This window comes from Crassostrea angulata, chromosome 9, assembly GCF_025612915.1.
Source record: "Crassostrea angulata isolate pt1a10 chromosome 9, ASM2561291v2, whole genome shotgun sequence".
Lineage (NCBI taxonomy): Eukaryota > Metazoa > Mollusca > Bivalvia > Ostreida > Ostreidae > Magallana > Magallana angulata.
In genome coordinates this window covers 23,162,629-23,412,024 of record NC_069119.1, presented here as the reverse complement: position 1 = coordinate 23,412,024, position 249,396 = coordinate 23,162,629, and the positions used below count along the sequence as shown (strand labels likewise).

Here is a 249,396-nt window from a genome sequence, read left to right as displayed (position 1 = left end):
CTTTATATCTAAATTTAAAAAAAAAGAATCATATACCATAAAGATATAATTATAAAATTATTAAGTGGAAATCTTCACATTGTGGGGATAGGAAAAAATGGAAGATGGGTCGCGTATGACCTTAATCCAAAATAATGTTACTATTCATTTTTAAATCGGGAAGATGAAAATTGTTACACGTGACTTTATAAGCAATAAAGACGATGGTATTTGTTCACGTCAAATCTTTTAAATTATTAAATTTAATCTTCCCTTGTGAGAAAAATATAGTTAATGTGTATTAATCAGTTGATAAACCGAGGGCAATCAAATCTGAATATTTTATAATTTACTAGTTTGCACCGGTTTCATCTTGTCTCTACAAGAATTCAAGAGGGAAAAATATGCTCATGCATTTTCAAATGTTTGCTCTACAAAATCCATGCAAGTACTTTTAAATAGTAAAAAAAAGAATTAATGATTTTACTCAATTTTAAGGCAACAATAACTAAAACCAGTATTAAAAAAAGTATAGGTGTAGTTTATTTTAAAATCAAAAAGGTACGAAAGTATCTTGTATCAATGTTGTGAATTACCAGGCAATATAGGCTATTTTAGTAAAAGTGGTACAATAAAAAAATGATCATAAATATTGATATTTTTATCAGTGGACCGCTTTTAATTTAAAAATGACTTTATAGCATCAAACCTTTTTAAAGACAATAAATTGCGTCATTTTAAAAGTTAGTGCGATTTGCGATAATTTTTTTACACACATTTCTAAATACATACGCATGTATGTTGCAAAATACTTTTTAATAACAATTATAAATCTATTATGTGTCAACAATTATTAGATAAACTTATGAACATATTTTTTATCATTCTGCTTGTATTTATTTATAGAGAGAAAAGTGTTACCTTAATGAGTAGTCCATCTGATTAAAAATCAGATCTTTGATCCGCTCAGACAAATTCGAATTTGTCGCGGAGCGGAACTAAGATCTGATTTTAATCAGATTGAACGAGTAGTCACATTGTTAAATTCAAATCAAATTGATAATGCCCGAATTTGGATAATGGCCCACCAAATTTCTACATATATTTCAATGTTCTGGATTTTTGTTTTCATTAAATTCAGAGTTGCTCTTTCTACTAAGTGTTCAAAACTTCCCTGAAAACCACACGCTTACCATTTGCAATGTAACCGTTTGACTGGCGACTTTTATTACATAAACATGACAAATAACTTGTGTAAACATACTTATGACACGTTTATAAATATACGAACTTGGAAGTATACATTAATTGATTTATATATCCATTGCTTTAAATATATCTTATTGTTGGATAGAAGTATAATAAAAGGATGAGGCATAATTCCTGAAAACTTAGAAAGCCCCTTGTATTTATGACAGAGAATGAAAGTACCACTGGTTCTCAATGGTATAGATATTTCCTTTGAGTGAAAGTAGTTGAGGTTGTTAAATACTCACATATTCCAATGTCTTTGATAACAATTACAAATCGATTTTGTAATGTATAAGCCCATACATTTCATTAATGATTTTTCAAATATTTAATAATTGTACAATTGCTGAAAAATATATAAAATAATACTGTATAAGTAATAAGGAATCGGTCTTTGAATATTATGAGGTGATCAAATACGGTCGGGTAGATTTGATCACCCCCAGCGTATTTGATCACCCTATAATACACAAAGAATGACCTTATAAATATTCATTAAATACATAGCGATATTACTCAGAAAGTCTCCAGAGTTTATTTTAATGTATTTTGTCGCAATGCACTGTAAGAAGCACTCAGGGTTGTTTTCAAAACGGCAGGGGAAGGAACAGGGTGGCTGGGGAGGGAGGAGGGGACCAAATAATTAGTCTACAGAGACCCATCATTTAAAATTATTAAAAAATCTCACAATGTAGAAATATTGCAAAGCGTTTTGTTGGTCAAATCGACAATAGAATCGACTTTGTAAAGTTTACAATGTATGTATTTATGAGGTGATCAAACAATATATATAGAATCGACTTTGTAAAGTATACAATATACGTAACAAAGACATGGTTGTTCTGTTGACAATTTGTGTATTTACCGCGACAAATTTAAAAATTGCTACTGTACATGACATTGAACTCTTAAGTTAATGTCATTTATAAACCGTATCAAATTTAATCTTGTTTTTTTTTTTTTCGTATTTAAATTGTGCACGAAACAACCCCAACCCAGCTCTTTGACTTGATAACACATAAATCTTGCGTCATACAATGAGTAATAAAAAATGAAAAACCGCTGCAACATCCGTTGCTAATGCATTCTACAGATCAATTAAAATGAATGTGCAAAACCAGCAGATAATATTGCATGTACTTTTATTACAATAAAATTATAAACTGCGGCCTGATTTCAGGACACCAGTTTATATAATTTCCCTTTTGGATCATATATTCTCGAGACTTTAAAAAAATTGTCAAGTTGTAACGCAATTTCTGTAAAACCATGACCCACTAGATAGACTGAAATTGTGTTAATTTTAATATCCACGACCCTTTGCATACTCGTAAGACTTGATCTAAAAGACACATAGTAAAAAAAAGAAAGAGTTTTTCTATAGTAGTTTTTCACAAAAATCCCAAATCGGCCACCTTAAACAAGATGCCCATGGGCTGCATCGCTCACCTAAATACCTGTATTATTGTATCCTTTCGCAATTTTTATATAAAATTTTATGAAACTTTTCTGAAATTTTGTAAAACTCTCACATATCAGCCTTCTTATTTGGACATCTTATCCTAAGATCTAAGATGCATTAATTGACCAATCGCATAATCCTAGGCCTCAATGTACCAAAAAATAACAAAATTGAAGTATGAATAATTATAAAAAGTGTAAGAAGGTCACTATGATCTTGATATGAGGATATGAAGATAAAAGGATGGTTAGATAGTAACCCCACAAATTTTAGCATTGTAGTTCTTGTGAAGATTCTAGAGAAGAGGTAAAAAGTGTGAAAAGTTTACAGACAGACAGACAAATGAATGAATGATGGACAACAGGTGATCAAAAAATCTCACTTGAACCTTGAGCTAAAAACTCATCTTGGAAAAAAAATATTATGACTGACTTATGCGGTGATGAAGCTAATAATTAGCAGGGGTAACATGCAAAATACATTCACAATGGGTGGAAAAATAAGAAACGCTTTGAATTTTTCTTTCAAAGATCAATTTTATTAGAATGATAAATAATAGATATTTTGCATACAAATGTTTACAAAACAGTTGGAGAAAAAAAAATCACATCAAATTCTCCTTCTTCTATTGTCCATATTGCCTTTATTCACCGAAGGCCACAAAACTCATTCCATTCGAAACTCCTTATGTATACATCAATATCTGGAAATAAAAAAAAGTTTCAAAAATTAAAACAATGCACATCTATCTATATTTAATTCATTTTATTTAATTGTGTGTGAATGTTGTTGTTTTTTATTTTTATTTACAAGTCTCAAGAGAACCCTTTTGCTATCTGTGTAAATCAATTCAAAATCTTGTAATGTATTTGTTGTGGTAATTATATTTAACTCTTTAAACCTTCTTCTTGTCTTCTGTATAATTTATATACTTATCTTAATATGATGAAAACAAATCCATAATAAATATGGAACCATGGTTACAAATGCCCTACTGTATTTAAAATTCAGATGATAAGGAACAAATTACATATTTCATTTTAAGAACACTACATAAATTTGATGTATATGTTTTAATTAAGCTAAATGAATGCACATTTATACCCCACTTAGAACAATTTCATCATCCTTAACCCCAAAGCTCCAATTCACACAAATATTGACACCCTTCTAAATACTTGTTGCAAAATTTCATCACCCCCCCCCACCCCCATACCTAACATTAATTACATGTGGCCAGCTTTACATATACCACCCCCTTTCCTAACATTAATACATATGACAATACGGACCTCATCATTTCTTGGAGCTCATGGTGGTCATTTTCTGCTTGAGGATTTTCCTGGACTGAGTGGTGCCGAGCTTTGGGTCGTACTTGGCCAGGGGGCCGCCGGTCAGTGACAAGGGGGTGCTCTCTACAGCCACAGTCTTGTTACAGATCGCCTGAGAAACAAAAAAAATGGATGTTAAACATAAAATCAATGTAAATGAAAATTAAAAAAAATATACAGTCTTGTTACAGATTGCCTGATGCCAAACAAAAAAGGATGTAAAAACAAAATGGACGTCAACAATTTTAATTTTAATTTTAAAAAATACCAATTGCCTCCAAAAGAAAAATTCCATACACTGTTCACTGCACTCTATGTAAACGTAATCTTTTAATCTTAATTTTTGCTTACTGCTTTTCTCATTAAAGTCTTTCGGTTTTCTGAGATGTTTGCTGTGTTATATTTTAAACATCTTTTTGTTTTCCTAGTAGTTAGTTTTCTGATCTGCTAATTCAGTGATTATGTTTTGATGAAAAATCTCTTCTTTAAACCAAAAAAAAAAAAAAGCTTGATATAGCTTAATTTACAAAAAAAAAGTAACTGTAATCTATAAAAAAAATATCAATGACAGAAAAAGCACAAGACACCCAGAAGAGAAAAAAAAATTGATTGAAAATCTGATCTGCTGATTAATTTTTCCTGAAAGTCTCTTTATTAGACAAAAACTAAAAAAAAAAAAAAAAAAAAAAAGCAGAATCTTGCGAAATAAATACAATCATTGGGGAAAAATAAATTGATGACAAAAGCACTAAAAACCCCTATAGAGATAGAAAAAAAAGTTATTATCTATAGACTGAGGAAAAAAAATTCTGCTACCTATAATCTATGCTTCCCAAAAGAAAGAGTAATAAGGGACTATTATATAACATCCACATCGCAATTCCGGTATCTAGTTCATGTTCCGGGAGTAATTGCGTAAAAGTTTCCCTGCCCAATTTTCCCCGGCAATATTGACCTTGTACGGGCATGGAGATAAATCTACGTTACGGCGGAACCCAATTAAAATCCTTTGGAGGACTCGAGTAACAAATGAGTCATGGTACAATAGAAGCTGATCTCTGCATTTCCAATATAAATGTTAAACAACTTTATACGGCTTACTTTTTTTTCTCTCTCTCTCCACTGTGTAGCTAAGATATTGATTTGCAATGGTGACTCATTCATTTAATTTTGTTTTTCTGCAACTTTTTTTTAAGGCACTTTCTTTCTCATAATGAGCCCTTTTCCCATTTTAGTAGCACTATTTGGACCTGCATGAACCGCAAAAAATTGTGTCAAACGCTGCAGCATCATAAAGGCTTGAAGTTTTTTTGTAATTTATGGGGCATTTGCTTGCCTTTTTGTCTTCAATTATTGATCAGTGTTAGTGCAATTTGCAGCAAATAGAAATATAGATGCAGGCATATTAAAACAAAACCAATATCTCAAAATCATGTACAAGACTTAGCTTGGTAATTATAGGCTCCATGGGTGTACAGAACCTAACACCGATTGTGCATAATTTACAAGTTTGCGTCATTCTTAATGTGTACATTTTTTTTTTTTGTTCAGCATTCTGTGTTAAAACTCCATATTTAGAAATCGACATGAAGCACATTTTATGTAAAAAAAAAACCAAAAAAACACTACATCTTACATCAGAATTGTGGGAGTCATTCAATTGTTTCGTGGTGGGTGGGATTGGGGGGGGGGGGGGCCTTAGTTAAGTCAGATCTAATAAATACTATATTTATGTATGAAGATAATGTTAATTGTCAAAAAGACAATAGTTTCAGTAATTAGAATCAGTGCATTTTATAGGAAGCTAGCATCCCTACTTACTGTGGCATGGACATTCTTCAACTCTGTCTCGTGGAAGTTCTCTCTGAAATTAAACAAAACAAACCATCATGAGTCAAGCCAGAAATTGTAACAATTCAGTCTATATAATAACATTTGATACTATTACCCACAATTATGCAGGATCATTTTGAAATGATCTAATTACATGTATAAAACAAGCAATCTCTCTCTCTCTCTCTCTCTCTCTCTCTCTCTCTCTCTCTCTCTCTCTCTCCACATTTAAAATTCTTAATGTGAGTAGAGTACATTGTCAAATGTGTAACTGAATCGAATCAAGAGCTGCTGATATTGAAATTCTGATGTTTGACACAAATTGTCACTGTGCGGTTCATATTATCTGGTTGTTGCACTCAATTACCTTGTTAACATAAACACAACAAATTGTTATGCACGCACAACTTTACTCCTGGGAATTCTCATCATGATGAAAAAATAAAAATCAAACATTGCCTGCGGCATGTGTAAAGCTTCAAATATTTTTTTTCTTCATAACTTTATGAAGGTTTATCAAGGTTGAAATAAATTGGTTTAGACATACACCCCCCACCTCCTAAGTCACACAGGCTACAGACAATCACATAAGGTAAAAAATTAATGGTAAAATATACCAAAGGAATATTCACATCAAAATTGAATGATATATGCAATACCACTGTAAATTAAATGACAAAACACATGCAATTATCAATTTGTTGATTATACATTAACAATATGTGTTGTAATAATGATGATTGAGAAAAAAAAGAACAAAGTCTTACTGTTCTCTGTATTTGTTGCCCATCAAAGAAGCTTCTATTGACAGAGCCTGTCTTTTCTTGGCCGCCTACAAAAATAAAGGTCAATGTCATTTATCACATATAAAAAAACTACGAAAAAGTCTTTAATGAAATACTGTATGTAGTTTGCTTAAGATTCAAAACCCTCCAAAAAAATGTCTTTCAAGTAAAAATTTTAATAGAAATTTCCTTCACAGCTTGACAATTCTATAAAGGAATAATAGTAAATTATCTCAGTTATCTCCCTTAGCAGAGGGTCAAAGTACCTAAAGAGAGGCTAAATAGTAAAAGAAACAAATCTATCAAACTATTTCATTTAGATATAAGATGGGGAGTATTTTTTCTTTAAGAATGTGACAGTGTATGATTCTCACCTTCAGAAGTTGGAAATTTGAGGTTCGAGCCACGAAATCTGTGAAGTCATTCATTGCTTTCTCCTTCTGCCTGTGATTCTCGCGAATCTGTAAAAAAAAAAAAAATTAGTTCGATGTCAATCTCTATGTTTATAGATGAATAACAACATAATGTAACTGATTTTATGAACTATGTAACCTTTTATTTTTATTAAATTTTAAACATTTAGAAAAAGAAATACATGTTGATAAGTAAGGATATATTTTAAATTGTTTAATATATTGAAAATATTCAGAGCTGGAAAGGATAGTTGACTGTTTTTTGCCCCAATTGTATTTATGATTTACCTGAGCTCAAATTGGTTAACAGGAACTTATTTTAATAATGGACCCTTTGTAATAAACTTAAAGATATCGGAGAAACGCTAAAAGACTGATTCATTGCAAGAATTAAATTCCCCCAAAATGATGGAAAGAATTTCATTATACACGATGGGAAAAAAAAACCCCTCTATATATCTACAGAGGAAGAAATGTGGTTTTAATATCAATATCAAATTTTTATCATAAAATAAACTTTACATTCTGTTTACACAGAAACAGATATGGTCTCTTTAATATTTTAATGATAAAAATTTTCTCATTACCTCGGCATAAAACTCTTGTTCATCCAGAGCGTCTTGATTTTGCTGGGCCTCTAGTAGCTCGTACTGTGTGCCTGCCACGATCTTTGCCCGCTCCTCGATTCCGCGGGAAATGGCCTCAATGGCCTCCATATCGGGGGTCACAGGTCGGACGTTTTCTGCATGGAGCTCCTGAATTATCTCTGTCCAGACTTCTCCCATCTACAACAATATAAATATTCTAAAGTGAGAACTGCATAAAACTTTGTTTTGTAAGAGTGGGTAAAATACAAATGAAGTTCATTAAATAAAAACCTTGCATTGAAGGTTAAAAATGGCATCAGTGTGTTACCGTGATTTGAGATTTTTATTTTTCAGAGAGACCTTTTATCAATTTGATTACTGCAGATTCCTATTTAAACGCGAGGAATTAATTTCCGCATAAAATCGCAAGAGGCAACCCTCGCGGATTTTAGAATCTCGCTTTTATTTTTCAGACAGTTTTAAACTATAGTAAATTATTGCAAAACATTGGTGATTGCGATTATATATTCTCGCGATTTGATGCAGAACAGTGGAATCGTGGAATTAAGTACTCGCATAAAATAAGGAATTTACAGTATTTATATTTTGAGCTTAAGATCTTTCATGGACAGCAGCAATTTTATAAACAAAGAAATAGCAATAATGTGTGAACAAAGAACCCGGTAAATTCAAACTGCAAGAACTACATATGTAATTGCCTTGAATCCAGTTCTGTTTAATTTTTTTTCTCCATTTTAAAATCCTGGCACATTATATATTTATATATTTTTTTTTAAATAAGAAAAACAACGTACCTTGAAATCCAGGTATTTTTCCAACACAACCAGAGTCACATGATCCTCTACAGTGAGTCCAGACAAATCAGACCATCCTAAAATTAAAATTGATAACAGAGTCTTTTTTTAATATTTGTAAGTAGTTTCAGTTAGAAACATCTTTTTTCCATTAATCAACTTTAAAGAGAACCATTAATATGAATGTTCTACTTCACAGTAATTTTTTTCTGCAACTAATTTCCGAAGTAAACATTCAAATTATCAAATGTTAAAAAATAAAAAAAAAAAATTATTTTTAAACTTTTTTCAAGGTTGAGAGAGTATAAATTCAGGTTCATAACCCAAAGAAGTTTGTGCCTGTTTACAGATGATCCCCACAGAAACATAAAAAAAAATTGTCTTTGCTTGATAGGAACTTACCAATCTTACAGAACAGGGAATACAGCTTAGCCCTCATGTTTTCTGACACGTCTACGATGGACTGGCTAGGGTTGCTGGCAGGGAGAGGAACCACCCCCTGGAATTCCTGCAGGGCCCCCATCAGAGGCTTGGTGATATCGGCTATGGCCCCGTCCTTGTCCCGCTTCACCCCCATGTCTTTCTCCTCATTCCTGTAGATGTCACAGAACAGGTGGGCTGCCGAGCAGTTGTCCTTGCCCCGCCACGTGTGAATGTGGTGGATGGTCTTGGGGTTCTCACACAAGTCCAGGAGGCAGCCCAATATCAGGTTGTGGGTGTTCTTAGGGCAGACCTAAACAATTAAGATAAAACATATGTAAAATATAAAATTATTTTACAACTGCTTTAATTGTAGAAAACTACAATTTGTAAGTTTCTTTAGTTCACATTCAGAAAAAAAAAATGTTGAAAATTATTCTTATCATGGGAGTTACTGTAATTGCTTTGCAGATAAACATACATGTATGTACATGTACAGGTAAAATATATATTTTAGAGGTTTTATATTTGAATTTGTATTTCCTACTCCCCCCCCCCCTTCTACACTTTTTACAGATGCACCTTTTCACAACAAAAGGCAAGCACCTGAGAGAATAGTTGTTTTATTTTAAGACAAACATAACATAAACAGTCTATTATGTTCGAGAGGTAACAAGAAAGGATGTTGCACTTGAGTCAATCTGTTTATCTCACCTCCAGAAGGTCTATGAGTAGGAATACGCCTTCTTTCTCCAAAAAGTAGTCCTCTGTGATGTAACAGCCAACCACGGCACACCTGTGTTTACAAAACTAATTAAATTAACGATGGCTGTTTGTTTTCAACAATGAAGTCATTTCTTTCATCACGTCAATAACTGTCTCGTCAATTACAAGTACAAGAGCGAGGTTAATTTTCAAACATGGCACTTCCTTCTCAATTTACCCAATTAGAAAATTTTCTCAAAGCATGTGCTTAAAATTCTGTACGTATCTTCAGATAATGGCCACTTTGCAAGAAAAGGAAGAAAGAAGACAGGAAAAAAAAAACCCCAACAATTCCAGAAGCTTGTTTTGAAAGTTAAATACATGTACCTCAACCAACCCCCCAACCCCCCAACCCCCCCCAATCACCCACCCCTTTTATGGTCACTTGACCTTGAACCTTGACCCTACAGGATACTGACCAGACACAGTCAACTGCAGACAGAAGGAGTCGGTGGTGCCCGAGGCCACTGTTCAGAAAGCTGGAGTTTGTCCTCAGGTAATGGATGACCACATCCACCCCCTCCGTACCAAACAGCTCCTGAAATATACACAGACCTTACAGGTAAAATCCAGCTAGCTTTAATTTACTATTAATCTTGTACGCAAGTATTACATGTACATGGGTATATTACATGTATGTCAACATCCATCCAAAATATATATGTATTATTATTTTTAAAAGTAATACCTAATTGCATTTGGTAGAGATTTTCTTGTGTAACATGACATGTAAATTGCACCTCTCTCTCTCTCTCTCTCTCTCTCTCTCTCTCTCTCTCTCTCTCTCTCTCTCTCTCTCTCTCTCTCTCTCTCTCTGTGTACTCACTTTTCTGTGCATGTCCCCTTCACACAGACAGGACAGAATCAGCAACATATCTGACTGCATCTCAATGTCCACAGCATCATCCTCTGTCTCACTCCTAATGGCGTTCTTCAAGATGGCTATACAATAAAATTAAAATACATTACAGATCTGTAAGCTGTTCCTAGGTCTATCTAATTCATTAATACATGTAGTTTGACAGAGATAATGTGGAATGACTTACTTACTGACAATTCGACATGTGTTACTTAATGGTAGTTTTATGATATTTAGATAGTATGACAAAGCCATCTATAAACTAGAATAAACTGACTTGATATTTTGACTCTCTGATATTTTGACTTATGGTACTAATATTTTGACTTACTGATCTTTTGACTTACTTAAATTTTGACTTACTGATATTTTGACATACTAAAATTTTGACTTACTGATATTTTGACTATTCTATTTATGATGAGTTTGGCCAACTTGTTTGATTGACTCACTGACAGTGGGATATCTGTCTGACTGGTACTAATTGATTTATTTGATTTTTCTGATACTTATTGGGGATTGTGTCGGTACTTACTGATGATTTGGTTAATGACGCCTTGGTCCGACAGATCCTGTAAGACGCCTTCGTCTCCCGTGGATACCACGCTACGCAGAAGACGCAGACAGTGCCTCATCTGCCCTCTCTTGTTGCCACGCCCACCTTTACCATGGAAACTGTTTCCATGGCCACCAAAGTCCTCTGGAAAAATTGGTTTCCACATGAATTAGATTATGGTATGTAAGCATGTGTATTGTTCAAGCATAGTTAATACTGAAAATACTAATAAAGCTTTTGGTTTGCTGAAAATATGACGCTTATTTGCTTATTTGATCTCCCAAAACATGGTTTCACTTATCAAAACAGAGACAGATAAATGAATCACTGAACATTCAAAAAAATTCCATTATGATACGTTAACTTAAGAGTACATATATATACATTCTGATATAAAAAAAAACCCTAAAAACTGTCAAAAGGCAAATTAATAGTTTTGGTAAAAATTTATTATTTAATTTGAAAAATGGATATATGAGCAGTCAGATGGACTGACAATCAGATGAAAAGATAGAATTGACTGATAAATGGTAGGCAGACAGACAGACAAAGGTGATGCTTACCTTCTCCTACACACCACTCCAAGAGGAGGAGCAGACGTGTGCTGCCCTGACAGGTCATGTAGTCCTCAATCATGAGGGGCACGAGGGCACACAGACAGGACATGGCGTGGAGTTGGATCTCCTCAAACTGGGCCGGGGTCCACTCTCGAGGACCAGAGGTGTTCTCATTGGCCCGCACGAAGGAGAACAGGGCCAGCATCAGATGTCCCTCTGATAGAACCTGTAGTGGATAGAAACAAGGTCAGAATTGGGTCAATTTGCACTATAGACCAAAAAAAGATCAGAGTTGGGTCAATTTGTACTATCAACAGAAAAAAAATCAAAATTGGTTCAATTTGTACTATCAGCAGAAAAAAGATCAGAAGTGGTTCAATTTGTACTATCATCAGAAAAAAAAATCAAAATTGGTTCAATTTGTACTATCATCAGAAAAAAAATCAAAATTGGTTCAATTTGTACTAGCAGCAGAAAAAAGATCAGATTTGGGTCAATTTGTACTATCATCAGAAAAAATACAAGAATTTGGTTGAACTAGAAGTTGTCTACAGAATTTTACATTACAAAACAATGCATTTCGTTCATTCTTAATATTTTGACATGAAAAGGGTATTTAAATTACAAAAGTTATGCTGGAATTGAATAAGCATTTAAATATTGTAAAGCACTTGGACGGATTTTATGAACAGGAAAACAATGCAAGAGTAAGATTGTGATTCTGAACAGTTGAATGTGAAAAGTGAGGCCAAAGCTCAGTCATTAATTAGTCCTTATACATATACAAAGAGATGCTTTTTGTTTATGACTTACTGGGACAACTGACGGATCCCTGCTCAGTGTCACCAGGATACTGAACAACAACTTCTTCAGCTCAAAGTCCTCATGGCTCTTCATCAGCTTCAGATGCTTCACCAAAGCATTGTGACTCTTCACTGGAAAAAAGAAACTCAAGAGTTATTTCCCTTCAATTTACTTCAAAATGTTATTAGTTGATATATATTAATTAAGTTAAACTTCTGAATTAAGCTAATACATATGACCATAATGCAACGAATATATTAAACATGCTTATGATGAAAAGCCAGGGACGGGCGATTTAAATTCATTATAAACATAATTCGTTATATCTGTCAAGTTTACAGCATGCTGTAAAGTCACGAGCAATTAAAATCACTTCACTGTAAGTGTCAATTCATTTACTTTTACTGTATTCACCTTTTTGTGAATATTGTGCTACAAAAATGTGCTACCAATTTTATTTATCTAACCCTTCAAGTTAGCTACCTCATACATCATTGGAATCAATAGGATAATAGTTGCATCAAATATTCTTTTAAAATCATTATTATATCCTCCATCTTGGCATTGCTGATAAAAGGGAGGTAACTTACATAGGTTTATTAAAAAAATAACAGACTCAAGAATCCAGTTATTTTTTTATATCTATAATGAACACTTGAAATTGATTGAAAACCCAAATAGAAAAATCTTTGTTTCTTAAATTTCATTATTATTAACTTAAAATGCCTCATAATTTTTGACACGGAACAAAACGACGTTTTAAAATTCCTTTGCAACAAATATCCTTCATAAAAAATACTGAAAATAACTTGTCTCAAACTAATCAATGCTTATTACCCCCCATGTTATAAATCATCAATCAAGAGATGTAAGCATGATGAATTTGACAGAATGGCTTTGGCACACAAGACACAACTCTTCACAATTCAATGGTACTCCAAAATTCCCCCAAAATTCTTAACAATAACAAATGTCTAGAGGCAGTATGAACTAAAATCATATATAATTAAGTGAAGAGAAAAATGATTAGTTTTCTTTATAGCCAAACAAATCTTTTTCACCGGGGAAAAAAAATTTGAAAATATAGCCAACCTTGGGAGGTATTTTTGTCATATAAACATGAGCTGATTTGTTTGTTTTGAGGTTTTTTTTCCTCCATCTTACAATACTTAACTACAATTATGACATTGTTTTAGACACAAACCTTCCTGGAATGTTGCAAACAGCGTCAGCTGTTTGGCGAATCCTGTCTCGACAAACGGGGCATTGGGACATTTTGCCGCCACTAACATGGCAATGACGAGGAGGTCGTTACGGAGTTGTCTCCCATAATGACTGTAGCTTTGAGTCAGCTGGTACACAAAGGCATCACGGAGTTGGCTGCAGAGAATTGAAAACAATCATATATCAATTCAATCCTCGTAAAGTGTGGCAGGAAGTATTTATGAACACACTTTTTTGATTTCATTTTCTCATGGTTAAAATATCTGCACATATTTCATGGAATATTTCAGTGTATGTCAAAAATGCTCTTGAGAGCAGTGAGTTTTTAGAAGACAAATACAGAAATATTTTTGGTTAAATTTCTGTTTTTGACATTAATATGAATATCAAGTTGAAATACACTTCTAAAGATTCATTTACACCTGTCTGCTTAAAGGCAAAGTCAATTTAAAATCAATATATTTATGAAATCTTTCAGGACACTCCACAATGCATCTTTAGCAGGAAGCTGATTTTGGCCTATCTCGATGAGCTATGTCAATAAGCTAAATTAAAAAACACTTAAATCGAAAATACTTGGGCAAGAGGCCATAAAAAATCAATGTATTGACTCTCGTGCCAAAAATTTCAAAATTAACTTGGGCCAACAGATTTTATTGCAAGATTTGCAAGGGGGAATAACTCAATTTTCAAATAATAAAATTGATTTATTCTCATATACATTAAATTAAAATTAATGTGATAGCATTTGACCAACTGCGGGTGTGCCTGAACTTATACATTTTTTTTTTTTTGGTCTAACACAGTACCTGATGCAGGTCAGATTATTTAGTTGCTCAGCGAGTTGCCCTTGGTCTCCATTTTCCAACATGTTCCAGAGAATATCGACAGAGCGGAACAGAAGTTGACCTGTGGGGTCAGGGTCCATCAAGCGTGAACAAACTGTGGTGGCAGCTTCAGCTCTCAGCATCTGATCACAGTTCTTATCTGTAATACATACAGATCATAAAATTATTATATAAGTGTTGTTTTTTTTTAGCTTTGAATCATATCATTTATATTATGTTTTATTATATAACAGTTACTGCTGGCAAAACATATTTCTAATCATTGTGTGCTTTTTGAAAAGGGATTTTTTTTTGCTACATTAACTATATTTCAATTTGAAAAATCATTATTCTATTTCTCTCCACTTTTTTTTCAAATGAGTACACAAAAACATTATAATTTTCTTAAAGTCAGCAACATTTCATTAAACATTTACCTGATCCTTTAGAAAAATGCTGTAGGACATTGAGCACTGCCAGTTTGATGTCCACATCTTTCTCCAGCAATGCCAGGGACTGAAAAATCGAGTCAATAACTCATGGTTAGTGGTCCAACAAAATATATACAAATATACATCAAAAGAGCCTAGCTGCCTTTTAATAACGGTACTTTTGATAGTCTGATATAGTTTTCATGAATTGTAGCTTCAAGAGAGATGAAATCAAAACACTCCACTGACCTTGACTAAGGTTTCGGATACGTCGCTGTTCTCAATCACACCCTTGTTGTAAGACAAACTCGTAGCTTGCAGCTCTATACAAAAAAATATTACGATTAAAATTCAAAGTCCATCAGAAAACTTAAGTACATGTATTTTAATATTCAAACAGATAAATCTGAAGAAATGAACAAGGTATAAAATAATGTAATAATATCAAATAATTATTACCAAAAGTCATTTTATAATTAAGAAGAAATGAGGATTTATTTTGATGAGATTAAAATTAATTCTACTTACTTTGAACATCCTGGTTGGTTGGTTTCTCGCTGTAAAATGCCACCAATGTGTCACAGATCTGCTTCCTTATATCTCTCGATGGAACTCGCATTAAATATCCTATAATGTATTCCGTAACAAAAAGACTATAAAACTCTTTAAAGAAGATGCAAAAAACCAAAACTCTTTTTAAAATTGTAAGTTTTTCCTGGTGATAATAATATTATATCAATGCATTATTTAGAAACAAAAATCATTTTATTGAACCAAATGATCATGAGCAAGTTTACAATTAAAACAAATTTGAAATGTAAAATATAATCACAAACCTAATTGTGACACAGATTCTGTCACGATCTGTTCAAAAACAAGCTCGTCCGACGACTTCTCTTTGAGGAAAGGTAAGCTACATATTTTGAGAATATCACAGATAATTTTTTCAAAGAGAGGCTCCTCATCTTGGCCTGCCACTCGGTCCGAGCACACATTCAGGATCTTGAAGACCTGAACCAAATCTTTCATAGGCTGAATGATAGTTAAGGAAGAAAACACAATTTTAATCACATCTCTCATAAACTGTTTACCTGTGACTATAATTTTTCAAATGGTTCATCTAAAATTACTCTTTTTGATTTACTATGGAATTGAATTCTTCTTTGTGGTGGCTAATTGCTCAAGGATTTTGTGAATTAACACTTATTTTAGAAATAAACAGCAAGTTAAAAAGTTTATCGGGATATGAAATTGGTTGGTCACATAAATCAAATCTTGTGAGGTCTAAAGGGCTTCTAAGAAGTTTTACAATACAATTTTAACCACCATTCAGTAGAAAAATTACAAATATTTCAGCTTTGAAATTTTCTTAAATTTGTCTTAATAGAGAGCTTTCTTTCTCAAGGAGATTAAGATGGCAGTCCTCATAACCCCCCAAAAGACCTGAAAAATAATGAAAAACTGAAGGAAGGATACAAATCCCTTTTGATAATGTTTCACCAGTCTCTGCAGAGCATTGATATGTCTGTCAATTAGATGAACCTGAAAAAAGAAATTAATTCAATTTATTGAATCTTAAAAATATTTCCAATCATCAGAGCACAATGATCACATTGAAAAAAAAATTCTGTATAAGTGTTCAAATTTAAGAAATGAAATAAAATGATTTTGAAATTGAACTTAGTAATTAATAAATTTAATTGACAGCAAAACAAACCCTCGAGTGAAGAGACACAAATTCCTGCTACTTTATATAGCATGCCTTTATATTTCTGGTAAGACCCATATATACATGTACTGTATGTATACTGGTGTGCGACCAGTTCTCACCGAGTACCATTTCTCGCCAGTACATTGTGACGTCATTTTATCAACACATAAATTAATATACGAAAAACGACATCACAATGTACTGGCAAGAAATTGGTACACGACGAGAACTGGTCACACGCCTGTACAGAATAATAGACAGATGTAAGCATTAAATATATCATACTCACCGAGTGTGGATCTGTAAGGAGTTTTACAACCCTGCTCAAGTTGATTGGTTGAAGCTTTGTTCCCTGCAAGATTTCAATAATCAAGCCTATGTTATTATATCTTATCATACATTTCCTGATATTTCAATGTTTTTTAGTATTTACAAATGGAATTAAGGCCTACAAACAATCGTATAAATTTCGAGTTTTTAGCAAGACGACTTTGACGAGAGAACTATCAAACCTAGAATATGGAATAAAGAATTAAGTTACCTTTAAAACACCGATATCATCATCTGTGATAATGTGTGCTACAATGGGTACCCGAGGTCTTTCGGGCATGATGGCCTGTGTGGTAGTCAGTGTTGGGTTAAAAGCGTGATGTTGCATTTCGGTTGCCGCCATTTTGTCTATATTTGTTCAAAACACAGCAAATATAAGACTTCTTTGCCAAATGGTATTTCAAATCAAGTCCAATTCTAAGTAATCCAAGAAAATATTGAATATTTATCCATCTCCGAATGGAAAGATGGACTCCATTTTATGTTGCTAGGTAAACAGGAAGTCGGAATAAAAATAATGAGTTACCTCCCTTTGATGCGCGCGGATCACATATTCCTCTGTTTTTATTTTTCATCATTTAATGTAGAGTGCCTCCCTTAGTAAAGAATGGTACAGGTTTCTTTGAATTTTTTTTTGTTTTGCCCTTTGTTTTTAAAATGTTAGAGTTTTTTTTACACTTTCGAGATTGAGGGGAGGGTGGGGGAGAATCGTTAAATAACCCCCCCCCCTCTCTCTCTGAACAAATTAAAATGAAAACAGATTGTATGTTTACTTCCTTTCCTGATTTATTAAATTTAATTATTTCTTCTGATCAGAAAATTACAATGTACGTATATATTATTAAAATGTTCACCAAATTGCAAAATCAAAATATAACAAAATGTGTTTCTTTCATATAAAAAAGTGTTAAATGCATGTTATAAATTGAGGTATGATTTTATTTATTTAATTTAATCCTAGCATACATACGCTGGGACCCAGGTCGTCCATCCGAAATTTTTTTTAGGGCTACAGACCTGCAGCTAAGCATACATGACTGATGTATTTGACTCCATCATTAAACCAATTCTTATTTAACAAAAGATCTCTAAAAAGCGAAAGAATACACTTCAACACCAAGAGTACAATATTCTTGGTGTTCACAGGAAAAGTGCAAATTTTGCAGTATTGTTTGAATCAGCTGAATTGCGAAGAAGATTCCCCTTGCCATAAGATTTTCCCTTATTTATAGATGCATATGAATGACGTAGTAAAAATCTTTTCGTAACTGGTAAAAACTTATGGTTTGCATTCATACGAAAAAGATTTTGGAATATCAAAGATGAAGTAATTTATTATGTGAAACATAGGGCGCAATTGATTAAGCTTAACTATGTGTACATCCTTGTAAACATTTCGTATTGTATGTCAAGTGCATCTTAAATGGTGTAGTGTACATGGTGTAAGGAAGATAAGGATAAATATGGCGGAAAAGGATGCAGTTTTAAAAGAGAATCGGCGACCATCCAAGGGTTTTTTTTCTAGAAATAAATGCAATGAAATAAACACATTTCAAATTCAATGGCTTTCATACAAAAGCAACTTGTATACGACTTCTAAACTGTTATATTACAGACTCTGTACCTAAAATCATTTGTAAAGTTTCCAGTAGTCATAACATTCGTCCACTATATTGGTTTCAGTGCTACACCCAACACATGCCCCTGCTTTGGTGTAAAAGAAAAAAGTGTCCATGCACGCCCCGTTGAACACCGAAACGATACACCGCCTACACCACTGCACTTGATTTACCAAAATGTACATGGTGTACACCAGTGACCTATTTATAAAATCAAACGCGCCCCTAAATTTAAGTATAATGGCCTTATCAAAGTGTCTGACCCAGGGGTCATTACTTTCACAATTTTGGTAGAGAGCTTCACTTTATGGACTTTATACCATGCATTTATTGTTTCTCATATACATATGCGAGTTAAGAAAGAGGACTTTTGAAAGATTGAATACCTTTTCACTGTAAGTCCACAATGACTTCAACCTTTGATTTCAACTCCTGATCTGATGACTCAAGGGCCATGAATTAACAAATTTGGTAGAAGGTTATATGGACATCATAACACGGAAATCTTAGTAAAGATTTTTGAAATTTAGTCTTTTTTTGTGTGCATATTTTGCCCACACGTGAGGCTGTTGGGTCGGTTAAAGTCACTATTTCATAATTTAGATTCCCCATACCCTTCAAACCAAAAATGGTAGCAATTGGCCTAGTAGTTTTCAAAAAGTTGTAAAAGTAAAATTGTTTATGCAGGTGGAACGACAGACGTTGCATGATGATTTGCAATAGGTCACTGAATGACTCAGGTGACATAAAAACTGAAGAATTACTCAGTTCTAAATGTTGGTACATTTTTGTAATATGTTCAGCAATATATATAACAAAAGATATCACCATTAGGCATTATGCTGTGCCTTATTCTCCCTGCTTTCTCCAATTAAAACACAAAAAACACTTTAATATTATATAATAATTTATTCATGAAATTCCAATTTCAAGTGATTTAAGCTAAGTTAATTAAGATGGTATGGGACACTTCCATGTTGTGACTTACTATTTATCGAAATGAACAATAAAATCAAGTGTAATTTTATAAATAGTGTTTCTTTCCCAAAATTGTCACCGAACAGCATTGTGTAGTGGGTTAGAGGTTTCTCTAGGAATCTGTTGGTCATGAGTTCAAATCCTCTGGTGATTTTAAAATTTTACCTTTCCAGAGAATTTCAATACATATTTTTTGGTCAAATATTGTGAAATATAAAAATTCTAAACCGGTGAAAGTACCTTATTTATAATGTACTTTAATCCACATTAATATTGACAAATGTCCCATATCACCTTAAACAGTGCAAGGTCAGTACAGTAAAACTCGTTTCGTACGAACACGGATATAGCGAATTCTTGGATAAAGCGAAGTTTTTTTTAGTCCCTGGAAAAAAAATTAACAAATCTTAGCAAAATTTTACAGATATAACAAATTCGGATATAACGAATTTATGGATATAGCAAACTCTTTTTGAATCCCGTAGAGGTGATTAATAACGAAATTTAACACCTTTATAACGAATTTCTTTACAGTTGATAAAGTTTGCTCTACCATCTAACATAATAGTTTGAATGAATTCTTTTTCATAAATATTTTTCAATTCACTCATTATTAAAGGTATCAAAGTAATGTATTTTTATTTTAAGACCCAATTAACAAAAATTATAGTCTAGTAAAAGAAAACGTATATAATGAATTCGCTATGGTTATTATTACGAATTCGTTATACGGATATAACGAATTACAGATATAACGAAGTAAAGCCATTGGTCCCGAAGACTTCGCTATAAACGAGTTTTACTGTATTCATATGTGTATAAATGTGTTTTTAACAACAAAATAGAAAAAAAAAACCACTTTTATCATCCACAAAGTTGAAAAATAATTGCACCAAATAATCCAAAATACAGAAAAAGCAACATGTTTTAGTTCAACCAGTATGCAAATTTGACCTTAACTTTGATACCTTTAAGTTTTAAACTTCTTGAAAGGAATGTTCTAGTTGGAATAAAAGGAAGAAAATAAAGGCCAAAAACAGTAAACTTTTGTCAATCTTGGATATAGAAAAGTACGGTAACCAAAAGTAATAAAAACGTCTTATAAACAAAACAAGTTTGTTATCCAATGCAAAAGGGAAAAATATAGGCATTACAGTGGTATATGATATCATAAAGTATTGTACACAAATAATCAAAATGTGAAAAAAAATTAATTACACTGCATGCTAAATACTGCTAATTCAACAAGATCAATGAATTTAAAAAAAACCAACATGTGTGATCACTTTAAATCCCACATTTAAAAAAAAAAAAATAAATAAAAAACTTTCAGCTGGGTAAGCGTCATTAAGGAAAAAAAACTATACCAAGACAAACCCAACCCACCTCGATCACTAGCATTTTTTCACTGGAGGAGGAGGGGGAGGGGGAGGAGGTATAGTGGTGTGATGAGTGCCTTGTATCAACGACTTGTTTATGTATTGCCAAATTTTGATAAATTTAAATAATATTCAGTCGTGATTTACGAGTACAAATCACATAATGTGTGAACTAGCCATGTGAATTTGAGCGATTCTCTGAACTCTGATAAATGTAGCATTTGTTGCCCTTTAGCGCCGGCCGCGAGCACACAAAAGTACAAAGCATGCCGTACATTTGGTAATTTTCGCATTGATCTAATTTTCATTTTTTTTCACAACTACTTTTAAATCTTAAAATATTCAATTCGCAGAAATTATATCCAGTAATGTTTGGTATAAGAAACTTTTTAAATCGCAAAAAAATGACACAAATAAAAACTGGTACACATTTTCTCCTTTTTCAAAAATTTTGTGACACGCGAAAAAACCCCCAAATATACTGTATCATGTCAGACAGAATCCCTTCAAAATTCATTTACACAACAAAATGTGCCACATATGTAGTGAAACATATGTGGCATACTTTTGCTGTGAAGTATTTTCGGGACATTTAGATTTAGCCTTGCGGTAAGGCTGTCAAATTTTAGTCAACGTTAGTTTGCCTACAGCATTGATCTATCAACTTTGAACAGCCTTTTTGTGAGAACAAATATTAGAGAGAATGATTTGAATGCATTAGGCTAGCATTGAAAGACCTGAACATGTAAATAACATGTCCTCAGTTGGGGATTCAAATCTCGTTGTTATAAACCATCTAACGGGTAAATGTGTACCGATTCAACCCCATTTTACGAAACTCGGATTTTCCTCCCAAAAAGCTACCAATGAAGTTTCAAATCATATCTCTGCAGCACAAAGGAAGAAAGTTTAGAAAATCAAGTAGGACAGTCAGTTAGAAGATAGACTTGGGGAAAATTTACAGTCCCATCCAATGTTATTGGTAGGAAACAAGCAAATACAAATATTAAATATAAATTTGACAGAGCCATAAGTACTTATGAAATGACATTTCCATCATTAAAAATTTGATGAAGAATGAGAGAAGCCCAAAACTGCATTAAAAATTCTTTTTGACCATTCAAAAATTCAATTTACAAAGGATGTAAGAGAGAAACTGAGAACCCATGAAGATTTCTCTAAAACTGTTGTTCAGTAAAACATGAATGAGTAGTCATATTCCACCTGAATTGATTACATCCCCCCTCCCTTAATCAAATGCTTATAAAATTTACAAATCCCTTTAAGCCTTATCTTTAAAAAATCATTAAAACAGTTGAAATTTTGGTGTCATATTATCATTCCTGATTCTTCCATTATATAAAAAATTAATCATTAAGAATTTCCTAAATCACTAAGCCCTTAAAAGTTTCATCTCATAAAACCACAAAAAATGTCAAGGTTTTCATTAAATATAGAATGTCAAAGTCCAAAATTTTTTATTAACACTTTTAATCTTCAAGAGACTTTCTGAGTAACACAAAAACTAGGCCTGAAGGATGGAGAAGTCAGGCACATTTCCCAGAAGGCTGTTGTCCACCATGACAGGTTTCGGCTCCTCTGGCTCATAGGGAGCCATTCTCTTTCTTCCCTTGCGGGGGGCTTTCATGGGCCCCGGGGACATTGGTTCCTCCATCTGGGAGGTGTTGCTGCACACAGATGTCATCGTGCTCAGCTGACGCGATCTGCGGCGACAGAAGGACGTCACTTTGGTCGAAGCTTCCACTCTTGCCTCCGATAATGGAAAACACGGAATCATGTTTTTCCTCTTCATTGCTGCAATTTAAAAAATAACATCACACACACAATTTACTTTTTTATTCTAAGAAAAATTTTGTATGTCTGCAATGTACATTTTTAAATTTTGACACCTGAACATCCTGAATCCTTACCTAGATTTGACCTACATAGACCTACTGAAGTAAAAGCTTCTTTATAGCCTTAAGGCCAAAAATTGATGACCAAATTTATAACCCACATATTCAACATCCAAATAACGCTTTCTTCTTACCTTCAATTTTGAGAAGCCCCTGTTCTGCGGATAGTCGATTTTTGGGAACACCTTGCAGAAGTCCCTTCAATAGCTCTTTTATAGCAGTACTTCCTTTGTCTGTCAGCATCAGCTTCAACACCATGTCTGGGTCCCGTGCATTCTGTCAAAATCGAAAATTAAAAATTAAGAAAGCTTCACTGATAAGCAATAAGCAAACTTATAAATTGACACTGCACCAAATTATCAGTATCAGGAAGAATTATTATATTATCAAGTTTCATTATACACACTAGACAAAATAAATCTGGAGGTTTTTTTCTTGTCAGCATTTGCATAGTTTATATAGTGCAATTAAGTAATTGCTGACGTATTAAAACTCTTCAACTGGTCTATTGATAGTAATACAGTATCAATATTTCAGTCATACACCCCACTCCCATCCAAGAAAACCTTGACATCAAAATTCTTAAAACAGTTTTCAGTCAATACCCCATTTACAATAACAGAGAAGTCTTGTTTTGTTGAAAAAATAAATAAAAAAAAATCACCTGAGACACACATAAAAAGAGATGACAAAAAGATTAAATTTTTACTCTCTGTTCATTGAAATCAAAATAAAGCACTTTGGGAAACACATAAAAAGAGATTTAAAAAAAAGAAAGATATAGCATTTATGAGGAGATAACGTACAGCGATGATGATGTTGAGCCTCAGTTTGTTGACATCCTCCACGTTAGTGTAGGAGGAGGCACCATTGGTGTAGAACTTCATCTGGGTGTGCGTCTTCTCCAGCATGAACTGCAGCACCAGGCCAAACGCAAACACGTCTACCTTGCCTGTCAGAGAAAAGTCCTCCGTCTCGTTCTTGAAGACGCTGGGGTAGCGACTCTTCAGGAAAGCACGGCACATCTCGGGGGCCATGTACTCTGATGTCCAGCCCTGGTAGTCTTGCTCCTGGTCACCAACCTTGGCGGAACCGAAGTCTGTTATTTTGATCTTCAGGTCATCGGTGACGCAGATGTTCTCCGCTGCAGGAAAAATAAAGATAATGCAATCAAAAGTTTCATTATTAAATAAACACAATTACAATCGGTAACACCAAAATTTTCAGCTGTGGGAAAGAAAGAAGAAAGACAAATTTTGAAGGAACATATCACAAACCAGCTTTGAAAAGCTAGCATGATGAGGTTAATGAATTATAAAACAGAGGCAGACGAGTTTCTAAATTAGTACCTTTTTTCTTTCAAATGACCTTGACTTTTGCTAAACTTCCTTTGAAGGACAAAAAGACTTCAAATACAATGCAAGTTAATAAATTCACAATCTTTTTTTTGAGTAAAAAATTTTGCTGAGTGGGCTTTTAAAAGGCATCAACAACAACCAAAATCAATGTTTTTGAATTTTTAAAAATCTATACTACTATATTAAAATAATAGACTCAAATTTTTGGGCTTTAAAACTTTGTTTTCTATATTTTAAACATCATTGGTACTTGGAGATTACCAATTTGTTTTTATTTTTTTCTCAATCAAGCTTCGCTAATTAACAATCAACTAAAATTCCTTTAAAAAATCTGGAAATCATCTGGATTTTTTGGATTTTACAATCTTGTGCATGCGCATTACATTCACGCTAAATCACAGGAGGCTCCTTAGTTTACGTTTCCAAAATATCACATTTGCATGGATTAACTCAGATACGATATTACAAATGCATGTAAATTTTCATTGAAAATTTGTCATCTGTTCTGTTCATCAAAGGAAATACAGGAGATAACTCTAACTCAGTGCATTTAATATGAAAAATCCCGAGAGTTTCGAATGTATACGTCCCTGGTAAATTCGAAGCAAGTAAAAAACGTTGGTGAAAAAGTGTTGAATTCTTCATCAATATGAATTAAATTTTTAGATGAAAGATATTTACAGCCTCAAAATGGTTTGTTATGAATAATTTTAAGGTGCCTCACTACACCGTGAAATAGTTTCTCAAATCAGCAGAAACTTACTTGATTAGGATAGTGAGCATAATGGATAAGAAGTATAAATGCAAATAGGCGAAAAAATGTGCAATTTTAGATAAAAAATGATGTTTTCAAAAATTTCATTCAGTAAACATGAACAAAAGCCCCAGGTGGATTCGAACTCATGACATGCGGTTCACAAGCCTGATACTTTAACCACTGAGCTATGACGATATACATCTGAATCGATTGATACAAACAGTTTAACAAAACATTTAAATCGCCATCTTGTGACGCAGTGTCTTAAAAAGTGTAAGTCTCGGTGTAGTGAAGTACCTTAAAACTGTTATTTTCAATGCAGCTTCATTAATTTTCTCGAAAATCGTTTCGTAGTGATTCCTAATTTTTTGCTACATTACGGGTATATGGGAGGCATTTTAACTGTGGCCATGGCCTGTCCCGAGACAAAGTTAAATTATTCTAACTAAGCAAAGTGTAGTGAAATTAATAGCATTATTGTATGCTTAAATCTTGGTTATGTAAATGTCAACAATACGGTGTGTTGATGTATTTATTTCGTAAATGTCCGACATCATAGTGCAATGTCAACCCGTGCACGCACGGGTCAAAGTCTAGTGAGGGTTAAAAAAATATAGGGGTTAATAAAGAAGCTACGTTGGGGGGAACTTAACTTGGATTGTTGAAAATATAGCACAGGTGTAAAAAATGAAGTGACAGTCTGAGACGACTTACGCTTCAGATCCAGGTGTTTGATTTGGTGTTCATCCAGGTACTTGAGGGCCGACAGACACTGGGTTGTCATGCTCCAGATCAGCGTCTCCTCCATGGTCTGTCGCTTCAGGACAAAGTTCAGCAGGTTCGTCCCTAAAACATGTAATCAGTTATGCATTGTGACCTCTCTTGACCTTTCAACTCAATGACCCCCAAAATTTGGACCTGGAAATTTTGGACAAAAAAAATCTTTAAAATGTTTGTAATAATTTTTTTGGGTCATCATTTGCAAAATGTTAATGGTGAGATATTTTTTTTTAATTCAAAAAAGGCTTTCAAAATAAAAATGCAGTCAAAGGAGATACTTCCTTACTAAAATAAAATGTACATCAAACTCCTAAAAACCAAATTTATGGATTGACAAGAAAATGAGTGTTTTGTACATTATTTTATTTTTTTTTAAGCAACTGTCAATTAATTTCACACCAACAAAATTTTATGTGTATTTACGTTTTATTAAAAAATCAACAGATACCAAGGAAATCAAATGGATTCTAACCTGCGTATTCCATCAGGATCTCGGAGACGCTGTCCCTCTTGATGTATCCGTAGAGGGTCGTGATGTTCTCATGCTCCAGGTACAGCAACACGACCACCTCTCCCACTTTGAAATCCTTCTGCACCTGTCAGGTCAATAGGTCAAAGGTTAAAGGCAGTCGTGTTTAAATGCAAAATGTGCAATTCAAATGGCATAAGACAATGTAATAGTTCTAAGAAAAAGAAAAACAATCTGACAAGTAAAACGTGCCTTTATTTGAAAGTGAAGAATAAATCTGGCGGTATGATAGTCAAGTAATGTACATGTATAAAATACAATTTGCATGTACCTTCTTGAGAACAAACTCCTTGGTGGTGGCGTTATCTCTACACAGGTCAACCGAGCCGTATGAGCCGGTCCCCAGCTGTTTCAGGATCGAGAAGTGGCCCTCGTTGTATTCATCATAGTGAGAACTCTTCATTCCCTGCAACAGTGAGAAATATTTTCGTTATGAAAGAGATATGCTAGATGCGAAAAATATTTACAAAATTGTCAAATAACTGCCTTTTTATTTTGCATTGCAAAGTGTGCTGAGAGTATTGTAAGCACATCTTAAATCCAATTCATACTTCTTTTTATATATAATCAATTCAAAATCAAAACGTTAATTTGTATGTTGGATGTTGCACTCAAATTTCATTAGCATTAGCCCAGATTTTTTTCCAGCTTTAATTTGTCAAGGATTTGCAAGGTAGATGAGAGGACAAGAAACCCTTGACTTGGCTGGAACTTACGGAGCACAAAACTCCAGTTACTCCGGTTGTCATCTGGTTCTCGTTGTTCAACAGCTCTACCAAGGCCTCCTTCTCACCATCTACCACTTTTCTAAAATGAAAAAAAAAAGTTTTACTATTTATAATTTCAGATATTTTAATACTAATTTTAGGATTTTAAAATCTGAGCAGGGTTTTCAATAATTTTTAAGTTAAGAGGTGAATTAGTCATTTTAATATGTATTTTACTTTTCCAATAGATTATAGTTAAAGAAAAAAAACAGTGTCAGAAAATTTAATCCTGCATACTATATACCACCTGACAAGAATATAAACAGGACTTGACTATTATAAAGAAGGCTTACCCTGTCTCAAAGTTTTTCTTGCGCTCTTTTTGGCTTGGCTCTATCTCCCCAATCTCTTCCATCAACTCCAGAATCTCGTTCAGGTCCTCAATTCCCCCAGTCCTCATCTGGATCCCCAGGCCCCCCATCTGTCCAGTGTCAACAGCAAAAGGTGGATCCACTACTATGGCACCCACATCTTCCTCTTTGGTTTTCTTCTGCTGGCTGATGAGAAAACCTTGATCCTCCTCTTCGGAGACGACTTTCGTTGACATTCGCAGCTTCTTTGTGGGAGCGGGCTGAGAGGGTTGCGTCCATTTTGTGTTCTGAGTAGCTGGGACCGGGGTCTGTATGTCCTTGAAAGACTCCGGAAAAGTGATCTTAGTGGGCAATTTCTCGCCTTCATCATCACTGTCGATTACAATGACAGATGGGGAGGCATCAAAGACCTTTGTTTTTTTCGAGATGTTCACTCTCAAGCTGTCTGATCCATGGCTGTTTGAACTGTTGAAAGCGTGTTTCAGCTTTTGTAGGTAATGCACATCATACCCTATTTCCATGAAGAAAAAAAAAAACATACATGTATATTGATGCCATAAAATAGATCTTAATTTTTTAAAACTTTTCTTTAATGTACGAGACATTCATTTTCTTTTCTTTTTTTAACTTTCTTCTATGAAGGCCAATTTATATAGATTGTAAATCTATATGAATAAAGATTATAATAGGAATGCATCATTTAGCTTGTTTGTTCTGAAGTTAAAACTGTGTTTCCTTGAGAATGTTAATTAATACCCACTAAATTCATGAAAATTAAGCTAGTCTATTTACCGAATGCTGTTTTATCAGGGAGAAATTTGGGCACTTCCCGTCCGTCATTCAACAACATGGGCACGTGATGCTCCTGTCCACTGTCGTCCATGGGCTGCTGGTACGCCAGCCCCTGTGAAACCACGGTCCTCCTCATTTCTACAGAGACTGAAAATACATAGAGGTTACATCACAACCTGCATCAAAAGAAATGAAACTAAAACCCATCTCAAATGTAATGTTAATCAATGTACACTGTATCAAACTTGGAACATTTTCGACTAGTAAATGGGACATTATTTTCCCTTGTTTTCCACCTGAGATGTGTTCCTTTATTGGGTCCAAATAAGGTGGTAACTAGAATCAGACAACCTTGAATAAACAAAGTTTTCTCTGATTTCATTTCTAAGAAGACTGTAAATAAGAGGTTAAAAAATGTGAGACCTACTGTTCATTGTTACACATAAGGTCTAATACATATTACAAATGCAAGGTTTAATACTATATTTGCACTACAGTAACACTTGAGGAATTTTATACTGCAGAATTTGTATGCAGTATTCAACGGCACTTCAAAATATTTTTTTGTACTAGATTTCCAAAATTAACGGACTTGTGTGAGAAATGGGGTAATATAGGCTTTGATTGTAATTATATCAGTTATCAAAAACAAATTGACAATGTGAAGTAAAATCTATTTGCATGTACTGTAATTTACTCCTATCTGTTTAAAAATATTTATAGTCTCAATTCTTTTGTCATGATTGTTAATGAACCCTGCGCAGACTCAAATCTATTTTTAAGATCGTGTCATTTTCTGCAACAAGTCACAGTTCATTGTACGAAAATGGGTGGGGCCCTACTTGAGCAATCACACTTGCGCGTTGCTGTCATGTAATATCAAGGCAACTAATTCTTAAAAATTCATAAAATTCTTTAAAATTCCCATTCACTTAATGACTTATAAATCTTAACTGTGATTTCACAATGAATATACATAATTACTGAAATATTTTAATTTAATTAATCAGTAGTCTATTCAGGCCAATGTGAATATGAATCCTATATCAGATTTTCACAACAGACCTATGACGACACATTATATGTCACTTAAAAACAATACTTGAAGTACAAATTACTTACAGTTATAGCATACAGTGTTTCTCAATACACAAAGACAAAATTTCCAACCGGGAATTACCAATATGGGAATTCCCCTTGAATCAAAATGGCGTCTGTCAAAACTAAACAAAGGGGGTGGGCCCTGTAAGCTTTAAAATGAGTCCCGAAAACAAAATAAGTAATTTTGCCTTTTGGGGAGGTCTTGTAACTTCACAATTAGTAACAATAAGTCAGATTTATACAATATAAAAAGATGTCAAAATGGCTTCCAAAACCGAAACCATCGATTCAGCCACTCAACATATTTCCGGTCGAGACATACCACTCCTTTCCATATAAATACTAAAATACGATATAAATAAAACCTAATTACCTGGCTTATCCTCTATAATATCTTCTAAGTCCTCTTATTAACTGAATATCAAGAAATCACTATATTTTTTCCGAGTCTTGAAATTGCGCATTGTTTTGAGAATTGTCGTAGACAATTCGTTCGTTAAATTTTCGATTTCGGAAAATAAAAGTACAACTTACTTTAATTGAAATATAAGTCAAAGGGGATGATCTCAAAAGAATAAAAAAGAAGACGATATTAACGTGTATTTGTTGATATTGTGTATATTGTAAATTTATTATTTGCTGAACTTTTACCACTTTATCATGTTTATGCAGCGTCAAACCTTTGAGAATAGGCTTCTATGCACAGGGGCGAATCCAGGATTTGTAGATAGTGGCAGGCAGGGGTCTGGAGGCCCCTAGCTTGGCCTTTGGTGGGTCCAGGGCAAAGCCCCATGGGGGCCCGAAAGCTCCTGGATTCTAGAGATATTTTAGGGTAAAAATGAAGTCTTCAATGTCAGACTTGCGTGATATTTCTTCCCGTAGAAAGAAATTACTCAAAAGTTAAGAAAAAATAAATCTCAGACCTGCAGTAAACCCATCAAATACTTTTGCCTTTCAGGGATCCTTTTATCTTTGAGTAATGGCTCTAAATCAATTATTTTTTTTTTTAATTGAAAATTCAATGGGAGTATGTATATTGTAAATGAAATTTACCCCCCCCCCCCCAAAAAAAAAAACCACCCAAAAAACCCAGCTGTATCAGTTATGATACGCTAGAAAGGACAGCTAGTAGATCTATAACCTATATATAACTACTCAAAAGTGGTTGATACATGTAGATTACATCTGAACCCATCGACCTGACCTAGGCAGATGAAAATAAAACCTCCGAATTTAATTCATAATTTTTACATCCAAAATAATAATTCAATGCTTAATACATGCATATTACATGAATAATACAGTCCAGTAATTAGTACCCTCGCTTGGCATTAGAAAGAACAACAATATTTTAGTAATATAATACATTCTTTTACTTTAATCAGTAAAATTGTTTTGAAACTTATAGACAGCAATATAATCAATAAATGTTTAAAATGATTCAAAACTCAACATGTAGCATACGAATAACAAGAATACTAAATGCATGGAAGGTTAGGTCTATGAAAAAAAATTGTATACCTATAATGGAATGTGTGTACCATTAAGGTACGTAACAATTATTTGAAATATACAACTCGTGGTGTTCATTCCAAGAAAATCAAATCACTGCATATGTTTGTGTGCTTATTTGAAAAAAGACAAGCACAATCAAGCTCATATCTGTTTATGCATGTAAAACTCCAATCATTGTTTAAACAATCTCATACAAGTACAAGCAATGCACACTCGAACACTCTGTAACACAAATTATCTTCAAACTGTCAGCTGCATTTATAACTCCACGTCTACAATAACAGTAACTGATTGTACGTCACGTCAACATATATACTTGTATATATAAAAAAATCAAAATCCAACCATAGCTAGTGAACAAGCATCATGAAATGCATCAACAGCTGACCAGGGCAGTTGCTGTCTATTACGTCATGTTCACTGTATTGTATATTTTAATAATCCCATGATTGCAATAACTGATTGTCACATAAAAAAGTTCTAAAAATATTTTTTAAAAAGCATCATGAAATACATCAACAGCTGACCAGGACATGCGCAGTTGCTGTCTATTACGTCATATTCACTGTATAGTATATTCTAATAATCCCATGATTGCAATAACTGATTGTCACATAAAAAAAGTTCTAAAAATGTAATTAAAAACGCGACCGTTAATACTTAATAGTAAACCAGCAAAACGAAGCAAAAAGTACACGTATACTGTAACGCTATAATAGCCCTAAACATGCCTTCATATTTTTGGCACTTTGAGTTACCCTATGATATATATCGAAGCTAAAAAAAAAAAAATGCGTTCTAATGTAAATAGCGTATTCAGGTAATAAGCTAATTATCCAGCCGCCGTGACTTTTAATATAACTGGATAGTCGTGGCCATTTTAAAGCTATATTTAAATGTAACTCCATTAGACGAAGCTCTCTTTATAAAAATATTGGAAAATGTTCAAATTTTAAAGCTCTAATATTTGGACACGTTCTCAACCGGTTCGTCCATTTTTTTTTCCAGATTTCAGTATATGTGTATAATAATTGACATTTATATTTCAGAAGCTACTTGTATACAAAATGAGTAAATATAACATAGACTCTTTTTAAATAAAGATAACGTTTAGATGCATTTATCACATACTTCTTGTACAACGAGGTTGATGCGATATCACATTTTTTTTTAAATTTGGCGCCACAGCCACGTCATAATTACAGTTCCTGCTATATATAGTAGTTTACGAATCCTCAGCTCCATCCAGGAACAACATGTATGCATTACCCCAAAAGCCTGAGATCAGTGATATAGAAAATGGAACTGGCACAATACAGCTTTAAGCTTTTACATGGGCCATTCAGTGGTTGTCGAACTCAATATGGCGGCCATTATCAGATCTCCTTTGTCTCTGGGTCGTCCTTCAGTAGTCTGTCCTTGTCTCTGGTGATGTCGCCATTGCTGTCAAAAGAAAGGGCATGAACCATATACATCTCATGGTACATGTTGCATTTTTTGTGATGTTCTGATGTATTATGAACTTAATCTCACGTGATCAAATATATATCGCCTGATCTTGTGACTTTTATGATCTGATTATGTGACCTACATTGTATATTGCTCAATCTTGTGCCTTTAACGCTAGATCATGTTACATATATTTTCTGGTCCTGTAACCTATATCGCCCGATCTTGTGACCTATACCGCCCGATCTTGTGACCTTTTTCATCCAGTTTTGTCCCAAATATACATCTCCCGAACTTGTGAACTTTATCACTTGATCTTGTGACCTATACCCGCAATGTTGTGTCCTATAACACCCGATCTTGTGACCTTTATCATCCAAGTTTTGTGACAAGTATCGCCCGATTCTTAACCTATATAAGGTATGGTTCTTATATTGATCGGTTTTGTGACAGATATCGACCAATCTTGTGACCTATTTCGCCCGATATTGTGACCTATAATGTTGCCCAAATTTCCACATGCGTATTGATTGATGATGTCTGATCTTGTTACTTTTAAATCAGCTTAAATCTTTTAACTAATATCAGCGAAATTTTACAATTTTGCTTGAGCTATATGACACATTTCCTGACCATGTCATGAGTATCGTTTGATTGTGTTATCGATATTGTACGACCATTTGTCTGATATCACGAGCTTTTGTCACCTATATATGTTGCTTGATCGTATCAACATTATCGTCTAGGTAAATTAATTAATTAGTACACATCCACCTGTAATACCATCACCAATAATACCACGAAGACTATGTCTAAATTACCTTTACCACCTGAATACATCACCTAACCAAGACCTGGTCATAATGTTGACATATTATGATATACATAATCAATGATATGATTGTTGTTTAACTGCATTACAAGACTCTTTACCGCAGATGCATAAGAAGAGATACTACATGCATGCATGATATCCCAAAAGCGGTATTTTAATTGCATAATAAATTGTACGTGTATCATATTGTATGATATGGGTCTCATAGACGCATGCTCAAAAATTAGTGTGGCGGTTCTTCGTCAGCAATGGCGATGTCTTCATCACGCGTAATGGAAGTAATCGTTTTGAAAATCCAAGTAAAATTATGAAGTTAATAAGTGTGATGAAAATTATTAGTAAGTAAAGAGAGTTGGTGTTTAATGCAAGGAAACATCGTTACATGCTTTAAATTCTCATTTAAAAAATATCAGATATTGATACTAAATATAATAATTTTAGGTTCCTCTCTCTGTTGGAAATTTATGAATCTATTTAAAGAAAAATATGAACTGGTGCTATATATAGATTCATATTTGCGATGAAATGATTGATTGCACACTGACTGACATTAGAAATCAGTTTGAGGTAATTGGCAAACTTCGGTCAATTTAATGTAGAAAACCGGAATAACCCGAGTTTTGCCAAAACCAAATTTTAAGCTTACCCAACAGGAAGCAGAAGTTTCAGTAAAAATAATTCAGACTTGAATTATTTAATTATCAATTTGTTGCAAGAGTCTGCATGTTTGTGTGCGTGAATGTTTTTAATTTTTTTTTTTGGGGGGGGGGGGTCCAAGACATATTGTTATAAGAAAAAAAACCGCATATTTCTAATTTTTCCGTTTTTATTTGACATTTGGCGTGAATGCACTAAAATTTCTATATACCAAATTCTCTGTTACACAAAATTGTTCTTATTTTTTGCCACTTCAATTTACTTGCTTATTTCATTGCCGACAAACTTTTCTTTAGCGTCAATTCTGGGTCGATCATAAAAAAATATAGGCCGACAGATCCATTAAAATAAAGTGTTCTACATAAATTTGTTTCAAGCATTAACATTATGCATGTAGTATTTTTGAGATGCGATGAGAAATTCTATAAATTCTATTAAGTAGAAGGGGAAATAGGGGGGGGGGGGTGGAATTTACATACGTTTTGCACACGAGCATACCATAAATACATATTTTTTGGAGAATATCTACCGTCTTAAAGTGACAAATTTAATGGTTATCGTTTTTACACAACATTGCTTTTAGGACTTCGTAAAAAAATACTAGACACCATTTAAATTGTGACCATCTTAGAGAGCGCCCATTTTATCAAAACGAGACTGGGATGAAAGGCGTCTTAAACGACCTTGCTTTGACCTTAACCTTCGACTTGAAGTTTTGCATTTGGCTGAGAACTTTAATTCAGGGTTCTTGCACACCTAATATTATACCTAAATACAGTCTATTAGTTCACTCGGAGCAAAAGTTAGTGGACAAATGGGAGAGTAATTATGGTTAAGAACTAGATTTAAAAAAAATGATCTAATACGACCTTCATTTGAACAAAAACGTGGTTCAAAGTCCATGCTAATCCTTTACCTAAAAACCTCTTTATGTGAAGTTGAAGTCGGATGGGGTTATGAGGAAGAGAAACATTCTGGTCCGGACAAGAAGTTTTTAACGAGGTACATGTACAAGACCTTGACCTTTGTTCAAAGTCATTGACCATTAGCACTCTATGAGCATATATTTGTTAAAAGATAATACAAGAGTATGATTCGGACGAGGTTTTTTTCCCCCGATACGACGTTAACCTTATACCTTTGAATATTGATTCTTCAAGGTCTTGCATATCAGTTGACCAAATGGGCTCTTTCTGTAAAGTACATGCCAAAACTGGACCAAGGCAGAGAAAATATTATCTGAAGGACAAATATTTTTTGCCAGGACATTAACTTTGTACGTGTACCTAAAAAATTGGTTCAAGGTCACTGCACGCTGACTATGAGCACTCTTTGATTGAAGCATGAGCAAGAGATGAGATATTATCTGAACAAGGACTTCACACATGATTCAGCTTTGACTTTAACCTTGAAGCAAGAATATCATTTCAAGGTCATTAAACACCCTCATTAAGGCAATTTGCCGGCAACTCAGATGTTATTTATGACAAGGGGGATGTCTGACAAATTTTGTGCTACTATACCGCTGCCTACCATACCCCCACCTCTTCTAAACCAATTTATATAGGAAGCAAATGCAAAACTTCAAATTTAATGTAACATTTAGGCGTTCTGTAAAAGAGGGAAAAAAGAGAGAGATGAAGAGTTGCAAGAGAGAGAAATATAAAAGAAAATCGGCAATTTGATAGGTTCAGCATGCAACATTCATTTAAAATAGATGCGCCAAGCTATCCAAGGAAAAAGAGAAGGCATTTTTATTAAGTATTCCTGTACATTTTAATATTTTCTTCTAAATATGACAAACTTTAATACATTCATTCAATACATATCAAGTTCTTGGAATAATTAAAGCATCAGGATCAATAAGAAATATGGCAGGCCACATACACAAGAATTCACTTAAATATGTAAAGATTTCCTCACAACCAGTCCTGGTTCAGATTTGACTGATATCTGGTCATAAGATGTAAAGTCTCATTTCTGAACGGTAGAAAGGTAATTGTAGCAACAATATATGGCGGTAAATACATGAAACTTGGTATATATAAACAACTTGACACTGAAATAAAATACATTCACAAGAATTTTGCAAAAACATGCAAAAAAAGGAAAACATCATTCATAGCATAGAAATTCTGAGAATTAGAAAAACAGAGTGCCACAAACTGCAATGAGAAATGATATACATATACATGTACATACATACATACATACATACTTAACAAATAAGTATCATCAAGATATGGATGAAGAAAATTTTCAGCCATACTTAAAATGAATATCTGCAGTGAAAATTGCATGGAAGTTTTACAATGTAATCTAAATCCCTACAGCATAACTATAAATTCCTTTTATCCTGAAACAAATGTAAATTTGAGTTTCAATATGATGAATTGGCACAGCCAAATAAGACCACAAAAAACATCATGCACTCAAAACACTCTTGAAAAAACAGCCAACCAAAAACCATCGCTCTGTGAATTATTCGCTCAATGTTTAGGCAAATTCACACTATATAAAACCTTTTTTCAATCATACAACATCACATTTTTAAACACTAACTCCATGTCTCAATCATTTTCAAATAAGCAAATGAACTTTCTTGGTTAAATTAATTTGGGCATTCACACAGCTGGAGTTCAAATTCTCAACAACTCCCGAAAAAAAAATGTGATAAACTTTCTTTGTTTCAATTGGTTACAATACTTGCTTCAATATGGCGAGTGAAATTGGGCGATTCATTATTATTCCTCACATTGTGATTGGACGGTTATGCATGCCAGATTTGCGTAGAAATGCCTGCCGAATCGTGAGTGACAGCTGAAAGCTTTGCAAAGTGGCAAAGGGTGTGACGTTTTTCTCTTTTTATTTTCGTAATAGTTTTTTTTTGAAAAGAAAAATTTCAAGGTCAAATCTAAATTTCATTAGAAGCATGGAAACAGGATCAATGCCAACAAAATGTGATTAGAAAACTCATGAATCGTGTGATGGCCATACTTATTCATGATCTGGAAGAGTCATGCTTCCGTTACCTAAAAAAGTTAATAATATACAGTTTAAAATAAATGAATTATGTTTACACAATGTTTATAATATTAATTTAATTATACCATTGGTACATATGTATAACATTGATTCTTTTTAGTTACTATAAAACAGTTCTAATTATGTCTTAATTTACACTAATTAATAAATTTGTACTATTATTATGCCTATTTCGGAATATTAAAAACTGAAATAATATTGGTTAGGGGGAATATTTTTCAACAGTTAATGATTTAATTGATATGGTAAATTATCACTAATATCAATTCTTATCTTAAATATTAAATATAATATAACTTTAATGCATTTAAACACTTTGCCACAAGTATATGCTAAGCACCACTCATTTCTATAAAGGCTGAATTATAAAGCAGGGAATAGTTTAGAAATCTTAATTTAGAGCAGAAGGCAGAGTCTTTGTCTGCTTTCCAAACCAAAAGGAGGTTTCTAATTAATTGCAGCAGCAGTATGGTCATTAGATAAAAATAGTTGATCACTTCAACTGATATGGCAGTATGTGATTTGTTTGAATGAAATTCTCTCTCTCTCTCTCTCTCTCTCTCTCTCTCTCTCTCTCTCTCTCAGCATGATGATTCTGAATACAAAAGAAAATAAAAAATTCTAGCAAAAGTTTTTTCTGAAGCAAATGGGAATGACATCATGATTTCAATTATAAAATTAATTCATTTGAGCATATTAAAAAAATCTATAAATGATTAAAACAAACAAGAGTGGCAGTTTTAACTTACAACATTGATCAGATAGCGAAAATGTATAGATTACATTAATATTAAAAAAAAATGTTAATCTTTATATAATCAAATCTTTAAAAAAATATGCTATGATATAATGTGAGTTGTATTTTCCAATTTACCAATCCTTAAATGAATACTGTGTACAGAGGCATGCTGAAGTCACTACTAACACTAATTATGATATAAGGTTTAAAAAGCAAATTGCCATGTGCAAATATTTAAATCTGAAACATACTCAGAACAGGTAGTAGCCATTTTGCCATTAAGCGCACGTCTCTGGGTCACTGCAATAGTTTAATCAGTAATAAGCTTATACATGCAAGTTAATGTGGTCAGATGATATTAATTAATACATGTATTCACAAACATCCATTTCTGGTATAAATGTCACCAATACATGACTGTATATAATACATACTTTATTAAAAAAACACCTTGTATAGCCATTCTGAACAATTGTGTTAGTATAAAAGGGACAAAATCTACATTGGTAGTTGTCTACTTATCTGCATGAATTTAATTCAGAAAGAATTTTCAATTTATCATTTATCAATATCAATTACACAATTTTCAATTTTTTTTTCATAAATTATATGCCTGATTTGTTTTCAGCAAGTGCTTTTTTGATATATTTTCAAAATTATTATATTACGGTAATCAAATGAAAATAAATGTAATGATTTTTGATAAGTTATCTTCAAAACTTTGAAAGCTTAGAAAACAGACCTATGCAGATCACTTTTGTTAAGTGCAAAAAAGGCCATGGAGAGTTCCCCTTCGTACAGCCCATACAAAATCCCAGAGCATTCTTCGACTATCAATTACGTGAATTATTAGAAACGTGGTCACAACTACTTTTAGACATGTTGTTAAATAAAAATATAAGCAACATCGTAAACTACACGCTGCACATGCAATATTTTCGACAATCACAGTAGATAAGCCCAAAGAACGAAAATAAGTGAATAATGGTGAGGAAATAATAATAAGGTCAGGCTGACCTGTTTTCCGATCCTGTTTCCTCGGAGCTGGGCAGAGTCACTGTTTCTGTGATATAATAACGTAAAAAAGTGAGTGATTCGAAAATTAAAGTATCTGTAATAATACACTAAATAATAAATGCACTCAAGGTTCAAAATCAAAGTGAAAAAAAGCAAAAAAAAAATTTAATTTTTGTTTAAGTGTTTTTTAATTCAGGGTTAAAAAGGCAAAAATTACAGAATTTAAGAAGGTATGGGGCACTTCAATATAGTGACATACTTTCTTTCAAAGGAAAAAATTAAAAATATAATCTTTTACATTAATTTTTATCTATCTGCAATTCTGATCTGCAAGCTGAAGTCGTGATTTTGAAAAACTGCTAAGGATTTAAAAAAAAATGAAATAAGAGTTTTTCAAATCCACATCTTAAGAATTTTTCAAATGTATTATGGTCAACAAATATATTGTTCATCATTAAAATATTTCTGATAACATGTACATGTACATTGTACTTTGACTTTTTGAATTGTGTGTCCCATACCACCTTAAACTATTGCAATTTGTGTCAAGTTTAAAGTCTTAGCTAAGTATGATCTTTATAACTGTTTAGTTATGTACTATATATTTAGATATAAGATAATAAATAAAAATCATTATAAATAGCTTATGTTGGAAAAACAATTAACGTATAAAAACCTGTGGACATCTCTAGTGAAACACTGAAACAAAATCTACAGAAAGGATATATTTCATATACCATTAAATACAACAATGAATTTCTTTTTTTCAACAGTAAAGTGAAACATGCATCACATGACCAATCATGTCACATGATCAGTCATGTGACCATCCAGTCACAATGTGTAAAGCACTACCACAACACAGAATATATACTATACGCATGCCTCTGTAACATTCTTTGTAGACAACCATACTTTTTGATATGAAAGCAGAAAAAATGGAATTAAAAAAATCCTATGTAGGTCCCTATATTCCCAATACTATGTTTTTTTTTTCAGGAATCATCCTTTTTCTTATCTTTGTTAACAACAGCATAGTCAGGGATATCGTCTGCTGCTGACGACTCCGACGATAATAGAGGTTCTTTGGCCGATGTTTTTCTAGATTTATCTACTTGGGCATAGTCCGGAATATCATCTTTTTCAGCAGTCTTTTTGCTAGGACTATCCCGATCTTCTTCTTTAGGCATCAATTTAGTTGCCTCATCTGTATCCTCTATATCGTCGTAATCGAACCCCCCCGGTGCGGCAGCGGCTTTAACAGGAGGAGCCGCGCTTTCATTGGGTAGCAGTTTAGATTCCTCGTTGCCTTCTTCATCTACTTCTGCGTAATCCATGCCGGTGGGCTTGACCTTGGGGGGAGCAACCACTGGTCCTGACCCTAAATCCCGCCCCGCCTTAACATCCAAATCATGCAATAGATCATCTAACCCACCCCAATCTGGTTCACCTTTGGTCTTGAATTCGGAATTCTCGTATTCGTCCTCTATGCTTTCCTTGAGCTGCTCTTTCTCTGACGGTGGTGGTGTATTTGAAAATGTAGACATCGGCGGCGATTTGTCGGACTCTTTTTCTATTACAATTTCTGGAATGTCATTGGCTTTTTCTATATCATCAAATTCTTCCTTGTCTTTGGTGCTTTTAGCACCAGATTCTACCTTCTTCTCCTCCATCTGGACTTTGTATTTCCTTATAAAGAATCCTTTCTGCAAATATTATTTAAAGTCTCTATTAATTTTTTTGCTATTTATAGCAGATTAAAATAAACGATAATGCATATGCATAGAAACAAATCTATATTTTAACTTGCAAAACCCTTATCTTTAGAACCAAGATTTTTTATGAATGAGGATTGCAAGTTTTTAATGAATTATACACTACCATGACATCATTGTTACATTTCATGGCTTTCAGGCAAAACACTCCTCAAAATTATCATGCAGCTTTATGCATACTTTGATTAAAACTTTACCAGAAAAAATCTCTTTAAATTAACCTAATGAAATCCATATAAACTTTAAACATTTTAAATGGTTTATCTTTAAAACAAATGCATGAATTTTCACTTTTTGATATTTTAAGTTTAAAATTAAGTTGGATACAAAAATCTTAAAAAGTAAGTTACCCCAGAGCCTGATTTTACACTATAATACAAAGCCTTCATAACAGTACCTTCCACAGGATGACGATAACAACTGCTAAAATGATGATGGCTATGATGATAGGAACAATATAGGCCCACACTGGGACTTCCTCCTCCACAGGTGTACTGGGCAACATCCTTGTCATCACCTACAAGGCCATAGAACATTCATAAATCAAAGTGCTGAAAGTACTGAAAGAAACAATACATCAAAGTACTGAGAGTACTGTTAGATACCAGTCTTTAATCAAAGCATTGAAAGTACAGACAGAGACCAGTCATTAATCAAGGTACTGAAAGTACCCACAGAGACCAGTTATTAATCAAGGTACTAAAAGTACTGACAGAGACCAGTCAATGACTTGCAGTCATTGATCAAACTGAAAATACCAATAAGACACTAACCAATGATCAAAGTACTGAAAGTACTAACTTTGATATGATAAGATGCACCCAATACAGAATTTGTTCAAGCAATATCAGACTAGTACAGTTTTTAATTATCAAACTGATTGTGAAATACTTCTAACATTAAAAAGAACTTCTCAATTTTCCTCACTGAATTCCTCAAATATTATTTTTCATAATTTCAAAGCATATTACATTTACTAAGATTACAAAATTATTTAACACCAGAATGATCTTAATGTTCATTTGTTCAAAGGTTAAATTTGTTATTCAGACAGATTTATCATTCACATTCAATTAATTATTGTTCAAGATAGAAATATGCACGTAGAGTACATGGGATTTTTTTTTCTTGTATTAACTTTCATACCATTCAAATCTTGATCATTCATGCCTAATTATGCATCATTAAGAGATATTTTAATTCCTGGTCAAAAATCAGGATAAGTGTAAAAAGTCATTAAAAAACATATTTCATTATTTTAGTAACAGAAAATATTGAAGAGCATATCACTCAAGTCTAACCTGAACAAGAAATACAGATCTTAATTTGCTCAATTGAGATTTTCATAAGAAATCTTATGTTATTCTATGATACTTACGGAACAAGTACAATTCTATAAATAAGAGAGTCTTTGAATTTCAAAATAATTTTTTTAACATAAAAATCGGTCAAAGAAAAAAGAAGAAAATATGATGAATTGTATAATGTATATTGTTTGTAAAAGGAAATTACTGCATGAACATGCATTTTCATTATTTATAAAATAAGTATAAAAATTCAATTTTTTTTTCATATATCTTTTCATACTGATTTCAAATTTAATAAAATTATGTATAAAAAGTTTACTATATTTTGTCATATATTTTTTCATACTGATATTGATTTTAATGTACCAACAGAAATCAATCAACATAAACAAACCTTTATATCTGTCTGTATAATAATTCCTTATAGTCAAAGTTTATACAGAAAAAAATATTGTAATTAAGTACATGTATATAAATAGATGCATAAATGTTTTAAAAAGCTCATCACAGAGCAACCCATTTTTAAGAGCAACATCTGAAAACTAATATTACTGATCATTTCAATGTTATCAATTTCAACTAGGGGCTCTATTCATGTCATAAATAAATACATATTTCTAACCTGTGACCTTGAGTGTATATTGTAAACTTGATAATTATAATCATCACTTGTATTCTTTTGATGATATATAAGGGATAAATAATATATCAACTATATCAAATTGTATAATAATAAGTATATGATATTTCAAATACAGTCTCTACTTACTCTGAATGTAAAGTTCTATAATAATGAAATCTGCAGTCACCTTTATGAAACTCATTCGTACCAGAGATTGTGCAAATATTTACTACAAACAACCCAATGTGAATAGAATCACACTACAGATGCAAATTGTTCCTTTAAAAATTGTTTAAACAATATACCAAAAACCAAATGTTACACTTCTCAGTAAGATTTAATAATTAATGATTTACTACCAGCAACCTAATGCAAATGATAGGACACCATTGATGCAAATTGGTTCATAAAGTCTCAAATAAGAGAACTATTTGTTTTATATCAAGAAACTCACTTGACAGCTAATTCATAAGGAAAAATTTTTTCTATAGTTGCTTATGAATTATTTTGTTGATGATTTTGGAACAGTGGTGCAAACATGTAATACAGTGAACATTACATGCCTTTATGTTAGCCATTTGTATACTTCAGACCTTTTATTTCGCTTTTATACAAAATGATAATCCTCCTACATTAGCTTCAAGTGGATCACAGTTGAGCAATAATTTTACACTCAATTCATGTAATTTTGCAAATCACAAGTTTGAAAACTTTTTAATTTAATAAATATGATATTTTTGTCCTTAAACTACTAAAAAAGAAGAAATCCAAATATATTGGCTTTTTTAACCATTTCCCTTTAACTTCATACAGTGCTCTTCATCTAAAAGAGGCAAATAAAGCCTAAAAATGGCCACAACCATCCAGCCCTCTAATTATCAATGGTCTTACACTTATTCCATCTGTATTAGACTCTATTGTGACTGTGCTCTTGTCGATGGGTTTCAGTGTGAATTTGGTTACTATGGGAACATCCTTCAAATTGCCACTTTCCTGGTCCTAGAAAGAAAAGGAAACTTTATTACATAAATTGCAATGAAATGGAAACTGTTACTATAATACACACTAGAGAATACTTAAAAACTTTAAAATATATCATATTGTAAGACTTATACTTATCTAGAAGGAAAAGGAAACATTATTAAATATTAAATTGCAATGAAATTAAAACTGTTACTATTATACATTAGAGAATACTTAAAATCTTAGAAATATATTGTATTGTAAGACTTATACTTATCTTCATGATTGTTGTCAAATTTTTTAATCAATATGTTTTAATTATTATGTACATTAATTTTTATAAATATAGTTCCTTACTCACTCATCAATAAAATATTAACTTTTTTGATAAAAAAAAATTGAAAAAGAAATCTTAATTTCCATTATTGGCATGCACACAACTTCAGCATTATCACACAATGTACCATAGCTGAAACAAAACTTGACAGAAATCATCCAATTTCTAAACATATAGGTAAAAAAAATACATCTGTATAGAAATAACCTCTTTGAGAGTAATAGCTGTCTCTAGATCTTGAACATATGAGCAATGTTGCAATGTATGAAAATATTTACGCTTATAATTAATTGGAATTTGAAAAAGATGTTGAAAATTCTCATGAAATACTTAATTTTTTTGGAAATTAAGATTAAATTTATCAAAATAATTTTTTCTTCTGTATTTCAGCACTGACTGCACGGTGCATTATATATCAATCATACACACTCACTGTAAAATCTATTACTGGTGTAATAGTGCATATAGTATAAACAAACTGTTGAAAATGCATAAATTAGTTACATAGTCATTGCTTATACAATGCAAGTAACAGAAAATGAAAATGAAAATGCATTCATATTAATATACATCATATACATAAATGTAGTTAATATATACAATCACATACACATAAAGAAATAAACCAGTTACTGTAGTAATATTAACACATGTGAAGCCCCTTTCACAATTGGCGCACAAGCAGAGGAGACAAAATATTTGTGAGACCAAAAAAAATAGATATGGTTCTTGCTATATATCTTGCGTCTATATGCGACTTTTGTACAATGAAAGCGAATGTTGCAAGATAATGCGATAGGATCGCACAAAAGACCAGATGATCAGACAATTAAACTTTCGCCAATGGGATTGAACGAGCAGCAAGAGAAGATAATACCCCAAGAAGATGACAAAAGTAACAGCTAAAATCAAGGTCAATTGGGGCCTGAAACTGATATGCTTATCCAGTGTACACTGTATAAGGGTACTATATGCCCAGTTTTATTTATGCTCATTTCTCTCTTTTTGTCAGATAGTGGATTGCTGGGGCAAATTCAAGATGAGGCAAAACCGTGTGTAGAATCAAAAACATATCAATGGGTGAAAATAACCCTGTATCCAATATACTATACTAGAGGTAAAGCATGGAAACTGAAACAGATAGATATTGCAATGATAGTAAAATGTTGCAAATAATAGTAAAATGTTGCAAGATTACATGAGACATGTTGAGCAACAGTCTCATGGTCGCACAACACACGCATAAACAGCTGAGATTGATTTTACGATCTTTAAAAATCGTGCAGCACTCTTGCGAGTACACAAAAAGTTGTAAAATGTTCGTGCGTTGCTTTGCAATAATTCCGATCGCATTCAGTCGCGTCTGAATAGTGTGCATGTTCACTATATTGAGGCGACTTGATGCAACCACAGAAATGCATGCAACGAATGCAAGAGCTTGTGCAACATATGTGAATGCTCGTGCGAAGCCAACAAATTTACCGGTAGTCAAAGTGTTGTAAAGTGCTTGTGCGCCAATTGTGAAAGGGGCTTAAGTAAACAAATTTACTGATGCTAAAACTGAAATAAAATTTAATGAAATGAATTGTTCATAATTAAGCAATAATATTTCAATATTTATAATAAATTAAAAAGACTTATTTTGGTAATTTTCATGAAGTTGTATGCAAAAGTTCTTCTGCTAATCAGATAATCATTAATTGTAACAAACAGATTTCATATTTTAACCGATCATTACAGATTACATAAATCCAGTCAAATTAATTAAACAAATGTTTTAATTGCATAAAATAAATGGATTTTTTAACATCTAAAATGCAGGCACATTCTGTTTTTATGTCCTGACAAGTGAATTCAGACTCAAGGTATGAGCATTCAAAATGCTGATGGAACATACTTAAAAATGATATATTAATGACTTTCCTTCAATTATCCTCCAATCAAAATTGAATATGCATTGTATCATAATTATATTGAGTTCTATATAATTATAAACACGTACATACTAAGTAATAGAAAAAGTAAAACAGATTTCCTTCTTTGGTGACAGCCTTACAGTTAATGTCATAACGCTGTCGTTAACTTACACTGCTATTATTGCTTGGTGTTAGTAATGCCTGACTCTGTAGAGATATAACAACAAGCACTATATATACATACACTTTCAAAAGGTTGAAATTGGTTTCTTCAATATTCCATGAATGCATAGTTGCCTACCTTTGTGGATTTTTTTCCTGAGTTTATTAAGTTTTAGACGGAGATTACTGTAAACGTATTACATTTGGCTGTGTATTCTTTTTGGCGTTTTTGGCCGAATGCGGCTTCCGCTAATTCAAGTACATCGCTAAATGAAATGCATATATGTACAAGAATAGTCACATTGAGGAATACGCTAATTTAAATCCACGCAAACTTGTTCAAAAACTGTTTTTTCCGCCAAATATCATACACGCAAAATATAATACGTTTACTGTAATTTAGCTTAAGGAGGCTGGATGGTCAACAAATTACTGTGGAATCATTTAATTTCGTGGGGGTCAATTTTCATGGGTTGTGGGTTTTTTGCTTGTTCGTTGGGATCTAATTTTGTGGATGAGTCAGTTTTCAGTTTCAGTAGGTAAACCAAACCTTTTATAATTAGTTTTCATTGAGGATGTAAATCTGTGGGCGAGGGCTACCCATGAATACCTCGGAAATTGAGTCACGCACCACGAATTCTAATGATTCCACAGTAACCATCAGGGTTACCAAAAATTATTTTCAGATATTGTTTGTGTAGCTATAAACTATTGTTTATTAAAAAAAAAAACCCATATAATTCACTTTTTAAATACGCGTATTTTCCTTTATTTTTAATGTAGAGCCCTTCTTCTAATGGAGATTAATTTGGTCTTAAAATGGCCACTACAATCGAGCCCTTAATATAATAGAGTTATTTTCCTTTGGTTGTTGCATGTTTGTGCACAATTTAAATGCAGAGAATATTATGTCTTTTGCAAACATATTTAAACGAGGTGAAAAGTTATTGGCGTGGTATGACACATTTCAAATGGCTCACAGAAAATTCAAAATTTATCATATCCTATACAGTTAGTGATCCGATTAAAGACTGCATGCTTCTCACTGCATGTATCATAGGTCCCAGGACAGAAGACCATTTTTTTAAGGCTTTCAAATTTCTGGAGTAATTAAGAGTGAAAATTAATCCGTTCATTAATATTTTGATTGATATTTAACCACAAACTTTATAGTTCTCTGAGAGAAATTTATTTACGGAATAAAGAATCATTCTTTGAGTATTATGAGGCGATAATTTCGGTCGGGGCGTGATCAAATCCAATAAAGCCCGACAGGCTTTATTGGATTTGATCATGCCCTGACTGAAATTATCATCTCATAATATTCAAAGAATAATTCCTTATTACTTAAATTTATATAATTTTAAGCCATCGTACTATAAAATATTTAAATATAAATAAGCAAACCCCGCTAGCACCTCAATTTGGCGTCATTTGAAGTTATGAGTTATATAGTACAAAATCGATCCGTAGTGTTATCACAGGCAAAGACACTGGAAAATGTAATTAAATATATAAGCAAAGGGGTCTAATGGTAAGGTTTCAAAAATTTAAGTCCATAAAGAGGCAATAATTATGGATCATTTAAACTTGATGAAAATTTGCAAACAGAATTTTTAATCTTTAAATTTAGTAGTTCATATTATCATAGTGTATTTTGTAATAAGGATTTTGCAGAATGGACAAATAACAAAAAAATTAGTGCTGAGTGAAAACAGGTACAGAACATTTTTACAACAGATAATTCTCTGAGTTATAATGATCTAAAATTATCAACTTGAGTATTGTATTAAATGCAAACATCAACACAATATGAAGTTTGTACATGTACAACACCAACAAAAATTTAGAAACAAAAATGTGAAATAAAAATGATGTGCTACAAAACTACATGACATTTGTATCTCTTTCATCTCACCTTTTCTTTCTATCAAAGTGGGAAAAAAAACATGTCAATCTATTCAGAGAACATACTCAATTATAAGAACTCAAACGTTGAAATATTACAATACCTTCTCCGGCTACTAGAATATAGTTTAAAATGCCTTAAATTAAGTGATAAAATACTTGAAAGGATTAACAACAATAAAACTATGTGAATTTATGTTAGATAAAAAAAATCATGAAAAAGTTAAAAGTTTCTTTTTTAGTATATCCCCAAAAGCCTTCCGTGTCAGCAAGAAACTTGCAAGGAAAAATTTGAATCAAGCAAAGCGGAGGATTGTAAATAATAAACCCTTCAAAGCAAATCGTAAGTTTTGAAGCAGCTTTTTATCAAACGTGTACTTACGTTGATCACATTGTACAGATTGGCATCCACAGCGTATGATATATCGATGGATATGAAACTCTGGTACATGAATGTTCCTACTGAACAAGTAGCCGTTGAACAAATTCCGTCACTTAGGCAGTTCTGAAGAGTAGAGATCAAATTACCACCGATGTATTGTACTGTTACCAGTATATATGCTCTAAATTAACACAGGCGCAAATTCATGTATAATTTCAAAAGCTAAGTTTGATAGAAAAGCAGTAGATTTTCAAAATGAGTGTGACAATTAAGCAAGATATACCAGTAAAAAAAAAGTTGTAGACTTTCACATAAAGCAGTGGAGTTCACATGTATGAGATAACATTTCTTCAGTTGGTCATAACAGTAAACATAATTTTTGGGGGTCAACTAACAGTCAATAAATCCCCCTCCCTGTCATACTTGCCAACCTCCAACATGTGAAAATCTGGTCATGACCAGATTTGGAAAGTAAAAAATCTGGTCATAGCGCGTAACGACATTCACGACATATTTACCATGCGTTTCATAGGTATATACAATAGAAATATGTATTAAAACTTATGTGTAATACTTTATTTCAAAGAAGCATTTTAACTAACAGTTGCTGATTTTGAATTTTGTAAAGTGATCTGACACAGAAAATGGTAGGTTGTGTTTAGCTAAAAAAAAATGCAAAAAGGGTTTCTGCTACATTAACCTTGCTTTTGAACTCTGTAAATGATGGCATGAAAGTTGTGACTTGGAAGACTTGTGTGTATTAAAAAGCATTCTATACATGACTTAGCGTTTTTGAATGTTTAGTCAGATCATTTTGGGCACAAAATCCAATATTCAAATGTGCGTTACATAGAACACAAAAGCCTCGTTTTGTACTCGATTACTTTGTTTTACCTATGGGACTTCATTTTCCCAGATATGTTGATAGGTACAAAAATATCGTTTTCTTTTTGTTGGTTTTGATTCCGCTGGCCCCGATGAAGACCTTTTCTTATTGGAAGCCATCACACTTAATGATTTAAACCTTCGCTTATTCAAAACAACTCACGATAATAATTACACTTAATGTGTCTGTTATAGCCATCGGCATTGTTTACGCGTTACTCTGCTTGGGTTCATAACTGGAAGTCAAACGCGCAACGTAATTTACGAACCAAATCCGGAAATCGGGAGATTTTCGGGTTGTTCGACAAAAATCGGGTGAAAAGCATGACCCGCTGGGTCATAAAAAATAATCGGGTGAAGGGTTGAAAAATCGGGTGTGACCCGACGAAATCGGGTCAGTTGGCAAGTATGCTCCCTGTCCCTCAAAAAAATAAAATAAAAAATAAGGTATATCCCTAAGATTCTTAAACACAAAGTGAATTCACAAACTTTTAATTAATATACTCACAAATTTGTTTGCACTGCGAGAATTTCTACTTGAGTCTATGGAGAGACTAAAGGCTCGGAAAGTTGAGTTGGTCAAGCCTTCTGGAGTTAATGTCAAACCAGTACAGCTAATCTGTGTCTCATCTGTAGCTGCTGACACATTCAAAACCTGCAAAAGACATTGACAAAATAGATACTCTCCTTTTGAAATAAAAACCCTTTATATATCTATGGTATTCAAGATAAAGGCAAAGAGAAACCAAAGTTCAACTTAGCATCAGCTTTCAATTCTATATCATTAGTATTTGAGACTTTAGTGTTTAAGGATGTATTCTTGTCATCATTTTTTACCCCAAGTGGGCCTCCACATGTCGTAAAATTCAAACAGTACAATTTACAATAAAAATTTTAAAAAATATATAAATGAATCATATTTCACACAATAAACCATCATTAAATGTGTGAATGACAAAAGATATACATTGCACTACCTTGCAGACTTACCATTTTTGTCGGTGTGACTTGCTGACTCTGTGGATAGGCAAAAGTAAAGGTAAGTGGTTCCAGCAGGTTGCTGGGTCCAGTGTTCACCATCTGGACATTGTGTACCACATCTATCGTGGGCTTATCTTTCTCCAATGGCTTTGTGATGTATACCTCTGGTGTGGCAACCCTACAACATGAAATATCACAATGTTAATTAACAGCTTATTTCGGCTTTCGGGATATCATTGAGATGATCTATGCCTGATGGTGAATTTTGATAGAGAATATAAGGATCATTATATTTTGATAAAAGTAATTTTTGAAGGGGATCACAATGCTTTTACCTTAACCTCTGACTTCAAGGTCATGTACAATGTAGTATGCAGCAAATATAGGGCCTTTACTATGACCTTCACTTTTTACCTACAAACTTTATACAATATCACTTCACATCCTTAGAAGGGAAAGTATGGTCTGGACAATAACTTTGCACACGTCTGCTATGACCTTGACCTTTGTTAGAAAAACTTGGTGCAAGGTAACTGTATACCTTTCTTGTCAACAAAAAAAAAAACTTCTAATAAATGTCTTTTCAAAAATTTCTCTTTCTCATTTTTCTATCTACTTTTTTGAGTGGATGTGTGGAAGACAAAGGATTCACAGATTTCCAAAAGGTAACACGACAAGAAGGTTGAATAAGGATCATGATCAGAGACGAAGATGTACAAAATGAATATTCAGTACCAATAAGTCTGAACAAGGTAACTTAAGTACAAGTATAGAGTGAATTGCTGTATATACTTACATGTAGAAATTGTTTATCACTTTGGTCAACACATCAATGGACTTTGTGTAGACGTTGTTGGCTACATTGACGTCCTTACTGCCCGTCTTGACCTCTACTTTTAGTTCGAAACTTTCATTCAACGGAGCCACTCTCCTCGCATCGAGCGTTAATTTGAATTTGATCTTCTCCCCCTGTAGGAACGTCTGTTTCTCTGTAGAGCATTTGACGGTTCCGTTAACAGGCGAACAGCTGACAGAGGACACCATGTTGCCACGGGTATTGACATATGAGGAATATGTCATGTTTGGATGAAACGTAAACATGATTTCCGTGTTGTATGAGGGTTCACCGGTGGTAACGACAGTCACGTCTATGTCTAAATTCGCATTTGATCCAGTGACAATATCGTTACTAGCACTGACTGTCAGACTGAGATCGGACTGACAGATATTGTCCGAGCCACATCCCGCCCTTGCCAATTCATACTGAAATTACGAAGAGAAAAAAAAATCTACTGCTGTAAATTGAGGATGAAAACAACTCCAACAACATATATTTACATTGCAAATACGCTTTCCTATATGAAGCTACAGCTGTATATGATAGTGAAAAAGTTCAATTTTGGGTGTACTTTTTTTTATGACATCATAATGATTATTGGATGCCCTTATTGTTTGATTTATTGGTTGCAGTATTGTAAATGTAAAAACATTGTTATGTTAATGATTCTGAAGGGTTTGCTTTCTCAAATATAAATATAAGTAAAAAACATGAACTTGTTTGGTAATGTCCCTGTAACATTATAATTTCACACTTGAATGGCGAGTGAATGGTAAAATGGGAAAGTAGAACATTTCACGGACTGTACGTGATCAAATCTTCTGAGGAAGCCATTCCTGCTTTACAAGATTTGATTGCATGACTGACCAAGTCCATATCCAAGTGAATTTCATATATTGCTGTTCATTTCTTAAAAATACATTCACATTTTCTGTCATGAAAATAGAAGTTGATATCCAGGTTATTACAAATCCTTATATGATATATCAATACATGTATTACAATGGAAATTTTATTAATACTTCTTTATAAATCAACTTACCGAGTATTTCCGTGCCTTAGCAAATGGATTTTCATTGGCTGGGTCGAATGTATTGACAACTGGACAACCCTTGATGCATTGTGTATTATCAGATTGGTTGACTTTAAACTCCACATCAAACACTACAGGCTCAAACAGGCCCCTCATGCTTTCCTGCAACATCAATGTAACTAATTAACAGAAAACCACTTACCCTGAACCAACTTATATTAGCGACAACATTATTTCTTAATTTACTTACGATAAACTTAAGTTCGCTACAACTAATGTTCGTGACCAAGCCTTATCCAGACCCGTGCTGTTTTATCAAACATACGATAAGGACGAGTTCCATCGGGAAATATTTGTGACGACGAGGCTCTTGCAAACCTCGTGGAAATTTCTCACACGGTAATAAAAGTTGGTACACAGTAATTAATTAGGGATATTTTGTGTTTGATATTAACATAAAGGTCATCAGTTCAGACTTTTGAAACAACAGAAAATAAAATGCAATTATAGATGTATACATAAGTACAGTTGAACTTCAATATCTCGAACACTGATATCTCGAATACAATGAATATGTTGAAGTGATTTGTAAGTCCCACCTACGTATTTTTTAAGTAGCCTTGATATCTCAAATACTTGGATATTTTTTAACACCTAGTTCAAGATATCACAGATATCAACGTTTGACTGTACCTAATTTTGAATCAAAATGCATTAACGGAAACTAATGCAGTCTATACATGTACATGCATATCTTATAGTCATTACCATGTTACTGGTTTTATTTCTGCAGGTACCAAATTCGCGGTTATGAATTTGAATCAAATCAAAATAGTCAGGTTGTAATTAAACAAAATCAAGCTGTTTCATTCATTCACTGTTAACCAACTTGTATTCATCATGTTCATGTGCAAGAAACTCTACCTAAGTTCATTAGAGCCCAATTGTTGGGTACATCCTGTCCAAAAATAATCTACATCATGACTGCAAAAACTATAGTCAATGTGATTCAGATTATCTCTGGAAAATCGTGAAATACCGTTTATTCAGTAAATTACACGATGGTCTAATTTTCGCGATCTCTTTTCATTTGCAAGAAATTGAATATGCAGAAATTATATCTTGTATCATTTTCTATAAGAAACTTAATTTTTAAATTGCAAAAAAGGACTGCTTCCCCCCCCCCCCCCCCCAATTTATGGTAAAGTCTCTTTGAATAAAAGTCGGTTAACAGTATAATAAGGATATCTATGGTGTAAAGGTTCTTACCCAATTATCCTTGACAACCACCTCGAGGGAGGCACCTGAGCAGAGGGGCTCTGGAGGGGCTTTGAATACTTTGAACGAGTCCTTAACTTTGCTCACACACTGTCCTTCGGAGTTGTTAAAGCAGAGCCGTAACTGACTGGACCCGCTACTCGCCAGAAAGGCTGTATCCACAGTCACATCATACACAGCCACTTTAAGAGAAATATTACAAATAATTAAAATTAATAAAACAATCTTTGACAGATATGTACTGTGGTTTCATTAATATTCAAGGGTATCAATTTTCGTGGATAAAGTGAAAATCACAGTTTCAAGGATATGTAAATTCGTGGCCAATGACCAAATCAATACAAAATGTTAATAGAAATTGCATTTCAATGAACATTTAATTTCGTGGATCAACTCAAAAACGAAATCCACGAAAATTGATATTCAACAAATATTGATGAAACCACAGTACGTCAATTAGGTTAATACTTCATAGAATGTATCTTTAAAAAGTAGGACATCCATGTTATCAAAATACATAATTCAATGTTCCTCATTCCTCACAATTCTCTAAACTCATAAAAAAATGCTCCTTTCATTAGCAAATATTATCAAATAATGAATATCATAAAATTACAAATCAAAATGCCAAAAATATCAGCATGTGATGAAGTGCAAAAAAAAAAAAAATTTATTTATGAAAAGAAAAAACAACCCAATCTTTAAACAAGAATAAAAACAGTGATCCTACATGTAAATAATGACTGCCATTTACAATACTGGTAATTTTAATTGACCCTTAATCTAGTTTATTAAAAGTTTCCAATCAAATTTACAGTGTCTAAATGAATATCATTCTGCAATACCCGCTACGTTTTTTTTAATAATCCTATCGTGTATCAATCCTATCCTATCGTGCGTGTATACTGTTCTATCATGCGTAAATACTTTCCTGTCGCGCTTGAATCCTATCAGGTTTATATCGTTAAATTCATTAGTTTTTTCCTTTTATCCTATAATGTTATATTAAAATTATTTAATTCTGGTTGTATTGAAATTTCCGATTGGCTGAAAAAAATATTTAATATCATGCATATTTATAAAGAATGTTGCCTTCACAATGGGCTTAGCTATTAGCTGATTGACTGGCTTGTTCAGAAATGAAAAACAAAGTTATCAATACAAATAATTCATAGATCATTTAGCTTATATTTTCAGTTGAATTATTTTAAATGAAGCAACTCAATGTATGTTTAACAAGAAGACACATGTTAATAAAAAAAATTCTGCTAAATATATCGTGTTTGGTACGTTTTATTTATCAAATTAAGCCATTATTGAGCTAATCGTGAAGATTGTTAACATATTTGATTATTCATTTATCATGAAGAGTGTTCATCCTTTCCTATCGTATACCAATCCTTTTGTATTGTGCGTGTATCCTATCCTGTTTTATTGTGCATTTATCCTATCCTATTGTGTGTGAATCTTATCCTATCCTTTACTTTGTAAAGTATTGAATGAACAAAGACACTTTTGAATTTTTGTACTGCATTCAATATAATATATGTCTTTATTGCTAACAAATAATGTAATGGCTGAAACAATAACTGTTATATTTTAATTAGATTTACGGAAATTCTCACAATTGCCCCATACATGAGCTACCTGCGCAGATACTTACCTACATCAGATGGAATATTTTCTCCATCGTAATCGAAGCACACGTTAATCGTAAATTTTGTCGTGTTTACTGGAATGATTTGACTTCCACCATTGGGTAGGTTTGTCTTGGTAACTACAGTCATGGTGATAGGGGGATTAGTAATGAAAACAAACACACTTGACGACTCGTACGCGCCCACAGCCAAATCTGTAAATAGAAATTGTGTCAGCTGATCATGGAATAGGCCCTTAGACAGCTATACCAATTAATGTAGTCTCAAGAATTTTTGTGAGGAAAAAATGGACCAAATGAGTTGATTGGCATCTACAAAATAAAATAGTTGAAAAGAAATTCAAAGAATGGCCAGCTTATATAAACAAGAGGCCCACAAGTCTTGACCCGAGTACCATAGCCCATAGATACATGGACCTGTCAGGGAGTCTCATGTGGGCACTTTCAGCTTCGGTTTAGAGTCTAAGTCTAATTCAATACTCTTCTGTCTATTACCCCTGCTATTGCAATGTGATATTTGCAAACATCAATTAATAAAACGGCTAGAGTCAGTGAGTTCTTGGATTATCTATACCTTTATTAGCTCCAGGGGCCAAAATTGTAACCTTTTGGTGAAAATAAAACATAAAGAACTATATATGATACGAGTTAAATTTGGCCCCCATAATTCGCAGAATTTTAAAGTGTTTGAGTACAGTAAAATGTTATGTAATTTTTCAGAAGAGTTGATATAAAATATATTTTTCACATATTTATTTGATTTATCTGCACTCACTTGCAGTATATGACGTCAGAAGTGACGCTATTTCTATAATTCAATTCAAGTCAGTCAAAAAATCTCTTTACGAATGGGAAATGTAGAGCGCATGCTTGAACAAGGAAATTTTTTTTGGTCACTTATTAGTCTTGCCTACAAACATCTCTGATTAAAATATTTTGTTTATTCAAGCATGTGCTCTATGTTTTCTGAAAGAAAACATGCTTGAAAACGAGCTGTTTTATGCTAAAAGTGCGAAAATGCAGGAAAAGGTTAAATTATCTTTACAATTCCATATTTCTAAATTGTGGGCACTTGAATCAAAATGAACATTAAGTAAACACATCACATTTATCTGTACAAAGAAAACAAAGAATTACAGTTAAAGGATGATATTCATTTAAGTGGGCCATTTAAGGCCCATACCATATATAGTCCTTTATTATAATAATGGTTACTTGTCAAAAATGTAAACTGAAAGTATGTACGTTGCACAGCGATGGACGAAGACCAACGGCAATAGGTCATCTGAGTGACTCAATTGACGTAATAAAAACAAGTACACATCCAAATCTAATATTAATTACAATTTACCTGCATGGGAATCTGCATTGAAGTCTGCAGGATGTTGGGTAAAGGCACTGCCAAATGTTTTAATGGGAACTTTGGGAGTAAAATCAACTTGTGAGGCAAAAAATTTCTGGGTCAGGTAAAACCCCCGCTTGTACCCCATGTACACGTACACAGCTCCCTGGTCATTATCCTCAAAGGGGGCCCCGATGACCACATCTACAAGAAAATGAATACAGAAAATAGAATGATTTAACATTCTCTTATTTATAGGGGCAAGTTATCTTAAAGTCTGAGAAAAAACTATATTCACATTAAGTTAATATGCGAAGTTGATGTTAATTCCTTCTTGGAGCAATGAAGGTGCATATTAGTGAACAAAATGTACACAGCTTTATTTTGAATATTCCAAAACATTATAAACTTTACTTATAGCAATGTCAAAGTACACCTAAACATTAGATGCGAATTTTGACATGAGGCGAAAATGACACGGTACCCCTTTATGTTGCTTGTTTTGTTAACAAATTTTCATTGAAATATGGCTTGACTGACCAGGAAAACTACTGCACATACTTAGCATAACCAATGTTTAAACGCATTCACACATTTTGATATTAAATCAGACCAAGCATCTTCGCTAGCCAAGGGTTTTCGGTCCACTTTGCCGAAAACCCTTGGCTAGCGAAGATGCAGACCAAGCAGCTGTTAGAAATACTAATTCAGAAACTTAATATATGTCTGGAATTTCCATCTTAAATGTCACATGTAATGTACGATTTCATAATACATGAGCAAATGCTTTAAAATAGCATTAAATTTTAACTTTCCTCCTTTAAATTGGACATGTTTGAAGTGGTTTAATCTTTTATAAGTACAATCTAGAAATCATCTAAACTTCCCATTGAAAACTGATCAAAATACTCACTTAACCACATAGCACTACAGAACCACTTGATGTTATCTCAACCCTCATTATAAATATGTGAATACGCAAAATTTTACTATCATAGCAATTGACATGAATTTCAAGAGCAAAATTAATAATTATTGATTTTGTTTATATACATGTAGTACTCAATAAACATCTTATTATATAATCTAACAATATACTGTACACCGGGAAATATTCGCCCCCGTTTTATTTTCGCCTCTTTCGCCCTCGTTGTCAGCGGGCAAATTTAATACTGGGCAAATACCAATGTTATCTTTAGTGCACAATCTTGTCTGGGCAAATTTAAGATGGGGCAAAACCATTTGCAAGTGCATAAGGGCAAAAATAATTCTGTATACAGTAATTCTTAAATAGGTGAAATGTCAATACAGTAAAACTCGATTATAGCGAAGTCCTAGGAACCAATGGATTTAATTCACTATATCTGTAATTCGCTGTATCTGTATAATGAATTCGTAATAATAACTATAACAAATTTACTGTACACAATGTGTTTTCTTTCACCAGACTATAATTTTTGCTAGTTGAGGCCTAGTCTAGAATAAAAAATATGTTACTTCAATACCTTTAATAATCAGACTGTGAGTAAAAAAAGTTAAGAAAATAAATTCATTCAAACTATTATGTTAAATGGTAGAACATACTTTTTTAAACAATAAAAAAAATTGTTATAAAAGTGTTAAATTTCATTATTATACACCTCTACGGGACTATCAGTTTGCTATATCTGTAAATTTGTTATATTAGTTATGACCGTAAAATTTTGCAAAGATTTGTTAAGAATTTTTAAGAAAAAACTTCGCTATATCCGAGAATTCACTTTATCCGTGTTTGTACATGTACTAAACGAGTTTTACAGTACATATTACCATTATGATAATTTAGATTAAATTTGTAACAGTGAGTAATTAGCTACTGTGCTTAATTAAGGTAGCTAACTAAATCACGACATACTTATAAAGAAACAAAATCATACTATGGCGAATTAAACAGTTTGTTAAATTGTTTGTATCAATCAACCTCGCTGAATAATGTCATTGCTCAGTGGTTAAAGTATTGGGCTTGTAAACAGCAGCTTGGGAGTTAAAATTCATCTGGAGCTTTTGTTCATATTTTAATTACTAAATTAAATTTTTAAAATCAATTTTTCAACCAAGATTTGCATACCTTTTTTTAAATTATACTTATTTAATTATAAACTTCTTCTGCATCATGATATCTTTCATAATAAATTAAAAACTTGAGAAACAATGTAAGGTGTGGTGAGCCACCTTAAAATGCTACGCTTACCATTGTAGCCATCTTTGTTGATATCGTTAAGGTTGGCCATGGCAAACCCAAACCTTGCTCCTTTTGATTTGGACCCTTCTAATGTCTGTATCACCTGTAAGGACGCCTACAACAAAAATATTAACCATGAGAAAGATTTAGAAAAACTTCTGCAAATCATCATATTGCAATAAATGAATTTCTATCAATCACATCAAGCAAGCATGCATTTAGATGTACCGTTTATCCAGTAATTTTTACGAGGATCTTATTTTCTCAATCTCTTGCAAATCGCAAATTACTGAATATGCAGAATTTTATATTCTGTATAATTTTTAATAAAAAAGGTTCTATTTCGCAAAAAATTACTGACGCAATTGAAAAATGCTAAAAAAAAATTCCCATTTTCGCAAGTTTTATGATGTGCAATAAAAAATGGATACACAGTATAAATTTGATTCCACTGAATATGAAGCCTACATCGTTTCCGTTTTTTTGGTAGACGTACACGCGTCCCTGGTCCTCGTTGGTGTAGTAGTTATTGGCGTAGGTCTGCATGTTACTGAAGAAAGGGGCTCCTACCAGGAGGATGTCAGTGTTAAAGCCGGACGCTGAAGCCGGTACCACGCAGAGAACGGAGCCAAAGTAACTCCCAGGCTACAGGGTGACACAAAATCGTTATCTCATCATAACCAATGCAATAATTGGAAACATGACAAAATTAACATTCAATGCATATCGGAAGTTTGCAGAATATAATACTGTAAATTCCTTATTTCAACACTTAATTCAGCCAATCTGCTGTTTTATATCAAATTGCGAGAATATAAAATCGCGAGCATCAAATTCTTGTTATGATTTTATATTAGTCAAACTGTTTAAGAAATAAAAGCACGATTTTAAAATCCACGAGGGTTGCTTCTTGCAATAATATGCGGATATTAATTCCTATCGTTTCATAAGGAATCTACAGTATACACTTTTTTTCTAGAATATTTATTTGTAAGAAAGGAGCGAGTATTATAATAATTGCCTGCAATCTGTGACCCAGCTTGTTGAACAGTTTGAACTTGGTTCAAAGTTTAGCTGGGCATATTATATTCCAACACTATGATTTGTCCCTCCTTTTCAGACCCAAACTGGGGGTTGCATATTATGTACCAATGTGTATTATATTTGGCAAAATATAGAAATCAAAACTGTGACAAAGATAACATAACGTAAATTTTGCAAATAAACTACAAAATGCCTACACCAGAGTGACTGATTACACATTTGGTATTTCAACACGAGTGAGATGATGTCCATAAGCTATAATTGAATTTTAACTAATACGAAACAATTGTGAAATTAATCAAAAACCTACTTTCATTTTTGATAAACCAGCTTGAATTAGCCAATAAGGAGTAAGGTAGTGGACACGCTTTGGCGGACACAAGTCAGGGGTGGTTGGCATGTTTTTGTTCTTGTTTCACAAAGTTATTTTTATTGACTTGAAACATCAAACTTCTTTGAATTGTACATGTATGGTTCATAAAATTGAAATGAATTTTGGAAAATCAAATAGATTCCTACCTCCACTCCACTTAGTCTCTCCTTCAATACAAAGCTTGTATCCGTGATTAGTACCTGAAACAAATCAATTTAGATAAAGTATATGTGTATCTAACTAATATACTGTATGTACAGGCCTGGGATATTTTTGCCCCATGTTATCTTAGTCCTTTTTCACTTGCAAAACGTTTCGCCCTGTCTTGAATTCTCATGACAAAGTTGTGTTTAAAAAGAGATGATAATTTGAGATGTTGGGAGTTTGCCAAAATGCTACTGTAGATTCACGAGTCAATTGTCATATTTTACTTGGTTTATCATCAAGATTAAAATTAATAGCAAAGGAACTTAAAGAAAATTATAATCAAAAGTTTACATGATCTACAGAAAATTCAGAAAAAGAATGTATTTCTCATAAATTGATATTAAATATTTATTTAAATTAAAACTTTAGTAACTTTATGCCTTGTGTCTTTAAATTTTCATAATTGTAATAGTACCTTTACACATTTCAATTTCAAGCTATTCAAAAAATTACAAATAGTTTTGGGCCTGGAGCACATTTCAAGATATAATGTGTTTTCTTATCCATACTGAAGGGAAATGAGGGCTTACTTTTTAGAATGGGTTTGTATTTATAGCTTGACCAAAATGTTTGCAAGATTTTACCTTTCCTGAACCCCCGTCTCTTGGGCCTCCAGATACAAAGTATGTTTGGGAGTCTCCATAGAACTTACCAATTGCAAGAGCATAACCTTTGAAAAAAAATAAAATATAGAATTGATGATATTGTTATAATTAAAACTTAATAACAATTTATTTAATGTCTAACTAGTACATGTACCTACACTATTGCAGTTAAAATTTATGTATATCTTTGAAACTGTGATTTTCATGAAAAATCCACAAAAATTGAACACTATGATTCTTGGTGAAATCAAAGTATATCAGTACTTTCAGGACTTTGATTTTCTTGTTACCTATATTTCTACTAACCATACATCTGTCCTTGTTTAGCTTCAGTGGTATCCTCAGCTTTTACTTGATAACCTGAACCTCTCAAAAACGCGTATCCACCTATCGTAAATAAGAGATGAAAAAATGAAGAGACAATTCACATGTATTTACAGGAGAGAAAAATCATGTTCTTTGGTTACAATTTTCCATATATCTTTACCAGCAAACTCGTTGAGACCAGGTGAACCAACCATTGCCTGTAAACAAGAAACCAAAATAATTGCTGTGTTTTTGTTGTAGTTGTTTTTTTGTAAATGTCCAATTACTCAAAATTATTCATGATAAAAGTTGCACTGCAGCATTAACCTACATTTATTTTAAAAAGTAATTAATGTATTACTTCAAACTGTGGTTCCATCAATATTCAATTGCTTTAATTAATTTTTGTGATTTTAATGAAAATCACAGTTTCGATGATTCATACATTTGTGGACAATGATCCCATCAATGCAATATTATTAGAAATTTTACTTTAATTTTCGTTGACTTCGTTGTTGATTCAATTTTATGAATCAAATCAACAACACAGTCAATGAAAAATGGTATTTAGCAAAATAGGGATGAAACCAAAGTATATTATACAAATTTTTGCTGTAGAATTTACCTTTAATTAATCAAAAGAACTATGTGTATGATAAAGTGTTTTTATGCGCCAAAATTTAATCAATAAAGCTTCAAACATTTGCTAAAAGACAGGTTAATATATATCAGGTTTATAAGGATATATTTACATTCCACATATTTTTTGCTTGTAAAGTGTGTTGAAAGCTACGGCAATTATAACACTGTGATGCCCGCAGGGCACTCAAAGGTTAAAATGACCAGTTTTATTATGACGTCACATTTGAACGCAGTAAACTGCAATGTCACAAGCGAAAATAAAAGTTTACGCTTGTGGCTGTTACTGTGGCTCTTCCATTAATATGAACTTACCCTTAGGAATTTTAAGGTATAAATCACATTTGCAGACAAGACATGAAGTTAAAAAAAATGTAAATTTAAGCATTAAATCATGATTTTTTGAAGTATACAGTCTCATAAATGCAGTGATGTGCGCTAACAAATTTTCATATCACGCTAACACGCGTTACTCAATTTTTATGCATAAACCGCTGCAGTTATGAGACTGCATACTTCAAAAAATCATGATTCTATGCTATAATATCATCTAATGGAATTCATAAGAGAAATGTGATATGTTAATAATAAACTAATTTCACAAAAAGTACATATTTTAGCCAGAAATGGGGGTCAATTTTCGTGGATGGCTTAAATTTACATGTAACAGGTTCGTGGGGACATAATTTCGTGTATTCTCATATATACCGGTTATATATACAAAAAGAAATATGACTTTATTACTCAATTTGTAATTAAATTTGTGGAGGATGTTATTTCGTGGATGATGAGAGATACCCACGAAATCCACGAAAAATGAGCCACCACGAAATCTAATGATTGCACAGTAATCTACTCTTTTTATTCTTTCATACATCCAAAAAGATTCTACTGTACATTCTACTGCCCTTCAGAAACAGCATAATTAACATTTGGAAATTAATATCTATCATAACTACTTCACCAAAATATAAAGAAGGTGTATTATAGTAACGGCTTACATCTCCCCCAAAGTATTTGACAGCCATTCCTGACGAAGACAACCCATACTTGATGGTCTGGTTAAATCTGGCTGCATCTGGACTTGTAAACTGTTCATTGGACGGCGAGTTGTAGAAACCTGGAGCAATGACAGGACTTAAGAATCCATCACCATCCAGAAATCCAAAGGGTACTTCATAACACAACCCATTCATTGTGGTGACATCATCAGAAAGGTTTCTCCTCCAGCGGGGTCCACAAAACTAATTAATGATGGATAAATTATGATTTCTGTTATTCATCAATATTCATATTCACATACTCAATTTCAATTTATATATCAATCAAGAGCTCTCAAGAGGAAACAAGATCTTGCATTTTGTATTAAACACATATGTAAAATAATATAAATACCGGTTCATATAAAAAACATTTACATGTACGTATATGCATATTTATTATCTATATACCCGGCCTACATAATCGTATTAACACTTCTTCACAATTCAATCTCCTGAATACTTTTTATTATGCAAAGTAATAACATTTTGTTGCTTAAGATGAGATTAACATGTAATCATGATTGTTTAAATTACAGAAAAACATAGTTACAGAAGATAAGCTTATGAAGAATTCCCGCTTAACGCTGAGTGCAGTTTAATTCCCCCTCATTCTAAAATATGTAATTAACTGATAATATATATATAAAACACCAATTATGATTATACCAATCAAAATTGTTTGCAATTTGCACTTTTTTATAAGCATTTTTATTGTAGAACCAAATGATGATGCAAACTTTGGGGTTAATTGTTTCCAAAAAAAGGTACATCTTGTTTATGTGATTTTATTTTTTGAGATTTGTGAACTGATGTTATAAAATAATATTTACATTTTCAACTGTCTTTGTCTGTGATAATATTAACAATAAATTTTGAATCCTGAAACTCAATAACTTAAATAAAACATGAGTGATGCAAAATGGGCGTGTCTTATAGCATAACCGAAAATCAGTATTGGGTGCGCCGCATATTCTACTACAGTTATTGCCGAGATCAAAGAGATGCCGCGGACATTATTCTCCAATATACCACGAACGTCATCAGTAAATTATCAGATCAGAAATACCTATTTGTCTCGCACTGATCATGAAAGTACAAATTCAAACCGTAATTTTTTTAACCATGTCAATTTCACGTGTTAGTTCCAGTCAAAAGGATGTGTATTGCCTCAAATGTTTATTTTTAAGAGATCAATGCGGCTGTTCCTAGGACCTCCCTAACACATTTTCACTGCATGTTTTTACATTAAATATATCACGTTTAGTAGCAATAATCGTATTAAATTGCCCTTTACATATTAGGAACATGATTCAAAGATATTTTATAAATAAGTGAAGAGTATAATTAAAAATCCAAAGAAAACGTCTGTCGTCTGCATGTGATTCCTTTGATCGATACACATGTAAACATTACTAACAAAACCATTGGGGTTACACGGAACAGCCGTCAAAATGACCTAGATCGTCTCTCTATAGAAGAAACGATCTGTAGAAATACTGGGCTGTTAGTAGAATAGAAATAAAGTTCTTGTTATAGTGAAAGTTGCAGGATAACCTCCTCGGTCTCGAAATGTTGTTTGAAATATAAAAGCCTCGGCTAACGCCTTGGCTTTTATATTTCAAAACAACATTTCTCGACCTCGAAGGTTATTCTGCAACATTCACGAAAACTCGTACTTTATTTCTTAAGTAATACATAGCATGTGCTACATTAAAAAGAGTGGTTTTAAAATAATGATGTTTTAAAGTGTACAAATTGGAAATAATATAAATATAAGTAATAAGGAGTCATTCTTTGAATATTATGAGGTGATAATTTCAGTCGGAGCGTGGTCAAATTGATCATAAAGCCCTTCGGGCTTTAACTGAATTTGACAATGCCCCGACCAAAATTATAACCTCATAATACTCAAAGAATGATTCCATATTCCTTAATTAAGAATACTAATAAACATAATTTTTAGCAAAATGAATGTTTTTTGGCACTTGAGGGGATATAACAAAATATATTAAAACGAGAAGCCCATGGGGCTACATCGCTCACCTGAGCAACAATTGTAATTTGCCTAGTGATTCTGGAGAAGAGGTTGAAAAATGTAAAAAGTTTATTGTTGGACACACAGACAGACGGACGCCAGACAAAAAGTGATCAGAAAAGCTCAGTTAAACTTTCAGCTCAGGTGAGCTAAAAAGTAGTACCCCCACAGAAGACCCATGCAGTTTCACAGTTTCTGCAATAAAACTGGCCTAACAAATTGTAAACAAGAATAGAATTCCAGGGTCCCCCGCTGGTCAAGCAGTATACTAGTATACTGTATATTGGAATATTTTCAAACATTCAGGGCTGTTACAGAATTAAATGTGTGGGGAGGTTGGGAGGAACATTGTTTTACCCCCACCACCCATTTTTTTTTCTATTTTTCCTGTCGCAAATATATCCAAAATACTACAATCTAAAAGAACTTGACCAAAGTATTAGCGGTATAAACATTTGGTATAAATTTTCTAAAAATCCGTCAAAATTTGTAGGCATGAGAGCACTTTCAAGGTCACAAAGTCCCATAACTCCAAAAAAAAGTATCGACCAATGCTAATTTTCGAACTTGACCAAGATAATAGTGGTATAAACATTTGGTATAAATTTAATGAAAATCCATCAAAATTTGTAGGCATGAGAGTGCTTACAAAAAAGTGTGATAAATCCATCACAAAGTTCCATAACTCCAACAAAAAGTATCAACCAATGCTGATTTTCGAACTTGACCAAGGTAATAGTAATATAAACATTTGGTATTAATTTAATGAAAATCCGTCAAAATTAGTAGGTATGAGAGCGCTTACAAGGTCAATTTTTTTTTATAAAACGGAGTCGTTATTGTGGTCAAAGTCCCATAACTCCAACAAAAAGTATCGACCAATGCTGATTTTCGAACTTGACCAAGGTAATAGTAGTATAAACATTTGGTATAAATTTAATGAAAATCCGTCAAAATTTGTAGGTATGAGAGCGCTTACAAGGTCAATTTTTGGATAAAACAGAGTCATTATTGTGATCAAAGTCCTATAACTCCAACAAAAAGTATCGACCACTGCTGATTTTCGAACTTGACCAAAGTATTAGCGGTATAAACATTTGGTATAAATTTTCTAAAAATCCGTCAAAATTTGTAGTCATGAGAGCACTTTCAAGGTCACAAAGTCCCATAACTCCAACAAAAAGTATCGACCAATGCTAATTTTCGAACTTGACCAAGATAATAGTGGTATAAACATTTGGTATAAATTTAATGAAAATCCATCAAAATTTGTAGGCATGAGAGCGCTTACAAAAAAGTGTGATAAATCCGTCACAAAGTTCCATAACTCCAACAAAAAGTATCAACCAATGCTGATTTTCGAACTTGACCAAGGTAATAGTAGTATAAACATTTGGTATTAATTTAATGAAAATCCGTCAAAATTAGTAGGTATGAGAGCGCTTACAAGGTCAATTTTTGGATAAATCAGAGTCATTATTGTGATCAAAGTCCTATAACTCCAACAAAAAGTATCGACCACTGCTGATTTTCGAACTTGACCAAAGTATTAGTGGTATAAACATTTCGTATAAATTTAATGAAAATCGGTAAAAATTTGTAGGCATGAGAGCGCTTACAAAAAAGTGTGACGAACGGACACACGGACGGACAGATGCACGGACGGACACCCGGCATTTCTATGTCCCCGCACCGCGTTGCGGCGGGGGACAATTAGTCTAAAGGTGTACTGCTGAGCAGAGAGTTATAAAAAGTGGCTACTTACTGCTACTGCATTGCCAACATCTACAGAGGCTCCCAGCCACATATCAGTCCTATCCTCCGGGATTCCGGTTATACCTTCAACAAAAAAAGGTATGAATGATGCAAAATTTTAAAACAGTAAAAAAAAGGTGAATTCCTCCAGGTGGATGGTCAAAACTCTTTTGCTGTTTTGAAATTAAAAAAAATACAATATGACTAAGAATACTATCACTTGCTTGCAGATTTTTTTAAAAAGTACATACCGGCAAGTCTAGTGACAGCAATGTGTTGGCAGTTTAAACTGGTTCCACAGTACGAAACTGTCCCAGTTTTTTGTGCAACATCTGGGTCAGTTGCTTTTGGTGACCCCACCAGGAGCCTGTCAAAATCAGGATGCAATAGAATGACATTTATTTGAAGACAGCTGTGAGGGAAACCGGTGTCCAGGATCATAATAGATCCTGGAAATAGAGCCATTTTAAACAAGAACTTGGACTTTGGGTAATTATGTTAAAAAGGATTGTGATGTAGGCCTGTCTATTTCATTGTTGATCATCCAGTCATTGCTTGTTAAAATCAACATCTGTCTAACTTGAGTGCTATGCCTCTCTATAAGTTCTGTATATTTTACTTCAGAGACCAGCCTCCTTTTCACCTCGTTTCGATGCAAAAAATTAACAGCCATATCGAAAGTCCAAGGTCTTGTTATAACGACACTAAAGAAAAAATACTTATGGATCATAAATTGTCACTTAAAAAATGTAAATTACGTCAACAATATACTTACCAAGTGCATGCTTTCAGTGGGCGATCTAATAAAGTGTGTGCATGTAGGATGATATAACAAAACAACACAATAAAACGTATTACAATGATCGAGGACTTTTAAAATATGTATACCTGGATTTAAGTATGGTATGTTTAGACTTTCAATGAATATTCCTTAATAGTGCAGTGGTTGTCATTCAAAACACATTTCTACAAATCTTTCCGTCCAATGTAACATGTTTGGGTGGTTAGAATGAAATACATGTACCTGAAGGCAGTGAAGCATGAATAGTGCTCTCGGCCTTATATAAGGGGTGTGTAGCGATGAGCGCAACAATAGAATTTGATAACTAATAAGGCGATAGTCAGAGATAAAAGGGAAATAATGCATATTTATCAATTCATGTCAGCTTTAAGTCTAAAATTGCTTCATGATTCTGAGACCAGGACTATGAGATATCTATATCTGATCTGCTCAAAAACAGATTTAAGATGTTTACCTTATAAATTACATGTAAATATAATATACAGTGCCTGCAGTAACATGGCAAGAATAATGATGCAGGCATGCTATTCAAAAGAACTAATCAAATAAATTGATCAATCTTTCAGTGCATGTTAATAAAATATACATCTGATTCAATACATACGGCAAATTCAACAAGTAATTTGGGTAATATTTTCTCATTTCAAATTTCTGTAATATTTACATTTTGCTCGCTCTCTCTCTCTCTCTCTCTCTCTCTCTCTCTCTCTCTCTCTCTCTCTCTCTCTCTCTCTCTCTCACGAAACCAAAGGGGTCACATTAACTTGCAGTAAATGATATGCTATCTAGTCTTGGACACCCGTTTTACGGTTTATAACGATTACATTTGGATGGATGTTGTTTATCCAGACCCCCCCCCCCCCCCCCCAAAGAAAAAAGGTCAATAAACTTAATACTCAATAGAATAGTTGGGACCGGTCAATTTTCATGCAATTGTCAATTTTCTTTTGGATGTAATTAAAGTTTCTGTGTACATTGAATACAAAAGACTTTGTTTCATAATTTGTTGGGGATATATATATTATTGTAACAAGATGGGAGAAACAATGGATTCAAACACAGGCCCCTTAAATCTCTAGCTAGGTGCTCTACCAACTGAGCTGTCTGATGCCGATATAAAAGCTGGTTTGTTTTTGTGACAATTAATATACAATAAAAAGCAGATTAAAGAATTTGTTCATTGTATAGGTGTATGACCAAGAATAAAGTTTATACATTGTACATGCTGGGTTTTATAAACATGATATTAACAATGTACAGTAGTACTGAATGTACTTACTACTTATAATGTACGTAAGAGATGCCAGATGCACTTAAATTTTCAGATGTTTAACTTTACGATGACTTGTCAGGCACTTATAATAGCTAGTAAAATCTTTATCTCCACTTGTTAAAGATTGAAAGCAAATATAAAGTATACAATGAAAATATATGGCTGAACCAGGAATCGAACCCAGAACACTTGTATTTCTATAGTCAGGAGCCATCAATACCACTAGTTAAGCTATATATATCTATGCATATAGCTTTTTAGTAGAGCTAGAACGAGTATAAAGAGAAAAGGTCATACCCTGAGGCTGATAATCACTGTCCATAGAGTCACACGCAACTTCTACAGTCACTGTGTCAGGTTGAAATTTTTATTGCTTTATTTCGAACCATGAGAAGGTGGTCATCAAATAAAGATGGCGAATATCTTATCAAAACATTGTAAAAAAAAAAAAGAAAGGAGGAATGATCCAGACATGCAGGGATCCAAGGGGGGGGGGGTGTCATAGGAATATTGGGGGGAGAGGGAAGGGGTCCTAGGCCTATTTTTGAAATTTATTATGGGAATTCAATAAATTTCCACGAGATCTGAGCAAGTGATCAGCAGATATTTAAACTGCCTAAACCTCTGTAACTTTAGTCAGGAGCTACCCCACTGTGCTATTTACTTACAGTCCCTATAGTCTCAACATATTATTTTGACAGTCACACAGCTTAATAGGGTACTCCTATAGTATTTTATTTCTCCAGTACAGCATTTTGACAACTTATAAACAACAATGGAGATTCTGTACTGCCAATATCCTGAGTGAAATTATCAGTCTAACGTCATCTGATAAAATGTGTGTATATTTACATACCAGACTTTATTGTCCTTGGTAGCGAAATCCAGAGAGTATCCATGCATGGAATCGCTCGCCCCTGTCGAAACAGCAACTCCTTTAAGTCCAATGTTAAATCCAGACACATAGGAAAGTAATAGAAACAGTAGACATATTTTCTGTCTCTCCATCACGCCTTTATTTTTCAAGAGATTACACGGCGCTGTATGACTCACAATACGAAGTGAAGAGATGCCTGCCTGAATTGAAACCGAAAGTAGATTTTTCCGGTGCTCTTAATGTGTGGCCTTTTTATCTGATAATAAGAATCGATTGATATAATAAGACACTATTATATACACACATATCAATACAAACGATAAATACTACTACCATGCACTAAATACCGGAAATAACTGAGTTAATAGCTGCACCGAGTGTTTAAACTGAAGTCATCGACGTATGTGATTCTTTTTTTCAAATTGCGCCCCGTACAAAAACCGCGAGTCACTGTTGAACGAAAACCATTCTGATGTCATAGTTTGTTACTCATTTTCAAGGTAGGGTCTACTTACTTGAACTTAAACACAAAAACAAACACCCACCTACCTCTATAGGCCTATATATTGAATCTCAGGTATACGTATATATACACCTGTATATTTATCACAATTACGCTTGGGATTCACTCGCTTTATTTTTAGATTCTCCAATCTGGACCGAAACTTACCTGGTGAATCGTAATTCTCCTCAAGTCTTTGCGCACACCTGCATTTTAAAATGTTCCAGTTCGCGTCGGTAGTTCAGAAAACGCAAGTGCATCAAGATATATTACAGATAAACCACAAATGAAAAAAAAAAGATTATGGAATTCGTGGCATTTTGCTGTACATCTGGGGCCAAAGCGGTGTGATATCATGTGCTCTATAAACAATTCCCTATACTATACACATTCATGTATGATGTACAGACCATAAAGTGAACTTACCGTTAGAAAGATTAGCAAACAATTCTCCCGGTCGCCCCAAATTTTTACACATGCAGTTTAAAAATGTCTCCGCTTCCTTTATTTTTAAAAAGCCTTGACCGTATTATGTGCGACTGTTGGGAGTTATTTTTAGGGTGCGGGATTCCTTCTAACTGCATGCATGGATGTTTTAATTTGACAATACCTGTGTACATACATGTACATGTACGTATTATGCATGCATACATGTACGTGCTATAAGCTGGTTTACAATTTTGCTGGTTTCGTATTAATATGTAATGTTTTGTATGTAAACGTGTGATATTATAAACAGTTTATTGTATATCAACACAATATTTAATCAGTGTATATATATGTAACTGCTATAGTATACTTAATAATGCATAGTGGTATATTTTGCAAAGTGTCGCATATTAAAACAATCATAAAACTGTTGTACCAAAACTCTTCACTCACACACGCATGTATGCATACCTATTTACTAAGTAAGTATATATATGCTTCATTTAAAAGCAATACATCTTCATGTGTCTTGCAAAATGACGTGCGATTTCAGGTGGGATGGGGGGGGGGGGGGGTCCAAAATTACTTGGTATATTCTTCTTCAGTCTGCTAAAGGTACCGGTCTATCTTCGAAGAAGGAATCTCCGGGTGTTATCTTTCAGTTCGTGCAACACATGCATGCACGTGCATGATGTTTATATACTACATACGTAACTGATATTATAGCCATCCCCTGTCAAACTTACAGGATGCAGCGTGCGGTGTTATATCCTATGTCTTTTACTTCAGAACCACTCACGTAAACAAAACTAGCTGTCTGCTCCAACAATACGTACAAGATCGTCCAAAGCATGTCCAGAATTTTTTGCTGGGGGGGGGGGGGGGGGGATGGGTGGTGCATGGTTCGAAGCCTAATTTTGGTCACTTTACACTGTGATAGAATTTGATATTTTCCAGAGGGGCGGGGGGGGGGGGGGGGGGGGTGGGAGGGTGGGGAGGTCCGGTCCCTTTGCCTCATTTATCATAGTTCATTATCGTCGTTCATCCACTTTTTCTTCGTTATTTTTTTTTTCTTTTTTTCACTAATGCTTATTGACACTTGTGTCATTATGTTGTGTATAATTACAGGCCCTTAACATTAATTGCTTATTAACACAAGTATACACTTTCGTACCTCATGCATGTACCATTGTGTATAATTGATTTGAGTGATTAAACGAATTGAATTAATTGAACGTTTCAGGAAAATTCCCATAATTACAATTATATTGCTGTAGAATTCGCACACAGGAAACTACATATAGCTACACGTATACATCTTAATTGCAGAAATATCTTTTTTTAACGCCATGCACTTCTTTTTTTTCTTTTCTGTGGAGAATACGATTTTGAGATTACTGATCTACATGTGTATTTTTAAGACTTCAGGTATCAAGGAACAAATGTGTTTTGCTGTTTTAAACGTATCAATTAAACGATAACTTCTCTAGGCGGCAATAAAAAAAAGGAATTTTCCAAAAGAATTTGTGAACATTCGTACTCATGCGCGTTTGAGATATCAATATATATTCTGTCTTAAAAAGGAAGATTAAAAATTGCTTATCTTGAAGGTAGCCTTAGTACAAAACATATTCAGTCATACCCGTGTAAACTGTACCTTATAAACCCATGGCATTGTGATTTTTTTCTATCTTGAATCAGATTTTTATCTTACATTTCAAAGAAGTGGTTGTTAATAAACACACCTGTATTTTATGACTGACCTGGCCTCAAGACCATAAAGTGATTACATACTTTAAAACTAAAGAAAAAATGTATATTTTGCTTCACTTCAGAGAACAAATATCCCTTTGAATAATATACATGTACATGTAGTTCTAGCTATAAAACCTCCAGCCAGACTTTCATCGAATTATTGGGTTAAAATTTAGATTGAAGTTTATTCTCATTTTATGGTGTTATATCCTGATGAGGGAGTGTGTATGTTGCTAAGTGAAATCTTTTTTTTTTTACGAGGCTTTACTTAAAGAATGAATAAGTTATGGCTCGGACCGCTTCAACAAATTCATGCTCACACGCCCGATTAACTCCAAACTGGCAGGTGCCCGCCACACTTGTTAAAAAGAACAACTCTCTCTCTCTCTCTCTCTCTCTCTCTCTCTCTCTCTCATGTATGTAACGGTATGTCTTCCTGTTGTTCAAAATTTATTAAAATATACTGCCTTGATCAATTCAAGCAGAAGAGAAATGGGGTGAGAGAGAGAGAGAGAGAGAGAGAGAGAGAGAGAGAGAGAGAGAGAGAGAGAGAGAGAGATTTCTTGATTACCCGTGTGTATATATCATCTTTTCGAATACTAATGTTGAATACCAAAACATATAAATAACAGTTATACCCACGGGGGAATAAATAGTTTTGTTATCTATCAATGAGCCAGAGAATATGAAAACACATAAAATTAGCTTACGGAATTGATTGTTGAAGTGGCGGAGCTGAATAAACACCCCTAAGGACAGCAACAATGTATCAGATCCTACTGAACTATTTACAAGCTATGTGTGTATAAAAAGGCAGAGGGGTCATGAATAATATTGGGTCATCATTCAAAAGAGAGCTATTATACACTGTATATGCCTATTGTAAAGGCAAATAGACACATATATTTGAAGTGAACAAAACATTCTAAATGAAACTTGGTCTGTCTATGATCATGAATTTTGAATTAGGATATGCAGTTACGCTAACTTTGAATATAAAAATAGACAAAATTGAATATTTTGAAAACTGTCAAACTCTGTATAGGTCGTCTTCACTCAATGTTTAGATATGGTATAATAAATCTCATGTTTGTTTTGTCACAAAAAGACGAGGTGAGACGGGGTGGGGTGGGGGTAGGGCGGCTTTCATATTTTTGTCCAATATTGATATTGTCTGTTCATTCAGTTTTCTCAGCAGACAGTTTGATTATTTGCTTATTGTGGTTATCTTCGCCATGCTTATTATTTTTGCCCGTCATGAGTATAATTTCTTTAAGTTATCACCCCCCCCCCCCCTCCGTTTTGTGACCACAAACAACTAAACTATACATAAAGACTACATTCCCTATCCCAGCTGTTGGCATTAAAATATACACACGTACGTTTGGCGATGTGATTTTCTCCTTTATCTAAATTACAATAAATAGAAATAATATTTGTCATAATAAATCACTTACATATACATAGTACATAATTATTAAACCCATATACAGTTATATACTTATTGACCTTCCTACATCGAATCTACATGTACATGTACTAATATCCTATTACATTTATTCATCAACTATTGCATGGCACGAAAAGAAATTTTTTCATTTTTCGAAAAAAATCTTGTATGAGAATAGTTAATAAAATGTCTAGACATTAAAATTTCCTTCCTTTATTTGAACACAAATCAACATTCTAATATGTCCGTGATGTGCATGTAAAAGTACGACATTGCAAACCATTCAAAGGTCGAGTCGTATTTCTTTGAGGGCTTTTTCAATGAATCAAATTACTTTGTGTACACAAGCGAAATGAAAACCAGTACAAAAGTCGTTCACCGTCAAAAAAAAAAGTGTTTACATTTTATCCCAGCTCTAAACGGCTTAAGATTTTTGCATTTAAAATTCAATTTTCATTCAATTTCAATTTCATGCTTCTCTGAGTTCAAAATTTTAAATTTTGTAAAGAAATTAAACATTTTCTGGGTCACTGAAATATTTAAAAAAATCACACTGTCACGTGCTTAACCGCTGAAATCTGTTAACTGCAGAAATTGTTGTAGGTTACATGTATCTATATTTGAGGAATTTGCTGTTGCAAGAATTCACGCAGAATATAAGTAGAAATTGAGTCATATTATTATACTTTCACCCCTTCTCCCATTCAACCGATCAGCTTGATTCCTTATCACAAACACTTGACCTTAAAAAGTTATGCATTTTTTATCACGGCAAAGGAAGGAAGTTTAAGGAAATCATCTTCTAGGGAAAGAAAAATATAAATTGTTAATATCAAGTATTTGCGCTAAGAACATAATTTTTATATGAGTAAACAAGTAATCAAGTACATACCGGTATACAGCAATGGAATTCAGGCACATGACAGCGTTTTTGAACGTTCGGAAGTGGGGGGGGGGGGGGCTTATCTAAAATCTGTGCAATATGCAATAAAGTACCCTCCCCCCCCCCCCCCCCCCCCCCCGATTCGTGCCTGGGTAAATGAGGTAGTTAAAATAACCCAAAGAACTTCGAAATTTTATAAATAAAGTAAAAATGAATCAATCGATTATTCAATTCCTGAGTTATAGATCTAATGCTTTAGCCTGTGGTTAATCGATGACGACGTATATATTTCATCCTACATAGTACATTATTACATGTATATACATGTAGTATAGAACTGAATGCACTTAATTAACACGGACACAAGCCAAGTATATGTACACGTTCCGTTACCGCGCTTGAACCAGAAGAGAATAATAAAATACCGTTCAGTTTCAGCTTGATCAGCTGACTGGAGTTGGACACGCTAGCACTGTGTGTGGCGAGGCTCCGTTTCCCTCCTCTTGTCGGTCAGAACATTGGAGCGTTTCTTCAGATATATCCGGAATGTAGACTTACTATAAGTAAGTGTGTACTCTTGGTAAGTATGCGCTGTACTTTGTATGTATAAACATAGAGTACTTCCTTACTACAAGGACTGTTCAAATGCACGACCGACGTTTTACGAACACATGTAACTTTCTTCAGATATTATCTCATCAAAAGTTTTAAATATTGTTCAAAGATATCAAGATCTTTTTTAAAACATTATTTTCATCATTTTTCATGATCCCAGCATGCACGGATCGATTTAGGGGGGGGGGGTCGGAAGGGGGGGGGGGGTTCTTACCCCTTCTCCCTGAAAAAATTAGAACCTATTAAAATTCCATGATTAAATTACCGTAAATAAGTCACCTCCGCCCCCTCCACGGCAAACAAACTTATGATCCCTTTGACCCCTGATAGAAAAAATATTCAGGGATCGATCTGTACATGTCCCAGTTAGTATCAGCAGTTTAAGACTTTAAAAGTCAAATTTGAAAATTTGAATACTGAATGCACGTTAATTCTGATATAATTTAATTTTTTTTAAACACTTCTTCCTTATTATGTGCTCAATCATTTATCTCAAGCATCAGTTAAAGGCTTTATGATGGACTTGATCACGAATGATAAAATTGTAATCGATGAAATGCACTGTATCAAAATCGATTTTATAGTGTTTTCACAGAAATGTACATATGTCAACACTACGCATAGATTTTGTAACGTATAGTTCAAATATATTTCATTAGTGACTATTTTGGTAATTTTGAATCGTACAATTGCTAAAATTATATAATTATAGAAATCATTCTTTGAATATTAAGCGGAGATCGAATACAGTCGTGCGTGGTCAGATCTATAATAAAGCCTTTCGGGCCTTACTGGATTTGATCATGTTCATCTCATCATACTTAAAAAAAATAATGATTCCCGATTCCTTAAATAATTGAAGATAATTTTGACTTGGCTTATGGACTGCTTCTTGTTCCCAGAGCCATCGTATAATTTAGCAAATGAAGACAATTTTTAAAAATTTATAGTATATCGGTCCCGTTGACTCCGTTATTATTCCATTAGAACAAATTTAACAAGAGCTTGGACTTTGGGTAGTTGTGTCAAACAGCAACGTGACGTAGACCTGTCTATTTCATTGCTAGCCACTCAGCCATGGCTCTTTGAAATCAACAAGATTTGTCTGGATTTTGAGCTAAGACTACGCAATCGATGCATATTTCGCTTGAGACCTCGTCATTTTTAATTTGATTTGACGCAAGGAATAGATGGCTACGCCCTACTGAAAGTCCAAGGTCTTGTTAAAATGGCTCTAACAGGAGAAACTGAGTAACACGATCCCTATGACATGCCGAAATAAAGTAACATGCAGTTTATATCACAACAAACAACTCAAATTTCCCTCGGACCCCCCCCCCCCCCCCCACCCCACCATATAAAATTGAAAAATTTCCGGATTCGCGCATGTAATATAGGTACGTATATGAAAAAATCTATAATGATTAAATCGTTTATATTCATATACTTTGGGACAGTTTAGTTCGGGACGGAAATTTTAATCGTCAGTGGGTGTACATGTACGTGTAGTTAGCCTGTGGTAAAGATGAATGAGTTCAGAAAAGATAACTAGAATCTTCCATGACGACACAGCAGAGTTTTAATTTTTTTAACAAAGTCAAGAAAATACATCAAACGCCTATGATATGCATTCACAGTCATACATAACACAAAAACATGGAATTTGAATTTTATAGCATATTTCAATCGGATTATTAAAAAATAAGTCTAAGCTGTGTGACCATGCATAATTTCTCCCATGTACGGTTTGCTCTGTACGTTTTTGCTTTTTTTAACACCGGAGTCTTCCTTCCTCTGTATATTCTGTGTAGTCTGCAGACTTCACAGTCGCAACTTCTCGGGCCTTTCCGGCAAGCTCGGAAATATTACCTAGGCGTCCATGACAACCCCCCTTTTTGTAAAACTTGAAATAAATAGAACACATTTTACGATCTGTTGAGATGTGAGCTACACTTCATTAAAGTAAATGATATACACTAAAATATAACACAGAAGCGACATACAAGACTGTCTAGCCGATACTTATTTTAATGGGAAGCGACTCCATTTTGTATAAAATTCTAACATCCGGTGATGTTAATACATTCGAGGTGTTTTTCCGAGCTTGCCGGAAAGGCCCGAGAAGTTGCGATTGCAGACTTCATAGTCCCGCCACCACGCGGTAACAAAATTCGTACTCGTCCTAAAATATTACAAAAGAAAACCCAAGTGAAATTAACTACATCTTGCCTGAAGGTCATTTAGGTCAGATCGTAGACTTGAGATAACGAATTTTATTTCCCCTTAAATTTGTATCAATGACAGTTATATAATACATGAAATTAGATTTTCTCTTTTATTGACAAGTACAAAAGCATTGGGTGGGTCTGAAATAGCATCAACTGGAGACTTTGAAGTAACTGCATGTGTTTGCAAGCTTAAGTAAACATAAGATGATTTGATGGACAGAACTTTGACGGAAGTTTTGACGCTATCGAAAATTAGACCGTCCGCCTTATAACGATCTCTTCCTGTTCAGTATAATTGATAACACCTTATTATTACCAAAATGTTTTCTAAGAAAAACAAAACAGTAATTTAACAAATGACGGATTAAATTAAGGAAGAACCCCGACTGATTTAAGGAAAAAATGTCATGTTTTATGATTTATTATTGCCAATTAGCCTGATAGTTTTTCTCTAATATTCATTGTCCGAATAGTTCAATAAGACAGTTTTGAAAATATCGATTTTACCGTAATTTTCATTGTGTATACATATGTACAACCACACGCGCTTCACCAATGCATACATGTATATATTTACATCTACCGAGTATGATTCCCTATATTTCTTACGGAAACTTATAGTTTATTCCTAGCTCTATAGAAACAGCCAGACTGAAACGACACGCCCTGGTTATTGATTGGTCGAAATATACAGCGGCTGAAACTGACAGGACTGAAATCGACACGCCCTGTTTATCGATTGGTCGAAACCTACAGCGACCTAAGAAATATCACGGACTGCACGAAATAATCATGATGATGTCAGACTCAAAGTCTTACAGGAGACGATTGGCTGTTTCTTTTAGCTTAGTACGTACTTTTGTATATTAACAGCAATTTAGTGAATTTCACTTACTTTTTATGATCAACGCAGGTTACATGTATGTATTTTTTTTTCTGCAATGTCGCCACCTTCATATATCGCATGATTCATCAAAGAAAGCATTTTATTGTTTAAATAATACATGTATCTGTACATGTCGAGCATTCCCATTTCAAAATCACTGGGAATTAATACAATCTAATTTATCGAAAAAAAAACTATGTCTGAGATCTTTTTTATTTGTTTTATCTCTAGGTTTGCTTGTTTCAATAATTGTATATGGGTACACAATAACTACATATTCAATATGTTATTTCGCGGAATTACAACAACAAATTAAGATTCCATATACATGTACTTCCGTAACATCTCTACGTAGATATTTGCCGATAAATTGCGTACAGATTTTGAGATAGTAGATGAACGTCAGCGGCTCTACGCGAAAATCCAAATCGACAAGCTTAGGACTGGAACTACATACATGTAAGTCATTGCAAACCCGAATGATCTGAAGCTACTTTAAGACAACTGCTTCTATTACACATGTAACCATAGTTACCATTGTTGTGATCATTTCCGGTCGTCTGATGTGAATGTCGTGAACCACACTGAACAAGTTCACCGCCCCGTCCACCGCCAGCTGTTCTGTTGCGTTATAAGCGGCGATAAAGACACCGCAGCCCGCCGCGCCGTCACTGTAAAACATCAAAGGCATAAACATAAATGCCAAATGAACCTATGATTTAGAATGTAACTTAAGCTATCTGGCACCACAATAAGCGACCCTTAGAAGTTACTCAACTCAGTTCTCAACTAAGTTTTCAACTCAGTAATACGAGGTCACAGATTTGAGGTAAAACCTCAGATTCGAGCTGACTAACTGGTAAGTCGCTGGGGTCTATTTTTACAAATTGTTTATTAATCAACTTAATTAATCAATTAAAAAACACTGCTCTACTATTCTTCACAACAAAGCTGACATTTCTAAATTGTTTATTAATGAACTTAATTAATCAATAAAAAAACACTGCTCTACTATTCTTCACAACAAAGCTGACATTTCTAGACAGTATACAATATATATGTAATTACATGTATAGTCAAATGAATATTTACTGTACGATGTAAGCTATGTGACTTACAAAGACATGACAGTGATTGGTCCGTTTCCCTCTTGTGCCCGGATGTCACGAGCCTCCTTAACGACGGTCGCTACAATACCTGTATCCCCAGGTATGATATTCTTTGCTGACCAGGACATTATTTCCAGCACGTGCACCCGATGTGATTCGTGGTTCTGAAAATGTATAATAATTTTGTAAAACTTTTACGTTTTATATTCATTTTAACAATATATAATTCAATGTATTCAAACACAACAAAATGCTGTTCAATAGAAAAATTGTGATATCATTTTCTAATTCAAACGTGGAAAAGGCACAAGCAGATCAGGTTATTTTATTTCTTTATCTTGGGCTGAAACAATTTAATGAATTCTAAAAAATCTGATTGCAAACTATTTTAAGCACTGTATATTGGAGGTTAAATTCAATTTAACATTAACTGACTATTTACTTTATTAGTTAAATTGCAAAAATATTTTGGAATTGCTTAGTGTGCAATGTATGAGGTCCCTATACGTTTATCAAAATATTGGCTGTAGATCAAGGTAATTTTTTGTTGTTGTTATTGTTGCTATTTCAAAGTATTCCATCAGTCACCATACCGACTCTTACTTGTGTATTTTCTATCAGCAGCGCCGCCTGTTGGATTTCACCAGTCACATTGCTGGACGAGATCCGCTGGATTTTAAAGGGCGTCAACTCTGACGTCACTTCTGGATACCACAATGGGGTCTAAATATGGACAAAACACTATTTTGATTGAACTTAATCAAATAAAAAGATTAGTCCTTGCTTTTGTTAATGATACGGATGTTTTATAAAATATAAACAAAATACCTTGATAATAAAACCCCATCATTTCTACAATTATATTTAGGGATTTTCATATAAACATTTTAAGATGGACTATCAAAAAATGCAAAAATGAAATAAAATGGCAACAGCACGAATATCATCTGGTCCACATTCATCTGTTAATTTTACAACCAATGGTATGAAAATTTGTCGGAACGCAATCCTTCAGGTTATTTTAAACAGTAGACCTCTACATCTTACAATTGCAAATCCTCTCGGGTCTTTCCTACCATAGCAGAAAAACGACCAAACTTTTTATAAAACTTGATATAAACAAAAGGTATTAGAAATAAATGCTCCAAATTACATAGGAAACATCAATGGATTAATTTTAACACCCGAAGATGTTATTAGTGTACATACGAAATGTTTTTCCGAGCTGTGCCTTAAATACCCGAGAAGTAGTGATAGGTGAATCTTACCGAGTGGAGTTCTATAAGGGGGTGAATGGTGACCACCACTGGGGACCTCTGTTCCATCAACAGACGTACCAGACTCCCCGCCGTGCTGTCCCCGGGGTACTGGGCGGCGATTAGTCCTCTGTAGTCAGTAATCGTCTGGCAAAAGAAGTCAAATACTTGTATATATTTATATGGTAAAAATCTACCAAAAACAAAGATGCATGGATACTTCAAAATTGATTCGTTGCTAATTTGATTTGTTACGATAAACTTATATTTTACAGTAAATCCCGCTTAAAGCGATGAGCCACAGACTATCAATTTAATTTGATTTTAATAACAACCTAAAAGAGTGAATTACGAGTACATGTACTGACTTTGTTGTAAGTGCAAATTCATTATCACTTTAAACGCTATTTTATTAATTTAATGTATAAATAAAATAGCAACAAACATTCTCCGTATCTAAGTCTTTTTCTCAAAGAAACAAGTTTAAATAGTTTCATAAAGAACAATGAATAAAAGTTTTAAAGAGAAGGTACATGTACAATCTATCAGAACCACGAAATATGAAATACACATAATTTTGAATAATGATCAAAGAGCTGAGGGTTCATTACCCGCCAACCCCTCAAGTCCTCCCAACTACCCCTGTCCCTGTACGCAAAACATAACATTCGTGATTCTTGTAATTAACAGGTTTTATAACACATGCACATCCGCGTAATAAAATAAAAATAGATAAATTCATATGTAAAAGGTGCTGATATATATATATATACACATACAGTGTATATAATACAAAAATAAGAGCAACAAAAACATGTAGCAAAACTAACGACCGATAAGGAAACCACAAACAAAATAACAACTCATACCGAAAAAATGACGGCATTATAATAATCACATTGGTTGTCTGAGGAAAGTACCACCCGGAATTCATCAACTATAGATACGAAGGTACACAGACAATAAAACTTCAATTAAATTATTCTACATCATCTTTCTGGAAATTATTATATAAAATTCATTGCCACTACTTTATATTACAAATAATCGGAGATGAATTCTTTCGAAGCGCGAATAACGCAGCGACAAAAACAATTTGTATTATAAAAAATATGCATGTAGACTGCAAATAAATCTTTTACAAATAAAATACACTTTAGACATTAAAACACTGGTGCACGGCGAAAAAAAAAATCATGAAAAATTCTCGCGAATATCGCAAAACTTTTTTGCACGCGAACTGAAATAGGTTTACAGTTAAATTTACCTGGCAAGACACTGGGTAAAAGGTTAAGACCGATATTGGCGTGGCCAGTGGATTTAATGCTGTCCTCATAGATTGGCTTCACAGACATCAATTCCTAGAATGTCACGCAAAGTTTAATATATGCAGAACTTGGAACTTGATCTTTCATTGACAAAATTTTCTCCGTTTCAATGCTTTATTAATCTAAAGAAAAATCTAAAAACTCATGGAATGCAGTCGAGAGGTATAAGACAGAACAGTATATGTTCTGAAATTGGACAGAGCTAAATGATGGTACTATTTACCAATAGGTTCCATATTATTAGTTAAAGAAAATGAGATATCCTCCTGGAGTAATAATTGAATAAAGAAATACAAACCAAATTTTACAAGTAAGCATTAAAATATATACTGCATCTATACACCAAAAAGATGTTACACAGAATTCCTTCCAAATGTTATTCTGTCTGATGGGTTTCGCCATATCTTCTGTAAAGGTCCGTCTGAGATTTTCTTTCCTGATAAGGTTGGCATGCTGATGGAAAGACTCCCATAGCGTATGGTAGAGTAAAATATACTGTTCCTACACAAGAAGGAAAAATGCAATTTCACTACATCGAATCTCGCAAATATTTATGATCAACAGAGGCGCACAAAAACCATGTTTGCAGAATAATAAAGGAATTATTTGCGGACATCGTGGCGTTTCCGGCGAAGCGCATAACTCACCACATTCTCCACTATATTCATCCGCTGCTCACACATCTCCGTGAGACACTTTGCCACGTTGACTTTACCGTTCCTCCGCCCCGCTCTGTGAAGTTTGTCCAAGGCAATATAGGTCCCCGTTCTACCCCCTCCGTCACTGAAAATACATCGAAAATTATCCACATTCACGTGCATTGGCACTTAAATGGTGTTGGTACGATGAGTATCCCTATACGTTGGATATGGTTAACTTGAGTTGCTCTGGAAGACTATAGCAATAAATGGTTTCCATAAGTAATGTTTGATGAGCTGCCAATTTCTTTAGGATATGTTTAATTAACAAAGGAAAATCAAACATAACTAATTTCACAGAATTATTAGTACACCCTATGCTTAAATTATGAAGAGATTGAAGATAATCATTCAAACTGACCAAGAAGGTAAACGAACAACTTAACGAGTGTAAAATTATAGTTTTGTATTATCTAATTAGTTAAATCATGGAAACTTTGGCTTTACAATGTATAATGTAGCATCACAACCAAAACTCTAATGCAGCGTAATAGGATATAAAAAAAAGTAAGCGCGTCGTTGGAAACCAAGCCAGGCCATCCACGGTTCCAGATTTTCGAAAACCCTACTATTTATGGTCCAAACCTTGACGCCCCCTTCTGGTCCGCTAATGAAGACAATCGCAACTTCTCCGGCCTTTCCAGCAGGCTCGGAAAATTTTCCCAGCCTGCCGGAAACGACCGAGAATTTGCGATTGCTATAATGAAGACTGACTGTAGGTTTCCGACGGTTAAAAAGTAAGGTGTACATAAGAAAGTCGGGGACCTGCAGTGAACTAGCAGTGTGGACTTAGGCTGAGCATCGTGGGCACGTCTTACTGTCCGGTAAAACTGGACCAACTCAGAGGGGTAGGGGATATCACGGTCCGTCCATCTTGTGAATTGGAAATGACACAGCAGTCGGCACTCCTTTGTCTGTTCAAGCGGATATCAAAAATACAAGAATAAACACTTACTTAAACACTGAAAAGAAAAGGAAAACAAATTTCTTTACATTTGCTTCATAATGATTTGAGCATTCTTATCACTATCTCCTGAATTCCTGAATTGAAGGAAAAAAATGAAATCATGCCTCCTTTGAAAAATTTTGATAGATATACAAAACGTAAAATACATTGAAGCTATTACTTCTCTGTCTTCAATCTTAATATTTCTGGTCGTGTAAAACGCATACACCTTCTCGTGGAGTACATTGATAGAGAGAGAATCAGCCAACAATACTTTGCCTTTAGGATACCAGTACGGATAACACTTTTCCTGAAACATATTTTATAGCGATGTTTCGTTTTACATACTTAAAAATTAGTTATTTTATTGACATCTAAACACACTAATATATACATATATATAGTATGTTATATATGAAAATATAAACTTTTAATTCATTAACATTTCGTCTTTAAAATCTAAAATAACTATTTCATCAGGTCAAATAGCAAGAGTCACAACAGTGAATGTAGGAAAACAGTCTCTTACCAGAAGGCGTATTACACAAGCTTCCATAGCCCGCCCTCTAAGTAAGAAATTATGATCGACAACAAAATTGCAATTTTTCGGGTCTTCCGTGCTCTGCCGGAAAATCCCGAGATTTTGCGATTGTCAACGACTATAAGTCAGTAGGACCTACTGTATCGTCTTCCATGAGGTTTGTCAGCATGACTACAACAGAGACCCGCTCCTGCCAAATCATTGTCCAGTGATCCGCCACTGTACCTTCCAATGGCCCTAAGAGTTGAAATCATTATACATGTATTTCTTGTATTCTAGATTCATCGAAAGCAGTTTTTCAAAAATTATATTTTTAAAAAAATTCTTACCAGGCAAATCTTGTCTAGGTGATATTTAAATAAAAATATTCATAGAAAAATGATATCAATTTAAAAACAAGGGGCCAAGGGGCCACATCGCTCACCTGGGCAACAATAGGTACAATGTAACTGATAAAATCAGCATTACAGTATCAACATATCTTGACAACTAAGTACAGAAAATCTTGCACAAAGAGTTAAAAAATTGCCGATTTTTATCCAATATACAAATGTAATATTTATGGTAAATACCGAGCTTCTTTTGTTGTTATGGTATTTGTGAGGATATATTTCCCTTTTCCTATTTAATATCCCTTTGTGGCCGCACTTTTCCCCCCAGAGAATCATGGTTTGATCAAACTTTAATATGCGCAACCTTTTCTTTAATTAACACAAGTTAAAGTTTTTTTGGCTCAATAATTTTCAAGAAGATTTTTCTCTTTATTATCCTACCCCACCCTACCCCGAGGACCATAGTATTAAAAAAAACAACTTGAATCTACACTACCTGAGGATGCTTTCACACAAGCTTCAGCTTTTCTGACCCAATTATTTCCCGATTATTGAGAAGAAAATTTCGAAAAATGCGTACAAATGTTGAACAAACTTGAATTCCCTTAACCCGGTGATTATTTTTGCCAAGTTTGGTTGAAATCGGCTTTGTGGTTCTGAAGAAGAAGCTGAAAGTGTGAAAAGTTTGCGACATTGACAAAGTCGCCAGCTACGACAGACAACGGACAAATCTTGATCAGAAAAGCCTACTTGAGGCCTCGGCTCAGGTGAGCTAAAAAAGACCATTAGGTGGTTATGATATACATGTTGTATGAAAACATTGTACACTACCTTGGGACGCAATGCAACGAAAATCTTCAGCCATCTGTATATATGTAAAATTCAAAGTCAAAGAAAGGTAATTCAGCTCTGTACTACTAATCAAGTGTGAAATACTGATAAAAACTAATTGAAGAATTACTGATTAGAAAACTTTTTATGGATAAAAATAAATAAAATAAATCAAGAAAAATAACTCAGAGAAAATAAAATTTAAAAAAAAATCATAGATATGCTATAGTCGAAGACTTTTTATCATATTTTGTCCCATTTTTTCATTTGAATCAAAATAAATGAACGAATATGGAATGCAATAATGGTTTTTGTGCAAGAAGAACCGTCAATATGCAGCAGAGTTAATGGCTTATAGAACCCACCTCCAAAACTTATCAAACTAGAATACTAGAATTTACAATCATTTGACAGCGCGTCTCAACGAAATAATATCGTTTTATTCATTTTTATTTTTTATCAATATTTTTACACCTAGTACAAATGACATATATATGTAATTTAATTTTGTTTCATATGCACGTTTATTTAGTAAAGATTGTTCTCTTAATAACAGTGATGTATTCCAACTGTTTTTTTTTTTTTTGGGGGGGGGGGGGGGGGTTAGTAATACATGTAAATGCAAACTAAGATTTGTACCTCTATATAGCTGGCATTAATATAATCGGACGCTGTTCTCTCCAGTTTTACCCTTGAATGGTCGTCTGAAATGATTTAAATTATTATGATACACTTATATATCAAATACTGATTCTGACATCTCTTGACTTTAAGAACAACAATACTTGCATGTTGTTTACCAGTGGCGTAGCTAGACCAGAAACGAAGTGCATGCTTAAAATGGCAGGGGGGCTGGGGTCCGCCATGAGGCCCCCAGTGGGTCCAGGGCGAAGCCTGGTGGGGGCCCAGGGGGCGAAGGCCCCGTAAGCTCATGGATTCTGACGATTTTTAACACTAAAAAGCATCGCAGAAATTGAAAGGAATGTTCACTATTTAAGCATTTTTTAGGCAGTTAAAATTATTTTGGTTATAGTTTAGGCATAAAATAAAATCACAAAACTTACTAAAAGCTAAAAGAAGAAAAAACTTTTGACGTTTGTTTTTGACCCACTCAAAGATTTTATTTTTAAGTTCATTTTCACTTAGTTTATGGTACATGCAATGAATATCTCAATAAAGCTGTGATATTCTATTGGGGAAATTTAAAATGATGTGTAAAACTAAGTTCAAATGCAAAAAAACCCTTTGCTTTATTAGGTACATGCATTGTGTACTGTTTCTTAAATATGGTACTGTAAGACCACTCTGCGTGTCTATACATTGTATTTGGTACTTAAGACGTCTTTGTTTAGCATTGATTCCGGATAAAGGACCGGGTGACGGAAGTATGGACCTTGAGGTCAGACGACACGTTCCTCGAGAATCTTTTTGTATCTCCTTGTAATAAAGAGTTCAAATAAAAAATATTAATTTTATAATTACTTTAAAAATGATCAAAATTTACTTGTATTTGATTATATGTCTAGATGGTCGAGTGATTAGAACTGTGACCGCTCACTGCCAGAGGCGTATAGGTTCTAGAGGTCGTGAGTTCAAAGCCCCGCCCCGGCGGAGATATAGATCTACATGTAATATAGTGAATTTCGCTGTGCTGTAGATGTAATTATTTTTATATCAGCAATTCAAGTGTATTTTCAAGAAGATTATATAGGAAATTGCATGCTCTAGTATTTTGCAGAAATGCCTGGTAAGGTACCCTAATTTTTTGCAAGAAAGCTAGTAGTAAAGTAGTAGTAAAGTAGTAGTAAACCATTAACTAATTCCTGGGAAAAGTTATCTAAAATTGAGGAACGTGTCGTCTGACCTTAATACTTGAATTCTTTTTTTATTTTTTTTTATCTTTATATATTTTTTACTGAGCTTCTTCCTTTTTTTCCCAAACGATGTGCATGCTCAGGCATATAAGCATACATGGTAGCTACGCCACTGTTTACACTATATAATGTACATGTGTATGTTTTTTCAGACTATCGAAACCTCCTAGAAAAAAAGCTCTGTGCTTACGCCAGTACCAGTAGATTCATTCTTTATCATATAATTTTTATTGGCAGAAAAATTGTCTTAAATTCTTTTAAAAGTCGTAAAAGGGATCTGCTGGATAATTTGGGTATTATAGCCTCCTTGTAAATTGATAAACGACCATTATTCTACAATAACTGATTTACTCCAATCCTTATGTATATATCTGAGGTTTCCTTAAGGTAACTTAATTTTTGTGTGTGTGGACTTGAGGTGAAGTAAGACATTGGAGTGAACACTTCATCACAGTTATGGCTGAGTTTTTAAATGGGGGTGTTGGTGACGGCGAGCTCTGTATTTATATATGATGAAAGTACCGGGGTGTACATTAAGTAAAAGATTTTGTTATACTTTCATGTTAAATACTGAAATCTGATTGGTTAAGACGCAGTTAATAATATTTACTATTACCCTCAGCGTTAGCAACGCACTTGGCAACGGGTAACATTAAAAAATATTACATGCGCGAAAATTATGCGCGTACGGTTCGCTGTAGAATTCACGTTATTCCTATATAAAAGCAGTAAAATTTTCTTAAAAATTTTAAAAAAGACATTCAGTATAACAAAATAAATAGTGCCTGTTTGGGAGGATAACAGTTGAAATTGACACCCCTCGAAAACCATTGTCAACCTCCGCTTCGCGTCGGTTGACAATGGTTTTCTCGGGGTGTCAATTTCAACTGTTACCCTCCCAAACAGGCACTATTTATATAGTGTTACACGGCAGGGTGATTTCCGCTCTGTTCTTAAACTGGTTCTCTCGCTGTCTGGACACCGAACATTGTAGATGGCTCTGCTCTCCCACCGGAACCACCTGATGGAAACACAAATAATGCATTAAGAATAGATAAGAATAAACGCGATTTCAGGTTGTGTGGGGCTCACCGAGTTATTAATGTGGATGAAAATACACATTTACATTGACATTAAAAAAGTTTATAAGAATAATTTTACAATCAATTTATATTTTTTGCTTATTTTAAATAAAAAGTACGCGATAAATATGAGGGCGTCCAATTTCCCTCTAAAAAGAAAACATTTACATGACCTCATTCCATATCATACGCATTTGTAAACGAGCAAAGATTCGTGACGAATAAAATCAATGCTTGAGACCAAGAGGACCTCACAAATTTTGTTAAAGAGGCATGATGTACCCCCGTATTGTGAGGTACTCTTTCGAAATAGAACCATCTTAACAAGAGCTTGGAATAAATAAAATAAATAAACAATATCTTAAGGAGACTGAGTGAATAACAAATTAACCATCAGGTCTATCTTTTTCAGAAATGATGTTTAAAGCTGTAAACTTTTATTTCCTTAAGAAAAATTCTATTAAATATTAGATTTAAATTTTTAGTATTTTCCTATATCTTTACATAGAACTTGTTTGCTTTTGATTGGTAATATATGAGTTAAAACAGACTGGGGCTCTTACAATATTTACCAAAAGAAATGCATTTTATGGTCAAACAATGTAAAGTCTAAAAATTTTAAAACTTTGGTTTTTTGTTAAAACAATAAAACAGATTGTTATGTACGACGGATCACATTAAAATTTCAAAATGTACTTGACCACCTTAATGACGGACAACATTTTTATTTATTACAAATAAATGGAATTTATTCAAAGGAGGTTTATCAATATTATACTAGATTTAAAAAAAAAACCATATTTTTTAACCTGATATTCTCGATTGAGTTCTTCATACCCGTCGACTTTGTCGTATCTCAGTAGATTGGCCAGTTCATTGATGGCGAGATCTCGCGGAACAAACCCGCCATTGCTGACGGCGAGACTTTGCCGAGATTTCATTTTCATGATCTGTATGTCGGAAGGCACTGATAAAATATATTGCATATTTTCAAACATGCATTGTAAATCGAGTTTTTCAATAATTTGATGTTTATTAAAAATGGAAAATTGTTAAAGATCGAAAAATAGTTTTGATATGCATTCATATAGAAATTGACCACATATACCTAGCATTATATATTTTTCTCATAATAAAAAGTATAATATACCCTGTACATGTACTTACATGTAGTATAACGTCAGGTGCCTGTATATTATTTTGTAGAAGGTATACTATTTTTATTATGAGAAAAATATATAACGTCAGGTGCCTGTACAGTTGGCATACGTATACTATAAGCTATTCTAACAGTTGTACATAAATACAAAAATAGATTAATTCTCTTTTCTTACTGAATTTTGTCTCAAATGTTAATGTCACTTACTGAAAATAGAACCTCTTTTATTTAAAGTCAGCACTCTTGATAATGGGTTTCTCCTAGTCTTTTGTCTGTGTCGACCAATGTATTTGGACCTAAAATGATATTGTTGAAAATCTCACCAAATGAGTTATAAATGTATCTCCTCAAAAGAATGGTTATAAAAAATAATACTGAAAGCCAGAAACTATAGGTTTATTCACCGGTAGTAGAGAACAAGGGGTAATGCGATCGCGGTGATGGCGACACACAATGCGACAGCAGCAATGGCAAAGGCAGCCGCTTTCGGTACAGAAAAACTAGCAACTAAAATCAAAATGAAAAAAATGTCTTACTTTAGGTCGTCCATTAATAGTTTTATGAAAATCAAACCATCTTTTGTAAAAGAAATTTAACTGATGAAACTGATGTACAGAAAATGTTCAAAGTTTACTTTTTTCGACGCACGAAGGCCCAACGTAGTCTATTTTACAGCCATTGTCGCACAACCCGGATGTAGAATTACAGGTGGAGTTGTTTCTGCAGTTTCCGGAACATGGAAAGAAGCATCCGGGGCCGTAAAAACCATAGGGACAGGCTGTAGTTATGGTGATAAAACACAATCATTGAATGTGGTTGGAGATCTACATGTATAACATCATTATCATGTTTGTCTTCATCATTATATGTATATACATGTATCTTTAACTTAATATTTGCATTTTCCAATGTCTTTGTCTGTAATAACACTATGAATCGATTTTGTAATGTATAGTCGAATAAATTCAAGTGACGTATAGCTGGGTCCCAAGCGGGGTTTGCATAATAATTAATATTCTAATATTTAATCGATCAGTTGCTAAGAGTTATCTAAGTATAAGTAATAAAGATTATTCTTTGAATATAATGAGGTGCATGGTAATTTCAGTCGGGGCTTGATCAAATCTATCAGCAAGCCTATTCGGGTTGTACTGGATTTGATCACACCCCGACCAAAATTATCACCTCATACTACTTAAAGATTAATTCCTTTAATAATTTAATTCTTGCTGTAAGTCTAATTGAATAAATTTAATTTCAAACTATGTTATACGAGCTTAACACAACTTGGAACAATTTGCACTTTTTTTAATAAACCGCCTCGCGTTTTAGAAGCATAAACTGTACCATGTTATGTTATAAATGATAAAATCAAATATCTTTGGTAGAAACTTAAATTCCTCGAATGAATATTAACAAGCTTACTCTATTTGAAAAGCATGTTAGATACTCCACTATAGCAAGTGAATTGTTTGCTCATTCCAATCACCATCAAAAGTCAGCCGATTACAGATAGATATAGCGTACCTTCTCCAGGTATCCACAGGTGTACCATCAGGATAAAGGTAACCCCGTGACCCCATTGTCGCTTCATGGTCTCTACCGCCTGCGTCATTCCTATAAATCTGTCAAAGGTTCAGCAAAGTTGTACTTGTACCTTAATTATAGAAAAAAGCCATGATGATATACCCGAACATGAATGTATAGCACGCACCTTCTGTAACTGAGACAAATCTTGGTTTAGCTGTAGTCTACTGCAGTACAGTTTCCCTGACAAGAAATTAAGGTCAATATTCTAATTTCTTTCTAGGTAAAAAAAGTTATCTTTTAATTAATGTGTTTTAAATGATTTTATATGTTCTGGACATTTTGATCAGAACGTAAAGTACGATACTATTTCCAAATTTTGTGTTAAAGGTACTACTCCCTTTTTAGTTTATTGTTTTATTTACTAGATTTACTAGATAATTTCACCTCTAATAAATCGTTTTTTCTGTTTTCTACTCTTAAAACCTATAAACATTCGTTGCAAACCATTGAGAAACACCAAAATATAGATCTATTGAATAGTGAAAAGATTATCATAAACAATTTTAAGTTCATAGAAAACACGATTTTCTATCTTCTTGTTCACAAAAAAAATATTACATGCAAGCACATAATAGTATCATTATGTTTAGGTCACCTATAGATAAAAAAAACCCGGTGTAATCATGAAACAAATAGCATAAAATTGTCCCACTTGCCTTTTTTTAACCGTTGCACACAACTCCATCAATCGTCAAATTATCAAAAGCGTCATGTGTTCATCTTGTCAACCTCAAGAATATGACGTCATATCACGTAATTGCTTTTATGACGTAAACATGTTTTAGCTATTTCGCAGTATCGCGAATTTTTTGTTTGTTTTTTTTGTGTTTTGGTTTGTTTTGTTTTTGTTTTATTTTTTTTTTAAATAAAAGTCATTTGAGTACTCTTGACTACCCAGCAACTGATAGTTTAAGGTTACTAAAAATATATGTATCTTTTTTGACATGATTTATTTTAGAACTGGCACATAGAATAGGAAAAACATTACTGAATACACTGTACATGTGAAACAATCCCCGTTCCAACCACGTACAACAAAATTTTAATCCGTTACTCTTTTAATCAATCATATCATTTAAGAACAACGGTAACTTTAATATGCATGTATATGTGTACATACTGTCGAGGAGAATTAAAGTAAGGTCTAAATTTCCTACATTTATCATCATTACTTTAAAAGTTAATATGGTAATGCTCATTTTCTGACTTCAGTCTATTTTCGAGTCTATTTCAGTCTATTTTCAGGTTATGTTATTGGGTTCTTCTAAAAAATATACTTTTTTCAATTGTTTTGCGTCCGTTATTTTGTAATTTTTTTTGGTTGTTACAAAACCACATTTTTGTTTCCTATTTGGCACATTCCTGAATGATCAAATGATTGATTTGCATGTTAACTTTTTTGAATATTTATTTAATTAAAAACCAATAAACCTTTTTTCATGTTTTAAAATCCAACTAAACTTTCAACTTTACTCAATAAACTTTAACCGAGAAAAAATATTCGTTAAGCAAAACATATGTTCATCAAAGATGATATCTCAGCTAATCTATTTAATTACATTACTGAGTATTATCAAATCAAATTAATCCATGTAAATATACAAAGTAAGTGAATTACATGTGGTAGCCAGTGGCCCATTAGGCGGAGAGAGAGAGAGAGAGAGAGAGAGAGAGAGAGAGAGAGAGAGAGAGAGAGAGAGCGAGCGAGAGATTGTCACATGTAAGAAAGAACATCAAACTACAGACCAGTGTCATTCTTGAGTTGTATTAGTAAAATGTTTGAGAGAATCTTGTTTAAACATCTATACAATTTTTTACACTCCAACAACTTATTTTATAAATATCAGGCTGGTTTTTTTTCCTGGAGATTCAACTGTTTACCAACTTTTAGAGAGAGAGAACGGGGGAGAAAGAGAGATAGCGAGAGAGTCAGATACAGGGATAGCGAGTGTTTGAGAGTTATCTTTCTTTGGAATTGATTTTAGTGCATTGTACTTCGAAGGAATAAATTAATATTCATTTTTTGTGAATCAAGTATAGAAAAAATAATGCAAACACGCCCGCTCATATTGTGTACGGTAGTAATTAATTATTTCTAAATTTGATAATGAAATTATGTTGAAAAAAATAAACAAAACAAAACGAAGCATTTATCGACTTTGACGTGAAGAAAAAATTGCTGCTGGTTAACCAATTGAATACGAAAGCGGGGCCCCTCGACGGGGGGAATCGATTTTTGTTCTGCAGCAAAAAAGCAGCAACACATGTATGCAACCTCTCTCGATTAGAAACAAAAAACCCGCTGAACTCCCATTGTTTTGAAAAACTTCGCACATAAATAGATGATATAGCGCGTGCATTTTTAAACGAGCCGGTTTCGTGTTTGCTTGTTCATTAAGTTGAAGGTCTGAAGAAAACATTACGTCTTACTGCATAATGTATCTTCGAGAGAAAATTTTATGAATATTAAGGTGTATTTTTATAAATATATATATCTATGCAGCTGATACGTAGAAATAAACAGAACATGTTTATTTGTGTTATCGGAAACGTTTATTATATGGCGTTGATGCAAGAGTAAACAAGAGATTGCGTTTGGCCGTAAAGGTGTATTGGGGGATATAGTGCGCTCGCTCGCTCGCTCGATCGTCGCATCGTTAAACGAGAGATAGTGGACAACTAATAGTACTACTACAGTATTACATGTATTTCGTTTCTCCTCGCCTCTCTTCGATACCCGGCTTGATGACATATTATCCCGAGTATAATCGTTCGTGAACGCCCCTTTTAATTTGTGCCCGTCTCCAGTCGATGAGAAATCGGAGTGAATCGTCTCAGTTTTCGGAATGGAAAGCCATGATCCCAGGCGGATAGGGGACACTACTAAAATTCAGATTCAAGATGGCCCTGGGGATTTCAGCGTCCGAGGGTGTCAGAAACGGACATGCAAGAGGGGGAAGAAAAAAGGCGCCAAATTACTGTGTCTCGCTCTGATCTATGTGGCTTTTGTTGCCTTCAATGTTTTGCACCGGGTATACAACGAAATTAACAAACAGGAAGGAGTTGAATTTGATGAAGTTTTACGGGTAAAAAGAGATGTTATTTCCTATGGCAATGGGACGTCTGAACCAGGTAATGTTTGTTTATATATTATAATTTTCATCAAAACATGGAATATAAAAACAGAAATTATCTTGTTTTTAATATTTTTTTTGGATGGGTAGGGTATTGTGTTTATAAATTTTGACGTATTGGCACTTGCTTTCTTGAAACCAAGAAAATACAAGCTCATTGTGTATGTAATATTGCATAGAATACTTGTGCATATGGAATTTTTATTAAGGCCAAGTTTGCATGCTCGCGATCATTTCAACTTGATGCTATAAGAAACACATGTCATGACAAACCGAGATGAGACACCTGTCTGTAGAGAAATTCTTTTTTCGGAGCTGCCAATCTGGCTTTGTGATTATACTTCAATAGATATATAGATCATATGGCTATGTTTGTTAAATATATAATGAAACGTGTTAACATGAAACATACAGGATAAAAATAATAATGTTATCGCCGATAACCCTTTTTAAATGTGCTGTGTGCGAATTGATAATAAGATTAACCGAGGCAAAGCAAGTTTAGAGAGGATAAAATTGTTAAGTTTTTTTAATCGATGTAATAGTTAGTCATTTGACAGGAAATTAAGGATTAAAGATAATCTATAGATAATATTTACAGTATTTGAAAATCAAGCTAGATGATAAGTCATTATTGGGACGCTGAGAGAGAGAGAGAGAGAGAGAGAGAGAGAGAGAGAGAGAGAGGGAGAGAGAGAGAGAGAGAGAGAAGGACGGGGCATGTAAATCTAAAGATAAACATCTAACAGTCTCAAACGCAGGTTCGCGTCTCGTGACGTCATTGTCCATGATTAAATATAGAAAAGTACTGATAGCAAATCTTTATCTCTGAAGCAGGTACACAGTAAATTAAAAGCCGATACCATTGGTTTCTCTCTCTCTCTCTCTCTCTCTCTCTCTCTCTCTCTCTCTCTCTCTCTCTCTCTCTCTGTTCAATATCGTGAACACCTATAGTAAGTTGATATTCTATGCTCAACAATTAAAGTGAAACATGTTTTTGTTCTGTTAATCTCTTTGTCTTAAGTTTTTGGCAGTCCGTCCGTCCGTCCGTCTGATTTGGTTTTAAGTTAACTCAGACACCGTCGTAAAGGTTAACATTTCAATTTTGACATGTATGACCCAGCCATTAAATGCCTTGCAAATATACTTATACCTTAATATTGTTTACACATGTCTGTTTGTCTGAATTTAAAATAAATTTTCGATCGGGATGCAATGAATCGGAATTCATCGACATGCGATATACGCCTCTCTGTTCGTAAAATTTCGTTTAATCACCGAAATAATGTGTGTTCAGGATAAATAGGCCATTTTCGGCGGTGGAGGAGGGGTGATTTGTGTTCTAATAAATTTATAAATCCATCTTGTTTTATTTCTGTCTGTCGTCTGTTGATGAATTGGAGTACCCGGATGTTGACGTCACTAGAGCCAATGTAATCACATTTCTTCCTTTTATACAATTAACCGATCTATTTGAGGAACTAAACTCAATAATCGAATCTCTTTGATTGAATAAAACTCGGGTTCCCCGTGCCTATAATTTGAGAACAAGCAAGATAATTAGCCTCGTAATGGGTACGGACTTCTTGTCATTGAGGTCAAGGACGCAGTTTTGATTTCCATGTACATACACATGTAATCACTTTTTAATAACGAACCTATCGATTGAAGACCTAGGCTATTTAAGAACAGCCTTTAAGATTCGGCTTTTAACTGCAAAGTAACTGCCTTTGCGTTCTGTGCTTTTACTTGCGCATACAAGAAGATAAAAGCACGAATTACGATCAATTTACAGGGAAATGTTGGGCGTTGGAACATTTTCGATTTTTTGAATGCCTGCTTTAATAAAGTATAATTGTGATGATATTCACCTACAAACCTTCTGCATATTTTCATTAATGTAGTAAAGAATTTGAATGTTTACGTATATAATAAATATAAGCATGATGCATAAGAATTATGTAAGTCATAGAGGCAAAATTTAAGCAATTTTAGAGGGAAAATATGATATTCTAATGATGTAGATTATTGTATAATGATTATATCTGCATTTTATATGAGTACGAAATAATATCATGTGAATGTACAAGTGTCCGTAACTCCAATCATATAAAGAAAAATATATTATGGAAACATTCTGTTATGATTTTAAATGGATCATGAAAGTGGGAGAAAGACAAAATTAAAAAAAAAGATCTGTTACGCAATTGAGTGGCCTCTTATTGTAGGAAAAAGTACTGTGTGCCCCCCCCCTCCCCCTTTTTGTGTCCAACTCTACATGCCTTCTTTTTGATTCACGTCAAATGAATCAATGACGCCTTCCATTTGATTGACATACAGAGCACATTTAAGTCATGAATGAACTTAGTCCATGTAGATGTATATAATTATACAGTACCGCGTACCTTTAGCCGAGTTCCACTTGGTATGGAGAATGACTGATTGACACCGTTTTTCTATTATACATGTCACCATAGAAATAAAGGCTTAATTCTTCGTTCCGTCTTCCGGTTCTTTTTGGCTTTGACAACAGATATATAGCATATGTTCAATCAATAGTAACTTATTGTTAGGAGACCTATTTGTACCGCTCTAAGTACACCGAGCTTTAGGGCTGGGTTTAATACCCTACAATTTCATTCATTTCGCGTGCATGTGTGTGTTTTTTCCATAAAGGTATATAATATTTGTTGAATTAAGCTGCCAAGTTTGCAAAAAAGGCGAAACCCGCCGAGATATATGAACATTGGCGTCAACAGTAGAGTCAATTGGATAATCGGTGTTATGTGGAAGCTCATGAATAATTAAAGATTTCTGATAGTGCGGGCACCTCGAGTACCAGTAACTAATCGCTACGTTTGTGTGTGTCTAGATATTAGAAGAGCAGATGGTGTCAACAATGTTAAAGTACTATGCAGTCTTTCTTCACCTGAAAACCTTAATTAAGGAGGCTGGATGGTCAATGACCTACTAGATCTACCTTAAACTTTAAAATATGATATTATTGGCCATAAACTATTTTTTAGTAAAGAAAACATCCAAATATTTTAGTTTAAAAATTTGAATGTTTGCCTTTATCTCTTTGACAAGCTCTTCTGCTTAAGGAGATTAAAAAAGTCTAAAAAATGACCATGGCTATTCAGCCCTTTTAAACTGCAATTCATTTTTTACCTTAAAACTTTGACTAAAAGAGGAAAGCAATGGGGGTGGAGATGTCGAGGGGTGGGGGTGGGGATGGGAGAGAAAGTTAATGCTGTACTGTATGATAAAACTACCGTGCTTGCACAGCGACATGAAATATTTGTAGTCTTGAAAAACACTATTTCCTATACAAGTATTTGTTACCCATTGATCAGCAGACTTAAAAGAATACAAGTCGGGCGGGGGAGTAACTGGGGATGGGGAGGAGAGGCGTGGGGTCATCATCTCCTTATGCATCCCCTATATCTCTTGACAAATACATGTCATCTTATTCAAATGTCAACCGATCTGACGGGAAACGAAATCTACATCCCCCATTTCTTCGTGTCGCAAAAAAATGAATAAATATATTTTCATAACTGACTGTTATAAAGTCACAATCAATAAAAATTAACTGGGTTTCAGTTTCGTTTCTGTCAATGGGGGATTGAGAGGATAAATAAACATAAATAGAAAATCGTCCTTGTTCAAAGCCTGCTCACAAATGACATATAACCAGGGTTTGTTTTGTAAGGACAATGCAGTTCTGTATTTCAACCAGCGAATCTATATTCGCTAGAATTATGTATCATACATGTTTACATGCAATCTTTCCGGTCGATGCATTTTGATAGGAAACAGGATTCATAAAATCATATTATAAAGTATAAAGACCGATGTACATGATGGAAAACTGTATCTAGCAATTAAACGTCGGGATCATGAAGCATTTTTAGACTTGCAAGTCTAAATTTCAATCATTCATGTAATTCTAATATAGTAATTAAACAACGCTTGGTTTACCACCAACGTAATAAAGACATATTTTAGTAGCATTTCATTTTTTGGATGTTTTTAATCATAAGACAATAAAACAGTGTACAAACTTTGAATAAAAATTAAAAACAATGCAAGTATTTCTATAAAAAAATTGATGTTATTTAGAATTTGAAAGAAAATATAAAAAATTCTGGATTCATATTTTCATGCAAAAATGTATCTTGCTGTTGGATTAATCAGTTTAATTGAGAAGAGGTTTCAATTAATTTATAACGTTCGTTATCCTATCTTATTAAGCATCAAATGAGATCGCTTTAAAACCATATTTAAGTTATAAACGCACATGAAATAATCATAACATGCATTTGTTTTACGAGGCAAATGACCGAACATACAGACAAAATTTCCACCTTTTTTCATGCCAGTGAAGAATTCTTGTCAAAATTTTTCTCTTGTAATTAAAACTGTGATTTTTTTTATATTTTAAAAAGCAAACGCGTTTTGGCGAAGATAGAAATAATTCAATAAAAATTGGCATGCCAGCTGAATTTTCGAAATTTTTACTTTAGTTAAAAATTATCGTAATTAAGACAGTTGTTAGAGTTGATTTCGATTAGACAAAAATCTTTCTCCGGGATTTGACACGCTTCCTTCTCACTCTCTACCATTCAAACAATGGCAAATCATTTTACAAGTATTTTACCTATATATTCATAGTTTGCACTTTTCTGTGTTTAAAAAAACTGGTTAAGAAGGCAGATTTTTGTGATAATTAGATCATTAACATTCTTTAGTCATAATTTTCTCACTTTAATAACGTTAAAACAATAAACAAATGATGAATTTTGAATACTTTTCTTTTCATAAATGTATATTTTAAGCACGTCAAAAATTTACAAAAGAATTTGACAAGTTAAAATTTTACTCTGTGCATTGGCTTGAAGCGTATTTATATTAAAAAAATTAAAGCAGTGAAATTTCCTCTATAGGTAACCTTTGTAAAGTCATTTGAAACCATATCTTTTAATTCTAATCTGAAACTCCCTATTTCTCAAAATATGAAAGAAGTTGAATACAATGTAAAGTTATTTGAATTATGCTATGATATGATAAACTTTTTAATAGCCTCTCTCTCTCTCTCTCTCTCTCTCTCTCTCTCTCTCTCTCTCTCTCTCTCTCTCTCTCTCTCTCCAAGCCATCAAAACTGTACTTTCGAGAATTATAACAATCAAATAAATAAATAAATTTGATTTAATGCTGATTCATAAGTTTAAGTTTATAGTAATAGACCGGCGTAATAAACTGCAGCAGTTTCCGCTATTAAGAGATCGCACTATATCACGGTGTGAAATTATATAAAACAAGTATACAGTTCTCCTCGATTACTGTAATAAGCATAACGTATCAAAACGAAGTTTTTGGTAGAAAAATGGGAAAGTAAAATTTGAAAAGTATACGCTCAAATCGTGACCATACTTATTTAAAATTCATATAGCATGCATTTTTATCAATAGCTGTAGAAATTTTAATACTACAGTACATGTATATTATGCTTAACAAAACACGAATAGTTGTTTCGGCAAATCTTGAAGTAGATAAACTGTTAGAAAGATTTTCACCAAATTAAAAGAAATAAAAATAAGATAAAATTGTGTACATTTTGTCTTTTAAATTTCAGGTCTCAGGAGTGAATCGGATCACAAAAACTGCACGACACGCTCTGCGGAAGAATTTCCGGGAAATTTTATGACACTGAAGGAAACTCGGGACGGGGGCGTGTTCGCTCATATCTTGATTGTGCTGTACGTGTTCGGGGCGCTGGCCATTGTGTGCGACGACTATTTCTGTGCATCTCTAGAAATCATTTGTGACGGTAAGCGCCCCGTTGGTCAGATTACGATTTTTTAAATTCTGTTGTGACCATATATCATGTATAAAATTCGTAAAAATTATTTCCCCCTTTGTCGTCTACATGTATATATCCGCTTATACATGTATCTTATTAAAGGGGCATGGTCACGATTTTTGTCAAATTCTATTTTTCTGTTTTTATTATTTGCAATCCTTCAGGAATGCATCAAATTAAATTTTAGAGTCAGCCTATAAGTTTTAAGCAAGATACAGGGCTCACAATTCTGTGTCATGTAAACAAGGCTCGTGCCCTGTTTTTGTTTACATAATTTCAATATACCCATAAAAAAAACTTTATAAAGCTGATTTTTCCATCTTCTAATTCATTTTAGGCATATATAAACAGTTCCCAACGTTTAACACATTCATTTTAGGCCTAGATTTGAAATGTTCGCTTCAACATTCAAAAAGGTTTGAAAAAAAGCTTTGTTTATATTGCAAAGAATTGTAAGTTCTGTAACCCGCTTATAACTAAACAAATGACACTCAAATTTTGGTTGCCTTTTAAGAATGCTTCACTGAAGCATTGAAAACATTAAATTCGGGAAAATAATTTTTCACCCAAATCGTGACCATGCCCCTTTAAAATATCACATTTACACTGTAACAATACAATAAACACACTCAAATGTTTTAGATCAGTGATTCCTTGTTAAACCACTAAATATCATATATACTTCAATTTACAAATCAAAAATACAAATTTACCGAGGGTCTATGAGTGTATTTGCTACATGTAAATACATGTATTAGTGGTTTAGGACATGTTTATCTTTCGTTTAAAAAGCTTACGTGTGACAACGATATCATTTAAGTCACGAAATTCTAAGCAGCAGATTTATTCATATTCAGCCTTGTACCCGCAATGCATTACCGAGCCAGCACGCATGTACAAAACTTTGAAATTAAGGGGACCGTTTTATTCTTCTTCTGGTCACGTGATCGGGATCGGCATCTGTCATTCACTGGTTAACCAAACCATAATATTGCCTGGGATATATTGCGACCGTCAATTAGAAATTGTGGTAGCCAGCGAAATTGTCGTTAGCGGTTTATTATAGTGTAACAGAGCATTAGAGGTCAACGTTGCATTTCCCCAGCCCATGCAAGTGGCCATTTCTTTTTTTGGACCGAGCTTTCTAATAACAGAATACAAGAAAATATAATAATGTTTTCTTTGAAAAACAAAATGTCGACTAACGTCACGTTTCCCCAACTCATGCAGTGACCATGATTTTGGTATCGGGGTTTCTTAATACCAAATACAAGAATCTAATAATGTTTTCTTTGAAAAAGACCACCAGCCGATACATGTTTACGATATTGGTTGGATTATTATCAGATTTGCTGACGTAAAAAAAATTGATGTACTTGCGCTATTTTTTTTTATTATTCGACGTATTATATTAATTTTCCCCTTGCACCTGTAATTCATAAGTATGCCAGCATCAATATATTAAATCTAATCAAGTATTTCTTAATAGAAAACTGTCCGTTTAGCAATTATAAGCGAAATATTATGAGTATAATAAAAAAGAGGGTGAAGGGTTTGGGGGGTTGGTTGTTGTTTGAATGTTTGAAACATCAAATCGTGACCAGGATGCGGTTCCTTTTGATGCATGCGTGTGCAGCTCATGCAGAATTACTGCAATATCCTGACTGTTTATTAATTATAAACAAACGGGGCTCACCATGATCACAAGAAAAAACAAAAACACAGAATTGCCTGGGTTAACCAACACCAAGGACCGCCATCCATTCAATGTCAAATTCTGTCGAGTGTTAACGATGAACTCAAAGGATACTTCTGTCTTTTGTTCGATTTTTACTGTTGTTGTTGTTGTTTTTGTTTAACCTTTAGGACATTTAAATTAAGGACAATTTGGATAATCATTAAAAAGATCTTGAGAGGGCAATTGTGTGTATGCTAATTGAACACGTGCGCGGACTCAGAGAAATTTTTTTTCCAAGGGTGTTGGAGGTCCAAGCGATAATTTTGTTTACGGGGGGGGGGGGGGGGGGGGTCTGTTACTGGTAATTTTACTGTATGGATTTCATAAGGCAGGATTTTCTAGCAGGGTCTTGATCCTCTCCCTTCTAGATCCGCGCATGGAATAAATCAGATAATACAAATGTATGGAGATGAATGATATTATTATTTGTTTTATAGACAGCAATTAAAAAAAGTCCACAGTTTTCACCATTTTTTAATACTTAAAAGAGCCGACTTCAACTAAGCTGCAGGTCTGTAGCCCCCGGTCTAAAAAAAAATTCGGATGGACGATTTTTTCAGACCAGGAGCTACAGAACTGCAGAACTGGCAAAAGGGAACAATGGTTTGAAAACGGTTGTTGTTATTTTTTTTTTAAATGGAAATGACAGTATAAAAAAACCCATTGAATCTCATTTTGTAAGACTTTAGAGAGGTCCCCACCTGCAATTGACGGGGAAAGGGAATGAGATGTACGAAAGTGCATTATGTAAAAAAAAAATATCCTTGTATACTTGCACACTTATATGGAGTTGAATATACTGAAAAGGTACATGTATATCGCGTGTCTACGAATTACAGGTTGCAAAATTGATTGTTGATAATTGATTTTAAATCATTGATTTTGTTCCTCTTCATTTCCAGAACTCAGTTTACAGGAAGATGTTGCGGGTGCTACATTCATGGCGGCCGGAAGTTCCGCCCCAGAATTCTTCACGGCCTTAATAGGTATCTATGAATATTCATAAGCTGATTCTAAATATTCAATACACGATTTCTAACCTTGGGTTGTTTCGAAGATTTTAAAAGATCAATATTTCAAAATATTGATTATCAAAAGTCATAAAAAGTATGTTAAGAATGTTCATGTGAATAAAGAATGGAATTGGACTCTTACTTAAAGAAAATAATATGGATGCATGTGCATCGCTTGATAGCCCCGTTTTAAAATTTTCAATATTCACAATATTTGGATTTATAAATCATCTAAAAATTCTTTTAAACATAGTAAAATATTGTAAAAACCTCTTTTAGAACTCATGGTCTACATATCATAGTTATTGGGGGTTTAATGGGTTTTTTCCCGAAAGGAAGAACGTCATATTTTAATATGGAGGAATCCAGACCTCCTTAATTGGATAAATCTTATTACATGTACATGTAGGTGCAAGAATATGTTGTTATGTAGACATCAGTGTCATATTATATAAAGAGTGGATCTGTTTCAAACATACTTTATGCGTCAGCATATTTTGAATGATCTTTCGTGTCCCAGTTTCCGATGAATCGATCACCTTATGTCATCGTCGCCATTATACCATTATTACAGAAAAATCATCACTTCTTCTGGCTTCCACCGCATTACAATGGCAGGACAGAGCCAGCAAATGATTACGCGGATCCGAAATAACTTACCTAATTACACAATTTTACATCAAGGATTGATAGATTATCTAATGGAATTATAGATTTGTTCTCCCCTTTTATTGCGTGGCATACGACATTACAACTGTCCATTTTTTCGATTCCATTTTCACTCTCATACCATGACGTCAAAAAGACCTTACTTGATGGCGAATTAGGATCTATTTTTGATTTTTAATTTCATTTCTGATATTAGTGTCTTTGGTACTCGTCCGTTCTCACGTTTCTGAAATAAACGGAACATTTTTAAAAGCTTTCTCCTTCTTAATCCCGTTTTATCGCGCAGCCTAGCTGTTCATTGCGCGGTATAGTATTAGACTTCGAATGATAAAAAAATAATCCAATACTGCTACAATAAGAGGTCAAAATATTCAAGCTAACCATTAGTAATTTTTTTATATATATCACCATCAACACTGCTTGTATCATGAATAATCTCGATAAGCGGATTCCAATGATGTGAAATTATCATAAAATACCTTGCAACTAAAGTTCCTGACATAAAGACATATAGACAAAATACGAAACGAATGGTTTTTTTAACTATAAACTTATATATATTTTGATTTTTAAAAAGAAGCCCGGTTCGGATCTGAACGATTAAACAAAAAGCTACAACGTTTGCTAAAATACATGTATCAAATACGAACTGTAGTCATTTTTGTTGAATTAGTCTATTAACTAAGTTGCTTTCACCAATGGCATCATGCAAATATTCATGCTCAGAAAAATTAGGACAACGCAACCGGAAATGTTCTCATTATGAAGAAAACTCAGTTTTAAAATATTCAATATTCGAAAATTAGAGTCACTGTCTTGCCGTCTCAAGACAATAATATAATATTCAGTTTTTCGGAAATTGATGAGGTTTTCTTTTTTCGTCCGATTGCGACAGACGGGCATTTGACCCAATTAAGATATAATAAGGTCAGTCAATCGGTCGGACGAGCGGCCTTTAAGCCGTCTGAACTTCCTCTGTCACAGCCTGAATATCCTCTATCGCAGCTGTCTGAACTTCCTCTGTCGCTGTTTTACAGGTGTCTTTATCGCCGAGAGCGACGTGGGAGTGGGGACCATTGTTGGATCAGCCGTCTTCAACATCCTGTTCATTGTGGGGGTGTGCGGGCTGTTTGCAGGAATGGTGAGTTTTCCTTTTCTGGAAAAAAAGAAGAATTCACTCACGAACACTGATTTATTACAGTGCGATCTATCATAGCTGTGAGCTTTATACTGGAGTACTCTGCAACTGTTCTGTACTAAACTTGGTTAGAAATGCAAAAACAGTGAGATTTCCCATCACTCTTTGAGGAAATTCATCACAAAATGCAAAACACATTTTTTGTTGTCAGTGAAAATTCAACGTTGAATTTAAGTAGTTTGAGATTGCCGACTGCCTGCAGGATTTCCTTGAATTGTTATTAGTTTGACAGGAATCCCAACCGTGAAAGGACGATCATCATCAATATGAGTCTCATTTTGTCATTTACGGCTGTGGTTTTTCATTGTTTAACTGATTTAACTGATTGGCCAAGTAATGATTTGATTTCAACTCAATTAGAGCCCCCCCCCCTCCGAACCCCCACCCGAAAAATAAATGAAAAAAATACATAACAGAAAAAACCACAACATACAAAGCCAATAAATGATTAAACAAAAAACAAACAATGTACCTAAAAAGACAAATAAAACATAAATTAACGATAAGCTTGTGATACAATTACATGTACCATTACTTTGGTTCTGGAAATGCTAAACCCAATTTCATGATGATTTATTTTTTTTTGAAAAAAAAAATCAACAACATAGAGCAAAAATAACACAACGGAATTACTGTAATGAATCAGCTAAGGATGAGATAGAACTATGTACATGCACAGCATTAATCTTACTGAAGACAAGGGGTTTATACAGAGCACTCACATGAGATACATACGGGTTTTTTGCTTCGTCGGAACCCACGGGTTTTCTATTTGTTACACTGCTTTCAACAATGTAATGGATAGAAAACCCGTGGGTTCCGACGATGGGGTTTTTGATGAAATTCATTTGTTTCAACTGTAGCAGTAAATGCAAATATTATACAACATGAGGGGCTACATGTAGGTAACATGCAACATGCGCGGATCCAGGACATTTTCCGGAGATGTGGGGTTTCTAAAGGATAATTGTGTTTGGCTGGGGGGGGGGGGGGATCCGAGGTCCATTTTAGATAATTTTACTCTGTGGATTAAAGTTTGAATTTTTCGAAAGGGGGGGGGGGGGGGCTCCGGATCACAATAATTATAATTTCTCCTCTGTAACTTGCATTCTTCATCTTTCTTGCTACGTTTTAGTTTTCATTGCTAGTAATTTGTGTTGATGAGTACAATTTCTCTTACAATTTTAAAACATGAAGTTATTTAGAATTGCTTTTTCCTCCACATCAAATACAACAAGGTTCATTCGGCAACTGTTCGATCAAAGCAGAAAATACCAACCTGAACAATTAAAATGATATATTGAGAATAATGTACATTAATTCTATGAAAAGGCCCCATTAACCGTTTTTTTATGTTCAAATGAAAGTTAAAGCAAAAGTGAGAAATAAAATTAATGCTCTTTTGATATCCGCTGCAGAGTATGTGTAAAATGGTTTGTGATTTTACAAGTACCCTATTTCAATGTAGTATGCATGGTATGGCGATAGTACTTTAAGAAAATATTTCAAATAAATTCAAAATGGTGAAAATGCAAAAAAAAAAAAAAAAAAAATTAAATGGAAAATATTTGTGCTATCATGATCAGATAACGTGTTCTTTTACATTCAGCAAACTTAATAAAAAAAATCAAATTTGTTATAACGAAAACGGCTACTCATGTTCGTAAATAAAGTTGTATTCTCCTTTTACATCATCAATTTAGAAACAGTTGTTGTACATGTAACGATGTAAAGACAAATGCCAATAAATTATTCATTAAAATTGTTCACATTTTGCAAAAGTAATGTCCTTTGTAAAAAAAAAAAACCGGAAGATTTAAAACAATATGAGCTGTAATTTTTAGAATTTTATTTTTCTGCAAAAAAGTCTGCATGTAACTTTTATGAAAAACAAGATTTGAAAAAATCATTAATTTTTGTCAGAAGAAAGATTTCTCCTCTAAGGAAAATATATAGCAGATCAAATTTGTACAGGATGACAATAATTAAATTTTGCTTCAATTACGGCTTGTTAACGGTTTTTCCCACAAAAATTTGACTGACAGAAATTTAAAAACCATGATATTTGTTGTCATTTTAGTAGAAAATAATATTTTCGTAAAAAAAAATTCAGCTCGAAAATTGCAGCTCATATTGCTTTACGTATTATATTAGATATAACATTATTTGACATTAAAAACCCGTTTCCAACTTGTATTTTGATTGCCCTGCGATACCCAGACACCGAAGAAAACTAAACAATTAAAAAAAAGGTAAAGTACGCAGTTCACTTTTTGCAAACTGTGGACTGGTCTATCGACATAAAAACAGTTTCATTTTTCTCGCATTGACACCCGACGAAGTACATGTATAAAAGAGGCATTATTTTCCAATCATCTGCGTTAATTGAATTATATACCTTTTCAAAATTCAAGTTTAATTAAACCGGAATTATCTGCTGCTAGCATTCGATTTAATACTTTTAAAACTTTTTACTTAAAACGTTCTACGGCCTACTTCGATGAGAAATTTCTCCAATTTATAGGACAGCTACATAGCACAAATCCATGCGAATAACATGGGGTGGGTGAGGGAGGGTACAGAAGGGGGGGGGGGGGTGATTAATCGCCAGGTGTGTTATTTACCTAGAATCGTTAATCCTTCTTTGTATTAGCGTTTATTATTAATTTTTTTATTCATTAATTCATTATCAAAGTCTTTTACGGCAGTATTGTCAAACAAAGCCAGGGATTACTTTGTTTGAACTGCGGATTACAAGTATGGGAAAAGAACCCTCTCAGCCTCTTCAGAACACGTTGATACCGAGGCTTTTATTATATAGTTCGGGTCAGGGACTTCTACATGCATATCGATAACCGATAGATTCTGTCATGTAAGGCAAACAGCCGATCAATTAAAACGGTTTGCTTTTGGAGTAATACGGCAACTTATTGAGTCGGTTTTTTTTTTATATGTCAATACAGCTTTTATATGTGGGGACCAGGAATTAGTTCCACCAGTGTTTGACTTGTTCAACTTCTGTCGCTGAGTTCTATCGATGATCCTAGAGAATCTCATACAATATAATGTCTTCGAATCGTTTTTTTTTCTTCTCTTAGAGAGAGAGAGAGAGAGAGAGAGAGAGAGAGAGAGAGCACTTGAGATGTGTGTCTGTTGGCTTATACGATTAGATGTAAGGTAAGATTATGAAATACGAGTTCATTTACATGCATATACAAAATTTAAAAAAATAGAGAATATTATATAATATTTTTGAAGGAAAAAATATGTGAAAACAAATCAATATATAGTCATCATATTCAGAAATATCATTGACAGTTGCCCCACCCTGTTAATGCTTGTATCTCCGTACTTCCAAACCTCTTTAAACCGATGTTTTTCCTCGTAAAACAATTGCTTGTGTCAGTGAAAAAGACAGGATATTAACATACTTCATAAGAACATAATTATCAGTTTTTAAGCAAGACGTTGGGAGTCCATAGGCTTCTTAGTTTCTATTGCGTGGTACAGTCTAAAAACTAGCTGACCTAGTGAACTAGTTCTCCAATACACAGCACAAAATTATCTTAAATAAGCCTACTGGATAATAATAATAAAAAAAGCCTGCCGGAAAAAAAATATTAACATAGTGACACAGAGCCAAATACGAAAACGGGATAAATTTGTTGCTAATTTTCATTGTAAATCATCCTCTTCTGTATTTTTTTTTTTTATGAAACTTTAACTCTTTTCCCGAAAAAGCAACCACTTATAGCTAATTAACGCTGTAATTACAACCAGGAGTCATATATACGAAAGTTACGAAACAGAATGATAGCGGCTAGCAATGATGATATATTGACTAAATGAAAATCTGCCGCTAAGAGTCATAGCAAAAAGATGACACTTGTTGATGTCAAAACGTACTGAAAGAAAATAACGAATAGTCAATCGATGAATCGATGTTGAATTGCAACAGACAAGATCGCATTGAATGAACATAGACACGATTACTGCTCAAAATAACTAAACTTCAATCTTTTCTTTTTCAATGTCTAGAATGGCCAACATTTGAATGTCAGAAGTCAAGATAAAAGTAACACAGTTTGTAAGTCTTTGTTTTGGAAACAACGATTGTGCAATGGTACATGTACAGTGTATTTTTTTTTTGCAATTAGTACATGTATACTGTAAAGTCATATCTTAAACAAATGACTTATTACCAACAAAATAAACTGTGTCATTGTGTTAATTACACATTTTATAAACACTGAAAAGCAAGATTTAAATGAATTGTTTACCAATATAACAAATATATGTAAACAAAAACAAGTCCAAGCTTTAGTATTCTGAACTGTATCTGGCTTGTAGCACAAGACATTCATATTTTGGTGAAGAATCAAACATGCCCATATTTATCATTATAAACATTAAATATGGGAAACTTTTAAAGAAAATTTCAGCTCAAGGCGTGTCTAAATCCTGTGATTGTTTCAATGGTTCTGATTTGGGATGAGAAGGTGTCGTGCATGCAATTTTTTTTTTTTACATTATACGTATTTATCATCATTAAAGCAACTGCAAATTGTTTTATTTAAGATATAAACAATAACGATTAAAAGAAAACCAAAACTCTTTTTTACACACAATACGTGTAGATGCATTCATCAAACTCTTGAAAATTCGTTGAACTCTCTTGTGACCGGAGATAGAAAAAGTGCTTAATCTATAAGTTGTACATGTGAGTCCCATTATTCTTCAAATCCATGTTGTTATCATTGCTCATATCGGTACCTACGTCAGCGCACGCGTTCTAAAAATAAATAGAATATAAAACATGTCATGGACAGCCGTCGTGGGTTTAATGCAGAATCTTCTAACATTGATGCACTTGCATTTCATCTCACATCAGCCCCCACAGCTAGAAAGATTTAAATCAAGCAGTCGGCGTTTTGTATATGTGTTTCATTTTCACAAAATGGCCCAATCTGAGAGTCTTGTTTTAAACACTGCTTGCATTGTCGTGCTTTTGGATTAGGATAATGCAATTATTGCTGCAAGGTGTTGATGTGTGTTTATCTCTGGCGGAGATATACCAATGTCGATTAATCACATATGAGCCGATAAAAGCGCCCCCTATAATCGGTACAGTTGTGTTTGTATCGTTGATAGAGCCAGACTCGAGATATACAATTCAGAGATAGTTCAGGGCGAAGCTAGGAAAAAAGGAAGAATTATGACATCTATTGACATAAGAGTAATAAAACCCAGTAACCTCGACAAAAAAGTGCCTTTTAAAGAGCTATAATATCTGAACTCAATTTTTATACAATCATTGATCCCTCAATCGATGCGCAATTTAATTTTTGGTTGTAGTTTTTGTTTTCTGAGTTTTTTGTTTTCAGTTTTTTGCTGCGTAATACTTGAGTCTTAGATAATTTTAGACCTCCAACAGATATCAGATAATTTTGCACAACAGCAAGTCTTAATTTTCTCTAAGAAACCACAGGGAAAAAACCTTTAAACTTAAAGAACCAAAGCGGATGATGTTTTGTTATTTGACGTAAAAAGAAAAAAGGCGTCTCGTGTTGTTTAAACTACTTCTATAACTTAAACACTTTAACCCTTTTAGGTTATTTAAAAATAAAAAAAATTCAGGAACTATTTTAGAAACAGATCGAAAGATGATGCTTCAAACGATTCTCTTTCAATACTTTTCCAAACTTTGCAATATGGAATAATTATACCATTTGTATGACATAACACATTATATATGATAGCGAATTAATGTTAAAAATATAAGTACATGTAACATACTTTATACACTGATTCTTATGCCTCGAGTAAATTATAACGCATAAAAGTGTGTATTTTGAGGTTGTCTAGCTCAGTTTCAACAAGAGTACGTGTCATTATACATGTGTAACCCACTATACCGTTATATACATGTACATGAAAATCGCCTTAAAGTTTACCTACTTTATAGGACGAGATGCTTGCATATTTCAAAAGTTTTCAATACTTTATCTTTTTCTTATAACCTACAAATCATAAAAGTCACACACTGTGATTTGTTGATTGTATTTTTTTTTTAAATATTAAATACACTAAGTTGCAGACTCATCTAACTACCCAAAAGTACCCTGAAATAAGTGCACTGTGTATTGAGTAACCTAAATAACAATTGTCTGACACCCTATTGTCTATGTCAATGCAATTTGTCGAATAAAAAAACAACAACCGATAACAATCGCTTGTGTTAAACCAGGTGATCTACTTAAATATACTATATATCATACATGTATATTAGTATATAGGTACACATATTTACCTGTCTGATAATAACAATCATGGACTATTATAAGTTATACAGATAAACAGAGAGGGAATGATTAATTCAGGTGCATGAACTAGATTACTTTAAACTATGGTGGTATGTTTATATAATACTGTGTGTGAATTGTGTCCAGTGTGGTGATTCTATCCAATAGTGGGTCATCTCTCTCCACGTTTTTGTTGACTTAAATCGGTTTGATTTCTTTCAAACCTTTTATAGACTAAGACAAAAATGTGGAGCTCAGACCCATTTTATAAAAGAAAATGCATTGAAATTCTAAATATGACACTATTTTGGTGATTTTGACACACATACACCAGTTTAAATCAACCTTTTCCGAGTATTTAACATATTTAAGGGTTATAAATCGATGTTATGGTAAAAAAAACATTGTTTCAAATAATTTAGAATTTTTTTTATGAAATTTGTTGTTGATTTAATTTTAATTAAAGTATCATATCTATCCTCATATAGGCAGTTTACACGCCTTATTCACCCATCGTCTTTGAAAATGTTAAAAAAAGTTTTAAACCAGACTGAGAACAGTTAAATGCAGCAGTGTTGAACACTACGGCTGAGACGATGCTGTGTTACTCATTGCTTCAGCCTTCAACAGCTGTTGTAAGTTTCAGACAAACAACAGATGTTTTCTTGATAACTCCATGTTTCCATGTGATAGATATAGAGCCCCCCCCCCCCCCCCCTCACTGTTCCATGTTATACAGAGCTATGGAAGATTTTTATCCCATTAATGTTCATTACTGAGATCATTTAAAAGAGCTCGAATTACTGATTTTAAAAATGATGTCCTTTCAAGGAAATACACATGTATCCCTTTTTGATTTTATAGTTGATATAAAAATACCTATTAGATTACTTTATCGGTATTTGTGGGTATCAGTTTTCGTGATTGTAGTGAAATTGACGTTTTCAAGGAAACGTATATTCGTGGACAATGGGTTTTATCAATGATAATGACGTCACACATCGTGTCAACAACGAGATCCCCCCCCCCCCAAAAAAAAAAAATCGGCGCTGTCTAAAATAATATCAATGAAAGTATTAATTTAATATTGATAGATGTAGTGTTTATACTAATTCTATCAACTGAATCCAGTTCCGATTAAGTGAAGCTGCGTTATAGAGGGTGAAAATAAAAATAAAGACATAGTTCTGTTATAATTATAATAACAAATCAATCTGAGGACTGAGCGCTAATACAGAATAATATAATGATGATATACAATCAAGCTTTGTTTAGTGATTGCGTCATTCCCACAGATTGAAAAAGGTTGATTCCTGTTTTATTAAATGTTTATAGAGCGAGAATGCACTTCAGTAGTCGAGTTTTCTTAATTCATTATACAAACGCTAATTGTGTAAATATTTCTAATTCTAATCGTTTGATTACCAACGTTAATGGAATCACTGTGGATTCGCTAATGGCCAGTGTGTGTATATGATACCCACCTGATTCGTTTACAATGCCTTTACCAAATAGTTAATATATACTGCTCCCTTTTACAATCCATAGTGTACGAAATTTTGTTCTCGTTTCGAATTCGATCGAACAATTTTTGTTGTTGCGAAAACTCTTTGAAATATAAAATCTACACATATTACATGTATCTGCTCATGGAAATTGAAAATGAAAAACATTTTTAAACATTAGGGAAAAGGTGATGTAATGTAGTTACAAATTTGTTTCGATCGTTAAAGTTTGTTTTTGTTGTTGTTGTATTTTTTTTTTACCCTTGATTCAGTTGTTGTCCTTCATACAGTATTTTATGAACACGGTACTTCAACTTTTCTCTGAATTATCAACTCTATCTTTATTTCTTGTTTGTCTTACCAATATAGTTTCGTATATATTTTCATACAACGATTTCTATTTTAAACGTATCCGTTGTGCTTGATAAATATAACAAATACATGATTAAAAGGAAGTTTGGGCTAATTAAACAGGCTTCTCTATCAGTCTTTGCTATTTTGTTGAGGGGTTGTTTGCACTGTACTTTAAAGTTGCCTTTGAATTGAAAATAAAACGGAAAATGTTTTCTTTTGGACGCATATCTCACACTGCTTTAACTTTTATGACGTCATATTTTTGACATTCATTGATAAAATTTTTAAAGTATTTTAAGGTTGGGCGCTAAGAAATTTTTTCACCCAATAATCGATTGCTCTCCTTGATATTTTGTTTTTGTTTTCAGTACACCGTGTTTTTATACACCGAAATTAAACATTTGATAGTATTTGAAAATGCATTTTATTTTTACGAATATGAGACCGATAAACAAGTTAAACAGAGATGCAATTAAAAAAACTTTATTGCCCGAACAATTCATAAATATGACGATATCGCCTGCAGAGAGATTGGTATATGTGTTAAGGTGGGTACAAACATTCATCTCGTGTGATATTATCGTAAAAAATAAAAATAGCTTTGTGAAAGACTAAAAAAAGTATCCACGAGGAAACACAAATCACAGCATAACAGAAAACAGACAATGGACTAATATGTCAGCTGATAGTGATCTGTATCGTCTGCGTCTCAATTTACGTGAAACAGAAGAGTTAATTGCTGTTTTCGTTCTGAGAAACCGGAAGTACACGTTGTTTAATTAACGCCACCCACAAAGCATAGAGTCGGAGTACAAAAGTCTGGGTTGGTCCCCGATAGTTTGCTTTCTGAGACCAAGGTAGGCCCAACACTCCGCTCCTGTACGGACCGTTCCCTACTCATAATGCGAGACATAATGGTTCAAGGATGGACTGCGATAGCTTGCCAGGAAATCAGGGGGGCTGTTGTTTTCTATCTCTCTGTGAACCCTCGAAAGGATGAAAATTGAAGAGGGTGCAAAAGTGCAATCGATACCGTGAACCATCCCCTTGTTTTTCATGTCCTTCGTTTAGTTTATCTTGATTTATTACCAGAAATAGATTGTACGAGTCATTCCATTGTTGAATTAACTGCACTGCTTTTGACTGGGCGTGGAAAAACAAAATCGTAGGTTACACGGAGCCATAATTATAGATATTACACTTTTCTTCCTCTTTTCCCTCCACGATGATGTTATCAAAAATCATAATACATAAGATGCACGCGAAGAGGGAAAAAACAAACCTACTTGGAACTCTATCATGCCGTCAAAACCATTCAACTATCGTTTAGGAAACCGATGGAAATGTTCCTATAAATAATTGTTAACCATCTTGCTTCCATCTATTATGTTTATATTTCACTTAAGACAATGCGAAAAGACTTTTCTCCAGTGTATCACTGATATAAGTATTCTGATCACGTGACCAATTAACGTTTGGCTCTTAGAAAAGGTTCCAGTGAATATGGTTCTATTGGGGTTATAGTTGTTAAGTTAATGTTTCTTTTCGTATACAAGGAATCAATATGAAAGTTCAGGTCTTTGATTTGATACCATCTGTCACTTTGCCTGTCTGTCTAGAAAGGTTGATTAATGACCTAAAGTCAATGTCTATCTATCTATCTATCTATCTATCTATCTATCTATCTATCTATCTATCTATCTATCTATCTATCTATCTATCCATCCATCCATCCATCCATCCATCCATCCATCCATCCATCCATCCATCCATCCATCCATCCATCCATCCATCCATCCATCGTGAATGAATGTATTGGTTAAATATAACATTCATTTAAAATCAGTTTACTGATATGGCTTTTCAGCTGAATGTGAAATATTAGCAGAAATCCACCCCCCCCCCCCTTAAAAAAAATCCCAAAACGATGGATGATATCGAACAGTGATTATAATCTGATCGACATGATATGTAAACGGAAGCTCGTGTCATAAAAAGACTAACATATCAGTGATGTATGGCGATTCAGACCTTCACATGGCCTACTAGTACCAATTACCAATTATGACCTCTAATTATAGTAACGGATATCTAGACAATTGCATACATGTACAAGTAAATATCTAAATATCCAGTCATATGCTTAAAAGCACATTGAAAATCAATGAAAAAAATATGGAAAAAAATCACCTTGAAGTTTGTAGCTAAGATTTGTGTCTTTGCTTTTTGTAGATCGTGCGGTTAACCTGGTACCCGGTCCTTCGTGATTCACTTTACTACCTCCTGTCTGTAGCAGCTCTTATCATTACCATATACGACAACGAAGTTCAATGGTGGGTACCAGTTTATTTATTACGTCAGTTTTGGTTTACACCTGTAAATCAGGTCGCTCGACCATAAACAGAAACATTCTATTTCAGTAAAAAATTTAAATAATAGATATAGAACTTTTGAAGTCACCATAAAATGAAATGTAATTTACATTTGTGAACAATACACAATTGCAACTTTTCTATCTTTCTTTTTAATTACAAAAATATTCAAAATCTAAAACTTGAGTTTAATTCTGATAATTGTGTCTTTTTTCAGTTTATGGTCTCTTGGACTTTGTCAATAAATCATACTCGACTTATTTCTGTAGTTCTCAGCTCGTCCAATCACTTGCTTACGTTTTTCATGCATAAATTATGCAAATGTTATTAGAGAGGCAAACTTAAGGTTATCAGAGCAAGAAGAAAATAAAAACTCATCAGTCTCGATACTTACCCAGGTTGGGTTACAAAATTAATGCAACAAAAGCTCTGCTTTGTTTCTGTTGTATTAACACAACAGTGGCAGTAATATGTCGTGCAGATGGCTGCAAGTACGGCTAAAGATGAGTTTTATTTTTCAATTAGCGTTTCTAACATCGTAAAATAAATGCCACGGCCTTCGAAATAAGTATAATGAATTATTGATTAAGACCAGGAAAATCTGTGTCTTCGGTACATCTGTACTTATCCTTGGTAAAGCAACAGATCAACTTGATACAGAAAAAAAAAACGATGCAGACGCTTTAATGCTCGATTTGACCAAGATACTCTAGATCTATATCACTTAAACTCTTTGAACGTATAAATACACATCGGATGGATCAAATTCAAATTGCCCGACAGTTTCTTCAATACTACTTAAAAGAAATCTAGGCTCATCAAATTAATGTAGGGTAAGCCAGACTCGATAACCCAACAGAAGTGCGGCTTTTGATCAATTTTTACGTGTTACCAGTAATTATAGTAAAACTGAGCTACACATGAAATAGTCGTGTTTTGATTAAAATGTGCAAAAATGTGATAATTGCAGTTAAGCTGTTTAATGTTTGTATAGACTGATACATGGTAGTAGTAAAGACGAACAACATTGGCAAAAGCTATGTTACATTCCTCTATAATTTTAAGTGGAGAGTCTTATACATTTGAAGATCAGGATAAATCTATCGTTCGTTGTTTCATAAAACAGAGAACTTGCTTGTTCAGCCTTGAAAGATGGCCTCACCTTGAAATTTTTCAACACAAAACAATTCTTGTAGCTTGTAAAAAAATTTCAACTCCTTATCTACAACACTAAACGTTACAAAGTGATTACAATACAAGTGTTTACCCCCCCAAAAAAACATGGAATAATACATCTTTCTCAGAGAAAACAAACTTGCAAAGAATTTTTTGTGCAATGTATATTTTTCAATAGACAAAAGCGCCAAGTTTCGAAGACAAGAAACATACACTGAAATCAATTACTAGAACATATTTTGACCTCGTTTTTTCCTCCATGTTTTACTCATTAGTTATGTGGTAACCATGGCAATGTAATTAAAGATGCTCTTCACATGTTTTCCCGGAAATATGTTAATCCCTTCAGCTTATGTGTTATACAAAGATCTTTCTTGTTTTTTCAGAGAGACAAAGCCAATACATGTAATTAGAGTCGGGGAAAAATGTGTTTGAACCTAGTTCTTTTGTCTGTTTTGCACATTCAAAATTGCATCTTTTTGCTCACAACAAAAGAATTCTTATAAATAATCGATTCTCTTTGATAACAAAAAAGGGTCTGAGTGGATCAGAAGAATCTATTTCAGCTGCTCTCAATTTATAACGTTCACGGGGTCTATACACTATTATTTTTACATTTATAATAAATATATAATGTCAGCAAATTAGAGTACATCCATCGGTATCCTTTGTTGTAAGTTTACTAACACGAACAATCTTATGCTGTGTTACAACCTGAAACACAATCTTACTTTTTTGTGTCACTTAAGCTAGCCATTACATCTTACTTAGAATCACAGAATACTAATTTGCATGCAATGGTTCACTTCTCCTTTTGAAAACAATTACAACCTTTTTTTGGTCGCGAAAAAAAAAAAGATTGTTTCAGCTTTGAGAAGAAGGTCATTTTTTGTTCAATATTTGACGAACAACTTCATTTCAGGTATGAAGGACTAGTTCTGGTTTGCATGTACGTAATCTACATCATTTTGATGTATTTTAACAAATCCATTGAACCGTTCATGGAAGGACTCCTTAAGAAAATCAAAAATCGAAAACACGCCCGTAAGCACAGGCACGAGGACCACAACTCGAACCAGACCGAGGCTGCCAAACCGCTGTATTATGAGAACCCAAAGTCCAGTGCTAATGGCACCACCCCTTCGTCCCCAAAAGCTGACGACGAGACGACCTTTAGTGAGAAAAACGAGGAGGAAGAGTGTAGTAGCAGCGAAGAGAAAAGCAGCGAGGGGGACGAGAAAGAGTACCACCCCGCAGAAGGCCATAAAGATTGTAAGTTCCCTCAATACAGAATCACTAATGCTTGTTTTTTTTTTATTTTGTATTCTTTAGGTACGAGAGTCTTGTTTTGTTCTTGATGTACATTTTGTACATTGTTGTGATGTACTTCAATAAGAGGTTGGAGCAGTTCTTCTATCAGTATCTACACACTCTATCTGGAGGCCGAATTGGGGATCACTCCCGCACCCTTCCCGAGCAAAACGAAAGGCAGGCGCTTTTGGAATCAGAAAAAGTCGATAGGTCGGGTTCCGTTGACCATAATACCATTCCGAAAGAAATTGAATCCTCCTTCAATAGCCAGGGCAATAGATCGCTTGAAAAAAGCGCCGATCATAAAGACTGTAAGACTTTAGAGCGTTTCTGGTTCCATTCGTCTGCTAGAACCCCCCCCCCCCCCCTCCAAAAAACTCTTTTGCACTTGCGCCAAATAAACAAATTGCACACAGCATTTAAATGCCATGATATAAATATGCGTGTTTTTGGAAAGAAAACTTGTTTTGCAAACCCCAAGGCGTTCGGCAATTTATCATTGCAGTACTCACCAAACATCTGTGGCGTCTTCACGACACGTACCGCCAATCCCTTATGTAAAGCCGTTAAACTTGATTTTTTTATGTGTGACAAGCACATACGTACATTGTGTCGACAGACAGAAGTCATACTTGTGATCACAGTGAAGAAGTACAGCGCACAATGAATAAAAGTCTTTGTCTGAAGTTTTCCCAACCACCTGCTCACATTACATTTACTCGTTTGAACCTATAAATATTATGAAATTAATGCTGCACGCACGTTCTCCCACATATACACATTGGCTTTACGATGCGTTACCTACCACTACTAAATATTGAAATGTACGAAAATCCCTGTTCTAAACAGTGAAAGTCATGGCGAATAATTTTATACATGTATAATAGTGCAAAATATAGTGGTATTCAGTAAAACGTATTTTGTTTTCAGGGAAACACTTTTATTGCTTGAAAACTTTTGGAAAGTCCCATTCGTTTTATTGCTAAGCTTATCTCTAACAAGAACAAATTCTTTTTGGTCGCAACTGGTTTTGCCTATTTTGTTTGGAGATACATGTACATGTTTGAAAATTGTTTGTAGAATACATGCATCATCTCTATCGACAGTCAAAGCCATCCTGGTATAATAATTTTTCTTTAATCTTCTTTGTTCCAGCCAAAGAATACGAGTCGCCATGGCAGATTCCCGACACGTTCCTGAAGCGGATCTTCTGGGTGGCCATGATTCCAATGCACGCGCTGTTCTTCGTGACGATTCCCGACTGTCGCCGCCCGGGCAGATGGCACAAGACGTACCCAGTGACCTTTGTGATGTCTATAGCGTGGATCGCCGGCCTGTCCTACATCATGGTGTGGATGGTCACGGTGGCTGGTAAGTGTTCACGGCATTCGGAGCCTTTCGGACCTTTCCGGAAGAGTTCAGAATTTAGATAGATTTAACTGCAATTACAATTTTTCGGGCCTTGTCGGCGGAGCTCGTAAAACATCTCTAATCGCAATTGCAACTTCGCGGGTCTTTCCGGCAGATCTCGCAAAACACCTTCAATCATTATAATTGCAACTTCTCAGGTCTTTCCGAAAACACACACAATCGCAGCTGCTAGGACCTTTCCGAAAGAGCTCGGTAAAACTATTAACATCACCGGATATTAATATTTTGTTCAAAACGGAGTCGCTTCCCATCACTTTGAAGTATTACAATGTAACAAGATAGCGTTGTATTTTCTTCTGCTGTAAGTTTTAGATTACATCATTGATCTAAGTGAACTTTAGCAAAGTTTATTAGAAGTCACAATAACTTATATTTTAATAATTAATGAATATAAAAAGGTATGTTTTAGACACGTAATTATTCAATACATTTTGGGTTGTGTTTTTTTTTTAAAACAAAGGTTTCCTATTAAACGTGATCCAATTTCGGAATAATATCATAATCATGGTATTGTATTCTTACTGATTTAACATACGTATCATTTTACGATGTTATTGACGAAAGATGTTTATGCCTATTTTCGTAAATATATACGAGGATAAGCAAAGAAAACCCCGAACTCGAATTTCGTCTATCACAATATCATATTAAGTGTCCTTTCTGACTTATTTTATTTTTCAAATTAGATCTGCAATAAGACTACTTTCATAAATAATATCCCAAAACTGGATGCGACAATAGGTATATACATGTATAAGGGTAATTGAACATTTAGCATAGTTACATTTGGTAACTAGGAAATTAACCACAAAATAATGACGTAAAAATTCACTCATAATTTTTTTCAGTGTAGGACGTGGCATTTTTATACACAATATTCTAAAAAGTAGTTATAAGTTTATCATTAAATTATCACATTTTGTACAAGAGTTTGATATGATTTTTGTACTCAGAATATTTCATATATCTCTATAATGCACTAATACATTAATCTGTCGATAATCTTAAATGTAGTTATTCATTGGTCGACGAATATGTTTATAAATGCATAAAATTAGTGTACATTGATGTTGAAATAGATTTCTTTTTGTCTGTTTCTCTCAGTCTCTCTCTCTCTTTTTGCTTTGAAAATCTTATCTAATCCCCTTGATAACAGCTGTGTTGCGGAACAAAAAGCTTTTTTTTTTAATTGGTCATTAAAATCTTTGCCCTTGGCAACGGACATGGAACCAGGATGTTAGTGTCGCGCATGTACACCACTAACAACCGATGACGTCATTGAGAACGATTTTCTCCATTTATTTTGCCCTTCTATGCCTTAAGGACTTGTTGTGATCGATACAGTACCAATTTAGAGACCTTTTTAGCATATCTTTTTATAGCTGTTTTTTCTGCAGTTATCGATTTGCTTTTATATCTCAAACGAAATCAGAATTCGCCTAATCGTCTTTGATTCTTCGGTCGATATTACAGACTTGATAAATCAAAGCATCAGGCGCTGACACAATGTAAACAAGATAACAAATCTATCAGAAATCTGCATCTGTTCAAAATAGCTATTTTTATGACATTTTTTCCTGATAAACTACTCAAATACGATCGAACATTTATTTATACACCAGAAATTCTTGGTCTACGGCGTTGACATGTTGAATTCCTAAGAAAACATTATTTATCTTTATATGTTTTCGTGTTTTTTTTCTTAGACGGAAAAAAAATTAATAAATGAGGGAGGTGACTTGTAATGAAAGTTTGATGATGAAGGTCGATACTCCTCTGAAAAATCACTGAACTTGTGTAATATTTACTGAGTTATATTTTATGAATCATCCATAATGAGAGAGAGAAAGAGAGAGAGAGAGAGAGAGAAAGAGAGAGAGAGAGAGAGAGAGAGAGAGAGAGAGAGAGAGAGAGAGAGAGAAGGACCATTTTAAAATTTTAGATAACTAAATCTTGATTTGATTTTTATCTCTGTAGATCTATAGATTAATACTTAAATATTTTTTTAACAAATAAAAAAGGCCTCTGTCTATGAAAATTTTTATATTTATCAACATGTATGGTGCAATGAAAAGGTTTTTATTGATATAAATCATTTAAGAATTTACTTGATACAATGATTAATATGTACAAAATACATTTTTTAAAGATCTAGATAGTATGGTTATAGTTATGAAAATCAAATCCTTTTAAATTGCATTTTGTTTTCGTTTCCATTCGCATGAAAAGCGAAATAACTTCAGCAGGGAAGTTATTCTGGAACGTACATTGTCAATTTTTTTTTATACAGTTAAGCTTACAAATTTATTATTAACATCCCAACACAAATTTAGACTGTTTCTGTAACATAAAATCAATATCAACGTCATATGAAAATTTATCTTCAAATATTTCTTTTTTTAGGTGACGCCCTAGAAATTCCGGAGACCGTTATGGGTCTGACTTTACTAGCAGCAGGAACCAGTGTACCAGACTGTCTGTCGAGTCTTTTTGTAGCCAGGGATGGTAGGTCTAAATTACGTAAATCATATCATATAACAAATCATTAAAACAAAAACCCACTTTTCATCCTAATTTAATAAGCAAGTCGCTTGATATTCAGTAATTTTTATATTTTCAGTGACATCAAATTTTCAATCGACAGATTTGAAAAACTAAAAACAAACGAGAGGAAACACTGAATTAACACATAATTTTAATCAAATCAGTCAATAAAAAAGTGGGTTATATTCGAAGAAAGTCTGAGATTTTATTAGGTAAACCTTTAGGACTAAAGAAGGAGCTGGGTAGTGAAAGCAAAGCACATCATCTACTCTCTTTTTAACAACTAAACATTTCACTTGGTTTAATTAATTGTCTAACTCTTAAATATCGAAATGCACATGCACATTGGCCATACATTCACGAATGAAAATGTCATGATCGTTATTGAAAAATTATGAGTCACATCTTTTAATAAATGATTTTTATGATTTTGGATGGCTGTTAATCCCGTTATATTGTTAAGTCAAAAATTACAATATTACTATCAAAAATATATGAAAATAGAATATTAAGTAAATGAAAATAAAATGTAATTGTATTTGATTTTTACCACCGTTAGTTTATTCTAACGCTTTACTCGTTTTAGGTTTAGGTGACATGGCCGTATCGAACTCCATTGGAAGCAATGTGTTTGACATTTTAATGTGTCTCGGGTTTCCCTGGCTGTTGAAGTCCCTGGCTTTGGAAGATGGAGCCCCCATTAAGATTCAAAGCGAGGGTCTGACCTACTCCGCCATTACTCTCCTATCGACAGTCGTATTCCTACTGGTCGCCATGTTTTTGACAAGATGGCGGCTCGACAAAAAGTTTGGAGTGATTTGTTTATTAGTGTACGTGGTAGTGATTGTCTTCTCCTGTCTGTACGAGTTGAATGTGTTCGGAAATTTCAATATTTCCAATTATTGCCCGAGAGATTGATATAAGGAATAGGTACATTTTGCCCTTGTATATACAGGGGCCAAATCATTTCCAAAATAAAAAAAAAGCGAAGTCAGTTCAAAGTCTGTTTATGTCCAGGTTGAGTGTAATAAGATTGGAGATTTAGTACAGAATAAGTCTGCGTGTTTTTATTAGTGTATGTTTAAATACCCAGTAAAGTCTTAGTCGGAACTATTTTTTGTGGAACTATTAGAGTTGCATTTCCTCTTACAAATCTATTTATGAACAAGTATGTCGTAATCAGTGCAATACATTAAATCAGATTATATTGCCTCTGGGAAAAAAATAAGCACAGTGTAATGATTAATTAAATTAATCTCTCCAATTCACATCTTACCGATTCGTGGATTGAATCTTAAAGTCATAACTACATGTTATTATGTTATAGAAAGTGATAAGAATGCAGCTTAATTTTATTTGAGATATCAAGTTTATAACAAAGGGGCATAAGAACAGTTGAACTGTCTAAATAAAATTTGATAAAATATTGGACGAAGTTATATTATATACATTGTACATACAAGGAGTTCTGTTTTATTTTTGTATTAAAAAACAATGCAATTCAAAACAGCGTTGACTATTGTGACGAATTTTCAAACAAGTTTTAACGAATTACCTGTTCGTATTATTAATAAATTTTGACACTATATCATAATTATATTTAAAACATATAGAGTAACTCCACATTCCTTTACACATGCGCATTACATAGTACGTAATGAGCATACATCTATTTTATTTTTCAATAAGTAAACAAATACCTATATATCATTCTTTCCCTTTTGTGCTTATAATGTTATAATTGTTGAGTTTTGTAAAAAAAAAAAAAGTTGTTGAAGATTGCAATGGACAATTGCAATGGTATTAGATATTTATATATATAATGAGTGTGTATATCTTAAATCAGGTTGTTCGTTTATAGTTAGTTTATAGCTAGATTTAATCAATTGACTTTTTTTGTCCAAGTTTAAAAAAATATTATAAAGTTTAATATCATATAGTTGATTTTAACAGTAATTTATCATGTACAAACAAAATGGGATTGGGCAACAGGCAAAGTGTTTTTGTAAGCCTCCCCCTTTATTAAGTTGTTCTATATACGTCATAGTTTATTCTTACAATATTTTATTTTAATAAATACATGTATATGTACTTAATAATATATCAGCAATCAAAGAAGAAAGTTATGTGCGATGCAATCTGTGTAGATATGATTATTTTCTGTGATATGACAATATATGAATACACCCAAATGAAGTATTCCGCGATTTAGATTTAAGAAAAGAAGACGTTATATATCAAGTGTCCGAAAGCACAACTTTGTGCTAATGTTCACATGCAAATTTATTAATGATTTGTTTCTTGCCACTTAAACCCTAAGTACATTTGTAATAATGAATGAAACGCAAAGTGAATACTATATTCTCTCAAAAAAAAAACCTTTTTATGTTAATGTAATAATATGATGCTATGAGTCAATTTTCATATTTTCAAAAATTATGCTTTTAAGAACTATATGAAAACGCGTATCTTAAAACTGTTTAAATTACTTTGATGTATAAGAGAGAAGTTTGTGTACATGTTTTCTTAATCAAAATGAAAATGGACAAGACTTTTGGGTAGAGTTGGATTAGTTCAATGTTGTTTGAGTGATTACCGATTCTATTGTTATCCCTGATCTCTTAATATTGTTAACATTGTGTGTGAATGAGATGTGTTCATGTTCCTCATTTAAATTTGTGATTTGGATCTACCAATCTATACTGTGAAATCATTTAAATTCATGGGGTGCTAATTTTTGTGGATTGTCAAATGGGAAATTATATCGTAGTTTTGCTTGTCCGTAGAATGAACGAAGATATATTTCGTAATTTGTTGGAAATTCGTAAAATCATATATCAGAGGTACCAACGAAATCCAGGAAAATTTAGCCCAACGAATTCAATGGAAACAGAACATGATTTCACAGTATATTTGGTGAAGGGAAATTGGAATGATTCTTTTCTTTATATGCGATGGAGTGCCAAAACTGGACCAGTAGTAACCCTCATTTTTGTCTTCTCTGATTCAATCAGAAATGCACTTGTGATTTACAGTATCAGAATAAAAGATTAAAATACCATCACAGATTTTGTTCATTTTATTTAAAACCTGATGCAATTGATATAATATCAAGTGATATAAATTAGTTACATGTAACCCTTTTCTCTCCTGCGAACCACATCTTTATCTAACTAGTGTGACCCGCGAAAAGACAGAAAAATTGACCTAAATGGGGCTTCATTTTTTGTCCGCAGTGGATTTGAACTTTAGACTTGCGGGACTCATTCCTTAACAGTGCACACCAAGCGTGTTAATCACTTGGCTATCTACGCAAGCTAAATAATTGCTCTTTTGTTGATGAATGGAATGAAAAAGTCAAGAAGCTTCTAAACCCAAACACGGTCTTTGAGATAAAAATGAAATACACTTGATACTGTCTATTGGAAAGCACCGTAACTGTAAACATTGCCTTACCAAATATGAATTATAAAACACAAGTATTGCAATTACTTATTTGTTGGTGTGTTTTACGCTAGAATCCATCTAGACCAGGCCCCGGGATCATGAAGCAATTCAAGACTTAAGTCAAAATTTCAATAAGTTATGAAATAATTGTTTATCTTAATATGACAATTTAAAGTTTTACTTAAAAACATGTTATCAAGACCCTTTTAATAGCATTCCAATTTTGTCAGTGTTTTCCATCAGGAGAAATTAAGGCAGTTTACAAGTTTTGACTTAAGTCTAAGTTTGCTTCATGATCCTGGGGCCAGATACTAGTAAATAAGTTTATATACCATTTGGCTGTTAAAATTTAATTCGACCCTTTTTATTTCTGACAAACAATAAATTAATTATTTAATTAGCATTGATGTTAATTTGCGCAGTTAAAGTAAAAAAAACGCTGTTTTCCTTACAAAAAATGGCCATGCGTTTAAAAATATAAAACATTTCGAACCTGTTTCTTTATAAATGAATATAAAGCAAAAAAATTTATGTAACTTTTACAAAACTACATGTAATTTTATTATGATATTATCTTTAGTTTCAAGCATTCTTGTTAGGAAAGTTGCTTTGAAGGAGGCTCAGACTGACGATGTGTTCCTTACTTCATCTTTTTTTTTTATTTAAAACAAGGATAAAAAATAAACTTGTGATCTTAAAAACTAAATTATGATAGGTACATGTGTATCTTTCGTCTTTAACATGTCTTTGATACTCGTACAAGTATCAGATTTGGAATTGGTAAAGAAGTTTTTACTGTACATTTACGAAAATGTGTTAATGCTCAAGGTTTACTTGTAAATCGTCTAACAGACTGATATTATATAAAATGACAGTGTCAGTAAATAAATTTTAATCAGTATATAATAACAAAATTTCAATCAGCAAGAAATACAGCAATTTCTTTGATAATGATCCACCAGTCCTGATTGGCGGTGAGAATTATACTCATACAGTGTATTTTAAAAGGTCCTACAACTGATGTTAAATTGCTAACTTTTATTAACCCGTCTTTGAAGTGTCCAAGAATTATATTATTTGTGCATTTCGGTTCAGATTTATCAATTTTTACCAAACTAAGGCTAGCCTGCAATTTGCCATGTAGAATCCTGTCGAGAGGGTGTTCCCGTGATCCTGTTTCTACAATTATCTTTCCAACCCTTTGGGGATCATCGAAAACTACAGTAAACCAATCGCCCGCTTTTCCATTCCTGCGACTCCAAAAATAGCCAGGCTCTTGGTAGTAGGCCAATTCTGGGGAGAAAGACGAATGGACAAGCAAGTTTGTGAACAATTTTGCTGGTGGATTGTCCCCTTGGTATATTTTATCCAAATTGTCAAAAAATGTGTCTTTCAATGGCTGAATTTTCCCAGGAAGAGAAGATTTTAAGCCAACATGTTGAAAGATGGTAGGACGATGTATATAACGTTGAAATTGTAACATTTGAGAATTAAAATGTAAGTAGGTGAAGTCACATGGCTGTTCTTCATAAAATAATAGCACCATCTTAGCTAGCTTTTCTAGATCATAGGAATGGTAAAGTTTTCCTATAAAACCAAGTTCTGAAAATTCTAAACATGTCCACTGGAATCTCATCTCAGATATATAATCCTTGACCACATCAAGATAATTGGGTATCGTGTAGATATCATCCTCCATTTGCATGTAGTATGTGGACAAATGCTGACAGTATAAGAATATGAATGCATAGTCAACATTTTGCTTGGAGCGCCATTTCCGTTTGTTGAAGTTATCGTTATACGTATGATTAAGATTCTCCAGGCTAGGATAAAATGATTTCCAGGAGCGAATCACGACTAAAGTTTGTGATAAAATGAGTTGTGGATAAGATTTATTTAATCTTCTACTAATGTCTTCTATCCAAGTCTCATTAAAATCTGCCAGGAAAATCACAATATAAATATTTTTAAGTTCCTGTGGCCGTGTGTTGTTCACTAAAGATTCAATTGTGTCCATTATATACTCGTCGCCAACTCTTAGGACTGTTGGAATCCCTAGAGTGAGGAACCCTACAATTATTTGCTACATTTTAATCATCATCCTCATCATCATCATATTAAAAAATATTCATTCAGCAAAATTTATTTTGCAGAACAATTCATTTGTTTTTTAGTACCCGTTTTGCTCAATGGTAGGTGAAAATGACCTACTTTTTTTCTTTGGGAATTTATTGAATAATGTGGCCTCCACCTTCCAGTCTTCTTGAAATGTTGTAAGATCTGAAGAGGGCTGTTGAAATAAAAAATAAACCAAAGTCATTTGATTTATGCAACAGGAACATATTGATATTTTAAACATATCACAGTTCAAAATTTTTGATTTTAAGTATTGTTTTTTTAATATCAGAATTGTAAAAATATATTAATATCTTCCTTTTAATTTGCGTTATACACGGTCAAAATGATTAAAATACTTCGTTTATTCAAAGACATTAAAAACACTTCATTTTAACAACTTGATTTAAAGATAGGTCTTGATATGATATTTTAAAGATCAAATCACTTAAATGTATATCGTCTCAAATGTTTTCTTTTATAATGAGATGCTGGGAAACGAAAGGTTACGTTTTCTTCCCTCATACACGTCCCTCTAACAACTAAATGATTTTACATTGAATGAACAAATCAATTTAAAAATCTCCTTGATTATAAATCTTTGCCATAGGCAACACTCACGTATTTTTCGATTATGAAACAAGATAGTTAATTTATTAACATATTTTGAATCAATCATCACATCAAAACAATATCTGAACAAACCATTGTAAAAATTTGCAAATAAAATGGGTATATACAATGGAGCAACATCCTTTTTTCATCTTGGGGTGTATTAAATTAAAAAATGAATATTCTGTCATGTACCACTACAATAACTCTGAATAAGAAATAAAAACTCCAGACTGATCTCCAAACAAGTAAGTCAATAAACATTGGGCAGATACCTGCAGTACAACAAATTACCCGGGTCTGATTCAAGCAGGTAGAACAATAGAACCATAAAAAGTGAGTTAATTCAAGTGAGCGGACATGAAAAACACTGGACTGAACCGAGCGGCCAGGGCAAGAAACACTGAGTTGATCCAGCGGGAAGGACAATAAATACTTGGCTAATCTGAGCAGACAGGGCAATAAACACCGGTCTCATCTGATTCAAACGGGTAAGACACTAAACATTGAGCTAACCCCTGGAGCTCAACAAATGGTCCAGGCTGATCCAAACAGAAAAGACAACAAACTTTCAGTTCAACACATAACCGGAAGTGATCCAAGCGGGAAGGGCAATAAACACATGGCTGATCAAAGCGGACAATGCAATAAACAGTGGGCCGAGCAGCCAGGGCGCAATAAACACTGGCTACGTTGATCCAAGCGGGAATGACAATGAACACTGATTGACTCCAGCAAGCAGCAAATTAAACGTTTTAATTACAGCCTCTTCTCCTAGACACCAATGCTCTTTTATCAGACAAATAGACGTTTAGCCATAGTTATAAAATTTGCAGCCTCACTTTGGGGTGTGGGGTATGGCATTTTTGATTTTTTAAACCACTTGTTAAAAAAATGTATGTATGAAACATTTACCAAACAAGATGAGGCAATTCTAAATAGTTGGTTAGAACTAAAAAATAACTACATTTTGAGATCAATCACAATCAAATACAAAAAAAGCAATTATTGTAATATTTTAGATCTATTTCGCAGACATGAAAAAGATCAAGGTAGGGAAACACACAGAATCTTATCCTTCTTATTTTTTAAAAATCAATTTCAAAAATCTAGTCCCTGGTTATGAATAAAATTATTCAATCCAACGGTATTCAATAGCTGTTCTCACTTTGACCTGCGCAGACTGACTGAAAAGCAACATGGGACACGGACCCCTAATTAAAATTATTGAAAATAAGATCGGATTATCATTTTTCAGGTGTTGATTTTAAATTCAAGACAGGAATGTACGTTTTAAATTATTTGACAGCGTCCTTGATGACCACCCACTTGTGAAAATTTAAAAAAAATTCAAGACATATTTTGTAAGTATTTATTAATGCTACAATTGTTAATATATTAAAGTTTTAGAAGCCGCTATCATAAGTCAACCAAAATTATATATACAAAAAAATGCAGACTTCTCTCTTACAAAGCTAACAAATACATGTATTTGGATTTCATAAAAGAGCTGATACATCAAAAGGATTTATTTCTCTTAAAATTCCTATACAAGTAAATCATGCCATGACTTCTTTCAAATAAATATTCATCCCTCCATCAACAATTTATCGTTACAAAATATTTATTCTTATCAAGTTTTGTAAATGATATGTACAAATTAAGCTATGATATTTCCCAAAAAAGTAATACTTTTATCAAAAATTATTTGTTACAAAATATAAATTCTTATCTAATTTTGTTAATGGCCTGTACAAATTTTATAGGAGAGGGGTTGGGCTAACAAGGTATGAACCTTTAAGTGAAGTTTTCCCATTATATTTTGTCTGGCGTCCGTCCGTCTGTTCGTCCGTCTGTCTTTTCAGACAAACGAAAGGAAACATAACAGCTCCAGTTCGTAGTTTTTGTCTTGTTTTTAAATAAAAGAGCACACAAAGAATATGCATTAGTTTTTCTTTTAATACATTCTTGATAGAATATATTTTGGTTGCAATCATTTTTCTCTTATTTCGATGCGCCATTGGGCTATTAGATAGCCAATTCACGCTGAAATTATCACGAAGCCTTCGCAGCATGTTTTTATGAAACATATTTTAGACATTTTTGGAATCTTCCTACATTCATTTTATTTATCATCCATTTGTTTATCCATAAAATTAAAATTGAAGAAAAAAGACAGTTGCAACACATATGTTCTGAATGTTTTTGTTTGTTACATATCAAATTTCTATAATCGAAATAAATAAAGCTTGGAACATGTTCATCATCACTTACCCTATCTAGATAGTCTTTGTATGTAACCTTGTTGGTAGTTCCACTCCGGATTTTGTCAATGACATCTGACGATTGAGAGGGACCGGTACATCCTCGATGCGTATCTATATTGAACAAAATACAAATTGTCACTAGTTTAAAAAAAAAAAACGGCCACAAACGAGTCATCGCATTGTAAAGAAAATATTTTTATAGGCATGTGAACAAAGGGGTGTCAAACTAATATCGGTATATATAAAGAAATTTATTTCATTTTTTTAAAGGAATAAGAAATTATTATTTTAGGAATAAGAGATGAACAAATAAGATGGGGTGATCAAATCCGATAAAACCCGATTAAGATCATGCCCAACCGTATTTCATCACATCAAAAGAGATAGATTCCTTATTACTTATATACATATAATTTATAACAATTGTAGGATTAAATATTAAAAAGTTATTAATGACATGTATCGGATTAAACATTACTAAAGCGATTCATAGTATTATTACAAAAACACTAGAAAATGTAAGTATGCATGTGTGTATTAGTATGATAAAGGTTTGAAACTAGGTATAAATAAATAATGCAGTTGTTTACATAAGTGTTGAGCAAAGATCTTTAGATGGCTTTCTTGTATCCTGAGCAGCTTCAGTAAAACTGCAAAAGTATATCGAACACATTTTATGAGTAATCACATTTTTGAAAATATGACCCAATCAAATATAGCACAACGTAAACACACGTGTGTTATCGTTAAGAACACACTCTCATAACAAGCTTTGTTTAAGATGGTTCAAAATACCAAATACATCTATTCCTTAGAATGTACTGCAAGTAAAAGTAAATTTTCCTAATTCTTGAATTTTTGTTTTTAAAAAAGTGTTTAAGACACTTAAGAAACATCATTATCATTCATTCTATTCTATAAGTTCACGTTTCTATTTAAAGAAAATAAATGAAGCGATACAATGTGTAAGGCCGCCAGAATGACGGAGCTATTATGAATTACGAGTCTTGTTCAACCTTATCCTTAGCGCTTTAAAGCATTAAGCTTACAGAAAGTATTTGGTTAATTAAAGAAGATGATTTTGTATAAGCAGGAAAAAAAAGTTATTTATTTTGGCATAAATTTTGTAAAGATTGGTATTGATAACACAAAGCCGGTGACTGCAAAACGTGTGGACAGTCGAACTAAGATAATATTGTGTATGCATGTACATGTATATTTTCCTATCCTATTTAGTCTATTCAATTTACGCATTATATAATTTCCTGCTTATTCAAAATATAAAATAAAGTTGTTCAGATGGACTTTTTATGACAGAACTCATACGCACGAACCCGCACAAAAGAAAGATAAGAACAATCTCATACGTAAAATGATTTTGCGCTTTAAAAAATATAGGCAAATGTATACAAGCTGATTTAACACAGCAGTTCTTTGTACACCCATTTTGAAATGTTCGTACAAAGATCAAATGCATGGTAAAAATAATTTTTTTTTTTTGAAATTGCAATATAAATTTTTATGGATAAAATGAAAGCGGAACTTTTTTCAATTCAGAATACGCAAAGATATTTAAGCAAAACTGACAAAAGAAATTACAAAACAAAATCAAAGTGCTGAAGTACTGACGGGAGTTGATTTTATCCATTATCATTTATTTTAAAATCAATTTATCTTGCATGGCAATTAGTTTCTAGTTTGTATTTGAATTACGCACCTTGTTATAATATGAATTTTTAGACTTTTCCGACAAGAATTTCAAGAAACCCCATATGAATCATGTGTAATATTTAAAGATAGATTTCTACTACTAGTATGTATTAGTCATCGAAACAATTCTAAAAATTGTATGGATCCAAGCACTATTGATATCGAACTCTTGTCTTGTTTAACTAGACGCTCGGCTGTCTCCGTTAATATTCGACAAGCAAGAGAGCCCCGTCGTTCGAAGTATATAAAATTTGACTATTTTCAACGTGTTTATAGTTAAGTTTCCTTGAAAAACAATGCTTCAGCATACATTACATCGAATTTTTTTCTGTTATTTCAAGAACTTAAATGTCATGTCAGCGGTGATGATTTGTGCTTAGGTCCAAACACTGTTTCACTTTCGGTTTGCCAGAGTAACTGCATAGGAGAGTTGATTAAATCAACTCCCAAAAATCAGGACAACAATTATATCAGCAGCACATTATTAAGCACCTGAATACTACAGTATTTTCTCTTGAAAAACACAATAAGTTGAAAAGCCATGAACAACACAAATACGATACAAATAAGGCAAAGGGAGTAAAGTCGGGATGATTTCATTGTCATCTTACGTAACTTATCTAGTTTAAAAAATAAACAATTTTGAGGGAAGACTATACATTAACTATGAATATTGTGTGTTTTCACACGGATCAGTTTACATCGTCATAGACCTTGATTTAAAACTTCTATAAAATTATAACCTGGTGTAGGAGGATTGATAAAAATAATCCCACTAACGGATATATTCCTGTAAAAGTCAGGGTAACACCAGGTTCAATTTCTGAATCTTCTTTTCAATTCAGGTCTCGAAGTTTTTCAATTGTTTTAAAGAGTTTAAATTATATGTACATGTAACTTGGAGATAAATGGAATGTCAGCACTGCTGTGTAATTTTTGTTGATTTGTGACAATTCATTTTAACTTTTAAAAAATTCAGCGTGGTGCGCTATTTCCATTGTTATTATTTTTTGGGGATAAATTAAGCGTTCTTTGGATATTTAATTGTGTCCTTATTATACTGGTTAAACTACGAGCGGCACAAACGCAGCATGGCTAACTTCTTTTACGACGTATTGTATTTCAAATTCTTGATATCAAAGCATCAAAGACACACGGAAGAAATATTTTGTGTATCCAGTTATTTTCGACAAAAACATTAGTTCTATTTATGTATCATCTATCTCAATAAAATCAAGGCTTTGTGTAGGTGATTTTTTTCTTTTATTTATACTGATATTTTAGCGACAAATTGCGCAGTTGGGGCACACACTAAAAAAGCACATTTATATAAGAAGTACATGTACTTTGTCCACAAGGCTGTATTGACTAACAGTGGACTGGTCATAGCTGGCGTTTTGTTGACTTGCTTGAATAAACACAATTTCAATAAAAGGATTACTGATACCATTGAGGGTTTTTTTCTTTCGTTTTTTGGTATGGCTCGAAATTTATAATTGAAATGTTCTTTACATGTCTGTTTTAATTGACCTTGTGTTTATACATATGTAAATAATTTTGTAATATTGATATGATTTGAAAGAAATAATAAGTTTTGTTCATTCATTACCTGAAAGGCCCATCGATGATAGCATGTCTGCCATTGGAACAATCTTAGTACAATTAGTTATTCTGATACGGTACCACTCATGAGGATAATAACAGATCATTTTAATAATATTTTAATCGGGGCATGCTTAAAAAGAAACATTAAAATATTTTAATCTAGTTAGCTTCAGTATGATTAAACCACCCCATTACCTTTACATTCCTTGTATAACATTTTTAATGTGAAATACGTCAAGGTATTCAAACAAGTCTAACAGAAATAAAAATAAAACACGGCAAAAATAAGATTCATGATCATAACAATACTTGCAGCACATGATGAAGCATCTGAATACTTACAGTATTTTCTCTCGGGAAGCACATTAAGTTGAAAAACCACGAACAACACAAATACCACAAATATAACAATACTTGCAGCACATGATGAAGCATCTGAATACTTACAGTATTTTCTCTCGGGAAGCACATTAAGTTGAAAAACCACGAACAATACTAATACGACAAAGATAAGACGGAGGGAGAAGAGTCGGAATGATGTCATTATCACCTTACGTAATAACTGAATTTATATCCTTGATGTGAGAAAACTACGAATTTCTTTTAGGAATAACGTTAGATCCACTGTGTGTGTGTGTGTGTGTGTGTGTGTTCGCACACAGATCCAATTTGGTCCCACCAGCACCAACTTTCCTTCCGTCTATACTCAGCCTCAAGTCAGATTTTTGACCTCAAGTTTATGCACTTTGAGTTGAAGACTGAGTTGAGTGATTTAAAAAGTTTGGCGACGGTGGGACCTGATCAGTTAATTTAAAAATCATTTTAAAAATTTTGTCGATTTAAAAATGATTTACCGGGTTCGAATAATAAAATGTATAAAATAAAATCATGAATAGTCTATGTAATAGCTAATAATAGCTAAAAGATTTTTTAGAATATTGATTACTTTGACAATAGGAGCTTGAGAGGTAAGGACACTGACCGCACTGCTGTGTAATTCTTGCTAAGTTATTTAAAAAATCAGGGTTTTTTTTTCAAATAGCTTTGCGTCACCCTCTATTCTTTTGATATTTAATCTTCATATTTAATCACATATCTTCTCTCAAGTATGTGAAAACGTCTTTGGATATTTAATTGTGCCAACTGATAAACTAGGAGAACTACAAACCAACTTGAGCGTAGCTTCTTTCACGGCATGTTTCAAGTTCAAGAAATATCAGATTTGGTATTGTCTTTCACATTCTTGATATTAACGCATTATTTGAAAGACATAACGTCCAAATGTGCAGCATAAATATCTTTGGACAACTATAATGTTTATGCTACGGTTGTGAATACATGTATATATATATATAAACAATAAAACACTTTCTTTGGTGATTTATTCGGGATATGAAGCTACCGACATTAAAAATAAATACACAACATGCGTAAGCCGGTTATGTTAATTTATCTCCTAGCATCATATTCCATCATATTCCGCATAAATCATTAAAGAGACCATTAAACTGTGTAAGGTCGCTGTATGTTTCGACCAATCGATAAACAGGGCATGTCAATTTCACATCTAACAATTTCAGCCGCAATCGATTAACGGGTCGTGTACATATCAGCCTGGTTGTTTCTATAGAGCTATGAATTAACTATAACTTTCTGTAAGAAATAAAAGGAATAATACATAGTAGAAGTAAATATATAACTAGTAGACTAATTGCTAACGGAACAATTAGAGACCTTTCCATCCTTAAAAATGGTTTAATTTTAATAATAAAAGAGTAAATAAAAAAAAATCAATTTCCAACTCAATATAAAAAGGAAACAAAAGTCGAAGTCGGCCAAGACGGATATCGAACCTGCGACCATTAGCTTTGCATTCCAGTCACTAACTACTCTTAAAAGGTGCGTGTTTCAAATTCTATAGGCTGTCAATTAAATGAATGTGATGCGATGCAAAACAATACACACCCGTATGGTTTAGATCCGCCGTGTTTACATTCCGGAAAATGTTTAAAAAAGAATTGAGAAGCATTATGAATACATATGCGCTTAGCGATTGGTTCAAATGCTTATCAATTTGTAAATAAAAACCAGTGCTGCTTGTAAATAATGGTGCCGGATAGCGTTGACTAAGAAATCAACAGCCCAAGTCAAACTCTTGTCGCGACTAACAACATTGAAAATCGGGGTCTGGGAAGGAAGAGTTACCTTTCGTGGATCTTCAACGAATATCGTCACAGACTGCTGATAAAAATGTAAACACAAATTTTCAGTGAAATTCGAGCATGAATTTATTAGATAGAAATATCGGAGCGTTGGAATTTCGTTTCTCTGAATGATAGCGTGATGCCGCTGGAGATGGATTACTTTCTTCAAATATGGTTCCTTTCGTTTTAAATTTGACAAACACTTAGATTCAAGTGTTAGGAACAATCCCATGAATTTTCGCCTCGTTCTACAGAGTTTTACTGGAGCTACAATTTTTATTCGGAGGTGTAGTCTAAAACGCGGTCTGGAGTAAAATCGCAGACAAGGTTTCAAACTTTTAAAAAATTCTGACAAACGGTTATAACACTTTGTTAGGTATTATTTTAAATAGAAATATACAATTTCCAGTCCAAATATCGAGGGTCATTTTCATATTAGAAATCAATTCTTGTACAAAAGAAGGGATAAATTGGGGGGGGGGGGGCTAATTGTACATATAACTGAATTTGATATATATGTTGCATATACTTATAATACAACAGTTCTTAGAGGTCAAAGGTCAAGGTCAAACCTAAAAATAGGGAGAAAGGGGGTCGAAAGAGCTAATTGTACATTAAATGAATCTGTTATATATCTTGCTGATACACTTATAGCACATCAGTTCTAAGAGGTCAAAATCAAACGACCAAGGTCAAGGTCTAAGGGCACACCTAAAAAAGGGGGGAGGGTTGAGGGTTTCTTTCGAATGTGTTTGTAAAATCAATGAAATTCAAAGGATAATTACTGCTAGAAGCGAGAGTCCGAGAAGCTCAGTCGTTAAATCATGGAAAAGTATCCAAGCGACCCGGGATCAAGCCCCGAGTGCCCAATTTTATTTCACTATTTTTTTGTGAAAATTTACAATTTTATCCTAAGAATCGTCTTATCTTCTCAAAAAACGGACGGAAGACCCACTTGTTGCTCGCAACGAGATCGAATCTAGTTTGTTTATATAATTGGTTTTGAAACAAAAGTTGTATTATCTATACATCAGTTCTTTTTAATAAATTATGAGGTTTGTAAACAAGGCATTTTTTTTCTTTGATTTTGCATTAATGATCTAAGGAGAAGTTTGTGAACATACTTAAAACGTCCACGTATATAATAAGTAAATGTACCTTGTCCACAAGGCTGGATTGACTTACAGTGGACTGGTCATGGCTTCTATGATGTTTGGTGAATGTTGACTGAAGAACTCATAGTTGTAATCGAAATTGCAGTCTATGAATTTAAATGAAAAGATTTCTTATTTCATTGAGTTATTTCGGTTCCATGCATGATTCTGATCATGATAAACATGAACGTTTTGTGATCTTGTTGTAAAAGAATATTGAATAAGTCAAGCCATAACCAAGAGATTAGGTGCCTCACATTACCTAATTTTCAACACTAACTTTAATTCGTATATTTTTTCCTCACCTTTTTCTCTTGGTTGGAATCTTATTCCCATTTACTTTACTCAGATGTATCATATCAAGAGGACGAGACAGACGTGACAATTTTTAGACAATAATTACATGTATCTCCTTTTGAAAGGAAAGCTTTGTATAAATATATAGAAAATATTCAAATTTTAACATTTAAATATTTGGATTTTTTCTCATAACAGCTTATGATGTAAAGCATCAAATCTGAACATCATTTTAAATCACTGTGCAGAGGCATTTGTCTTATTTTTTACTACTAAAGATGGAGATGCATTGAACAAGTTGTCTATAATTATTATCAAAAAATAACACCTGCAATTGAAACAATCTAAGTACAAATATACCATGGGCACATAAATGATAAAACATAAAAATATTTCATTCTACATGTAACTTCAGTCTGATGGAAACACCGTTTCTCCTAAGGCTGTTTAAAATTAATTCTACGTTTAACGTAACCCGCGCGCGTAGGTTTCGGCGAAATCGTCGTTTTGAAAAAACAAACAAATCCGGATTTGAAAATGTCGTTCCGGTTTGGGTTTTCATTTAGCGACTGAATTCTACATCCTGTATGAGAGAAAAACATGCTCAACGACATCATTAAGGTATTCAGTTTTCACAATACGAAGAACATGAGAGTCTACGCCACTATCAAAGTAAAAAACCCAACAATAATGGATCAGACAAACACATGATCGAAGTTGGCAGTAAAAATCTTATTCGAGATTGTTTAATGTCAGTTGTCAAGTCACAGAGCCTGAACCATGCTGAACCAACTTCTGTCCAAAAAGGCAAAAACGAGGTTTGTTGTATATATTTATTTAAGTGATCCATCAACAAGTGAAATGACTACCCATCTTATTTAACAAAAACTCAGAATGTGTACGGTTAAGTTATTTTTGCATTTTTTTAAGAGGGAGAAAGCTAAAGCAATTTCTTACCACCGCTTTACTGAAAAGATATAAAAAGAGTTTAAAAAATTATACCTTTCTCCATAGACTTCAATATTAGCTCCAAGATGTGATAAATTTTTTCCTTTTTAACTTTTGTTCAATTTCAAAGGTGAATGACCCTATAAAATCAATGTTGAAACCAATATTTGGTTTTAAATATATAATAATTGTGGATGTATATACCTTGAAGTAAAGCAATGCATTAAGTCAGCATAATATACTGATTTAGATAATAGTTTTGACACGATAATGACTGCAAATCCCTTTCATTTAAATGTATCTACATTTTAAATAACATGTTCAGGAATAATAATTCATTCTTTCACAATATATAATAGGAAGAAACTAACAGGAGGCCCAACTAAAGTGGAAGAACGGAGAGAAGTGGAATACACTTGTAGGGTGGCAGTTATTTCAAGAACCCTGTCTTGAGTTCTTAGAAGTAGGTACAGTGAATCTTACAACACAACTCTGATAAGTTAGATTTTAAAATGTGTCGTGAAAATGTATGAAATAATATCATTTTTTTTATTGTAGATAATCTGTGAATCACATGTGTTGTGCAACATTTTCCCTGAAAAGAAAAAGTTTTCCCTTTGGTTGCTATGTTGATGTAAATCCATTGGATGTGCCACTTGATGTGCTTGCAAGTCACTCCACTTCTCGTCCAGTATACATGATGTACCCAGAGAAAGGATATAAACATAAATTACACAAAAGTATATGCTTTGAAAATGCAAAAATTATCATGGACTGAATATTAATCTTACCATATGTATTATATGACAGTGTTGATGTATTGATAACCGAATGGGTGACTTTCAATAAATACACACTTGTTTGAAATTTTTGTTTGTTTATTTTTTTCCTCCCTCCCTCGTAGGTTTTAAATTTTCATGATACGTTAAACGTAGAATTAATTTTAAACAGCCTAACAGTCGACAAGTGTAAGGAGAACGGGTGGCTTTAATCAGACTGATCCGGGTTATTGATGTAAATTTCTGCTTTCACACGTGAAGATGTAAATCCTCTTTTGTGACTCCTTGTTAGCACTTGAGATTATAGACTTAATTTAACAATTCAATGCCCTTGGTGACCTACGTTTATAAAAAAAATCTTGAAATGCCGTGTTGTTGACAAATATCAATAAACTCAAACGTAGTGTAAATTTTCTTGTTCCAATTCACCTTTGAGATATTTTGGTAAATTAATAGGTCAACTTTCAGCAGTATTACTAATTAGATATGACCCAGGGAGTAATGGTATAAAAAGACTTTTTCACTCCTAACGTCATCTTGCTTTTGTACAAACATTAGTTTTTGAAGGCAAAAGGTTTTGTGAATTTAGTTTTCTCTAAAATTTTCTAGTTAGACCTATTTTACATCTTTTGGAGTCCGCAAAACGTGCTGGTGTAATGAATAGGGCAGTCCTATGACATTTGTCATGAAGACGAAACATGCACAAAATACGGATTTAATATTGTTCATTTAAAATATTGAAAACAAATGGTCCAGTCATATAACTTGTGTAGCTAATGTTTTTTTCCTGTAGAAGGCAAGTTACGTGTTTTCACTTCATAGTGTTTTTTTTTTAAATTTTCAATAAGTAATTATGTGTTATCTTCTTGGTGTTTAGATATGTATTTTTTTTACCTTAGGAGAATTTCAAGCAAAAGTAGTAAAGACAAACTGATTTGTTTATCAGAACAGCTTATCTTGCATAGATAGTTTGTGCTTATTTACATACTTTGATTTTGTAAAAAAAAAAATGCTTGTCATAAGGCATTAACAGATTTGGAATACTGTCAGATATTAAGTTTGACTAAAATGATTATCTTTTCTAAAATTATCTTTCTTGTCTCTCTTTTAGATTGATCAACCAACTCTTTTATGTAAAGTTTGTTTATCCAATACCCACATATTGGTTAGGTAAACTGAAGTAAACCAAATATATACATTAAAGTAGCATGGTCCGTAGTGAAGTGTTAGCACCAGGAACTGCTAAAATACATGCAATTAGAGCAGGCTATGGAAAACAAAGATTTTACTGGTATAGAAAAAATACATGTATGTAAAAAAAAGTGGCTCGAACTTTGTTTACATACAAAGAATTGTGAGCTCTGAATATCGCTTGAAACTTGTCAAATGACAATAAAATTTTGGCTCATTATAAGATATAACTTAATTAAGATTTGTGAACATTACAATGACAACTCAAATAAATCGTGACCATGACCCTTAACATGGCATATTGTTGCAAGTTTGTTGTTTGAAACTTATAACTTTCACTTTTACTTACAGAGATCTAAACGCCATTGCTTTATAAAAAACTATTTCATTTACATGCAGTTTAGCGTATATAAATTTTAAAACAAAATTGAAAAAAAAAATCAAATTTTACTTGATATAGACACAGTGAACGCTGAATATTGCACTGCCCTTACCAAAATATTGACCTTCTGGCAACACATTCTGGCATTATTGCAGCAATACTGCAGCAACATTCTGGCAACACATTGCGGCAATGTTGCTGCAGTAGCGTTTTTCGTATGCAAATGAGATTGCGGCAATATTGCCAGAAAGATGTTGCCGCAAAAGTTTTGCCGCAACATATTGTTGCGACAACTTTCTGGCAATACATTGCGGCAATGTTGCTGCAGTAGCGTTTTTCGTATGCAAATGAGATTGCGGCAATATTGCCAGAAAGATGTTGCCGCAACAACAATTGATCAAGGCATTCGTCCTAGGCATTCCAAATGTCCTTTTTTTGACAGTCTCGTGGGCATTCTGATTTCACACATAAACAATCATAAAAACAGCTATCAGAATATCACAACAATATCCACTTTGGAATTCAGCACTGTTGTGTATATGTTCCTCTCCATAATCTTAAACAAATTACGTCATCATTCTTTTTTGGTTGCCAGTTGCACCATTCATTTAATCAGTAAGGTGACAGCTTTTTTCATGGTTTTCTTCAGGTCTGTGTAACCCAGGGCAGACCTACTGGGAAGATAAATGGATTTCATATAAGCACATTGGCAATTGTTTTCATATTTTAAGCATTTTCAAGGGGGGTCAGGGGGGGGGGGGGGTTCAGACCCCCTCCCCCTTCAAATTTTTTAAAATTACATTATAAAATTACCAAAAATATGCCTCGGACCCCTTCCCCTGGCAAACTCAAATAACCGTCGGACCCCCCCCCCCCCCCCCCCGAATAAAATTCTAGATCCGCGCATGGTTCTTAAACAGTGTTGAACCCATTAGCGCAGTCTTTCGGTTTATTTTCTTATTAAAAACATGTTTAAACTGCCATTCAATGAATATATTTTTATTGCTAAACTTACTTTTTAAAAAACGCGCTCATGCAGATGGTGCTGGTGATGTCAACACTCGATTCGTTCACTCAGATTCGTCCTCAGTTCAGCCGTTGATTTTTTTTTTTACAGATAAACACTCCATTGACAGTGGGTTTTTTATAACCTTGTTTACAGATAATTCCCGTATTTCATTCATTTCACCATCTCCAGTGATTGCAGGAGGCTCGATGGCAGACAACATGGCAGCTTCGAATGTGAAAATTGGCGGCTAGCGATTTGATCGACCAATCAGCGCGCGCGAAACTTAACATTGAAACGAAAGTAAAAGTGGAAACAAACAGCATACGAAAATTCTTAATTCAACATGCATCGAGCAGTTTAGATATTCAAATCTAAGTACACTGATATTTTAACTTAATGAAAAAGAATATACCGTTACAAAAGAACAGACAGGTGGGTATTCACGTAAAACACGAGTTGGGGGGGGGGGGGGGGGATTCAAACTGTCTTTTATAGTGAAACATCGTAATTAACCATGCATAACAGTTATATGCCATTGAAGAGAATATCACTGGATTTTTTAAATTGAGACTTTCTTAGAATAAGACTTTAATCATAAAATATTTATTAGATTTAATTTTTTCGACTTATTATTATTTTTGGGGGGAAAAAATGTATACAAAAGCAATTCATGCAATTATAATTGACAGATTTAGACTTGTGCTGAATGTGTAAAATTTTATAAGTCTAAATTCTGCTAAAGCTTTTGCAAGCTCGGTAAGCATTATAAATCAGAGGAAAAAAGAAAAGTTTGTGGTAAACTTCTGGCAAATTTTGAAGTGTTATCTAAATAATTGACAATTTTTTAACCCCCCTCCACTGCTCGGCTTCTCCTTAAATTTTAATTAAAGCAGATTTAAATCAAAGATGATGCCTAGCAGTATTGCCAGATTGAATTATATATTATGTATAAATTAGTTCATGATTTAAATGATCAAATACATGTAGATGTTACCGGAAAATTATTTCTGGCAGTATGATACTGAGTGTAGCCAGAATATTACCAGAAGTCGTTGCAGCTAGTGGCAATATTCTAGGTGCATGTTAATATAATTTTTTACAGAAATAACTCTAATAGTATTGCCAGAATGTTGCCAGAAGTTATTGCCGCTAGCGGCAACACTCCAGCAGTATTGCCAAAATGTTACCAGAAGTTGTTGCAGCTAGCGGCAACATTTCACTAGTCTCAAAATCTGGTTTCTGGTAACAAAAATGTGTTGCTGCAATATTGCCGCAATATTGCGGCATTGTTGCAGCAATAATTTTACTTTGGTAAGGGTGATTTACATGTCCAAAAAAAGAGAAGAAAATCAGGAGAAAACAATTTCAAATCAACGAGGAATACGTACAGTTGTGTCGCCGGAAAAGCCCGAGGGAATAGAAAACCATTGTAATAACAGACACGCTTAGAAAAAACACATACAATTGAACAGATCTCATGGTGACAGTTAAAACCCCCTTCTTCTTCGTAAAAGGTCAAATCTCCAAGTCAAACTTTCGTGTTTTCTTCATTATATTAAACACCCTCTGTTCAAAAATGAGGCAACACAGAAAATGGTTCTATGTGTTTGTTTGCTAAATGCAAACAAAATGCACAACCTGTAACGGTTCATCACACCCTAGAGTGTATTGTCTTGTGTATGCAAAAATTTAGATTCAAATTTAAAATTGATTAGGTAGTACATTACAATGTATCGAAATATTTAATTTTTTACAAGGCCTCTTGTTGATTTTGATTTTGAAAAATTCCAAAGAAAAACAATCGCTCAAAGGCCAATGAAACAATCAACCACTGTCTATCAGGCAAGAAATTTGCCTTATTCAGCTGCTAGTTAAAGGGACTTGAACACGATTTGAGATCAAAAATTTTATTTTTATTTTTTATGTTTAAAATGGTTTATTGGTGTATTTTAAATGATTGACCAAAATATTAAATGTGAAACTCAAGTTACAAGCGAGATACAGAGGTAAGAATTGATAGTTATGTAAACAAAGCTCGAGTCTTATAGTTGTTTACAAAAAATGTAATGAAGAGTATTACCATTTCTTAGACAAAATGACATGTAAAAAACAATTTAAACTAATTCAGTATCTTCTTAAATACTATTATCAACAAAAGAAAGTTATATTTGATTGAAATTTACACCAATACAACGAATATGTAAAAAATGGCAATATTCGAGCTTTGTTTACATAACAAAGAATTATAAACTCATTATCTTGCTTATAACTTTTTTTTTTTTTTTTTTTTTATTAAATTTTTATTGTCATTTTCATAATTATTACAAGGAATTCAAAAAGACAAAGCAAATATTTATTGGCACTCACACACCCTTTCATACACTTGCACACATAAATATCAGAAACACATTCTAATTGTTTACAGGAGAATTAAATTTCAAAAATATTTTTCCAGTTTGACCATTGTTTGTCAAATTTTAACATTTCACATGATTTAATTGATATGTATCTTTCAACCTTATATTTGAAATAGATATGTTGTAATAGTCCCTTTAAGTGAGGGATCTTTTTTTGTTTCAAACAGTTAAAAATATACTGTTTGGTATACAAAATTATAAAGTTTACAACTTTGTTACCCTGATTTAGAGGTATTTCACCAAATATTACATTATTAACATTAAATCCAATTCTATTTGTAGTTTTACAATAGATATGCATGCTGAGTTTATTCCATAATGGCAGTATTTCTAAACATTTAATAAATACATGTTGAATTGTTTCTACATCTTCTTTGCAAAAAGAACAACAATCATCAGTGCTTACATTGATTTTTTTAAGATAGTATTTTGTAGGCAACATTCTGAAAAGAATTCTGTACTGAAGCCATTGTACTGAGGTATCAGCACTTGTTTTAAAACATACTTTAAAGAACTCTTTAACAGAAACATTAATTTCTAGTTGCATGGATAGTTCAGTGTTCCATTTCTGAATGGAACTTGGTATAATATCTTTACTATTAATAAGATTGTACAAGTTTTTCGAACATTTTTCAAACAGTAATACATACTCAAAGTAAAATGGAATGTATGGATAGTAATATTTTCTAACATCAGATCTTTTTATAGACTGAGATCTAAGGAAACTAGATATTGCATTAATAACACTGTTGTATAGCATTGTACATACATTAGACAGTCTATAATTTTGTGCAAAATCATGCTGTTTCAAAAACTGACCATCTTCATTTAGAAAGTCACCTATAGTTTTAATACCATGTTCATACCAATTATAAACAATGATTGGTTTATTACCAACACATATATTTGTATTGTACCAGATTGGCATAGCACATAACAGTGCGACATTTAAGTCCGGACATGACAAGGTCCGGGCTTTTCGCTACCATTTCCGTTGGACATAGCTTACTTTTGTTTATATATCTTGGTGGGACATTTTACTTTGATCCTATCATGTCAGCATGAATGTACACATTGCTCTAGTTTCCTTATAATTGTCTCTCAAATATCAAAATCCCATGGGATTTTGGTGGGATTTTTCATCCCATCTCAAACCCCACCAAAATCCCATGGGAGAAAAAAATCTTTGTGGGATATAAACTCCCGTGGGATTTTTTCTCCCATCTTTGGTGTTGATAGGATAATTAATCCTATAAAAGGCTTTTATAGGATTTAATATCCTATGAATGACCATGTTGGGATATTTTATCCCAGAGGATAAAAAGTCCTCTAAATACATCATCTTGATTGATTGTATGTTGGGGTTAACTAAACACTTATGATTCAATTGTCTGATCATATAGTCTAGTAAAACCAATATTCAAACAACCAATGTATTAATTTATTAGATAATGTCATTATATCCATCTAATGAATTACACATGCTAAATTATATGTACCATCAATAACATATTCTTCTTGAAATGACTTAATAGAGCTTATAACAATAAGATTTAACAAATTCTGAGAAAATAAATACCAAAAATTACCAATTCTATTGAATATTAATGAAAATATTTCTGTTTATGTAAACCTATAAACTCTTACTTTTCACTGCTGCAAGGAGACTCATTTTTGTTTTCAATTTTGATTTGATACTGTACATCAGGTGAACCGGCATGACCCAAGGAACAAGAATATATATGATTTATGGGCGGGGATCTCAACTGTTTTCAAGATATTTGGGCACTTCCTGTTCAAAGGGGGGGGGGGGGGGGGGGGTCATGACCACCCTTGGGGCCCATGACCTATATACTATTTGATGCTCCTTGACACAAGGAACAAGAATTTATTTGGTTTAGGGGTGGGGATCTCAACCGTTTTCGAGATATTTGGACACTTCCTGTTCAATGGGGGCCAGGACAACCCCAAGGGCCCATAACCTACATACCATTTGATGCCCCTTAACACAAAGAACAAGAATATAAGTAGTTTGAGGTTGGGGATCTCATAGGAATTTTATGAGATATTTAAATTAGGGCACTTCCTGTTTCAGGGGTAGACGGAACCACCCCCATATGGCCATAACCTATATACCATATGATGCCCCATTGCACAAGGAACAAGAATTTATATGGTTTAGGGGTGAGGAATCACGGTTTTTTAAATATTAAGTAATTTCCCAAACCTCGGGGTTGGGGAATATATATAGTCCCCAGAGATCATATCTATAATGTACCATGTATTGACCATAATTAACACTCAATATATTTAGCATTTGAAAAATCCATGTCAATATCTTTAACGGTTTTCAAGTGATAAACATTTACAATATAGTGTATAACTTTCCCCTACGGATTCAGTGTTAGACCCCACCCCTATTTGACCCCCAAAACTATGGTTGCCCAACCCCAATTTAAAAACAAAAAATTTAAATTTTAAAACAGGGTATGCAGGCCTATCATATTCTAGATCTAGAGTTGTGTACAACTCTGTTCATGCAGCCATCTCTGAGAAAAGTGATGGACAAGTTCAGAGGCAAGAAAGAAGAAAAAGAAGAAACCGCTAGCTGTCAGAAACAATGTCTCCAAACTTCTTTTGGGAGACTTGATTACAAAAGGTACAATGTAAACAATTATTTTTATATACATACAGAAGGAGAGTTTATTAATACTCCCTCTTCGGTTACATGTGTAGAATGGCCACCACTTGAGTAAAATTTGGCCTACCCAGAAAGTTGGAATTTCCTATTCTGATGACAATTTATAGGCTTAAGTTAATTACTGAGATAAAAATAAATTAATACTTTTAAAACAGTTTTTATCAATTTAATCATTAAATTTATAGATCTGCAGTGAAGTTGCTCTCTGGTTTTATGAAATACCAATAAGAAACCTGACAAATTATAAACCCATTTTTTTTTTTAAAGAATATGTTTCTTTCAAATGTAATACAAATGTAATTACATGTAAACAAATGTAGTTATTATAGTATCAACCTTAAAAACCCAAGTGTATGTATCCTGTGCAAAAGTGATATTTAAGATGTTTTTACATTAGTTAAAAAATCATCTCCGTTCTTTCATTACGTATACATGTATGATATGTAAAGGTACACTTGACCTTCAAATAACATCTGGCTACTATAATTACGGTACTACTATTGAAACGAACAAGAATCAACATATTTTTACCCTTTTATTGTATATATATATGCGTCAAAAATGTAGAAATACATGTAAAAATTGAACATTTTTCATGAAATTCTTATATATATATCCATCTCCAGCTTAACCCTGGTGTGTTTTAATTTTATTTAAATTAAAGGTAGGTATATCATACTTGCAGGTCCTACTGTTTATCAAAAGGAGACTAGAAACCAGCTAGAATAGATAAGATATTCACTAAATATGATTGTTAACTTCCATTTCATGGAAACAAAAAAAAACACATGCAGGATGGCATGTCTAGTTGTGAATAAAAATGCTACAAATCATCCAATTTACCAAAAAAGAGCAATTTCTTAGCATCAGTGATGATTATTTCAAATATGTGTAAGAAATGACCCAAGAAAATTGCAACAAGTTTCATAATATTAGGTAAAATATTTCAAACTATAAATGCTTTTTCTGACAATCAAAATATGGGGAGTGTAATACATGTAAGAGTATTTCTAAGTGATTTGATGCTTTTATCATGGTAATATTATGTAGATGTATGTAGTACTGAATAAGGTTTCTTATTCAAGGAGGTTGAACAACAATTGATGTTTAAAAGATTAAGTTAATATGTTTTACTAAAGGAGAGCCCCATGAATCTGTGTTAAATAGAGGAGTGGGGAAATGGTAGGTTCACTTAAATGGCTATATTTTTCTTAAACCTCAATGGAATTGGCAATATGATGCATATTTTTCTCAGAATTGCATAAGCTTTCTAATTTCATCTTTTCATAGAATTTTAGTGTAAATTAAAGAGAGCAAGTCAGACAGTTTTGAATAATAATGGGAGTAACTCCCTCCTAAATTATTATTTTTTTTTAAATAAAATATGTTTAAAGATATTAATTGTTCCTCTTGAGTTGGGAATTGTAACTTATTTTAAAAAAGTGTTCATCCCACAGGTACTTAATTAATACTAAGGAAGTTTTTGTCCCATGCTTTTCCTTTATGAAAAAAGTCACTGTCCCATGCCTGTTAAATGAACTGGGTCCCATCATTGTGATAAATTTAAGGTTCTCAAAAATTATAGCTAATACAGCCTCAAAATATTAGATTTGCTCATCTGACTTATATTGGAATCATTATTATATGATTGACATTTATTAGTCAAGATTGCAGTTTTAAAATATTTACTGAATGGCGGATCAGAGGCTAGAACCCATTAATTTCTTAAATAACATTTATTTATCATGCAGTTGTATTATGTTGGTCTCAGTGGTACTTTTATGAATATTGTGAGGTTATACTACAAACACTTAAATGTTTATTCAATAGTTATGTTACATATTAAATTTTTCCTAATACTCTACTCAACAATGCTCAATGAGCTTAAATAAAGCTCTGAATACATACCAGGTACATGTATTTTTAACCAGTGAACCCTAATGTTCAACAATCTCTCTCTCTCTCTCTCTCTCTCTCTCTCTCTCTCTCTCTCTCTCTCTCTCTCTCTCTCTCTCCTAATGAATGATTTTGGTTTGTTTCAAAGTTAATTATGAACATAATTATATATACCGGGTATGTTCTAGCTCTTTCTCTCTCTCTCTCTGAAAGTTTTTGGCCATAGGTTTTAAAGGATTAATTCTGATTTTTAACTTGCAGTTACCTATATGTAGTACTTAATTATTTCTGATCGACTTCTTCTATTCATTGACAAGATGTTTTAGTAACTAAAAGCCTTGTATTTATGTTACTCATTATTTACTGAAGTTGTTGTCTTTCTGGGCAGTCATATGGTATATCATGTACATAAATTGTTGTTTGACAATACACGTATTAAAATGTACATGTAGTAGTGTGACAAGGACTATTCATAAAAGCACAATGTCTATTCTAGATGATGTAGATATACTAGCTGGCAACCTATGAAAATATGCCCCCATGTACTTCATGTATATATTAACTCATTTTATTAGCAAACAGCCGTTAGAACATGAACTAGCTAAGATGGCAAATGGATATATCCACATTAAATACTCCTAAATTAAGAACATACAAACTATCAAAGGGAAATGTTTGCCTAGAAAATAACATCTCAATGAACATTCCTAAACATATTGTTAGCTAGATCAACAATGGAACAGTTTCGGTGTGGGGTATATAGTCCTAATACTACCCCTGAAAATAGAGACTGCACAATTTCAGGGTGAACTTGTCTAGACTCAGAGTGCACATGAAAACTCTGTAGACAAAATACATGTAGAGGACACATTCCAATTTCTTCTAAAATGAACTTAGATTACAATCTCAGAAAAAAACTATATCAAATTGTTATTTTTCCAAATAATCTCTCTAATTTCTCTAGTTTCTAAATTCAAACTCTCATTTGTAATTTTCCAAGACAAGCTGCAAATTTTATTCATTCTGCATTTTAATTAAGACAAATGAAGTTCTTGCCCATGCATAAAATCATAACTTAGTGTTAACAGTGACTTATCATAGGTCCAATGGGCAGGTGTTTGATTTATGTAATTGTATACTACTCAGTTGTAAAAGATACACATGTCACAATAATGAATGATTTACTTACTTATATATAACTTAAATCATTCAACGGACTTTATAAAAATTGGTAAGACTATCTTAGATGACCAGCTCATTCAATTAAGTTATTCAAGTTTTTACAATCATCATATGGTATATGCTATATATTACATCAAATTAATAATTTTTGGTAAAAATATGCTTTGCATAAAGACATTAATAATTGATAATTTTATACACATGTATAATATTTTTGGAAGAATATAAGTTGACATATTAGTTTACTTTGTAATAGGAGTAGTAAAATAATTTGACTATAACGACAGAAACGGGTGCTGGAAAAAGTCTCCACCCTCCCCCCCCCCCCCCCCCCCCATGAGAGAATGCAACAGTGCACAGTCTATAATAGACATGATGCCAGACTATATAATGTTTTTTAAAATGTTGCCAATTGTACTAATGACAAAATTGAAATATGGATCTGTTCATATTACTTATAAATATTTCCTTAAAATGAAAACAATACAAGTGTAGTTACAAAACTGTATTTAAACTTTATCAATATAGATCAATGCATATATAGTTTTGTGAATGCAATGATTTGTATTACATTGACTATATATGATAATCTACTCTTTCAACATTTTTATTACTTGCACATTCATTTTATTTATAATATCATTTTAATAACTTTTAAATATTGTGTTGAAGTCAATTACAAATAAGCTTTACATGTGCCAGCTGTGTATACGTAGCATTAAAAGTCTTTGTTGTGTTCATTATGAATTTCTCATAGATAAGTCAACTGACCAAGGAGACACATTCTGTGTATACCTAATTACTATCCCATTGTCCTAAAGCATCTACCAATTCACATGGCAGTATCTACAGGTGTCAGTCTGTGTATATTAATTAGCACCCTATTGTTCTACAAAGAATGGAGATATACACGTGTAAGACACGTGCGAGCAGATACCAGATTGAACAGAAACACGTGACACAGGTGAACTCGCTGTAGGCTAAAATTGGATGAAGAAAATAATTAAGAACATGTACATGTACTTACTGCTCATGATAGCAAAATTATTCCCCTCGTTTGTCTTCACTCCACTTCCGAGTTTTGGAAACTGGCTGTGAACCAGTTTATCAAGTTGCATGATAAAATGGAAATTTGGCACATACAAGGAGTGAATTGTGAATCTTTATATTAATTTTGGATTGTTTTTCATCCATTTTTAAGGTTCTGTGTTCTTATTTTTTTTTTTTTACTGGAAGTTCAGAAGCGAGAAATTTTTACCGAACACTTATCATTAAGGTCTTCCGTCTCTACGAAATCAAACACGGTTTTTATTACGTGAATGTAAACATTATTAACCAACTTTTATTCGTTACTATCAATATTAATGAATTTTTGAATTAATTAATCAGATAGCTTTTGGCATAAGATATTTATGTGGATCAATGCGATATATATCATTTTAAGTAAATTGGTAGTTTTCTTGCCAGTAAGACACCAGCGTCCCTGGTTTTGCTAAGCCCGTTACAATGCCATCCCGAAACGAAGATTATTATATTCACATTTTGCCAATCAATACAAATGTGCGTAAGTTTTAAAACACTGTTAATTATCGGGCTTCTTAACATGTATTAAACGGGTTGCCACAAATTTGGGCTGATCATTCAATTAAATTATTTCGTGTAAAACCAAGTTAAATGCAATACATGCATGATTTTGAGAATCATTTTCAAGAATGAACAAGTGCTTCGGCTATAATAAAAAAAATATAATTGGTTTCTAATTAGAACATATAAATGATAACGAATTTCAAAGCTAATGCTAAGCTGAGTATCAAACCGGCAGTGACAAAACGCATATCATTGACCGGACGGACCCCCTTGAAAATTTAAATTTACATAAAAAAATATCGAAAATATGCCTCTGACCTCCTGGCAAACTAAAATGCCACTCCGAACCCCCCCCCCCACCTCCCCAAGGAAAAAAAGCTGGATCGGTGCATTCCATGTCAGGCGGTGATATACATAAATGTCCCTGGTAGTACTATAAAACATCAAAAAGTAATTATTCAAATTTTGAATAAAGAACCATAACAAGGGGTGAAATACTCTATATTTTTAAGAATATATTATTCCGAAGAAAAAATTAGCTTTACTTTTATTGATTTTCAGTTTTTTTCCTTTTTAAAAAGATAGGCCTTACCTTATATTTAAAAAAAAATGCTTGTACAATTAAAGCGCGAGTGGCGCAGTGGCTGCGCGGAGGGCGATGTTAGTAGCACTATTGTACTGACGTGGGATCAAATCACGCTCGCGGCACTGATTTTTCTCCAAAATTTCTTCATGACTAATACAAGTTTATAATTGAGAGCAAAATTAATCACAACTTGAGAGAAAACAAAAATCTAGACAAAAACACTGACTTGTGTGCTGTGTACACAATGACCTTCTCGATATACATGTACATGCATAACGACATGAATATTAAATATACACAGATAAACAAAGCAAATATATAGGAATTGGTGAATAATATATTTACTTATTCAGCATCACAAATAAAGCTCTATGAAATGGAGTATTTATGGCATGAATGCTAGCAGTTTGATATTATAGAAAATTATTTGTTGTACTTACATAATATAACTATAAATAAGGCGACATATTTAACATTATTTTATTAATTTGCTTATTCAACATGCGGAAGAGAGGTTATGAGATCAACAAGAAGTAATTACCTTAAAAAGCATTACAAAATAAATTCGATTTTGCAGTCAAAAATTTAAAAAATTGATATAGCTCTGATGTTTTGACGTATCTAGTTATTTAAAGTATTGTAGCTTTAGAAATTTGTATCCGTAATTATTTTGTTACAATCAAGTTTCTTTTTAAAGGATTTTGGCTATTCTCGTCGGCTTTTTTACCGATGATTACGATATCTTAAATGCTTGCATGGACAGATTGATGTTCATTATTCAGTTGTTGATTACATAATCTCCCTTCACACACGATTGACCTGAGACGATGGCACAGGTAAACTAACGAAGCTACTGCTCCAGACACGTGTGTGTCTGGGGTATGTATACACATGGTACACGAGTCTGGTGAACAAAGAGGAGGTTTCACACCTCTAGACTAGTAAATTGATTTGTGTATAATTAGCTACTCGATTATTGACAGCTAAAACAGAAATCAAATTAGACTGTGTAAAATAAGCATTCATTAGCTAATACACGGGTATAGTCCGTCAATCAGTGGTCAAAGAATCATGCATGAGACTATCAAAAAGAAACTAATGTTCAAAATATGCCTTAATTGTTACTTATCTTTTAAAAAATGACAAAACTCACAATTCAGCAATTTAAACCTTGTTTAAAAAATGCAATCAAGTAATAATGAAGTAATAATTTCGGAAGTAACTACGTCCCTGGTCTTAATTTCTTGTCCAATAAAGAACACCTTTCTTTCGAGCGCTATAGTCAGCAATTTAACTCCAAATAGCTTAATTAAATTGTTATACTGACACTGAATCATTATTAAAACTGAAAGAAACTTTAACATATCTTGACAAAGGATGTAAATAAGTGTAAAATAAAATTCCATTATCGTATTTTCAAAGAAGTTACGAGACACACTTCATCATGCGGCCATCTTGGACTTTCTCCTTGATCCGTTAATAATCCCTCGATTGTTTGTTAAAATTTGCAAGCTATTATAAGTCCGAAATCAATATTAAAATGAATAATCGGGCAATATTGATGTAATTTCGGGCAGGTAGCATCGTTTTTGACCCCCCCCCCCCCCAAATTAAAAAACGATGCTACCTGCCTGAAATTACATCTCAGACTCATCCAAAAAATCTTGACAAGCAAACAAAAAAAAAAATAAAAAAAATAAAGGGGACATTGAAAATCTTCTATATCTTTATCCGTGGGGGAGGGCGGGAGCTGGCGTGGTATATATCTGTTACTTCAATTTCACTCTTAATTTCCTTAATTAATACTTACATACTCCCCCAAAAATGAGAGGGGGGGGAGGCTCCATGATAATTAAATTTTTTATATGTAAACATGGTAAATGCAAGCCCCCCCCCCCCCCCCCGACTGATGCTTCGTGCCTGAATTTTATGTCTCATACGAGGAATAGACCCCCACGTCACCTTTTACAAAACATATAAATTTATCAATATCATTATTAATGTCATGAAAAAACATCCGAAAAATGTTTTAAAAATAGCTTTCTTATAACAATAGTGCCTTGATTGATTGTCAATTTGCTACATAGAATACACATGTGATGCAAAATGTGTCACAATTATTTGACTAAATTCATGAAGCAAACGTTAACAAGTTTCCGAATTCGGCATTTTTGTTCGATAAAATATGGGTTTAAACTCAAACAACAGTATCTTTAGTCATTCAGTGTTGATAAGGAAATTCAAAGAAAAAAAATGTTCAGATATCGAAAAAGCAACGCAAGAAAACAAACAGTTATCATACGATATTCTTGTTTCTCATAATTATTATAGTAGTTGACCCCGTGACGCCACAGTTCATCCCGCGCCAAATCGGCTTGATTAAAAATCGTTCTGAAAGTGTGAAATCGTGTTTTCCCCAAATATCTCGAAAAGTACTTATGCGACCGCAGTAAAATTTTCAGGATGTTTTTACACATAGATCTCCATTATATCAAAAATTGACCGCACTATACATGTAGGTAGTCTAGATACCGTTTGTCCCTGGTATACTTTAAAGCAATACTTAAGCAAGCAAATAATGAGAGAGAGAGAGAGAGAGAGAGAGAGAGAGAGAGAGAGAGAGAGAGAGAGAGAGAGAGAGAAAGAGAGAGAGAGAGAGAGATTTCAAAAAATGAAACATTTGGAAAATGATTAATTCATTTATAATTTAATTTATAGGGAAATAATATTGTAACCAGTAAATTGAATTTTAAACAAAAATTTCACTTTTGTGTTATCCTAGAACAGTACATCGCGGATTTAATTACAGGTAACAAGTCTTAAACATCCGGGGATATAATTACATGTATATACAATACGAACCACCGAGGGGTAAGAATATTAATCAAGGTGACAGTCTGGCAATTTATAATTACGGGTTGATGTTTGCAACATTGCCACCTTTGGTCTTCTGTACTATGTATGTGCATGTATTTTTAAAATACACTTATTTGATCTACTGTTTGCAGGTAATATACACAAGTACAGAAACTCGCTCAAGCTGAGCTCGGTGCAACCAACCTATAGAAATAGCGTTTGTGAAATTTATTAAACTTAGCGACAATTTGAAGTCTTGTTACCTTCTTACATGTATCAAAACAACAACAATCACATTGAAAAAAAACACCAAACAGTCTCACTTTAATGACTTAATTAAACTACAAAACTTGATACAGTTATTTTAGCATGATTTTGAAGTCAATATAGAACATTTTTTTCCCAAATGTTATATTTTACTCTCTTTTATTTAAAAAAAATCCGTTCAATGGGTAACAATGCGGCGTAGACAATCGCCGTTATTGACGATGTGGTGATGTGGTTCTTGTTCTGTGCACCTGACTCCATGAAACATGATATGAGATTGTCTTAGTATTCCGAATTCTTTTAACAGGGGGGGGGGGGGGGGGGGGGGGTATTTAACAATCGGGTTCGTAATTCAACATAATTATTACACTCCAAGATGGAAACTAGGAACATCACTGGGAACATTAGTCTGATCATCAGAGTTGAGAAATGAATACATGAAGTTTATGAGCATTAGATATGAAAAAACGTCATCATTGGGTAAACATTTGGTTGCTTACAATCTGCATAAGGTATTTTTTAAGCGTTGCATTAGTACTGCACAGCAACAAAGGTCATTCTTATCTGCTGAGGTAAAGAACCGCACCTGTTAAACGCTCACCATCTATACATCATTGTGCCAAATATTCATCTCTTTTCGGGATGGATTTTTTATACACTGATTTTAGGTGGGAAGTGCCTATGGTAATTACAGGAAAGAGCTATATAATATGTAATGAAATTATAAGTTCTTAAGAGATAGATAACAAGAAAGTCTAATTAGATGGATTAAAAATGAAGAACCAAATAATAACTATTAATTGAGGATTAGAATCTGCATTTTATAGCAAACATGCACCTACAGTATTTTGGAAAATCAACACAATACATTCTCACATGCCTTTAAAAGATTAATATCAGATGAAAACATGAAATGTTTGTACAGTTCTTGATCCAATCAATTACTATGAGACAGAGTTTAATGTTATGTGCAAATTAAGGTGAAATAACAAAAGAAAATAATTTATTATGAGAAATCATGAGAAAAATATCTGTGATATATGGGAACATTTAGCCTATGTGAAAAATCATGGGATATATCCCATTTTCTTTATTTTGTGGGATATTTTGTCCTATATGGGAGAATTAATCCCACCTTTTAACAATTATGGGATTTTTTCTCCCACATGGGACAATTTATCCCACAGTACTTTTTCTCCCATGGGATTTTGGTGGGGTTTGAGATGGGATGAAAAATCCCACCAAAATCCCATGGGATTTTGATATTTGAGAGACAATTATAAGAAAACTAGAGCAATGTGTACATTCATGCTGACATGATAGGATCAAAGTAAAATGTCCCACTAAGATATATAAACAAAAGTAAGCTATGTCCAACGGAAATGGTAGCGAAAAGCCCGGACCTTGTCATGTCCGGACTTAAATGTCGCACTGTTACATACATTTGTTGTAGATAATGAATAGTCAATTGTTCTTAAAACTTTTAACCATGAGTGTAAAACATCTTTCCAAAAATTATTACTATGATTTATTATGTTTTGTACATATTTGTCACCAAAGTCTAACAAATGCTTTACCACTTTGTTGCCATGAATGTCTAAAAATATATCCGTCCATGGTTTGTTATCTTTTGTTAACCTCTTTATCCATGAACATTTTAATGACACTAAAAAATTGTTAATATCCAACATTTTAATACCACCCTTTAAGTAGTCTTGAGTAATGAGTTGTCTCTTGACTTTATCTATTTTTGAATTCCATATAAATTCATAAAAAAGATTGGTAAGGGAAGAAATAATTTCTTTATCTGGACTTGGTAAGGAAATAAAAAGGTGATTGAGTTTTGGAAGAAGTAATGTTTTAACTACAGTAACTCGACCAAAAGGAGTAAGAATTCTCCTTTTCCACTGTTGTATTAAAGCTTTGATTTTAGGTATTTGAACACTATAGTTTAGACTAACAATTTTTTCTAACTCAACAGAGAATTCTATTCCCAGCAGATTGAATTTTGTACAACCCCACTCCAGTTTCCATCTTGTATGATGGTATACTTGTTTAGAAAATTTTTTTGAACCTATCCACACAATTTTTGTTTTTGAACTATTTATCTGCAATCCTGAAAAAGTTGAAAAAAGATCTATGGTATCCAGAGCAGCAAAAAGGGATTCTGAAGAACCATCAAGCACCAAGGTTGTGTCGTCAGCATATTGGGATATTTTATGTTCTTTTCCATTGGCTACAATGCCTCTAATATTTACATTTTGTTTAATAAGGATAGCTAATATTTCTGCACAAAGAATAAAAAGATATGGGGCAATTGGGTCGCCTTGTCTACAACCTCTATATATAGGAAATTGTTCAGATAGCACACCACACTGTAAAACAGAAGCTGTGATCTTGGTGTTTAGGATTTTTATCCAAGTGATTATATTTTCACCGAAACCAAAATATTTTAAAACTTTGTAAATAAATTTCCAGGATATAGAATCAAAAGCTTTCTCAAAATCTATGAGCACCAGTAAACCAGGTATATTTTTAGACTCAGTGAAGGATAATAAATCATAGACAAATCTAGTATTTTCACCAATATAACGACCCTTAATGAAGCCAGATTGGGTTTCCGATATTAAAAAATCTAAGGAGGATTTAATTCTATAACTAAGGCACCCTGAAATAAGTTTATAGAAAACATTCAAAAGAGTAATTGGGCGCCAGTTTTTTAAAAATTGCCTAGGTTTGTCACCTTTTGGAAGACATGTAATGATTCCAAGTCTTTGCGATATAGGCAGCTCCCTATTAGCAAAAATATGATTAACAGCTAAAACAATATGGTCTTTGAGATCCCTCCAGAAAAACTTAAAAAATTCTACTGTAAAGCCGTCACTTCCCGGTGATTTGTTGTTTTTCATATTTTTTAAAACAGTAAGTATTTCATTCTCATATATACTACTCTCTAAAACTTTAGAGGTGTTTTTGTCCAACTTTGGAACCCCCAAATTTTGTATTAAATCCTCTAAGTTGCTATCTATGGTATCTGAATCTTTGCTAGCATAAAGGGTTTTATAAAAAGTTCTGACCTGATCTAAGATTTCAAACTGATCATAAATAGTTTTATCATCAATTTCTACTTTTTTTATAGTTTTATTCAAAAAATTCCGCGATTCTAAAGAACAAAAATATTTGCTAGGCTTTTCCCCTTCTTCAACCCATTTTGCTCGTGATCTAATGATATGACCCTGTAATTTTTCTTTCCTTAACCTTTCGAGTTTCAACTTCTTTTCCTCTAAAAGATCCAAATCTATGTTACACATTGCCTCAATAGTTTCAATTTCTTCAAGCAAGATTTTTTCAAATTTATCTCTCTCTTTTTTCTTGTATGATGAGTATGAAATAGTGATGCTCCGAATTTCCATGAGAAGAACTTCAAGAAATAAGCTATGATTTTGAAAAATATTTAGATTGTTACCTTGTAAATATAGATTCTGTACTTCAAAAATAGTTTTTTTCACTTTTTCAACATATATTTGATCTGTTAGAAGACTGTTGTTGAACTTCCAAAGCCCTCGACCTCTTGAAAATTTATTAAATTTCAGCTCTAAAACCACAGCTGAATGATCAGATCTATACCCAGGCTTAGTAGAGAACTTTTCTACCATATTTGTTAAACTTTCTGATATTAAAATGTAGTCCAAGCGACTTTGCTTCAGAGGATTTTTTTTTCGCCATGTATAGATTCTTCTGTCAGGATGAAGAATTTTAAAGTAATCAACTAACTGAAGATCTTTCATAATATCTAATACCTTTTCTCTGGCTTTTGGGTTATTAATGTTACAATAATTGAATGTATCCACCTCTGGGTTCAAAACAAGATTAAAATCCCCACATAATATAAAATAGTCATTGTCTAAATTCAAAAAGGTATCTCTAACTTTTTCATAAAAACCCGGATTATCTGCATTTGGGCCATATATATTTATTAAAGTAACATGATTGTCTTCAATGGTAGTATCAATAGCCAATAAGTTTCCATCGTCGTCCCTCATTTCATTGTGTAATTTAAACTCAAAATTGTTATTAAAAAAAATACTGACACCCCTAGAATTTGACTTAAAAGAATTAAAGATACATTTATAACCCCACTGAGTTTCAATAAGTGGCTCAATATCACGTATAAAATGGGTGTCTTGTAAACACAAGATAGAGTAGCCTTGTTTTTTGTAATAATTAAGTACATCTTGTCTTTTTGAGCTCGTAGCTAAGCCCTGACAGTTTACAGACGCTATTCTTATGAGGTCAGCCATTTCTAACAATCACAAAACGAAAAAAAAAATAGAAAATAAATGTCATGAAAAATTGACAGACTTTATGTTGTATATATGACTCTTCGTTCACTTGAACACATTGAGACTGTAGACAAACAAGGTTGACTATGTAAGAAATTTACCTGTAGTTTAATGGTAGTGAAATAGTGAGGTAAACTGGTATTTGGTAGTAAAGACGATAAACACAACACGACATTCATGGAATGAGAGTACCAATGCACCGGATGTTGACATCAGAGAAGTGTTAATACAAGATTGAGCCACGCAGAAAAAGGTATGGCTAAGGTGATTGGCTGAATTAGTTGCTGAAATAATGATTATTTCAAAGTAAATTTATCACTGTTTAAAATGAATGATGGATTGAAGAAGTACTGCAAAAAGTGAAGAAATAAGAGGGGTTGAAATAGGGGGTGGGTGTCAATTTTGGGACTTGGATTTATTTGCTGCGGATCGCTGTAAGTTGTAAACAAGCTCAATTTTGACCTATAAACGCCACGGGACCCAATGTATTTCTATTGATTTTGTGTTAGTGCTTGGAATGAACTTTCAAATGTGACCAAGGATATGTCTGTAAGTATAATAGCAAACTAGCCAGGTGGGTTTAGGTTAACATTGAGCCCTATGGGAAATGAATTGGTACTCTTTTCCCTATAGGAATGAGAGTACCAATGCACCGGATGTTGACATCAGAGAAGTGTTAATACAAGATTGAGCCACGCAGAAAAAGGTATGGCTAAGGTGATTGGCTGAATTAGTTGCTGAAATAATGATTATTTCAAAGTAAATTTATCACTGTTTAAAATGAATGATGGATTGAAGAAGTACTGCAAAAAGTGAAGAAATAAGAGGGGTTGAAATAGGGGGTGGGTGTCAATTTTGGGACTTGGATTTATTTGCTGCGGATCGCTGTAAGTTGTAAACAAGCTCAATTTTGACCTATAAACGCCACGGGACCCAATGTATTTCTATTGATTTTGTGTTAGTGCTTGGAATGAACTTTCAAATGTGACCAAGGATATGTCTGTAAGTATAATAGCAAACTAGCCAGGTGGGTTTAGGTTAACATTGAGCCCTATGGGAAATGAATTGGTACTCTTTTCCCTATAGGAATGAGAGTACCAATGCACCGGATGTTGACATCAGAGAAGTGTTAATACAAGATTGAGCCACGCAGAAAAAGGTATGGCTAAGGTGATTGGCTGAATTAGTTGCTGAAATAATGATTATTTCAAAGTAAATTTATCACTGTTTAAAATGAATGATGGATTGAAGAAGTACTGCAAAAAGTGAAGAAATAAGAGGGGTTGAAATAGGGGGTGGGTGTCAATTTTGGGACTTGGATTTATTTGCTGCGGATCGCTGTAAGTTGTAAACAAGCTCAATTTTGACCTATAAACGCCACGGGACCCAATGTATTTCTATTGATTTTGTGTTAGTGCTTGGAATGAACTTTCAAATGTGACCAAGGATATGTCTGTAAGTATAATAGCAAACTAGCCAGGTGGGTTTAGGTTAACATTGAGCCCTATGGGAAATGAATTGGTACTCTTTTCCCTATAGGAATGAGAGTACCAATGCACCGGATGTTGACATCAGAGAAGTGTTAATACAAGATTGAGCCACGCAGAAAAAGGTATGGCTAAGGTGATTGGCTGAATTAGTTGCTGAAATAATGATTATTTCAAAGTAAATTTATCACTGTTTAAAATGAATGATGGATTGAAGAAGTACTGCAAAAAGTGAAGAAATAAGAGGGGTTGAAATAGGGGGTGGGTGTCAATTTTGGGACTTGGATTTATTTGCTGCGGATCGCTGTAAGTTGTAAACAAGCTCAATTTTGACCTATAAACGCCACGGGACCCAATGTATTTCTATTGATTTTGTGTTAGTGCTTGGAATGAACTTTCAAATGTGACCAAGGATATGTCTGTAAGTATAATAGCAAACTAGCCAGGTGGGTTTAGGTTAACATTGAGCCCTATGGGAAATGAATTGGTACTCTTTTCCCTATAGGAATGAGAGTACCAATGCACCGGATGTTGACATCAGAGAAGTGTTAATACAAGATTGAGCCACGCAGAAAAAGGTATGGCTAAGGTGATTGGCTGAATTAGTTGCTGAAATAATGATTATTTCAAAGTAAATTTATCACTGTTTAAAATGAATGATGGATTGAAGAAGTACTGCAAAAAGTGAAGAAATAAGAGGGGTTGAAATAGGGGGTGGGTGTCAATTTTGGGACTTGGATTTATTTGCTGCGGATCGCTGTAAGTTGTAAACAAGCTCAATTTTGACCTATAAACGCCACGGGACCCAATGTATTTCTATTGATTTTGTGTTAGTGCTTGGAATGAACTTTCAAATGTGACCAAGGATATGTCTGTAAGTATAATAGCAAACTAGCCAGGTGGGTTTAGGTTAACATTGAGCCCTATGGGAAATGAATTGGTACTCTTTTCCCTATAGAGACCCTATTTTTTAAATGTTTTGTAGCTTAAAAATTGAAAAAGGTTAATTATTTCATAATGAAAAGAGCAGATATAACATTTTAAAACACTAGAAGTAAAATTAATACTGCAAATGTAAATTTGAGGGTGGGAGTGGCTGTCATTTTCAAAATAAGGGGGGGGGGGTACTGAATGAGTGTAAAGGGTAATATAAGGGTGTCCAGGCAAGAATAAAAGCAAAAAAATGTAGTGTTTTATGGTAAATTGGATAAAATAATAGTTGATCACCTGTGTTGCACTCCACTATTTCAGTTCTTTGCTTGTATATTTATTTTAATTGTACAAGATTTTGAGATAAATCTTGACTGACCAGCTGTTCAATATAGAATCTGGACCAAACTTAGGTTTAACTCAGACTTTTTTCTGATATTCTGTTATTTTTGTGTGCTCCATATTACCACTGACTTCTCAGAAGTGTCTATAGTCTTTTTAAATAGATTAAATGATGTTAGCCAATGCCAATTTCATTCGTCTGAGCTATTTTTCAGCAGACCATTTATTGTACATGGATTGCGCAGCTTGATCGAAAGAGTGATTCGGATCAAATACTGCCTCCCATACTTTTCAGCCATCCTTGCAGAGGAGTTCCGCAGTCTTCTTTTAAGCCTGAAGTGGTCTGGTGCAATGAGGTTGATGTAAAAGAAGGTTTGCGTCACACACCCTGAGACTACATCCACTGTCAACAGTGTCAGCATCTGGTAGGTTGCCACGTTTCATTTTTTTTTATCCCCAGTTTAATGATTTAGAGTTTTGGGGCTAGAAGGAATACAGTTTAGAGTTTCGGAATATGTCTAGTCTGAAATGTAGAATGAGTGCCCCCCCCCCCCCCCCCCCCGGGTTTGGAAAGGGAATGTTTAATTTACATGATCATTACACATGAAACAGAATGGGAACCACTTTCTAGTCTTGGGGTGACACCTGGGACTCATGTCAACTGAATATGGAATATACTTTATTTGCATGATGACATTTTATGAGTTTGGTGGGGACTTTTTGTGAAGTTTTAATAGTTCAAATGCTTGAAAATGTCAACAGTGTAGAGAACAAGACAGCAGTTTTTAGAGTTACTTCCCTTTGGCTTACTGGTCAGTGTTGCAGAATTTCAACATAATGCAATTTCTTTTATTTAGACTAGCTGCATCTAATTTTTTAATTTGTTCCTTGAATGTTATTCTGACTGCATAAATCACATGTGGTAATACATGTAATTACATGTAATTTCATTTAATTGTGCTTTTTGTGTACCCCACCCCTGAATAATGATTTAATTTTGTATTTATGTGTGTAATAATGATATATATGTATATTTGTAAGACATGTATGATAAAAATTGATGTATAAACATTGGTTTGTGCAATGAATAACTTGTAACACTGATATTCTCTCATTCGTGCACTTAGGAGGATTTTCATTTTTTTGCCTCCTCTGTCTTCGGAGATGGTGGCACCAGGGCGTCGGAGTCATTTTGTCACTTTACAACGCTGACAGAGAGTCCGTATCCATCTGATCCATCATGACAGATATTTTTCTTCATGATGCAGGTAAAATTATTAGTATACTAGTCTCTGTCTCTTTACTGTGAGGCATATTTGTGGTATCAAACCAGAACAATTACCCTTCTAGATTTTTTAACATTGTCAAAAAATTCTCTTTTTCTAGGTGTAAATTCCAAAAATTTTACAATTTATCAGTTCTGTTTATTACTACAATGACTGAGCTGTAATATAATGTCAAAAATATGTACCTCTCCTTTTTCAAAATGACTGTAATACAAAATGACAGGGGGCACCTGCTAGTTCTCTAAGCTGCATTAGACTGGGGGGTGGTGATATTTTTTGCACCTGCTAAATCAACAGGAAAGGCCAGATTAGGATTAATTGGCTTATCAGAGTCAATAATGATTAAATTTTCATGATGTGAATATTTTTTACTTATGAGTCAATATTTAGCCTGTTTAATTTGCATAATTCACCAGGTTTTCATCTAATTTAAGAGGTTTTCTCAAATTCTGGGTAGAATCCACCCTTATTTAAAAAATTTATCAAATTTGTTCATGATACCTTTAAATACATTTAAACAAACACATTCATTCCATTTTTCCATGTATTTTATTTGTTAAAGTCATTAAAAAGCAGTCAATTCATCTTGAGTCTCACTGTGAGCCCATTCTCATTACAGCATTTGCCGAGGGAGAGAGCCTGATACTCAGACGAGCACAGCATAAATATAAATCAAGATCCAGGACTCAAGTTTCATACACAATTAGAGGTATGTATAAGGTTCATGAAAAACACAAATTTGCCTAATTCTGAGGTGGGTAAAATTATGAGTATAGGAATGAGAGTACCAATGCACCGGATGTTGACATCAGAGAAGTGTTAATACAAGATTGAGCCACGCAGAAAAAGGTATGGCTAAGGTGATTGGCTGAATTAGTTGCTGAAATAATGATTATTTCAAAGTAAATTTATCACTGTTTAAAATGAATGATGGATTGAAGAAGTACTGCAAAAAGTGAAGAAATAAGAGGGGTTGAAATAGGGGGTGGGTGTCAATTTTGGGACTTGGATTTATTTGCTGCGGATCGCTGTAAGTTGTAAACAAGCTCAATTTTGACCTATAAACGCCACGGGACCCAATGTATTTCTATTGATTTTGTGTTAGTGCTTGGAATGAACTTTCAAATGTGACCAAGGATATGTCTGTAAGTATAATAGCAAACTAGCCAGGTGGGTTTAGGTTAACATTGAGCCCTATGGGAAATGAATTGGTACTCTTTTCCCTTCATACACACACACTCACACGCTAATATGCACATTTCGATCCCGATCACAAAAGGTCCAAGTTTCGTTTCCAGATCCCGATCTTAACGATTGGAAAAACTGCTCCGCTGTTCCTCATGACAATGTTTGACTTTATCTGACACCTTGTCCAAGATGTCGAATCGATGCCTCTTCCCACCGTGGTCCTCCGCGAATACTTTGCCGTTATAGTACCACGCGCCTTTGATCCGCTCGTCCAGATTTAGAGTTTTGATGAGTTGCGCGTTCATCTGAGTCAGGTGGTCGTGCATCACAAAGCGCTTCTTAATTTCATCTTTGGAACGATTTTTTATCACTTTAATTTTTGTGTCTGTGTCGCGGAACTTCGCAATGACGGGGCGCGGTCCTCCTCTGTTTCCTCCCGGTACTCTATGTATGGCTAATACGTCGGACGCGTCCAGATCTATGTTGACCGTCTCCTTCAGAATTCTACAGAGATCGGAACGGAGGTTCTCATGTTCGCTCTCCTGCCAATTAGTAAATTTAATATTGCTTTTCTGCGAATATTGTTGGTTGTTGTTGGCTAGGACAACTGCAGCGTCGGCTACGTGTTGACATTCCTTTAAGTTTTGTTTTAGCTCTCTGAGTTCCTTTGCCTGTGTAGAAAATTTTTCTCGCAGAGTTTCAAATTCAAGTTGAAAGCCGTCGGATATTTCTTTCGTTTGATGTTCAAATTCTTTTGTTTTAGTGTCTATTTTGTCATTAAACTCTGTTTTTATTTTGTCTGTCACACTCTGTGTTAATCTTGCTTATAACTTGATATTAGAGTTTCAAATTTTGACAGAGAATTATGAACTTCGATACTTATCAGTATAAAAATTGAAAATGGAAAAATTAAATTAAATTTAAAGTCAAATCGTGTCCAAGTCCCTTTACAGGACAAGCTTACAAGGGGGACTATCATGAGACACAAAGAGCGTCTGTACAGATAGCAGTGTAATTACAAAATGCACCAATATTGGAAAATTACTAAAACAGTCTGCAGTCCAAGAACTTCCAAAGTATTATCTACTCCGTCTGAAGTTTTAAAAGTTTGTTTGGTACTTAATTAGAAAGCCTAAAGATTATATAGAAGCAAAACGTGGAGTTCGCATTTTTTTTCCAAGGAGGTAGGTGGTGGCGGAAATTCCGATTTAAAGGATTTGAATAATACGTGCATTACAATGTATCATAGCATGGATCATCTTGAAAGAAAAGTACATACATGTACCACTGAAATTAGAGCTCACTTTAAATCGCGAACTTTCACCTTGCGAATGCAGTAAACGTTATTGTTAAAAATATATACATACACTTACATGTACGTGTAAAAGATCTGCTGGTGTAGCTCAAGAGGGACAGAAGCTGTGGTATGCTTGTCTATGCAGGTTGACTTTTTACAATATCATTATTTACTCGTTCTTAAAGTTAACATTGGCGTTAGAAATTGAATATAATAGGCCTATCCAATAAAGGTTAAATAAGATGTACAATGTAGGACTAATTTACATGAAAAAATACCCTTTTTTATCATGAGATAATTATCAAGATGCAATATATACAGAAAGGAAGTTAACTGAAAAAGGTTTTTACTCGAAACAAATTATGCATACACCTAAGCAAATGATTTCTATCAAGATAAAAACCAGAAGTCATAGACCATTATCTCAAAGATTTTGCTAATTATAACAAAATAATCCAAAGGAAACAATGAATATTACATAAATATATACAGTTTTTTCTCTGGCAAAGCATGAACATTTCGAAAAGCGCAAAGTTGTTACAGATAAGCATAAAATCAGAAAAATAATATGAAAGTGAAAAGATCCCTTGTTACAGTGTTTCTGAATTGATGAATAATCCATGGAATGGGGATTTAATTGTACACAAAGTAAATGCAATAACTCGCGTTTTATTTTAACACACACACTTGTAAGCACACACACACACACACACACACACACACACACACACACACAAAAACACACACACGCAAACGGAGAGAGAGAGAGAGAGAGAGAGAGAGAAATAAAGCTTTACTTATATAAGTTGGTGTGAAAAAGCGAGTACGAAATGGGTCAAAAGCAGGGCGTACATTCATTTTTTCACAATTGTTAGTTCGAAATCTCTAATTGGCTTTCACAGAGATATGAAACTGTACATAAAGTAGCTTTTTTATCCTCAAATAAAACAAGAGGCCCATGGGCCACAAATCGCTCATCTGAACAATAGTCCTTGTATCATTTTATTTCGAAAGGGTTTATTATGAAGTGAACTCTGAATAAATATTGTAAAACTCCTATATTTCAAGATTTTGCCATATATTAAACATTATGTAAAAAGAAGAAACAAATTTATCTTTGGCATGTTTCTATTCATAGTTATTTTACACATCAAATGAGACTGAATTTTAAGCTCTAAAATACCCATTTGCAATAAAAAAAAAACACATTTCACTGAAAAAATTGAAAAATATTCGTTAAATAATTAAAAGATGATATTGGCATCTGTTTTGTATTTCAATCATTAAAAGCTTCTTTATCGATTCATCAAATAAAAATATTGCAGGTGTGATGAGGACATTAGGCATGTTAGATTTTGCATTCTCATCGATCATCTGTCTTATGGACTAAACTCAAAAAACATGGAACGTCTATATATTGTTGATAAAGTCTATCAATGATTCCTACTTTTTTATCATAACAATTTTTTATCTTTTGTTCCTTTATCTTTCCTAACTGTGTGTTTGTGAATCAAAACTTCGTAAAAACTAAGATCCACACCTTTTTGAAGTTGTTTGAATTTATGATCTTTGATCCCGATCACTTGGATCCCGATATGTGAGTAATTGATGTCGGGATCGAAATTCCAAAAAAAAATAACAACCAAAAAACTAGTCGATAAACATACACATGTATTTCCAGATAATTTAACTATGATAAACCTATTATGGAAATTTCTTTTCTTTTTTTGAATACTTCTTTTAATAAAAAATGATTTAAACAATTTAGAAACTGCACTATCTTAGAATGATTGCATAGTAATCTCATAAACTGTAGCATTGTAATTCTTAAAAAGAAGAGTTTAAAAACATTTTCCCATTATATAAGTCTATGTTAATCTTTGAACATATTTTGGAGCCATACGTAGGATAAGTCCGAGGATCACGGTTTTCACAATTTAGAATCTACACTATCTTAGGGTACTTGTATAGTAATCTTAATAATTTTAGCACTGTAGTCCTTTAGAATAAATTTTTATAAAACATTTTCCCCCATATATTTCTATGTTAAATATGTCTTTTTTAATCAACTTTGAACCCCTCTTGGGACCCCAGTATTTATCCGGGGATTGCGATTTTTACAATTTAGAATTTTCACTATATATAAAAGTTTTGGTGTAAATATTGGCATATCTGGTGCAGTGGTTCTTAAGAAGAAGATTTTTTAAGACACCCACCCAATTTTCGCAGATTTGCAATTATCTCCCTTTTAAAAAGGATTGTGCCCTTTATTTTAACAATTTAGAATCCCCTTCCCATAAGGATGCTTTGTACCAAGTTTGTTTAAATTTGGCTCAGTGGTTCTAGAGAAGAAGTCAAAAATGTGAAAAGTTTACAGACGGACGGACAGACGGACGGACGGACGACGGACAACAGGTGATCAGATCTAGAAAAGCTTACTTGAACCTTCGGTTCAGGTGAGCTAAAAGGGATATACAATTGACGGTCAAACAGGAAATCATCAAGATTGATATTTTACAATATATTATAATAGCTTATGTAATATCTAAACTTTATCATTTGGTTAAAAGCCAGGAAACGATATTTCTGTTTAACCTTTACCTTTTTTTCTTTTTTATGACTCTATCTAATAACTACCGGTATATGCTCGTCATAATCATGTTTCATAGGGAAGACATAATTATGTTTGTGCTTTAAGAAATAACTGGTACATTGTAATGTCTGATGAACAGTGAAAAATACTCGTGATATTGTTGAAAACTTGCAGGTTTTTGTTGCATTCGTGTTCAGTTTTGTTTGAGCAATAAACTTATCAAAATCCATTGCATTGTTTTTTTTTTCTGAAATTAAAATCAACAGCAGAGAAAATCTTTAAAACATGCCTTTGTCATTTATGGACTACAAATACTGCTATTTCTCTCACTATCACCCACGTCTCTTGTTTGTTGGTCAGAATGATACTCAGACAGTGTATTCTCCGATGACCAGTAATAGATTGAACATTGTCTACTTTTATATTACCATCATCGAAATACCCCAGCAGTTTGTTCGAACTACACTCTGGTTTTCCCGGTCCTTTAGCCTGGGAAGCTAAACTTGCTTCAAGCTTTGCGTGGTGGATTTTATCTTGTGGGTAAATATGCAATCCTGTATCTATCTCTATTTTGTTTACCATTTGTGGTACACTGAATGCTACTGTGAACCAATCGTTAGCTTTGCCAGATCTAGTGCTCCAGAAAATACCATTTTCTCTACTATAGCAGTTATCAGGGTTAAAATACCCTTCAAAAGGCATGCTCGTATAAACACTGGCGGGGGGGTTGTCCCCTTTCAATGTTTTGGGATATGATTGGAAGAAACGGTCTTTTAAAGGTTGCACTTTTCCTGGCAGTGAAGAATGGTATCCTACGTGTTCAAATATGGTCGGTCGGCTTATGTGTCTCTTAAATTGCAACATCTGTGTATTGAAATTCAAATACGTCACATCACACGGTTGTTGTGCATAAAACAAAAGCACCATTTTTGCCAGTTTGTTTATATCATAAGAGTGGTAGAGTTTACCTATAAAACCAAGCTCAGAGAACTCTAAACAGACCCAATGTTCCTTAAATTTTGAAATATAGTCTTTTATGGCTTGTAAGTATCCCGGTATGGTATAAATATCATCCTCCATTTGAATATAATACTGTGCTAGAGTCTCGCTATACAAAAACAAAAACGCATAATCCACGTTTTGTTTCGCACGCCATTTCTTTTTTATTTTTGGATCCTCAAATGTATGTGTCAGATTATCTAACTGCGGATAGAATGACTCCCATGCCTGAATCACATGTAGAGTTCCCAGCGAAATGATCTTTTCAAACATTTCACGCAATTGCCGACTAATTCCCTCCTTCCATTTTGCATCAAAATCGGCCAAGAAAACTACGATATAGATTTCGGCGAGTTCCTTCTCTGTGGTACAGTTTACAATGGACTGGACGGTGTTCAGAATGTATTCGTCCTTCCCTCGTTTAACGGTGGGTATACCAATTGTTAAAAACCCTGAAATGTAAATACAGCTCCTTGAAAAACAACATTTGTATGCCGCAATGAAAAAAAACCTTTTAGATAGATTTTGTCATGCATACACAACACTTCATCCTTTCTGTTTATAAAATAACAGATCAATCATAAATTCAGAGATCTAGTAATTTATGTTGTTGGTAAAACTAGGTAGTATACAATGGATGATAGTACAATTAATGCCATTTATTGAAGACACTTTATGCAAAGAAACTGCATGGAAGGTAAATGTATTCGAGAGACTAGATCAAAGGCACTGCATAAAGATTGTTGAACAAAGGTTTTCTTGTATTTGTAAAACTATGATTCACATTTTACAGTGTTGTACTATGTACGGCGTGAATTAGACACTATTCTACTACAGTTATTGTCGAGATCAAAGAGATGCCGCGGTTATTATTCTCCAATATACCACGAACGTCATCAGTAAATTATCAGATCAGAAATACCTATTTGTCTCGCACTGACCATGAAAGTACAACTTCAAACCGTAAATTTTTTTAAAACTATGTCAATTTCACGTGTTAGTTCCACTCAAAACGATGTGTATTGCCTCAAATGTTTATTTTTAAGAGATCAATGCAGCTGTTCCTTGCACCTCCCTAGTACATTTTCACTGCGTGTTTTTACATAAAATATATAACGTGCAGTAGTAATAATCGTATTGAATTGCACTTAAAATATTACGAACATGATTCAAAGATATTTTAAAAATAAGTAAAGGGTATTAAAAATCCAAAGAAAAATTCTGTCGTCTGCATGTACGTGATTCCTTTGATCGATACACATGTAAACATTACTAACAAAACCATTGGGGTTACACGGAACAGCCGTAACAATGACCTAGATCGTCTCTCTAAAAGAAAACGATCTGTAAAAATACTGGGCTGTTAGTAGAATAGAAAAAAAGTTCTTGTTATCGTGAATGTTGCAGGATAACCTCTTCGGTCTCGAAATGTTGTTTGAAATATAAAAGCCTCGGCTTTTATTTTTCAAAACAAAATTTCTCGACCTCGGAAGTTATTCTGCAACATTCACGAAAACTCGTACTTTATTTCTCAAATATTCCGTCACATCCAGGATGACCTACTTTTTTGGTTGCTGGCGTTCTTGAATATTTGGGCGTCGTCTCTCCATTTTCTTTGAAGCTTGGTCAGATCCACTGATGGCTGAAAATGAATCAAATTCGAATGTGTATGCCATTCAGTGAGTACCAATTATTTAATAAATTACCATTGTTTTGATGAATTTTATTTAAAAAAAATTTCTATAACATGTTAGTTTTGTTAAGCTAAAAAGTGTTTATAATAAAAAAAAAGTATAATAAAATGATAGCTCAAATATAATAAAAATGCAACACAGGATAAGAAGCCCATGAGCAACATAGCTTACTTGAAAAATTTCCAACATTAACCCTAACTCTTTTCCCTTTTTTTTCAATAGGAAATTATCTTAAATCAGTTGATTTTATTGATTATTTTTCTGCTAAAATCAACGATATGTTATTTTGCTTGACAAATAGTTCCTTGGCTATATATGAATAATATTGCGTACATTTTTTCTATTATTTGGGATTTTTCAAGGAGAACTCCAAGCTACAATATATGTATATTAGATGAAGAAACGGAAAACCCCATATAAATCATGTTGTGTAATATGATAGAATTAACGCCATCGAACTCTACGATAAACATTTGTATCAGTAATAAAAAAAATATTTCTTAATAATTGTATCCAAGCAATATTAAACTCTGGCGTAGGAATACATACGAACACAGAAATGTCTCATAAATTGTTCGTACCATTTAAAATCAGACTATTTTCAAGGTGTTTATAAATAAGTTTCCTTGAAAAACATTGCCTCCTGCATTGCATCGAATTTATATATTAGTTTTAAGTACTTAGTTTTGTCAGCGGTGGTAAGCAAATATGGAATTTAAATCATGATTTTGAATTAGATACTAGTATATCTATTAATGAAATATCTCATTTTCAGGCCAGGTCAAAGTTTTATGATGTAATTTTCTAACACATTTCAAATGAAAATATGATAAAACCCCACACAAAGTCATTTCATTTGACGCAGAACATAGAAACGTATCGTTTATAAAAAATTTCAGGTCAGGTGAAATTTTTAGGTCAATTCAAATTTTCATGTCTTTCATTTTTTGCGTAGATAATTCATATGAATGTCATTTCATGATATTTTTCTACCACAATTCATATGGAAATATAATAATTACACACACAAATACGTTTCATTTGACGCAAAACATAAAAGTATAATTATCATTTATATAAAGTTTCAGGTCATTTCAGTCCCGGTCCAAACACTATTTCACTTCCGGTTTGCCAGAGTAACTGCACAGGAGAGTTGATTAGAATCATAACTTACCTTATCTAGATAATCGTTGTAAGTTTCCTTATAAGAATTTTGGACACATGATTCTGACGTGTTCAAAAAATTGAAACCCGTATCTATAATAAAGAAGTAATTTATTTTTATATTTTTTAAAATTAGTCCCTATTTGCATTTACAATATTCCTGATAGCTTTTTGAGCTTTCCTTTAATCTTTACAGTTAGATTTTCAAAACATCTCAGTGTAGCAACTGTAAGAAGCAGATGAAAAACAATTCAAAAAAAAAAAAGAAGAAAAAAAAAGGAAAGGAGAATAATAACAACTAGAGCAAAGCTCGTTGCAAAGAAACGAGTGGGTCTTCCGTTAATGTCGGAAGTAAAGCTAGAAGTTCCTGTAAGAAAAAGAGTTCTTAAAGTCATAGTTTTCAGTCTTTTGTCATTATCAAATCGGAAGTTCTACCTTTTCTATAAATGTCAAAGCTTTATCTTAAATTAAAAAAGAGAAAAACTCCGGTCAAACTCACGTTTTAAAACGTGAAAAACGTCATTTTATGACAAACGTGATGACTTCATTAGCTAATTTTTCAATATAATAGAGATCTTTTCAAATCATAAAATACCCGTCAATCTCAAAACAATCCATCCAACAATTTTTGAAATATTCGAGTTGGAAAAAAATAAAAAAAATAATTATAATAAAAACTAGACACGATCTCGTTGCGAGCAACGAGGAGGTCTTCCGTGCGATTTTTTGAAGGTTATATGAACTTGACTTTGATATTTGACCCTTTATCTCCTTATTGGGGCTACAAAAAAAAATTGATGGTTGAATTTTGTTAGGAACATCATTCTCAGCATTTTATTCTATATTGATTTTCAAAATAATGCTTTTTAAAAGATTTGTTCTGTTTGAGGTATGTTATCAAAGTTTTGTACTTCTGGTCCCTTAAAACCCATTAAAACCCCTTAATACAGAACACGTTATAAAATAATTATAATATGTTGTTAAATAAATGTGAATTGAACATTCTTGCTTCCTAAACATATAACAAAATATTTTTCAGTAAAGTGCTATGGAAGAAAGACTTTAGAGCCCTTTTGGTCCCTAAATTGAAGGGCCAGCCCCATTTTCTTGGCATCATACGAAAGTTCTTTTGATATTAAACATATTTTGTTCAACAAGTGTTTAGAAATTCTTTGCCGTTTTTGAGCTATATGGGATATGACATTTTAGGGGCCGACCCCTCATCTCCTTATTGGGGCCAGATAACGAAAATTTTATGATTGAATATTGTTTAAAACATCATTCTAAGCATCTTCTATTCTTTATCGCTTTTCAAAATATTTGTCCTTTTTGAGATATATTCGATCAAAGTTTTGGACTTTTGGCCCCTTAAAACCCCTAATTACGTAACGCATAATAAAAATTTATAATGTATGGTTTTATTAGTAAAAGATGAACATTTTTGCTTCTTAAACATATTACAAAATATTTCTCAGTAAAGTGCTATGGGAGAAAGACTTTAGAAACATTTTGGCCCCTTATTTGAGGGACCAGCCCCTTTTTTTTTATCAAACGGAAGATCTTGTAAATATAAATTTTATTTGCTCTATATGTTATTGTAAAATATTTTCAGGAAAGGAGATAAAGAACAAAAACCATTAAAAATTACGTCGTTTTTTTAAACTCGATTTTCGGGTCCAGGCGAGCTTCAATGCCTTTGAAGCCAGACAACCACAAATGCCTTTAAACACATCTACAATCTTTTGTCTACAATCCCTGAAAATTTAAATTCAATATCTTTTTTCGTTTAGGAGGAGATAGCAGGACAAAATGACCCTCTAAAAATCACTAAAACGTCAATATCTCCCGAACGGAAATGACGTCATCAAAATAAAAAATTATATATAAGGTTTTTATCAATATCTACAAGATCTGAAATTTTCACGAAAATCGGTCAAGTCGTTTTCAAAAAATCGCTTGTACAAAAAAGCGTAAGAAAAAAAAATAACTAGACACGATCTCGTTGCGAGCAACGAGGAGGTCTTCCGTCTGATTTTAGAATTTGAGATACATGTTCGAACTTGATTTTGCTATTTAACAGCTAAACATGATTTAGAATAGAAAAACGGGGTCTACATTCTAAGGGCCAGATACTATTTTGTTTCAGGGATAAGAGCTTTGTTCAAAAAGTGTTAGAAATTCGTTACCGTTCTTGAGATATCTGAGAAAAAAAATGTAAGGGGCCAGTCCCTTACCTCCTTATTGGAGCCGCTGAACCAAATTTTGAAGGTTGCATTTTGTAAATTACATCATTTTGAGCATCTTTTCTTCTACCCTGCATTTCAAAATATTTTCCTTTTTGAGATAAAGCTTGTCATAGTTTATGGACTCATCACCCCTAGAAAATCCTTATTCCATAACACATGAATAAATCATTACATTACTTGGATACAGAACTGTAAGATAAACATATTTGCTTCTATAGCCTTTCATTAAATTTCCCTCAGTAAATAGCTACAGTTGAAAAATTTTAGAGCCCTTTAATTCCCTAATTCTAAGGACCATCCCCTTTTTTTTTATATCAAATAAAAGCTCATTTAAATCTCAACACATTTTGTTCAACAACTAATTGGAAATTCGTTACCGTTTTTGAGAGATATGGGAAAGAACGTTTAAGGGGCTAATCCCTTAACTCCTTATAGGGGCTGTTTAACGAAATTTTGAAAATTGCATATTATTTAGTACATCATTCTGAGTATCTTTTCTTCTTTATTGCATTTCAAAATATTTTTTCTTTCTGAGATACTGGTGATCAAAATTCTATAATTCTGGCCCCTAAAACCCTCTTATTATGTAACACATGATAAAATCATTACATTACTTGGATACAAAACTGTGAGATAAAAATATTTGCTTCTATAACCGTCCAAAAAATATCTCTCAGTAAAGGGCTACAGATAGAAGACTTTAGAGCCCTTTGGTCCCCTAATTTTAGGGGCCAGCCCCTTTTTCTTGGTATCAAATAAAAGGTCATTTAAATCTCAACACATTTTGTTCAACAACTGTTTAGAAATTCGTTACCGTTCTTGAGATATATGAGAAAGAACATTTTAGGGGCTGATCCCTGAACTCCTTATAGGGACCATTTAACGAAATTTTGAAAATTGCATATGAATAAGTACATCATTCTGAGTATCTTTTCTTCTTTATTGCATTTCAAAATATTTTTTCTTTCTGAGATATATGTGATCAAATATTCTGGACTCTTGGCCCCTAAAAACCCCTAATTACGTAACATATGATAAAATCATTACATTGCTTGGATACATAACTGTGAGATAATCATATTTGCCTCTATAACCGTTCACAAAATATCCCTCAGTAAAGGGCTACAAATAAAAGACTTTAGAGCCCTTTGGTCCCCTAATTTTAGGGGCCAGCCCCTTTTTCTTGATATCAAATAAAAGGCCATTTAAATCTCAACACACTTTGTTCAACAACTGTTTAGAAATTCGTTACCGTTCTTGAGATATAATGGGAAAGAACATTTTAGGGGCCGATCCTTTAACTCCTTATAGGGGCCGTTTAAAGAAATTTTGAAAATTGCATATTGAATATGATTTAATTTATCATTCTGAGCATCTTTTTCTTCATACTGCATTTGAAAATATTTTTCCTTTCTGAGATATATGTGATCAAAATTCGGGACTTTTGGCCCCTAGAAACCCCTAATTACGTAACACATGATAAAATCATTACATTGCTTGGATACATAACTGTAAAAAAAACATATTTGCTTCTATAACTGTTCACAAAATACCCCTCAGTAAAGAGCTACAGATGAAAGACTTTAGAGCCCTTTGGTCCCCTAACATTTGGGGCCAGCCCCTTTTTCTTGATATCAAATGAAAGGTCTTGTAAGTATAAACTTTTTTTGCTTTACATGTGTAAACAAAATATTTTTCAGAAAAGAGATAAACTAAGAAAACCATGAAAAATTACGACGTTTTTTTAGTCTCAATTTTCGGGACCAGGCGAGCTTTAACGCCTTTTGAGCATGACAAATATAAATGCCAAATTGCACATCTACAATCTCTTGTCTACAATCCCTGAAAGTTTGAATTCAATATCTTTTACCGTTTAGGAGGAGATCCCTGGACAAGCCGACCCTCTGAAAATCGCTAAAACGTCATTTTCTCAAGAACGGAAATTACGTCATCAAAATAAAAAAATGTATATTAAGTTCGGACTAATATCTATTAGATCTGAAAGTTTCACGAAAATCGGTTCAGCCATTTCCGAGAAATCGCCTGCACAAATTTTGTAAGAAAAAAAAATAATAATAATAGGGAAAAAGAAACCGAACGAAAACAATAAGGTCTTCCGTTGGAAAACGGAAAACCTTAATAAAAGGGAAAAAGAAACAAAGCAATAACAATAAGGTCTTCCGTTGGAAACGGAAGACCTTAATAATAATAAAAGAAAACCATAGAATAACAAAAGAGACATTATTAGGATCTTCCGTTTTCAACGGAAGATCTTAATAATGTTAATAATAATAGAAAGGAACCGTAAAATATAAAAAAAGGCCTTCCGTTTCAACGGAAGGCCCTAATAAATCTCTTGCATTGTCATACAGTGCATGCCCACTCTGAATAGCTAAATGCCCAGAACCTGAATGAAAAATCAATGTGCTATTAAATGTTATTGAAAAGAGTGTGAAATAGATGTAAAAATTGATATCAATAACAACGTGTAACTAATTAATATGATTTGTTCATCTTAATAAATTTTCCAATCCCTGTTACATGAAAAAATTCTTATATTGTATATAGGTTTAGTGTTTAAAAAATTTTAATTTGTAAAGTATCTCTCTGCAGTAAGAAGAAAAAAATGTATTATAAATATTTATTTTTCTTGTGAAGTAGCTCTTAAGCAAAATATTTTTTGACAAATCTTACAAAATTCCTTCAGAAAATGGTAGCTGTTCTTTATGTGGACAATTCAGTTGTCCTGTAGGTGAAAGAGCTCTTGTTTTGTTTGTTTTAAGTTGTCCTTTGGTTCTTAAATAAAATGCGAATAACTCACAGAGGGACAATTTGACATACATACAGACAGATAGGCAGACATACAGACACAATTTTTTGAGAGAAGTTCATAGACAACTAACAAAGAACAGGATGACAAAAAAAATTACGATTAATAACCAGTCGAATACTTACGATTATTCCTCTGCAGAAGTAGTAAAATTTGGAACACCAGTGTAAAAACAGATACGACTGAAATCAGGAAAATGGCGGATGGTAGAAAAGCTTTCATGCTTATCTTTCTTGTTCAGCTCCCGGGACAATGATCAGAATTGTTCAAAAATCAAAAGCTGCAAACTAATGCCTTCTTCTACACTTAATTCATCTGCCTGCAAATTGTCCTGGGCATTATTTTCTTTCATAGGATTTCAGATTACATAAAATCACATACACCCGTAAGCAGGTTTATTCATCCGACGTAATTCTGTATCAAATTCCCTTTGACATAATATTTTAACTAAGCAATGATGTTATGTTTTGTTTGTACTGCTGTTTGGTTGTGTTTTTTCTGTAATTTAACGCACAATAAGTATTTTAAATTATTTTGAATCCTAAGCATTCTCCAGTTAAAAAAGTTTAATAACCAGAAAATTAAACAAAATAGAATATGCAGTGTTTTATTGGCATTTTAATTTGTATACATTATCTTTTATGGGTTGTGTTTCGGCATTGATTAGAAAATATGAATAAAGTACACATTCTTATAAAAAAGTGTTTTGTTCTGATCATTAAAACCCAGTGTACAATAAATCTTTACTCTGGTTAAAAAAAAAATATTGGAACGATATCGAGTTTTTACATTTTGGAGCATTGGAGAATCAATTGTCAATAAAAATTGGTGCATTGTAGTTTTTAATTTACACTTCCCTTGAAAAAAAATGTACTGATAAACAACAATTTGGTGTTCAAAGCGGTCATATGTACATCCTTTTTTTTTTTTATAAACTATGTTATTCCTGTTAATGTATGTAGCGCAATTCTTCAAAAAGCTGCTTGACAAAAAAAGGATATTATATTGGAATAGTAATGGAATTGTTTGGCCCTAGTTATTTAGATTTTATACATTCCAAGGTAACTCCGAAGGTTTCTATCCAGCTGTATATTTATGCATTACCTTGATGAGACATGAAATGTTCTAATCCAACTATGAAATGAAGATATGAAAGTTTCACTGGTTTATTTTATATTGTGTATATCATATATATATTTTTTAATGATACTATGTATGCATCTTTTTAAGAAACTTAACATTTTCGACATGATTTTAAAAACACCTTTTCTATGTCTTTGACTATAAGATACAGAAAGCGCGTGCCCATTAATTCTTCGTGTTTTTTCATCACAGACCTATTTGAAACGTAACAGCGTGACATACTGTTAAATAAATGAAAAAAAAACCCATCATATTTAAGAGTTTTACCTGTTCTCAACAAGAATGTTGGTACCTCTTCTTATAGAACATTTTTCTCTCTGTTTAGCACACTGTGTGTAATCAAATAACAGACATGCACCGTTCAATAACAAATGTTGGTTGAAATATAATATGAGGCTTTGTCACTTGGAGATAACAAATCTTTTAAAATACCTGCGTTACGCACGATGATAAACTTACATTTTGTACATTCAAACTTGTCTAATTCGGCGGAGGGTGGTTTTGAAAAAAAAAAAGCCGGTTTCGAGGACAATTTAAATTTGGCATTAAATGCATCCGCTTTTGATCGTCTATTATTGCAAAATTTTTAATTTTCTTCTGAAATATTTGAAATCCTCGATCGTGATAACGGTGCCAATTTTCATTTTCATTTTTTATTCCGAATTCAATAATTGCAAAACGGAATATATATATACAACGGTATTTTGATAAATAATGATTATTTTTATAAAAAAATTGTAACTATGAAAGTGCAACCATACAACAAGCATTACAAACGATATCGACAGTCTTACTTTTGCAGTATCCAGAATCACGGCCTTAAAAAAAATGGGGTGTTGTTTAAAACGCAACAAGGCTGAACAGTGTAAGCACGCCTTGTTTGAGGACAAAAATAATTCACTCTGTGTTACTCGAAACAGATGCCATGTAAAAAAAAATCAATTTTGCGTTATTGTCCTATATTAAGGACCATATCACATAAAACATACGTACCAATGAGACACATAATATAAGAACTTTCTGGTCAATCGTTGTGAAATAAAAAAGTTTAAATAAAGAAATTCTTTCAAAAAATTACATTGCTTCTGATCAAAGCAAATGAATGTTTTTTCTTGATGATACGGATCTGTTTCATAAATTTTGATTTATTATAATCAAAACTGGATGAGATATAAAGAGAAAAAATACATGATTTAAACGTCATTGTGGACACAGCTTATGTTAGAATTTCATCATCGTAATTATGATCCTATACGGCAAAGAAATACAATGACACATTACTTATTTTTCAAAGGATGCTGTGCTAACGTTTTCGATAAAATAAAAATTATTAATGCATAAAATGTGTAATCGCGTAACGCGAAACTTTTGATAGTTGCTTATATGTCACCGGTTGTAAATAAACGCATATAAAGTACTTATATCGATTTATACAAAGTAAACTGAAAATAAAGATTAATAAATATAATATAAATAAATATAATATAAATTTTAAAAAATCGTCCATAACTCTACTGCTCGAACAACGACTGTGAAACTTGTTGAACAAAAACTTTACATTATGAGAACTAGAACCTAAGAATTTACTGTGTAAGGCTTAAATAAAAAAGAACAACGGAAATTGATATACTTTTTATGAAGACAGAAACCAATACCGGTCCTATAGGACAACCCTTTTGTTATGTACAAGTGATCATTGCACACACAAGTGCAATAACTGCTGTTGAACTGTATATCTGCGGACAACAGCAGGAAAACGCTTATACGTCGCTGATGGTAACACCTGTGTTAAAATTACCCGATATGAGTAAACCATTTAATTATATTGCAGAGGGATGTGTCGGATTCAGGTGTTGGCGCAATGCTGCAACAAGTCGCATCAATTGTCCTACTCTACGATCGAGAAGGAATGTTATGCCTTGGTGCGGCCAGACCAAATGTTTCAAAGGCATTTATATGGGAAAAAAAACTTCCTGTTGTTGACTGACCAGCAACCGCTCGTTTATCTTAGCCAATTCAAGGTTTCCAATGCTCGTCTGATAAGATGTGCAATGTTATTGCAACCGTACAGATTCCTTATAGTCGCAGTCAAAAGTTTTGAAAACGTCAGTGCAGACTGTCTAAGTAGATTGTACATATCAATCAGTGAATTTTGTGTGTATATTTGCTTATTGACATTTTTCATTGATTGTGGTTTAAAAAAAAAAGATATTTAAACCTTTCTGGAATAGAAAGATATCAATTTGTCACGACAGCTGTCTTGTGTCTAATCAATCGAGCAATAAAACGAACATAAATAAGTATTTACAATTTTTATCTATATATAAATTCAAAAAAATTACAAATTTACATTTTCACAAAATAAATATTGACCAAAAAATGTTTATGACAAGAGTTCCATCATATGGCCCCCTGTGATGGTTGCATAATTGTCCTCAACGTCCCTCCAATGTTCGTCCGATGTGTCCTCCTTCTGTACCTCTTCCTAAAATAACGGCTTCCATCCCCCGCTTTCAGAGTAGTACATTAATACGTGAATGAGGTTACAGGAGCTGTATGATGTTAATTACCGGAACACTGATCTTCATTTAAACATATTTTATTGAGTAATCAAATGGATTAGGCAACAGGCAAAACCTATATAAACCCTCTCCATAATACAAAGTCAAGAAGTGGTGTTATAAAATAATTATAGAATATAGTATATAGTATGTAGTATAATTTACCAGTTTACAGAGAGATATATTATTGATATATTTGTATACAAGACAAAGGATAATTGGATAATAAATAATAAGCTTGACTTTTGTCATATGATGATAAATTTACTTGTTGTTTTACATATACACAACTGTACATGAACACATTCATTCCTACATTTATAAACCCATCACCTCATTTATTCATACTGACAGACAGACATAGAATATTGGTGTCATGATCCACTGATGACTATCTCTTGATCAACATTGGACCATAGCTGGAACCTTGCTGGAGCCCCCAATGGAGATTGGTTACCGTAAATATACGCTCAGTTACACATTAGTACTGCAGTGCATGCTTATGGAACCCGCTACGTGATCAAAAATTTATTTGGGTATTTTGTAGTATTATAGTAAACAAATAACAGCCCGAGTATAGTCCATTATTGACCAATACATGAAATGACAAAGAATTCTTTGAGGCACAAAACAGGAAAAAACATTTTAAAAAATCAGAACTGCTCTACAGGAAAATGTATACATGAATTAATCAATTAATTGTTAATAAACTTGAATCTATACGATCTGGGGATGCTTCCACTCAAATTTCGGTTTTTCTGGCCTAATAGTTTTGAGAAGAATATTTTTAAAGATTTTCTCTATATATAAGTATTTATCCCCCATTGTGGCCCCGCCCTACCCCCAGGGACCATGATTTGAATAAACTTGAATCTACATTATCTGAGGATGGTTGCACGCCAAATTGAGCTTTCTTGGCCTAATAGTTTTTGAGAAGAAGATTTTTAAAGATTTTCTCAATATATTCCTATGTAAAACTTGATCCCCCTGTTGTGGCCCCACCCTACCCCCGGGGACCATGATTTGAACAAACTTGAATCTACACTATCTGAGGATGCTTCCACTCAAATTTGAGCTTTCTTGGCCTAATAGTTTTTAAAAGAAATTTTTAAAAATATTTTCTCTATATATTCCTGTATAAAAATTTATCCCCCATTGTGGCCCCACCCTATCCCCGGGGACCATGATTTGAACAAACTTGAAATTTACACTAGCTGAGGATGCTTCCATTTTAACTTGAGCTTTCCTGGCCTACTATTTTTGAGGAGAAGATTTTTAAAGATTTTCTCTATATATTCCTATGTAAAACTTGATCCCCCAATCGTAGCCCCACCCTACCCCCGGGGACCATGATTTGAACAAACATGAATCTACACTATCTGAGAATACTTCCACTCAAACTTGATATTTCCTGGCCTAATAGTTTTTAAGGAGATTTTTAAAGATTTTCTCTATATATTCCTATGTAAAACTTGATCCCTCTATTGTAGCCCCACCCTACCCACAGGGACACTCGCCAGTGTAAAGCGAGCCATGAGAAAGACCTCAAAACGATGGATCATGATGTTGTGACTCGTCGTGAGAAAATCAACTATATGCCAACACAAGAAATCTGTTTTAGCACCTTGAAAATTGGGCTTCTCCCCATGCCACTTCCATTTAGCGCCTCGAGGTGATAATGTGATTAAGCGTGGCGATCGTTAACGCTGACAATACATGATTGATCATAATTTCTTTGATCTCTTATTAATAGATATAAAGATAACAAGACGATACCTATTTTTTTTTTTTACGTTTTTTTAATGTAAAATTACTGTGAAAAAGATTCTCTCATGGTGATCGAAACTCATGGTAATGTAGCATTCGAGTTCACTTTCAGTTTCGGGACTCTTCTAGTGTTATCCAAGTCGACACGTTAAATTCAAAGTCCGATAACTCAAATTTGTTTACCAACAAAAATCACACATCATCGCCAATAAATGAGGTTTTCATATCTATCTACTGCCGATTTACACAAAAGTAAGTGTATTGTTCTCAACGACAGTTTACCGTGCATGCGAGATAGAAATTAAAGTCGTTGTGTTCACGTGCTTAAGTGAACACAGAACTAAATTTTGGGCGTGATCGTTTATCAAACAACAACATTTTTAGGGTTTTCCGTTTTCAACGGAAAACCCTTCTGTTATTCTACGGTTTCTTTTTCTTTATTAAGGTCTTCCGTTTCCAACGGAAGACCTTATGGTAATTGCTTTGTTTCTTTTTCCCTATTATTATTCTTGATTTTTTTCTTACGCATTTTTGTGCAGGCGATTTCTCGGAGATGGCTCAATCGATTTTCATGAAACTTTCAGATCCGATAGATATTTATTTGAACTAAATACATATTTTTTATTTTGATGACGTCACTTCCGTTCTTGAGATAATGACGTTTTAGCGCTTTTCAGAGGGTCGGCTTGTCCAGGGATCTCCTCCTAAACGGTAAAAGATATTGAGTTCAAACTTTCAGGGATTGTAGACAAGAGATTGTAAATGTGCTATTTGGCATTCATACTTGTTATGCTCAAACGGGGTTAAAGCTCGCCTGGTCCCGAAAATTGAGACTAAAAATCGTCGTAATTTTTCATGGTTTTCTTAGTTTATCTCTTTTCTGAAAAATATTTTGTTAACACATGTAATACAAAAAAAGTTTATATTTACAAGACCTTTCCTTTGATATCAAGAAAAAGGGGCTGGTCCTTAAAATTAGGGGACCAAAGGGCTCTAAAGTCTTTCATCTGTAGATCTTTACTGAGGGATATTTTGTGAACAGTTATAGAAACAAATATGTTTATTTAACAGTTATGTATCCAAGCAACGTAATGATTTTATCATGTGTTGCGTAATTAGGGGTTTTTAGAGGCCAAAAGTCCAGAATTTTGATCACATATATCTCAGAAAGGAAAAATATTTTGAAATGCAGTATAGAAGAAAAGGTGCTCAGAGTGATGTATTAAATCATATGCAATTTTCAAAATTTCGTTAAACGGCCCCTATAAGGAGTAAAGGGATCGGCCTCTAAAATGTTCTTTCCTATATATCTCAGGAACGGTAACGAATTTCTAAACAGTTGTTGAACAAAATGAGTTGGGAATTACATGACCTTTTATTTTATATCAAGAAAAAGGGGCTGGCCCCTATAATTAGGGGACCAAAGGGCCCTAAAAGTCTTTTATTTGTAGCCCTTAACTGAGGGATATTTTGTGAACGGTTATAGCAGCAAATATGTTTATCTTACAGTTATGTATCCAAGCAATGTTATGATTTTATCATGTGTTACATAATAAGGGGTTTTTAGGGGCCAAAATTATAGAATTTTGATCACCAATATCTAAGAAAGGAAAAATATTTTGAAATGCAGTAAAGAAGAAAAGATACTCAGAATGATGTACTAAATAATATGCAATTTTCAAAATTTCGTTAAACGGCCCCTAAAAGGAGTTAAGAAATCAGCCCCTTAAACGTTCTTTCCCATACATCGCAAGAACGGTAACGAATTTCTAAACAGTTGTTGACCAAAATGTGTTGAGATTTAAATGACCTTTTATTTGATTTCAAAAAGGGGGCTGGCCCCTAAAATTAGGGAACCAAAGGGCTCTAAAATGTTTCATCTGTAGCTCTTTACTGAGGGAAATTTAATGAAAGGCTATAGCAGCAAATATGTTTATCTGACAGTTCTGTATCCAAGTAATGTAATGATATATTCATGTGTTATGAAATAAGGATTTTTTAGGGGTCAGAGTCCATAAACTATAACCACCTATATCTCAAAAAGGAAAATATTTTGAAATGCAGTTTAGAAGAAAAGATGCTCAAAATGATGTACTTTACAAAATGCAACCTTCAAAATTTGGTTCAGCGGCTCCAATAAGGAGGTAAGGGACTGGCCCCTAAAACTTTTTTTTCTCAGATATCTCAAGAACGGTAACGAATTTCTAAACACTTTTTGAACAAAGCTCTTATCCCTGAAACAAAATAGTATCTGGCCCTTAGAATGTAGACCCCGTTTTTTTTTTAATTCTAAATCATGTTTAGCTGTTAAATAGCAAAATCAAGATCGAACATATATCTCAAATTCTAAAATCAGACGGAAGACCTCCTCGTTGCTCGCAACGAGATCGTGTCTAGTTATTATACTTTTTTTTCTTTTTCTGACTTTTTTGGAGCGTTATTGCTCAGAAACTATTCAACCGATTTACACCAAATTTTTAGGAGATATAACGCATCAATGTCGCTACTAATTTTTAAAATTTCAAATGATTACGTCACTTCCGGTTTCAGATATGGACGATTTTGTAAATTTTTAACGGTCATTTTGTCCACGCATCTCCTCTGAAACTAATCATGATAAAAGCTTGAAATTTGTAGGTATTGTAGATGAATGTCTGTAGATTTCCCTCCATGCTTCCAATTGCGAAAAATGCGCAAGGCCTAGAATCTCGCCTGAACCTGAAAATTAGCACCAAATTTTTTCACAAAATTTTCGCACATTTTCCGTAATATCTTTTGACGTATAAATATTTTGTTAAAACATGTAATGCAAAAGCTGTTTCAATTTGCACGGGCTTTTATTTGATATCAAGAAAAAGGGGCTGGCCCCTCAAATTAGGGGCCAAGAGGGCTCTAAAGTCTTTTAGCAATAACTTTTAAGTGAACAATAATTTGTTATCAATTATAGAAGCAAAAATGCTCACTGTACAGCTGTTTATCTATACAGTACCATACTTAAGTCATATATTACGTAATTAGGGGTTTCAAGGAGCCAGAAGTTCAAAACTTTGATCATTAATATCTAAAAAAAAGAGAAATATTTTGAAAAGAAATGTAGAACAAAAGTTGTTCAAAATAATGTTTTGTACAATATGTTACCTTATATGTTTTTGTTTATGACCCCATTTAGGAGTTAAAGGGCCGGCCCCTGAAACACATTTGTACAGATATCTCCAGAACGGTAAAATTTTGTGAACACTTGTTGAACAAAATATGTTTATATTTACAAGACCTTTCATTTGATGTCAAGAAAAAGGGGCTGGCCCCTCAAATTAGGGGTCAAGAGGGCTCTAATGTCTTCTTACAATAACTCTTTACTGAACAATATTTTGTTATTAATTATAGAAGCAAAAATGTTCATTGTACAGCTGTTCATCTATACATTACCACAACTAAGTCATATATTACGTAATTAGGGGTTTCAAGGGGCCAGAACTCAAAACTCTGATCATTAATAACTGAAAAAGGAGAAATATTTTTAAAAGCAATGTAGAACAAAAGTTGTTCAAAATAATGTTCTAAACAATATGATACATTAATTTTTTTTGTTAGTGGCCCCGGTAAAGAGTTAAAGGGTCGGCCCCTAAAATACAGTTGTTTAGATATCTCGATAACGGTTTACAATTCATGAACACTTGTAGAACAAAATATGTTTATAGTAGCGAGACTTTTTATTTGATATCAAGAAAAAGGGGCTGACCCCTCAAATTAGGGGCCAGAAGGGCTACTAAATCTTTTCATAATAACTATTTTCTGACCAATAATTTGATATTAATCATAAAGCAGCAGAGAAGATTTTATTAAGCTTTATTTAAAACCGAAACCCGTTTTAAAATCGGACGATGCATTACAGAGATATCGGGGTTTAAAAATTGATTTTTCCGGAAATTTTGATTCCGCGTCCTTAGTTTAAAAATAGCGTAATGTTTAAAGCAACTTTAACTCGTACCAAAAATAATTGTTAAGTCGTACTTGAACACATTTGGATTTTTTTTTTGTTAAGTCGTTCTTGAAATCGGAAAGGTGTTTGTTAAGTCGTACTCAAAAGCATTCATATTTTGTTAAGTCGTACCAGGAATAATTCGATTCTTTTCATATTTTATATTTTAGTTACTCTTGTTATTGGTTTAAGAGTTCTGCTTCTTACAGAAACTTCCAGCTTTACTTCCGACATTAACGGAAGACCCACTCGTTGCTTTGCAACGAGCTTTGCTCTAGTTTGTATTCTTTTTTATAAGAAAAAGATGCATGCGCTAAAATATAATTGCGCTAATAATAATGCTGAGTTTGCTCTAAAATACGTATGCGCCAAATTTTCTCGTTTTACAGTATATGGTTTTATCAATAAAATATGAATTTAATGTAGAATATTTTATTACAAAACAAATGATATTTTTTAAAAGTAATTACATATTTCCCATCATAATTCTGACTCTGATTACAGAGACGCTCAATCGATAGAAAAAAACAGAATGATTGATAAAAGAGACAGAACGAGAGAGAAGAAGAGACAACATATTTACATGTACTATGTATGGAAGCTATCTCATCATTTCTCTTATTATACCCGCACTTTCTAAAGAAAGTTCGGGTATAGTGTTGTTACCCTGTTCCGTCCGTCCGTCTGTCCGTCCGTCCGTCTGTCACGTTTTACTTTCTCAAACTGCTCTTACATCTTATAAACCAGCAAACTGAACTCTTGGAGTTTGATTTGGGGTATCATGTTGTTTTGTAAAAAGGTTTCAAAAATTCTCTGTTAGTCCTGGGGGTCAAATAATTGGTAAAAAATGACGTTTTTTCACAAAAAACCTTCTTCCTCGAACTCCTCCTACATTTTCAAAAGTAGACAAATCATCTTTTGGAATATGGTTTAGGGTATCCTATAGATGCGCAATAAAGTTTCGGAATTTTCAATTTTGTCCAGGGGGTCATTTAATGGCTAAAAAATGACGTTTTTTTACAAAAAAACTGGTTTAAAAAACGTCATTTTTTTTAAGCAGTAGCCAAATGATCTTCTAGAATATGATTGGGGGTGTCATATTGAGGCATGATCAGGTTCCAGAATTTTTTTTTTAATTAAGGGGATCAGTGGGCAACAAAAAATGACGTTTTTTGGCAAAAAAAATATGGTTCCCAGAACTCCTCTTACAACTTTTGGAGTAGCTACGTCATCTCTTGGGATATAATTGGGGCTGTCCTACAGATGTGCAATAAGGTTTTAAAAATTTAAATTTCATCCTGGGAGTCAAATAGTAGCAGAAAATTGACGTTTATCACTAAAAAACAAAACATTGATCCAAGAGCTCCTCTTATGATTTAATGGATAGACAATCATATCTTGGGATATGATAGGGACTGTTCTATAGATGTGCAGTAAGGTTTTCAAAATTTAAATTTCATCCAGGGAGTCAAAATGTAGCAGAAAATTGACGTTTATCACTTAAAAAAAAACATAGATCCTAGAACTCCTTTTATGATTTAATGGATAGACACATCATATCTCGGGATATGAAAGGAACTGTTCCATAGATGTGCATTACGGTTTTGAAAAATTAAATTTAACCCTGAGGCGCATTACCTACCGGTACATACCTTTTGATGCCCTTTAAGGATCAAGAATATATATGGTTAAGGGGTGGGGATCTCAACCGTTTTCGAGATATTCGTGCACTTCCTGTTCAAGGGGGGTCATGACCATGCACTTCCTGTTCAAGGGGGGTCATGACCACCCCCGGGGCCCATGACTTACATACCGTTTGATGCCCCTTCACACAAGGAACAAGAATATATATGGTTTAAGGGTGGAGATCTCAACTGCTTTGAAGATATTAAGGGACTTGCTGTTTGAGGGCGTCAGGACCGCCCACTGGGCCCATGACCTACATAACATTTGATGCCCCTTGACATCAGAAACATGAATATATATGGTTTAGGGGTCATGATTATAACAGTTTCTGAGATATATGGTAGTTTCAAATTCCTGGGGGTGGGGATGACCCCAGGGGTCAGATCTAATAAACCATATATATTTCCAGTAACAGCCAATATATGATTATGAAAACCCTATATTATTATCTTTGTCCGTTTTCAAGTTACCATTTACAATAGAGTCCATGATTCTTCCTACAAGGTTCAATGTTAGACCCCACACCCTTTTGACACCCCCCCCCCCCCCCCCCCCCGAAAAGTGGTTGTCTAATCCAAAATGAGAAAAATCAAACCAGGGTGCACAACTAGATTTGCAGGCCTATCATATCCTAGAGTTTTGTACAATTATGTTCAGCCATCTCTGAGAAACAAGTTCAGAGCGGGAAAGAAGAAAAAGAAGATGAAGAATATATACATGTATTAAGAACCCAACAAAAATAATAAGTCTCCAAACTTCATTCAGGAGACTTAATAATTAATAAAGATTAAATAGAGATAGGATCATCAAACATCAATAATTTAAAGATAATTGACAATTTCTGATTCTAAGGGGGTCAGGATGACCCCTTAGGGTCATGACTTACATGCCATAATGATCTGATGCGCCTGCATGACCTAAGGAGGAATAATATCTTTGGATTAAGGTGGGGATCTCAATGGTTTTTATGATATTTGATAATTTCAGGAAGAGCACTTGGGATCATGACCTACATACCATCTTAAATGCCTTGAACAAAGAAACAATAATATAATATGTACATGATATATGATTCAATTTAAGAACCCAGATATAGATCAATCATCTGTTTTGTAATACTTCCTATGTATATATACATGTGTACTACATGTATTAGTTTGTGTTTTGTTCTATACTATTCATGTTCATGACTGTAGTATGGCTTAGTCTTATTTTAAATTACATTAAAAAATTGTCAAATATATGACTTGGAACCCCCACTCCCAAACAAACTCAAATATAAACTGTTCTCTCCCCCCCCCCCCCCCCCCCCTCCTTGTCGAATAATCTATTAAAATCAAAATATAATTTGGGTGTCTAAAAACTTTTATAAACTGGTAAAAAATGTTATTCTTAAAAAAGGGGGGGATGGGGGGGGGGGTTTAAAGACAACACCTGGGGGTCATTAATGTACTTTACACCAGTTGATGCATCATAATGACTTTAGAAGATATTTTGTATTTTCCTGTTTCGTGGGGTCAGAACAGTCCCATAAGGTCATGACCTACATTGTATTTGATGCATTATAATACATTAAGAAAGAAATACTCCTTCCTTCCTATTATTACTCATATAAAAAACATAAGTGTCTACACTTACTTACATATGTAATACACAAATTTAATAAGAAATTGTTTATACAGGGTCAATTAATGGGGTCAACTCAACAGCGCATGCAGTCTGACAAATGAAAAAAATAACTTTTGCAACTAAAATGACAGAAACTTTACAAATGCGATAGGATAGGTAACGATGATAAGCTTATTTAAATATTAAAAGATGATGATACAGTATGCTGCCAAAGGGAGATTACATTTAGAAAGTGAAAGTAGAACTTATATATAGGCAGGAATCCCATGCTGGCATCTTATTATATTGTGCTACTGCTACTACATGTATTATGCTTACCTAAATTGGTCAACATCATAATGATAATCCAATTAAAACACAATAATGAATTCCTTTAGCTGATCTTAACTACCGTAATCCTTTTCTGCATACGGAAAACACAGACAATGAGACATTTATGTATGGGTGTTGCTAAAACGCGGAACGGAAAACGGAACAGAATGGAAAATATCATCACGTTTATCGCTTAAAAAGGGTATAGACTGGCCAGAAACGATTTACTTTGTATCTTTTATTTATATCTAATGAATGATTATCAACATGTTGCTATCTTATTAATATTCATATGAATGTCTATCAATTATAGCATTGTATTCATTCGGCTTTAGTTTAGTACGAAACGGAAAAATCAAATGTATACGAATTGTGAAACATTAACATGATTAAACGAGCAAATTAGCTATAACTTTTTACTTATTTCTCTTATATGGTATTGCTGGCATATTAGCGTAACGTACGCAGTTAGTGAAAGCGATTTACGCGTGTTTTGAGTATTTTTATATTATTTTCAAATATGATGTACATGTATATACTTACATCAAAATTGAATTTTCGGTGTTCTAGACGATCTTTTATCATACAGACGATACAGTATCATTGAGATGGAAGAAAAAAACTGTAGGACTGACGACATTAAAAAATTAAAATACAGTAAACATTAAAATACCCGGTAATTTGTGAAACTAGTAATTTGTGAACTAGTATTTTTAGCAATGCAATTTTGTTTACGTTTGCATTACAAAGCATGCAGTTGTTTATTCCAGCAGCTATATACATATGATCCGAATAGAGAGCTCTAGACGTTGCCTGGTTTGATTTTCCGATTATATATTGGGACTATAGTCTGTCGATCCCAAAATATTCATGCAGCACATTTGGACGATTTATAATGGAAAATGTTGACATCTTTTCTCCATTTGGAAGTCACTCAGAAGACCTTGCACAATTTTTCAACACTATCATCCGGGTCTGTTAAAATGCAAAACCCCGTAGACTTCTTTATTTTTAGCCGTGTATTTATACCAGCTGATAAGCTAGAGAGGACGTTTTAAAGGAAGAATAATGAGAATGTTTAATGCTTCTAAAAGAGAATCGCTTGAACCCTGAGGTATATATGAATATACAGCAAAAAGTGAATCGAGGATATTTTGGGACAGAATATAGTGGTCAATGCATGTACTGTTAATTTTGAGGAAATAAATATTCTTGAATAAATAATCTAATATTGCTAATCTTTCAAAAAAAAATTAAAAAGGTACATAAAGTATATCGTTTTAGCATACTTAACAAATCTATGAGGTAAATAACATTAGATAAGATTTTCCGTTTTCCTTCCGTTCCGTTTTCCGTTCCGCGTTTTAGCAACACCCATGTATGTATACACGTGAACCCATCTGGGTAAAACTAGTACCCGCTAATGAGACATGCAAACATGTGTTGTGTACGTAACTTCAGACAAAGATCAGTCATTTGTAACATGCATGTATTTTTATGACCTATTCTTCAAATCCACTTGCACTATTTTATTAGGTAAATAACAGCTTTAAGGTGGTGCAGGACACCTGCATATTGTGATGTACATGTATACTTCCTATTGAGATAAACAATAAAGTATGTTGAATATTGATTAAATATTTACCCCCCAAATAATGTTACCTAACATTGAAGCGCAATGGGTTAGAGCGTTTACATGTCTGTAAGAGCATTGGGGTCCAAGGTGTATTTTTGGTAATTTACGAATTTTCATGGGGGGGGGGGGGGGTCTGGACCCCTCACTCCCACCCCTTCTCTAAATCTGTGCACACGATGATGTTCCTGTAGGCACACAGAAGCAAATCTAAAACTGGCAACCGCCACGGGGAGGGGGCATAATATAATTTTTAATTTTGTTTGTAATAATTATATAGACCATTATACTTCCTATGACATAAAATGTTAAGATTATTGATTAACTGAAAATTCACTGGAAACAGGTCTACCCCAAATTGCACATAAAGTGCTGCTCATGTCACGATGTGTATTATCATATGGGCAGGGATCTCATCCTTCAGTTATGAAAATTATAATTTTTAAATGTATTACCGGAGTTTGCATGTAGCCTTCATTTTTAATTAAACTGGTACAAAACAGTGTTATTTAGGGGCAAACACATGGTGCGGGTATTACTGTCTAATGACAGCATCTAGTTTTTTAAAAGTAGAGACTACATATTTAGATGTACAATGCATGCAGGCAATCTTATTATTAGGGTTTTCCGTCTTCAGCGGAAGACCCTTCGAATATTATATTGTTTCTTTTTCACTTTTCTTATTCTTTCTTTTCCTTACCGATTTTATGAAGACGATTTCTCGCAGATGGCTGGGTCGATTTCGTTCAAATTTTCAAGATTAACGTGATTTTATCTGAAGTTGATAAGTTTTTTCCAATTTTTAAAAATACACTTACGGTCGGAAGTTATCGTCATTAAACGTAATTTTTTTTAAATGTCAATTTTATCTGCGATGTTTCTCAAAAACGAGTAAAGATATACATCGCTGAAATTTTCAGAGATGATAGATCTACCGTTTTTCTGGTGCACCTCGGTCAAGAGAATGTCCGCCGTTACTTTTGGTCATCACCGGAAGGAAAATTGAAAAATTTAATTTTTCAACTTTTTTATTTTTCAAATTTTTTACCGTTGATAGTGACCCTTTTATTAATTCAGAATATGTAATTTGTTTTGAAATCAACCAATGCATTCTCGAGATAATAAGTATGAAAGTCCCGAAGCCAGAGTCCGGGTAGCTCAGTCGTTAGAGTCGTGGATATGTGCCCAGTCGACCCAGGTTCAAGTCCGAGTGCCGATTTCTTTTCCTATTTTATTTTTATCAATAAACAATTATTAACAATTTTGTCCTAAAGGTTGTCTTATCTACTCAAAAAACGGACGGAAGACCCACTCGTCGCTCGCAACGAGATCGCATCTAGTCTCATAATTGGTCATACATAATTTATAAGCTGAACGCGTATGCTTAATATATCTGTCTTTTTGACTTGTTCTTTCTCTCTATATTTCTCTATCTCTCTTTCTCTCACACACAACATATACGTTTATCAACTTAGGAATCTTCCTGGGGTTATATTTTGACAGCTTTCTCGACATCTTTTTAACGACTGCTAAACGTGATTAAAAAGTTTGGGGGAACTTTTCTACAGATAACGGATTGTAAACAAAAATTATAACTATAAACTAACATTTATTGAAATCAATCCATTTAAAATATGAGAAAAGTGCAAATAAGTCAAATTTTACATTGCAGTCTTGAATCTTTAAATATTATATGTACATGCAATATACAGTCAGTACATCAAAATATCAGATCTAAGGAATTTGCAATGAGTGATGACCATTTAAATTTAGATTAAAATGCAGCGCAATTTTTTAACATTCACCTAAAATATTAAATGATTTTTATGCAAGTTTGTTTCTTTCAGTTGCAAATCATAAAAAGTTTAAATTTTCACTAAATCAAAACTTAAAATTTTCTACATGCACACTTGCTGAATGCTTCAGAAGTAAACACGCTCGGTGCGTTTGGTATATCCTCACCAAACGGTTCACATGAAAAGTTGAACAGTCTACACGAAAGGTTTCTCGCATGAAACTATTTGCTCGCTTTCCACACTCTTAGGATAGGGTTTTATCTTGAACGAGTTTCCTTTCAATTAGGTCCTCTCGGATTTTTCCTTTGATGGTAAGAACTATTTTTAAATGAAACGAGATAATAAATATATTTGTTTACCTGTCTGTATTGTTTCAATCTGCATATTCTTCTGGGTCTGCCTTATATTTAGTTTAAAACTATTCGATATTATTCTAAAAATCAGTAACTTTTGACTGCACGTAAAATGTAATAAGGAAACGCACATAATCGGACATTGGATCTCCAGTGTGAAGGAGATATTTCCTGGCAAGGGACTAAAGTTTTGAGATTTGCTGCGAGAACCATATAATCTAAACCGAATTTGGAAATAAGACCTCTCCCATTTTCCTTCAACTTCCTGATAATGATAGGGAAAAAATAAAGATTTTTGAGAGATGGAAGATAAATCTGGAAACACGTTGTATCATTCTGATCAGTTTATAGTTTAAAGGACTATATATAATTTGAGCCTAAAACGGCCCCTTAAAATGAACATTTTTCTGTCATTCTTTGTTTTCTTTGTACAGATATACATGTGAAGTTTTTTCATAATTTCCATTTTAATTCAAGTGCCCGCAATTTAGGAATATGACATCATAAAGTAAACCATTTCCCAATTTCGCATTTTTAGCATAAAACGGCGTGTCCTTAAGAAGTTTATTTCCCCCAGAAAGCATTCAGCGCATCCTTGAACAACAAACTATTTTCATTAGAGATGTATCTAGCCAAGACTAATAAGTGACAAGAAGATTTTGCTTGTTCAAAGCTGCGCTCTATATTTCAATTCGAAAAACGATTAGAAAAATGCCAATTCTGGACTGATTTTGACTGAATCATTAAAGTAGTGTAACTTCTGACGTCATGTACTGCCAATAAGTGCAAATAGATAAAATAAATAGGTGAAAAATATATCTTATATCAACTCTTCGTAAAAATAAAATAACTATTTAATGTCTTTGAAGCACTTTAAAACAGACAAAATTATGGGGGGGGGGGTGAATTTGACTCGTATCATATATGGTTCTTTGTGATTTTAAAGCTAGCATACCTCATCATATTGTATTTCAAGATGTGTTAATTATACACCAATATTTCCGAATAAAAAAAATGGTGAAAAAGATATCAACCAAAAAAAATAAATTTAAAAAAGGGAAACATTCACCTAACCCCCAAATCCTTCTAACAAATAACATTTAGACAATTAAAGAAATCAAATAGTCTTAAGACAAGAACAAATCTTTAATAATGCCAAAAAACGACGTTGGCTGGCCGCACGAAACAGTAAACCATCATTAAAAACAAATTGGTTAAAACACCGATAGAAACGAAACAAAACAAATGATGGAGGATAGAGAAATAAACATCAAAATATATTGTCTGTTTACCTAATCTTAATTCTTCTTTACGATGTTTGGATAATTTTTACAATGGGCCGTGCGTACTTTTCGTGACCCTTTAATACGGTCATGTTTCAGTGTAATTTTGAAAGAAAAAATCAAAACCACTCGTTTTATTTACAATTTTACGAAAAACATTTGGTATACAACATGAGTATATAAGCCCATTTAAAATGACACAAATGCGATTGTCCACGAACCTTTTTGACAGCCCTCGTACATGTACAAATTATAAGACACAAAAATTACATTTAAGATAAACAAATCATAAAACACGAACTTTGCAATAGTTCTTCAAAATACGCAGTTTTGTTTGAGTTTCAATTTATGTGGTATGCTAGTTTTCAAGTAGACCAAATAAATACACATAAAGATTCGCGTTAAGATTGTTGATGTTCGATTCAAAGTTTTAAATGCACTCCACGACTACTTGAAAGAATGTTTTTTAGTTTTATTTTTAAATATGTGAAAGGTAATCCGAACACTCATTTTATATTTAATGCCCTTTATTGATAATTCAGGAAAAATGTCGCAATTGATAATCTGGACAGTTGTGGACTTTTTATTTGTTGTTTTACCAACAAGAAGAAACATATACATGCAAAACAATGAAAAATACCATTTGGTTATATGTATTTATTGAATATGAAAACTAATTCACATATTATCAAATACATTACTATTGTTGAAACATTTTTACATAAAAAAAGTCTTATTGCTATAAGAAACTGCAAGACTTTTATAATTGTAATTTTTTTTCAAGAATAGTTTATATTCTTAGTTTTTAGTGCATAACTTATGTAGACTTTGGTTATTTAACAATATGCACTTATTTTAATTCCCCTCCCCGTCCTTTGTATCAGCTAAAAAAAATATATCATATGTAATGAACTATGATTAATTTCTCCTAAATAGATGCTATCTTTGAATATTTTGTTTATATCTTATTTATACTGTTTAAATTAAATATTAATGTAGCAAATTGATTTATTTCAAAACCTAACGAAAATCGCCTAAAGAAATTCATTTTTCGTTATATCTAAAAGATATATTTCCGTATAAAATTTCTTGATATAACAGGAAAAACAAAAATTAACAAAACTATTTATAGAAAAGTTATAAGAATTTTGATTTCAAGCATTCTTGTTGCTTTAGAGACGTTGATTCTATCAGACTTACATGCATTCTTCTCTCTTTTAATTTTTAACTTGGGAACATAGAAAACTAATTTCCGGCAGGTATATTCTTTTAGACATTTTATTTACACATTTTCATGAATCAAAGTCAGTGTTAGCCCCAAAAGATATCAAGCGGTATATAATAGAATCAGCAACAAATACAACAAATACAGCAATATGGTTCATCAGATAAAAAAAAACTTGTAAACTTTTATAAAAAATTCCGTTAGTTAATATGTATCTTCTTTGAGATGCATTTGAGATATGCAAATGTATCAAAGTTTAATGTACATTTACAAAAAATGTTCTGTTAAAGGATAAAGTAGTCTTACAGACTCATATAAAATAGCATTGTAAGTTAAAAGAAAATTCATTTAGTATACAACAGAATGTCAATCTGCAACATATATACATGTACAAAAATGTTAATGTGGAAGGTTTAAGTAGTTTAGAAGACGAATATAATTCAAAAAATGGCAGTGAAGTTAATTTCAATTAGTTTATAATAAAATTTCAATCAGAAACAAATACAGCAATTTCTTTGATAATGATCCACCAGTCCTGATTGGCGGTGAGTATTATACTTACACAGTGTATTTTAAAAGGTCCTAAAACTGATGTTAAATTACCAACTTTTATAAACCCTTCTTTGAAATGTCCAAGATTTATATTATTTGTGCATGAAGGTTCAGATTTATCAATTTTTACCAAGCTAAGGCTAGCCTGCAATTTGCCATGTAGAATCCTGTCGAGAGGGTGTTCACGCGATCCTGTTTCTACAATTATCTTTTCAACCCTTTGGGGATCATAAAAAACAACGGTAAACCAATCGCCCGCTTTTCCATTCTTGCGACTCCAAAAAAAGCCAGGCTCTTGATAGTAGGCCGATTCTGGGGAGAAAGACGAATGGACAAGCAAGTTGGTGAACAATTTCGCTGGTGGATTGTCCCCTTGGTATATTTTATCCAAATTGTCAAAAAATGTGTCTTTCAATGGCTGAATTTTCCCAGGAAGAGAAGATTTTAAGCCAACATGTTGAAAGATGGTAGGACGATGTATATAACGTTGAAATTGTAACATTTGAGAATTAAAATGTAAGTAGGTGAAGTCACAGGGCTGTTCTTCATAAAATAACAACACCATCTTAGCTAGCTTTTCTAGATCGTAGGAATGGTAAAGTTTCCCTATAAAACCAAGTTCTGAAAATTCTAAACAAGTCCATTGGGATGTCATTTCAGATATATAACTCATAACGACACCAAGATAATTTGGTATAGTGTAAATATCGTCCTCCATTTGCATGTAATATGTTGACAAGTACTGGCAGTATAAGAAAATGAAAGCATAGTCAACATTTTGCTTGGAGCGCCATTTTCGTTTGTTGTAGTTATCGTTATACGTATGATTAAGATTCTCCATGTTCGGATAAAATGATTTCAAGGAACTGATCACGACTAAAGTTTCTGATGAAATGAGATGTTGATAAGAATCATTTAACCTTTTACTGATGTCCTCTATCCAAGTCTCATTAAAATCTGCCAGGAAAATCACAATATATAGATCTTTGAGTTCCTCTGGCCGTGTGTTGTTTACTAAAGACTTGATTGTGTCCATGATATACTCGTCACCTACTCTTCTGATTGTTGGAATTCCTAGAGTTAGGAACCCTACAATTATTTGCCACGTCTTTATTATTATTATCATCATCATCATCATCATCATTATTAGATTAAAACATATTTATTTAGGAATTGATTTTGCAGAACAATTCAATGTAGCTTCGTAGCGTTTTGCTTAATGGTAAGTGAAAATGACCTACTTTTTTCCTTTGGGAATTTGTTGAATAATGTGGCCTCCACCTTCCAGTCTTCTTGAAGTGTTGTAAGATCTGAAGATGGCTGTTGAAGTAATAATAACCCACAAAAATAAGATGATTACGCAAAAGGTACATTTTGACATATTTAACTAAATTTAGGAAAAAAACCACTTTGAATAAATGTGTCAAGTATAACATTCCTGAATTTAGTTATTTTTTAAATATCATAATTGTAAGAAAAGTTATTTAATCTCCATCATACAAAGACGAAAGATAAAAACACTTTACCCACTTTACTTATTTGATATAAACATTGATCCTTATAAAATAGTCAAAACATAAAATTATTAAAATGTTAATCCTGATAAAAGTTTTTATTTAAATCTGTATATTGCATGTCCGGCTGGAAAATGAAAGGTTACACCTTGACGTCCTTCTGAAAACTTAATATTTTCAAATGAATATTATTTTGTAAAAAATATATAATTGTTGCCATAGGAAAGAATTACAATTTTTTTTAGATTCTAATTTTTTTAAATTTATGAACTCATTTCGAATCAATCATCACATTTAATTAGTTTCTCAACAGCAAACATCGTAAAAATTGCAAATTAAATGCAGAATTTATGTAAACAATCAGACAACATTCATTTCTCGTCTTGGAGTGAATAAAATTTAATCAATTTTTACACAATGTCTTTCTACTTAAACTTTTAAGCAAAACTACGTATACAATAACTTTGAATACAAAACAAACGCTCCAGACTGATCCTAAAATACAACAAAGAGCCTGGGATGATCCTACATGCATTTTACCATTCATATCTTTATCGAGTTATAAAATTAATGTTTAAGAAATATAAAAGTTCTAAAATATATGTAACTACGTTAATTCGAAATAGGATTAAGACAGACATACCAAATGTAAAGCTTTATTTTTTAAATATTTTTATATCTGTCAAACTTCTATTACCATATAGTTAAGACTTGGAACATGTTAATCATCACTTACCCTATCTAGATAGTCTTTGTATGTAACCTTGTAAGTAGTTCCACTCCGGATTTTGTCAATTACATCTGACGATCGAGAGGGACAAGTACAGCCTCCATGCTTATCTATATTGAAAAACAAAAAAAGACACTCTAGTTTAAAAAGAACGGTCGCAAACCTATTGTTCACTATTATCCAAAACGGTGAAAACATTGAATAAGAAACAAGTCAAACGCATTGAATATAAACGTTCTTTTAATGGCAAATGAACAAAATGGTGGCACACAAATATCACTATAATTATATACAAACGTATGCCATTTATCTATAGAAAGAGAAATCATTCATTGAGTATTATTCGATGACCAAATTCGGCTGCATTCAAATCAAACAAAGGTCGGAGGGCACTCTGATATATTTGATCATGCTCGGCTGTTAATCACCTAACAATATTTAGAAAATGATTCCTTACTACTTATATTTATATAATGTTTAGTAATTGCACAATTAGATATTAAAAAGCCATTTAAGAAATGTGTTGGACTCTACATTACAAAACCGACGTAGTGTTACCACAGGCAAAGACGCTGGAAAATGTAAATATATGTGTATAAATATGATGGGGTTGAAAACAAGGTATAAATAAATACTGAAAATATTTTTTTTTACAAAAGTAATGTACCAGTGTTTGACAACGAACTTTAAATGTCTTTCTTGTATCGTATGCAGCTTCTGTAAAACTAAAAGAATATATCAAATGATGTTGTACGAGTTATCCCATCTCACCAAAACTAATAGTGCAATTGCAGTACATTTAATTCAGGAGAGCTAAATGGTTGTGTCGTTTATTAGACAATACAGAAAAACCAGATAAAATAATCAATAAATATCGGTGTCTTTTTTATGAACTCATATTTCAAAAAAATTCATTTGTTAATCAATCCATCAAATAAAAAAATTGGTGTGTTGAAGTACCTTATTTAACTAAATACAATTTTGAAAATATAACAATGTACACTAATAAATATTTTTTTTTGAAAATTGTAGTAAATCGAAATAAAGCACAAAACATTGCAAGCATGTTTAAAATATACTTATTAAACAAGCTTCGTTCAATATGTTCCAAATACCTAATCAATCAATCATCCAGTACTCAATACGTAACGCACATAATAATTTTCCAATATTCTTGAAAACTTTTTATTTTTTTTATCATTTATTTATTGATTTTTTTTTCGTTTATTTTTTTGAAAATGATTTAAAATGCATTAAAAACCCCAATTCCATTTTTTCTACTCATAAATGTTACTTTCTGAAAGAAAAAAAAAACATCCTCGTTCAACTATAATTGCTTTTGTAAGCATAAACCTTCGAAGCGCTGAGTTGCAACAGCGTCGATTCATAATATTTCTTTCATTACGGCGTCACTATAAAATGCAATGTAATGCTTGAAAAAACTAAGTAGGTCAAGGAAATATAAACATGCAAACATTACATTATCATAGCTCGATTTTCAAAACAGTTCCATGTCACTGCTTTGTGTTATCAAAACCCATTGTTAAGAATATTGTTCTCTCAGATAAAACTTTATGCAAAATTCATCTTGGTCTCTCTAATGCACGGACCCGGAAAAAAGAAGGGCTAGAAAGAGGTCGTATATGAAATAATTATGCGCATTTAAAAAAGGTTAGGCAGATATTGAAATAAACTAGAGTCTTCTATACATGTAGGTCAAATTTTAAATCAACATTGCCCTACAGTACAATTTTGCAAAGTTCATGCAAGAGATGTATGATAAATAAATTATTTTTCAAAATTGCAATCAAAATTTTATAGATAAAATGAATACGGAACAAAAATAAATGCACTTTGCATTCCTTTAATTGACAACACAACACATGCATGCTATTTTAAATTAATAGTACTCTAAAGTATTCAAACTCACGAAAATAAAAAAAACCCAACAAAACAAAGCAAACAAAAAATTAAATAAAATAAAAACCATGAAAAAATATTAGTATGAAATGATGAGACATCTGAATACCTATAGTATTTAATTTTGGAAAGCACAATAAGTTGAAAAGCCATAAACAACACAAATAGGATAAAAATAAGACAAAGGGAGTAAAGTCGGAATGCTTACATTGTCACCTTAAGTAACTGATCTAGTTTCCTTGCTGTGAAAAAGACTAAATAGTTTTTAGTAATAACGTCGCATTCACTATATATATAATGTTATCACAGATCTAACTTGATCAGTTTATATCAGAAATTTTCTTTTAGATAAACCACAGACTTATTTTTCTTAGGCGTGTTAAAACATATTTTGGATATTTAAAGGGGCATGGTCAAGATTTTGGTCAAATTCTATTTGTCTGTTTTTATTATTTACAATGCTTTACAAATGCATTTCCAATGATTCAAATGAAATTTGAGAGTCAGTCGTTAAATTATAAGCAAAATAAAGTGTTCATAATTCTTTGTCATGTAAAAAAGGCTCGTGCCTTTTTTTGTTTACATAGGTTTAATTTACCGGTAAAAAATCTTTTTCAAGCTGATTTCCTATCTTCTTATTTATTTTAAGCATTAAATAAACAGTTTCTAGCGTTTAACACATTTATTTTAGGTCTAAAATTGGAAAAATTTTACTTCATCATTCAAATTGTAAACAAATACTTTGTTTTGTTTTACATAGCAAATGATTCCAAGCTCTGTATCTTGTTTATAACTAAACGAATGACACTCACATTTTGGTTGCCTAATTAAAAATACCTTACTGAAGCATTCTAAATATTAAAATTGAAATTAAAAGTATTTGACCACAATCGTGAAAATATCCCTTTAAACTGATATAAATATCATTAAGCATTGGAATTGCAACACCTAATGCTACACATCATTGCATTAACAGTTAACAGCTTATGATATATCGCCGCTATCTATCATCTATCTATCTATCTATCTATCTATCTATCTATCTATCTATCTATCTATCTATCTATCTATCTATCTATCTATCTATCTATCTTTCTATCCATCCATCATTACAAAGTGTTAATAGTTACAGAAATATGTTACTAATATTGAGAGAATTAAGGAAATAAGAGTTATTTATGAAGTTCTTACAATTTTGTATCATCAAAGGGTGCGACTGTAACGCTAATTGCTAAAATTTTGTATCAGCGGTTGGAGTGTAGATATATGTATTTGCTTGTTTCAGTAAGCGCCGCCAAGGCTGCTGTGAATTTGTGACGCCTATTTATACAACTCTACCATTAAGCGGCGATGTGTCATTGGTCGTTGAATATGTCAACTGTTAATTCAATTATTAATAGCATTAATAATATTTATATCCTTAAGTGGCGTTGTGTCATTAATGTTGGTTACAGAGCGGCACAATCATAGCATGTCTAACTTCTTTTACGACCTAAGACGGACGTAAGGTCAAGGGAGATTTATGATCTACATGGGGATAATGCCTTTCGCTCGTATGATGAGCAGTTTAGGATGCTTAGGGAATCAGTGAATATCCCTTGGCAGCACACCATGCAGAAGTTACGCCTCAAAGCAACTACTGCAACAAGTGTCCCCTAGACACTCAAACTTAAACTCAGCCCTTTAGAGTCCGCTTTTGTTTTCAATACAACAAGGGTAAATGGTGCCATAAGACCCTCTGTACCTTTCGACACAGTTGTATGCAATGCAAAGGCAATCATCCCAAACCCAGATGCCTGATCATGCCAAATCACATTCACAAACCACAACAAAACATACCAACTCCAGTCTAAATAAAAGGTTTGCTTGAAACGTAGCAAGGCTATGATCAGGAAAAGCTTCTTTTCATCCCGCATTGGTTTATTTATGGTTTTCATTCAGGTTGTTTTGCTCTCCCAAGTCCAAAAATTTCTCGTAATGATAGGGGTGCTTTAGAGCACCCTTCAGTTATCCAAGAATGTATTTATAATGTCATTGAAAAAGGTAGAATTGAGACCCTTTTTTATCCTCGCCCTTTAACAATTCTGTGTCTTCACCATTTGGTGTTGTTCCAAAATCGGAGCCTGGAAAATTTCGTGTGATTCAAGACTTGTCATTCCTTAAACACAATTCAGTCAACCTACACATTTCTTAAGAGAATTTCAAAGTCAAGTATGATTCAATAGATGTAGTCACATACCTTCTCAGACAATTTAGTCAGGGTGTCCTAATGGCAAAAACAGATATACAAGATGTATTCCACATTATTCCAATACATCCTGATGATTTTACCCTTTTGGGTTTCTCTTGGGACAACTTTTATTATGCTAAATGGCTCCCAATTGGTTCCAGTAGTTCCTGTCAAATATTTGAATGGCTTGGCAATAGTTTGCAATTGATCATAAGTTAATAATGTTCTAGCAGCTGGAATGTCCCACATGCTTGATGATTTCTTTTTTATTCGGCCAAAAGACTCACCTAAATACCAGGTAGAACTAGACCGATTTCTATCTATTTATGATATATCAGGCATCCCTATACGTCAGAAAAAACCCAGTTTCTCCCACCACTGTTTTGACAATATATGGAGTTAAAGTTGGTTGCGATGGGTGGTTTGCCAGAGGCCACGTTGATTCAAATCAGGGATTTCTTACAAAATCTCAAACGCACACAGAAAATCACATTGCTTACCTTTGCTTGTTTGGTAGTAGTTCCAAGCCGCACATTTTTACGTCGCCTGATTGATTTGACTTGTGGCTTATCTAAACCTCATCATTACATTCGCTTGAACTGTTTAGCAAGAGCTGATTTGAGTATGCGGTATCATTTTATTGAATCCTATAATGGTAGGTCAGTTATTTTACCAAGGACAAGGAATTGTTGTATCAGATGCGTCAGGTTCTTGTTGCAGTTCTAGGTATTTGTCCCAGATTTAGCACAAAGTCAATTGGCAATTAAGGAGTTATTCCCTACTGTGTTAGCTCTTGAGATTCGGGGTCCTTTGTTGGCTAAAAAACTGTTATTCATAACTGACAAAACGGCCATAGTTAAAGACATAAATAAACAAATCTGCAAGGAAAAGGGTCTCATGAAAATTAATCGCAGATTAGTGTTAAGGGCTCGTACACACAACATCCTTTTCAAAGCCAAGCATATTGCGGGTAAATCTAAAACATTAGCAGATTATCTTTCTCGTTTCAAATTTCAGGAAGCCTTTCAGATAGCTGCCCATCTACATCACGTACAGACCGTGGTACCCAAGGACCGTTAGCTGTTGTCATCGGCTCTATCACTCTCATCCTCTCTGGCACACCAAAGAAGTTGGAACTTATTATAAGCTTGGAAAGCTCATATCTCACTTTCAGTTATTGACATTTGTAATTTTATTGGCCATTTATTTCTGCAAAACTATTCTCCAAGCGCAATACCTTCCCATATTTCTGTTGTCAGCTGTGCAACATTCTTGATCCCACACAGGCATTTGTCACAAAGAAAATTTTAAAGGGCTGTCAATCGTTGGATTCTAAGCAAAATGCATGTTCGCCTATAACAGGGTCTATTCTACAATAAACAATTGCTGCCCTAGACCACACAGTTTCTCAATACTCCCTCAGGCTTTTGTTTCGATCCCTTTTTTGGCCTTCCATGCTTTTCTTAGATTTAGAAAAATTACAGTAAAATCTCTCAAGGTCAAGGACTGTGTATTACAGAGATCTGATGTCACATTTAGTAAAGACCCTTCCAGGGGAGTTTCAATAATTATAAGGGATTTCACAACGAATAAACATCACACACCATTGATCATTTCTATTCAGGCATGCTCTGAATCTACATATTGCCCAATAACAGCTCTGTTCGACTATGTTCAATTGTACAAAAACAAATCTGGTCCACTTTTTCAAATATTGATGGTTTTTTTCCACACACACAGAGAGAGAGAGAGAGGGTAGAGAGAGAGAGAGAGAGTTTAAAAAAAGGTTCCTTCCCCTTGATTTTGAAATAATATTTAAATGAGGAATTGTAAGGTTTGTGAACATACTAAAAACGCACGCGTATCGTATTAAAGAATACCATGAACCTTGTTCTGTGGACTGGTTATAGTTTAGATGACGGTTTAGAGTATGTCGACTGAATAAAACATGCAAAGAGACATTATTAAAATATCAAAGAGAAAAAAGGCAGTTTTTCATAATTCAAGAGATTGAGGATGATATAATTCAACCACAGATGGAATAAGATTGCACTTCACAATTTATTTGAGCGTCACTGTTTAGAGGTATTGGTCTTATCTTTGAGTGCTACAGATATAGATGCATAGAACAAGTTGTCTATAATTATTTTTTTTATAAAAAGAATTTCATCTCTTTTTACTTCTATGCTTTTAACTACACTTCTTTACTTGACTTTGTATTTATACATTTCTAAATATTTTTTGTTTTGTAAATCATGTACCATTTATATTATGGTTTGAAAGAAATAAACAAAATGGATCTGTGCCTAATTGATAAACCCTTCACGATAATGCATTCTTGATAGTTCTTTAAGTAAATTTTAAGTACATATGATGCCGTACAATTAGTTGTTCTGATACGGTACCCCTCGTTAGCATAATAACAACTCATGTTAATTATATTGTTATCAGAACATGCTTGAAATAAAACCTTAGAATACATTTTAATTGATTAAATTATTCCATTTACCTGTGTAAATTTTAAAACCATGGAATATTATTAGTGCAGCTTCAGTGTGATGAAAATCATTTTTTTATCCTTACATTTCATAAATAACATTATCAATTCAGAATTCGCTAAGAATTCGAACAAATCTATCAAAAATAAAAATAAACAAAACAATAATAAATTTTAAAAAATGTTAGTATGACATGATGAAAATCTGAATACTTACAGAATTTTCTCTGGGAAAGCACGATAAGTTGAAGAACCATAAACAACACAAATACGATAAAAATAAGGCAAAGGGAGTAAAGTCGCAATGATTTCATTGTCACCTTACGGAACTGATTTCCTTGATGTGAAAAGACTAAACACTTTTTAGGAATAACGTTAGATCCACTCTATATATTGTGTGTTCTCACATTGATCAAACCTGGTCCCTCCGGCACAAACTTTTCTTACGTCATACTCAGCCTCAAGTCATAGTTTGAATCGCAAATTTATGGGGGTTTTTTCTGACAAGGAGTTGAAGACTGGGTTAAGTGATTTAAATTTTAAATAGTATGGTGAGGGTGGGATCTGATCAGTGTATTTAAAAATCTTTTTAAAAATTATAAACATCTGATTTACGAAGGTAATAAATAAAAAAAATAATCTCACAACTTGTAAAACATAAATAGTCAGTTTAAGCTCTGAAATTCTGAAATCATGATACTGATTACTTTGACCGTAGGAGCTTGAGAGTTAAAGGCACCCACCGCACTGCAGTGTAATTCTTGCTGATTTGCAACAACTTCTTTAAAATACCTCTGCGGAACGCTCTATTCACTTGATTCTATTTTGATGTTTGGATTAACCATTAGCTTATTCTTCTCGGGCATGGGATATCTAATCTGTGCTACCTATAAAAATAAGAGAACTTCAAAGCGACCTAACATGCAGGTTCTTTCACGATGTAAGGTTTTTTTTTTGTTATAGAGGTGCAATGTATAATATTGTTTTTCACGTCCTTGATATCAACGCATTATTCAAAAGACATAACTTGTGTATCCAATTGCTTTTGACACAATAGTTAATATGCATCGGATGCATTTCATAAATTTGGAGATTTGCAAAAAGATTTATCTTGAGTTTACATTATATTAATATTTAAACAAGAAATTGCGCAGCTTGGGAATATACTGAAAACTTGATACCAACGCAATATTCAAAAAAAAATTTGTGTATCCAATTTCTTTTGACACAATAGTTATTACGCATCGACTCTCTAATAAAAATTCGTAGGTTGCAAAAAGATTTTTTCCTGAGTATGCATTAATATTAGAACAAGATAGTGCGCAGCTTGAAAGTATACTGAAAACGTACACGCAACGAAGAAGTACAAGTACTTCGTCCACAAGGCTGTTTTGACTAACAATGGACTGGCCATAGCTTCGATGATGATTTCGTGAATAAAGACCAAATAAACATAATTTTGGTAAAGAATGCGTTCTATGAATTTAAATCAAAAGGTTTCTGATGACATTGTGTCATTTCGAGTTCATACGTGATTATACTTATGATTAACATGTACGTTGTTTGATGAGGTTGTCAAAGAATATATTGATTTAGTCACTGAATAACAAGAGATCAGGTGCCATATATTACCTACTTTATAACAGCAACTTTAATTCGTTTATTTTTTCTTCCAACGGAAGACCTTATAGTGATTGTAGTGTTTTTTCTTTCTTTCTTCTTATTTTTTTTCTCCTTTTTTGTTGGCAGAATTTCTCGAACATGGCTGAATAGATTTCCCTGAAATTTTATATTTGATGATAGAAAATGATAATATCTCGAGGCTTTTTTTTTCATTTTTTCAAAAATCATTTCCGGTCGTCCGTTTCCTGTCCCGCGACGAAAAGCTTGTGGCATCGAGATCTCAGAAACGATTATGACTTGAACATCCAAACTTTGTGGGATGATATACTTATTGTTGTAAATGTGTTTAAACTATTTTGTTTTGTTCGTCACAACTTCCAGTCGTCACCGGCAGCTCTTCCAAAATTATTTGGTTTACGTATTTTATTTATTTTACATAGAATGAATATGATAGTATAAATTCTAACATGTGTCATCTATGCAATGTTAAATTGCATATCTCAATTATCTCAGGTAGCTTTTTTTAAACAAATATTGTTCCCACAAAATCTCAAAAACTATAAGTGATCAAGACACGAAACTTTCATGGATGATAGAAATTTGCATGAAGATGTGTTCAACTGCTTTTAATTTGTCGACCGTCACTTCCGGTCCACACCGGAAGAGTTCAAACAAATCATGTTGTTAATAAGTAAAATTGTTTTTCCTTGACAATTTTAGATAAAGTGATAGGCAATAAAATCTTGTTTTCTAATGTTTAACAAATATTAACTTTCATTTTCATTTAGCACTTCCGTTTTTCAGTTTCCTGTCACGAGAAAAAAAACTTTGACTCCTCTAAATCTCAAAAACGGTAATGACTTAAACAAATCAACTTTGTAGGATGATAGATCTATTAATGTAGATGAGATTACATTTTTTTGTTTAGTTTGTCGTAACTTCTGGTCGTCACCGTATGCACCACAAAAATTATTATTTTTACAAATTAAATTTCTTTTCTATAGAATAAATATAGAAGTATAAATCTATACATAGGTTATCAATGCAATGTCAAATCAACCAAAGAAAATCTATTTCCGGTGAGATATCTCAATTATCTCAGGTAGATTTTTTAAACACATTTTGTACCCGTGAGATCTCAGAAACTATAAGTGATCAAGACACGAAACTTTCATGGATGAAAAGACACTTGATTGAAGATATGGTTAACCGGTATCATTTTGTCTTTCGTTACTTCCGGTCCACACAGGAAGAGTTCAAACAAATCGAGCTGTTTATCAGTTTAACTTTTTTCATTTAATATCTGTAGTTAGCTTGATGAACCATAATAAACAAAAGGCAAATATACAAGAAATCTTTAATAAATTTACATTGAGCACTTCCGTTTGTCCGTTTCCTGTCCCGAGAAAAAAACCTTATTTCGATTAGATCTCAAAAACGGAAACGACTTGAACAACCAAACTTTGTGGGATGATAACCTATGTATGTAAATGTGTTAACACTCTTTTTTGTTTTATCCGGCGTAACTTCCGGTCGTCACAGGAAGTACACCCAAATTTGATTTTTTAAAAATATTTTGGTTATTTAGCATAGAAGTAACATTTTAGCTATAGAAATACAAAATGTCCTCTACACATGGTAAAAATAAACCCAAAAAAGTTCTATTTCCAGTGAGACATCTCAAATATCTCAGCTAGCCTTTCTTAAAAAAAAAAAAACCCAAAAGATCTCAGAAACTGTGAGAGATCAAGACAAAACTTAAATGGATAATGGGCATTTGATTGAACATGTGTTAAACTGGTCGCATTTGGTTGTCCGTTCACCTCTGGTTCTTACTCGAAGCGTTCGAGCAATAAAGTTTTTTTTTTAACTTTAGATTTTGATGAACAGTAACTACCGTAGGTAAATGTACTAACATTTTTAGTTTCAAATTGTTAAATCACTGCCGTTTGTTCGATTCCGGTCCAGAGACAAAAACCGTTTCTCAACGAGATATCATAACTTAAAAAAACTTGAACATCCAAACTTTGAGGAAAGACAAAACAATGTATGAAGATTACTTTGTTCTGAATGATTCGGCGTAACTTCCGGTTGTCACAGAAAGTATTCAAACATTGACCTTTGGCTTTTTGTTTTGTTTATTTCTTGGGAATTCCTTTACAGTATATACAATATTTATTTTCCGTTTACAAGAAAAATGGATCTTTGGAACAGATTAATACATGAGGAACGGAAGACCTTTTTGTTGCTATAGCAACAAGAGTCTAGTTACCCTATACTTTTTTCAGATGTATCTTATTAAGAGTGTTGGATGGTCGTGGCTATTTGTATGAATATATATATTGGAAATATTCAAATTTTAACCTCAGTTTTAAAACCTCACCCCTTTCTCTTTACAGTCGACGAGTGTAAGAAGAAGGGGTGACTTTAATCAGACTGACCCAAGTCATTAATATGTAAATTTCTTTTTTCACACGTAAAGGTTTTAATCCACTTTTGTGACTCCTTGTGAGCACTTTGAATTATAGACTTAATTTAACAAGTTAATGCCTTTGGTGTACTTTGTCTCTAAAATATCTTCAAATGTTACAGTGAAAGAGAGGTTCTTTAAAACATTTTTCATTAAACCAAAGGTAGTGTTAATTTTCTTGTTCCAATTTACCTTCGTGACACTTTCGTAAATTTCAAACAATTTCAAAGGTCAAATTTCAACAAAATTAGTAATTTAATATGACCTCGGGTGTTATGGTATGAATATATATTTTTACTCCTTACGTTATCTTGCTTTTGTAGAATTTCAAAGATGATCTTTACATTTTTTAGACAAAAGGTTTCATGAATTTTGTTTTTGCTAAGATATTCTATTTAGATATATTTTACATCTTTTATAGTTAAATTTACAACTCTGCAAATATTGCAGATGGTAAGAAAAGAAAACAAATTTCCTGGAAACGAAACAGGCACAAAATATGGATTGAAAATTGTTCATTTAAAATACTGAAAGTAAACGTAAATGAAACTTTTAACTTTTTTCCTCTCACTGTAGAAGGCAAGCTACGCTCTTTCATTTCACAGTTGGTAATTGATTTTAAATTTTACGTGCAAACATGTTTTATATCCTTGGCTTTTTTTATGGAGGCATGGAAGATCTGTTGATATTAATGTGGATTAAACTATATTATAATTAAAATACTTTCACCGGTTTAGAAATTTTAAATTTTTCAATTTGTATAAAAAAAAATAGCTTTTAAAAAATTTGGAGAGGTAAAAATGATAACACACCCAGCGGGATTCGAACTCACGACTCACAGATTCGTAGTAAACCCTCTAACCTACTGCGCTACGCTGTTAGGTGACTATTTTCGGAAAGATACTACCCATATAATTGCCCTTAATTTTATTGTTTATTTCGATAAACAATACATCATAACATGGATGTATCATACCATCTTAACATTTTTTTGCATATGCTAATGTCTATGACATGTTGTAAGTTTGGTGATTGAAAATTATAACTTTTACTTATACTTCCAGAGACCTAATCGCATTGCTTTGAAAACCCTATTCCTATTACGCATCGTTTGCATGCAGGATTACGTATGATTTTAAAAACAAAATTAAACAATTAATTGAAATTTAACTTGATAATGGCACAGTGGTCGCTAAATATTTCACCGATATACATGTCAAAACATTAGAAAAAATCAAAGTATTAAACAGTTTGAAATCAATAAAGAATACATGTACGTACAGTTTCTCTGGAAAAGCTCGAGGGAATGGAAAACCAAAGTTTTTTAAGACACGCTTAGGAAAAAACATAAACAGTTCAGAAGATTGCATGATGACAGTTCAAGTCCCTTAATTCTTCGAAAACGTCAAAATCTTGGTAAAGCGCTAATGTTTTCTACATATAATTCAAAACATATGTTAAAAAAAGAAGCCGTACAGAAAATGCTTCTGTGTATTGTTTGGTTCTTCTAAATGCAAACAAAACGGTCACTGGTTAGGAAGTCGCTGATCAAACTCAGGCCAGGGTTGAAAAAATTTAAATCGGTGGAATGTATGATCAAAATACATTGGATTAAGGTGGGTCTCTACACCAAAAAAGTGTTGGAGATTTTTGTTGCATGCATTTGTTTCTAATACTTGGCACAGTAATCAACAATGATATATACCTAAAAGTACAATACTTTATTTTCTAAAGCTTTTTAAAAATAGCAGTCTGGTTCCAGATAACCCCTTATTTGTCAAATTTTAAAAGTTTCTGTTATAAAATTCTTATGAAAGTGAATTGTTATAAAGTTTAGAGATGAAAAAATAAATCAGGGATGAAGTTTGTATGATTTTTATCCAGATGAAATGAAATTGAAAAATTAAAAGAAATACTGAATTATTGCAATAAATCTTGATATGAAAGATCCTGTTCAAGAGTTGTCTTTCTTTATTTTACATGGCCTTTTACTTTTTTTTTTATTAACAATAGCAATTTTAAACAACAACCATAGGCATAATAATACAAAAGACTTTCATAGTGATACACATGTACGTATGATAAGGGAAAACATGCTTCATTTCAGAATTCTGTCGTTCCCTCATTTGGCCTGCAAATCCGGGCCTCCACTTTATTGCTAAAATAACGATATCTATTTTAAATAAAATACATTAGTTTAATGACAAGCTTACAATGCAAGTATTTTACTGCAAATAGTGGCGCCATTCCTTTGAGCTCATTATGGCTTAAAAATTGGGTACGAATTTTGTTCCCCATTTTTTGTCCACAAGATTTCTTGGAGATGGTTGGATAGATTTTCTTGAAATTTTCAGGAGTTATAGAAAAAATTATATCTCGAGGATTTTTTTTTTCATTTTTTCCAAAGATTTTTTTCCTGTCGTCCATTTTCTGTCTCGCAACAAAAAACTTTTAACACTAAGATCTAAAAAATGATCAGGACTTGAGCATACAGGTAGATTATAGACCTATAGTTGTAGGTGTCTTTAAACTATTTTGTTTTGTTCGTCATTACTTCCGGTCGTTACCGGAAGCACTTCAAATTTTTGTTTTTGCTATTACTTTATTTTATATAGAATTGAAATATAGGTACATGTATTAATCCTTACATATGTCATCTCTCCGATGTTGAAAAAAAAAATTGTACTTCCGGTGAGTATCTCAAATATCTCAGACAGCCTTTTTTAAATAAATGTTTTACCCACGAGATCTCAGAAAGTCAAGTGATCAATACATGAAACTAAGATCGATGATAGACATTTGAGAGACAATGCTTTTAATCGTTTTCATTTTGTCAACCTTCACTTCCGGTCCTCTCAGTAAAATTGATAAACAATAAAGTACGCTGTCTAATGTTTAAAAAATGCTAACTTTTATTTTCACTGAGCATTTTCGTTTGTCTGTATCCTGTTAAGAGACAAAAACAATGATTCCTCAAGATCACAAAGGTGGGGAAGAATAAACAATCAAACTTTGTTCGATAATAGCCGTAAGTATGCATCTGTGTTTACATTTTTTTATTTGATTCGTCGTCACCTCCGGTCGTCGTCGGGAGCACTTAAAAATTATTTTTTCCGTTATTTTATTTATTTTACATGGAATGAATATATCAATACACGATCTTAAATATGTTTAAGTATGTTAAGTATACAAACATATTCTACTTTTGGTGAAATACATAAAATATCTTAGGAACCTATCCTTTTTACAATTTTGATATCCGCGAGATTTTAGTCACTGTAAGTGATTGAGACAAGAAACTTGTATGAATGATATACATTTGATTGAAGATGTGTTTAACAGGTTTTATTTTGTCAACCGTTATAAGAATTCATGTTTTTAACAAGTTTAACAGACTTTCTTGGATGTTTCATTTAGCATGATAAACAGTAATGTACAAGAAATACCAGGTTTTATTTTCATTAATCACTTTCGTACGTTCGTTTCCGGTCTCGAGACAAAAAACCTACTTTTATCAGGATCTCAGATTTGGCAGGGAGTATCGATATTTCATCGTATCATAAAAATCAAAATCGGACGGAAGGCCTACTCGTTACTCGTAACGAGATTTAGTTGAATCTAATTTTTATCATGAGACATAATATGTTGACTTTTAATGCTTCAATATCGTTATACGAGTTTTTAAAATCTATGCATTCATATTATGTTTGTTATCCTTGGCAGCTTTGAATGATCAGTACAGAGTACACGACATTTTATTGCGTTCAGTTTTCATGTGCATGTTAGTGTCTTGTTTAGTACTGAGGCGACTTGACAATCAATGCAAATACATTTAATAGGAAAATTTCTTATAAACCGAGAGAATAATAATCTCAAGAAAAATAGGTAAGTGTAATAGGCTGTCCTATTTTACTTTTCCTTGTGTGTTGTGAATACACTCATAGTCAATGACATACATGTAGAATAGGTAATAGTATTTGAATAATATAGAATCTCGTATACAGAAATCATACAGAAAACATCTTTTCTGTAGTGTCAAAAGCAGCACAAACTTTGATGACCAAATGGAGTCAATGTCTAAAAGGGAAGTGTTTTATTTCACGCCTTAGGTGGCAGGGGACAGTTTTTTTGATACAATTCATTGTAGCCAAGGGATGCAGGTCTTCAGAACTCTGTAACTAGAATTTCCTCAGTTCCCATTCAGCACATCTACCTTTAATTCACTCTGTATAAGGCCAATCACCAATTTCTGAAGAAAATTACTAGTCAAAACCTGTAAAATTCTCTACATACTGGTTTTTATGAGATTTTGACCCTTTCATATTATGCTAATTTTTTCATGATTTTTCAGCTTTTTAGACCTCCCCCAGCTAATTCCCTGCAGAGGGTTGACCTTCCGCACCGCGTGCATGTTGCACTATCACATGTCAGAAACCTACCGGTGTCTAGTTTACAATGTCCCATCCACCTACTTTTCGTGTTATTTTACCTCCCGTCTGTAACTTGCAATTTCACTGTGTAAAGTCAGCACAAGAGTCAAAGCCGCAGGTTTCGCATTTTACTTCTGATTCTCATGTACCTAACATAAGGGGCCTACATATTGCATATCAATTTCAACAAGAGACACCCCTCTAACTAATGATAATCATTAAAAATCACTTCAAGAATTTTAGCAACACTCATAAGCCTTCAAGTACAGCAACTCTCAATTTTACAAAAATAGTACTTTATTCGAAACTGTCCCTTGCTACCTTAGGCAGGTAAGATTGCATTAAGCCTAAAAACAAAGTAAATTAGGTTTTAAAAATGTTTCTTCAAATCAACAATCAATTTAGGTATTTTTTAACAAAAGTTAAGTTTTCCTCAAGTTTAGCATGTTACAATAGATACAAAAAAGCAGGTTGAATAAACTCAAGCAATTGGGGAACAAAATCAAATGATTTCATTTTGTTTCCATGCTCATGAAGCATGAAATTTAGTAGATCTATAACTTTTTTTTAATTATTGCTTAAGAAACATATCTCTTAAAAATACATTTACAGCACTGAATCAATGAATTCGATGAACTGACAGAAAAAGTATACAGAAAAACAGTTCTTAACCTGGCATTTTGCTTATACTTAATGAATAAAAATTTGGTCACAGAAAAAGGAATCGTTGATAACAACCGGGGTGGAAAATGAATTTAAATGCATTCGAAAGTATAATAAATGATAAAAGGTTAGAAAAGAGTTTTTATAATTAGAAAGATGAAAAAATGACAATAACAAACTGTCAACCATCTCAAAGATCGATAAAACGAAATACAAATTCAAATCAAAGCAACACGGACCTTTAAAAGGATTGAGGTAGGATCAGGTGCCATGGAGGAGTGAGCATCCTCTTCTAACCTGTCACATTCACCGTGTGCTCTATGTCGTAATCGGGTAAAAAACGGAAAAGTCCGTAGACAATCAGGTGATTAACTATGGTCTAACAATTAGTATGTATGTAGCATGCGACCCAATGGAAGATTGTATTTGCTGACGAGGTCGTTGTATCGACCATAAAACTTACGAAAAGATGACTTCAAACGAGACTGTTAATAGTCCTGTTTTATCTACTTGTTTGTCAGAAGCTTGCCTCGCTTTAGAAACTGTTCATACGAAGAGTATGTCCTTGTGTATCGAATTAACTGAAAGACAAAAACACCATATGCTGATGGTGAAGGTATATTGCTACATTAGCAAGGAAAGTTGACAATAGAAAAATTGAGGTCACCGCGTTTATCATAAGGTTTTATTGTTAGGTTATCATCGATGTCCATTTCCAATAGAATATCTAAATATGACTCTGTGGTATATTTCAAGTTCACTGGGATATATCGAGTCGACGTAAGTATGAAAATAACAATTATTAATTGATAATACGTCGTCAATATAACTGAATGTTGAGTTAAAGGACACAGCGAGTGATTTATGTTTTTCACGTACACGTTTTTGAATAAATTCTGCTTCATAAGTGTCCTAACAATGGGGCACAATTGGTACTCATGAAAATTCGAAAAGATTGTTGGAAAACTTGATTTCCAAAAACTACATAGATGTTGTCTAACAGAAACTCAGGCATCTTTTTAATTTAATCTTCAGAGTACTTGTGTGTGCAATCAGAATGGTTTTTAACAAAATAATATTTTAGATTTCCAATGACAAGGTAAGCATTTTTACGACTTCCAGTTTTTTTTTTAACTGTATCAGAGGACTTGGCCTTCTCTGTAGTATAGCAAGCAGTCTCTACCTTTAATGATCTGATATAGTCAATCTTAACACGTTTATGGTAAGCCCACCGGAACCTTGAAAAGCTAGTCTCCAGCTTTTAACATTACAAAAACAATATCATTTATTTCACACATTGTGTCATACAAAATTTCTGTGCATTTATAACTACTGCATTACAAGTTGCAACCATTCGTTACATTTTTTAAAAAATTATACTCAGTAGAAATAAATATTAAATAACGTTGTATAATGTAAAGATGATCTAAAAAAATAGCATGCAATGAATATACAAAACAAAAGGCTTAAGACAATGGCACCATCCCATAAATCAAAATCTTTGTTAGATACATTTATTATATATCTAATTTGAATTCAATTATCAAACCACAATGCAATGCTGTTTGTTTAGAGGAATCAAATGCAAAAAATTACCTCAATCTATTTTTATACATCATAAGTACAAAATACATCAAAATTGGGTCTTCAGAATCCAATGATTGTAATATTACCTCATAATCAATGAGCTTTCTAATCCTTCAAAAACTTACAGTATGTCGGTGGTTAAATGTTTGAAATGAAGAAAAACGTTGACAGATGTTGATTTGAGTTAAGGTGTGTTTGCTGAAATTTCGTTCCTTACATAAAATACATATCAATCAGCAACAAATACTGCAATTTCTTTTATAATAATCCACCAGTCCTGATTGGCAGTTAAAATGAGGCTCAGGCAGTGTATTCTGAAAGATCTCAGAATTGATGTTAAATTGTCCACTTTTAAAAATCCGCCACTCAAATATCCTAGGTCAATATCGTTCGTACATTTTGGTTGAGACTGCTCAATACTCAACAAACTTAGGCTTGCCTGTAGTTTGCCGTGCTCGATTTTGTCTGTTGGATGTTCGCGCGATCCGGTATCTATAATTATCTTTTCGACCCTTTGGGGATCATCGAAAACTACGGTAAACCAATCACCTCTTTTTCCATTACTTTGACTCCAAAAATAGCCAGGCTCCAAAATGTAAGCGGACTCTGGGGTGAAAGAAGATTGTACAACCAAATTTGTGTACAGTTTTGCGGGAGGGTTATCTCCTTTGTACGTTTTCTCCAAATTATCGAAAAATCTGTCTTTTAATGGCTGAACTTTTCCAGGGAGAGATGATTTCAAGCCAACATGTTGAAATATAGTAGGACGATGGATAATACGTTGGAATTGTAACATTAAAGTATTAAAATATAAGTAGATAAAGTCACAGGGTTGTTTTTCATAAAATAACAGCACCATCTTAGCTAGCCTTTCAAGATCATATGAATGATAAAGTTTACCTATAAAACCAAGTTCTGAAAACTCTAAACATGTCCATGGAAAGGTCATCGTAGATATGTATTCTTTTATTACTTTAAGATAATTTGATATAGTGTAAACATCGTCCTCCATTTGCATGTAATATGTTGACAAATGCTGACAGTATAAAAATATGAAAGCATAATCAACATTTTGCTTGGAGCGCCATTTTTCGTATTTATCATTAAACGTATGATTGAGATTCTCCAGGCTCGGATGAAATGATTTCCAGGAGCGGATCACGACTAAAGTTTCTAATGAAATAAGTTGTGGATAAGATTTGTTTAATCTTTTACTGATGTCATCTATCCAAGTCTCATTAAAATCTGCCAGGAAAATCACAATATAGATATCTTTAAGTTCCTTTGGCCGTGTGTTGTTCACTAAAGACTTGATTGTGTCCATAATATACTCGTCGCCTACTCTTCTGATTGTTGGAATTCCTAAGGTTAGAAACCCTGCAATCATCATCATCATCATCATCATCATCATCATCATTATCAAACGTTATACCGTCATAAAATTCTTTACGAATATTCTAAATGTAAAATGCAAATCCCTCTCAAAAACTAAAATAATAATGCAGATTTTATCAGTAGAAAAGCCGACATTAGTTAGGATATATATTTCTGTGCCAACCAGACTCACTCAACATTACAGAAGAGGATACAAAACTATACAATTCAATGTTTAAATGTGTGTTATGTTCATACTCTTTTATACTGATAAAATTACAGACGAACCAACATAACCTATAGCAGAATTAATACATCACTTTTAATTGCATAAATCCGATCCCTCCATTTTCATACACATGTGTGATATGTTTTAAAAAAAATAGTCATGCCAAAAGGTACGCTAGTATCATGAATTCGATTTTTAAAATTGAAAAAAAAAATTGCAGCATAATTTTCCTCTTCTTTGTATATCTATCCACTTTTTCATTATCAGTATGATCAACATGCTATCCTGCTTCTATATTTCATTGTTAATTTAGCAAATTATATGCCAAATTTAATTTCGAAATAAACGTCTTTGCATTATAGTCCCCAAAATATTGACCACTTTTTAGTCATACATATCTTAAATTTATTGTATAACAATTATTAAAACAGTTTTACGTCTCAGGCAATGTGGATGTGGATACGAAGATTTCTATATAATCCCTTTTTATCTTTGATAGTTTATTGGAATCTTGCTAATTTTCAAAAAAAACTTGAAAGTCCTTCAATCACGGATGTTTCAATCTAAAATTGGGTGCTGTAGTCTTAATGGTACTTGACATGGATCGTTTACGGACAGACAGACTCCAAAGAAATTGCAATCAGAAAAATACAGGTGAGCCAAGTTATTATCATTATGAGTTACGTTGATTTTTATTAACATACATATTGTGTTGTTCCTTTAAGTAAATACATGATAAGTATTCTTACTTTTCTCTTTCGGGAATTTGTGAAATAGTGTTGCATCTACCTTCCACTCATGTTGAAGACTTGTAAGATCTGAAGAAGGCTAAATGGAAAAACAAAAAAAGAATAACATAGCCAGGATCTAATAACTGTTGGTTCGTAAAATTTCATTTTTTTAAAAATTTAATTAAGAGGGACTGATTGACAGATTGACAGACTGTCTGAATGACTGATTGACTGACCTACAAACAGGTGAAATTAATCATACCCCGCAAGTTGTTGAATACATCTTAAGATTTAAAACAATGCATTTTATCAAAGTAAATGTAGGCTAATGTTCTCACAATTAAAACAATAGGTTTTTATTGCTTTGAAAAAAATCTGCGAAATGCTTAGTGAACGACGAATTGGAATCTGTCTTTTTAATAGTAATCGATGTAAAATAACACATCATGGATCCCTATATATCTTGAGAAAAAAAACATCAGAAAGTGATGTTTAACCGAAAACATTGATAATGCAAAATGCCTCGTTCAAGAACGTAGAAGTTACATTAAATAAGAGTACATTTCGCAATGCTCAGTGTGTAATTAAATGCTCAGTCCGACAACATACCTTAGTATCGCCGGTTACTGTTAACAGCTTTGCAATGGTATAAAGTTACTCCTTATACAGTTGTTAAAAACATAATTAAGATTTTCAAATCATTGTTTCATTTCATTCAATAATTATTGTAATGAATCTTTTAGCAAAAAATATCCTAGAAACCGCGGCCTAATACTGTAAAACGCGACGAAAGATTTACCTTATTACTTAACTTCAGATAATTTTTCGTAACGCATATATTTTCATTCAATAAACTTCCATTCTTATAAGACTACGGGTTATTTTCAGCTCAAATAGTGATGCTGTGAATAAGCTTAACATAATTTCGTTCTACCTAGGTTTTTATCAATCCCCATAATACTGTGGTTTCATTAATATTCAAGGGTATCAATTTTCGTGGATAAAGTAAAATTCACAGTTTCAAGGATACGTCAATTCGTGGCAATTGACCCTAACAATGGAAAATGTTAATAGAAATTGCACTTCAATGAACATTAAATTTCGTGGATCAACTTAACAACGAAATCCTCGAAAATTGGTATTCAACGAATATTGATGAAAACACAGTACATGTTTCTGCTCTATTTTATAACTGAACACAGCTTTCAATTCCAACGTATTAGTCAGATGATGAAAAGTAACGTTAAAGCCAACGTATGAACAAAAAGTCAAACAACGGACAATTAAGTAATTGGAGATGTTTATTCGAACATTCGGTTCAGGTGACAACCCGACTTTAGCTAGTAATATGGGTTAAATATGCATGTTGATATCTTAATCAAAGCAATTCATTACGTATACTTACTCTGTCTAAATAATCTTTGTAGGTCACCTTATTAGAAGTTCCACGCTGAATTTTGTCACTGAACTCCGTTGTGCAGAATCTGTTTACAGTGCCTATAATGAAAAGTGAAGTGTATCTGTTTTCATAAACATTCTTTTAAGCTGCAAAACTTCCTCAATTTTTGTCTCTCTCAAATCTTCGTGACAACTAAGATTAAAATAAATCCTTACACTTATACAAGAAGAGAGGGTTTTCTCCAAAATAAATTTGCAATTTTTTGCAGGACGACAACAATGTAGTTTTGCTTCAATATGGGCACTTTAAAGCATTTTTCAAAAAAAAAAAAAAATAAGACCGGCAGAGAGATTATAAACATCATCGATTTGTTCCTTTAGTAGTTATTAACAATTTCACAATTACAAGTTACAACATGAATATTGCAACTATTTATGTTGCTGTATGTAATAAATTAAACATTTGGAGAGAGAGAGAGAGAGAGAGAGAGAGAGAGAGAGAGAGAGAGAGAGAAGGGGGGTCATGTATAGCGAGTTTAAAATACTTACAGGGACTCCTCTGTAAAAGTACCATAAATTGGATAACAAGAGAAAACACGGATAAGGCCGAAATCAGACAAACGGCGTAATGTCGTCGAAAACACCTCATTGTCACTATCCTGTGTTTGATCAGTAACCCGTGGCTTAATCTCTTGAGTAAAATGTCACAGCTGCAAGTCCATCATATGTCCCTTTTATAGAGTTGTGCATGTAGAGTTATCTAAAAATAGCTGTGACGATCTATCCGTCCACGAATCATTGTACAAACGTCTTTTTGAAATGGCAAAAAGGCAATTGGCCATGGGATATCAACCCCCATTTATTAATTTTCAATACAAAAAAGATACGGTTAAATATTTTCCCTTTATCAATTTTTCTAATTATAAACTACTTTTTGGAAAAATTAACATTTTGAAGATATGATCTGTAAGGTATGCATTTTTGAAGTACACATAAAATCCATCTTGTGCTTCGTGCAATTATTTTTCTAATTAAAAAATATAAGAATTAGAAAATAGTAGAATAATCAGTGTGATATTTTACATACGAAAACAGACAACAAATGGATGAATCGTGAATATGTTAAAATATGATTGTACGATAAAGGGACCATATAAGCAATATGTTCTTTAAAAAGGTAAAATCAATGCAACGGTAAATATTTGAATAAATAGACAACAGTATGCTGTCATAAAATAAAAGTAATTTTGCATATTGGGATTTTTTTCTAAATTAAATGGGGTTTTCCGACTTACAAGCGGTCATAACAGAAAATAGGCCACGGTTCGAGAACATCTTGTTTCTTCTCACAGTAATCTCGGCCCACTATATATGAGTTCTCCTTTCATCAGTGTTAGCGCACATCCATGTTCTTTTATTAGGTTAGCCCGTCATTTTTTTGCATATGTCACATTGCAATAAACAATGAAATCAAATACTATTTTATAATCTTTTCTTACCCGAAATTAACTTACAGCGAAGCCCAATGAGTTAGAGTGTTGACTACAAATCTGTTGGTCATGAGTTTGAATGCTGCTCGAGCTTTTATAATATTTACCTTCTCAAAAATTATTAAAACACATTTTTGGATCAAATATTGTGAAATTTGAAAATTCTAAAACGACGAAAGTAATTTGATTATTGTGTACACACATTAATATAAATAGTTGTCCCATAAAACCTTAAAAAATTATTTTGAAACGAAATTATATCATTTTTATTTTATCACCATACTTATTGTCTAGGATATTAAAAAATGAAGTTCAGACGAAAATTTTACGACTTTAAAATACAGACAAAATTTCATATTTGTAAAACATTATTTTCTTTCTTATTTTTTGACCTGAGACATAAAATGTTGACTTTTAATGCTCCAATATTATTACACGAGTTTTTAAAATCTATGCATTCATATTATGTTTGTTATCCTAGGCAGCTCTGAATGATCAGTACAGGGTACACGATATTTTATTGCGTTCAGTTTTTATGTGCATGGCAATGTCTTGTTTAGTACTGAGGCGACTTGACAATCAATACAAATACATTTAAAAGAAAAATTCCTTATATACCGAAAGAAAAAAAATCTCCAGAAAAATAGGTAATAATCTATCCTAAAATGCTCTTCCTTGTAAAATTCATTCATGGTCAATGACTTAGAATAGGTAATAGTATTAAAATGATGTAGAAATTCATATACAGAAAACATATTTTCTGTAGTGTCAAATTCAGTCTAAACTTTGATGACCAAATGGGGTCAATGTTTATATGTTTACGGTCAGCAAAAACACTGAAAAGCGTCTCTTTAATAGTTTTAAACATTATTCACACAAACAATAGAAACATCTAGAAACAACCAGTCATGTGCCATGTGGGTGAAAATGATAAAAAAATATTGACAGTCTAAAGACTATTTTTACACATGAACCATAAATTATTTAGACTTCTAAACTGCATTAGAATTAAAAATTGTGAATCTTTGTTTACTAAAAATAATTTATAGTAACTCTGTTCTTATCTTTTGACTGATATTGAAAGTTGCATATGGACTTTATATGTATTTTAAAAGTACTGATTCTTTTTCCGGGATAAAATGAACGTTTGAATATTGTTAAATCTAATTAACAACTGATTCTTGTAACTGAATTGCTAAATTAAACTGATAAGGGAGTAGTAATTTCACTTAACAATGAATCGACTAGATGCACAAAAACAAGACTCATGAAAACTTTATTAATGATTAGTCTGCTTTTAATAATTATACAACAGTGGAAAATATTCCAAAATTGAATCAAGTTAGAGTCAATTAGACTTGTCGAAAAAGCTAATGCCACGATGTTACTTTTACTTCGTGACAAAATGAGCGCTTAAATGAAGTCGACCCTCAATTTCAATTTGGTTTTAAAGTAGTATAGTCCGACTTTATATAATTAAATGTACGTTGTAAAACGATAGTTTTTTTTTAGTGTTTTGCATATCGCAATAGTAGTCCAGTTGTTTCAAAGCTATATTAAGATTTGTAAAATGATATACAAAGATTGTTTAACAAACTTGAAACAAAACTTAAAACAAACTTACAATGTAACATAAAAAGGAAGTGCTTTATTTCAAGCTTTTGGCAGGTAAGATTGCAATAAGATAAAAAAAACCAACAAAGTAAATAAGGTTTTAAAATGTTTCTCCAAATCAACCATCAATTTAGGTATATTTTTTTAAACCAAAAATTAAGTTTAAGTTTAGTATGTTTCAATAGATACAAGAATGCAGATTGAATAATTTCAAGCATTTGGAGAACAAAACCAAATGATTTCATTTTGTTTTCATGCTCATGAAGCATGCCATTTATCGTTTTCTTTTCCTATACGGAGATTTCGTTTATTTACTTCAAAAGTTCCCATCGTTTATACATGTATGAGACCATTCTTCTGGTGTAATTAGGTTAAAGTATATAAAACAATTTGATCATGGTATGAGAAGGATACATGTATTTCTCACATATATTTTTACAGCATTGAATCAATGAATTCAATGAACTGACAAGAACAAAGTGTACAGAAAAACAGTCTTCAACTTGTCATTTTCGCTTGTGTTAAATTAATTCATTCTTGGTCACACATAACAGAGTCGTTGATAAAAAGGGTTTGTAAATGGATTTAAATGCTGTCGAACATATGATAAATTATAAAAGGTTAGAAAAAAGTTTTGAAATTTAAACGATATGAAACTTTAAAGGTCTTAATAAAAGGTGTGAGCGTTTCAATGATGTAAAAATTATTTATAGAACTGTACAAGGGGAGCCGGCCTTCTCTTTAATGTCAAAAGCAGATCTACCTTTGATGACCAGATATGGTCAATATTTACACGTTTACAGCAAGTCCACCGGAACTTAGAAAAATTAATCTGTAGCTTTGAACATTACAAAAACTATATCATATATTCCACACATTGTGTCTTACCAAATTTCTGTGCATATATAACTACTACTATACAAGTTGCAACCGTTCGTTAATTTTTGAGAAATTCAGAATCAGTAAAGATATATATTAAATAACGTTGTAAAATATAAATATGATCTGAAAAAAGCATGTAAAGAAGTTATTTAATTTTAAGACTTGAGACAATAGCACATTTCATAAATTTGAGTCCTTGACAGATACATTCATTCTATATCTAGTTTCAATTCAATAATCGCTAAATGAAAAATTACTTCAGTCTGTTTTGAGATATCATAAATACAAGAAAAATCAATAATGTCTTCAGAATCAAATGTTTGTAAGCAATCAAATGTCTTTTAAATATTTCAAAAACTTACAGTATGTTGGTGGTCAAATGTTTGATGTAGAAAAACGTTTGACAACTGACACATTAACTTTTGTAGGTGTTGGTTTGAGTTAAAATGTGTTTGCTGACACTTAGTTCCTTTATATAAGTGAAAGACATTAATAACATATAATGTATATCAATCAGCAACAAATACAGCAATTTCTTTTATAATAATCCACCAGTCCTGATTGGCGGTTAAAATGATGCTCAGGCAGTGTATTCTGAAAGGTCCTAGAATTGATGTTAAATTGTCCACTTTTAAAACTCCGCCTGTTAAATATCCTAGGTCAATATCGTTCGTACATTTTGGTTGAGATTGATCAATACTCAACAAACTTAGGCTTGCCTGTAGTTTGCCGTGCTCGATTTTGTCTGTTGGATGTTCGCGCGATCCGGTAACTATAATTATCTTTTTGACCCTTGTGGGATCATCGAAAACTACGGTAAACCAATCACCTCTTTTTCCATTACTTTTACTCCAAAAATAGCCAGGTTCCAAAAAGTAAGCGGACTCTGGGGTGAAAGAGGATTGTACAACCAAATTTGTGTACAGTTTTGCGGGAGGGTTATCTCCTTTGTACGTTTTCTCCATATTATCGAAAAATCTGTCTTTCAATGGCTGGACTTTTCCTGGGAGAGATGATTTCAAGCCAACATGTTGAAATATAGTAGGACGATGTATAATACGTTGGAATTGTAACATTAAAGTATTAAAATATAAGTATGTAAAGTCACAGGGTTGCTCTTCATAGAATAACAGTACAATCTTAGCTAGCTTTTCAAGATCATATGAATGATAAAGTTTACCTATAAACCCAAGTTCTGAAAACTCTAAACATGTCCATTGAAAGTTCATCGTAGATATGTAATCCTTTATTACTTTAAGATAATTGGGTATTGTGTAAATATCGTCTTCCATTTGCATGTAATAAATGGACAAATGCTGACAGTATAAGAAAATGAAAGCATAATCAACATTTTGCTTGGAACGCCATTTCCTTTTGCTGTAGTTATCGTTATATGTATGATTAAGATTCTCCAGGCTCGGATAAAATGATTTCCAGGAGCTGATCACGACTAAAGTTTCTGATGAAATGAGTTGTGGATAAGATTCGTTTAACCTTCCACTAATGTCTTCTCTCCAAGTCTCATTAAAATCTGCTAGAAAAATCACAATATAGATATCTTTGAGTTCCTCTGGCCGTGTGTTGTTTACTAAAGAATTGATCGTGTCCATGATATATTCGTCGCCTACTCTTCTGATCGTTGGAATTCCTATGGTTAGATACCCTGCAATCATCATCATCATCATCATCATCATCATCATCATCTTTTTTATAACGTCATAAAGTTCTTTATCAATATTTTAAATGTAAGCATTATATTGAATCCGTCACAGAAACTAAAAATACTAGCGCATTTTTTATCAATCGAAAAAGCCGGCATTAATCTCCTAAAATTTATGTCTATGTGTTTACCGATCTCACCCAACCTTACTGTAGAAGATAAAAACAACAATACAAATCAATGTTTAAATTATGTTCATACTTCTTCATACTAGTCAGATTTATGATGTACATTAATGTGAATACATTGTAAGTATTCTTACTTTTCTCTTTCGGGAAATTGTTGAATAGTGTTGCATCTATCCTCCATTCATTTTGAAGTCTTGTAAGATCTGCAGAAGGCTGTATGAAAGAAGATTAACAAAGGATAACAGAGCCTTGATCCAACTGTTGGTTTGTAAAATTTCATTTCTTTTTTCAATTAACAAAAACAGGACTGAAGGACTGACTGACAGGCTAACTGACTAACTGAAGATTGACTGAATAAATTCTAACCCCCACCACCCCCGCAAGGTGTTGCATTGAAAAAAATTAAAAATTGTGTTTTTCATCGAAGTCAATATCGGGAAGTGTTCCTATTATTTGAACATGAGGTTTTTTTTATTGCTTTTTCAAAAAAAAATTACAAAATGCTTAGTGAAACTTATACCAGGGCGGTTAACCGACTAATGGTAATGAAAGCACTATTTACCAATAAACATTGGTCATGCAAAATGACTCGTTCAAGTACAGATACAATGTAAGCTGAATTCATGACAGGTTGAATTTTGCAACTTTCAATGTGTAACTCAATTGTCAGTCCGGTAACATATTTTATAGTATCGCCTATCACTGTTTACAGCAGTGGTGTAAAGTAACTGCTCAAACAATTCTTTATAGCAAACTCGTGACTTTAAAATCAATGTTTTATTTCATTCAATAGTAATTCTAATGCACCCATCTCTGCGCGAACAATATCCTGGAAACAGCTGTTCGTTCAATACTGTAAAATGCGATAGAAGAATCAACTTCTTGGATTATTTTATATTGATTGCCAATCGTAAATATCTTTATTTAATAGGCTTCTTACAATATTACAAATGATCTTTATCTCAAATTCCAGTGTTTTGAATAGGCTTGAAAAGCGTTTCTTCTACCACGCTTTTTATCATTCTCATATATTTTGTCCATTATATTACATAACTGGACTTTAAAATCAATGTTTTATTTCATTCAATAGTAATTCTAATGCACCAATCTTTTTGCAAACAATATCCTGGAAACAGCTGTTTAATACCGTAAAACGCGATAGAATAATCCCCTTATTCGATGATTTTATATTATATTCCCAATTGTACATATCTTTATTTAATAGGCTTCTATTCTTATAATAACAAATGATCTTTATCTCAAATGTCAGTGTTTTGAATAGGCTTTGAAAGCGTTTCTTCTACCACGCTTTTTTATCATTCTCAAATTATATTGTCTATTATATAAAACAACTGGACACAACTTTCTAATACATATTATTTGTAATAAAATGAGAAATAACGTGAATAGCCAAATTACGAACAAAACGCAAACAAGGGTCTGCAAGTAGGCCTAATTGGAAATGTCGGTTCAGGTGAAATAAAAAGGTTTGCACAAAAGTGGGTTGTTGTCTGACTGTGACCAGTTATATGGGTTAAACATGCATGTCGATATCTTAATTTAAGTAATTCTTTACTTACTCTGTCTAGATAATCTTTGTAGGTCACCTTATTAAAAGTTCTATGCTGAATTTTGTTACTAAACTCCGACGACTCATAGCCTGAGCAGCGTTTCTTGATCGTATCTAAAATGCATGAAGTGGTTTAATTCATTCACATTTTATTATGTTGCAAACACTTGTATTATGCTAAATCTTTATCTTTCTGACTCTTCATGACAGTAAGATTAGAATGAATCATTACATTTTTAACGAAAAAGTTTTTTTTTTTTTTACTGGAAGGAATACATGTATGTTGTACATTCGTTTTTGTACAGGACGACAATAATGTACATGTAATTTTGCTTAGATATGGTTAAATATATGAGTTTTTGCCATAAAAATATGACTTGCAGGATTTTATAAACAAAAACTGCTTTGTCCTTTACTGGTAAAAATTACAATTTGACGATTACAAGATACAGATGTAAAAAATGGAGCTTTTTACATGTAACAAATTGAGCTTTATACATGAATTACTTGGGATAATATGAAAGAGAGAGAGAGAGAGAGAGAGAGAGAGAGAGAGTTTGTTTAAAATACTTACAGGAATTGCTCTGGAAAAGTACCAGAAATTGGGTAACAAGAGAAAACACGGATATGGCCGAGGCCGAAATCAGACAAACGACAAACTGTTGACGAGAACACCTCATTGTCACCATCCTCTGTGTGATCAGTTTAACCCTGGCTTAATCTTTTGAGTACAATGTCACAGCTGCAAGTCCATCTTTTGTGATTTCTTCTTGCATTGATCTAAGCCTACGATGAATTTTCTTTTCATCATTTCATCACTGTAAACAGAAATCATGCATATCTAGATTTTGCTCTCTTTTTTGTTAAAGTAAGCACTTAGTTTTGTTTTCTAATGCAATTGAACACAGCAATGTACCGCTTTTATATCCATTGATCAGAACTCTAATCAGATGCATTGAGTTCAAGTTGATCTTTCAAAAATTGATAACATGCCGTTAATTCTATATTTTGAAAGTGTTTCTTTGAGAGAGTTGTCTAAATTATATGTAGCTGTGACTTCTTATGTTCACGTGTCATTGTACAAAATTCTTCTTGAAATGACACACAGGGATTTAAATTTTTAATAGCCTACAAAAGAAATATATAACCGATATATATATATAACCGATATATATATATATATATATATATATATATATATATATATATATATATATATATATATATATATATACACACGACCGAATCAACAAAAAGGTTTTTCTGTGGGACCGATCACTATGTGGTTAACAAAGTTGGAGCCAGCGCATAAAGTCTATTCCAGATGATGCAGATTTACTAACAGTCTAAGAAAATATGCACCCATGTAATATAACCAATTTTATCGGCAAACAGCGAGAGCAGGAATTCAGATGGCAAATAGATATCCATAACACTCCCAAATCAAGAACATACAAACTTTTAAAGGAAAGTTTTTGCCTAGAAAATTATATTTCAATGAATATTCCTAAACATGTTAGGTCAACAATGGCACAGTTTCGGTGTGGGTTATTACCGCTGAGGATAAAGTCCGGACGTTTTCGGGGGGGGGGGGGGCTGTCATTGAGCGCACGTGTAAATCAGTATCTTGGACGAAATAGAGGACGAATTTCACTTTCTTCTAAAATGTGCTCTATATAACAATCTCAGTAGTGAACTTTATCAAAGTGTTAATTTTTCGCATAATTCATATTTAACTCAAGAAAATCTATTTCAAACTCTCATTTGCAATTTTCCAAGACAAACTGCTAATTTTATACATTCTGCATTAAATTAAGACAAAGTAAATTCTCGCGCATGTATTAGAAATTATTATTTAGTGTTTACAGTGACTTAGAGGTCAAATGTGCCGGGTGTTTGATATATGTAATTGTATACTACTCAGTTGTTTTAGATGTAACACATGTCACTATAATAAATAAATGATGATGATGATGATATATATGTGTGTAGTTCAAGCTCAAGTTAAAAACTACGTTACTCTGTGGCCATTAAGATATGCAGAAAAAACCGTCTTTTGTGTGCTTCAGGCACCGAATTTTTTTTCAATAAAAAGTATCTTGGTGAAAAAGCTTTTAAAGTTTCAAGTGCCTGAGGTAAAGTAAAATTAAAAGATCAATAACAATATTCAAGAACTTTAGAAATAGGACTTTTAAATCGTGAATATTTCAAAAAAGGTTAACGAACTTGAAACAAGTTATTTGTATGACAAATGAATGATTTATCACCATTTTATTGATCAGTTAAACAGTCAAAGCTGACGTTTGACGCTATTCTAGGAGAAATTGATTTAAAAGGGTTGAAATCTTGCGATACCCTATGCATGTTACATTATCGTAAGAAAGGGATTAGAAATCGCTTTATTGGTGCTGTAAATGATTTGTTTTGTATGACTCTGTTCTTTGGTATTTTTGTAATTTAAGCTGCATTGAGACCACGCATTGTCTTATACATTTATTGTGTGCATGGTAAGAAAAAAAAATTAAAGGGACCATATAAGAAAGATATTGTTCAATCATTGCAACGGTAACTACGACAGTAGACAGAGGACGGGGATGCTGATATGACATAACAAGTGACATACACTTTTTTCTCTTAAATTGAATTGGCTTTTTAAACTTACAAAACAGCAGGTGTACTTAGAATCGTTTGGGTTCGGTGAGAGAGAGAGAGAGAGAGAGAGAGAGAGAGAGAGAGAGAGAGAGAGAGAGAGAGAGAGAGAGAGAGAGAGAACGGGGTTCTGATTATTGACTATGTGATGTTTTAAAGTTCTTAAGGTCCTTAAGATTTCCGTCCACGACGTCAAAAAACATATTATAAAAGGCATAGTCGTTTTCAGGTTTTTCTTTCTCTGATTTTCTATCTTTTTTTAGAATTCGATTCTACTACTTCTTCTACTGCTGATGATACTATCTTATTGTTTGAAAATCCTGAAGAATTACAATACGTTTGGAATACTTCTACAAGATACTGTAAAATCTGCCGTCTTAGGTTCAATAGTAAAAAAAAAGCAAACAAAGTTGTCATATACCGTAGGGGGTAAAAACAATAACCATTTTACTTTTGAAGGCTCTTATTTAGAAATAGTTAAATTTTTTAGTATTTAGATGTTACATTTTGTAAAAACAATTCATTCAATTTCAATTTTAATGATTCATATGAAAAGGCTATTAAAAGCAATGTATAGTTGTATCGAAAAATGTAGAAAGCATAATTTAGCAATTGACTGTAAAACAGACGTGTTTAATAAAATTATCCAGCCAATACTTTAAAGGGACTTAGACACGATTTGACGTAAAATTTTCAAATTTTATTTTTCCATTTTCAATGTTTATAATGATAAATATAGAAGTTTATAATGCTATGTCAAAATTTGAAAGTCAAATATCAAGTTATAAGCAAGATACAGAGTTCATAATTCTTTAATTTTGTTTTGTCAACAAAGCTCGAATATTGTCATTTTTAGACGGTGGCTATAAATAGCCACGGTCTATTGCTAACGTCCTGACCGGAAGAGTATTTCTCACGGGGACCCTAGCGGATAAGGAACGATAACTCTGTTAGGTATGCAGTGTTACAGACAATGTTTTATCTATGTGTCCATTTCAGAATGAGAACTAACTTTAATCTTATCAGATATTTTGAGCATTATAGCTGCTAATTAGTTTGTACATATATTTAAATAATTTATGAAATTGTGTTTTATTTTAAATTGCCGGTACCCTGTCTGCTTACGCGGTATCGATAATTTATGCACCAACTGCCAGTTGTGACGTTAAACTCTGTATCAGGGCTGCATAAACTATATCACAGAGATCTCACAATAATCGCTTCTTGTTTTTTTATGATGTAAACAATTGTCAGAAACACACTATTTAAACAGATTTGCCATTTCATATTTCAGCAATTTTAATTTCAACGCATTAATTTTAGTTGAGGAAGAATATTTATTTAGTTGTTGCTTATTCCATTCACAACATATACTGACAATGAATATTACATAGATTACATTTTCTTGAACTTCAACCGATCAATGGCACACTTTCTTCTACAAGTGTGCATGTGTTTTCAAACATACAAAAAACTTGAAATTTACGACACAAATGTGTTTAATTTTGGACTGACCTGTGATTTACATGAACCTTATTCTGTAACCCACTCGGTCTGCAGGAACATTAATTTTATCATTGGAACGTCAATATTCATCAGACAATATTTATTATTACCTAATCAAAGATATTTGCGTCTATTTTGAACTGCCGGTCAATAGACTGCGATCTATTGGACCGCCGGTCAATAGACTGTGATCTATTGGACCGCCGGTCAATAGACTGCAATCTATTGGACCGGCATCGTATTTCAGAACGCGGGTATGTTAATTAATGTTACATCCTTTCGATAGTTCTCAGGGAATGTATATTCCTTTACATAGACGCTGTTTTTAGTACTTGGTGAAACCAAATTCAAAATGGAGTATCAAATAATCAATTTATCAACAGTTTAAAAGCCTCATATAAGGTAAAAGACTATTTAAAAGATAATGCGTTGAAGACCCACCCCCTTCTTTGTGTAAACTTATATTAAATTGAGATGTTGTAATGCATGCAACAGGTTTTGTGCATGTAAAAAATGAAAAAAAAATCTTAATACATTGCATAATGGCACGAAAACCATTTGCAATATGCAAATTGTAAACCCCGAAAACTTAAGAAGGAATTAGGTAATAAAACAATTATTTAATGCTTGAACAGTCAATAGACCAGAATTTTTCCCTTGGTGCAGGGAACAGCTCAGTATGATCTATTGCCCTCGGCCGTTGGCCTCGGGCAATAGATCGTACTGAGCTGTTCCCTGCACCTCGGGAAAAATATTCTGGTCTATTGACTGCTCAAGCATTAAATAATTGTATACTACTGAATTTGACGCTTTACTTGCTGCTGACTTTCTCTCAAACACGCTAATCGATCGACCTCGGATTGTAAAATTCACGTGCAAATCGAGTCGCCATTTTACAATTTTACATATATAAACAAACCACATTTTACGATGTTTCAAAGATTTTCAGTTCAGATTTTTTGTAAGCAAATAAGGGATTGAAGACATATGCTGTAAAACGTCTTATGGATTTCACGGCGTGTCTAAATAATTTGCAGCAAACGCTAGCTTTTTTGTGAGAAAAAACAATCGGGTCAACTCATGCAATATTCCATATACATTTATGGTACATTGTGAACGGTAATGTAAGATATAATAATCTTGTTCACTAAACAGTTTCTGACGAATTTTTTCACAATAAACTGAATAATGCAATTTGATGAGCGAAGTACAATCTGTGACTTTAATCCATATGCGCCCGTCGACGTCTCTGCTATTACAGAACCTTTTCTTTGGTGGGGGGGGGGGGGGGGGGGGGCTTTTTCACTAACAGATAACATTATTACACATGTACGTAAATATCGCCCCTTTTGTTCTCAAATAATTTTTATCTCGCGAGTACAACTCTATAATGAGCTTTCTTCGACATTTGTTTCCATAATAGGCAGGCCAATATATAAATGCGCCAGTTTGTTGCGACTCGCAATGGAAATTTGGATTTTCCTATCAATGGCATGAAAATTCTATAAATATTCCTCGGTAAAAAATGAAACTTCGCAACATATTTATTAGATCAGTTTAACTATTCTGATATTTGTATATCAGATGCTAGAAACATGTATTAACCAAAGTATCATATATCAAACCAAATGTTTTGAAATTTGAAGTATTGTTTAATGTATCAAACAAAAATCCAGTAACCAAGATTTGTGTAAATTTATAAAAACCAACTTACCAAGATTTGCATAAATTTATTAAAACAATTATTAAATTTATTGAGAGAGTTAGCTCTCTTGGTTAATGTCATTATCTAAACACTTAAATGCTTTCTTCGGTGATTCATTCAGGATATGAAGGTAGCGACATTGCAGAAGAAATACATAATGATTTCGACCAATCGATAAACGGGGCGTGTAGATTTCCGTCTGGCTGTCTATATAGAGCTATGAATTAACTATAAATTTCCGTAAGAAATCGAGGGAATAATACTTGGTGTGTGTGTGTGTGTGTGTGTATATATATATATATATATATATATGAATGCTTAATAATTAAACCTTGGATTTTTGGGGGCTAGGAAAATGAAATGCAAAACTTGGGGGAGGGGGTGTAACTGTAGTTAACTTATATGGGCTAAACATGCATGTTGATATCTTAATTAAATTGATTCGTAACTTACTATCTCTGCATAATCTTAATGGGTCACCTTATTAGAATGAATTCCATGCTGAATTTTATCACTGAATTCTAACGACTCGTATACTGTGTAGCGTCTGTACGATTGATATATACACTGTATTTAGTTTGAGTAAATCTGTATGGATTTTTTTTCTTACGATGGCTCACTGCTAATAAACTATACCTAAGAATAGTACCTCAAAATAGCTGACAATTTCTTGATAAAGATAGATATCATGATGGGTATGAAGTATATATGCCAAATGGACAAAAAATGTTAACATTTGGATACAAAACATATTTTGAAAAATTTATTTCAGTAAATATTAACAAAGCAGATTTAAATCGTGATCTGGTTCACGAGCCTGATACTTTAACCACTGAGCTATGTCGATACTCGACCAAATCATTTCCATGTATGTACAAATCGTTTATTATTTAAATCGCCATCTTATGACATACTGTATTCAATAGTATATTAAGTCTAGCTTTGTGTAGTGAGGTACCGTAAATAACGAGAATTTGGTGAATTTGATATTTTGGTATTTAATGTGTTTTGTGATGCATATATGATTTGGATTTGGATGAAACAAACAATATTGTATACATTACACATCTTCATTAATTAAATCGGTCACTTGGTTTTTTTTTAAACACAAGCACAATGGTAAAGAGGAACTGTAGAAATATGAGAGAGAGAGAGAGAGAGAGAAGACGGACAGAAGTTCAGTAAAATATGAAACGAAACTACTTACAGGAAACACTCTACAAAGGATCCAATAACAGTGAAAACGGGTAAGGCTGATATTAAAAAACCTGTTTAAGTTGAAAACATCTCATTGTCACCATTCAGAGAACTACAGTAGTAATCAGTGATCTATAGTTTTTTTTTGTTCTGTTAGGCACAAAATCACAGCTGTAAGGTCTTCTTTTGCAATTTCTTCTCACAGTTATCTCGGCTCACTATGAGTTTTCCTTCAATCGCTGTTATCGCACATACATGCTCTTTTATAAGTTAGCCCTTCAGTTTTTTTTCTCACGCATGTACTGTTTTTGTATTCATTGAGGACCTCTATTCAGCTGTTTTATTGTAAGGGGTCATCGCTTCTCTCCGTTCTTTTATTACGATCACGGGTCACGGCGAAAACAGGTTTTAACACGGTAAACTTTATCCATCTATGAAAAGTCAAAGAATTTCAGAAATCTGACTTTTGTGGCGTTTACATTAGAAAATAGCAAAGACTAAAAAATGATACGATATACATTGTACATCGGATCAACAAAGCTAAGTCTGATGGATGTAGTGCATTAGTTATTCAATTTGTTGAAAGATTGATAAAAATGTCAAAAACCTGTCATAATATAACTTTTAATTTGCTTGTCCTATAAAAAAACCCTATCCATCGTATACTATTGTATTTTACTATTTTTTTTTTATTGCATATGCATTCGCTTGTAATCCTTGCCTGTTTTGTGTTTATTTGTTTGTACATATGTTGAACTTCTGATTTTGTCTCCAAAGTTAGTGGTGGATTTAAGGGGGCGCACCCGGCGCCCCCCCCCCCCAAAAAAAAATTGTCAAAATAAAGTTAAATCATACTCCTTCTGACAATGAAAATATACAATTTGCGAGAATGGATTATCAACGTTTTGGAAATTCATTGGATTTCTCAACATTAGCCTAATTTCAACGGAGTAGTATGAAGAAAACCCGTGGGTTCAATGGTGTAACGTACATAGAAAGCCCAGTTTAGTTACGCTATCCTTGGATTTAAATGTGACCATTCGTAAGGATAAAAAATAAAAAGAAATGTTTCTTCTATTTCTGCGAGGCAATTGGTTTTAATAGGATTTCTGCAGGTTTTAAATCTACAAACCTTTAAAATTATAAATAATCTTATTACTTTAATCAGGTATAATCACGAGAAGAAATATCACAAAAGTCTGAATATGAAGAGTTCATTTTTTTCCTACAAAATCTCTAGAATCCAGGGGCTTCACCCCCTGGACCCCCATAAAAATGATAGGAAATGTAATTTTATAATTCTGCAAGGCAGAGGTTTCTTCAGATTACTGCACGTTTTGAATCTACAAACCTTTAAAAATGTTTTACTTTAAAGTGTACTCACGAGAAGAAATGTCACAAAAGTATAAATTTTCACATTTCATTTTTACCCTACAAAATCTCTAGAATTCAGGAGCTTCGCCCCCTGGACCCCCACCAGGGCTAAAGAGTTACAAACTTCATATAGCAGTGAGCTGGTCTTGAGTGAATAAAGAATTGAATTGGACGCTCATACGTACTTATAAAATCTGGACGAGTGTAATTATAACTAAGGGCTACGACACTATAAATATCCAATACCTGAACGCTACATGTATAATAAATAATTAAACCACTGCATTGCCGCTTTAAAAGTTTTTATGCGTCATTCTGACCTTTATCGTTAAGAAATGAATGTTGTAGTTGTCATGCATGTATTTGTGCATGACATAAGAAATACCCCCAAAATTTGGGAAACTTTAAAAAAGAGGCTAATAAGCATGCACATATTTTCCCCTAATAACCGTCATCGTATCTAGATGGGTTTACTCCGTTCCTAAGGCTTCCCTTTCATAAGTAACAAAGTCTTTAAAACGAACTAAATAAAACAAACTTAAGGACACACGAGACGTTCCTCACTTTTATATAATTTTTCTTGATTTATTATTCCTTATCTATTAACATTTAAACCTGTTAATTCCCAAAAATTCAGGGTACATTACCAGGCTCTTTTCGGAGCTAGAATATTTCGATTTTTTTCTCAAAATAACATGCAAAATGAATTTTGAATGCATATATCAAATAAAGCCATACTATACATTTTCAATTGAACCCTTTTTATCTAAATAAAAAAAAGATTCATATACTTAGTAACGTTAAAAATATGATTATAAAACTATTAAGTGGAAATCTTCATATTGTGGAGATATGAAAAAATTAGAAAAAATGGAAGATAGGTTGCGTCTGACCTTAAAGATCTAATATATAAATATAATCTTTATGAGTCAACGCATTCCAAGCTGAATTTTATCACTGGACTCTTACGATTCGTATGCTGTGCGGCGTCTGTATAAGTAACAAATACACTGTACTGTATACGGTTTGAGTAAATCTGTATGATCTCACAGCTACTACACTACACCTGGAACTAGTTCATCAGATCAGCAGAAAATTACTTGATAGCATAATGGGTAAGAAATATATAAGTCAAAGAAGCGAAAAAATGTGCAATTTTTGGATAAAAAATCATATTTTGCGGGCACACAGACAATTGCAAGTGACCGTTGCAATGAATATAACATAAGTCACTCTACAAAAACACCGCAAATTCAGTAACACTAAAAAACACAAGGGATGAGAACACCTGTCCAGAGTACGAACAACCAGTGATCTATAGTTTAACTGTTCTATTGAGAACAATGTCACAGCTGTATAAGTAAGGTCATGCATCTTCTCGCAGTACTCTTGGCTCCTATTATCGCTACATGTTCTTTGTTGAGGTACATGTAAGCCCTTCAATTTCTTTTTTATTTTACGCAAATTAACACAGTGGTGCGCCGTCCTTGGATGTTTTTATTGATTGCAAATGAAAAGAGTAAGATGATATCTAAAAATAGTCTTCTGTCCGATTTTCTATTACAATCACCACGATCAAGGGTCACAGCGAAAACAGGTTTTCGTCTGACATGGTAAACTTTATTCGTCAAAACTTCAAAAATATGACTTTTGTGGCTACTCCGTCAAAACAAAATATAGCATAGACTAGAAAATAATTGAATACATCTCGGATCAACAAAGGGAAATTTGATGTACATAGAGCTTTATTTATTCAATTTGTTGAGAGATGAATAGAAATGTCAAAAAACTTATTGTTTTAACTCTTGGTGTTATTTGACGCTCATTTTACACTTAAACGTACAAATTACAATTAAGGGCTACGAGGCTTACAATGTCCCACACCTGAACGATATATAAAATTGGGTTCAGTTAAGTAGATCCGGTTATGAAAGTTATATCTGTTTCATAAAACATCCATAAATTTTTATCGGTCTTGTCATCAACAACCTAAAAAGAAATTGCTAAATGATACAATTTGGGAGAGATGGAATGTTTTACAGAATCTGTGGAAATTACATTAAAATTGAAATTTGACCATAGCGGAAAATTATGTGGGGGCATTTCTGTTATTATAACAAAATTCCTATGTTAATTTTGTTATTTTCCCCCACGCAGCGTATAGATGAGTTCACTTCATTCTAAAGATTCACTTTTAATGAATAACTATACCCCAAAACGATTTATTCAAACTTAATGAACACTTTAGTTATAGATTGGCTTAACGCAAATAATTTTGTAAGGTGGTGATTGCAAGGTTAATGTCTTTAAGCTCCATTACACTGTCATATTGTTAATTTTGAATTTACTGGGTGGGTGTAAATGGGTCATTATCAAAATATACACAATTGTTAAATGTAAAACATGAGAAAATTATTGCTGAAAAAATTACTTTGATTGCAAAAAACACATTTAACAAACAATGAAGTATAACATCTAAAAATTTGCAAAGATTGGAATCTACCAAATGGTTGATAATAAGACTAAAATTTAATGAACTGTGAAAATTTTGTCAGTGGTGTAAAAGGCATATAGTATAGGAAAACATTCTTAAATAAAATAAAATAATTCTTTTATAATGCTGGACATAAAGTTTATATCAACAAACTTCATTTGAAGTTATCAGAATTAGATAACAGAAAATATTTGACACATTTACATAGTGACCAACATAACATTTGAGACAAAGTCTTGATTTTACTCAACAATTTTTTAATTTGAGCATTAAAAAGAACACAACTGGATTTTTCTTTTAACGGAACATAAAAAAGACATTACTATAAATGCACTGGTGTTTTCAAATATACATGTACTATTGTCAGTTAATTTTATTTGGAGAAAAATGTACATGTTACACCACTGATTATTGTGTTTTACCACTGATATAAAAGTTACACCACTGACGTAGCGATAATAAATAAGAGTTAAGCGTGTTAAATTATGTAAAATAAACTAATTTCTATTTTTGATTGCATTTACAACATGATAAATTTGATCTTAAATAAAAATGTTGGTGCCTCATTCTTTCATAATCTTAAGATAGACACACTGTTACACCACTTATAATCAGTGTTACACCACTGACAGAAAAAATGGCATGTATATTTTTTTTTTATTTTTTTTTACATGAATTCACTCATTCTTTGATGTTATATTTTTTACTATTGGCATCCACATACTTTTATCCACCTTGTACCGAGTTCGAACTTTCTTTAGCTCATCAATCTCACAAACAACATCGCCAATACTATACCAGCTCATATCAATCATACATTTTGGACAATAAAATTGAAATTTCTCCAATTTTCTCCCAAATCTATGCATACGACACATATAAACTTTCTCTGTGTCTATATGTTTGTTGAAGCTCAGCTAGCATTTGTTACCATTAAGCATTTGAAAGATTTTAGCATAACATAATAGGGAATGTGAAATGTCAGTGAAATAACATATCTTATAATACACTATGAGTCATTAAATAAATTGATTTTTTTATAAAAATAAAATGTAGATAATTTCATTGCTTTATTAGAATTGATTTGTCTTTACTTTGATCTTTTAATCAAGTATTTAAATTGGTAAAACATAATTAAAGCATACAAAATGTCAATGGTGTAACAAATAAGGTCTCATTTTCCAGATTAAGAAAACACAATTGCAATTAAATAGTCAAGCTTTCTTTATTTTGACAGTGTCTAACTTGTAAAATTGATAAATAACAATTGTTCAAAATGCTCAAAATATAAATGAAATGGAAGAAAAAGTAAAATTATTAAATAATGTCATGTGGTTTCACAGTTTTGTCAGTGGTGTAACAACAATTTTTGGTTACAACACTGACCGTTATACCACTGATGTATCCATAGTAAATGTAGCAGTATGACCCAAGAGAACAGATACTACACAAAGCTACATAGCCGTTGTTATAATGTGATAAACATTCATCATTTATGTAAAAAACTTTTTTGTTCTTTCATAAAAGAAAACCTTAAATAGCACGTTATCCCACTGACACAGTTTACATTGTATTTTTCTGAGCATGCTAATATTTTCTGCCATATTGTCTATCACAATGATGTCATCACTGATACATTTATCTTTTAGTAGCATGGAATGATGTCACTGTGATCTGGGGGATTCCAACTGTAGTACAATGTTATTTACTTGATGTATTTTAAGATATTTTTTATATAATTTGCCTTGTAACACCAATGACAAAATTTTTTTGTACAAGCATATATTTCATTAATTTCATTGTTTTTAAAAGAGAGATTGTTAAGGAGCATAGCAGATATTAAAATATGAATGTTGTTTTGAAAATTAACGGTGATTTTTGGAATAAAACATCAATATTGAAGATATCGCTGTTAAAGACGTTGGAAAAATTTAATGACAACATAAATTCACTGAAATCTCATATCAAATAATATTTTTTTTTATAAAAGCAGTAAAATTTTCAATTTATTTGTTAAACAATAAAGGTTTAAGTTTCTAAAATCCAATGGTACTGTATATATTCTCCAGAACATAACACCCCCCCCCCCTCCCTTTAAATTGATACTGACGCAAAAGACTGCATATTTTGATAATGACCCAAATACAAAATTTACAACATGACAGTTATCATGACAACACCAGGTCCAGGGAGCTAACACGGCGTTGTTAAATTACATGTACATTCACCGTGGACTTGTAGAGACATTCCTAATTGTTTGCGAATTTTATTTGAAATTTTCACAAGATGATGTACAGATGTATTTTATGGAGCTTCTGCGGCAGGTTACTGCGTACCCAAGTAGATGTAGTTCAAACTGGTGATTAACTATGCTTCGGCATATAGTGTTTTAAGTTGTCACTTCATATTCACCGCGTGCAAAGAGCGCTCACTGCGTGAAGAGTGACCTGACTGCGTGCATACGGCGTTTTTTCTTTTGGTTAAAATGCAGTACCAGCCCACCGAACTCCGAGAGGACGTACCTGTGCAAAGGCAATTGGTCTACCACTGCGTTCGTACTGCGGTGATGAGCGTTCCTAAAGCCCCTTTCACAATTGGCGCACGACCACTTTACACCACTTTGCGATCGAAATTTTTGAGCTTCGCACGAGCTCTCGCATACGTTGCACGAGCCCTTGCTTACGTTGCATGAGCTCTCGCATTCGTTGCATACGTTTTACTGGTCGCATCAAGTCTCCCCTGAATAGTGGACATGCACACTATTCAGACTCGACCGAACGCGATCCAAATTAACGCAGTGCAACGCACGAACTTTAGTACGAACGTTTTACAACGTTTTGTATACTCGCAAGAGTGGTACACGATTTATAAAGATCGTAAGATAAATTGCTGGTGTTTATGCGTCTGTTTTGCGACTGTGGGACTGTTGCACAACGTGTCTCATGTAATCTTGCAACGTTTTATTATTGCACGACTTATCATCCTCAATATGCCATGCTTTGCTACTAGTATATATATACCCTGTATAAATATCTCTGTTTCAGAACAAAATTTACAATATACATTTATTGCATGATGGTGAGGGAAATACATGCATGAAGAAATCATATTTCCCGAGGGCTTCGCCCGAGAGAAATTTGTTTTTTTTCTGGGGAATAAATCTTCATATTCCCTGAACATTAAAGAAATGAACGTTTTATTATACCAAGCAACATATGATTACACAAAATACGTTCATTTCTAATAATATTTGACTTTTCAACAGTCGCAATATTAACGTCGTGATTGTTTGATTTCCTACGTAACTATCTCACTTTTCTTTCATAAATCATAGATAGTTAAGTTGGTTCTGAAATATAAAGAGAATCATCATGATTAGAATATTTTTGATTTAATCATATTTGTCTACATAGTATGCTCATATCGGCTTTTTTCATTCCTTTCACATCGCACTGTCACGTGACTTTCTAGACCAATCATATATAATAGAATAATCATATTGAGGTATAATAATAAATACTGCTGCATCTGTATCTTCTTGGGCGGCATCTTTTCTCGCTTTCAACTATGTCTACTGAATATGGGCGATCATTCGTACATGTACCATGGAACGCATAATCGCACGTCCAATCACACTGGCGCACGTTCAATCGTCCGATCACCTAGTCTCTTGCGCGTTCCTATCGTTTTATCTTTCAACAGTTGCTTTCATTGTACAACAGTCGCATACAGACGCAAGATATATCGCAAGATTCAATGCGTTTACATCGCACAACGCTCGCTTAGGACGTGCGAATTTGTACTAATACTTTTTTCATATGCGATTATTTCGGCAACAGTTTACGATTCATATCTAATTTTTTCGGTCGCACGAATATTATTTTAGTCGCTTCTGCTCGTGCGCCAATTGTGAAAGGGGTTTAAGGGCGCTTGTGGCGCAGTTGGAGACATTACCGCATTGTCACGGCAACACCATTTCGTTTCGTTTTTCAACTGTGTCACCGCTGCGAATGTTATTTTCGTATATTTACATTTTCCAGTGTCTTTGCCTGTGATAACACTACGTATCGATTTTGTACTATATAACTCATAATACAAATGACGCCAAATTGAGGCGCCAGCGGGGTTTGCTTATTTATATTTAAATATTTAATCGGACGATGGCTTAAAATTATATAAATATAAGTAATAAGGAATCATTCTTTGAATATTATGAGGTAATAATTTCGGTCGGGGCGTGATCAAATCTATCATAAAGCCCTTCGGGCTTTATTGGATTTGATCACGCCCCGACCGAAATTATTACCTCATAATACTTAAAGAATGATTCCTTATTCCTTATTTAGATTTTGACCAGGTGGATATATTTGACCCTTCCAGTTTCGCAGTAAAAGTCGTGCTTCATGATTATAGTCATTTCTAACTTTTCATTGATTTATTAGGAAACGACACTGTCAATCATTCGACATTCCTTTGACTGTTGTAGTGATAAAAACAATACTTATAATCGTAGTTGAACTGTCCGCCTCATATACATATATATACTCGGATACTTAGAATATTGAAACATGAATTATTAGAATTGAGATTTATTAATGTTTTTTAAGCTTAGCAGTAAGCAATAATTGGTTCCGATTTGAACAATTCTGTGCAGATCAGGTCTGTGTTTCTCCATCCTTTGAGGCGTTGGTTATATTTAGTAACCATGGCATTTGGACGGTGACAATTTTCTTTTCTAGTTTAATGCAGAAACGTTTCTCATTTTGTTTTGTGGTTTGTTTAGTAATGGGTTCTATCTCACTGGCAGAGTTATCTCTCTTACGCAGGTGAATCTTGAAATAATGCTTTGAACACTACTAGCTTGTGAACTGTTTCTACTGAAATACGGGAAATTATTAGTTGGTTTGATGTGCGATTTACATGTAATATATGTCAAAGTTTCTAGTGAGTAAGAAATATCTTGTATCTATAACCTTTGTAAACCAACGTATCCAATAAAGTCAAAGAGTTAACATGGAGTGAAATTTTGATAAACTCTTATTGAAGACATTTTCGTGAAATTTGAGTTACTGTTATCTGTTTCTAAAAGAAATCATAAATGTACCAGACAATAATTCACTTTAGTTATTTAAAATTGCTTAAATTATTTTATTAACTATTACACCCCACTTTTGATTGACTCAGTCAAATTGAAGTTTTACTCTACGACATAAGTGCTAATTTCAATTGTTTTCAGTCTAATTTATATTGTGATTTACACCATTGTCCAGGGAGAGGAATTAGGTTTCGGATTGTTCAGGTTAGTTTTTGGATTCTCAGAAATCACCCATAGCGACTTAAATTCAAATAAAGTGCGTTTTTACCATCTAGAGCATTTTAGTCTTATTGTCACCGGATATGTAGAAACACCTTATTTTCCTAGGTGATGGAGGTCTGAACTATTACATGTAATTTCAACAGTGAATTTGAGATGTTTATGACAATTGGTACTTACATATGCGCGGATCCAGAAATTTTTTCCCGGGGGGGGGGGGGTGTCAGACGGTTATTTCAATTTACAAGGGAGGCATATTTTTGTTATTTTTATAATGTAATTAAAAGAAATTTGAATTTTATAGGGGGGGGGGGCGGACCCCCCTAACCCCCTGTAGATCCGCGCATTACTTATGTCAAAAAACTCCTCTGTCTCATTGTCTGTACCGTTAAATACAACGAAGCCGTCATATCTAGAATCGACCATGGAGTTGATATATTATGGATTTTTTTTTTTTTTTTTGCGTGTTTAACTTTCGAGACGAAATAATCACGATGATGTCAGACTCAAATGCCAATAGGAAACGATTTAGCTGTTTCTGTTAGCTTACATACTAATGTGCATGAACAGTAATTGAGTGAATTTCGCTTACTTTTTACAATCAATTTATTAAGTTAAAAGAAAAATGCAAATATAAGCAATAAAATGCTTTCTTTGATGATTCATGCAGGTTATGAGGAAGTGTTCATTGCAGCAAAAAAAAAAAATACATTTTATGCAATGCCGCCACCTTCATATCCCGCATGAATCACCAAAGAAAACAATTTATTGTTTTAATATATGAGAAATAGGTGTCCATGAGTTAACATACACAAGTCTAGAATCTGTGCATGTGTTGCCTATAGATCTTTTCTCTTCCTTCCATCGAAATGATGACTAATCATGGACATGCCTAATCGACGAAACCCCGACGAAAAAGTTCCAAGTTTTTGGTTCAACTTCCTCACTATAGCATAACTGTGACAAAGCAATTACAATGATGTGTCACCATGTGAGAGATTTAGTTGGCTTGGGATCAGAACATGCAAAAACAAGATTAGATCCCAATGCCGACAAATACATCTTTCGCTCATCAAACCTAGCGGCATGTTCGCTGTATATATAGTCTACTTCCCGTGTCCCCTAGGAATATATGATTTATCACACAGACCCATCCAAAACTCTGTATCGGTAGAAACTGCTTCCCTTAGTGGTAATTTGTAGCTTCCAAGTGGATATTCCAAACATTCTAATTTGTAATCTAAACATTGAAAAAATCTCCCTCCATACATTTGTTCCACATACATCTTAATCGTACATAGTGTTAGCAATCAAAGGTAGACAATCAGTGACAATCATATTGAGTAAAAAGTATCGTTCCAAATAGTTTTGTATTATTGTTCATTAACCATCACTTTAACGGTTATGGGTTGTAAAAAGGTGTTACATTAGGCACTTTAAGGTAGTCCATCCATAACTATCATATTTCATATCTAATAAATTGCAAGTTTAATTACTAAACTTTAACGGTTATGGGTTGTAAAAAGGTATTCCATTATGCAATTTAAGGTAGCCCAACCATAACTATCATATTTCATATCTAATAAATTGCAAGTTTAATTTCTAAACTTTAACGGTTATGGGGTGTAAAAAGGTCTTCCATTAGGCATTTTAAGGTAGTCCATCCATAACTATCATATTTCATATCTAATAAATTACAAGTTTAATTTCTAAATTCTTAGTGTGGTGTTAAGGGATTTATCTAATAATGAAGATTCATCTTTAAAAAAAATTTAAATTTTGAATATTCACAAATTTATTATATCTTGAAGTTAACATTGAAGTCTATGGGAAAAGATGCATTTTTAAATATATCTTTAAAGAACAAATAACTTTCTAACAAATCTCTGTAAAAAGTTGCAAAAGCTTTCCTTTTCTTTGATAATGCTAAAAAAATTCATTTTTTACCGTACATGTTTCTAATACCCGGTAATTGAATTTTTAAAATTTTTGCCAAGGACAGACAACTCTTTTAAAAAGTTCCAAGTGCTTTTGTTCATTTATATCGACTGCATACATATTCCCGAGTTTGCTTTATGTCAGCCTCGTAATTATTTTAAAAATAGATATTCAATATAGCTCATCTCAATCAAAATTGTTAAATTCACCTCAGTAATAGATGGACTACCTTAAACCCCATGCACTGGCAATGTTACATATATTTATCATGAATATTTGATTACTAGGGTTGGATATGTATTTTGACAAAATTCATTTGCCTTAGAATATACATATGTCCAAATATCGAACGGTAATTAAAACCTCTGCATTGTAAACCGTCTAACAAAATGTTTTATGCCGTTCCTTTTCCCGCCAATCTTTAAGCATCAAAATAAAAACACCATTTGTATCTAAATCAACATTTTTTATTTCATAAATATCGTGATTTAATAGAATCAGTCACTGAATGACAAAAACGTAATTAAACACAAATTAGCAGCATTGTCTTTAAAATACAACTACATATATAAAGCAAATTCTGTTTTCTAAAGCACCGTGATAGTAAAAGCTGGTGATTATTCGAAAATTATTCGAAAATAATCGTGGATTTCATGGGTAATATTTAAACAGCATTACATTTATGACAATCCAACGTGTCAACATCAGAGACGCTAAAAATCAGAATATATAAGAAGTTTTTGTATAGGCCCCGATGTCGGAAAGTTAACCACTACAAATCTCCCCCCCCCCCCAAAAAAAAGTATGCTGTTGATGGTCAACTTTTATGCTGTTGATGGTCAACTTGAATGCTGTTGATGGTCAACTTCCCCACCCTCTTGGAATAATTGCTATAAATATTCAAAGCTTCAGATTATGTACTGATACATGTAGTAAATAATTCCCTTGGTTTCCCGGGAAACAGCTAACAAGCAAACATTTCCTCGATACAAAATATTTAAGTGTTTTGTTTTTTTTTAATTTTGCGTACGTTACCCTTATACCTTCAGTCTACGTGTTATAACAATTATGCTCATGTATAGGTACTCCTAACAACTCTTAATTATTTCATCATGAAAAAAGTATTTAAACACAGAGTTCAATTACTACTTCAATTTCTACTTATAAATATGTGGTTGACCTCAAGTTCACGTTCAAGAGCACCCATTATAACAATATACATTCTCCTTAAAATTCGTTCACACGTTCATTTAAACTTTAACTATAATAATTGTCAATTTTAAGTTTATTATACAATGCATATAACCTGTACTACTAAGTAAACCTTTATGGAGATTCTTTCTTTCAAATAAAATCTTCCTAATTGAGATCGGTTCATACTTCGTAATATCAAAGGGAAATGAATTTGAATTGAAATAACAAGGAAAAACTTGGATATATGTAACAGTTCGTAATTTAAAAACCAATTCAACTGAATGTAAAAAATAGTCTAAACCATGCTTTAACTGACAGAGTATAACATTAGACACAGTCTCATCATACATTAATATATACATATATATAAATTCAAGTTAAAATAAAAGATTACGGGCCACGTCGCTCACCAGTCCCTTAAAACTTAGATGACCTCTCATTTAATCTCAGTCTCACTTTTACACTGTATATTCCTTCTGTAAAACTAAGACTTAGATTAAACTTGAGCTTGTCTAGGTTAGTACTTTTTCAATCACTGTTCAAAAATGTCGAAATAAATATCATTTACTTATGACAATTTACATTTCCCCAGCCTACCCCAGGGGGATCTATTACATGTTTACTTAAATCTGTAAACGTACATGTATATTCATGTAGCTTGCTTCAACAATAATATTACAACTTGGAGCAGTAATATTCTTCAGAAGAACATTCTGTGTTTATATGGTATACATTTCCTAGTATATATCAGAAAGCTTTAATAAGACTTTTGATTTAACTCGCTTCTTGATTCTGAAAAAGGAAATTAAAATCTTTCCCTCAACCAACGTTATCCAATGACTATTGTACCAAGTTAAGCTGAAATTGACTCCGTCACGTCTGTGGAAAAGTGAACAAAAAAAATAGAGACCGACATGGACAACGGACGAAAGGAGATCAGAGAAGCTCACGTGAACAATTGGTCCAGGTGAGCAAAACAGGACACAAACAGGAATGCTCTCTAAAACACAGCTCTGTATACCTGTACATAAATCATAAATGTCTGATTCCTATCCTCCTTACTAGTATACAAAGTAAGAGATCAACAAGATTTTTTTTTTGGCAAGAAGTAACTACATGTAATATCTTAACATAAATTACTGATAATGACATCATCACCGGAAACATTTTCTTCTTTCTCAACATATTTTCTACTTTCTCGTTACATGGCTGTACACAAATAAACATGTACTTTTAAAACATCGTTAAGATCCACGAGAAAGACAAAATAATTAAATGAAAACAAGAGTATTGCACTGTATAGGTTAAATAAAGACTAGTATAACCTTTGATGAATTAAAGCTTGAAATAGCCATCATTGTTGGCAAATCTGGATGGTATGGCACAAGTCTTCTTGTTTTTTTGTTTTGTTTTGACATTTTTAATTTTGACCGATCACACCCAATTACATCGCTCCACATACATGTAATATTGTAAGTGAATTCATAAGCAAAGTAGTATGACTAGAAATGCCCAAATTATGCCTACTGAGACCGTTTACGGGCTATAAATACTGCTATTTCTTTCACTATCACCCACGTCTCTTGTTTGTTGGTCAGAATGATATTCAGACAGTGTATTCTATGACGACCAGTAATAGATTGCACGTTGTCAACTTTTATATTCCCATCATCGAAATACCCCAGCAGTTTGTTCGAACCACACTCTGGTTTTCCTGGTCCTTTAGCCTGGGAGGCTAAACTTGCTTCAAGTTTCGCGTAGTGGATTTTATCATGCGGGTGAGTATGGGTTCCCGTTTCTATCTCAATTCTGCTTATCATTTGTGGTTCGCTGAAGGCCACAGTGAACCAATCGTTAGCTTTGCCAGATCTAGTGCTCCAGAATATACCATTTTCTCTACTATAGCAGTTATCAGGGTTAAAATAGCCTTCAAAGGGCATGCTCGTATAAACACTGGCGGAAGGGTTGTCCCCTTTCAATGTCTTGGGATAGGAATGAAAGAAACGGTCTTTTAAAGGTTGCACTTTTCCTGGCAGTGAAGAATGGTATCCAACGTGTTCAAATATGGTCGGTCGCCTTATGTGTCTCTTAAACTGCAACATCTGTGTATTGAAATTCAAATACGTCACATCACACGGTTGCTGTGCGTAAAACAAAAGCACCATTTTTGCAAGTTTGTTTATATCATCAGAGTGGTATAGTTTACCTATAAAACCAAGCTCAGAAAACTCCAAGCAAACCCAGCGCTCCCTGAATTTATGAATATAATCTTTAATGGCTTGTAAATAGCCTGGTATGGTATAAATATCATCCTCCATTTGAATGTAATACTGTGCTAAAGTCTCGCTGTACAAAAACAAAAAGGCGTAATCTACGTTTTGTTTTGCACGCCATTTCTTTTTTGTTTCAGGATCTACGAATGTATGTTTCAAATTATCCAATGGCGGATAAAATGACTCCCATGCCTGAATCACATGTAGAGTTCCCAGCGAAATGATCTTTTCAAACTTTTCACGCAATTGCCGACTAATTCCCTCC

At 33.1% G+C, this 249,396-nt stretch overlaps 10 protein-coding genes and 3 long non-coding RNA genes across 39 annotated transcripts in view; 4 read left to right on the top strand and 9 right to left on the bottom strand.

Annotated features, from left to right (window-relative positions):
* Positions 1–3,193: 3,193 nt before the first annotated feature.
* LOC128163795 (cilia- and flagella-associated protein 69-like) lies at positions 3,194–17,432 on the bottom strand. Its single transcript, XM_052827461.1, has 23 exons — positions 17,152–17,432; positions 16,900–16,962; positions 16,376–16,441; positions 15,736–15,931; positions 15,428–15,526; positions 15,149–15,222; positions 14,906–14,984; positions 14,451–14,628; positions 13,622–13,797; positions 12,427–12,548; positions 11,620–11,839; positions 11,036–11,200; positions 10,468–10,583; positions 10,061–10,179; positions 9,591–9,672; positions 8,859–9,189; positions 8,457–8,533; positions 7,642–7,839; positions 7,016–7,102; positions 6,624–6,688; positions 5,845–5,887; positions 3,985–4,135; positions 3,194–3,395 (listed from the first exon to the last, which is right to left on the bottom strand). The coding sequence occupies exons 1-22, from the start codon at positions 17,281–17,283 to the stop codon at positions 3,989–3,991; spliced, it is 2,835 nt and encodes a 944-aa protein (XP_052683421.1). The 5' UTR covers positions 17,284–17,432; the 3' UTR covers positions 3,194–3,395; positions 3,985–3,988.
* Positions 17,433–19,448: 2,016 nt separating this feature from the next.
* On the bottom strand, positions 19,449–29,734 carry LOC128163408 (uncharacterized). Its single transcript, XM_052827015.1, has 10 exons — positions 29,601–29,734; positions 28,127–28,273; positions 27,317–27,845; positions 26,973–27,063; positions 26,528–26,662; positions 26,200–26,323; positions 25,662–25,793; positions 23,639–23,976; positions 22,967–23,108; positions 19,449–22,731 (listed from the first exon to the last, which is right to left on the bottom strand). Exons 2-10 carry the CDS (start codon positions 28,260–28,262, stop codon positions 22,442–22,444), a joined length of 1,917 nt encoding a protein of 638 aa, XP_052682975.1. The 5' UTR covers positions 28,263–28,273; positions 29,601–29,734; the 3' UTR covers positions 19,449–22,441.
* Positions 29,735–31,098: 1,364 nt separating this feature from the next.
* Positions 31,099–74,633, bottom strand: LOC128162412 (integrin alpha-2-like). 17 transcript variants are annotated; one of them, XM_052825610.1, is made up of 26 exons: positions 69,979–70,120; positions 69,030–69,306; positions 66,350–66,465; positions 66,109–66,182; positions 62,267–62,509; positions 60,808–60,844; positions 60,627–60,707; positions 60,300–60,385; positions 59,655–59,708; positions 58,560–58,736; positions 58,101–58,206; positions 55,880–56,074; positions 54,535–54,723; positions 52,863–53,053; positions 51,603–51,755; positions 50,519–50,985; positions 49,732–49,900; positions 49,250–49,396; positions 47,857–47,979; positions 43,080–43,187; positions 41,638–41,652; positions 40,657–40,776; positions 39,935–40,190; positions 38,485–38,530; positions 37,719–37,767; positions 31,099–32,185 (listed from the first exon to the last, which is right to left on the bottom strand). In XM_052825610.1, the coding sequence occupies exons 2-25, from the start codon at positions 69,179–69,181 to the stop codon at positions 37,746–37,748; spliced, it is 3,327 nt and encodes a 1,108-aa protein (XP_052681570.1). In that variant the 5' UTR covers positions 69,182–69,306; positions 69,979–70,120; the 3' UTR covers positions 31,099–32,185; positions 37,719–37,745. The 17 variants fall into 17 exon arrangements, 12 of the variants coding, with proteins under 12 accessions (XP_052681570.1, XP_052681567.1, XP_052681569.1 ...); XM_052825609.1 differs by lacking the exon at positions 31,099–32,185 and adding an exon at positions 35,435–36,715; XM_052825607.1 differs by lacking the exon at positions 37,719–37,767.
* On the top strand, positions 69,319–79,828 carry LOC128162415 (uncharacterized). Of its 2 annotated transcripts, none has more exons than XR_008240662.1 (3): positions 69,319–69,550; positions 74,502–74,649; positions 79,529–79,828. It is a non-coding gene; the product is annotated as an uncharacterized LOC128162415 (long non-coding RNA). The 2 variants fall into 2 exon arrangements; XR_008240661.1 differs by having other exon boundaries at positions 69,321–69,550; positions 79,532–79,828.
* Positions 76,546–90,608, bottom strand: LOC128162414 (receptor-type tyrosine-protein phosphatase epsilon-like). Its single transcript, XM_052825613.1, has 20 exons — positions 90,482–90,608; positions 89,589–89,732; positions 89,359–89,461; positions 89,162–89,250; positions 88,605–88,762; positions 87,641–87,734; positions 85,479–85,543; positions 84,840–84,873; positions 83,816–83,913; positions 83,317–83,445; positions 82,955–83,103; positions 82,139–82,274; positions 81,849–81,992; positions 81,431–81,524; positions 81,033–81,100; positions 80,176–80,310; positions 79,511–79,630; positions 78,917–79,071; positions 78,334–78,469; positions 76,546–76,866 (listed from the first exon to the last, which is right to left on the bottom strand). Exons 1-20 carry the CDS (start codon positions 90,567–90,569, stop codon positions 76,825–76,827), a joined length of 2,181 nt encoding a protein of 726 aa, XP_052681573.1. The 5' UTR covers positions 90,570–90,608; the 3' UTR covers positions 76,546–76,824.
* Positions 90,609–92,920: 2,312 nt separating this feature from the next.
* LOC128163522 (sodium/potassium/calcium exchanger 3-like) lies at positions 92,921–124,218 on the top strand. Of its 2 annotated transcripts, none has more exons than XM_052827139.1 (9): positions 92,921–93,676; positions 99,317–99,511; positions 102,185–102,268; positions 104,002–104,105; positions 114,556–114,656; positions 117,204–117,493; positions 118,338–118,553; positions 121,017–121,118; positions 121,744–124,218. In XM_052827139.1, exons 1-9 carry the CDS (start codon positions 93,391–93,393, stop codon positions 122,073–122,075), a joined length of 1,710 nt encoding a protein of 569 aa, XP_052683099.1. In that variant the 5' UTR covers positions 92,921–93,390; the 3' UTR covers positions 122,076–124,218. The 2 variants fall into 2 exon arrangements, with proteins under 2 accessions (XP_052683099.1, XP_052683098.1); XM_052827138.1 differs by lacking the exon at positions 117,204–117,493 and adding an exon at positions 116,794–117,143 and having other exon boundaries at positions 92,928–93,676.
* A 1,262-nt stretch (positions 124,219–125,480) lies between these two features.
* LOC128163967 (alpha-1,3-mannosyl-glycoprotein 4-beta-N-acetylglucosaminyltransferase C-like) lies at positions 125,481–206,320 on the bottom strand. 3 transcript variants are annotated; one of them, XM_052827667.1, is made up of 5 exons: positions 133,361–133,896; positions 130,189–130,248; positions 129,606–129,709; positions 126,816–126,894; positions 125,481–126,674 (listed from the first exon to the last, which is right to left on the bottom strand). In XM_052827667.1, exons 1-5 carry the CDS (start codon positions 133,455–133,457, stop codon positions 125,521–125,523), a joined length of 1,494 nt encoding a protein of 497 aa, XP_052683627.1. In that variant the 5' UTR covers positions 133,458–133,896; the 3' UTR covers positions 125,481–125,520. The 3 variants fall into 3 exon arrangements, with proteins under 3 accessions (XP_052683627.1, XP_052683629.1, XP_052683628.1); XM_052827669.1 differs by lacking the exons at positions 130,189–130,248; positions 133,361–133,896 and adding an exon at positions 205,796–206,320; XM_052827668.1 differs by lacking the exon at positions 130,189–130,248 and having other exon boundaries at positions 133,361–133,892.
* On the top strand, positions 137,067–138,277 carry LOC128163972 (uncharacterized). The gene is made up of 3 exons (XR_008240883.1): positions 137,067–137,386; positions 137,876–137,979; positions 138,075–138,277. It is a non-coding gene; the product is annotated as an uncharacterized LOC128163972 (long non-coding RNA).
* Positions 161,551–164,758, top strand: LOC128163973 (uncharacterized). The gene is made up of 3 exons (XR_008240884.1): positions 161,551–161,896; positions 162,599–162,739; positions 163,377–164,758. It is a non-coding gene; the product is annotated as an uncharacterized LOC128163973 (long non-coding RNA).
* Positions 168,111–177,124, bottom strand: LOC128163970 (alpha-1,3-mannosyl-glycoprotein 4-beta-N-acetylglucosaminyltransferase C-like). 2 transcript variants are annotated; one of them, XM_052827675.1, is made up of 4 exons: positions 176,894–177,124; positions 171,703–171,785; positions 170,398–170,476; positions 168,111–169,286 (listed from the first exon to the last, which is right to left on the bottom strand). In XM_052827675.1, the coding sequence occupies exons 1-4, from the start codon at positions 176,988–176,990 to the stop codon at positions 168,130–168,132; spliced, it is 1,416 nt and encodes a 471-aa protein (XP_052683635.1). In that variant the 5' UTR covers positions 176,991–177,124; the 3' UTR covers positions 168,111–168,129. The 2 variants fall into 2 exon arrangements, with proteins under 2 accessions (XP_052683635.1, XP_052683636.1); XM_052827676.1 differs by lacking the exons at positions 170,398–170,476; positions 171,703–171,785.
* LOC128163971 (alpha-1,3-mannosyl-glycoprotein 4-beta-N-acetylglucosaminyltransferase C-like) lies at positions 195,702–199,026 on the bottom strand. 3 transcript variants are annotated; one of them, XM_052827677.1, is made up of 3 exons: positions 198,938–199,026; positions 197,929–198,696; positions 195,702–197,776 (listed from the first exon to the last, which is right to left on the bottom strand). In XM_052827677.1, exon 3 carries the CDS (start codon positions 197,721–197,723, stop codon positions 196,623–196,625), a length of 1,101 nt encoding a protein of 366 aa, XP_052683637.1. In that variant the 5' UTR covers positions 197,724–197,776; positions 197,929–198,696; positions 198,938–199,026; the 3' UTR covers positions 195,702–196,622. The 3 variants fall into 3 exon arrangements, with proteins under 3 accessions (XP_052683637.1, XP_052683638.1, XP_052683639.1); XM_052827678.1 differs by having other exon boundaries at positions 195,702–197,761; XM_052827679.1 differs by having other exon boundaries at positions 195,703–197,761; positions 197,929–198,007; positions 198,938–199,021.
* A 9,708-nt stretch (positions 206,321–216,028) lies between the features above and the next one.
* LOC128163969 (alpha-1,3-mannosyl-glycoprotein 4-beta-N-acetylglucosaminyltransferase C-like) lies at positions 216,029–234,858 on the bottom strand. 4 transcript variants are annotated; one of them, XM_052827671.1, is made up of 5 exons: positions 234,555–234,858; positions 228,062–228,305; positions 227,498–227,601; positions 218,704–218,782; positions 216,035–217,728 (listed from the first exon to the last, which is right to left on the bottom strand). In XM_052827671.1, exons 2-5 carry the CDS (start codon positions 228,174–228,176, stop codon positions 216,581–216,583), a joined length of 1,446 nt encoding a protein of 481 aa, XP_052683631.1. In that variant the 5' UTR covers positions 228,177–228,305; positions 234,555–234,858; the 3' UTR covers positions 216,035–216,580. The 4 variants fall into 4 exon arrangements, with proteins under 4 accessions (XP_052683632.1, XP_052683634.1, XP_052683631.1 ...); XM_052827670.1 differs by lacking the exons at positions 216,035–217,728; positions 218,704–218,782 and adding exons at positions 223,241–225,732; positions 226,052–226,130 and having other exon boundaries at positions 234,555–234,851; XM_052827672.1 differs by lacking the exons at positions 227,498–227,601; positions 228,062–228,305; positions 234,555–234,858 and adding exons at positions 220,091–220,182; positions 220,633–220,813 and having other exon boundaries at positions 216,029–217,713.
* Positions 234,859–246,109: 11,251 nt separating this feature from the next.
* The window catches only part of LOC128163966 (alpha-1,3-mannosyl-glycoprotein 4-beta-N-acetylglucosaminyltransferase C-like), a 16,552-nt gene continuing 13,265 nt past the window's right edge, over positions 246,110–249,396 (bottom strand). Inside the window, exon 6 of the mRNA XM_052827666.1 lies at positions 246,110–249,396. This exon is cut by the window's right edge and continues 151 nt beyond it. Coding sequence (XP_052683626.1) covers positions 248,382–249,396 — 1,015 coding nt within the window. The 3' untranslated portion in view covers positions 246,110–248,381.

Bases quoted from the DNA above. Each gene is read 5' to 3' on its own strand.
- LOC128163969 (XM_052827670.1), bottom strand. From the start codon at position 228,176: ATGGTGACAATGAGGTGTTCTCGTCAACAGTTTGTCGTTTGTCTGATT. The intron at 227,602-228,061 runs GTAAGTATTTTA...CATGCATTTTAG, and splicing joins ACTTTTCCAGAGCAATTCCT to ATACGATCAAGAAACGCTGC. The intron at 226,131-227,497 runs GTAAGTAAAGAA...TCTTTCATACAG, and splicing joins ACAAAGATTATCTAGACAGA to CCTTCTGCAGATCTTACAAG.
- LOC128162414 (XM_052825613.1), bottom strand. From the start codon at position 90,569: ATGACGCAGGCGGTAGAGACCATGAAGCGACAATGGGGTCACGGGGTT. The intron at 89,733-90,481 runs GTACGCTATATC...CCATAACTACAG, and splicing joins CCTGTGGATACCTGGAGAAG to CCTGTCCCTATGGTTTTTAC. The intron at 76,867-78,333 runs GTAACTATGGTT...GTAATATTTTAG, and splicing joins CGGAAATGATCACAACAATG to GACGAGTACGAATTTTGTTA.
- LOC128162412 (XM_052825600.1), bottom strand. From the start codon at position 69,181: ATGGAGAGACAGAAAATATGTCTACTGTTTCTATTACTTTCCTATGTG. The intron at 51,756-52,862 runs GTAAGAACCTTT...TTGATGTTGCAG, and splicing joins TGGTTGTCAAGGATAATTGG to GAAAGCATGAGGGGCCTGTT. The intron at 43,188-47,856 runs GTAAGTACACGT...TTTTCTTTCTAG, and splicing joins ATCTGTACAATGTGATCAAC to GACCAGGAAAGTGGCAATTT.
- LOC128163967 (XM_052827667.1), bottom strand. From the start codon at position 133,457: ATGACATCATTCCGACTCTTCTCCCTCCGTCTTATCTTTGTCGTATTA. The intron at 129,710-130,188 runs GTAAACAACTGC...TGTTCAATATAG, and splicing joins GATCTTTGCTCAACACTTAT to ATACGCATCGAGGATGTACC. The intron at 126,895-129,605 runs GTAAGTGATGAT...TTATTTCAACAG, and splicing joins ACAAAGACTATCTAGATAGG to CCCTCTTCAGATCTTACAAC.
- LOC128163522 (XM_052827138.1), top strand. From the start codon at position 93,391: ATGGAAAGCCATGATCCCAGGCGGATAGGGGACACTACTAAAATTCAG. The intron at 102,269-104,001 runs GTATCTATGAAT...GCTGTTTTACAG, and splicing joins ATTCTTCACGGCCTTAATAG to GTGTCTTTATCGCCGAGAGC. The intron at 117,144-118,337 runs GTAAGTTCCCTC...TCTTTGTTCCAG, and splicing joins CGCAGAAGGCCATAAAGATT to CCAAAGAATACGAGTCGCCA.
- LOC128163408 (XM_052827015.1), bottom strand. From the start codon at position 28,262: ATGAGGAGGACCGTGGTTTCACAGGGGCTGGCGTACCAGCAGCCCATG. The intron at 25,794-26,199 runs GTTAGAATCCAT...TACATGTTTTAG, and splicing joins GATCCTGATGGAATACGCAG to GGACGAACCTGCTGAACTTT. The intron at 23,109-23,638 runs GTACGTTATCTC...CGATTTTGACAG, and splicing joins GGCTCAACATCATCATCGCT to AATGCACGGGACCCAGACAT.
- LOC128163970 (XM_052827675.1), bottom strand. From the start codon at position 176,990: ATGAAAGCTTTTCTACCATCCGCCATTTTCCTGATTTCAGTCGTATCT. The intron at 171,786-176,893 runs GTAAGTATTCGA...TCTTTATTATAG, and splicing joins ACTTCTGCAGAGGAATAATC to ATACGGGTTTCAATTTTTTG. The intron at 169,287-170,397 runs GTAGGTCATCCT...TTTACATTTCAG, and splicing joins GAACGCCAGCAACCAAAAAA to GGTTTTTAACAATTGGTATA.
- LOC128163971 (XM_052827677.1), bottom strand. From the start codon at position 197,723: ATGGACACAATCAAGTCTTTAGTAAACAACACACGGCCAGAGGAACTC.
- LOC128163795 (XM_052827461.1), bottom strand. From the start codon at position 17,283: ATGGCGGCAACCGAAATGCAACATCACGCTTTTAACCCAACACTGACT. The intron at 9,190-9,590 runs GTGAGATAAACA...TTAATTGTTTAG, and splicing joins TACTCATAGACCTTCTGGAG to GTCTGCCCTAAGAACACCCA. The intron at 5,888-6,623 runs GTAAGACTTTGT...GTTTAATTTCAG, and splicing joins GGCAACAAATACAGAGAACA to AGAGAACTTCCACGAGACAG.